The sequence below is a fragment of the Cydia strobilella genome, chromosome Z (genome assembly GCF_947568885.1).
Source record: "Cydia strobilella chromosome Z, ilCydStro3.1, whole genome shotgun sequence".
In the NCBI taxonomy this organism is placed as follows: domain Eukaryota; kingdom Metazoa; phylum Arthropoda; class Insecta; order Lepidoptera; family Tortricidae; genus Cydia; species Cydia strobilella.
The window spans coordinates 10,016,696-10,305,053 of NC_086068.1; the positions used below are offsets into that span (position 1 = coordinate 10,016,696).

Sequence of the window (288,358 nt, forward strand, 5' to 3'; positions counted from 1 at the left end):
GTAACATTTTCTATGAAACTATATTTTAAAATTTTCCCGTTCCGTTCCGTCCTATATGAGTGAGTCATAAGAAATAAAAATAGAAGTATTTAAAAAAATATTTATTACTTAATTAAGACTGGGTGATTACTTGAACCGCTTAAACGTTTTATCTTTTAACCGCCTCCGCTATTGACTAATTCATAAACGCAAACTACACAACTAAGAGACAAAAAAACAAAACGGTTTCTGCAGAACTGTAAAAATGCCGCGGCATACATTTATAACCAAAAATACCACCACACTCTTTGTGGAGTTCGTCAATATTGCGGACAGAGGAATAAGAAGGTAAAACGCTCAAATAATGACCTTACTGACCGTCGTCGTAACGCAACCATGATGACAAACACATCGAAGCCTGAATAGTTTTATTCCCTAAGCGATTTCTGCGTTTTGTTATTGTATTTCCCGCCTTAGAAAACGCTTGTTCACTAGGAACGCTTGTAGCGGGTACACATAAAATATCAAAGGCTTACTTCAACAACATGCTTATATAATGAGTGAAAAAGGCTGGAATTGGTTTGTTCATTTTGTTCTTGCACTAGCCTAGCATTAGTCTCAAGTTGTTCCGATTCTTTTTTATATTTCATCTCATACAGTGTTTTACAGTGCAATAGTGGTTGTAGATCACCCTGTTTAACAAAGTACTCATTTTTTAAACGAGGATCTAAAATCACAGATATCTGAACAAGCGGTGAGTTCAAAAGGGGATAGTATTCATTAAATTTCTCCATCATGGCATCTGAACAGTCTCTAAGAGTGTCAATTTGGGAATGCGACGAAATGTGTTGTAACAATATATCTGCTATTGGCCTCACGTAATATAAACTGGGATATTCTTGTTTTGACATCATTATAGTAGCGTCAATAAAAGGTTTTAAAAAAATTATTAAACATTGTACGTCGCCCCAATCTCTAATGGTACATTCAATGAAATCAGCATTCTTAACCCCAACATAATCAAACACGGATTTCATTTTTAAAGCCCTTTCCAGCATAGCATAAGTAGAGTTGCATCTTACAGTTATATCTTTTATGAGATTGAGAAATGATATTTCAAGGGCCATGCATGTTTCTTGGAAAAGTTGCTTCTTCTATGGAGATGTTAAAATCATATTAACAATTTTGTGAACAGGGGAAACTATATCTTTTATTTTTTGTACAGATAGGCCTTTTTGTACTATTAAATTAAGTACGTGTGCCATACATCTTAAATGTTTCAAGTCTTTTAATTCTTTTTGGAATAAGGATATATACTTCATGCACTTGATATTAGTTCTGTCGTTGTCGGTTGTGATACTTATTAATTTATCTTTTAGGCCAAAGTCTAATATTATTTGTAATATCTTATTACTGAGCTGTTCGGCGTTGTGTGGATAAGGTATAATGTCGAAATCTAGGATAATATGAGCCAACTTAGTGGTATTCCAGAAATGTGCGGTAACGACGAGTAGGGCTTGTTTGTTACCGAGGTCCATAAGTCAAATGTCAGAGCAACGTTATGTTTAATATTCGTGAATACTTGGCAGATTCGTGTTTTCGGTTCCTTGTATATGTCCATGACCATTGTAGTTACCTGGAATCGAGTAGGAATCACAAATGTTGCATTTAGTGCATGCAGAAGTTGTGCAAAAGCCTCTTCCTCTACAATCCTAAAGGAATGACTTTCAAGTATAATAAAGTCAATTAGCAACTCGACGAGGTTTCGTGGAGACTTCCTTGCGTTATCATTTCGTCGTTGGGTTTCATAAAGTGTATAATGTTTCTTTAACACACTTTGTGATGTCATCGAAAACTTTTTAGAGTAATGTTTACAAATTACCTTTGAATCTACAAGAGTAAAGTGTTTCCACTTGTAACAATTTCGCGTTTTATGAGTTAATATATTGCTAGTCACGCTAACGCGGCTTGTTTCAGGTGACGATAGAGTAAATGAACTAGTATTAGGAGCATTAGAGCAGTCCATAACGTCTATATCCATATTCCCATCCAGAAACAGTCAATTATTGTAGAAATCAATTTATGCGTTATTTTCAATAAATTATCAGAGTGACATTATGCACAATGACAGTACGATTTTATCTCAAGTTGGTGTTATGTTTGATAGATAGTAAGAAGAGGTTTTACTAAGATTAGAAATACAAATAATTACACGAACTTAACCAGTTTTTTCCCGGCTAACCAGTTCATATTTTTAAATTACGATAAAATGTTAAGTATAACATTATTTTTTAAACATTGAGATCAGGGATCGTCGTCGTTACTTTAGGATTTCGGAGTCTTAGCCTTTAGATTACGCAATTAAAGCAATCTTGGCAAAATAGCTCAAAAAACATGACTTCATTTTTAGAGCGATTGTCATTAGAGAGTCCACAGTCTTCGCAAATTGATTTGGGTATTACTCCTAGGTGAACAGGTATATACCAACTGCACATTGCATCATAGTAAACTTTTCTTTTCAAAATTTGTGTTAAGTTTAATGATGAAAACTTATTATGGATCATTAGTATCTGAAACAAAAATATAAAGAAGAAAATGAAATGTAATTTTGTTTTTTAAGCAACAAATGACACCACTGTTTAAGTATTACACTGGATACTCACTCGTTGACTATCTGATATACCATTATTGGTACTGAACAATTGAAATATGTACGTCTTCATCGCCTTCAGGATAAATTTGTAAGTTATTTCATAAAGACTACACATTTTACTAGATCGCATTTTCACGAATGCTTCCTTATCCTTAGTTTTCATGACAAGTTGACAATGACAACTTGTCATTATATGTTCTTTTTTAATATTTGGAAGATATTTAGCCAATATTTATAGTGTCCAAAACTTGTTTTAGAAACCCCCTATTCATTTTAAAATACCTATCCACAACGTCAAGACCCCACACAATAGGGTTGGAACAAACCCCCCGCGGGTTGCTCACCTTGTCGTGGTGGAGGGGCTTAGTAACCGTGGCTTGGTCACCCACGGTGAAGCGAAGAGGCAACCAGGGCCGGCCTGTTTGAGGCGCGGGCTGGCACGAGGAGGACGCTCCAAGTGGGCTGGTTAAGCCTGCTTGTGATGCGCCGAAAGTGGACCGTCGAGGAAGAGGAGTGTCGGTATTGCGGTAAGCCGTTCTCCCTATCCTCGGCGGCCGAGGTGGGATCGCAGGGGAAAAGGAGTGATGGTATTTTGATGCGCCACTCTCCCTATCCCCTGCGAACTTGGCGGGGCCGTTCCGCTGTAGCGGTGGCGTTGGTGGGGCTGCAGAGGAAGAGGAGTGTCGGTGTTACGATGTGCCGTTCTCCCTATCCTCTGCAGCCAAGTTGTGGTTTTGCGGCAGAACCATAGACCTGATCTGTGGCTTCCTTGTGGCGGGCTCGGGGGGGGGGTCCGCTACAATACAGAATGGAAGCCGAGGAGGAAGGCGCGTCTTACCATCTGGCGCGCCTAGCGTGAAGGGCTTTCGGGCATTCGCGAAGGAGCCGCGCTCGTGGGCGGCTGCCGCCGGTGGGGTCGCGGATGACAAGCGCAAGCGTTCCTGTAACCCCACCAATAGGGCGGCGAGGCGGCATATGGGGGTTTTTTTAGTGGGTACACCGTGGGCCTCATTAGCCTAGACGGGAGTCCCACATAACCTTTCGGGTCACCCCCCGCACCCGGGTGGTATGCGTAACAAAAAAAAAAAAAGTTGGAACAAAATAATTCACCCCCATTCATGTGATAGGGGTACCGAAGATTTTTTTTTGTTTTTGCTCGAGTACTCTTTTTCAGCGTGTTCACAATGTTCACATTTCACAACACATACCTATTCATACCAAGTTTCAACTTTCTAGTACTAGTCACTGAGCCAACCCGCGGACTGACAGACAGACGAACGGACAGACATGGCGAAGCTATAGGGGTTCCTAGTTGACTATATAATACGGAACTCTAAAAACGTCATAATTATCTTTCTCTGTTTTTCCCTATTTCACAAAAACGTACTAAATTTCACCCTACCCTATAGCATAGGTTGATCTTATTTGTTAAAAGCTTTTACTTTTTGCTCCAAACCTTTACTGCTAAAAACCTTACAGACTTAAACCTTCAAAGCTTAAGGCTAAAAGACTCGAGGTTTCTTTGCTCGTAAGCAGCAACACGAACTCTTTAGTTCGAGTCGTTAAGGTTCCGAGGCTTTAAGGTTCGAGGCTTCAAGGCTCAGCAGTCGCGACTCAAGTCTTGTAGTTTACGCCTTAACGCTTAAATCCACAACACTATGCGTCTATCACTGCCAAACCGGCGTTACTCAAAATAACTTGTCGTGGAAAAATAAAGCAGAAGTAACCGTTTCCATAGTGTTAATTTGGTCGGATCAATAATAATCTCCACGGCCGACTTCGGCCATGGCTACTGCTGTCAACTGCGTTGCTATCGCTTACACATTATACACTCGATTATACATTATATATCACATATCGGATTATACATTCCAACAAGCATAGTTTGATTGTAAAGACGTGTGCGATGTACTTGGTTACGCGCGTGAAATATCTGCATGAGCTAGCTAATGGAACGTTGCCGGACGCAGTCGACCGTTCCGCTCCCGGCTCGGTGACGCGGTGCAGCTTTGGTAAAAAAGTAAAATCATCATCTAAGGGCCGATACAGACGGACTGCAACCCGACTGAAATTTGTATGGGAACTGCACGCCGACTGGACGCCAACTGCAACGTCGGCGTGCAGTTCCCATACAAGTTGCAGTCGGGTTGCAGTCCGCCTGTACCGGCCCTTAGATACACCACCACTAGGTACCAAACATGCATTAAATTAATCCAGAAAATAAACATCACTATATTATTTTTAAAGTAGTCAACTTTACTTTAAAAATAATATAATGATATGTATAACTTTTTTTTTGCATGGTTTGTAGTACCTTTGCAGCAGTTTTTAAAAATTTAATTAATTTAAATTTTAGTTAAGTACACGCTATTTGCAGACATTGAACTATTATTACTAACGTATAGAACCGGCACAGAGTACCAGTATTTTGGGTATGTTGTACAACCCCAAACCATTGAAGTGAAGCGTTAATCTCGCGACCTAAACGCGTAAGCGGTGTAAGCGCCATGAACGGATCTTACGACGTTTTGGTCGCGTGGTACAGGTTGTGATTGCGACAATTTCATTGTTTCGTATGGCTTCTCTATAGTAATTGTTCTTGGGCTATACCATCGGAATACAAATCCAAATGGATTGTGTATAACTAACTAAATGGTCTGGGACAAGCTTTAAAAGTGCCATCACCAAAGCAAGCGTCGAATTCAGAATGCTTAATGATTTTCTCGGCTTCAGATGAACAAAAAATTAAAATTTCTTCATCCTGCCCATTTCTTTCATCTTAACACACCGACATTTCTGAGTTTTTTTTTAAACTAGTGGCATTTAAATTCAAAAACTGTTCTCAGTTTATGTGCAATGATCCTCGTATTGCTGCAAAAGGTGGTAACTGGCCACTATATTTATCATCATGAAACAATAAATCTTCCATGTTGCGTTCGTAAATCTGTTGAACAGGACCCATATGATTCCAAACAATCATCCTCTAGTGTTTTTTTTTATCATTATGTAAATAATAATTCTCAATGTCATTAGATTTACAGGTGTGCACACTTTTTCGCAATATTTCGTTAATCAAATTGTTGACTGGTTACAGAAGTACAAAAATCACTTCGTTTAATGCCTGTCCATGGATGTCCATCATGGATTTTTATTGTTTAAAATATTGTAATGGTAACATGCGTGTAGCAATGTCTTATCCCCCTTTAAATTATTTTTTATATCCATAGTTTTTCTTAAAAAATGCCAGAACCTCACATGAAATCAATAATTTCAATAAATAAGTTGATACAATAAAGTTTTCCTTTTATGTAATGTCACGCATGACAGAAAATATGTATTAAAACTAGCAAGGAGGATTGTATGCCAAAGTGTAATCGAGAGGTTTTACACTTAAGTCCGTCATAGTCCGTTATATTTCAAGGGAGTCTATTCAATTTGAAGTAGGTACAGTCGCCGTTACATATATCGTAGCGATCGAGGTCTTCAAATATTACAGAAAATTGAGTACCATTATCTGTTATTAACTTTCGTGGTTGCATCTCTCTATTCCAAAAATGGCCTTCATGGAATATTGATAGTATTTCTCTCCTTAATGTTTTCAGAGTAATTATTAGCTTAGGTATTCCGAAATACAATTCCATCAATCACATGTATCACATATCTCACTTTGAAGTCCAATATGGCCTGGGAATATAATTTTGTTTATTTGTATTACCAGGCCAGCTACTTATTTAAGTAATTTTTTTCTTTTTTCATCTCTGTTTCTTCTCTGATTTTACAAATTCTATCTTTTGACACGTTAACACTCCAACAAATTATGTAGTTATGTATTATTATTGTATAGTGACGTCGGCGTGCACATCTTCATCGGAATCCGATTCTGAGAGAGATAACGTACCTGCTAAATCCGCCAATTACAAGATTTTTCCGGGCTTGTAGCAGATTAGGAAAGCATAACTGTAAAGTTATCATTAGCATACGCTACAGTCCTACCGGGTTACTGTTCAGTGTTTTTTGTATATGGACTAGGAGTTTATGGTCGGTCTCATTATGCGGGCAAGTCACTTATATATTACAGCTCGTTCTGAAACCGGACGCATCCCTTTAGCGCTAAATACCTTCTTTGGTGTTAAGAACACACTTCAGATCATCAATGTAGACAACGACTTACTCCTACTGTATTTAAAATGTTGACTATTTCGTTGTAAATATTTCTGGCGCACAGATTGATTCCTAAAGGCTATCATTAGGAAGCTAGGAGGATATAACCAAACGGGGTAGCCATTAACAGGCGTTCCTCTGTCGAAAAAAGTCGGCCAATGGTCATAGGTCATACACAATGTATGGACTGACGTTTATCTGACATGGCTATTTTTACTTTACATTAGACGTTTTCCTCCCCCGCAAAAATCGGCAGACTTTTTTGTACAGAAAATTACAGACGTGGCGTCTCCGTTTGGTTATGTCCTCCTAGTAAGGAAGCGATATCTGCTAAAAGGGGTCACAAATGTTCCGAACTTAGAGGTAGCATCAAGTTTCGAGAAGTACTTGGCACCATCCAGTTCACTCGCGTCCTCATCCAGCGTCGGCATTAGTGGCGACAGCCGGGCTAGCACATGATTGGCGCGAGAGTATCTCGCCGCGACATAGACTACCCGTCCCCCTTTTATTCATACAGTTAGTAAAAGTCGGGTAGTCTATCTCGCGGCGCGAGATACTGTCGCGCCAATCATGTGCTCGGCCTACTGAAGTGGCTCCTGCGTACAGCCTTGTTTAAATGCTAGGGGTCAAGGATGATGCGTAACGTCTAATCTGATTTCTTCACAATGACTTTAGGCGATACCCAATCTACTGTGGGTACTTAAGAGATGCTAACGCAAAAATGTAGATTTTATATTGAATAATGACACATTAAAATAAAGGGCAAATTCCATGAAAATAAAGCACGGAAACTAGACCTTATTTGCAAGGACACACTAAGCAAAACCTTAAAAGGTTAAAGTTGGCTCAATAGAAAAAGAAAACTCAAACTCAATTGTATATCGTTACCCTGGATACCACAGTAATATAATTTAAGTACAATACGATTGATGAATGGAATTGATAAATTTCTCATTGTTAGCATGTAGGATACCTACATGTTATATATTTTAACGCGTAATTATTAAATTAAGCAGCGGCGTAACTAGTTGAGATTTATTCAAATAAGATTTTAAACTGGGGTCTTGAATAAAGTTCGTTAGCAATTCTGAGACATGCGCCTTCTTCCCGGGAGTAGCTGAAATGGTTTATTTCATTTTGAAATTCCTCAGCAGAATCAAAATTATAATAGACTGCGGAACAAGTGTAAACATTTCGCTATTAGTGTAAAATAGGTAGGTATAATTACTTACGGATGAATAATAGTTATTACTCATTAATAGTTATTACCGGGTTGATGATGAAAACTATACTTGTACCAGTATTTTAAATTTATTCTTTTGTTACACACAAAGTAACAACTTATTTACAATAAATATCCCAAGACGTCTTCACTATAACTTGTCCGTACTCGAACCGGCCGCTTGTCACTGCATACCCGCCTTTTTATAATAATTGGTAAAAAGGCGGGAACCAGTGACAAGTAAGGGTCAATTAATACACTTTTATAAGCTAATCATAAATAAATAATGATCCTTACATAACATGTTATTATGTTGGTTCTACAAGCACGTTTAACAAAGCAAATTAATATTAGATAGTCGAGTTATAAAAAACGTAAAATCTTAACATACATACATGAGGCAAGGACAGATGATGGGTATGATTCATATGAATACGTGCCCGGCGGGGACAAATTAGAATACACCATTTTTTATAGCAAAAATGTACATTAAATACTTTCATTAGATTCCTTGTAGTAAGTCAGTATTTAGTCTTCTAGAATACGATTTTCGCTGACATGTCATCTCGGATGTGGGTATATTTGGTATCAATGCATTTACAGTTAGTTTTTTCCTTTAAATATACCATGTGGGATGCCAAATGAAAGGGCTTTGTGAGTAGATTACAGAAATGTAACATACTATAACATTTTCACTACTTAGTCTAACAAATTAGAAGAAAACGTCCAAAAATTTCACAATGCAGTTGATTTTGAACTGCTCTAGATTAAAAACTGCTGAATAGATTATTCCAAAATACATACCACTGTGAATTTCCTCTATATACCTAATGTTCAAAAATAACTAACCAGAAATATAAAAAAAATAACAACAGAAGTAGGTACATCAATTTGAATAACATTATAATTTTCTGTTTTAGGAAACTACTAAAATACAATTTTTTTCACTGAAAACATACCATGTGAGGTATTAAATGAAAGTGATTTGTGAATAGAATACAAAATATATATAACATACTTTAACATTAATTCAACTACTTGAGCGTTTTCAAAAAAATAATTTTGGCGTTATCTAAAAATTTGTTGGACCAAATATTATAGTGTGTTATAGTGTGTTATATATTTGTTATCTACTGACAAAGACCTTTCTTTTCATACCCCACATGATATGTTTTCAGTAAAAAAAATAGTATTTTAGTAGTCTCATCATCATCATCATCATCATAACTTAAGAGCTTTGCTCTTGTCGAAGGAGTAATTGCCAATCCTTTCTTTCCTGATCCTGAGCCAGTCTTTTGATTTGCTCGTACGATGCATTCTCTTTTACTTGGCTCAGATACGTGATTCTAGGCTTTCCACTGCCTCTCGTCTTTTCAATTTTGCCTTCCAGGATGTTTAGGAAAAAGTTGTGGTTTCGTATTTATTTTCTGTATTTAGTAGTCTACTGTAACAGAAAGTTATACTGTTACTTGATGTACTTTTCTTATTTTTGAGTATTTCTGGTAATATATATAGGGGATATTCGCAGTCATTTGGTATAAAATTTGGAATAATCCATTCAGCTATTTTCAGTTTAGAGCAGTTCAAATCAACTCTGGATTGTGAAAATTTTGAACGTTTTCAATTAATCACTCTTTTTATTCCTTATGATGATGATGATGATGATGATGAGACTACTAAAATACAATTTTTTTTACTAAAAACATATCATGTGGGAGATGAAAAGATAGGTCTTTGCCAGTAGATAACAAATATATAACACACTATAATACTTGGTCCAACAAACTTTTAGATAACGCCAAGATAATTTTTTTTGAAAACTAGTACTTTTCCTTCATGTCCCATAGTCTTGGGACGCCCTGTATTTGTGTTCAGGACATCAAACTGAATGCATTAATACCATATTCACCCATATCCAAGATGACATGACTGGAAAGTAACCTAAAACCTGATTTGCTAACCTACTATTGTGAAAATAACGAAAAAAATTCATGATCTTTCATACATTTTGCCGTAAGTAATTATTTATTTACTTGTTTCTTTTGTAACTCGCGCTTATATATGCTATGTCTTCCTTACCTACTGGTTAGCAATTTTGTTACTTAATATTCTTCAGTAAAACCCTGCATACTAGAATTATCTTATTTGATTATATTTAAGTAGTACCTACTACCCGGCACAAGGCGAACACCTCATACTTCAAAAAATATTTGCGTATCTACGAGGGGAGGTCCAAAAGTTCGTAGAATAGAAGATTAATTAATTATTTAAAAAAATATTTCCTTACCAATATAATTCGTAAGTTTAAATTTGTTAAATCGGGATATTATTTTTTATAACCTACATACCTAGTTATTATTTTCCTCTTCGCTATCTAAATGAGCCAAAAATGCGATCCTGGAACAAATCATGAAAATTATTGATTTAACTTTATCATGCATGTAAAATTTACTTATCCACAATTTACCAAAATAGGTAGTTTTTTTTAATAATTCTTATTTATGTATTCCGAACATTAAATTGATGTAGGAAAGGATCAATATTCCCTTTAATAAAACTTTTGGCTTTTGTTTCCTTAATTGAAATTAGATTTCAAGAATGACACAGCTGCTACACTGGAACGCTCATCCGCGGGGAAAATTGCTTGAATTCTTTTTAGTAGAATTACTTTACATTCAATAGCATTATTGTTTAATAAATCATTTATAATCAATGAACGTTTGAATGAACGATTAAAATTAATAACTAATATTAGACAACATTTTAAAACGATTAGGCTAGGTACTTTTACGAATTTAATTTTAATTTATTATTATTTTAATGATTTTTTTGTAATTTTTGTGTATTTATTTTCATATTATTATCTATGTAAGTTCGGGGTTGAGTAAGGTCAAGAATTGGACCCCCCGCGGGTTGCTCACCTTGTCGTGGTGGAGGGGCTTAGTAACCGTGGCTTGGTCACCCACGGTGAAGCGAAGAGGCAACCAGGGCCGGCCTGTTTGAGGACTGTTTGACTGAAGGTGGACCGTCGAGGAAGAGGAGTGTCGGTATTGCGGTAAGCCGTTCTCCCTATCCTCGGCGGCCGAGGTGGGATCGCAGGGAAAGAGGAGTGACGGTATTTCGATGCGCCACTCTCCCTATCCCCTGCGAACTTGGCGGGTCCGTTCCGCTGTAGCGGCGTTGGTGGGGCTGCAGAGGAAGAGGAGTGTCGGTGTTACGATGTGCCGTTCTCCCTGTCCTCTGCAACCGAGTTGTGGTTTTGCGGCAGAACCATAAACCTGATCTGTCGCCGGGCGCCGGGGAAATTCCTGGCGCCCGTGGCTTCCTTGTGGCGGGCTCGGGGGGTCGGCTACAATACAGAATGGAAGCCGAGGAGGAAGGCGCGTCTTATCATCTGGCGCGCCAAGCGTGAAGGGCCTTCGGGCATTCGCGAAGAAGTCGCGCTCGTGGGCGGCTGCCGCCGGTGGGGTCGCCGATGACAAGCGCAAGCGTTCCTGTAATCCCACCAATAGGGCGGCGAGGCGGCATATGGGGGGTTTTTAGTGGGTACACCGTGGGCCTCATTAGCCTAGACGAGAGTCCCACATTAACACTCGGGTCACCCCCCGCACCCGGGTGGTATGCGTAATGCATTTTTCTCTCCTAACAAAAAAAAAAGGTCAAGAATTGGAGTAAGGTCGGGTTGGGTTAAAATTATGAAATAATAAAGTCGGGTAAAATATTTTTTAGAGGTACATTTTGCTTGTTTAATTTAAAATCTCAGAATAACCATATTATAAAATCTAAAATAAATCACTTTAAATTCGATGAAAATATTTACATAATGACAGTCAAGTGAATGAAACAAACGGTGACGAATTACGCAATTTTAATTACTTTTATAATAACAAACATTAATGTTAGTTTTGGCATATACATAAATTTACCATAACACTAATACAAAATAAATACACCACTAACTTATCCTTCTTATGTAGTTGCAATATATAGGTACCTACAATTTGTGATCATATGATCAATCGAATAAAATGAAATTTTCACCTGATAGGTGCCTCCTTAGCTACATACTTCTATTTCTTAAGTTCTAGATTATCAATCGGATTATAGCTACTTAGACTCAGTTATATTAACGATAACATATATTGATATATCTACCTTATGATTACTTTAGTGAAACGATTATGTAAATCAGTCATTTGAAGAATAATATTTAGGTAACACATATTACTTATGTTTATAAATTTAATACATGTATACTAAATACTAGTTAATATTTGACAGAGTTTACGTGACCATATGCCACGAGTAAATTACAAACGGGAAGTCAAAGAGCGTTATAGGTACCTTAACACGTGCGAACTCCTTAACAAAAGTGCCAAACGTTACAGACTCGGTTTTCAATATAATTTAATTAAATAACCCTTCTAGTCGTTCCAATCAAATGTTCTACTGCCGGACGGATGTAGCGCGGTCAGCCATTCCACTCACAATCGAACTTCAAGTCTGTCCAAATAATCATCTACCTACTAGTTTTGTAACCTCGAACTAACAGTACCTAATTAACTGTCGGATTGACGTTAATGTAAAAACTATTTCAAAATTAATCTCATATACAGTGTCGTAATTACAAATATATGTCGATCCTGTTTGAAATTAATGTATAAAGTTAATATAGTATTATAAAACATTTGCTTGTAATAGACGAAATGTTTATCGTGACAAAATTTTTCCTTATTATCACAACCACCAGCTCTGGCACCAACGTGTAGATAGCGGTTAGGTTATTACCGAATATTTAATTCGCTATTGGATTTTCTCCACCCACCTCAATTATTACGATAATTTATGGACACGTCAGCGGTGTTTGGAAGATGAATGAAATGAATTCAATGTTTAAATGAACGCTCCTCCACTAATTCGAACATCACAATGTAGGCGTCCAGTTTAACACTTCCAGTGCTAACGGCTCCTTAGTTCATGTACAAAATAAATCTAGCGGGTTCTTTGCACTGAGAGCGCTAATTCTTAGTGGGTTCTAAGTATCTGCTGAGGAGATACTACAAATAAAAGTAATTGTAATTTGTTTGTAATTGAATTCTTGTTTTTATACAGGCAAAAGAAATACACATCTATAATTTCAACCATCTTTATTGATGTGTCTTAAAAAAAAAAGCAATTTTAACACTTTTACGAGACTTCATTTAATTATTATATTTTGGTAGTTATAGAAAAAAAACCTTTAATTTTGTACATCCGCCGACCGCTGACAGACGGACGGATAGTGTAGGCTTATTAGTATTAGGGTTCAAGTTGTCCTTGTTTGGTTATGGAATTGTGTCCCTCGATTTTTTTTTTCATAGATTACTATGATTAGTTCGGAGTTACTTGCTTTAAGTTGCCTAATTACTGTTCAGAGAACGGAGCTTTTGAAAAGTCGTAGCACTTTTTTAGATCATAATACGGTTGCCAAAAATTTTATTTGCAATCTTGAGGCCTTTCTCTAGGGACTTCGGCGATTCGATTCCTGAGTTTTTGACTTTCGCTCGATAGAAAAAAATCACGAACATAGGTCTAAAATGCACTTTAATAAATTATAATAAATTTTGCACCAAAACTAAAAACATGAAATGAAATAAAACTATGAAAACGGATTATATCGCGTATATTAAATTTAAAATACATCCCGACGTTTCGAACCCTTTACAGCGTTCGTGGTCAACGGGTGACTGAGGAAAAACTACAAAGTGCAAAAATACCCACATACTAAACTCTTAGGCTGGTTGTACATGCAAAATCGGTTCATAAGGCTAGTTATAGAATACAACTATAGCCTAATGAACCGATAGCTGGTAACCGGTAGCTGACTGTCCAGCTTACACTTCATTCCTAAAAACCGGCCAAGTGCGAGTCGGACTAGCGCACGAAGGGTTCCATACCATTACGCAAAAAACGGAAAAAAAAATCACGTTTGTTGTATGGGAGCCCCACTTAAATATTTATTTTATTCTGTTTTTAGTATTTGTTGTTATAGTGGTAACTGAAATACATCATCTGTGACAATTTCAACTGTCTAGCTATCACGGTTCATGAGATACAGCCTGGTGACACAAAGACAGACAGACGTACTCACAGGCGGACACAACAAACGTGATTTTTTTGCCGTTTTTTTGCGCAATGACGGACAGAATTGACGACTGCATTTGCTATTAGTTAAAGCTAGATGCGAATACAAAGGACTACGTCACCCGCTCGCGATAAGCGAGGTGCACTGGTCAACTAATAAGACACGCGTCCGCGACATTCCTACCACGGCTTTGACAGCACGAGGTCAAATCGACTAAATACATCTATACTATTTTAAAGCCTTAGAAGACATGATGTGACAAATTTTAATATGGTGTGAAATAATTCCAAAATGTGTTAAGTTCCAGTATTTCCCCGAATAGGGTGAGTGTTTTGAATATTTTGTAGTTTTAAGAATAAGGTAACGTTCATAGTTAGTAGTATTATAAGGAAACATTTCTTTATGCAATCATTTTATATTTAGTTGTTACTGAATACATCTTTCACTATCTGCTTATTAACTGTAATTTTCCTATAGAAATAACGCTAGAAATAACAAGCTTCTCGATCTTTCTAGAAATATGAGTCTACCCACTTTATAAAAATCTTGTAAATTATAGAAAGAATTATGCTTAATTCTATTTTAAATGTACAAAATTACATGCCTAATTGTAGTTTTCATGCATTAATAACGCTTTTAGTTGTTTTTTAGTTCATAGAAGTACATTTAGTAAATTTTACTTCACTTTCTTCTTTGTTTAAAAAAATGATGATTCCGCTTGTGACATCATTGATCACCATTTTAATGCTTTGGGGTTCACTAAACCAGCCTACTTTTTATCAGCACATTATTCTGGCCTAAAATCCGGATGTCGCAGTCATTTGCACAAAATTGGACTTTTCTTGAAATGGCCATTTTACCGGAATTCCAGGGACCCAATCTGGGGTTACAATCGGAACCCACCAACCCGGATGCGCATGCTCCGCTACCCGTTCTGCTGCCCGCTACTCGCTGCGGATCCGGTGCCTCAACTAAAGACGGCCACGTCCAAGTGCGGCGACCCACCGGCGCGACGTATTGTGCAGGGAAGTGACCCCTAACAAGGATTTGTTTCATTCCTAATTTTATTGTTAGTGCCAGCTCAGGAAAGACTCACGACCTTGTCTTTTTTAGTTAGTTTTTTTAGTTTTAATATATATTGTAAAATTTAATCAATTAGTTTTCTTCCGTCTCACTCTGCAGTCTACCTACTTATTGCGACGCTAAACGTCACAGTACGGAACCCTTCGTGCGCGAGCCCGACTCGCACTTGGCCGGTTTTTATATTGCTAATAACATACTAGAAGCTTATGCAGATTATATCCTGAAAATGACCAATTTCTTTTTTTTTTTACTTTAATGCATTTGTTCTATCAAATACACATTTTGATGCATAATTTTCACATTTTGGGTCTGATTTTGATTTTTTTGATATCAGTGTATGGCTTCAGATATCAGCTTTAATGCTGTAGTACATTGCTTTAACGTCCGACTTTTGGTTTGGTTGTAAAACCCAAATAATCTAAAATTTTTTTTCATTATTTTGATTTCTTTTTAAATTGTTCTTAAACTATTGTTTACATAGTGTAGAAATGAAATATAGAATATTTAATTGGCTTTCGTTTAATATCCTACGAGTGTATGTGCAATGCACAGTCATTTCGCTGAAGTAGATGGCCGGCGCCGCTGTCTCCCGGCAGTTTTGGAGATCCAATACCATGCCCAACAACATAGTAAAATTTGGTCACGGTTTCCGGATCTGAACTCTTCGGCCGCATCCCATAAGGCATAGTACTAAAGGTTCGATGGCCCGTATAATTAATTAAATTTCATTTAAAAATAGCTTTACCTGTCTAAACAAAGTATATATCGAGTAGATTATAAATACTTAACCACGTTCTTTGAGATTCTAATACTCCTTAACTTTGTAAGCGCCACTTGCATCTTTCCACTAACCCGGGGTTAACCGGTTATACCTGGAGTTACCATGCTCACCAGTACAATTTGACACTGGGTTAACGGTTTAACCGCGGACCCTATTACTTAAACTCCGCTGTCCGTCTGTCCTTTTGTCCGTCTGTCCGTCTGTCTGTCACCAGGCTGTATCTCATGAACCGTGATTGAAATTTTCACAGATGATGAAATACATCATCTACGGTTGCCGCTATAAAAACAAATACTAAAAAGTACGGAACCCTCAGTGCGCGAGTCCGACTCGCACTTGGCCGGTTTTTTTTTCTTCGTTCCCTGTAGAGAAAAGGTACTGTTTTGCAGTTTCGGCCCAAAATACGCTAGGTTGGTTTGAATCAAGAAAATTAATCCATGGTTATAGCTCTACCACACTATTGGTTAATTGATTGATACCCTTTAAATAAGTGTAGGCAACTTACATAGCAAGAATGCCTCTCTAAGATCAATGTGAAATTAATGTGAACAGGCTGAATACGACATTGGACACCTAACTATCAAGGATGTTGTTATTGTTTTTTAGATCGGCAAAAAATATGTAAAATATTTTTTAACTAAAAATTCATGAATTTAAACCAATAAAAGGTTCTATAAGTAAGTAGTTTCGTAGGACGGACGCTTAATATATCAAACAAACTGTAATGTTTGAAAATCATCATTCATTGAATAACCAGTATGATAATGTCTAACACGTCTTTATTTGATATGATAATTTAATACTTGATTCATACGTGATTCTGTTTCATTTCAATACAGCTTCCAGTCAGCAGATGGTACAATCTACAAGCCTATTTTATTTAGTAATTCCAATTTACAATTTTAACTCCAAACAATAGGTCCTTTTTTCATGAATATTTTTACAATGTTGTAAAAACATTTTACGATTTACTTAATTTGTGAATGTAAAACATTCGTTGACTACCTAACCTAATGATAAAATTATCATTTATCACACTTCCACGATCACCACTTAGTAATACACAAGGACTGCTCTAGCACTGCAAAGCCATACTTATCTAAGTATAATAAGACGTCCTCGTGTATTAATAAATAAGAACGCAATTCGGCTATCTTACAATTTAGAATTCCATCTTACCACCTCCATTTTTCCTTCAAAGCGCACTTTTTAAATTATGCTTTTTATATCAACTTTAAACAGGCTGAAACATAAATGTTTAATTTATTTCTCATTCAAGCATCTAAAATTATAAACAGTTCAAGGAATTTATCCGTAAACTTGATTATCTCGTTATTGAATTTAATAAAACATGTGACGCACGTGAATGAAGATAAAGACCATTATTTTTGTATTATTACAGCTAACATCTAAATTACGACTTCTTACCACTATTGTAGTTGTATTTTTTTCTGAAATGTTGACCATTTTATTATAAGAAAGTTATAATAATGTAAATGACTATTCAAGAATTTATAGGATACCAATAAAATTTAAATTTCATCTCCGATTGTTTTCAGTAAAAACGGGAAGGTAATTAGCGCGCAACGTGCCGCCGACCGCGATAACTCGCCTTCATTAACGGTTATCTACCCCTCACTACCTGCTATAACTTGACAATTACTGAATATAAAATTATAACGCTGATTGATAAAGTTACTTACTAAACACGTAATTATTAAGACCCTGATATTTATCTACTCGGTTAAAACCGCCAGGCATTTTTGGAAATAAACGGGACGGGAATTACAATCTAAAATGTATAGAGGGCTATAAAGTTTCTCAGTTGGCATTATATTACCATGATTGAGTTACGTCTTTACTATGCTAATTTTAACAATATTTCGTGAAATCGGATAAAACAAAAACTCAAAAGCACCAGTATCACAAAGCTCCGAAGTAAGGAAAGATTACTTTGAGTACGCATCTAACGACTTCTGTTACATCTATGTATTGGTTTACGAATTGAAATACCATTTAGATATACATAAATTATGCTAGACCTGCACTGGAAGCCGCCAGACTTGGCATGGTACGGGAGTGGGCGATATTGTGCAAGGGCTACTGAAGCTAGTAGAGTCGACTGAGATATATTTTCTTCTTCATTAATGCATGTCGACAATAGGCGACAATTTCAGCGTCATTTAATAGAAAATTTGCTCTGAGCCTTTCTTTGGCGGCCAGGTCTCGGTGAATCTTGCTGCAGTGTCCACAGTCCTACAGCTGATAGAGATCTACATTGGAGGACTGCTTGGAGTGGGACGCGCGGCACGCGGGGCCGGGCTCCCGTGCCGCGGATCACACTTGCGTGAAGCTTGCGTGCAACGCCGTCTCCTCCTGGCCGATCTGGTTAGCGGGCGTGTAGTACTGTTAAAAAAATTCAGACTGACTTACTATCGAAAGTGACAGAATGGTTTATGAATGATCAGTGCCGGATTAAGACATTTTGGTGCCCTAAGCATTTCTAGGCCAGGGTGCCCCCTCACCCTGAATTTTTCAGAATTGACTGATTTGGTATTTGGTAAACCAGGTGTGTCTGCAATGAAGTACGTGACCAATCTATGACATTGTGTGGATGTTAAATGCACTTAATTGAGCTTATTTTTGGTAAAAACTCAACTCGGTTTTCCAAGACTGCGGCGGACTTTACAAAACTTTCGATTATTTGTAGTCCCGAGTCGAGTCAATTGTTCAGTCTTTTTTAACTTGACTCAAAAGGACTCGCACCTTCGAATAAAGACTCCATTAGACCATCAACTTTCTTGTAGGTTTTATTTAAACTATTAGTTAAAATAAAGACTTAACTGCATGATTCGTGTACCTACCTAACTCATGAATTTTATGTAAAATAATGTGTTTAAAAAAATATAAAGGGTTCTCTGAGAAAGACTAAAATCTACAAAATAGTCAGGAATCCTATGAAAGTCTTTCGACTTTATTATTAGTCTGAGAAACAGAGTCGAGTAAAGAAAACGAGTCAAACGACTCCTACATGAGTCTTAGCCAACTAATTTAGCTGACCATCTTTCATATATGTATACAGGCTGGCTAAAAAATAAGTGCATTCCATTCCAGGGAGGTTTTGGAATTATACTGAGCAACTTTTCCTATGGGACCAACCCCGAAATCGCGAAAGAAAATTTGGCTGTTTCATACATTTTGGCCGGTCCATTTTGTATTGGAAAGAAATTGTGCAATTTCCCCTTCCAATTAATTGCCTAAATCATCTGCATATGCTTCACGCAATAATGCACATTTTTTTTATTCTGCTGTTTGTTCCGGGTTAGAAATGGTTTCTAAATTAAAATCAAGAATTTTGTCAAGAACGAAAACTTACCGGAAATATCTTGATAAACTTTTTCGCCGCATTTCCGATGTAAATTTATCAATGATTTGATAAAAGCCCGTGACTGTTAGCTGATATCTGGGGCTGAGATTTATTCCTGCAGCTAGACCATCGTTGGGCATATTACGCCTTCTTCTTTGTGTTAAAAAAATCGACTATAAAAGCGTACAGACACGCGCACGTTTCTAATGTCATATCTACTTTCTGTAATGATTGGCTCGTCTTAGTGAAATTTTTCAATATTTCATCCTACATTTCTAACCTTAGGCCCTACTAATAGTGTTGTGTTCCTGCCGGTGAGTAAGGTTGCCAGAGCTCGAGGGAGAGGAGTGTTAGGGTCGACAACGCGCATGTAACTCCTCTGGAGTTGCAGGCGTACATAGGCTACGGAGCTACAGCTTAACATCAGGCGGGCCGTATGCTTGTTTGCCACCGACGTAGTATTAAAAAAAAACATAGTTCCTGCATTTTTTGCGACAAGTTTCCCGCCTCTCTCCTTGTCGTCATCTGTGATATCATCTAAAGCTTCTATAGTTTTAACAATTTTATAATATAAGCCACTGAGCCACGCTATTCATAAACACCTTTTCTACTTGCATTTAATTTATCCAGTATAACATGACCTCAAGATTCATACCAACTGTGCGTAATTGGAGCTCAGAGCTCAGTGGGAGTTTAACTCGGGGCCCAGCGAGACGGATTGTTAGTAAGCGTTTTGAATTTCGGATTGTTTCTCAAAGAATTACGCGCCATTATTTAAGCAATTAACTTTTGATCAGCTTAAAAAAATCGTGTGGCAAAAACTAATGTGTGTGTACCTAATTTTAAAATATGTTCACCTTTTTCAACCGGGCATTTTGGTGCCCCCCCTGAACGTGGTGCCCTAAGCACGTGCTTATTTTGCTTATTGGTTAATCCGGCACTGTGAATGATCTGCTAAAGTAACGGATATGTATTTAATAAAACAAAACGTTGTATAGATAACTAAAACAAGGCATCTTTCGAAAAGTTTTGGGGTTACTTGAAATATATGTATATTAACAGAAAAGCGTCACATGTCAAACAACAAATGTATAGGATGCACAATTGCACATTGCCCAATCTTATTAGACAGAATAAAAAGGATATATATATATATATATATATATATATTGTATATAGTTATGCATCATGTTTTCTTGTCGTACTGTAACCTAACGCAACTGTTTTGTGCTATATTTAGAAAAAAAGAAGACAATGAAAACATTGCTTCTTTATATCAGCAGATTATTTGTAACAAATTCTAACAGACGAAAAGTTTAACTATTTATTTAACTGCGTAAACATTTATTTTATATAAGAATTCAAAGTAGGTGCTCACTCCAGCATAGGCTCCTCCATTCCACCCGAGTCGTTCGTGCTCGCGCTGCATCTGCCTGGAGGCGTGCGTGTGGGCATGCGAGGGCTTGTGATCGGCGCGCGAGGCGAGGCGCGCCTTGGCGGACAGCGCGGCGCGCAGCGGCACGTTGGCGCGGGCTGCCTCCGCGCGCCCGTGCTGGCAAAACTCCAGCAGCGCCACGCCCAGTGCCAGCACCAGACCACCCACCAGCACGTAGAATAGACCGGCCACTTGACCCAACGTCAGTTCAGTCACGTGAACGTTCTGAAAAACATACTGCTACTATAATATACATATAAACTCGTCTACACTTTACCTTCATCAAAGTTTTATACAGTTACAGAATATAAGTAAATATTATCTAAGACATACCTGTTCGGCGACATCACACTCCGCTTTAGTAAACCATTTCCGTATGAGTTTTTGAAGTTCACCGTCGTCTTTTAGAGATTGCAGTGCTAGATTGATGCCATCCCTAAAATGTAATGTTATGTATACCACAAATTATCGTTCATTAGCAAAGCGCGTGGAATAACATTACAGTGGCTGTGCAATTTCGCTGTGCAAACACGGTTTAAAAACGGCAATGCATAGTTTCGCAATGCACAGATCGGGTGTATAAACAATGCTTACCGTAATTCTGATCCCTTTTGTAAAGCTACAGCAAAGTCTTTCACACCAGAGTTTGTGACAGTGACCAACATCTCGCATGGTTTGTCAGCATCGTCACCGGCAGAAGAGTGGTCGAGCAAAAAACTTAGCCAACTATGGCGACTGCGAGGTATGGCGATGCTCCTTATTCCTTCAGAAGTATCCTGGTAAGAACCAAAATAATTATGAGTTACATTTTAATACTCATTACTTATTATAGTTTAACCATAAAATTTATAAACTGAAAAAGATGTCATATTTACTAAAGAAAAAGTGGCCAAGGCCTCCATTAGCCGAGGCCGGAATCGAACCGGCGTCTTCAGCTTCAGCGCCATGGCCTTCTAGGCCACCCGGCCACGGCGGTACGCGTCCCAAATCATAGGGGATCCGTGTAGGAGGTGAAAGTACGTACGTACGCAATTTAGTCAAAGGCTCCTAGAGTTCCTAAAGATGACATAAATTCGAGAAATTGGGACGGGTACCGTCGTGGCCGGGTGGGCTTGGTCACTTTTTCTTTAGTATATGACACCCATTACAGGTAGTAATTTGTAATCATATGTAGCAACGTGACTACTTAAAAGCACAAATCAAATAATTTAATAAGAATGAATTTGATGTTCCCTAATTGCATAAAATGTACCTATATTCATAGGCGTAATATATATATAGAGATACAAATAATAAAAATTCACCTCGGGGCAAGCTGCCACTTTGCTGTACGTCTGAGAGGGCTCGGCTATGCGCTGTAGCGTCAGATAAGAAGCGAGGCTGGCCGTGTACGAAGATATTACAATAAACGTGAAAAACCACCAAACTGTACCTACAATTCTGCCAGACACCGATCTGAAAATAATAATATAATAAGTCGTTCACTCGAAAAAGCCCTTTAATAAAGAATTTAAAAAAATATACATAATAAGTACTAAAAGTTCATTCATTAATACTCGTGACACGTGAAAAACAAAACTACTGCAACTAATACTGAAGTTGAGCATTAAGTATTGGCCCAGAATTCAAAAATGGCCGACCGCTTGGGCTGAGTATTGCGTCATATGCGTACCTTAGTTATTGTAGTTTTCGAGAAATTTGACTTGTTTCAATCATATAATAATAAATAATAATAATAAATATTATAGCACATTCTTACACAGATTGACTAAGTCCCACGGTAAGCTTAAGGAGGCTTGTGTTATGGGTACTCAGGCAACGATATATATAATATATAAATACTTAAATACATAGAAAACACCCAAGACTCAGGAACAAATATCTGTGCTCATCACACAAATAAATGCCCTTACCGGGATTAAAACCCAGGACCATCGGCTTCACAGGCAGGGTCACTACCCACTAGGCCAAACCGGTCGTCTAACATCGTCATCATAACATCGTCATATTGGTGTATAGATACTGTTTTACTTTACTTCTCGAATCTTGAATGCGAAGTTAGATAAACTAATAAAAAGGATATATATATATATATATATATATATAGATATATCATTTTCCTATATTTGCTCGCTTAAATAACATTGCCTAACAGTTCAAATCACATTTATTTTAGCCACTGACTAAAATGTTTCACTCCCCATTAGGTTTTCATTTTCCAACCGTGAGGTTTATTTGAAATGTGAAATTATAGGTCTAGAAATGTGGATTAAAATATTATAATTTAGCCCCAAGAGTTTACAAACATGAATAACTATTTATCTTACATGAAGTTTTATTTAATATAAAATAAATGTATCAACCCGTAAATGGATCAACTACTAAATCTAAATGTGAAACAATTTCTTTCCTTCGGGTAACATTTTTCGAGTAACTCGAAAATTAAATACGTTTTGAAAAAGCTGATCACTATCTAAATTTAGCAAAATAATGGAAAATTAACTCAAGAAAATAAGAATATATATCACGGTACGTGATTTTTTTTACCTCTAGGAACCTTTCTTGTGTGTACGCTTCACATTTTACAAACGCATATCTACAAAGCATAACATATATTATACCCATTACAGTTAACAAACGCATACCCACAATATTTAATGTTGTACTGACATACTCGTAAATATAAGAGGACAGAATTAATAAACTTCTTAGCTTATTAAAAATAAGTCAATCTGCACTATCTGCAGTCGTAGAAACGTCATTTAAGTCATTTTATATGTAAAGTTCAAATATTCGATACCTATGCGTTAATAACCCTAGTCGGCAAAAGCATAACTAAAGTTTATTTAAGGCGATTGGGATAACGAACAAAAGTAGGTAATAATATACTTTACACAATCAAATATTAAAATATACACTGACCTCGGCGTAATGTCGCTGCCCTGCTGCATAAAGGAGCCCACTGAGAACCACATAGAATTCCAAAAGCTGAACTCGTTGACAACCGTAGTCTGAAACATTTTGCGATTTGAATAAAAATCTATTTGGTAAGTGAGACAGCAGTGTCTTACACTAAGCATACGGCGGCGTATTTTTTCTTAGTTATAATTTGTTACACTAAGGATAATTAATAAAATTCAAAGCGCCGTGTCGATGATTGAGTATTTAGAATGGACAATGTCATCTTAGCGCATTTTTGATTACTCGCTTAAATCTTATCTTGCGGGTACGAAACCCAAATAATGGTGCAGGCACTAGTTTTCACGAAAACTACCCAGAGGGAAAACTGAGCCTTTTTGAGATTATTCCGGTTATCTCTTGATGTTTTTCTTCACCATTAGTCCCAATAAAGCCATTGTTCATTGGTTGTCATTCGTTCGCACCTACCACTTCTAGTTTGTAATATGCACGTCTTTTTGCCAGCTCGCGCGCTTAACAGAATTAAAATATATTAAACAATATTTTATCGTGATTAGGCGTAACCCTTTCATAAAGCAACCAATTTCATGATATTATTTTGTATAACTGACAAGGTTGACACTTGACAAACTTAAAACTTTAAAAAACGTATTCTTCAAAAATTGATGAGTAAGTAAGTTGAATTTTATCCACTAGTGGCAAAGTAAATTGATGCAAATTATGACTTGTTATTAACTAAGAATAATGTTAGCTGGTGTAATCGACTTTGAAATGATGATTTTGAACGATAACTATTTCATATCGTTCATTTGGATTTGATTTTTAATGTTTTACAGTTATTATTTTCCTCGCATTAGTGTGGTAAAAAATTGTGTGATTCACTCGGTAGCAAAGTTTGTTTAACCCTCGCAAAGCTGAATGTTCCACTCTTCGAACCACTGGCTAAGCTCGTGGTTCAATATTGTAATCTTTAGCTTGCTTGGGTATTAATATCAGCAGGAGGAGTCAAACGACAACTTTGCTCCCTTGTAAAACAAATACTTATCAGTTTATAAATATCATATCATAGTCATGTGTCAGTGTCACCGATAAAATAAACGCAGCCATTCACTAGATGCAGACGAGTGTTACCTTAGTAGTTGCAACTTCAGTGTGCTCGGAAGATTGAGTATCTGTGTAGGATACAACTCGCCACTCGTATGGTGAGAATCTTGATACAATAAACAACACTACAGTCACGGCCAACACGCTGAACATCAAACAGAGCTGTTAATGTAAAAAATAGATATTTACATAAAAGCTATTACAGATATTTTACCTTGGGAATTAAACTTCTGAATGTTATCTTACCCAAACTTCAGTAGAGAGTGGATCAAGGAAGCTGAAAATGGCGCCTGGCTCGTCAGCAATGTTCTTAAGGTTCGGCTTAATATCGAAAGACAAAAATGGTTTACTGAAATCAACTACTGTTTCCCTTTCAACTGTGACGGTGAGAGGAGCTATGGCCATGTCGACTTCCTACAAGAAAAAAATGATATTTAAATTATAAAAAAATACTTACCTACCTATTTAATACTAGTATTGTCATTCAACTTACTTTGCGTAATATTTCACCGATCATTCCATCCCAGCCACCTATAATCTTGGGATTTTCATTTCCGTATTTGCCATCTTTAACAACTCTTATTTCATCTGCAAAATTCAACCGTTTATACATTACTGATGGCCGTTTATATATTCGATACATTGACGGAAAAATGACCATATCTAAGTACGTTACGTTAACCAGCCCATCATATGCGGTTGTATCAATCAATTGATACAATATGCCCTAGATGTTTCTAAATTTTACTTAATTTTATAAGAATGGGAGTCCGAAGTTAAACTATTTAAACAGATTATATTGCGTATTTAAAATATGTACATCAAATGTTCATTAATTAAATTTATGAGCTTATTTTGCATGTATATTAGGCTTAAATTGAAATTTTTTGTCATTTTTTTTTTTGTACGTGGGTAGTTTTTACCATTGTAATTTTGGCAAAGGTGAATACCTATTATATATTTTACTCAGTCTCCCGTTGACCACCAACGCTGTAAAGGGTTCAAAATGTCGGAATGTGTTTTAAATTCATTATACTCGTTATAATACTTAATCCGTTAAAATAGTTTTATTTCATAAGTAACTATCGGTACATATGTCATAAAAGCGACTATGAATATCCCGATCTAGTGATCTGAATTTCAACCTACCATAGTAAATTAAGTCACTTACACTTGATTTCCAACTTTTCCGATAACATTTTGGCGAGGTCAACACAGAACCCCTTGTACGGATCGTTAGGCGTGAATTCCGCGTAGTCCGAGTTTCGACGCATTATGTAGGGGGGTTCTTCTATGGTCGACACTATATAGGTCTTGTTTCTGTTGTACACCCCCGGGATACTTGGGCCCGGCAGCTTCGGCACTATCGGCACAAAGCCTTTGTTGTCGTACCAAGTTGCGATCTGTTGCAGGAATAGTTTATCGATTAGCACACCTCTGGCGTCAAGGGGCACACGAAGTATAATAAATCACTTCTAACTCGGCGTTCTCGAGCCAGTAGTTCACTTGTATTCTTTGGCGATGCTTGGCTACCCACTTACGAATGAAGTAGAAACCAATTTTTTGTAAATTTATTTAGTGTTGTAGGAGTAATTACCTATTTAGTTGTTTTGTTTATGTACTTATGAAATCATTGTATTAATCCTAGGTAAGCGAAAAGGTAAATAGTGGTATAGAAAGAAGCGTAGTATTTTTCTCACCTTTATCATTTCCCCTTCAACAGTCATCTCCATGACTTGCAGAGAGAAATTCTTGCGGTGGCCCGCTTCATTAAACCTCACGACGCCCGTCAAGCCATCTATCTCCGTCTGTAGCAAACATATCCAATCTTGTATGTTTATATCTTAATTTTTCAGCTGAATATTGAACATTCTTCAATAAATGATGCGCATATGATCACAAAACCCATTAATTTATTATTAAAAATTTGACATCTATTCAACTAAATTCTTCAGTATAAATAATTAGTACCTTCATATTTAAAACTATTTATAAAACGTGCCTTAAAATCGAATATAAAGCCCATAATAACGCTAAATATTTTTTTGAAATTGCATACCAAACAACACATTTTTCGAGAAAAACTATAATAAGAGAAGAGTTTTCATATCGACGTGTAAATCAGTTCGGTGCCGAGTGAGGGTTAATTACGCGTCAACCGGCGAAACCTAATTAATCGGCCGGCTAGAGCCGCGGAACAGTGGCCGTGCGTCCGGCTGGGCTCGGAGTACACGATCGAATTGTATGTGGGACTTAATTCGCTCGATAAATTGTCAGTAGGATCAAAATTATTTTAATAGATAATACTGTTCGTGCGGTGTTCCCAACATTAGTTGTCCCTGTATTCGGACGAACAACATTAACTAATAGTGACATTTTAGCTCTAATCTCCGCCTGTATTGTGTGTTTTCGTTCTTCTACTATTTTGTAGCTTCCGTCATCATCAGCATAATTTTAAGAGCCTGGCTCTTGTCGGTGGAGTAATCGCCATTCCGTTCTTCTCTCTGCCACTGTTTTAGCTCCTGATACGTCACTACGTTGATTTTTTCTTAAGCTTCTGATATGTTTATATTTACTCACCATTTCCTAACCGCTGCGCTAGATCATTTTTATAGCCTAGATGATGTAGAAACCTATGTTTTAGCTTCAGGGTTTATCAGTTTTTTACTAACAACTTCAAGGTTATTGAACTCTGATGATGTATGTAGCATCGCAACAAATGCAGCGTAATTGTGAATTGGTTCCAGTTATTATGTTGTACAGCACCTTCCCACCTTGATGGTTAGGTGTAGCAAAGGATCTGCGATTAATGTATGACTGAAAAGAGTTTATGAAGCGGCGTTAGTTTTAATTTCATTCTTACACCCATTTTCTCGCCCATTATCAGTTCTGTTTTCTTTTCTATATTGAACTTTTAAATAGTAGGAAAAACAAAAGGATTATTGACTAGGGTTAGACCATTGCCCAAAACCGTCTAGTGTTTTTAAAAACAATTTTATATATGTATTTAGTTGCAAACAAACAGATTTCTTTGTCAACATCTTCGGTATTAAAAAAAATGTTTATAAAAAGACCGCCCTGTGCTGCCATCGAATCCCTAGGAACCCTCAAAAGTACAATAAACTTCATTTACAATTTTGCCTAAAATACTCTGATATCTGTGAATCGCTGAATTGTACAATCCTAGGAATGTGTGTAACAACAAATTACTCTTTCGGTAACGGTTATCTCATCTGCCGAGTAACATATTTTCTTAGCTAGTTGTACCTTATGGTATGGAGGATAAGCTGGGAAGCCTCTTTCTCTTAAATCTCTCTGTTGGGTCTACAGTTGATTCCAATCAATTATATATGAAAGTGCTTTGTCACGGGTATAGGGTTTGGGTTCCGATTTTGATTTTATGATGGATGCAATTTTTTTTAACCTCAGCAGCTCGAACAAGCTTTCTTTCGTCACTCCCTGGAGTGAGGAATGTGCGACTTTCCTCACTCCAGGGACTGAAACAAAGTAGCTTTTCAATTTAGTGAAGGCTATGAACTGTCACTTCATACTTTTATAACAATTTTTTTTTGTTTCTCTGTATTATTCTGTGTAATTCGAAATACATTTTAACCTTAAATATGTTCTCACTACTGAGGTGAAAAATTATGTGTGTAACACGAGAGCAAAGTTATTTTACATCTCGTGTTTTTGAGTCCCTCGCTACGCTCAAAATTCTAACTCGCTTCGCTCGTGATTCAATTATAGAATCTTTCGCTTTCTCGGGACTCAAAATAAACACTCGCAAGAAAAACCAACTTTCCTCTCTTATTGCACAAATAACTATAGGACGTTCAGGATGGGTCGGTGCTTTGACGGCTCCATGACACCTCTCCCCGGTTCTCCAGATATTACGTCCTCGTATAGGAATTGGGTTTTGAAATTTAACAATTGTCTAATATACGCTGACATTGATGTTTGGCAGTTATATTGACAGGATTTTTTTATTAATTTTATTTTTTATAGGTGCGGAAAACGTCTACAAATCGACTTGGTTTGCTTATGAACACCTTAGTTTCCTTGTCGACAAAAACAAGCCACGAGAAAGAATTAGTACCGTAAGTTCAGCTAAATATTATGTACAGTTATATTTTACTTCACTTCCTTTTCTGAAAAGTGTACATACCTAGTTAACGTACGGAAAAAGAGTTTTAAAATAATTTAAATTATTTATCTATTTGTAAAACCTACACCAGTATCCGTGCCAATTCAAAATGAGTTAGCATAGCTTTTTGAGTTGTATAGAAGTTAAATACTAAACACTAAACTTTGTCCGAAACAAATGTGATATTAAAATTAAGACAAGACTTATTTCTACTAATGGTATTGACGAAAGGAATTGAAATGATTCGGAAAAAATAGTTGTAAGTATGTATGTGACTACCTAAAATTTTAAAAATTAATATCTCCGTGTTCTAGATTTTGTCGATTTTGTCAATGCCGACCGACCGTGTAGAGCATACCATGGATCATTTACTGATTATTCTGCTTCGACAAAGGAATAAATGCGTTTCTATGGTTTCTCGGGACTTTTCTCGATTTCGTAAATATCTTTAAAAACTTAAAGCCACGGGAGTTTTAATAGGAGCAGTTTTTGGTTATCGTTTATCCAAAACGCACAAAACATAGGGATGTCCGCAACTAGGACAAAATCCCATACTGTGTATGGACGTAACAAGTAAAAGGGAGTATCTCCACGTCTCATGTCATTTTACCAAAAAGGGATAATTTTAGATAAAAATTCACAGCGGCTCAATTGATCATGTCCAAGGTTCCTATAAAAGTATTTTCCCTGGCTTTCACAATTTTAGGGTTCCGTCATGTCACAGCCAGTTATACTCGTAAACTATAAGCTTTAATTTAATGAAATTGGGATTATATAAACATGCAGTGTATCTTATGAGCGACTACTTAGATTGATAGTTAATATCGAAAGAAAAAAGTATTATTAGGGGGGGGGGGGCATTCCATACATGTAACTAACAGTAATAATTTCCACGAAAATTGTTTTGAATTTAGTTGATTTCGATTGAGCCATTAATTATTAAAAAAGAGGTACGAAACCGTCCATTACGCGTGGTCCAGTACGTGGTGGATTTTTTTTTATATTTCTTGGAGGCAGTCAACAATAATTTGAGGTTTTGTGTCAAAGTTAACGTTAGTGTTATCTCCTATTTGACTATTATAGTTAAAAAAATAATCAATGCAAACAAAGAGAACAATGAAAAACAGCAGTAATGAAGGGATACAAACGTTGTACACTGCGCTTAAGAAAAGCTCTCGTATTCAACACCTGCGCTCCCCTTTGTGATTGCTCTCGATTTAAATGCTACGTTATTAAACGCTGATACCACAGCAACAGCAAGGGACTACCCGCGTATATTTATTACCTCACGACTTTTTTAAAGTTAACCCTTCTCAACGTAGATATTATCTTCAAGGTTGGGCTAAGATATGCGTTTGGAAAAGTTTAGAAGAAATCGACAACTACATAATCTTTAGCAACCACATTCGGCATTTAAATCTGCTTGATTTTTACTTAAATACCTATCTAAATAGGTTGAAAGGCCCCGGAGTCAAAGATTATTGTTACTCATGGTAATTAAAATGATCACAATGACACCGGGAGGTCACAATACGCATAAATAAACATTCGCAATTAAATCGCAATGGCATTCACATGAACGGTATCAATCATTCGCAGGGCTGATAGGGAGTCACGATTTACCTAATCGTAACTGTAGGCAAGACTTTAGGCAACCCCCCTTTGTTTGAGGAATAAAATGCTCGATTAAATCTGTATTACTAACAGTTATTGCACAGGAGCCAAATTGACTCGAGGTAGGAGTAGTGAGTTGGTAGGCATTATGTCAGCTACTTTTGTAGTAAGTGGCGAGTGGCGACATTGTGCCAAACTGTAAAATTTAGCAAATTTAATGTCGCTGGTCTGATGTCGTTCATAATTTTTCAGTTCAGAAGTAAAATTGTTACTTATTATAGAAATATCATCAACATCGTCATATACTGTCCTCTATTAGTATCTCTCTATTCTCTAGTCAAATTAGGCCCCAGAATTTGCAAGTGAACTGAGGTTGAAATATTACTGGAACATCCCAAGGAGTTAATACATGAAAATAAAACCGTAGTCGGGTTGGTAAAATATATTTAATTCACCTTTTTTGTCAATTCTGCCGTACTAATGAAAAAGGACGGAATGGAAATAATACTAGGCTGAAAGGCTAGCAACACTGAATGTCTGTTTGACATGTTATTTTTATTACATTACATTACCTAAAGCAAAGAGGATATAATAAGATAGAGCGGTACTGTCATAGTAAATTTTGTAACCACTGTAAATTCACTGCCATCTATCAACATACTTTAAAACTAAAAGTGAAGATTTATAAAAATACGTTAAAATGTATTTAAATATGGATAAATGATTTTTTTATATGCATTAATTATTTTTATATGATTTTGACCCATGTTCTTCCACTGATATGCGTTAAAATTATAAATAACAAACGAAACCGTCAACGCCCTCTATACGAGAGTAGGCCAAAGCTAGTGGCGCCATCTGATCGAGAATCAAATTTTTGTGATTTTCGAGGCACGTTTTTTCCTTAAACTGTATCCATCTATTACGGAGTTATATCTATCTTTGCCTAAAGTAAGCATAAAAATGTAAATGTGAAGTTGGAATTTATAAAATATTGTGAAAGGGTCCACCGAATTAAATATTATATACCTAATGTCTTTTGATTAAAGTCGAATTAATTCTGAATGCTTGATTATTGAGATTTATTGAGGTTTTGATTTATTGAGTGGACTTATAATGCAACTTACACTTAATGTTATTTGGAAACGAGAAGTTATCTTATCAGATATCAATTCAAGAAAATCGAATAAGGGAACTTATACAGTAGGGAAAGGATGAAATAAATGATTGATCTTGTGAATTCATAAGTAAGTTTAATCAATCCACTATTCGCATTCTGAATCACTATTCATGGAATTTGCGGACGCTGACACGTCATCCGTTATCCGTTGTATTTATTTTAAGTGACAGTAATTTTTTCAACGAGTGTCTAAACTTTTATTGTTTTCTTTGTTTTTCACATGATTCTTTTTTCCATTTCTCCGGGGTAATTTGATTTAATCCGTTTTTCAATTGATTTTTCACCTCAGCACCACGAACAAGGGTACTTTGGTGCTCAAAAGAGTGAGCAAAATCGCACTGCTGAGATGAAAAGTACTACACGAGATCAAAGTTATTTACATCTCGTGTGCTTTTGAGCCCCTTGCTACGCTCATCATTCGAAATTAGATCTATTATAGAATCTTTCACTTGCACGTGACGCAAAAGAAGAAGTTGAAGAAATATTAAACTTTGCTCTCTTGTGGTACAAATAACTATTTTACGTCTGCCATTACGATGCCGGTGGTCAATGCCACTGTGCGAGAGTGACAGAAATATAATTAAATTATGCGCATGCGATAGGAAATGGCGTGTCAATATACGAAAATTATTTGTGCTGAGCGTCCTTACTTTAGTTGTTACGAATCACATCTATGGCTCCTCTACACTATCGGCGATGATAGACGATGACTGGCGGGCACGATAGTGTAGAGGGCATAACCGGCAGTCCCCGCCAGTCATCGTCTATCATCGCTTCGACCCGTGAGTTGTCGGTGTTTTGGGCACGCATCAATCGCCGGGTGGTTGCGTTGACAAACTACTACAGGCGATCGTGTGGATGCTTTCACGATGATCTTACCGATGATAGACGATGATACTATCAGCAATCATCGCCGATAGTGTAGACGAGGCATGGAACGAAACCGCGCGGACGAAAGTTTTGTAGATTTCTTTTTTACGAAAAGCTTATTTTTCCTTTTCAAAATGATAGCTTTCTTGCATTTCCAGAAAATTTGTATAACTTTATGTAATCTTTCCGCATGTGGCACATATCAATATGGCATGTAATTATTCTTATTGGGATATATTAAGTTGCCCGTTTTGGGACCTGTCATTTTAATACTATGGATACCGGTCTGTTTAATTAAGCTAACACGGGTTATATTGAGTAAACTGACCCGTGAACAAGATGGATGTAACTGCGTCGAAATATCGGGAGCTCGAAAAAACAAAACAAAAGGTAATCACGGTCCATATCCCGGTCAATATAAGTCTAGTGAAACTAACCGTGAATCATTCAAAACTCTTATTATTAGTTACTTTATTTTTGAGTATAATCACAGTAAGATACCTCATTTGGTTCTCGTTTAATTGTTTCTCTTCTTTTAATGAATATTTTAACTATACAGAATTTTGACTCTTGGAGACCCTATACATCTCTAATGATAAATTGACAAAATATAATTTCTTTTAGTTCTGACACTTTGAGACAATTTCACCTCTAAATTATTTTAGATTATTATTTTTTATCCGTTTGTTTACATCGGCGTACGTGGGATACAGATACAATACGGAGAGGTTTGCTGTTATGTAATGCATTATAGTTTTCTTTTTAAATTCGACTTAAATAATCTTTATATATCTCTCAGTAAATATAATACTTCATTTTAAATAGATAATTGCAATTGTATTTTATAACTTAGGTCAGATCACTTTCCACTTGAAATTCAATGTAACTTTAATCTAATTAGGCCCAAGATTAAACCTGCGGTTAAATGTGAAAATAATGTTTTATGGGGATATAGAGATGCTACTTAGAAGGTATACTCGTAGGTGCCTCGTTGCAGAAAGACAAGAATTTTAAGAAATTTTGGAGTGAAACAAATAAATTAAATGCCGGGGCGAGCCTTCCAGTACCATTAGGTTTAGATGACCCAAACCAGCCAACCTGTTTAAGGGTCATTTTCAAGTTACAGGCAGACCAGGGGGTCCCGGCGGGGCTGGATGCTGAGCACGGTGATGTTCGAGAACCTATTCTTATAACAGCTAAAGAAGTCGCATCAGTAATTAAATTCAAGAAGAGGGGTAGGTCTCCCGGGCATGACGGGATCAGCGTTGAGCACCTGCAAAATGCTGGACCATATATTAATAGACTCCTGGCCATGTTATTCGCCTTTGGCTTTAGACATTCGTAACTTCCAGTGGACCTTTTGAAAAACACTATAGTTCCCATTATTAAAAACAAGACGAGACGTTGCGGACGTGAATAACTATAGGTCAATATCGCTGGCTACTATCGTAGCAAAAGTGTTGGACGCTGTGCTTGAGCGCCGCCTTAGTGGATACGGCAAACTACATAACGGTCAGTTCGGTTTTCGGCCTGGGCTATCTACTGAGAGTGCAATTCTAGTTCTTAAGCACACCGTCCGATACTACACTGACAGAAGTACACCCCTGTATGCTGCTTTTCTTAATATGTCCAAGGCTTTTGACATAGTGTCGTACGAAAAGCTCTGGACCAAGCTCAAAGCAGCTGGAGTACCTCCGGAGATCATTGGTTTATTTAGGTTTTGGTACGATAACTTAATTAAAAAGAAACCTAATGTATGTATGTATGACACTTTATTGCACATAAACAAGTTTACAAAAAATGGACATAACAGAGTAAAAGATGTAACTATATGTACAAAGGCGAACTTATCCCTAATTTTATAGAGATCTCTTCCAGCTAACCGTAATAATTTATTTGTATTACCTACTTGTAGGCAAATTCCATGTTGACGTGTAAAAGTGCCCTTGCGGCCTATTTGCTGAATAAATGTTTGATTTGTGTTTTGAGGATTTTTTCTGAGTTTTTAATACATGTTATGCGTAAAGTAACGTTTTCTGAAATGCCTATATTATTATTGACTTAAAAAACAGCGTCAAACTTTTTTGACAGATATCATGACAAATGTCATGACTGAGTAGGAGTAACCCAGAATTTGTTAGTTGTCCGAAAAATAGTAAGTTACACTTAAAAAAAGACGCATTCGCATTCGCCTGTAGGATTATTGTTAAAATACGTACCTTTTTGATCATTCTAGATATTTTGTCTCCGTGTTCGTAGGGCATTATCTTGTCTCCTTTAGGGTTGCAGTCCAAGATACGGCTTGCATTTACATTGGCGTTGCGCCGGATCGGGCTCCTGAATATGTCGGGCTTTTTGCGGAGGAGCCGTAAGATGGCATCCACCAACACTTGCACTGCATCGTACGTCAGCGCCGCCTGAGCCTGTGTTAGCAGAACATTCGTCAATTTCCCTCCTACATTACCTCGACACATGAAAATGCAGCATTCTGATTCTAACACGCTCCCGCGTCTCATTTACAAATGCAAATGTTGACGTCGAGCTAAATGTTGTCGGGACAAAGACGAATGCATGTATGTAAGTATACACTACCTCTCAAAACTATGGAAATATTTTTTTATACAATTTTATGGAAAAAATTACGAGTGCCTAAATAGTTATGAGCGGTAGTGTACTTTAGTACGTGTGAATTCATATTACAATGCATTATAAACAAATCCAGTGCTCAATTAGAGTGACGGGCGAATAATGCGATATTTTACACAATCATTAATCGATTTTTGTTTTTAATTTGGGTCGAATCATTCGAACCTGCTTGCAAGTCAACGCAAAAAGACAATCATTTATTCAAGAAACATACATTTTCACTGCTGAAGTCAAACAGGCTAAATTATATTTCCGCAAATCTATCATTATTGGTAAGATTGACGAAAAATCTTACAAGTACCTACACTTTTCGTGATATACTTACCTACCTGTTACCACAAGTAAACGGTAATATACAGTACTTGTAACTTTAACACATAAATTGGGTTTAAAAATAATTGGCTTCACTTTAAGGTAGGTACAGAATACCACTTCTCAATACTACTTACTTATACGATACCAAGCCGATACGTTTCAGTGTCACTATTATTTATTTATCGTATGGCAATACACACACTTCTTCAGTGTCACTCATATGTATGTTGAATAAATTAATTTTTCATTTGACTCAAAATATGTTGAACTTTGTTTTATAAAAAAAAGTAACTAATTAAATATCCTATAACGTCCTCCAATCAAACTCTCATCAAGAAGTTCATAAAGCAACCAATCAATAATAATTTTGCCTGTTCAGTTAAACAATATTTGAGAAGGAGATGAACAAGTTTCTCCATTGAATTTAATTAGAAATAATTATATTAGCAAATGTTACGAGGATGGCTAATTTAGACATTTATCATGATATGATCATGATACCAAACTTTATCAAAAATTGTGGCTCAAAAATCTGCGGGTAAAAGAATCAACAACCAGTTTGGGATTATTATTATTATTATTATTATCTGTAATGCAGGCAGGCAGTTTAAACAACTGATAATGCCTGTATCCAGAGTCATAAACCGAGTTCTCAGTGTTGAGTAGAATTTGCTATGTGCTTATCTAATTTATTCTTAAACTCATTGACACTTTGGGCCGCTACTACATCCTCTGGGAGTTTGTTCCAAGCGTTGACCACTCTGTTGCTAAAGAAGTGTCGATGAGGATTATTGTAAGACCTGTGAGACACCAGCTTATACTGATGACCTCTCAGACGGTTGTTACTATTGCGTTCTAGCATCTTATGAAAATCTTTAAGGTCATAGTGTTGGGTTAGTATTTTGTATGTCTCAATCAGATCTCCGCGTTCTCTGCGCTCCTTCAAGGTTGTGAGCTTTAAGAAGTGTAGTCTTTCTTCATAGGACATGTTTTTGAGTTTCTTCGGTATCTTGGTGAAACTACGTTGAACTTTCTCCAACATCTCAATATCCTTGATAAAATAAGGGCTCCATACTTGAATTGTACCTATTATAGGAAGTAGTATTTGATTTTAGTCTCGTTCTCTGATAATTAAACCTTCCTTAGGTTTACTGAACATTCATTTACTTCACCTTAAAGCTTAAAGTGACTAAGCTAATTATTTTTGGACAGAGTATTCGATTTACAAGTAGGTACTACATATTACTATATTACTTGTGTAAAAGTGACATTCGAATTGCGACCGCAGCAGCATTACTTCTGCAGGGTTGACGCTGGCGATAATATTACTGACAATCATCTTGATAAAGTAAGTGATCGCCATTCGAATATTGCCTTCGCTTTCTTAAAAAATATAACTAACACACTATACTACATAAACTTATATAGTGTTGTAAACGTTGTTGATCACAAAAGTAGCTAAATAATATGAATCAATGACTTGGCAGCAATAAAGTGAACATATTTTTCCTTTGTCATACTCCGAAATTGTCTAGATGAAGCGGGTTGAAAGTGATACTTTTCGTCCTTAGGGAGTTTTACTTTCTAAGTAGGTATATATGTTTCACGTTTGTATGGGAAAAACTCTAGCTAAAAGAAGCGGCACCCCCTTATATTGTTACTTACACTTATTATGTTGATAAAATACGCCAAGTTTTGAGCACACCCTTGTAGTTGAGATAAAGTTAAGTACCAAACTTGGTGTATTTTATCAGCATAATAAGTGTAACAAAATAAGGAGGTGCCCCGTCGGAAAATTAAAAATAAAGTTTTTTGAACCACCCTAATCCTGGTGAAATTAATTGAAAGCCGTAAAAGTAGACATTTTCCACGAGCAGCATTATTATCTTTAGTATCAAAAGCTATTTGGTAAACAAAAGAAATAATTGGCGGAAAATCATTAAGCGCATAACTTAACAACTGTTCTGTTATTATTTGAGTTTGATTTCGAGCATTCTTCTATAGCTATAAAGCAGTGTTTACCGATATTGAGTTCCGTTTCCATTCATCGATGAAATCTCGAACCATTTTTCTAGAAAAATCCAGGACTCTAAATCCAGTAATATTAATAGCCCCAAATTCAGCGACTTCCTTTTCCCATCGGTCATCCATCACCTACAAAATAGAAAAAAAAAACATAATTAATTGTCAACCTTTCATTTGTTGGTCTCGTACTTATTTAGTTGTGTTAGTTTTTGTTAAGTTCAATAATAACGCGTAATTTTAAGAATTACACTTTGTAGGTATTAAGGCGAAAGTGGAGGACATGCGCGAAATCGCCTTCTCATACGAACGTAGCCCTCATTTTCCTCTCTGGATATTAACATTGACGAAAATATTTTAACACAATTCGTTGTATATCAACCACAGCTATGCCCTGCGTATGATTATTTTCGAATTTTTCAGCATTTAAAAATTTGTATGAAATCGGTTTTTCGCACCTAAATTTTTCAATAATCAAAAAATGTCAAACGTAGGGGCATAGCTATAGTTAATGTACATCAAATTATTTAAAAATATTTTCTATAATATTAATATCCAGAGAGGAAAATGGAGACTACGTTTGTATGGAGAAGCGGCCGTCCCCTTTTCTATAAGTACCGTAATACCCTTTATGAATTGAATTCATTCATTCATAAAATGGCCATGCACTTTTGCAGCTTGGTGTACGGTGCTTACCTACATGACTGCTCATCTACCGAAAAGTCATGGAAAACTAGTTACAGCGTTAATGGAAAATGGAATAGAGAATCCAGATAAGCGTTATTGCAATGGCGAAATAGAAAGAGCTCGCCGACCTCCATTTTGAATTGGACTATTATTTTTACGGGACAGCAAGTACGATAAAAGATTAGGGTATTACGTACTAATCCGCTTAAAAAGTAATGATAGTTCCGGCGACCGAGTTGTACGTCTCGCACGTGTTGAATGAGGGCTTCTTTGGCGAGCTGAGTGGTGGAGTCTAGAACAACGTATTTGTTGCTCCAGCGGTCAAGCCGTTCGAGCGCCGCGAGGAACGCCACCACGTCGCTCGCGTTGTTCACCCTCTTAACGTTCGATATGCGGAACGTGGCGTTTCCCGGCTGCAGGCTCTGGTACAGTTGCTGTAGACGCAGCAACCCTGAAATACAAATATAGGTTACACGCTGTGTCTACAGATGTTTGAAGTGAGTCGATGTTAGCCAAGTTAGTTAGGTAGGATATTTGTTCAGTGATATTGTTAGACTGCTTAATTAGATATTTCGTTATTATGATTATTTATTTTATTTAATCATAAAGTTTACATTGATAAACAGGACATTTATTAAAAACATATTCCACTGACCATGACAGGAACCTATTTTGAAATATTTTATTAACCTAAAATTAATAGGCAAATTGTAAAATGAATTGCCCGTATATCGCACCTCACGGTATTTGACTTATTATGTATAATAAGTTTTATCCGATTAAAATATATACATGGAGTACGAATATTGCGACTTTGGAATTACGTTTACCAATTTGATGGAAAATTACATTGGAAGGAATAATAGTTGTACGGCAGCAGAGTTTTTTACTTCTCCTCCCATTGTCCATTTTGTTTGCACTTGGCGGGGATCATCTTCGGATATCATACTTATTATGAGCACGGGGATAGTATCCGTTACGTATATCTATAGATATTTAAAATGCAATGTCCAAAGAGGAATAACATCATCTCATCCGATTATACGTTTCACTTTTATTAATGTTTAATGGAGACTCCCAAAATTTACATATTTTTATCTAAGTTCATATAATTAAACCAAGCTATAGACGTTACTTTAGCTAGGGTAAGACCTCCAGTGAAAGAACACTTAAGCAATTATCCAAGTTTGAAAAATCATTTCTCCGCATTCATTAATAATTGGAATAATTAATTGCAATTTAATCAATCCTCATTTAATAAATAAGAAAGTAATTTCTGCGATTTTTGATTACTTTCATAGTTTTTGAGTTATAGCAGAATTTATCAGAAACTACCCAAAAACTCAATGAATGAACACCGCAAAACCCAGTGAATGAACAATAGTTAGATCTTTAAAATCAGCATTAAAAAAAGATTTTTACACAAAAACCGTTTCCAGCTCTAATTTAGTAGGTATACCGAAAGCGTTCATATCTTTTTATCCCCTCCATATTGATTTCAAATAGATTAGAATGTAATAAAATGATGGTTATTCACCAATAACACAGAAACCTGTTATATATTAGTAAGAAAAAGGGAATCTTTAAAACAAGAAACAACGTGTAAGTATATTTTGATGAAAAAAGGTCAAGCTCTGCAAATAACTTTTCATTGCATTGTTCGTGGTTACAGTGTTCATACATAAAATTAGTAGAAATCTAATAAATGAACAAGCCAAATTTTGTATTTTTCATACATAGGCATGAAAAATCTAGTAAATGAACTATAAAAATTTGGTTTGTTCCAATACTGGCTGAATGAATCAGAATCGTTTTCTATGCAGAATCACAAAAAAACAAGCTTAATACTATGTCGTTTACATATAAATTTTGAAAAAATTCAATCTAGACGACACCAGTAAATGAACACCCCGTTCATTAACTGGTTTCAGAACATTTGATAAGCCAGTAATGGAGCTATACGAAATAAAGACTTAATCGCATATCGCATAATAATACGCTGACAAAGTTTACATTTATAGAAGGTTTAACTCTTAATCTACCCAAATAATTAAACTTTGTACAGATAAACATTAAATAAGCACTCCATATGTTGCTCCAAACGTACACTGTTCTTATCTGGGATCTAATTTTTCCATACAAAACTTCAAAACCAGAAACACGTAAACTTCAAACGCCAGTCACATTAGAACTGGTCGAAAATAAGTTTATCACGGGTTGCCATTGCATAGGAAATAGAGTTGTTAAAAAGAAAAAAAAAACGACAAGTGGTAGAAATTGCTATATTTCTTATTGTAAACAAAAAACGTGATTTTGTTCATTCACTGGGGGGTGTTCAGTGGGTGGGTTTACCCTAGATTAAATGCAGTTTATCTTCATAGTTACTTCTCTAATTTAAGACAATCAAGGATAAAAGTCTCCTTCATAGTCGATCAATATAATATTTCGCATTGCGGACTGATTAACTAGGTAGGTCTAAATTTAGAAAAATGTTTATGGCATATTCGTTGTTTGATAGAACGGCGAAGACGTCCGCCCGCGACAAATCCAACGATAAAGCCTTCATTACCCGTGTGTCAACCCTCTTCTCGCTCGTCTTCGTCACCGCTTCAATCTTTTCGCGGATATTACCCTTAAATTATGACAAAAGTGCCACATCGAGAGCTGCATAATGAACAAATGATGAATAGCGGAATCCATCCTTTGTTTTACGTTACGGCTTTTGAAGGTTTAAATGAGGTATTTTTTACAGTCTGTCAAAGTTTTAGTACTGTTTAGATTTGGAATTTGAAATCATTTTGTGGAAAGTAAGTTAGAATCAAAATCAATGGTAAAGAAATTAAATTTGGTAATTTAAAACTCATGTTTATGTCATGGTTTAAACTGTATTTTGAATACAATTTTGTTTCTTGAGTTTAGGGTAGAATAGAAATGATATTGCACCAAACCAACTTCTTTTAGGTTAACGTGCAAATTCATAAATGTAAATGCATTTTCACTAGGATACCAAGAATCTTTCCTCGGCTAGGAACGTACGCGAAGAACGTTACTAACAAGCTAACTAAGATAATACACACAAGATACCTACAAACTACTCTCCGGTCGGAGAGGTTCATTCCATACTACGAAGCCTTTAGATGTTTGGAGTTGGATCGTCTAGGCGGTAGCGTTCTTCGCGATTCAGTACTAACTTTCAAATGTCTTCTTGCAACATCTGCCAAATTCGAATAGGAAAGTTTTTCTATATCTTTAAAAGTCTTGCTCGGTAACGACCTGGGGGCTTATTTACTCTAAGGAATCAGCGCTAAGTTCCAACTTCATCTAAGAAAACTTACAGAAAGAAATTCAACTTGTTGATTTCAAACACTGTTATTTCAGTAGGTATTAAGATAATTATAGTGTAACAAAGTACTTAATGCAATTAAGTCCTGAAACTGTATTAATTGGCGACGTTTCTTTTTTATTATTCGTTTCCTAAACTCTTTATGACAACATGTACTACCTCTGCGTATTTAAATTTACCAAACTGAAAAGCACACTTCCATTTTTTCCGCAGTATTTTATATACACAGATTTAGTTAAGTCTCGGTTGACATATTTATTAATACGCGATCTAACTTTAAGCGCAAAGTCAGCTTGCTCCTATAATTTTAATTACCAATATTGTAGCTTCATTTCTTTTGTAGTTTATTTACTGTGGGCCGAACTCGTTGTAATTCATAATTTATTGCTTATTATCATGTGGTACAAACAGATGTTATATTAGGTTACGTTCACACATGAACCCTGTTAGGGCACAGCAAGTATTTCTTAAAACTAAACTATAACTAGGTACATAAATTAAAATTAACGCATTTTCATCAAGGCATAAGATTAAAAGCTAATACTTATTGTTTTATACTTATTTTATTATATTAATTACTTATTATTTTATTTTATTATATTATAATCAATTAGGTACTTATTTGGGTACTATTTCAATAGGTACATATAAGTTTTGATTTATTTTATCTTTATTACATAATTTGTTGTTAAATACATTCCCACAGTAGCATTATTAATAGGTTCGCATTAAATATATTTAATTTAATTTACCATTCATATATAATATTATAAGTAGATATATTAAATTTTAATGTAATTTAGATTATCATTATAGGTATTTTTATATAATTTAAATTATTATTATTTTATTTTGGCAAAGATTCGTCATTCAGATACTCGTCTATGGAATAATAGAATTTATTGAGAAGCAAATTTTTTAGTTCCCTCTTGAGCACATTGTCTTCGATTTCGTTTATAATTTTTTCGGGAAGTTTGTTTGCTACAAGTATGCATCGGTAATAAGGGCCTTTTTTAAACATTTCTAATTTTGTTGGGGGTAGTTGTATTTCAATTTTATTATTTTGCCTTCTTTGCGAGTTAACAACTTTTTTGTGAATAGATGCGAATTGTTCCTAACAAAGAGTGCCGCTTCCATAATATATAGTATAGAGGGCAACGTGAGAATGTTTAATGCAGCGAAGTGCGGTCGACAACTATCTGGTATATGCGTGTTGGTAAGTATGTAGTAGATTGTATGACTAGGGAATAAAACGATCCATTTTAGGCGAGGTGTGCATATAGCTACCCGAGCCAGAACGGCGAGGGTCGATAGGCACAGCGAGGTTAAAATGGGTTTATTACCGAGTTATACACTCTACTTTTCACTTTGAATAAAAAAAACAACAGGTAGGTACTTATTTTATATTTTATGAAATATTAAAAGTACAATTGGTACAATTTTTAATATGTAGAGCTATGTTTTTCCCGGGTAGATTAATTGTATTCTGAGTCACTTGGGGAGGCGAAAGAGGTATTCCGGGCAGATTTATTGAATTCTGATTCGATTCGGGAGGAAATTTAAGCGAAAGCTATTGTGGATTCAAATTTTTGACTTCAGTTTGCTGTTCCTGAGCTGGCGAGGATATGACTTGCCACGATTTGGATGGCTGTGGCTTGCTTAACGTAGACGGTTGCGGTGTTTTATTGGCTTTTAATTGGATTTTACCCGTAATATTGTGATGTATATCAGTCTTATGCCATGCCATGGCGCTTTAGTCGTTAAATTTGCACCTGAATCCGCTAAGAGCGTCGCAGAGGTTCTTCTGAAGCAGTGACCCGTGTACTGTTCAGGGTTGGGTAAATTAAGATAATATATATGGCTATCTGTTTAGGCATATTACCCAATTTATTTTTACCAATCACCTGCTTAGTGCACTTCCCATTCTGGTAGTTTAAAAAAAACCTGTTAGTAGTTACATCGGCGGGACGTAATTCCTGATAAAGCTTTACAATTTTAAGATATTCTCCACTATAACAAACATGCGTTCTTTATTGGTCATTGTTAAGGGTAAATTTATGGCTTGCAAAGTAGTATCAGTTTCAACGTCCTGTACAGTTATGTTTACCAGCACATGCCCCTACACGCACCGCTTATTCCAAATATCAAAGCCACCTGTAAATAAAAAAAATATTATTAGATATTAAATGCTGCTACGATTTAATAATCATTCATTTACACTAAACAATTATAAAAATAATTTACCTTTGCAGCCAAGTTTTTTTCATTTGGTGCATCATTTAAAAAGTCCTGTATTTGTTGAATGGTAAAAACTTTTGATTTTTTGCCTTATATCCATGTGACAACCGCTTTAGTAATAAGGTCAAATTCGTGTAACTTTTAATGTTTATTTGGTGTTTCGTTATCATCGTTGCTTTAAGCATCGAATAAATGCTCCACAGAGTCGATGACTTATATTTTTTCGAAAGTTCATCAAAACAATTGAGCAAAACGCTTTCACTGAAAGAATCCACTTGCTTTAAGTTTTTCCACTCGAGAAAATTTGTATATGCTTTCAAATACTGAGGTCATGATTTTGCAGGCAAATTGTTCTCAACTAATTCCCTTGCCCTTTATATCCATTAGCGTATTCCGCGAAAGATCCATTTCGTCATCACTTGACGTCATTTTATAGTATTTTTACTTATTACGTGGTTTTCAAAACTGTTAAATAAGTCCAGCAGAATTATAGTACCTAACTTGAAGTTCAAGTTGAACTTGACTTGAACAATGAACGCATGAAAAATTTGAGAATTTGGCGGCAATATTTTTTTTTATTAAATTATTACAGATACTAAATTTGACAGCCGAATGCTTGCCATGAAATTCCCGATTTAAAAAAGATGTTTTGCCTCTCTATCGCACTGGCACATTTTGAGTAAAAGGGAGGGAGATAAAAGATGGTTTTACGTTACAGAATGAGCAAACAAAAAGTTTTGCAATTTATTTTTAAATATGCGTTTGGTTTCGGGTTTGATAACATTGGCTGAATAATTTGTTTAATAATTGTAAAGTAGGAACTATAAAATACCTAATGCTTTGAGACATGAATTACGTATTCTGATTGGTGATTTTTAATATATCTATATTCATTTATTTTATAGGCGATAACCAGGATGAAACAAATATCCTCAATAAAAATTTCATATACAATTACATTTTAAATAAAATATCTAATCTTAAATTAATATAAAAATATAACCTTATCAAATAAATTAAAACTAACTAAAAAAGTCCCCCAGATCTAATCCCTGCGGAAGGGTGCCTATAATGATGTCTACATTCCCCCGCTGAATGGCAATTCCGATCCTTTGGCCAAGGAATGAGCCAGCCCTAGGATCTCTGGTGATGTCAAGGAGCATCTTCTTTAAATCTTTAAATAAACTCAGCGCCTTCTGACCCCAAGGTCCCAAAGTCTCCACCGCAAACGCCGCAAATAAGTGATTGCTCGATAGTCCAGCATATTTGCTGCGCTTTAGAGCTTCAGCTGCTGCCGCCGCTCCGCCAGGCCTAAATGAAGTAGCGGCTAAATGGGACGGCGCCAGAGTAACCACACAAGTTGCATCCCAGATAAGCGGCCGTCCCATCCGCCAGGGAATGTTTGAATGAAGGTCATTCCGTCGGGCCTCTTTTCGTCGTCGCGCACAAGACCGGGAGGCTCCAACACGGATGGCACGCCCACACTGACAAGGGCCCGGCGGATAACATCATCATTAAGGCTGACGTGGCGGGAAAACCGACCAGCGCTCTTCCAGCAGGAAAGGTCTGTTGGTTATTACCAACCATTCTAATTGGTTAATACCAAATACGAAGTTTCTCTTAAATACTTAAATACGAGTAATTACCACAGTATACGTACCAATAAAAAACCCACAGTTCCGATTAACGCCGATGAGTGCTGTGATTGGCTGTTGTGAAGTGTTTTTTAAATCAAATATATGTATACATATTTTCCCTAGGGACTAAAATACGATTTTTGCCCCGCTTTGCAGGTCTAATATGAAGCACTTTTAGAGCATGAGAAGTGAAATAGTAGATTGTGTCACAAGGGAGCAAAATGACATATTTACGGCGAAGGCGTACATTGAATCCTGAACGGAGAGAAGGATTTTATCATTGAATCCTGAGCGGAGTGAGGGATTCAAGTGTTAACGCACAAGGTGGAAATAATTTTGCTACCATGTGACACATACTGCTTTTCACATCACCCATGAGAAAATTGTTATGTTCCAAAATATGATTTAACCTAAAAATATAGTATGCAAAAAAGAAAAAAAAATCGTGTTCTGGAACAGAAAAGTGCCACTTTGATCCCTCCTAGCAGGGAAGAAAAATGCCACTGATCCCTCCTAGCGGGAAAGAAAAAGCCCTTTTTCGAAAAGGTGATGTGAAAAACATATTTTTTTTGTTTATATAGGTCTACCTGCTTAAGTTGTGATACGAGTAAATATCGTTATTGTTAAGTTTTAGTATAAGTAAGGATATCTGTTTAAGTTCCGATTACAATGCTCTCCTAATTAATGTCTGAACTCCTAGTGGGAACTGTGTTAGGATGCAGGATAAATTTGTCATTTTATAATCTTATCTGTGTATCTTTACTGGCATGTATCTGTTTTTCCCCAATAAAGAAAAGAAAATAAAATACATGGACATATTCAGCCCTTAAAGTGATTTTGTATGGCTACTTTGGGTTACCTTCAAGGTCAAAGTTTTCTTACGCTTAAGGGTTTTTTACGACATAAAATATTTTAATTTCCACCAACCCTAGAAAATAAATTACTGCTAAATAAAACTTACCTAAAATAATAGACAAATAATTACTTTAAAAAAAATTGTATAATCATTATTTTCAGTGTGGCCTAAATGTATGTCACTGGCTTCCATGGTTCGAGACAGTTTGGGCTATAATAGTTCCACGCTAGCCAGATGCGGATTTGGGGCAAGTTTTAATTTTTTCTCAGATATATGCAGATCTCTCTAGACTCATCAGACTTACAAAAATAAAATACAAAATACTATATGTTACTAGAGATTCACACATCAACTTACTAAATACATACATACATACGCACACGCGCGCACACACACACACACACACACACACACACACACACACACACACACACACACACACACACACACACACAAATTACTGGCTCCTTTACTCCTTTTTTAATTTTAATTTTAATTCCTCTAATTCCTTTTTTATTACTGCATGTCTAACAACCCAGTTATTCACTTAGTTCTTTAAACAAATGTTATATATAAAATTTTAATTGTATACATGTTATATTACTTAAACTAGTACTTAAAAAAATGTTTCGTGTAACAATCTGTTAATTAAGGAAGAGCGGTGTTGCCCAGCACAGGCAAATTTTGCTTACCGGGCAGCACTATCCCCTACTTATAGACACCTGTATATTTTACGAAAATAAATAATTTTAATATCTAAATAATATCATCTAGTTACAATTCGCTCGTTAATTAGAGCGAGAGAGACGCATGGGCGAATGATACCAAAATTACACCATTATGATGTCAAAATGTAACTTTGAATTGGACTTTGTCTCAGCGGGCTGAATCTCAGGCATAACTGTAATCGCTAGAACGATGAAACACAGTATTTCTTTAACAAGGCATTTTGAACGTTTAGGGTGTAAAGGTAAGCTAGCTGGCGCGGGTGCACGTAGCGGGTGAGCGGGTGAACGAAAAATAGTATGAGCAACGCTAACTGACGCGGACGCGTGCGACGGATTTTACCTAGAATGCACCCGCGCCAGCTAGATTACCTTTAAACGGAAGATTACCTTTTTGATTAGCATTAGACTATAGAGTTTGTGTGAAACACCCACAGACATTGAGATGTCCCATCAATGTCTTTGTTTCAACTACCTATAGTTTCAAGTTACTCTTTATAGTCATTTCCGATTTCTTAAATAAAAATAACTGCGGTCTACGTTTTTAATAAATGTCTACAGCTTTATTTTGAGAACGGTGTGTAATAATTTATTTTAAATAGTAGCGAACTGAGTACTGTAACGATAATAGTAGATTGTGTCACAAGGGAGCAAAATGACATATTTACGGCGAGGGCGTACGATTGAATCCTAAACGAAGCGAAGGATTCTATAATAATAATAGAATCCCGAGAGTAGCGAGGGATTCTAAAGTAGAATCCTGAGCGTAGTGAGGGATTCAAGTATATTACGCCCAAGATGGAAATAATTTGCTACCATGTGACACATATTGCTTTTTACATTACCTATGAGGTAATTATAATGTTTAAAAATATTATTTAAGCTAAAAAAATAATGCGAAAAAAAAATTAAAAATAGTGTCCTAGACCAGAAAAGTGTTACTTTGATCTCTCCTAGCAGGGAAGAAAAGTGCCATTTTGATCCCTTCTAGCAGGGAAGAAAAAGCCTTTTTTCGAAATGGTGATGTGAAAAATCAATTTCCTGTATATGTAGGTAAGTACGTAAAGCAAATATGTATCATTTTGAGACAAATAAATGGTAAAATTAATCATTTAACGTCATACCTATTGAATAATAGATAAATAAATTTACATATATTGTACGAAGTACTTAATAGTACTCGTAATAACTATGTAAACTGCGTGTAACTTCACAGAACTCACTGTTACTCAGAACTAACCTACCTATATCACACAATATATTTCAAAAATATCCGTTGCTTTACCTTAACGATGTAATCTTTAGTCGAAGCCAGTAAATTGCTGCGGCTTGTTATCCTAATTTTAGAGAAAATCCGTAAGCAAGAAAGCCGCTTCTTTTTTGTGAAGAAAATTGCCCACTGTGAAGTCTGCAGGGAATGTCGGGTCCAGCGGAATTCCGGCGTTGTCGGTCGTTGGACGTGATTCTTCTCTAGACATGATTACGTCTTTTCTTATATTGTGTGCGATGAATAGACCCCCCACGGGTGTCAAAAGAGTCAATTGCTAGCAGTTTGTGTCTGCTAAAGAAACGAGCCAAACCAGTTTTTGACTTTCCACGTTATGGGTGTCGAACATGCTCCGGTTGAGTGATAGGAGATACCTTTATAATTGTAAGATACAACATTATATATGTAATATATATATATATATATATATATAGTATCATCAGTGGTTTATAGTATCATTATATCATTAACATGAGATTTTCTGTGTTCGTTATTGATGTTATATTAACTCCACTACGCACCGCTTCTTATGAGGTTAGCTATTTTTTTACGTTACTCAAGTGTTTTAGTTAGCAACCGAATATTAACGGAACAAATTCTTTGACTAAAACCGTCCTTTGATCTTACTATATGGAAACGTTTAGTCGACATTATACCTACGTAAGTAGCATTATTTTGTAAGCTAGACGAAAAACTAAAAATAATGCTCGACCAATTAATACAGGTTATGTATATTAAAAGTACCTACCTATATTCAAAGAATTTTCAATATATAGGTACCTATGCACTGTATAGAGTATATTTAATCTTTCAATATAGATTGATCAAACTTTAAAATGGAAGTTCCATAGCATGTGAAAAAATATGTAGAAATGTTGGTGTGTATTGGTAGTTGAATATTATTGTTGTACTAGATGTAGAGTTCTATTATACTAGAATTGACCAATAATTAAGAAAGTACCTACTTGTGTACCTTATACACATATACCTACGTTACTATACTTACTCTTTATACTTTAAGCTACTCATAAACATACATAAAATAAAAATAAAAAACAGTTTACGGTGTCTCATTCTTCGTAATATAATTTAAAAAGTTCGTCGTCCATCTCATAGAATAGGAACGTTTACAGTGCTGTGAAAATGCAATAAACAGAGGGACATGTCAACGTCACAACATTCAACTTTTTGCAACGACTTAGTGGATTTGCCTTGCTTTAGTGAATTTATAGATATTTATATATTTAAGATTTGGCATGACGCCATGCGCCGTTTTCATGTAATTTTGGCGCGATGCTGAATTATAATTTAGTGATCTTTGTTACTTGAACGAAGCACCAATGAAAATAATTTGCATACCACTGCTACTTCACCAGTAGGTAAATACTCGCGTTTATATAACATCAGTAACTAAAAACAACCTTCTGTAGGGCTAGGTTACTAGATAGGGCTTTGCAATTATTAACCTTATTTCATGTTCTGTAATTTAAAAAACAAACTAGGTGGCCTGGTGCCAATTCCATTTCATATGAAAATGGTTTTAAATTCAACTTCTAGCTTTGTCAAAGTTCCATAGCTAAATACACTAACTACGTAAACTACTAACTAACAGCGTAAACACTAACTAAATTAAACTACTACATTAAGAATCGTGACGAAGTTAAAACTAAAATGTACCGCTTAACTCAGGCAATTCGAGTGAGGTTAATATTATCCCATCAAGAACATAAATGTGAAATGAGAGCCAAGTTCAATATTAAGAATATTTGTCGTTGTTGAGTTTGCCGGCAAAAGAATTGAGATCTCCATGGGTGCCAAGTTCTAGTTCACTTGGGATGTAATTAAAGTTCAGAAATTGACTTGGCTTAGTTTTTACGTACAGGCTTTATTATATCCTATGTTACTTTTCTAAAATTTTGCTTGTTGGTATAAAAACTGTACAATTTACTACCCTAAATATTTGAGAAGAAACCCTAATGACGTTCGTGTCCTTTGTCGATAAATTGGGAGATAATAGTGTGAAGATGTTAATTAAACGGCTTAAGTGTAACATAATTTAGCTATAGTTGTTTACAAAGAATGCGGCTGTTAAGGCAGCATTATTTGAAGTGCCATAAGAGCCCCCCGGCGTAGGTCGGACCCGGTATAAAATTACAGCTTTGGTGCGCCCGGTCTGTGCGAGGCGGACTAATGTTTTGTATGAAAATATACTTTGATGCTCACGGGCGCCAGGAAACAATATTCCTACGTTTCCTTGAAAATGTTTTATTTAATGTAATAACTATTCGGTGCATGTGTATATTGCTTGTTACACTTGTTAGAGATTTGTTGTTTCAGATACGAGTACCTGCTCTTAGGTCCGTCATTAAATCGTTTAAACTTTAATGTTTAAAATATTACTTATAACATGACATCTTTATCTTTGGCAATTCTATATTAAATTTATTAACGTTGCCTTTAAATCAGTACAACATTCGTCATATTATTATATTCATACAGGTTCTGATAAAAGTCAGTACGTTAAGTACCTACTTTAATCCTGGGCACTTGGCCGCTGTCGTTAAATGTCGTTTGACCTCTTTACTGATTAAATGCCTGACGGCAATAGGATTTATTCCTTAATTGTAAGTTACTCAAAAGAAAACGGATTGTGTGATTAAGATGAAAGGGGACGACCGCCTCGAAACCGGTTTTCCATACAAACGTATTCCCCATTTTCCTCTCTGGATTATAGAAAATATTTTTACACAATTTGATGTATTTTAATCATAACTATACCAGTTTCTTTTTTTTTCGATTTTTTAATTATTATAAGTTAGGAGCGAAAAAACTTCATACAAATTTTTAAAAGTTCCTAACTATTATAATAAAGTAAAAATGGAAAAAAAAAACGGTCGGGCATAGCTATGATTAAAATACAGATTATCAGATTGTGTAAAAATATTTTCCGTAATGTCAATATCTAGGGAGGACAATGAGGACTACGTTTGTATGGAGAATCGATCGTCCCCTATCCTCTTAAGTCTTGCGTCTCTCTCACACTAGTCCTAATCACACAGCGCATAAAAGATGGCACCAATGTAATCAAACGGTTCAGTTGTTAACGGATCGCTTTTTGAATCGACCCGTGCTTTTCTACCTCTATTACCTACCTATGTTTTTGCGGAAATATAAGGAATATAGATTGACGAATCCAGCAACGTAAAAACTATTATAATGTATTCAAAAGGTTATTTAATACAAAATACAGTACATAGTGGCCCCCTTTTTTAAATATCTGTCGTTAAATTTAAATAATCACAATTATTTAGCGGTGGCGCTAGTGAGCACGTTGATGGGCTCTTAATAAATGTTTGTTAAATACATTATTCAACTATCTATTGTTATGGAATAGTTAGACATCTATATACACTTCACAGGCTATAATATATCTGTAGTACATGAAATGTTATGTTTTTTACACACCCTAGATACCGCTTACGGAATCACTAGTGTGTGAGGGAGTTTCGCACGACCCCTTTTTTTTCTTTATTAAAACAAGTTCAAGTTTTGTACCTATACTACTGCTGTGGTTGTACATTTTAGCTAAGTTCATGTGTCTAAGTAAAATCCGGCCGCTGCCGGCAGCCTTTTGTCTGAGGACTGAAGCACAGTACTCGTTGGTGACCAGTCGACCTCAATTTGCTAGGATTTCTGAATTTTACCACTCCTTTTATTAATAACGCTTTTTAACTTATCTATTGAAATGTTGTAAAAGAAGATAATTTTATCAAAACATCCTTGTCTGGGATTATGATTATAAAGTGGTCACGGTGCACGGCATACGAGACTGGTACTTTTAGATTCATATACTGATAAAAAATATTTTAACCAATGAAACAACAATATATCAGTGAAGAAAGCGCGCGCTTTCATAAACAACCTTATGTATATAAATAATAAGAACCAGTCCTGTCCATTCCTAATCTTTTATCCACCAAGAAAGCAATTTTAACATTATTAATTAAGTCTGGGTTGTATAATGAATATGGAAGCAATCAAATTCATTATGGTTTTACCAGTAATCTCGGGCAAGGTGTGGCCTAAAATATGCGGTAGAAGGCTGAAAATCCGGGGCATTATACATTTAACTCTGTGAATAAATTGAAAGTCGATAAAACCATTTCTATCCTACATTGAACTAGCTTCTCTAAAATGTAGGCGAATAAAATTTTATTCAAAGTAACATAATGGTAAAATATGCTCACGCTTGGCACCCTAACTTTATACTGCCAATTAAATGGGATATTTTTATTTTATTTTTATCTGTGATAAAAAAAAACTTATATTACTGTACCACAGTATAATTTAGTGTAAAATATGACGCGTAATAAAATAAAAATATAATCCTTTACAGATTAAATATATTAAACCGGGTCACTTACGTTTATAAAGTCTATGATTGCTCGACATGTTTCACCACCAACCACCACCAACAACACCACCACCACCACCAACCACACCACCATCACACCACCACCAACGCGAGCGCTCTTTGAAAATGCTCCTCGTTATGAAGCGAAACATGTGGAGCAATCATCGACTTTATATACGTGAGTGACCCGGTTTAATATATATATAGTATGCCAGTGCCTCACGGAAGTTTTGTTCTGTACAGAGTCATTATTTTTAGTCTTCCGTGCAAAACTTTGTTTTGACAAACGGAACACTTATGAGATCACTAAACTTCGGTCCTGCAAATCAGTTAAATGCGTTTTTCTCAGAGACCGTTTGACGCAGATACCTAAAATTTTAAACAGGTATAGCAATTTGGTAAGTGGTGGTCCACTAATATTGTAAATAAGCCAAAACCGCTTATTTCTTACTTTAGGGGGAAATTTAGGGGGTTGAGAGGGGTAACCAGATTTTTTATTTTATTTGTAAGAATTGTGTGGGGTTATTACCATTATAAAGCTTGCAAGAAATTGAGTCCACGGACTGATTTTGACTTCATTTTCGACTGCAGTAGTTTCGATAAAAAATGCATTTAAAGTTGCAAATTTTCATACAAAAAGATCCGCCTCTGTCCTGGGGATTTTCGCAAAAACTATAACTACCATGCAGCTAACCAGATAATAATCAACTAAAACGAGCATGAAGACGGGGGAAAAATTATCAGGATAACCTTACCTTTGCTAGCTTTTTGACTGCAGCCTGATCTATGGTTACTTAGGGAATCAGTACTTGGTAACTCTGCACTTTACAATGGTTGACCTATTATAATACAATATATTCTAGACCTATTATAATATAATTAAAACCACCTTATTCGAATAGAAGTAAGTTTTAATTTGGAACGGGATCTTTCACATATTGAAGTCTAAATGATTAAAATAGTAAATTTGTTTTTGAAATTTATATATGCATAGAGTTACTAAATCGTAGATAGCTAGATAAACTAGTTTAATATTTATTTAATAGTGTGAACCAAATGGACCGTTAACAAGATTTTTATCAATGTGAGTTGGTGGTGTGAATGAGGGTGAAGAATCAGGCAACTGGCAACCAGTCTACAAAGCCCAAAGCAACACTGGATAACATGCTACGGGACGTGAGATATAAGAGGGACAGTCGGTGTCTACGACACGGATATCAAATAACGCCTCCCTCGGTGCATCTCAGACGCCGCGGCAGCAGAGATCGCCACGAAGTTCACCGTCGCCCTCGGTGATGATAGGTTCTTTGACCACGTTCCCCCAGATTATATTATATTATTATACAAGTTAGGAGCGAAAACCAGATTTCATACAATTTTTGAAAAACCCCTATATGTCGGGCATACTCACCTAGCTGTGATTAAAATATATCAAATTGTGTAAAAATATATTCCATAATGTTAATATCTAGGGAGAAAGGTGACGACTACCTTTGTGTGGAGAATCGATCGTCCCCTATCCTCTTAATGTATGCTAGAGACCTCATACTATTGTCACTGTGACAAGGTACAAAATGGGTCATAAATTAAAACTTTCGACTGTATGTTAACCACATCACAGCGTTAGTGTTATTCGATTTCGAAGCAGTCGTCCACTATCGTCTTAAACCTGTTCGAAATACCTTTCACAGCAATGATAAACAAACCAACCTTTATAGAGCTAATAAGACCCTGCATTTCATAGTGTTTGAGATATGCCAAAAACTTTATCCGTCAAAACGATGCGTACGATAGTAGATAGATTAGGTACCTACTCACGGAACACTTGTCTGCCGCAGTTGTGACTGCGGGCTTGGCCAATTTTTTTTAAATTAGGTATTTACGTATATAAAAACCTCGAATCGTGTACATCACTGTTTAATATTGTCTTCGGTTACCGCGATAGTTACACATGAAATAAAACTGAAAACGGATTATATCGCGTATATTGAATTTATAATAATCCCGACGTTTCGAACCCTTTACAGCGTTCGTGGTCAACGGGTGACTGAGGAAAAACTACAGAGTGCAAAATACCCACATACTAAAAATAATGATTCATCATAGACTATAAACTCTAAGGCTGGTTGTACATGCAAAATCGGTTCATAAGGCTAGGTTATACAATACAACTATTTTCAAGATACATATATATACGCGATAAAAACTACGCCGGCTCCAGAGAAGATTTTATTTCACCACTAGTGTTTGTTCAATTTCATATAAAACATGGAGGGGTAATTTCAATTAACAAATAGTAGAAATTAGCCGACATCTCAATTTTAGAGGGGTTATTTAAATTATCGCCAAAATACTATCAAAACATAAACTACATGTGAACAATATACAAACATAGAATAGGCTATAAATATAAGACTCACTTTTGAAAAACCTTTAAAAACACATTAGGATATCACTATTTTTATAGAATATTTGAGAAGCCAACTCGCACGTGCACACAAGGAATTTTGTCGAAAACAAAATAGATCACATAGCATTCGGTCTATCAATACCATCTATGGTGAAATTATGAACAAGCTTTTCCGCTATCTGGACAAAAAAAATTACACCGTAGTTAATAATATAAAACATGGAAGATATTTCGATTAGGTATAGTTTGCCCCGCTACACCTGACAACAATATCCATAGGAAATTTCTTTATAAATACATATTATATACAATCTTTATTGCACTGAAGAAAATACGTCGTACAAAAGAGGCTGCATCATTTTTTGTTGTGTACTGTATGCCTGCGTTAAATAACGAGAGAAAGTTTTATATTGGTGCATAGTGATGTTGTCTCGTCACGATACACTTTTTTTAGGGTTCAAATTGACTACGGGTTTCATAGTAGCTCGGTGGAAATACTAAAGAGTTGTTTTGGCCATATATGTATGTAATAATGCTCGATCAAGAAGTAGCAGACTTCTTGTGGTTTAAAGTTTGCCAACGAGTTATTTTTTCGCATAGTGCCTTTAGATGGGCGTGGCAGCGATTACCGCGGTGTTTACCCTCCGAGTGGAGACGCAGCTTGTTTTATTCAGTGTTAGTCTAAAGCCTTCCTATTCTGCAGCGACAATGCGTGGATCACCCCCATTGTTGGCTGTATTGAGTTAGACGATTAGGTGCCTCAATAACAGACCGCGGAGCGCGTAATCTATTGCTGTCAAATCTTTAGCTAAGAATGCTTATGATTTGATGCAGATACCTACATAATTCCTGCAGGGATAAAATGTTTCTTGTTGTGGATAAAACATACCTAAACATAACATTTTAAAGGAATTTTTAATTTGAAGGGTGTTTGAAACTATAAGCTTGTTTTCTGATCTGTACCTCTCTTGTTTATTGGAATTCGAATATTCAAGATTGAATGGTCCATTGTTATAAGCGTCATATACGTTATTAAATATTTATCTACACACATATCAAAACCCATTATGATGTTCGAATTTAATAAAATTTGAATGTATTTTTAGTGACTAAGAATACGTGAGCTAAACCGCTTAGACCTCTATCATGCGTTTGAAACCCGCAAATTACGGCCAGCATAAAGACAAACTGTTTTTTTACAAGAAATTTCATTTGTGATAATGTTATTATTGCATAATAATAACGCCGATATAGATTTAATATAATTAGGCATTGAAACATTCTTATGATGTTTTTAAACCCACACTCTTATTTTAATACCCTTTAGAGGGTAATAAGGTGAAAAAAAGGAAGATGTACTAAGAGTCTTGAAATACTTTAAAAATATAAACAAGTACATAAAACTGGCATAACAATTAATATAACGACGACTTGGAAATTGAATACGTAAACACTGTCCAAACTTTATCACAACATTATGAAGGCGCCGTTGCCTCTTTACGTCGTTATTGAGCTTCGAGTGGGCTTAAATGTTTGAAAAATGTTGGAGTGTTTAAGTTTGTTCCCGTCTGGAGGCTCGATCGAGTTTCTCTGAAACAAGAATGGGATAAACTACGAGTAGATGCCATTACCTAAAAGAAAAAGCACAACGTAAGGTAAAATTGTAGTTTTTAGGGTTCCGTACCCAAAGGGTAAAAACGAGACCGTATTACTAAGACTCCGCTGTCCGTCTGTCTGTCACCAGGCTGTATTTCATGAACCGTGATAAGACAGTTCAAATTTTCACAAATGATGTATTTCTGTTGCTGCTATAACAACAAAAACTAAAAACAGAATAACATAAATATTTAAGTGGGGCTAAGTCCCACATACAACAAACGTGATCTTTTTGCCGTTTTTTGCGTAATGGTACGGAACCCTTCGTGCGCGAGGTCGACTCGCACTTGGCCGGTTTTTTATATTGAGAACACGTTATAATTATAACCGCAGGCGAATGCCATAAAATTTTACACGAAAACTAGACTAGCTATTTCTGTAAGGGCAGGCACTAACCAAAAACTTAGAAGGTTAAAGTTAGCTCGATAGAAAAAAATATATCGAAAACATGTGTAATTTTCCTTTATTTTTAGTTGTATATCGTTAGCCTGCATACCATCATAATTCCTAAGTCAAAAAATATTTGGTAATCTTAGATATGTGGGGGTTTAAATTACGAAACACGTCCAAAAACTACTGATCTATTGTTTTGAAGTCAGTTTTTGATCAATTATATTGAGTAGGAATAAAATATAGTTTTAATATAATCAAATATAGATATAACTTCGCAATAGATGGATACAGTCTAAGGAAAAAACGTGCCTCGAAAATCACGAAAATGTTATTCTCGTTCAGAGGGCGCTACTAGCTTTGGCCTACTGTCGTATAGATGGCGTTGACGGTTTCGTTTGTTATTTAACAATTTTAACGCATATCAGTGAAAGAACATGGGTCAAAATCATAAAAATAATTAATGCAAATAAAAAAAATCATTTATCCATATTTAAATACATTTTATCGTATTTTTATAAATATTTATTTTTAGTTTTAAAGTGTGTCGACAGATGGCAGTGAATTTACTGGGGTTACAAAATTTACTATGACAGTACCGCTCTAGTATAAGTTACTCAATGATATAATAAATGCATACACGCGGAGTATATTAATTTGACCACATACGGCATTTAAAAACACACAACTACTTTTCACATACGCACTTCTCAAATTCCTTGCAAAGTAATGTAGATAAAAAATATTTTAGTTATGTATACATTAAAACATTTTTTAAACGTTGTCACGTTGGTAGTCTGTGTTTTGAAAATAGTTTATACCGTATCTGTGCAGCCATTCACAGATAATAAAAAAAAACGTATACACTCCGTTTGGTAACCTGAGCTGCCATGATCATTTTAGAGGTGCGCAATGTTGAAATCTCTAGTCGCGAGAATCATGTGTGGATAAAAGCGCCGCTGTAACGTAATTAAAGATCCTTTGACGCAGAATCAAGAGTTAAATGTGAGCATGTGACGTCACGAAGGCGTATTCGATGAATAGTGGCGAAGTACTAACGACCGATATTCAATCGTAATCCACACCCGATAATGATAGCGCCAGCAAACGATGATCACGCAAATACCAGAAATTTCGTCATAAAGGCGGATTTTGCAAAGCGGACAATTTCAAGAGGTCTATTTGTGTACTTTTAAAGCCGGATCCAATAACGTTGTGACAATCGTTTTGTTGTAGGCCAATAAGTCAATATAGACTGCGAATAAAATAGATGCAGAGATTTGATGTGTATAGATTAGTTTTATATATATATAATAGTATAATATAATTATATACCTAACAGTAATCGCACTTAAACTATCGTGAGACATATTTCAAAATATTTATCAGTACGGTTTTTACTTACTATTATTTTTAGTCGCTTTTGGCGACATGTTTCGGATTCTTTGGGAATCCATCCTCACTCGTGCCTGAGGATGGATTCCCAAAGAATCCGAAACATGTCGCCAAAAGCGACTAAAAATAATAGTGAGTAAAAACCGTACTGATAAATATACCTAACAGTATTAAGCAAACGCGGATCGGACCGCGCGAACTCGCCAACTATTACATAAACCAAAGAGGTTTACAATAGTGGCATGCTGGCAAAAGTTGTATGAATATTTAGTGAAAAAAAAAAAAAAAAAAAACTAGTTTTCTAAAATATTTTAACCAGAGTATGTGTCTACTACACTACACTCTACTACACTGTCTGTGTGCACTATGCCTCAAATGTATCTTACCTAGCTACAATTAGTTTAGATAGTGGAATAGCTTAGTAATTCGATAATAATTCTAAGCTTTGAGTCGTAGAGACTAAGTTACCTGTTCTGTAAGTACTTATTGTTAGCTTTAGACAAACATGTTTTGGAGTACTTTGACTAAGTCGATCTGTGTATGTTAATCATAATTATACAACCTACGTACATCAGTAATATACAATGTGTTTGGACAGCTATAGTGAGCTGTTAACCACGTATAGTACGATCAATTTTATCAACATAAAACCCCCATACGTGCTTCATTTTCTTTACCATTTTTAAATTACGTCCCTTTAAAATTTAATAACGCCAAACACTGGCGCACTTGGTAACTTAACCGTTAAGTATTTGCCCAAATATCGGTCGCAAATGTGTAAAACAGGTGTCATTCGGTAGCCTAAGAACTAGGACATTTACGTTATATTATACTAAGAATAAGAGTTACACAAGCTAGAGTATTATTCAGGTTACACGAGTCCAATCCCTAATCCAAGCCCTATTTAATAAGCGACTGGGCGTACTTTGTAAATTAGCCATTAATTATCTGTCCATGGTCATAAAAGTTATTTGGACTCGTGTAACTTTTATAATAGGTTTTTTAGTTTGCATAAGTATTCTTAGTATAGTATGAATTATTCATGTAGTAGGGGAGACCGACGAGATTTGTGTCCATTTTTTACTTTAACCGATATAAATGTTGTACACCCAAAACCACTTCATATGCGCATTTTAAAAGGGGCCTAAGAGTGCTGGTTCCAGCTCGCTAACAATCAGAAATCTTCATTGTCACAACTGCCCTGTCACAACCCACTTTAGTCTCCCCTAAAATTAACTCAGTAGAGGCTTGCAAGTCTGAAATATGTTATTTTTATAATTTTGATCCGATTCCACTTGCATCTAATATTTGCTGGAGTTATTATTGGGGAGACCAAGGAGAGTTGACACAAATTTTGCTGTTTTAGTCATAACTCGTAGAAGAAAGATTTACCGTCTGTATCATCTTATAGAAAATTTCATAACCATTTACCACCCAAAACAGAAACACTATACATATTGTACTTAGAACTATTTAAAAAAACATTTATTTTCTGCATCAATCCGATCTGTTTCAACTCTCCTAATACCGAGGTAACTAGAAACAGGTACTGAGGTAAGTTGACACTCATCTATAATTTATGAGTTTGAACAATAAATAGCAAACAGTGTCAGACATTATGCTACATTAATCAATAGTTTTTTCGAGTAAACTAATTGTTAGTGACTGAAGCTTTATGAAATACACGTATTTTTCAATAAGCTCTCAATTGGTAACCAAAGTGCTAAAATAAAATTGAAAAATTATGATTTCAATAGTCTGATATGAACAGCCTCTCGTAGGTTTTAGTGCTATGAAACGATTCTGAAAGAAATTTTTATTTTACTCTTAACCACAAGAGTATTTAATTAATTTTTGAAAAAAATTTGAGCGGCAATGTATTTCGTACATCGTGATCACTTTGACAGTTGTGATGTCACATCAGTACATGCGACGATTTGAGTTAAAACAAAGTAATCATACATTGCTTGTTGAATTACTAAATAAGGAAAAAAAAAGTCGTACACTTTTTATAAAACCTATGAAAGTGTGTTCATTAGGTACATTAGGTTCACTAAATACCATAAGATTATGCGATCTTATCAAAAATACACGCTGTATAATTTAACTCTTACGCACACCGGTCTCGGGCACCGGTTGGTGCTCGGAAATTGAGACTTAAGCTCTCCAAGAGCTCGATTTTGTTTTAAAGTATTGATAACGTTTTCATCTTGTTTCTTGACGACCTTGAGGTTTGTCATTAGGCTGTCAATAATTAATATCACAGTATTTTTAAGTAAGGTATTCTTAAATACATATATATATTTTATTAAAGAAAATCAAAATTAAATTATTAAAAATCTAATTAAAACTTATTTTATGGCGTATCATCTTAACTACAAAAAAAAAGAAAATGGGTTTTTATGTATAAGTAATAATGCACGTACATTATATATGTAATAAATCAAGGATAATATAATGGGTTTGCATTTTACTTAGTATTGGGCAATTTCATGTACACGTACAAAGTATAATGTTACTTATTACACAAGTGTGACCAGGTTAATCAATTATGGTTTTCCGTAGCCTTAATGATGCTATTATATTGAAACCACTTGCCTCTTGAAGAACGAAACCTCAGATAGCATTGTCTGTAATAAGTTGCGCTCCGGTCGAACCCGGTAAAGTTTTATTTTTCGTGAAAATTCCCCCCAAATGGGCTGCGTCCTAGTTTAAAATAGCCAAACAATTCAAACAAAACTTCTAAATTCAATATTAAACTTGTTTTTATTTTAAGCATACTTACTCTATTTACAAAATTAATTCATTAGCTCAAATCGCTCTACTATAACCTGTATAACTTTACGCATTCTACCATAGAATGAGTTGCACGCGGCACGCACTACCTCATCTGTTATATCGTCCCATATCTTGACTAACCGATGCTTGATTCAAATTCATTCCCTGTGTGCTCCCAATCCTGCTGAGCATGTATGTTCATATAGAAAAGTCCAACGGATTCAAGTCTGGTGAAGATGCAGGTCATTCTTGCCACGGTATAAAATCTGTCAAACTTGTTCGACACCAGTCTTGTGTACGTTTAGCTTTATGAGACGGGGCACTGTCTTGTTGAATACATACATAGTCATCCCCATACAACTTTCGGATATTTTCTAGCATATATGACCGTGCAACACGTTCTGAATATAATAGTCTTGGTTAATTTTGACTGCCCGATACATGAACAGCAGTGGTAGTTTGCCCCTATGTGATATGGCACCCCATACCATGACGGGCAACGCACTTTGAAACCGCTGTACGGCTAATTTGTCTACTGGAATATCCGCCAATGAAGCACCGTAAACACGGTCATTTTGTTGATTGTGGCTATCTTGCAATTGAAACATCTTTTCGTTAGAAATAGTTATTTGTGCAACAAGAGAGGAAAGTTGGTTTTTCTTGCGAGTGTTTATTTTGAGCCCCGAAAAAGCGAAAGATCCTATAATTGAATCACGAGCGAAGCGAGTGATTGTAAGTTAGAATCTTGAGCTTGGACTCAGAAAAACGAGATGTAAAATAACTTTGCTCTCGTGTTGCACATATAATTTTTCACCTCATTAGTGAATACATATTAAAGGTTAAAATTTATTTCGAATTACACAGAATAATACAGAGAAACAAAAAAAAACCGGCCAAGTGCGAGTCGGCCTCGCGCACCGAGGGTTCCGTACATTACACAATTTAAAGTGAAAGGTAAATTGCGGTTTACGATTTATGGCGTATTAAAAAAAACTACTTACTAGATCTCGTTCAAACCAATTTTCGGTAGAAGTTTGCATGGTAATGTAAGTACATCATATTTTTTTTTCAGTTTTATTTTAGAAGTTACAGGGGGGGACATTTTACCACTTTGTAAGTGTCTCTCGCGCAAACTATTCAGTTTAGAAAAAATCCATAGTATCCATAGATACCCCACACGTATGGGTTTCATGAAAAAAAATATTTTGAGTTTCAGTTCCAAAATTTATTGTTTTTTTTTTCTATTTTTGTGTGAAAATCTTAATACGGTTCACAGAATACATTTACTTACCAAGTTTCAACAGTATAGTTCTTATAGTTTCAGAGAAAAATGGCAGACAGACAGACAGACATGACGAATCTATAAGGGTTCCGTTTTTTGCCATTTGGCTACGGAACCCTAAAAACCAATTTGTAATAGAAGTATGAAGTGGCAGTCCATGGTCTTCACTAAATTAAAAAGCTTCTTTGTTTCACTCCCTGGAGTGAGGAAAGTGCGACTTTGCTGTCAGTGAGTGACGAAAGTAGCCTTGTTCGAGCTGCTGAAGTGAAAAAATTATGTCATCGCCCTCATGCCAAGCTAGCAGGTTTCTGCATTTTTTCACTCTAGATTTTTTCCGGGCATCTGTTCATTCATGTTTTTCTTTTTTTTTTTTGTAGGCCGTCAATTCAAGATCATATCGTAATATACGACTCATTGATCGTCGGGATATTTTCATATTTTGAGCGAGTTTACTTGCACCTTGGGCTAGTTTTCGCCGAATACGCGTAACTTTTAATTATATTTTTGACACGAACAGATGGTTTTCGCCCAGGTTTGGGCCTGATTCTTGAAAATCCTGTTTTTAATCGCTTAATGGTCTGAGATATGAACCTTACATAAATATCTAAATGTTTTAGCTTCTCAAATATCTCGCACGGTCGGAATTTTTGCTTGTACATACATTTACGACGAGCTGGCGTTTCGCGTCCATGTTCAAAACAATATAAAAAAACAATACATATATATCAAGCTCACGTCTAGAAATCATAAAGACGCTTCATTATCGATTATCTGCCCAACCCTGATATTGGACCGTGCCTAAAATCTGGCTCTACCAATACATTTCCTATGGGGATGTGCCCCAAACACAAATCCTAAGCCTCTCTGCCTGTTACTCAATACGGGTTTACCAAAGCTTTTGATGGGGCATTCACCTTCGTTGTAAGGCTTACTTAGTTGATATATCTACGTCCTCAATAACTACCTAGTTATGTAAACATTAGTAAATACTATTGGTTGATCATGCAATGTATACTGTAAGCGAGAATCATAAAATATTTCAATCTTATGGAGTCCTTAGTTCCCATGATAAATCATGAAAGTACATTTTTATATGAAAACAAGATTTGGATATAATGGGTTTTAAAATTGCTTTATATTCGATAGATCACGTTTGTTTGATGTGACAGGCTGAGGAGGGTGTTATTTGGGTATCAGGTCAATCTCATGTTCCGCCCTCTCGGAGACTCCCGATCTCTACTTTATTTCCGTTCTCGGATAGCGTCGAGCTACTTTAATGTACTTAAAGGTGCCTCTATACTAAAGCCGTGACATAACATTAAGCTAATCTTACTGGGCTCAAATTTTGCAGCATTTTGAACTAAATTATTGCTATTGGAAAAGGAATACATTAGGTAGTGGGTACCTAAGTTACATTAAAAAATAAGTATATTCAAAATGATTTGGGAAAATTGTAAAATGCATATTTGAACTTAAAACTTAAATGTTAATTGTTTCTGATGTGTACTTGTTAGTGTAATGTTTTTTTTAAATAAACCAGTACCGTAAACTAAGTCTATGCTTTCCTGTATTATTTGGGCCATTTTAGTCACTAATGTAATGCTTATGGCACTTTTTATATCTACTACTATACTTAGCAACTGTACCGTATCCGCCACACACCCGCCCTCTGCTGTGAGATCCACACTTGCTTTTTATGGCTTTTCTGCGTTTTTATTCATACATCGCCCACGAGATAATACTACGAGCGGTTTATAGAAACTTTAAAATTGTCGTAAATCCCTTGAACGGCACTGAAGCTAATGCTTAATACATTTTATAAGTTCCAGTTATAAAGGTGTAGAAAAATTGTTTTTTAATAACATTAAATAAATAAATAAAATTATTGGCTTGCCACATGTATCCCAATTAATATAAAAGTTATTACCAATGCGAAAGTAAGTAACTATGTCTGCCTACGTTAAAACTGCTAAACTGATTTATATGAATGAGATAAATAGTTAATTTGAGTCCCGGGAAAGGACACAAGATAATTTTCATCAAATAAATCACTGCTCTATGCAGACTAAGTTGCGAACAGCAGCTAGTACTATACGAGTATAATTGCACCTACGTTATTTTAGCAGTAAAAGATACATAATGGCACAAACAGTAAGGTGTACTTAAAAACCACATTTCATATGTAAATGGGCTTTTCCGTTAGCAAAGTGCTCTTTTCTTGGTGATCCCGTGACATACTCGTAAAATGAATTTTACTAAGCTCGTATCCACACTCCGTGCCGCGGATAAGTCCATTTTCTGAGAAGATATTAATTTCTACTATCATATTCGGTAGTTCTTTACTTTTGCACTTCTTTATGAAATAAAATTTTCCTTATACCGTTGTGGTCGTGAGATTGATAGATACTTTTGACGCGTAATCTGATCCGCTACTTTTGATGCTGTAGGCCTAGCACAGGAGTGGCGCGACAGTATCTCGCTCGCAAGATAGACTAGCAGTCTTTTTCTCACCGTATTAATTTGAGAGGGACGGGTAGTCTATCTCGAAGGCGAAATACTGTCGCGCCACTGTGCTAGGCCTGCTATGCTGCCTGCTAGGTACACAATTACATAATTTGCATAAAATCTATTCTATTCTATAACTAAAGAAAATCAAGTACTTCTTAAACAAAGTTTCGTACCCCTAAGTAAATAACTATTATGTAAAAATAAATGTTGCGGGTACTAGACGACGATACCTATATACATAAGCTGTTGGGGCAGTAGCTACCACAAAAATACATGTAGTCATTAAGATTTATAGTATAGTCTCCGAATTATATGTGGCCCAAATTTTAAAAAGAAACTTACTTATTATGTTTTCTACCGTAGGACGCTGTACGGGCAGTATGGACGACGTGGGAGATATCAACAGGGAAGTACTGTAAACTGTCCATAGCCTGTCTCTTGACATATAAAGCGTTTGTTGCTTGGTTTATGTTATTCAGGTTTCCCATACTATGATGTAAGTATTGCTGAAGAAAATCGCTCGTCAGTATTTGCACCTCGCATAATTTGAATACTATAATTCCTAGCAACATACTTACCTACTTCAACGACGTCTATTCTAAAGGTTTTAATGATTTGAACTGTTTTTCTGATAACAATGAATAACTACAAAATGGGACATAAAAGTGGGAAAAAGAGTGGGTAATACCCACTTGACAAGTTGCTTCTCCTTCTATTATTTTCTTACCTACACAAGTTACATGCATGCCAAGTCGTATGCTTTCTCCCGGTCGGGACTGTACTTTGAGCTTACGAGTTGAACTAAAATAATTACCTACATTTCGGATAAATTAAGGATACGAGTATTTCGAGTGAAACGTGACGCGTGACGTGTTCAGATTCTTAGATTTTCCTATACCACATACGCCCATTTTCAATGTCCTATTTAATCTACATAGTCCTATTTATAACCTGCCTTTGCAGGTACTTGATCAAGTAAGCTTCAAGTAAAGTTAATTTAGACTGGTCTTCCCGAGTGACGTAATACATTTACCAATAGGTCCGTTTCAAAGACTTTTAGTATGCACAAGGCCATCCAAACTCATTAATGAATGGTTCAATCAGCAATGCGCGGCGCGAATACAGAATAAACTCATTTTAGTAATGACTGCACTCATTATTCGCTGAAGAGACTTGGAAATATTGAGACCAGTGAGTTCTGAATTAACATTCTGGACGCGGCTACTTCAGAAATTCTTTTCTTTTCCTCAGAAATAAAGGCGTAACCTTTACCCATTCCCATTTTAAATTTATTTACAGTTAGGAATATTAATGAGGAAGAAACATGAAATATTTCGATAAATGTACTTTTTGAATACTTATACTAGGCGGTCATTAGACGGCTTTTTTTGCTTAAAATAGAATAGGTATCATTGCTACTACAGGTTAATTTATATTATGATTAAGGATATTCTCATTCCTGAAAGCAGATACGGGCCATTAAGGATGCAGTACTACTGTAACTTTAAGGCGAAATACGTTATGGATTTTAACAGCGCTTATATATACATTTCCAACACTTATAGTTAGTGGCAAAATCGGTTTTTTTAGGTTATATTCACTATACATACATAGTTGAATTATATACAATTAATCACCATTCTGCATAAAAACTAATTGCATAATTTCAAGTTGTGCAAATGATCAGTTGCATAATAATAAAAACAAAATGGATTTAAACTTTTTGATATGTAATTTAATTTATGTAGTTTAGTATGTATAATTTTAAATTTGCATATTTATGTTGAGGTTATAATAGGTATGCTGTTTCAATAGGTATGTATGTATGGAACAACGTATAGGTAATATTTATGTTTACAAATACAGCTATGATCTAGAGACATTGTTTCGATTCTCCTTTTTTTATGTAAGAAGTAAATTTATTCCACAATTAGTTGCAGTATGAGAAATGAAAAGCAGAGTGTATACACACGGTACGGGCATTTTAGATGTTTCGATTCGCTCTGAATTCAACACGCTATCTAGGATGAAATTGAGATATTTTGCTCCCTAGTAATACAATCTAAATATCTTTAATGACGTTATGGGCTTACCGTCGTGTGAATCGTAGATGTAGATGACGTGTTTCCAGCCGTAGTGTGTGATGGTATCTATGACGGCGCGGTGATAATCGGGACGCATGCTCACGGCGTAGTCGATGAGCCCGGACGATGGAGGAATAACCTGCAGAATAAACAATATATTCTGTATGACCCAAATATACATATACAATTACGTTCCTAGCAAAGAGTGCGCCAACAGCAACTACGTGAAACTCGGAAATCTCTCAGAAGTCTAGTTTAATTATAAGTAGGTATACTTAAATTATTAGTAACAATGTCAATAAATATACTTATACAAAGTTATCCTCTGTAATTGAACCAGTTCCTTGACCACAGACGATATCCTTGTTTAAAAATATTCTAAATATAACATAACGCAAACAGGTTATCTGTATGCTAAACTTAATTTTTTTCTTATTTTAATATTATAACGTTCACCCGATTTTAGGTTGAGTAAAAAATGCATTGTTTAATAGATTATATTAGAAGAATACTTAATTTTATTCAAATGTTAACACCACTAATTATGCGGATACAAGTTATTTCTCAGTACACCTAATATACATTAAATAGGTACCTACATACTTTTTTTTGTATAAATTAACGCATGTTAGATTGTAAGTAGAAACTAGAAATTTGACATTATTTTTGTATGAACTTTACTGACAATAGAAAATTTTGTTCTGTTTATGTTTTAGTTAGTTACTCGTAACATTAGTATAGGTAATTTAATTCTGTTTGATATAATTATAAGACATTTACATTGTGTATTTTGCATGCCGTTTCACGGTTAAATATGATGGCTCCAATGAATAATTAAGACCTGTTTATGTTACCATATTTAATGCAAATAAAAAATTATCAATCAATCAATTATCAATTTTTTAGTGGTTAAGATAATTGAAGTTACTATTACTTAATAGTGCAATATATTATTATTTATTATCTATTATCAATTAAGTATATTAATGTTGTTCATGCAGGTATGAAAAGAGCCCTCTTTGCTTTAACAAATATATTCAGAAAAAGCGTTTTATTTACGTAAATGGTAGTTAATATTATTAATGTCATGTCATACCTACTTCCCTGGTGGATTAATATACCTAATGCAACAACATTAAAATTTATTTTTATCAAGTATATATATATATATATATACTTACGTACAACTAATAATCTACTGTAGGTACCTATTTCTAAAAAGAATATAAAAATGTCAAAAATCAGTTACTGGCAAAGTATTTTAGCTTCGCAATAATACATCGTTTTTTAAAGATCAAAGTTGGTTTTATTTCCTTTTTAAAACTAGATTCCACGGGGAATGATAAAAAATGACGAAAGCCGCAAGAGGGAGAAGAAACAAAAGTATAATAACATTTACATTTTCCGTTCATTTAAAGTAACAGGTAAAGATGGTGACTTTCAACATTATGTATTTTTCGGGCCTCTGTCACTTACAGAAGACAGAATTCCAAGGCGTCCTTTACATACCCCAAGAATCGTTATAATAATTTTCACGTGGGATTTATTTTAAGAAAACTTGAAAATAACGATAAGCTACTTGCCTCCGAGGAAAGCTCAGAACGCGCCATAGTTACGCAGTAGCAAGGTTTGCATTATGCATGAAAGATTCATTGTAGTGTTCTCGTTTGGTGGTTTAAACAGTTAAATTATTCTTAAGCCGGCTTTATCTCTTATTGCTAGTAATTGTTAAAACAATAAGCAATAACTACAGTTACTTGCATAATAGAAATACAATACGCATGATGACAAATTTTGAAATTCCTTTTAATATTGTTGGTACACTTGTATTGGTTCCGAAAAACACAATCCAACCAAAAACATTTTCATGTAAAATGTTGCCAAGACGAAACCATAAGGCTCGCACTATCGAAAAGTTATCAGATCTCTTGTAGAGCCAAGCTTCTAACTCTACAAGCCCTAACTTCACAAACTCTACACCTTAGTCAAAATATGTGGGTTGGCCGTTTCGCTACCGTCACATGGGCGTAAGGTAAAATATTTATTCACTATTTTTTTATACAATAGTTACTATAGTACAAGTTTTTTAGTGAAATATCGTATTATTTAGCATCTTATTTATATAATAGCAAATAAATATTTACTTTATATCGTGTAAAAATATTTTTTACGTAATAAATGTTTAATGGCGAAATAAAAAAAATAAAAAAGTTGAACTACCAAACTCTTTGGTGAGGACGTATGGATTACGGTCAATGATGCTTAAAGAAATATGTCACAGAGTGATGACGTCACGGTTCGGCTAGCTTCTGATTGGTGTTTCAGTCAAAATGACCGATTGGAGAATTTTGTACTTTTATTTTATTGACAATGTTAATAATCCTAATGTTTATACTGAAATTGGACCATTTTTTGGATCATATTAACACATGTTTCTTTAAAACCATTATTTACATGATTCTCTGTTGCTGTCATCATGCCTATTATTGACTGCAGCAATAATTATGATTAAAATACTTTCCTAGTTATGGTACGGCTATATATAGGTACGTAGAACTTTTCCTGGCAGAAATGAGTGCTTGACAAAATGAGTTATCAATAGATGGACTATCGATATCTGTCATAGAGTCTTAGATAAATAAATAAAAGATTACGAAATGTGATGCTACTAACCGAGAAGCAATAAAAATGCAAATCAAATCAACATAAATATATTTCCTTAATATACCTACATATATTTTGTGTATAAGTATAAAAATGACTACTTAATCCAGGTAATAGAATAGTTATTTAATCAATAAGATAGCTGATTTGTCCCATATTTGGCGGTAGCTATATTCTTTAATAATGTTAGTTAGGCCAGGAAATGAATGCCCAAAAAAAGTTATAGAGGGAAATGCTTGGAACACAATTTTTGACTTCGTAGCTTTGTTTGGACAAGTTAGGAGGTGAACATATCAAAAGTCCCCGGCCGTAACCCTGGTGCTGGGGGGGAGGGGGGGGTTTGAAGGTTCAATTTTTCGGTTTTTCGATTATATCTCGGAAACTATGCGTATACAAAATGAAGTGATTTAATTTGTTACAAGTTTTAAGCCTCAAGCCTTCTTGAGCTTATAATGTACTGTCGGACTTAGACAATCTGTGTAAGAATGTTCTATAATATTTATTTATTTCGATTGCTGCACTGCATGGCCAAGTACATCAATATTAACAATAAGTACCTAAGTTGCCTTGATCAATGCTTTGGTACTTTTAACTTATCTATACAATAAGTACTCTACACTTCTAAAACATATAAAAAATCGGAAACTATAGTTTTATCAGTCAAATTATCGGATATTGCTGAATAGTAAATAGTAGATCATCATCTAACCTTGCAACTAAAATGCTAGTTTTTGAAGCTTAATATTACCTTTTCAGGGAACCAGGGCGTCACAAAAGGCATCTGAAAGGTGTTGGTGTACGAATGCAAAGTGTCGAAGGAGTCCGGGGTGACCGCGCCCAGGAATGCGATGACGCCACGGGCGAACTGGTTGCAAACTGTGACAAAGAAATAACACCCAATAAGACACAGCACTTGCTAGAACTATTTATCCACGGAACAGTTCTCAAGGCACTTCACTATTAATAAACTCTTTGTTACAGCAATCTTTAGGCGCAAATTCGCATTAGCGTTATGGCACTAGCTGACTCTTTAACAAGTCGAATCAGTGGTATTTATAGCTTACTCAAAAACCGGCCAAGTGTGAGTCAGACTCGCGCACGAAGGGTTCCGTACCATTACGCAAAAAAAAACGGCAAAAAAATCACGTTTGTTGTATGGGAGACCCACTTAAATATTTATTTTATTTTGTTTTTAGAATTTGTTGTTATGCGGCAACAGAAATCATCTGTGAAAATTTCAACTGTCTAGCTGTCACGGTTCATTAGATACAGCCAGGTGACAGGCAGACGGACAGACGGACAGTGTAGTCTTAGTAATAGGGTCCCGTTTTTACCCTTTGGGTACGGAACCCTAAAAACATCTACCGCCGATATCAACGCAAAGAAAAATCAAGCTAGATTTTATGAGTCATGAATACGAAGGTGGGTCACATAATCATCATAATCATCATAATAAACTTAATTACTAAACATCATAATCAGATAAGTAACTAAATAGGTATCTAGTTAAAACTAAGAAATGTAGGTATATAATCTTCACGTCTGCTTTTTACGTTAATCTTTCGTCAGTTGCATTTTAGTATTTTTATGTGTTTGTATAAATCCTTCAAGTGGGTAAATAATAAACACTTTATTTAACAAAACATGAATAGGTAAGGTAACAGCAGATAATACATTTGAACTACAAAGGCGAACTTATCCCTATCTCGTCCAGCTAACCTCCTTTGTTTATACCTACACCGCAGCAGTAAAATAATGTTAAAAGTTTTCAATGTAGACGACCAGACATTGAATCCGGATGGCTAATATTATGAGACATATTGGGACGGATTTGCTGGTCGCCATAGGTAATTCAGTACTTTAGTCATCTTCATACCTAACTTAATTACGTTACCTACATCTTTTATATCGTTTAAAATCATATTCACATGTCGTCGTAGCATCTGAATGTCAGACGTGAAAACTTTCATTTTTTTTTATTATACTAGTAGTTCGCCTCGAACGGAGAACTCGCGGTTCGCCAAGAACGCTACCTATACATAGAGCGAAGGAATTTGTTGCACTTACTTCGTCCGCAATGGATCAAACACCGCATGCGATTTTTGCAAGGTTTTTGGTCAGGTTGCCATTGCAAGGTCTGTAGAGCCTTTAACCGATAGAGTCTGTGCGGAAGAGTCGTTCGTGAAATGTATGGGATCCAAGGGCCTGACACTCTTTAATAGAGAAAGATAGTCTTATTGCGATTCCTATAAGAGGAAAGAGAAAATAGTGCCATGCTTTGTCTTTATCACCGACCGGGTGGCATCATAGGTAGGAGGCGATGGCGAAATACCGAAATTTATAAAAGTGAAAGAGAAAAAATCCTATGCTGCCCAAATTTTATATGAATATTCTTTTTCTTACCCCCGGTCGCTCGGTGGCGCGTCTATAACTACTTGTATATAATATGTCTATGATGGAATCCAATACGTTTTACGACTCTTCTCTTGCCGCACAGACCCTAGATTTAAGCCACCATAAAGATTAAAATAAACTGTACGAGTATCTGTGGTAAGCCGTAATGTTTCTTTTCAAATGTACAAATACCTACAAATACATATATTAGGTTTATTTTATTTCAATTTTATCTAGCTAATTATTTTTAAATGGTAAATTTAAAAACAATGTCATAAATGTGTGAACCAAGCACCATCATAATTTGATACCAAACTCGACCACCATACTTTCTTGCAAATAAGTAGACCAGAATAGCAAGACCCCTCACAAATAGCTTTTTGGCCTTCTGGGCTCTTGTAATGAATAGAATGTAATGCCTTCAAGAGTACGCTTACCCAATTTCAATTAAATTAAAACAAATTTACTAGTTATTGCGTAACAAACTACCCTCTGATAGCTCAGTTAAAAGAAAAACATCGCAATGTCGGGACCTGCCCCGAGCCAGCCGTGTGTTCCAAGTTTAATGTAAGAACTTCGCTTCTCTTCGCTCACTCGTTCGATTACTTTTACAAATACATATTCCCAAAACGATTTCTCATCAAGTCGCATAAAAATGAGCAAGTTTTCTTATTTTATATCTGGCCAACAGTCAGTTTTATTATATTAGGTACACAGAAAACCCTAATGCCGTCCGGTTACCTCTCGCGCTGGCTCGGTACGCGGCCGCATAATCGCATCCACTATTGTTTAGGATTATTCTAACAAGAACGGTGTTGCATACTAATTCGACAATTCTAGAGTCAAATATTCAGTGCGGAATTGTGGGCTGATACGAGTTATAGATAAAGTGGTTATTAGTGGAACGCCCCTGATTTATACAGCTTGCTGCTTAACGCATACCGATCATACCTGTGTTTTGCATAGCGATGCGACGGGCTGTTGGCATTATCGGAGTATGGAGGACTATGGGACTCTACCGCAACTATTATCTACGCGTAAGCACAAGCTATTTACGGTAACAACTACCTTAAACTTACAGGTTTCAAATAGAATAATGCGTTATATTAACATAAAATACGGCTGAAACACATAAGAAATGGCACAAGTCAGTGTAGAAGTAACCGTCTTTTTAAACACAAGTATTTCAATTTTGATGAAAACGTATCTAAATATAATAGGTACGTAAGTACAAAGAATGAAAATGAATTATTATCATCATATCAACCCTTTATCGCCCACTGCTGAGCATAGGCCTCTCTTCTAGTACGCCACTTGTCCTGGTCACGTCCTGGTCCTGAGCTAATCTGAAAATGTATATTATTACGTACAAAGAGGTTGGTATAATAGGTACGCACAAAAAGGTTGACAAATTGTTATGGCGCATATTCACTACACTCAATTAGAACCTAGTAATACGCATCTGTATTATTTTCCCTTTTTATTTATTATTATTTATTTATTTAATAATTATTTTCCCTTTTTATTTATTATTATTTATTTATTTAATAAAATACAGAGTATTCATACCTATACAATAATCATAGCCCCGCAAAACTCAATAATGAGTTTGACTATGGGGTCATCAGTCTCTAGTTACATATGTACTTAACTTAATTTTATAGTAGTGCAATTACTACAAAATATTGAGGTAGTGTATTTTTAACATAGATTTAAATTTAGACTTCTTATTTTCACATCTTATGGCTTCGGGAAAACTATTAAGCAAATATGGAATTCTTTTCCTAAGGGTTCTATCCCCGTAGTATTATATTTACCTAGGTATTATAATTTACTACTTAAGCGTGTAACTATTTTTTGAAACATTTACTTGAAACTGAATCGACAGTAAGCGGTTGAGAAAAGCGACAAGCAAAAAGCTGATGAAAAGCGTTAAGTGAATACTTAATGATAACTTACACGATCTTCGCTCATTATTCAAACTAAACGTGCTTGCTTTTCTATTCATTTGTAAGTCATCTCAACGGAACGTCGTCACCACAACTAAAAAGTACTTGTAGCGATTGAAATCAAGAATAATCGAAATTTTAACCAGCATGAGGGCCGGCGAGCGCTGTGTATAGGCAAAGTACCAACCCTAGCGGGTTGTTCGCAAAACCCGCGTAGATATTGATACAAATCCTCGTCAGTCTGCCTGCGACCAAAAACGTAATGTCACGTTCGAAATGTCAGGCCAAATAATAAAAGTAAGTCCTAATGATGTTATTAACTGGTATTTACGTATATTATATTACTCGTAGAGTATATTGAATTACCTATACACTGTATCAGTTTATCTAAATATTATTTGTGAAATTGTTTTGACTTTGCCAAATATGGTTTAGGACTCAGTTTAAGTATATGTAGGTATGGCTTACGTTAAGCGTGCTCAATTTGAAACTAATTCATGAGTATAGATAGGGTCCTGTCCCACCGCTGATGAGTAATCCACTTAATCTACGTTGGTGTAGAGATCCCGTGTGAATAATAGAAAGGCGTGTACAAAGTATATAGTCACTTAATGCGGACTCATTAAGACGTCAAAGATGAATTTTACGAAATATGCAATTAGCACACAAATCTGGCACGCTTTACTAATAGATAAAGAGCTAGCCCTGGAAAATAATAGGTAATATGGTTATGGATGGACGTGAGCAAAGAAACGACAGTTTTCTATACTGTCCTTACCATCTCCAATAACTGAACAGTTTTTTTTATATAGAATGTTTTATGTGTCTAAAATCATCACCGGAAAAATCTGGGCCTTTTTGTTTGCAGTGAAAATTATCGCAAACCTATCGTATGATTGCGATTTTTCTTTTAGTTATATCTTTTCCATGTTGTTATTAACACATGAAAAAATATGCAATAATTCCTTCACCGATAAAGTACATTTAAAAATATTTAAAATTTTGTCATGAATATTCGTGAACACCGTCATGGTAATGTCAATGTGAGCTTATCTTCGTGTATGAACAACAAAATACCGCTAAAGGTCCTTGCCCTATTTTTCACTTTAGTATAAAATGCAAAAAATGATTACACTATAAATTCACATGATTGAATCGTGAGAAATATTACGAACATAAAACGTAGTTTGTCACAACAGAGCATCATCACCGTTATGCCTTGGTTTAAAGAAGTTACGAATGATATATTAGAAATAATTACTGTAATGAATGGAAAACTACATGAAGTTTATTGTGTGGCATAGACATTAACTACTTGTGATGTATGCATACTGCATGTAGGATGATTATGTCTTCTGTTGACATGTGTCTATATTTCCGATGTTCATTCCTTAAATACATATTTATTTTATTTTATTTTATTTATTTGGGGCATCAACAGCAATACAAAAATTAATACAAATCATAGTGAACAGAAAACATATTACGTTATTCCCGTAAGTAGTCCCATATTTCACACAACTATTATTCGTATTCTAGAAATAAAAACAAGAAACTCTCAAATCGTCATCACCATAGCCATCATCACCGGGAAAAAATGACGATCCGTGATGATTTCATGTGTATGCTGATGACGGTTCTCAGAAACTTTTCTAGTTATTTTGCTATAATTCATCATAAAAATTAAGCTGTATGTTTGATAAAAGTTCTCTATGTCTTCTAACACTATATAATTCTACCTTATAAATGTAGAAAAAAATGTAACTATTTATTTCACACTAGAGGATGGTGGTTTTAAATAACATTTTGACTAAGTAGGGAAAATTTAGCCTCGTAAGACCCAGGGCAATTTTTGCGCTTTTGAATTTAATTTGTACTTGTACAAGTACACGGGGACTTACGAGGTTAAGCCACTTAGAATATACAATATGTTTTTAGGGTTCCCTACCTCAAAAGGAAAAAACGGAACCCTTATAGGATCACTCGTGCGTCTGTCTCTCTGTCTGTCTGTCCGTCTGTCACAGCCTATTTTCTCCGAAACTACTGGACCAATTAAGTTGAAACTTATTATTATTTATCTCCACGGGACTTAATCGCGTAAAATAGTTTTAAAATGTACCTCCGACGTTTCGAGGACGGCGTTGTCCCCGTGGTCTCGGAGAAGACTGGCTAAAGTTGACATCAACATCTTCTAGGCGCGCGAGTTTTTCGAACTACCCGCACTTGGTCTTGTTTATTAACTTGAACGTTTTGCGCACTAGGGATGCTACCGGGTCGACACACAACACTCACAATATTAGATTTTTCAACTTTCGATATTTGGTTTCGCTTACACTTACTAATGACTGGGTTCCATGTGGATGAGATCTTAAAACCTTCGTCTCGATTGAAATTTCTATGTTTCTTGATTTCAATGGCTTCACGGATTTTCTGAGGTCACCGAAGGACGTTATCCCGTTCCAGTCACCTGGCGTTTATAAGATCGATTGCAGTTGTGGTAGTTCCTACATCGGGGAAACGAAACGTACCATTGCGGAACGAGTTAAGGAACATATCGCAGCTGTCAAGAACCGTCAGGTGAACAAGTCTGCCGTTGCTGAGCATTTACTAGAGTCAGGGCCAAACCACTGGATTGAGCTTCACAACCCTAGAATACTTTCTACAGATCGTGGGTTTTATAGTAGAAAAATCCGTGAAGCCATTGAAATCAAGAAACATAGAAATTTCAATCGAGACGAAGGTTTTAAGATCTCATCCACATGGAACCCAGTCATTAGTAAGTGTAAGCGAAACCAAATATCGAAAGTTGAAAAATCGAATATTGTGAGTGTTGTGTGTCGACCCGGTAGCATCCCTAGTGCGCAAAACGTTCAAGTTAATAAACAAGACCAAGTGCGGGTAGTTCGAAAAACTCGCGCGCCTAGAAGATGTTGATGTCAACTTTAGCCAGTCTTCTCCGAGACCACGGGGACAACGCCGTCCTCGAAACGTCGGATGTACATTTTAAAACTATTTTACGCGATTAAGTCCCGTGGAGATAAATAATAATGAGTAAAAATCGTGAAAGTTTAAATCAGTGTTAAGTTGAAACTTGGTTTACATATCTAAGTTTGTGACCCAAAGACGGACATGTAACGTAAACAAATGAATTTTAAACACGGGGGCCACTTTTGGGAATTAAAAAATAAAGTTTTTCAAACTATATCGTATTGTGAGAATCTCAAATATATATTTTTTTATAATTTTAGGATAAACACTTTAGAAGTTATTCAAGAACATATGCAAAAAATGACCATTCCCCCTTTATCTCCAAAACTAATGGGTCTAAAATTTAAAAAAAATACACAAAATAGATCTTTACCTATAGATTACAGGAAAACCTACTAGAAATGTGCAGTCAAGCGTGAGCCGAACTTAATTACTTAGTTTTTGATCCGACCCCTACGGGTTTTTTTAAAGACATTTTACTGACGCTTCACATAAAAAATACATTGTTTAAATTGTGTAATGTACGGAATGCTTGGAACGCGAGTCTGACTCGCACTTGGCCGGTTTTTTTATAATGTAATACATAATTGCAGCAAGTAATTATATCACTGGGTAGTCACCGGACCCAATACCTAACATTTTGTAACTTATGACGCATTAAAAGTAGGGATCTAGCAACTTATAAAACACTGATTATATGTTTTAAATGTTAAACTATTAAATCATTATATCTATTTTTAAAGCTATATTATAAAACAACAAAAAACAAACTTACGTAATCAATCAAATTATCAAAAAAGTAATATATCATAAAAATTAAGCTCATTGGTAAGCCAGCAATTTTCTAATATGATATAAATTCCAAGTTCTGCAGTAGATAAAAGAAGATGCGGGTTTGAACTGATAATAAGAGTACAATATTGAATTGCCTATTTCTGAAAATAAATTATTAATAATTATACAATACTTGTCATATATTTATCTATATGAATAAAATATATATATTTTTTTCAATTTTCTTAAATTAATTCATGCATCTAGTCTTATGTTCAAAAACATTTGTAATGTTTATTTTATTAGTTCTAAATCCTCACAATTAAAAAAAGTTTTTGTTTTTTTTTAATACGTTTTTAATACATATATAAATTAGTTCCCAAACCGTCATTACCGTACATGCAGTATCATTACTGTCCATAAAAGAGTTACTATACCATGGTTGTCATCACCATCCTGCGTTTCAATATACATCCCCCTATTACTTTACAGTCTTTGGACAGCTAGAATCCTGTTAAATTAAGCATTTAAAAAAAATTGTATGGTGAAATTTTTAGTGATGAAATCTACCCGTGGACCGGTAGCTAGCTATGTGGGCCAGTATTCATTCGCGAATCGCGTGCTATTCTGATTCTGCACCGATGCGCAGCCAGCTGTGCGCCCGAATTCTCAGTCCTTGCTTTCTACAGGACATTTCTGTTTCAAAACATGCCGGTACTGAATGTTTTGGAGGATGGCTCTTAAATGACCCGACGGCGACCCCGTTTTGTAAGGCTTTTAAGAGGGAAGAATACTTTGCGATCCTAACGAAATAATAGTATTTTTTCTATGAAATTTCCATTTTGGGAGAAAACGGTTTCTACTAACTAAATTTGTTTTGTTAACAAATCACTGATTTTAATGTCGATCGCTTCAGCATAATATAGTCTTGGTTTATAGGTTTCGCTTTTTCTTGTACTGCAAATTTTGAAAAAAGGAAACCTATAAATCTAGTTTTTCATTGTGTCAATAACATACTAAAAAATCATGGAGAATGGAAAGTATTTAGAAGTGTAAAAACATTTTCTCTTTTTGTATGGACGAGTAGGTGTTATACTTCCCGGGGAAAGGGGACGGACGCTTCTCCATACACACGTAGTCCCTATTTTCCTCTCTGAATATTGACATATTTTTGCATTTGATGTATGTATGTATGTATGTACCATAGCTATGCCCCTACGTTTGACATTTTTTGATTAGTGTAAAAACTAGGAGCGAAAAACAGATTTCATACAAATTTTTAAATGCTCCTAACTCATATAATAATTAAAAAAACAAAAAAAATCAAACGTAGGGGTATAGCTGTGGTTGATATACAACCATTTGTGTCAAAATATTTTCAATAATGTTAATATCCAGAGAGGAAAATGAGGACTACGTTTGTATGAAAAGGCGATTTCGCGCGATTCCTCCACTTTTGTCGTAACTACAAGTGATATTTTAATGGTTCGTTCGAGAGAAGAACGGTATTTAAGTTATTAATTTATCTTGCATTATTTCATTTCGTATTTAAGACTATTTATTAGCCTTCCACGGGAAGCATTTTAATGTTAAATGAAAACATTATTTTTAGCAAAACGTCTAGTTAGTTATGATTTCGCTTATCTATGTTTCATTGTCAATCATATACTTGAAGTAGTCTTGCTCTCAGCTGGACTTTCACTGTAGCTACTGTCTAGTGACGATAAACAGGATCTATGTGCTTAATATTGCAGCATATGCACTTCAGAACACAAAGTAAGAGCAGGGTGAATTTAAATTGTAAAAACGTACTTACGAAATACTTACTTTTACGTACTTACGTAAAAGTTTTCTAACAAGGTTTCTAACTGATTTGAAAATTAATTCTAACAATAGATGTTTTCCGGCGATCCCCTAATAATGTTTCTGTTCACGCACACATTAGTGCTCACTGCTTCCAAATATTGTTGGGGGATTTCGTGTTGAAATATGGATGTTGTAATAAAAAAAGCAAATATCGGTTAGTCTGCCCGCGGGGAGCTGGATCGAATGCCGATCACGTTTACTCAGCATAACAGGGCGTCTCATATACTTTAAGATACTTTGCCGATTCTTAAGTGTTCGTAGGTATAGTTAGTTAATTTCCATAACTATTTCCTTTCTTTTTTGTTAAGACCGCTTTGTTGAGTTGTCTGTTAATGATGCTTTATTTTTAGTAACTAAAACCGAATACAACACTAATAGGCCGCGGGCCAGGAGCATATATGATACTTTGTCAGATGATGGTTTAGATGCTATCATGAATTAAAAAAATAGTCAGCCGGTTGTATCGCGCAGTTGATGACTGAACACATGTAAGAAAAAAATATTTTTTTCAGTCATCGCCTCCCGGTTGATATTGTGTCACATGATAGTTTAGACGCTATTTTAAATTAAAAAAAACCGTCAGCCGGTTGCGTCGCGGTGGAAAGACCGTCAGCTGTCCAAAAACCTTGCCACTTATGTCCGCAAAGTATGCGTAATTGAAATTGTGTAGTTTATTGAAACGCCAGATTAAATGCTACAAGCAAAGTTTCATGAGTTTCATTTTAAAAAGGTAAAGCGCTTATTTTTTACATGTTCAGGCCACCAGCCCGCCTTTTTTTCCACTGCGATACAACCGGCTGACGATTTTTTTATTCACAAAATATCAAACGGGAGGCAATGACAATAGTAGATTGTTAACCAAGGGATGAAAGGCACTCATTTCTGCCGAGGTATTAGTCCGAGGCTGAAATGATGCCTTTCACCCGAGTTAAACACTACTTGTCATTTCGAATACGAGGAAAGTAAAATGCATATGTTTTTTTTTTTAAACATGACTAAGTATACATTTTTACAGTATTTCTTGCGGGTACTTTCAATTAACAATTTAGGCAAAAGTATCGTTATTTATGGAATGGGGAGTCAAATATCAGAAGGAAATTGTATAACAAATCCATTTAAACTCAAAATTTAATTGCTTATCGTAAAAAAATTAAGAAAATCGTACTTCGAACGTAATTTAATGCTCTAGTGTAGACACGTATCATTTTCTGCACACCTTATAAAACAACAATGACCCTTTTTCAGAGCATGAGAAATGAATTTTTTTTTACGTGTTTCGGTGACTGCCATTCCTAAACCCACCAACGGAGCAGCAGCTGACGTCCACGAGGGTTCAAAATACGTAGCCGTTAATTAAAAAATATTCCATTTCTAAAGAAAAACTCTACGTTAAGACTTATTTTTGTGCAAAAAACTGAAATAATTGTTTTTTTTTCTTTGGTGAGATACTATTTGGCCCTGTATAAATAAGGGTTTTTAAAAACGTCTAAAACCTTTGGATTTTTTTTTTGCGTTCGCGACATGATCGCTCAAGTAGGACGCGGCCTTATGTATCTAGTTTGACTCTCAGACTCTTCATACTATCTCTATTGTGGATGTATGAAAGTTTAAAATAAATATGACATGTACTGGGATAGAGACAAGAACTGGGACGTATACTTTACATATGTATATAAAACCCTCGTATGCGGCCTGTCAGATTTTATCATTGAAAAAGTGACCTTGACATTTAAAACAATAGATTTTAATTCCCACGCACGGATCCGTGTCTAAGCTTACTAGGGGTAAAGGAAAGGTACATTCATGTTTTAATGTTAAGTATTACATTACAACGTCAAAGTCTATATAGATAATTGTATACATAATCCCTTTGATATTGTTAGTGATCAGGTAGCTATTATCAAAGGTTCGATTTTAAGTATTCCCGCCAGTGATCACTTTAGGCCGCATGTAAGAGAGAGGGTATTTCATCGATTTCAGATTACACTAGAGGCAAAAGTGCAGCCGGGTTACCGCAGCGCTTTGCTTGTAAAGGTAAGTCCCCGCCGGCGTTAGTGGTATCACGGCACGTAGGTCCTTTATGCTTCCGTCATATTGTAAGCTAGACCAATCTAACCAAATGGGGAACAATAAACGTAGGAAAGGATAATAAACCTATTGACCTCTGTCTTACTCGTTTTATACACAGTAGAAGAATCTTACATTGTTCTGTTAGAAAATAATAATATATATATATTATATTTACGGATGTGTTAAGGCCCCGTGGGTTTAGCTCTCACTGAGCGTAAGTGTAAGATGACTGATGTACGTGCCCGGAATCGCGGATATCATGTTTTTAAATTTTCATTTTTTTAACGAAAAAATGTAATCGATGAGTTCATTCAAAAATAAAATTGCGCATTTTTGGAAGCAATTTTCATATTTTTACCTCTTGTACAAAAATAGTTACAATTTTTTAAGCAGCGTTTTAGACCTATGTTCGTGATTTTTTTCTATCAAGCGAAAAGTCGAGGCATCAGGTTTCGAATCGATGAAGTTACTAAAGAAAGGCCTCAAGATCGCTAATTGAAATTTTGTCAATCGTACTAGTATTGTAATTTAAAATACCACTACGATTTTTCAAAAAGTCTGCTGGCTGATCCTACTACTGCACCTTAAGGTTTTTACTAGAATATCCTTAGTTGGCCTAGACATTTTTAGGGGTTAATTCAAAAAGGTTAATTGCCTACAGCGAAAGCTACTCATTTGGAAGAATGTTGGGAGCGTTCGAACTGTGAGAGCAAGTATTAAATGAAGGTTTTAAGTACCTATTTAATTAATAAGTGAAAATGAAAGTAACTTGAATAGGGCACATGCTGCTTAAAACCGGGAGGGTCAAATTAGTTAATATGCACGTGGAAACAGCAGTAAAAGAATACCCATCGATTTTACTTGCTTATCACTTCCTTTCAGCTCAGGTGCAAGTTTTAATGAGGAGATTTCACACTTAAACTACAGTGGACGTGAAATTTTGTCTACATTTTTCGCCTTATAAAAAAGGGATTAAGTGCATAATTTCAAACATATCTTTGACGTGGTTTGTACTTCTGGGTGCAGTAGTCAGTAGTAACAGTTTGTTTTCTTATGCTAAATAAACAACCTGCTAGATACAGTAGATACTAAATAGGGTCAGATAGCTCAGATCATGTGGACGTAGTTACGCGAAAACGTTCCAACCCACAAGTCACTCGAAAATGAGTTACCATAACCAGGGTACTATTTTTGACATATTACATCATGTGCACACAAAGATGCTAGTATTTTTAGGTTAGTTTCATCAATAAAGTTTGACCCAAATGTTCCAACCCACCATTATGCCAAGGACGTGTACTCAAAATAAAGTAAAAACATTACATGCATACTGAAACATATTGTTAAAAACTCTTAATAGAATAACATATCGTTATAATGTTCCACTTGTCTTGGAACATTATACTAAATTCATAAAACGCACATTTAATTGTTTCTTAAATGATCCATGTGGGTTGGAACGTTTTTGCAAAATCTTTATAGATTTTTTATTCCTGCAAAAATGTTCCATGTAATTTGAAACCTTTTAGATTAATCCATACTGTTTGTTTAAGCTGCGAAGACTGTTCTAAATAAATTGGAACGTTTTATTATAACATATTATTTTCTAATTTTTTGCTATAAACGATCCACATATAAAAAATACTTAAAATACCATACTTGATCCATTTTTGCTATTAAATATGTTCAAGAGAAAAAAAAAATTTTTACCAAAATAAATAACTATGGTATATTTAAGTTTATGTATTTAGTCAAAAGAATCAATGGACTATTTACAATAAAGGTGGCAACATTATTACTCTTTGCTCCCGTAAAATGACAGCACCAACGAAACGCACATGTGAAACGAAACGCCGCCGCGGACCTACTTGTCATCGTAGTGTGAAAACAAATGCCAACAAAGTAAGACGTGCTGCCGTGTTGTCTTATTTTGTTAAATTGGACGTAGTTACGCGAAAACGTTCCAACCCACAGCGACCCCATTTTGAGATAAACGCAATTTTGTGTTTTAGTGGTACACTTTTTCCCTGTAATTATTTCAGGCAAATACTATTGGTTTTACTGTGGAATGCCAAACTGGTTATTGAATGATATGCATATTTTTTGTAAATACATAATACAAGGGGCATATAAATAGGTAAAACGAGTTTAAAACGTTTTTGCTAAATTTAATTTTGTATGAACCTTGTTAAATAGCAATTATGCATAAACGTTCCAAAACGAATTTAAGTGTATTATTTTATAAATATATCTAAAATAAATTTAATATGTAAAATAATAAATAACAATGAGGAACATACAAAAACAACAAAAAACATGAAAATGTATTACAAAAAAATAGAACGTGATCTTTTGAGCTTAGAACCTATGCCAAAAATTAGCTGATATGGTTCCAAAAGTTATCAAAAACTTATATTAAACATTCAATCATCATCGTATTCTATGATCTCGAAGTCCGGAACTCCACCAAACCCATCAACATCATCAGTAGCTTCTTCATAACATCAATATTATTAAAACCTGTAAAAAAGTTAAACCTCTTCATGTTTACAAGATGACAAAGACTGATTTTTTTAGTTCAACTAAACTGGAAAAGAAGATTATCAGCAGAAAGAAGTTTACAGACTCATCTAAAGTTAGTTGGCTACATACAAAAGAAATTAAGTTGGATAAAGATAAAATGTTTTCTATTTTTATGCGATCTACGATGGAAGACGATTTCATACATAAATACATTCATACATACATATAATCACGCCTATTTCCCGGAGGGGTAGGCAGAGACCACGGATTTCCACTTGCTACGATCCTGACATACCTCTTTCGCTTCCTTCACTTTCATAACATTCCTCATACACGCTCGCCGGTTTAGGGTGCTCTTGACCTGGCCTTTCTTCAGGATTTCCCCGATCTGATCAGAGAAAATCCGCCGAGGTCTGCCCCTTCCAACTCCCGTTTCTACCTCTCCCTTATACACTCTCTTTGTTAGCCTTCTTTCACTCATTCTTTCCACGTGTCCAAACCATCTCAACATACCTTTCTCAATTTTTGTCACTCCATCTTCGCTCAGTCCACACTTTTCCATTATCACACTGTTCCTAATTTTATCTTGTAATCTCACACCACACACACTTCTCAACGCTCTCATTTCCACTGCATTCACTTGGCTCTGATGCCTCTTCTGCCATACCCAACTTTCGCTACCATACATAAGTGTAGGCACCAGCACCCCTCTATGCACAGCCAACCGTGCCTTTTGCGACACCTTCGTTGTCGACCAATAAGTTGAAAATTAATAAAAGAATAAAGCGAGAACTGCAATACATAAAATAATCTGATTTTTGTTTATTGTGGCCTAATGGCAAACCGATTGCTCCAGCGAAATTAGTGGACTTACAATCCATGTACCAATACATACCTGAGGATTGCCTTCAATTTTATAGAACGCTTCAAAGTTCTGAAGAAGCTACTGATGATGTTGATGGGTTTGGTGGAGTTCCGGACTTCGAGATCATAGAATACGATGATGATTGAATGTTTAATATAAGTTTTTGATAACTTTTGGAACCATATCAGCTAATTTTTGGCATAGGTTCTAAGCTCAAAAGATCACGTTCTATTTTTTTGTAATACATTTTCATTTTTTTTTTTGTTGTTTTTGTATGTTCCTCATTGTTATTTATTATTTTACATATTAAATTTATTTTAGATATATTTATAAAATAATACACTTAAATTCGTTTTGGAACGTTTATGCATAATTGCTATTTAACAAGGTTCATACAAAATTAAATTTAGCAAAAACGTTTCAAACTCGTTTTACCTATTTATATGCCCCTTGTATTATGTATTTACAAAAAATATGCATATCATTCAATAACCAGTTTGGCATTCCACAGTAAAACCAATAGTATTTGCCTGAAATAATTACAGGGAAAAAGTGTACCGCTAAAACACAAAATTGCGTTTATCTCAAAATGGGGTCGCTGTGGGTTGGAACGTTTTCGCGTAACTACGTCCATGTTAAGAAGGTAGATATTTTTAATAAACCTAGATATACTTTGAAACTTAATTACTAATCTCTACCTGCGTCTTCTACCGCGTAATAGTTGTAAAACTGACCTCCTTGGCTTAGGTACTACATAGTAATCGGTAATAACTGTCACTCTTTTTTCACTCTTAAGGGATGTTTCCCAGGAAAAAGTATCTTGGGTATGTGTTAATTCAGTAAAATATGAATTTTGTCTAGATTCACTGGCATTTGTGGAGAGATTTGTGTGATTGACTCATAAACATCTAAGCATAAATTTAAACATTAAGTAAATATGATTCTAAAAACAATGTGTACATGATTTATTCCATTCCACTTTCACATTTTCAGATATTTTTACAATCGTATAATATTTTTACAAATATTTAATCAACAATCAATGAAGTGAAAGATCTGAGTTTAAGTTACTACTAAGCAGCTCAATTCCCGCATGAGAAACATACGAAAAATACTACTGATTGTAACACATGAATCAGAAAAAGTGTATATGGTTGATTCATTACCTACATGCCAGATATCCAATAACGCGGCTAGCACGTGGGTCGAAGGGACGCTGACGGGTAAGCACCCGATTTCTATCATGGCGGAGTTTCCACATTCTTGCCCGCCGAATAACTGAGCCCTCGGCTGTGTTTGTGACCCATGTGTCCCAATATCTTCGCGTGCCCCAAGACGACCTACTTATTGATAGATACCACAATGATGACGGTCAGCCGATTGCGTAGCATAATAGGCAGTTTTTAACGTAAGCGTTAAAAACAAAAAAATTGTCTGGATGTTTGCATTAGCTTTTTTTTTTGAAGTTTTCAAAAGTAAATAAGTACCTCCTTACATATACCTATATGAGATTAAAATCTTTCGCACAAAATATTATTTTAATTATATACCAATTTTTTTTACAAGAATGAAAAAAAATGCTATATATACTTACTCTATTTTTCTTACCTATACTTATATTTGGTGCAATTTTTTTTAATTTCAGATACGTAGGTACTTATTTACTTTTGAGATCTCAAATACCTAATACCAACTTACAAACAAGTTCAGAAAACTTTACAAGCACAATAGGTATTTAATCTCCTGCTAAATTACTACAACGCCTCTTTTCTACAGTGTTATACCTCTCAGGTACGGAATGAAATCTCAGCCTATCCAGCTAACCATTGACTACACGCTTCTTCATTTGCAACGCTCTCGGCATAATCAAATACTGCTGCATGACTTGCGACATACGAGTACGAGTTTTAGAGGTATAGAACAGCTGCATTTCTTGTCGCTTTTTTAAGTAGTCTATCAGGAATACCTACAGAAAGCCTGATCAAAGTCAAAGACTACTTTTCAAATGAGGCATAAAATGGACTTATAAATGTCAAAAATCTGTCACCGCTTCGTAAAGAATAACGACGACGTACTTAGAAGACTAGAACCAGTAACATCCTCGACTAACATATCGCTTGGTTCGCACCAAAAAAATATTGTCATTAACGCATGCTTCACAAGTTCTCAAGCACCTGCGTAGTGCAATATTATAAACACTATGCATATGCGTGGAGGGGACTAACTTATATATATGTATATATATGTATGTATTTATTAGATTTATATAGCAAAATGTCTATAAGTATATGTAGTAATATAATAGGTGTAACATTGTAAATAATGTTGTCAATGTTCATAATTGCTTATTTTTGGTACGTTTTTCGAAATATTTTTAAACTAAATCAATTTCCACGATATTGAATTACATTCGCAGCTTGTTATATTACGGAAAATAAAAATAAAATCAGTAATTATATTTTAGTACTTATTAATTACTAAATAAAAGTATTAAACGGAAAGATTATCTTTGATTATATCAGTAACAATCACATTCGATATGTAATCTTCGATTTTCAATACATCATATCAGCCTTCTATCGCCCACTGCTGAGCATAGGCCTCTCCTCGCGTACGCCATTTATTCCGGTCCTGAGCCAATCTTTTTTTCAATAACATACTTTATACTTTTACGTTGTACAAAAGTCGCCTTATCACGTAAAATGAAATTTCTAGCCCACCTAAGTCTGATCTACAACGACTAGAAGTGAGTTTGCCGGGACACGCCTCTCCCGTGGCAGCCGTTAACGACCAAGTCACTCAACGTTTTAGGCGCTGATTTATTTACCCTTAGCACATCTGTTCCATGACACAACTACGAGTAGCTAAATGATACTTTGAAGTTGTCAAATTATCGCGTACTTTGCCAAGATTCTGACGCCGTCGCAAGTTTCGCAAATTACTGTTTGTAATACGGTTTCTCGTAACGTTGCAACTGTCAGCCCGTACTAACTAACCGTTCAGTGTTAAACACTGTAATACGATGCGAATTTTTCAGACTTGGTATATATGACAGTGCTAATGGCACATGAACACTAGATATATACTACATTTATTCTTATGTACACCGACATAATCAGCGCTACGTACAGTCAAGGGCATAAATATATATACATTCCCAAAGTTTCAAAAATGTGTGTACGCTCTTACACCTTAGACAATAAAGTCGTGTTCACATATATTATTTTTGAGCCATTTGTTTGGATCGATATTTTTGCCTTCGACTGTACATATTGTACGTCAGTGTTAACTATTTGCAACATACCTACCTACTGTACATTTCTGTGGAGGGTCAATTTTCAAATCAGCATTTTTGCCGTCCCCAGGGCTATCATTCCAAATACATTGAACTAAAAAAGTATTGTTATGGGTATATTTTCATTATATATGTTATAAACAAATAAAAAGATATACCAATGTTCCTTAAGTATGTATCGTTGGTGATAAAATCGAATTTCAAACCGTAAAAACGGCGAAATCTACCGCTTATTCGCGTGTCCCACGTGCGGTTTGGCTCGGCAAAAAAATCATAAGTTTGAATGTAGGCAATGTTATTTAATCGAACTGCAAAATATTCCTATTTTGATGAACAAAAATGTATATTTGGTCAGCCAAAATGTGTATTTGATCAGTAACTTACGGTTAGCAAGTATTTCAAAATCAGTTCGCAATTAATGCCATAATGAGCTGCTCTAAATTGTTTTGGTTGCAAAATTAATTATTTGATCGGCAGTAAGCGATCCACCATTAATCAAATTTTGTTAAGCAGTCAAGCGGAGGGCAAGCGGATTATTTCATTTTGGATTACAATTTAACTGATCCGCAAAAATTGGTTAGCTGAAAATTCAGCTGATCAGCAAAGGGGGTACCTTTGCGGATCAGCTGATTCTTAGGGTTTCCGTACCCAAAGGGTGAAAACGGAACCCTATTACTAAGACTTCGCTGTCCTTCCGTCTGTCCGTCTGTCACCAGGCTGTATCTCATGAACCGTGATAGCTACACAGTTGAAATTTTCACATATGATGAATTTCTGTTGCCGCTATAACAACAAATACTAAAAACGTAATAAAATTTAAGTGGGGCTCCGTGATTTTTTGTCGTTTTTTCGTAATAGTACGGGACCCTTCGTACGCGAGTACGACTCGCACTTGACCGGTTTTTTAAACAAATAAAATATTGGCCATCAATTTATAACTTACCTTTCATTTTGTTCTTCAAAAAACTGCCCAGTAACTATTTTCCAATAGAAGTTGTTTTTTTGTGAAAATCGCAGTTCTAACCTAACCTAACCCACTTTTCTAGTAGCAGTTTTTTCTGTGATTGTCGCAGTTCTAACCTAACCTAACCCACTTTTATAGTAACAGTTGTTTTCTGTGAAGGTCGCACTAATATCTTCCATTTTACACCTATAATGCTCTCAAAGTACCAAAACGGATAAATATCACCAACAAATACGTTAGAACACCGCAATGTGACTGCTAATAATCATCGCACACGATTGGCTGCTCGTGTCACGTGATGGTCACGTGGGCTGATTCCGCTCCGCCTGCACCTCTGCCGATTTTTCAAATCAAACGCAACACATCTTATTTATATCAGATTACCATTTCTTTGATATGCATACGTCTCAATTAAACTGCCAACCAATTTTTAAATCTTGCTGACCAAATAATAATTTTGCATCTCAACTATTTATTAAGCAGATGGATATTGGTTATAATGTTGATCGTTTGTGAATTATTTGCTGAACAAGAGTTGCAGCTCGATTTTTATTTATTGCCGGCAACATATTTGTATGCTGCCCCAAATGATTTAATGGCAATTTTTTTTGCAGATCAGTTTTAAAAATGGCTGATCATTTAATTACTTCCTGAAAGGTATTTAGAGAATCGATCTATTTATTGAAAACAAATAATGCGTTCTTAATTCAAACCAGGAAACAGGAAAGCCTGTTTGTGGTTGTCCCGCGCTGCACTGTTTTTTTTATGACAAAGATACCTCCCTAAATCTGGTTTGTCTATTGATCTAACATTACATTTTAATTAATGATATATTAGTACATTATTTACTAAATACTTGAGCTTCGATCTCCAACGGTAGTAGACGCAATAACGGTATTTTGATCGAAGAACAGTTAATTTTCTTGAACTACATATTTTGGTACGCTCACTACGACATTTGTATGGGCTCTTATTTATTGATATACAATTGACATCAAAATGTCTTTCCTTATAATAAAAGTTGGCAATATGGTGTAATAATATTGTGATTAATAAATACGTGAATCGGGTACATAATGTACGAGTGGCCAAAAAACATTTGTGTGGCAACATTTGTACGCCTACTTTGACCATACAAATGTCGAATGTAGCATACAAATGTCTACACAGTGCCATACAAATGTCGGAAAGGTGCCATACAAATGTCGTCAGTAACATTGTTAATACATACCAAGACGATTAGAGTCAGACCAAGCTCACTGCATGGTAATTGCAAAGTAATGGCATCATTAATGTCAAATTCCTAAGTATGTTTTTTGATCCTGCCATAGAATGTCGAAAAAATGCCATTTACATGTCAAAAGCTCCTTACAACTGGCTTAATAGTGCCATACAAATGTCGATATTAAAACGTCCATATTTGCTAACTATAAAAAGTAGTGGTGCAGTATAAAATTTGTTGTTAAAAAGCCTCCCTAAGATTATAAATCTGATTTTAAAAATTGACCCTGGACAGATGCCTTCGATAATGCAGTAAATAAGTATAAGACGAAAACAAAAAAACCGTTGCGTGAAGTAAGGTGCATGTATAATTGTAGTATCCTACAATAGTAAAATTTTGATTCAGAACATTTTATTTATTAAAAATAGTATACTAGCGTTTTTACTAGACGCTTTTATCTAACTATCGAACCTGCTCACAAAATTTCACTAGAATCTGTTGAGAAATGCGAGAGAAGAACATCCGGACATCGAAGGTATTATTGCTCAAGCTGAAACGGAGACCTTCGCTAACGCTCGTTCAATTAATTAATTAAATTTAATCGATCATAAATTACCATGTACTTATCTGACGCGAATTAGTTTTGATAGTTTTATCATGATTTATACGAAAACTTAAAAAAGCGCTATACCTATTGTCCTTAATTGACGCGACAAATAGGTAGGTAAGTTGCGTTTGACAGATTTGACCTTTATGTTATTGTTGCCATTTAAAAAGTTTTGAATAAATCCCAGTATCCGCTTTTATTAGCCCCAATCTACGGTCGCAGCGGTATAAAAAAGGTCTACAACATTTATTATTTTGCAGATCAAATAAAGTTTTTCCAAAGAGCAAATTTATGTATCTTATAGTTTCTTATTACCCTGTAGTCGGAAAATGTTGACGTAGGTAGGTAATGAGAACTGACAGAGTTTTGTAGGTACACAACAAAATACTTACTAAACAGACAATTCTTAAGTACGTTTTTAAATATACATAAATACGACTAGATAGCAAACATTGCGTATATATTGTTTTTTAATATGATGCTCTGTGACACGAATAATTTGATACAATAAAAAAATATTTTACAGTACATATGGTGCTACTTTTTTGCACTAGTGCGGGAATGAGCACTTTTCATGCATATGTCGAAAGTTTAAAGGGCCATATGTACTGTGAAACGTTGTACGATACACGTGCGAAAAGGTAATTCGCAACTCGTGTCGATTTAAAACACTCCCTGCGGTCGTGTTTTAATTTATCGCCACTCGTTTCGAATTTCCTCTTTTCCGCAATTGTATCGTAAATAACTATAACCGGCCTAGGACTCTTATAATATGTTGTATGTACCCTTAAATGTTACATTCCAATTATGACTGCTGCAGCGTTATAACAGCAAAAAGCGGAAGAAATCACTGTCACTTTAGCACTTTGTCACTCGCCTCATCCGAAACGTGATTTATCACTGCCTGTTATCAGGCATACATATAGTTCATATCCTAGCACGTTTGTAGCCTTTCTGTGTATCACAATGATATCATTATAGAGGTAGGTATTCGTTGCCGGAGCACGGCCGTATTAAATATCAGTGTAAATGTAAATATATTTTGGCAACACTGAAGCTGCAAAAGTTACTTAGACAGATTTTAGAGAAATGTTGGTACCTTGATATTAATGAATACAAATTCTAGCTACACATTTCATTCATTATATGGAGAGGAGTGAACGTGGAACGCTGGGAACGAGGTAAAAGTGACCGCAGCGGAACGAAGCAAAGAGTACAAAGATTATTGAATTTGGCAACCTGCCAGAGATACATTGCAGAAATTACAAAATATTATGCTGATTTGAACTTGAGCAAAAGGTTGTCCGCTTCTGAACTCGGCTAATGACAATATATCCCTCGGGCCGCTACAAAAATATACTGTTATTTTATACTTATGAAGTCATATCGTATTATGTAGCATGTAAAGCAATCTGATTAAAGTTTAACAGTAGGTACATATAGTGCTACTTTCCCGCACTAGTGCGAAATAAGCACTTTTCGTGGGTGTCGAAAATTTAAAGGGCAATATGTGCTGAACCCTTATAGGATCACTCGTGCGTCTGTCTGTCTGTCTGTCTGTCTGTCTGTCTGTCTGTCTGTCTGTCCGTCTGTCACAGCCTATTTTCTCCGAAACTACTGGACCAATTAAGTTGAAATTTGGTACACATATGTAAGTTTATGACCCAAAGATGGACGTGTAACGTAAACATATTAATTTTAAACACCGGGGCCACTTTTGGCGGGTAAATGAGAAAATTAAAAAATAAAGTTTGTTAAACTATATCGTGTTACAAATCATATAAAAGAGCTCATTGTGAGAATCTCAAATATATTTTTTTTATAATTTTAAGATAAATCGTTTAGAAGTTATTTAAGAAAATAGGCAAAAAATGACCACCCCCCCCCCTTTATCTCCGAAACTACTGGGTCAAAAATTTTGAAAAAAATACACAAAAAAGATCTTTACCTATAGAGGAAAACCTATTAGAAATGTGCAGTCAAACGTGAGTCGGACTTAATTACTTAGTTTTTGATCCGACCCCTACGGGTTTTTTAAAGACATTTCACATAAAAAATACATTGTTTAAATTGTGTAATGTACGGAACCCTCGGAACGCGAGTCCGACTCGCACTTGGCCGGTTTTTATTCTTTTTTATAAATAAAATATGTTAGTTGATGAATGAATTTAATTCTGTTAGATTCGAATTCTTATGAGAATAAATGATCTTAAACCTAGATAAATTAGTTTTATTTTATTTTTATTTCTATTTTTATTTCATTTTATATATAGGTATACAACTTTACTAAAGCCTAACTAGTTTACGCGATTAAGTCCCGTGGAGATAAATAATAATGAGTAAAAATCGTGAAAGTTTAAATCAGTGTTTTACTAAAGCCCTCCTCGCGTGTGTGTGTTTGCAAAATAACAATAAAACTCGTCCGAGTCCGACTCGCACTTGGTCGGTTTTTGTATAAACTAATATTCAGTTCGAAAATAAACATGGAATGTATTTATGTACTACCAAACTTTAGCTCAATATACAAGAGATTTTTTTTTGCCACGCTGTTTTTATATATCGGAAAAAACGGAAAACACATAAAATCGCATCCACAGCTACAGTTAAGACTTTAACTTTTTATAGGGGCTTTAAGAGTGAAAATTCAACGGATATCTGTGAACAAATAGTAGTCCCTGAAGAGCGGAAACTGCCATAAAAATTCGCGTCGTCGTCATTAGTCGGCGACGTGTTTTGATCAGGGAAACGGAGCGGCGGCCAACGTGGCCCGCCCTTTATCTTCGACTTGCAATTTTAAATGAGGCCCCGTGAAAAACCGCCTCAAACAGAAGTCAATTTTATGTGCCAGAGGAGACGGCGCTATATTTATTAGATGTCTTTCACGCAACAGCTGAAAAATAGCACCGCTGTGATTTCACTCTCTAAACTACTCGACATGAATTCTCATAGATGAATGTATACATAAAGCTCTTGACACACTAAAATATAAAAATATTTGCATAAGTACCTACGTCATTAGTCTTCTGTAGGAAATTTGATTTCCTTCTCAATTTTTTAGAATTTAGTTCTTTACATCGGGATTTCAATAAAACCTAAATTTAATTACCTACTGATTATAGTAGGTCTTCGATTAGTTTATTACTTAATTGTGATAAGTTAAAGCTTATGTGATCAGCAGAATAACGCTGCGTCGCTATTAATAATAAAAAAATTAACAATAAGTTGTTGGAAGCCTAGAATACATTACATGATTCATAATATCTATATTATTATAATTTTACAACTTCTTGCAACAATATTCGCAGACATTATTATACGACCACACTGGGGTTCATCTGAGCGAGCCGATCTAACATGCAATTGCTTTCAAGTAGGCTTTTGTGCCCCAGATACGACTCACGACAAATGTTTCACCATAAAGAGAGACGTCACAATGAACAAATTAACCCCCCCGAGGGGTTCTAATTGTTATAAAAGGTTTTAAATGATGATGAACATTAAAAGGTGGTTATTAAATAATCCCATATACCTATTTAGTTGGTTACCAGTTTTCAAATATATTCGTATAAGAAAACATGATTGGTTATATCGTCGCAGATATTGCATTCAACAGATCGATTTGAGCCTTATTTCCATGTGTAAATAGGGCTCGCTCAACCCCAAACAGTGGTGATCTAGTATGTGATTCCGAGGGAATATTACGCGCGGCTGATAAAGTCGCGCTGATAGATTCTTCTCACGTCGTGCGCTACTCGATGGAACCCCCCAGACTACCGAGAACAGACCATGCAGTCAGCGGGCTCACTTAAATTACTTAGCACATGCTACTGATTACAGTTATGCTATTATTATTCCTTTGAATAGAGCGATTTTGACTAGAAGTATGTAGAATATATTTAATGTAGTTAGGACAGGGTTTAAATGCATAAATAAAGTCCACACAATATTCGACACGTACCTAAATATCTAAAAGAAAAAACCGGCCAAAAGCGAGTCGGATTTGCGCGCGAAGGGTTCCGTACCATTATCTAGGTATGTATAAAAACGGCAAAAAAGTCACGTTTGTTGTATGGGAGCCCCCTTAAATATTTATTTTATTCTGTCTTATAGTATTTTTTGTATCTGTGAAAATTTCAACTGTCTAACTATCACGGTTCATGAGATACAGCCTGGTGACAGACGGACAGACAGACGGACGGACAACGGAGTCTTATTAATATAAAATATACCCGTATTAATATAAAAAAAACCGGCCAAGTGCTAGTCGGCCTCGCGTACGAAGGGTTCCGTACCATTACGCAAAAAACGGCAAAAAATCACGTTTGTTGTATGGGACCCCGACTTAAATATTTATTTTATTCTGTTTTTAGTATTTGTTGTTATAGCGGCAACAGAAATACATCATCTGTCAAAATTTCAACTGTCTAGCTATCACGGTTTATGAGATACAGCCAGGTGACATACGGACAGACGGACGGACAGACAGACAGACAGACAGACAGCGGAATCTTAGTAATTGGGGCCCGTTTTTAGGGTTCCGTAGCCAAATGGCAAGAAACGGAGCCCTTATGGATTCGTCATGTCTGTCTGTCTGTCTATCCGTCCGTATGTCACAGCCACTTTTTTCCGAAACTATAAGAACTATACTGTTGAAACTTGGTAATTAGATGTATTCTACGAACCGCATTAAGATTTTTACACAAAAATATATATAAAAAACAATAAATTTTAGGGGTTCCCCATACTTAGAACTGAAACTTGGATGTGGAACGGAACCCTAAAAAGATAATATTCACAGATGCCTCAAATACAAATGAAGGGACAGGATGTGGTGTCTTCTCGGAGGACCTGAACATACACATCTCAAAACCCCTGGGTGAACACAACATCAGGCTATTCCAAGCTCAATGTGTAGGCATTACAGAAGCTTGCAATGCTATAACAAGACGGCAAGTGAAACACGAAAATATATTAATTCTGTCAGACAGTAAATCTGCACTACAAGAGCTATGGCGTGACAAACTTACTTCAGAACTTATAATGGAATGTCATCGAATCCTCACTGAAGTGAGCAAAGAAGGCAACAAAGTAACAGTTCAATGGATAAAGGGGCATAGTGGATCAAGAGAAAACGATGCAGCGGATGAACTGGCCCGGAAAGGTTCAGAAACACCGCCATATGGACCCGAGCCCACAACCCAGCACCCCCTAACAATATCTTACATACACAACCAACTAGACCTACATCACAGACAACTGCACAATAAGTACTGGAATGAAATGGACACATGCAGGCAGACCAAGGATATTTTACCAGAACTGAACTACGAGCTCACCAAAGAAACACCTAGACACCAACTACGTAAAATACTTTATTTTTTTATTATTTGCAGAACATAACACACTAAACAAACACCTACACAATATGGGTAAAACGGACAGCCTCATGTGCAGAGCGTGCATGGAAGAAGAGGAAACAACAAAACACATTCTCTTAGACTGCAAACAGGTAGAAGTATTCAGGAGCAAATACCTACCTCCGTGCACACTAAAAAGAGGCAGTTAGCAACCTAAAAACATTGCTAGGCTTTATAGAGGAGCTGGGGTGGTTAGGTTAGCAGCGCTACCTCGTTTCACGCAAAAAGGCACAATGGTTGTCGATTCGCGGAAAATGCCCAGAAGCATTAATTAGCAAAAAAGATTTTGACATGAACGTTTGCTGATACATTGGAGTCAAAATCGCATTTAGTTACACTAGTATCGGCCCCATTCGTAGTGCTCATAAGGCCGGTGTTTACGAAGTAATATATATGTCTATGGTTCATAAACAGTTACGAGTAAGCAAGTAGCTTTTTGTATCAAATAATCGGACATTATTATTAAAATAGTGAGTTATCTGCCTGTGTTTGCCTGCGGCATCTAAGTTTTGTCGGCTGGTATGTCACACTCACGTGATATCGCAATTTTGGGCTACCAAATGAAAGAGCTTTGTGAGTAGATCACAAATATAACATACTGTAACATTTTCACTACTTGGTATAACAAATTATTATTGGAATACGTTCAAAAATTTCACAATCCACAGTTGACTTTGAATTGCTCTAAATTGAAAATGACTCAATGGACTATTCCAAATTTTATACCAAATTACTGAGAATATCCTCTGTATAATGTTTAAATATAATATATCAAAAAATAAGAAAAGGAAATACATCAAGTTGAAAAACAGTAGGTATAATTTTCTGTTACATTAAACTGCAACCATTATTAAAACAAACAAAATCCCGACTGTTTACATATATTTTTGAAATGGTCTTTTCACTAGCTTTCATTTGGTACCCATATTGCTATACGAGTAGTAAAGAAAAAAAAAACAATTCACATCTGGTATGTATTTTGAAGGAACTGTGAGAACAATGTTTCCTTGAAGCGCTCTCTCAGTGAGTCTCGATACGCCATATTGTAAATGGATCGGATTGCTCTCTTCTGAAGAACGAAGAAGGTTTCTATGTCTGCTGCTTTGCCCCGGGCCAGTATCCCATAAGACATAATACTGTCAAAAGTAACTGAAGTAAACTAGGCGAGCTGTTTCCACGTCAGGGAGTGAATTGCCTGATTCTTCTTACTGCATTCGCTGCTTCTTTGTTACCATATTGAGTGCCGGGAACCCGCCGCCCGCGCCAAGCGCAGTGCTAGGAAAACTTCGGCAGTTAATGTGTTATAGAGTATTTTAATACAGTTGCTCAAAAAGTGCTACTTTACGTAGCTGTTTAGCGTGCGGAAAGTTGGTTTTTCGTACATTTACCTACATATTTCATATTTTATTGCTTACCTCTTCATCATTATAACACGTTTATTTTTTAATATTGAAGATTGAAAAACCGTTCTTAATAAGTTGTCTGAATGGAACGGAATAGCTATGGAAGGTAGAGGTTATATAGCTGCCGAAACGCCTGTCAAAGAAGAGGCGTTTTTTCTTACTGCAAGCTAAGTTTCCAAAGGCAACATTCGATATTGTTTTTATTCTTTACTTGTTGTTTTTCTTATTTTTTCGCCACTGTATTAAAAAACGTCGTTCGATACACGTGCGTAAATGTCATTCTTGTCAAGTAATGACATACTTTCCGCACTAGCATCGAAATGTACTATTTCATCATGTTTATAACTGCAGACAGTCCTTACAAGCGGGAGCTGTAACTTATTTTTAAAGAAGTTTTGTGGTTCGCAGAAAGTGCGCAAACGTTTGTTGCTAAATTCGCGCTCCTCGAGTCGACTCAAAAGTGTTTTGATCAGCCTACCGTGACTAGGCGAAATAAAAAGCGCGGCGGTCGCGCATCGCAATGAGACTGAGACAAGGACGGGAGAAAAGTGGAAGTTAATTTCATGACCCAACTTGCATAGTAAAGCAGCAACTTATTAACATAGTTTCTTATAGCAGCTACATTTTTTGTAGCCTATTTTTGCCAATGTAGTTATTCTCTTATATTGCTATCCAAACTATAGAAGATTAATTTCGATGCTCGGATTCAGCAACCAGATATGACCACGTAGAAGGGGTAATAATAAACAATCACCTTACTGTCTACATTTCAGAAGCCCTAACTATTCCTTGTACCCTTACCATTTCGAGACCTATCAGTTCGAGTTTCAATCCGTGTGATGCTAATATTATAACACTTTTTTGGCTGCACGCCACAAGCTTGAGCTCGAGTATTTAAATTGCGGCTGTAAAAAATACAGCGGTGCGCTTGACCTGTCGCGCACCTGTACCTACCCGCCGCGCACAATATTTAACTGAACGCCCGCACCCGCTGCACTGCTTTAATTTCCATTCTATTGCTGCTAGGTACTTGACGCTTCGGGTGTTTTGCGATCTCTGGATGTTCCGAGAAGTCAATTAGAAGGAGCACGTTTGGCTCTTGTTGTTACACACTCTGGGTATAACCTGCAAACTGGGCAACACTAGTGGCCGATAGTATTTGAAAGCCAAAGGCAGTGAACCTTATATACGTTAGTACAATTATCTATTATGTGCTTAAGTCCGCGTGTCTCAGCAAATACACCTAAGTACGCTGCCTTTGTGGTAATTTGGATCAGTTGTGATTTCTAGTCATCAACAGGACTTCAATTTCTTAACACGCTGATTAAAATAACTACCTGCATAAATTTAAATTATCACGTTTGTTTGGTATCCTATTAACGAATCGGGACACCTGTAAAGTAGTCTTCCAGTGACTAGAAATAAACCACAAGGAAGATATTAAATTTCTATGTATGTATGTACATTCACCATCAAAAGTAGCGTCTCAGACTATGCGCCAAAAGTATCTATTTATCATTATCATAGCTTATCGGAAAAAAATATGTCTCTATATGTAGAACAATCAAACTGTTGCAGATACTTTCGAACGGAAACTATCGAGATATACCTATGCCTAGTTGGCGAAGTATTTATACTTTTATTTTGTTTATCTAAACTTGCTATAATATTACCATGTTTTGGTTAGGTAAGTATTTTCCCAAGCCCATATTGAGGTTTTCTAATCAGTGTTACGCGTCTACGTCGTCATAAATTCTTGGCTTCGAATTTTCGGTTTTTCGCGTGAAGAATTTTAGCCCCTCATCGTAGTAAGCATGTAAGAACATTTCTTGTGTGCCTCTCGCACGGATTAGGAAAGAAACGAAAACGTATTACATATACCTAAACGTGTTTGTTCATTATTTGTTTGCTAAACATGTAATTTTTACAGTTTGATTAAAGAAGTAAGACCTAAATTAAACTATTATCTAAGAAATAATATTGTCGTACAAGTTGTTATTGGTTGTCGAACAGTAGTGCTTTGATCATACAATAATGCAAAACAATGAAAAATATCTTATCATAGTAAAATTAGTACCTATAAGTACTTGTAGAAACTAAGTAAATGAATCTATGTTTGTGCGTAAAACCTGGACACATTCCTTATCAAGTGATCGGAGGAAAACAGATAAACATCAAGGAGAGGCCGTTGCCCAGCCGTGGGACACTAATCGGCTAGTAATAAAGGGACTAATACTTAATACTTACTGAGCCTGGAGAGTTTAAAAGCATCCGCGGTATTGATAACGTCCACGTACAGCTGGAAGTCTAACTTCGAAGTCTTGTTGAGCGTGGAATGCTGCATTATCGCGAATTTGAACGCGTTCTGGATCTCTTCTGTATTTTGGTCAAACACCACACCTACAACAAAAACAAAACAAATTACGATTTTATTCTAGCACGGTCATTTATAGGTACACCGTAAATACTATTACAATTTCTTGAAAACAAAAACATGGTAAATATTTATCTCGTTTTCATAGCATTTACAAGTAGGGAAGAGACAGACCTTTTTCTACTCGTCGACTGTAATGGTTGAATTAAGATTTCGTATACCAAACTGTAATTGGGTACTTTTTATGTATGGGCTCCCAACTTAACTATAATATTCATTTTGAAACGGTTTAGTCAACTATAATGAAATTGACCAATCACAGCTCGCCGCGGTCAAGAGGACGAAACAAAACGATAGCTCAAATTAATTATTTATTTTAGGTTGTATAGTAGAAACAATTGCCTCATAAGTCAGAAACGCGCATGTGACACCCTTAATATAGCAACATCCATAGACTACGAAAACCGCTTAGCGTTGCTTGTTAGTCTACATAAGCTACGGTGGCCAAAATCGAAAAAAGTACTTTCTAATAATTGAATTTAGCAAGGAGCAAGGTATCGTTGACCAACCCGCCAGGCTCCGGCGGCCGGGGCGCGTACATGAAGGTATTGCGGCTGCTCGCGTATCTTAGCTGTATACTTAATTTTGGTTTGTTTACCTAAGATATGATTCTACTAGTTAAAAGTATTATTTTTGTTGACTCGTAGAAATAGTGATATAATCAAGCTTTTCCATCTCGTACCCAATAAGGCCACACAGCAAGCTTCGTGGCCTTAACACGCTACTCGACTGAAAAGGTCTCCATTATATCACGATTGTATAAAATACTATTATTTAAAAAAAGTGGCATCAACTATTTTTCTGAACTACGAAACCGTTTTTAGGGTTCCGTACCAAAAAGGTACAAAAGGAACCCTTATGGTGCGACTCTGTCCGTCCGTCCGTCTGTCTGTCACATTGCTAAATACCTCGAGAACTACTTAAGCTATCGATTTGAAATTTGGAACAGTCATGAAGAACTCTAACCCAAACACATTGGAAGTATAATTTTTTTATATTTTTTTATTAATTATGGAAAATAACTCTAAGGGGTTTTCGTAGTCTATGGATGTTGCTATTAAGGGTGTCACATGCGCGTTTCTGACTTATGAGGCAATTGTTTCTACTATACAACCTAAAATACTGAAATTTGTCTAAATCCTGACATGAAATTAGCTTTTCACCTCAGCAGCTCGAACAAGCCTACTTTTGTCACTCCCTGGACAAAACTTCCTGCGACTTCTTCTTGCTTCTATCTTCTTGCTTGTTGAGTGCGACTTTCCTCACTCCAGGGATTGACGAAAGTGCGACTTTCCTCACTCCAGGGAGAGACGAAAATGCGACTTTCCTCACTCCAGGAAGTGAAACAAAGTAGCTTTTTAATTTAGTGAAGGCCATGAATTTTTTTCTGTATTATTCTGTGTAATTCGAAATACATTTTAACCTTTAATATGTTCTTTATATATGTTTACATGTTAATTACATTACATCTCGTGTTTTTGAGTTCCTCGCTACGCTCAAGATTCTAACTTAGAATCTTTCACTTTCTCGGGACTCAAAATAAACACTCGCAAGAAAAACCAACTTTCCTCTCTTGTTGCACAAATAACTATTTAGCAGCATATTTAAGTTTACTGCGGTCGCCGCTCAGCAGATAATTATTATCGAAAATACGACGAAACGTGCCGAGAAAAGATAGGCACTGCCTTTTGCCCTTTGTCTTGGCGAGGGCACGGTCGTACCCCCAGGTTTCCCATAATACTCGTAATTATAATTATCAGCCATTCATCGAACAAATTAACTCGAATGTAACGTTATAATTATGACAGTTCTTTTTCTACGAAACTGGACTCATTATTTCAGTAGGTGGGTACTTTCATGAAATATTCGTCAAAGAATAAAGTTTTATTACGTTTTGCATGTAAGGCAGACTGATTAACTCCCATTTATTATTTCAACCATGACTTATGTAGCTACAATAAATATACCTAAGTAAAGATGTGTAAAAAATATACGAAATAATGTCGTAAAGTTCAGATATGTTATGGCATGTTAGGAATTCACGGGTAGGGTTATATTCTCAATTTTTAAAAGTACTTTCTCCTCCAAGCCGAAGTAACTAGGTAATGGTATCGAATGACGACCGTTATAATATTTCAGTCAAGTGGATGTTTCTGGAGGAGCTTATATCACAAATAAATATAGTTACTAACTAAATAAACGACGTGCTGACTAAGTATAGGTAGGGTACAAATTGATTTGTAACAGGACATTGTACATATGTTCACATAAAATAAAAAACCGGCCAAGTGCGAGTCGGACTCGCGCTCCGAGGGTTCCGTACTTTTTTAGTATTTGTTGTTATAGCGGCAACAGAAATACATCATCTGTGAAAATTTCAACTGTCTAGCTATAACGGTTTATGAGATACAGCCTGGTGACAGACAGACGGACAGACGGACAGAGTAGGTAACTCAACTTTAAAATTTAATTTCACAAAATACAAATAAAAATACCTTTAAATTAAATGAACATTCAGCTGGTTCAGCTGCCTAGAGTTAAACCAAGAAAAGTCTTGCAGGTGTTATTTTAAACGTCAAACTTCTATGAAATTATGACGTATAAATAACACTGGCACTGCGTGTGCTGTCAAAATCTCTGCAGACTTTTCTTGGTCTAACTTCTATCAATGTAGGTAGTGCGGATTCTGTGTGCGACAATAGTGACTTATACGTCCATTTACGCATGTATTACAGGGGGTTAAGGATGACCGCTGCAGGAACGCAGATGCTGATCTGCAGATAAAGCGCAGGTTGGCACGCCGTAACATCACGCGATTAACGCGGCTCGACTGAAGTGGACGGCAGGCAGCCCGGAATAAAACCTTGCCTGTCCATTGGTTTATGAATATGACTAGAGTGTGCGAGCGGCATTCACAATTTATTGTTTTGTGAGCATACGCTGCTGTGTAGTATTCCGGTATGGAATTTATGGCTTTAGTCTGCCCGGAGAAAAATATGGATTTATTGTCCTAGCTTTGCAACAAATCGTTATTGATTTCAAGAATGGTAGAAATGGAATTACACGGTGATTTACTGGATTAATAAAACATTGTTAATTCTTTTCAATTTTGATATAAAATGGGAATGTAAGATATAAAAAATATGAGATCTGCAACTAGGCTAAACTTTAAGTGAATGAAGCAAGCCATTTAAAGAAGCAGTATTTGAAACAGGAAACATGAAACTTGGCAAGCATGGAGATTTTATTGGTGGGAAATTAGGGTATGTAAGTACTTACTTATAATAACTTGGTTACTAAAACTATAGGTATACCTAATCAGAATGTCATCAAATGATTTTTCTTTCATCTCTTTTCTCCAAATTTGTAGGTAACCGTGATATTGATAATGATAACGGTATAAGCGTGAAGAGGTAACAGACAGACGAGTTACATTCGCATTTATATTATTAGTAGGGAGATATTTTTAGACTTACCTTTATACGCTGCGCTTCAGCAATACATAGGTAAGTCGCTGTATTAAGGTGTTTTCTTATCTAGCGAATACGCACACAAGTTGCTTCAGTTTTTGCGCCTTATTAGCGCAACTTAAAGTGGCAAGTCACATAATATGTCACGTTATGGGCGTAACGACAGCCAAAACCGATTATGCGTTAACGCGAACCAGCATAAGCATATAAGCAGCAATGTATACTCCATTCAAATAAGTACTTACTCCATAGTCTCATATATGATATACTAATACACGACGCATACTTAAACGATAATTGTATGCAACAACGAGAATTCAACGAGAACTGAAAGTCTTAAACTTTACTTTTATGAATTTTTTGGCCTTTCTGACCGGTATTCCGAAAATATTCGCTTTACAAAATAAAGGTTTATTATTTTATAAATTGAATAATAATGCTTTATAAAATACCATATCCAGCGACACCCTGTAGAACTCAGACGAAAAAAAAAAACATCCTCTACCTCACAACCTAATAGCACCGTGCGAATTGCATGGTGGGGGTAAGTAAAACGATCGCAGCGCATAAGGTGCAAAAAATTGGCAACTAACGGATATTAGCGTCTTTCACATTTCATACAAGTTATATGGCTCGAAATGGAACTTTAATTTACGATTACTCCTGAGATATTCATTTTTTTTATGTAATAGGAAGCAAACGAGCAGACGAGCCGCCTGATGGGAAGCAGCCATCGCCGCCCATGGACATAAGCAACATCAGAGGAGCCACTTATGCGTTGCCCACCTTTGAGAACCCTAAATACCTGCTTCTTGAAGAACCCCATGTCATAGCGCAAGGGAAACACCTCAGAAGGTAGCCCATTCCACAACTTTGCACGTTCTGGGCAAAAACGAGCGAGATGCCCGCTTGTTTTTGGTCAGCCACGTGTCAAGAAAGTGAGGACGAGCTTTGTTTCTTGTATATTTAAATTGTATAGTGCAAGGGACCATTGTACTCTGCATGAATTGCTTAATATAACTAACGTATTTAATTTGATAATTATTAATACTGTATCCGTGTAGATACGAGGGGCGTTCAAAAAAATTCTCGATATTGATATCTTACAACCTTTTTGAGTATTTCTTTTGTTACTGGCCACTAAGAGTCATTCATAGACTTTAAAAAAAAAAGTAAAATTCAAACCGATATGTTCTTGTTTTTCTGCAATTGCCGAACAAACGTGAGCACCATGAGCGATTTAACAATGTTAATTAAATTAGAGGCGTAATAAAACTCTTGACCAAACAGGGTAAAAATAAAAAAAACTATAAAAGAAGAAATGGATTGTGTTTACCGTGAGTCTGCTCCTTCTTTATCTACCATTCAAAAGTGGTCAAGTGAATTTAAACGTGGGAGAGAGAGTATTGAAGATGATCCTAGACCTGGCCGGCCTGTAGTAGCTACTTCACAAGAAAATATTATCAAAGTGGAAAAACTTATATTGGAAGATGGTCGAGTGAAGGTAAAATCAATAGCTCAAATAACCGGTCTTTCTGTTGGTACCATACATGATATTATCCATTACCATCTTAATATGTCAAAAGTAAGTGCGAGATGGGTTCCGCGAATGCTGACACCGGTTCAAAAAGATATGCGAGTAGCTTGTTGTTAGTAGTAGTTGTCGATAAAAAATATTTTTATGAGGGATTAAAAAAAAATAGATCGATCTTTTAAGTGTATCAACAATATACTCCATTGAAAAATAAAAATATTTAACTTATCGTATTTGTTTATAAGATAAGAATGGGTATAGTAAGTTATCCTTAAAATATAGACAAACACCATCGCGGACTTTTTTGTAGACCAATGAAAGAGAGATGTTTCCACCATAAATTTTGTTGTTATATCTCAAATGGGTTGGGCAGCGACTTCATTAGCAAATATCGTCATATTTTAACCAATTTACACAAAACCTTAACAAATTATGTACGCCTAAACCTTCCTCATGAATCACTCTATTCACAGGTGAAAGCCGCATAAAAACCCGTTCAGTAGTTTTCATTGAAATTATTACGATTTACATACTTCTCGCTTAATAGTTTTGACAAAATACGAGCCTATAGTTGCAACCGCTGTGTGGCGCTGTCGTCATGCACGGCCCCAAATACTCGTACTTACCTACAGCTGCATCGACAACTAGGGAATAATAGTGAATCGAAAATGTGTCAAACAGAAGCGCCTTAAAAATCAGCGCTCTCAGTTCACCCCGCTGAATAAATCTGAAAGTTCCGGCCACTTGTTTCGACTTTTGTTTGAAAGTGTAAAGGCCATGACGAGAAAAATACGCGGTGACTTACTTTTTATTGTAACGCGAATGGTTGGAGGAGAAAAGTTTCCTTATTTTTCACGTTCCGACGCCAGATGCCCTTAATGCTTTGGGTCACTTTGTTTATTATCCTGGGAAATTTTCAGAACTAACACCTCTTTATGACAAGGGAATCTGTTTTTATATATAAGTAAAACTCACGTTGTCTTACTTAACTACGAAGCATAATACAAGTAGGATGATAACTGCGTGAAAAGTGTTTTTTTCGCCCAGAGTTTACCGTGGCATTGTTAGGAAAAAGTACAATATTTACTTTTATTCAAAAAGTAAGAAAGTGTTGGGTTATTTCTACTCAAAATCAGGAGCCGCAATGAATACACAATTATGTGTCAGTGTCACATATATAAAACAAGACATCTGCTATTAAGACCGTTCCATCGGTTTGCCGCTGTCTTTGTCACATTTCGCAAGAAAGAACGGGAAAGAACATACGAGCCAAGTGTCAATTTTGATCGAATTTTGTCGGTTTTTATTTATTTTAAAAACGTTACCTTACAATATCGAAATTCTAAAGCTATAAAATTACTATTTATGTTAAGATTGTTTTTTCTTCTTTTTTTGTTTATAGTATCACAAAATAAATAACCGAGTAAAGTATGGTTAAAAGTCCGAGTCAGAGGTTACTTTGGGAATTAATTGTATCGAGCGAAGTGTCATAATTCGTGTATCGGAAGCTATGTTGTTAAAGATAATATAGTCAATAACTACATATATTTTTTCCACGTCTACGAATATCAACGCCTCTTAGAAAAACAGGATCATATAAGGAGATTTTTCGCCTTCTGGCTCAGGGAACCGCCTTAATGCCCACACGCCGCTCCGGTGTGTAAGCAAGACAGGGTTATGCACGTATATAGCTATGTCTCGCACGCCGGATTGTCGTGAGATACCCATGCAATATGAGCACAACGTCCATACTAATATTATAAATGCGAAAGTCTGTCTGTCTGTATGTCTGTCTGTGTGTTACCTCTTCACGCGTAAACCGCTGAACCGATTCAGTTAAAATTTGACATAGAGATAGTTTGTCCCGGGGAAGGACATAGGATAGTTTTTTCCCGGAAATCATCCCTTACGAGGGTGAAAATTATCTAACTTCCACCCCGAAAGCGTGATTATTGATGCATCGCCTTACAATGATGTAACTATTATGCTCAAATTGAATCATTACCTTTACATTTTATCAAGGCGTTAGAAGGTAGGTTTGTCTCTCAAATAAGGATATAAGGAAGTTGGTATAGGGAATCAATAAAAAACAGATTGGATAAAAAAAGAAGCTACCCAAAATACTAATTCTATGCAGACGAAGTCGCGAGCAAAAGCTAGTAGATAATAGCGGAACAGTAGATAATAGCGGAAAGCTAGTAGATACGAGTAATAGCAAAAGCTAGTAGATAATAGCGGAACAGAAAAAACTGCGCAAATATATTTTTCAACGGCAAAGGCATGTTTGCGCCGTTTGGTGTCGAAACTGGAACCGCGGGGGTCCAGCGCGAAATTTTTGTTTACAGAGATTTCCCAGCGCCTCGTAAATTTTACTATTAAAGCGGCATTTAAAAACATTTATATATACAGAAAATCGATACGGTTTCATATTAAAAATACTGTCCGCTATAACTATTATTAAATGATGCTATATAGGCTCGTAAATTAAAAATATCCTCTAAATCGCTGCTATGGTGGGCAGTGTGCCCAGTAGGCTGGCCGCATTGCCACCTATTGCCATTATTATAATATATGTTCTACTCGTAAAAGAACTTGTTTTATAAGATAAAACGCATGCGTAGTAGCAGCTGAGTAGATCAATGTGCGTAATACTTACTTACACTTATTTCATGGTTAATATATTGGCAATAGGTCAACATCATGCTCATGAAATACATCCCGCTGACAGACAGACATGTACCCCTCATATAAAGCGTTAATAGTTGTGTCATAATAGATTACCATATGTATGACAAACACATTAGGTTAGTACAGTGCTTGCTCTGTACAATAAGGTAAACTAAACGCTATACGGGAGGTTATTTTATTCACCATTTTTGTTTTCACTACAAATGTATTTTTAAGGCACTGTCAGTTCCTGTCCTTCTCCGAACGTATTCCATTCGTGATTTGATAGGTTTTCACTAACATATTCCATTTAGGTATACAGCTCTGGGGCCGATTTTTGAATTTCGACCGCTCGATTTCGTGTATTTCGTTCAATAATATCTCCACTACTAGGCGTTTAAATTCTACTAATAGAATTGAGAACGTGTGGTCAATTCCACTAGATTCCTAATTTCTATCGCTCGTATTTTAAAAATTAGCATTTCGCCGTTTTCCACCGATCTTCGAGAGACGAGATCTGATCGAGCGATCGAAATTAAAAAATCGCCCCGCTGTTTTTTTATTATTTATTAATAAAAGTCTAATGGAAGGCAGCATTTACCCTGGGTAAATGGGTACTTCCATTATAATTACCATGAAACCCATCGATTGTCACTCACAACACCTTTAAACCTAGGTACTAAAGAAAAGGGTTAAGTTACATAAATTGATTCCTACATTAGGAATTGTTTCCTAATGTAATTATTTATTATTTCCTAACGGCAATTATTAACCTAACTATGATTAGCCTAAAATTAGTAAACTATTATTGATTAGGTACATGACCCAAAAATGCCTTAAATGAAATTTTAGTATATTTTTTCTTTTCTAGATTGCATTAAGAAAATTAAAATTAGGTAACTAACGAATTATCTATATGAATAACAAATATTATTTTATTGCAGCATAATGTTCATAATGAACATTATGCTGCAGTAAAAATTCTTTGTTAACGTATTTTTGGCTAACCTGTATTATAATAATATGTTACTACCCAATAATTAATGTTCATAGACATTAGTCTGCTTCGGTCTAGTATCAATATTCTCATCCTTAGAGGACAGGGTATACTTATAAGGTAACAATTCTATCCGCTAAAAAATATGGTATGCAGGTAAATCATTTTTAGAGAGTGAACTACCTAATTCGTTTGACGTTGATGTTTGTAACACAAGCTTGTTTACAAAAGCTACAAAAAGCAAACAGTAGCAAACTCTTTATTACAAAAGAATAACTTTGTAACGTATCACCGAAACCCAATTATGAAGCAGAAGTCCAACACGATTTTCAGCAAACTATTATCACTAAATCAGTAGGGAAGGGGACCCGTACCATATGTCATTGCCATATTGATTACCCCGCGGTAGGTCGGTTTCAGCCGAACTACAATCCTGTTTAGGTCCCGTTACGGAACTCTCGGTGGGGATCGCTGTGATCCCCAATATAATTACAAACCATTTATTTCCCTTAGCGTGCCGCGTCATTTTTTACATGTTGTTTATTGAATTTTCACCTAACCGATAATATACGCGTTATTCTTTGCACGCGATATGTTACTTTAATATCATGGCAAATGTTAGGTGTATTATAAACTTAAAATCAAAACTAGTAGTAAAGAGTGACTTTGTAGATGTAAAAACGTATTGTAATCAGAATGGAATGGTTTTGATTCATACTCAAATTGTACAAGCAGAACGCATTAGGTACTAATTCATTGATCGAATAAGATGTGTAAGGAGTAGTTTCACTAGACTTATATTACTTTTTGTAACTGCGTCGAAATATCGGGAGCTAATAAACAATACAAAAGGTAATCACGGTCTATATCCCGGTCAATATAAGTCTAGGAAGGAATCTTGTGCCGAGTTTGACAGCTAAAAAAGATGGCGCTGGACGGCGCCATTTGTTTTATGGTAACTGCGTTGTAAAATCAACTTTTGTCAACCAGAGCTACCGCATAACGCTCGGTGCCGTACAGCGCTTTACCAGTCAGAGCCATTTGCACATCTAACGCAATCAAGACTCTTTGCTCAATCTAGAAGATAACAAGATCAGGGATTTTAAACCATTTATGTGGAGTTGTAACATTTATTTTATAAAGAGTATATTTGAGCTTGTTACAATATATTTGAACTCAAAAGTAATTCAATTAAAAAAAACTAGCCAAGTGCGAGTCGGACTCGCGTTCCTAGAGTTCCATACATTACACAATTTAAACAATGTATTTTTTATGTGAAATGTCTTTAAAAAACCCGTAGGGGTCGGATCAAAAACTAAGTAATTAAGTCCGACTCACGCTTGACTGCACATTTCTAATAGGTTTCCTGTCATCTGTAGGTAAAGAACTATTTTGTGTATTTTGTAATATCTATTCTTTATTTTACAACTTTGTCAGTGCCAATTAATGAAATAAATACCCATGTCAAATTTCATCTTTCTAGTATATACTATATATCTCTGAGTTCTGAGTCCGCGAACGGACAGACAGAGCGAACCTATTAATATTTCTTAGTTGGCTATAGACTACTATTGAGCCCTTAAAAAGATGGAAAAATTAGTTATTAATAATCATAGCATTCAATTTCTTACAACTGTTTATTTACCTTTGCCTCGTTAGGTGTTTAATATCGAAACCTGTTTTATTGTAAACTACAATAACATATTTGTATTATTTACTAATTATGATAAAAAATCAGCTAACATAATTGGTGGATAAATTAGGTCAAAGTATTTTCATCTTCAATATTTAATATAGTTCCAAATTTTTGGATTAGAGCGTATTCACAAATTTTACTTATTGGATGACATTGCTTATTGATTACATGTGACATAAAAGTTGTTCTAAGAATAATTTTTCCTTCCGTCTAAACCAACCTGGAATGGAGTAAGTATACGTAGGTGCCAATGAAGCGGTTGGGCTAGGTGAATTTAAATTAAAGTCCCATAACGCTTTCAAACAAAGAAATATATTGCAATTAAAACCGAGCGGAGGTCGTGGTAGTGGTCCGTTCATTTGAAATTAGCCTGTCTGGTTTCGCTGACGTAGGCGGGTACTCCCCTGACGTGGCAAGCTGGTACTCCAGGCCCTGGGGTCGGTCGCGTGGGGACGTCTCGGGAGCGCCGAGGTCAGCTGGTGCGTGTGAAGGTAGCCTCTGGTGAGCTTCTTAATTTGCGGCCGGATCAGCAGGTACCTCCTGCCGCCGTAGCTTTAGCCGTAAAGGTGACTGTCCGTTTGTAACTGCCGCTGCACTGCAGTTGCGACGTTACGCGGTGCCGCACTACTGTAGCAGCACGACTGCGGCTGTTGCGGCGTGCAGTCGCGACAGCGTTCGTTGATGGCTTGTCAATGTCAAGTCATATAATGTCAGACGTACAAATAAAATACTAATTTACTTTTGTATTTTTTACGTAAAGAAGCGAGTGACGATAATGCTACATGCTACATGAAAAAGAAAACCAGTTTGCCTTTCTACAATAGTCAGAGTCCGACGAAGGCAGCTACGCAATATTAATAAAAAATCTAATATTTAATGGTGATCGTTTATTCAGGGAATATTGCCGATTAAATGAAAAGCAATTCAACATTGAATGAGACTTAATAATTGACGAAATACAATCAAATTAATCAAATGAAATTAATGCAGAGGAAAAATTATTCTTAACATTAAGGTAAGTTCACAATGTGAAATTTTCTTCCCCATCCTCTTGCCTAAATGCGTGACCACCAGGTGACCACCGCACACAGCAATCCGATGTGATGAATAAAATTATTTGTAAGAGCTATAGGTAATTGCGCAATTTACACTTCATATTGTCAAGTTTCCTATTTGAAACTGAAACACAAATTAAAATCCCTCTTTTGTTGCAGGTGTCCATGGGCGGCACGGCACTCTTTATGATATGACCGTGCATCCATATAAAACTTGACGGGCGAGACAAGAAATCCTTTATGAAGAAAGCTATTGCCCTCACCTTGGCCGATAGAAAGAACTTCAAATAAATTAATTTGAATAATAAATGGTTTCCTCGTGTTGGTGTGATGAAAAATTGCGTGTTGCACTGTAACAAAGTTTGTTTAACCCTCATGCCTTAAGACCCCCGCAACTGTGAAAGCTGATTCCACAAATCTGCCTTAAGTTATATATCTTAGTTTTATTGGATGTATATAATGTACAAATTTCTAGAGAAGGCGGAGAATGTAAAGTTATAGCAAGAATAGTGCCTGGGCGTGGGCATAGATTTAATAATAAACTATACAATTATTTTCTGGATCAACAAGAGTAGAACCTAAATCAACTTTAACTGAATGCTACTAAACAAAGCCCTCAGTGTCAACCTCACGTGCAGAACATGTTGAACATATAATGTATACACTTTTTTTGGGAAACAGGTTTTTCCTAAATTAATAAAAAAGTAAAAAATAAGACATGTTTTATTTTTCACAACTCTTTATTAACTTTAGTTTTGTCCGCCATGATCGTGATATCAGCAGCTTGAGCCTTGAACTGCAACTTGTAGGTACCTGGAAATTAGAAATTATCTTTTCAGTTTCATGTTGTATTTTGAGTATAACTATGTATTTTTGTATGTATATGATTTATTGCTTGCAAGATGGTTATAAGTTACATATATGTATGTCTGTTTGTTGAATTTAACTTCAAATCAGTAAAACGGAGCTAGTAGCGGACAAGCTGTGTTAAACGGTTTGTCTTTAGATATTCTGGCCACATCATCACAGAAAATAAATAGGTACTAGTGACCCGACCACCAAAATGGACTTTTAAATATTCGTAGTAAAATAATACTAATTTTATACTTACATCGACGTGATCCTCACAGCAATATTGTGTGTAACACTTGAAGTATTCCATTCCACATTTACTTCACGACAACACCGTCTTTCACGTAGGTCTTCGCAGACTATAATTTTTGTAAATCATTCCCACAAGTGGAAACAAGGTTTTTGATATATTAAGCAATCAAAATCTACTGTTTAGGTATTAAAAATTATAAATCAAATCGTAAGAAACTAGCGGTTTAACTGAAAATTTTTATTATGACAATTGATGACAATGACATCTTTGACAATTACGTGAGTGACGGATTTATTTACTATGGTTCGATAACTTTTACTATACGATGACATTATTATATTCAGCCTCGCGAGAAGGTCAAACTAAGGTCATCAGTATATTTGTTGAAATATCTTCAATCCTCGATTATTAATATTATTATATCGCAGCAAATGTCGGAAACTGTTTAAAAACCTAATATCTCGAAATGGTTTTCGAAATAGAACATTTAAAAAAAATGAACAATCCTAATTCTGCCATAAGAGATTGGCATCCTTTCTATACCATCCATAGTATGTGTACTACAGTATGTTAGTATGTATACGTGTATGTAACTATGTAGTGGGTACAGTGTGTCTCTATGGTTTACTAAAAATGCTAGTCCTGCACTCTGGTGGCAGAACATTGCAGTAATATCCCCTTTTGTCTTAGGCTAGTATACTAGTACCTAAAGGAAATGGATGAGTTGATTTTTGTTTTTTCTTATTTACTGACAAATTGGGACACTATTTCCCCTCTGCCGAGGTACAAGATCAATTGTGCATGCATACAACTAGCGCGGTGCGTGTTGTACACAATTATTGTGTACAACACACACGTTTCCTAACTGGCTCTGGTGATATGGCTCAATATAGATTAGCAAAAAAGTTTACAGTAGGGACAGTCGCCATCAGATATATCGGAGCGACCGACGTGCTAAAAATATCTGAACATGCACTCTAGCGCCTTGACAATAAGGGCGTGTTCAGATATTTGTGAGCTCCTGGGCCGACCCGATATATCTGCGATATATGGCGACTGTACCATCGGGGTTGTATATCCTTGGGTGTAATAAGCTCCTTATTAGAACGTAGTGGTTATATCCTCTTTGCTTAGAACTACTAATATCTGTGACCCAAAGACATTTCAGTGCAGGTGACAGATTTGACGTGCGGTCTGCAACCGCAGTTGCAATAATACACTAAATACGCAAAAATGGCCATGCTACGTGCAGTCGGCCTTGTCATTAATTTTACTATGGAAATTGACAATAACATCGACGTGTCGGAGCAGTAGTGCAGTTGCGGTCGGGAAAACGTTAAAATCACCATATTACGTGCAGTCGATATCGTCATTCATTTTACTATGGAAATTGACAATAACACCGACGCGTTCAGGCCGCTGCAGTAGTGTCGGAGCAGTAACGCAGCTGCGGTTGGAAATGGACAGTCACCTTAACTTTGCACCCCAATAACGGGGTGCAAGACGGAAGGTATGTTATTAAATAGACGTTAAATCGTTTGTTTTTTAAAACGAAATACTAAATGTTAAACTAACACACTCGGCTAACATTGCCGATTTAAAAAAAATAATTGCGCCGGCGCGTAAGAGGACACTGCACACGGCAGCGTGTGTCCCGTAAGACAATCGAGCGCAGAGGCTGACTCGAACGATAAAATAATGACAAAATTTTGATTAGACAAATTTAGCCGACCCCCCTTACACATATTTTAAACGTAGCCCAATTAGGGTTCTAGGAGTAGCCCAAGGAAAATTTTATTTTGAATATATTTGCGTCCATGAAAAATAAACGTAAAATTAGCTCTGCTTTCGCTTGTTTTCCATTAAAACCTAAAATATAATATAATAATTTTCTTTGTCTCTTGTCAATTTTCTTTTCACATTACCTATTCGCAAAAGGGTTGTTTCTTCCCTGCTAGGAGGGATCAAAGTGGCACTTTTCTTCCCTAGTGGCACTTTTTTAGGACATTACGTTTTCGAATTTAAACTGTTGTGAGACATACTAATATTAAATCATTCATCAATACTATTAGTGCTTGAGAAAGGAGACCTAGGCTCTCCGAAACATGTCGCGCGAGTGACTAAAACAAGTGAGTCTAAACCGTAAAATGATTTAACATTACGTTTTCATTTTCTGCATTATTTTTTTTTAGTTTCATAATATTTTGAAACATAATAACAAAATTTCCTCATAAATGGTGTGAAAATCAGTATGTGTCACATGGTAGCAAGTTTTTTTCCACTTTGGGCGTTAACATTTGAACCCCTCACTACGCTCAGGATTCTATTTAAGAATCAATTTTAGATTAAATTATAGAAACCTTCGCTTCGTTCAAGTTTCAATGTACGCCCTCGTCGTAAATACCTCATTTTGCTCTCTTGTGACACAATCTACTATTTTGTCTCTATAGGTAGTTGAGGTTGAATAAATATTTTATCTAGGTATCTATCTATTTACAGTACCTACTTCAGAAAATAACCTAAAATGGAATTAATCTGAATTATCTACGTTTTCCGGCGATGAATTAAAAAAAACTTGGTAAAACATGATGTACCTACCCTATATCGTCGTCATATTACAGTCGGTTTAAGCATGTTCAAATCTGGCCTAGCTTCCTTACACGGACCGGCAATCTTTAAAAATATTATTATTTACATAATTTAAAAAAATCTTAGTGTGTGATAAGAACCTTTACAGTACATATGGTGCTACTTTCTCGCACTAGTGCGTAAAAGAGCACTTTTCGTGCATATGTCGAAAGTTTAAAGGGCTATATGTACTGTAAAACGTTGTACGATACACGTGCGAATAGGTAATTCTCAACTCTTGTCGATTTAAAACACTCCCTGCGGTCGTGTTTTAATTTATCGCCACTCGTTTCGAATTTCCTCTTTTCCGCACTTGTATCGTAAATAACTATTACAATGCATGTGCTCGAAAAGTGCGTTTCCTAAGAAACCATATCACGCGGAAGGTACTACTTTTCCGCACTAGTGCTTTGTTTTCAATTTTTTTTACAGTACATATGGTGCTACTTTCTCGCACTAGTGCGGAAAACAGCACTTTTCGTGCATATGTCGAAAGTTTAAAGGGCCATATATACTGTAAAACGTTGTACGATACACGTGTGAATAGGTAATTCACAACTCGTGTCAATTTAAAACACTCCTTTTAATAATTAAACTTATTTGCCATGATATGTTTTTTATTTACTCGCAAAATGCATAGTAAAACATTGTATGATACACGTGCGTAAAGATGTTTTCCGACTCGTATTCCTTTATACACTCGCTCGCTTTGCTCGCTCGTGAATAAAATTCCACTCGTCGGAAATCATACACTTTCCGCACTTGTTGCATAAATAGCTATTACAATGCATGTGCTCGAAAAGTGCGTTTCCTACGGAGCCATATCACGCGGAAGGTACTACTTTACCGCACTAGTGCTTTTTGTTTTCAATTTTTTTTACAGTACATATGGTGCTACTTTCTCGCACTAGTGCGGAAAAGAGCACTTTTCGTGCATATGTCGAAAGTTTAAAGGGCCATATCTACTGTAAAACGTACGATACACGTGCGAATAGGTAATTCGCCACTCGTGTCGATTTAAAACACTCCTTTTAATAATTAAACTTATTTGCCATGATATGTTTTTTTATTTACTCCCACAATGCATAGTAAAACATTGTATGATACACGTGCGTAAAGATGATTTCCGCACTTGTTGCATTAATAGCTATTATGAGTAATGTATAAGAAAATGGAAACTTGTAAAGCGTAGCACAGGATTATGGCTTTTGTCAAAAGTGTGCAATCCACGTGATTGAGAATAGTAGAGTCTCGCAGTGGATATGTGTGGGATGACGTAGAATTAATCTGTGTCGTGTAAATAAATGTGGGGCGTATGTCAGAGCGGCGGCGGCGGCGCGGCGGCGACCGCGGAGCTCCGGAAACGGTGCCCCTCAACAGATTGGAGTACCAAAATGCTTGCCAAACTTATTATTTACTCAAGGAAAAATCTTGATAATCCTGCAATAACTATCCTGTAATTAACTATATCAAACCCGATAAACGTTATTTTCAACAGAATAGGGATCATGACACTATTTGTTGAATTTTATAACAAAATCTAGTGAAATACTAGTAGATAGCAAATGAGCAGTTCATCACATTAATGTGGATATTAAAATGATATATGTAAATGATACAAAAATACAGGACCTAAAAGTTTCAAAATTTCAATTTTTTTTAACTTCCGAAAAGAAATAAAGTATGGTTAGTACCGCAGTAAGTGTCCATACTTCAAAATGGGCTCTCAGTGACCTTGACGTCACGTTAACATCGTTTTGTTAGGAACGTTTCGCGAGTGATGTACGACTGTCGGACTTTGACTATCATTTCTGACTTTTGTATTGCTTTAATGCAATGGGTCCCATATAGACATTTGATCCTAAAACAAATCTGATCGATTGATACCATTAATGAAAATTCGTCATCAAGCCTATTAGCCGTGACGGTATACTTATTCTATGGTATAAATGTATTCGTACATATAAGTATATCCGACATCAAAGTCAAAGTGATCTATGGATTCATACATATATACATATAATCACGCCTATTTCCCGGAGGGGTAGGCAGAGACCACGGATTTCCACTTGCTACGATCCTGACATACCTCTTTCGCTTCCTTCACTTTCATGACATTCCTCATACACGCTCGCCGGTTTAGGGTGCTCTTGACCTGGCCTTTCTTCAGGATTTCCCCGATCTGATCAGAGAAAGTCCGCCGAGGTCTGCCTCTTCCAACTCCCGTTTCTACCTCTCCCTTATACACTCTCTTTGTTAGCCTTCTTTCACTCATTCTTTCCATGTGTCCAAACCATCTCAACATACCTTTCTCAATTTTTGTCACTACATCTTCGTTTAGTCCACATTTTTCTCTTATCACACTGTTCCTAATTCTATCTTGTAGTCTCACACCACACACACTTCTCAACGCTCTCATTTCCACTGCATTCACTTGGCTCTGATGCCTCTTCTGCCATACCCAACTTTCGCTACCATACATAAGTGTAGGCACCAGCACCCCTCTATGCACAGCCAACCGTGCTCTTTGCGACACCTTCTGGCTACTCATAAAAGCGTTAAGCGCCCCATTCACGCGATTTCCAGCATTCACTCTCCTTTCAATATCTTTATCATGCCTGCCGTTAGTGAACAAGGTTCCCAGATACACAAACTCTTTCACTTGTTCTACTCTTTCTTAACCAATCAAAATTTCACAGTTTGCCATATATTCTTCCTTTTCAAATACTTTCGTCTTACTTACATTTATTTTCATTCCTTTCCTTTCAAAAGATCCAAGCATTCTTGTTACCATCTCCTGCAACTCTTCACCCGATGACGCTAGCAATACCAGGTCATCAGCGTAAAGAAGACATTTGACGGGTAACCCACTCATTCTCAGCCCACATTCATCATTTCTCAAATCATGCAAACTACTGTCCATGAACAGATTAAACATCCACGGTGACGCTACACATCCCTGCTTAACACCCTTTTCGATGCTAAACCACTCAGTGTACGACCCGTTTACTCTCACACAGGCACTGGAATCCTCATAGAGCGATTTCAGTGCCTGAATGAGACGGCCGCTCAATCCATACACCGACAGTACCGACCAAAGTTCATTCCTCACCACTCTGTCATAAGCCTTTTCCAAATCCACGAAAGCGCAATAGACCTTCTGACCTTTGGCCAAATACTTTTCGGCTATGCATCGCAAGGAAAAGACTTGATCCGTACATCCCATACCCTTTTGGAATCCCGCTTGTGCATCCCATACTTTCTCCTCGGTTTCTTTCACTACTCTTTCAATCAATATCAATATCTATGGATTCAGTTTGCCTTATAAGCCTTATAAGAGTTAGTTAGTAAAATTACTAAGTGATTGTGAGAAAAAGTTCTTCGCTAACAGTACGGGCGACCAATTTCCCTACTACTGTATATGTAAAGCTATATAAAATAAGACTTTATGCTAATAATTAGAAGTTCCCAGCATTAGTAGATAGTCTAGTCTAGTTACAATCTGTATAAAAGGCTCGATGATGGGCCCGTAGGCACTAACCGTCCCGATAGGGCCACCCATGCAGCAAGAGATGACCCGGTCCGTCCGCAGGGAGAAGAGGCACAAGAGGAGAGACCCTATTCTTCCAATTCGTCCAGCGTGGCTTCAGGGAGCATTTGGAAGCCAGGGAGTGCGGTGACTCCGACCGCAGTTGGTAGCTCCGTTCGAGATCTGTATAATAAGCTGGATATGGAGCCCGGAGACACCAGCCGTCCCGATAGGGCCACTCCCGCAGCGAGAGATGACCCGGTCTGTCTGCAGAGAGAAGAGGCGCAAGAGGGGAGACCCTATTCTTCCATTTCGTCGAACGGATTCCGAAGCTACCTGGTTGCGTCGATTGAAGCAGTTGTATGGGTGGGGGGGCTTGGCCCGCTCCATTAGCAGAGGGGGGCGTGAAGTGAGTGAGTATGTGAGTCATAACAGAGCAGAGTCATGGTTTAACCTAAGTAAAATTATATTACTGAATACAAATATTTGGTTTATATATCTCAAATGAAAAACAACCCTCCAGTCAAATTCCGGCCAGGCCAGGGCCGTCCCAGAACTTTGTAGTAATTGTAGTACGCCCCGCAGCCAATGTTGTGAATTGTGTGTTTGTTGTGAATTGTGAACGTTATTGAAAAAAATATATGTTAGAGAGTATTAATAAAAACATAAAATACCCAACATTGGTTGGTGGATATCTCGGAAATATAAAAGAAATATTGAAAAATTAAAAGTGAAAATTTCACTACTTATAAGGATATTTGGAACTCCATTTTTTTTATAAATAATACATCTAGATTACTTACACAATATTTATAAGTTACAAAAAATCGGTTCAGTAGTTTAAATAAAAAGAAACGAAAACCATTTTTTATGGTTCCGTACCTCAAAAGGAAAAAAACGGAACCCTTATATAGGATCACTCGTGCGTCTGTGTGTCTGTCTGTCTGTCCGTCTGTCATAGCCTGTTATCTCCGAAACTACTGGACCAATTAAGTTGAAATTTGGTATACATATGTAAGTTTGTGACCCAAAGACGAACATGTAACGTAAACAAATTAATTTTAAACATGGGGGCCACTTTTGAGAAATGAGAAAATTTAAAAATAAAGTTTTTCAAACTATATCGTGTTACGTATCAAATCAAAGAGTTCATAGTGAAAATCTCAAATATATTTTTTTTATAATTTTAAGATAAACAGTTTAAAAGTTATTCAAAAAATAGGCAAAAAATTACCATCCCCCCCCCCTTTATCTCCGAATCTACTGGGTCTAAAATTTTGAAAAAATACACAAAATAGATCTTTACCTATAGATCACAGGAAAACCTACTAGAAATGTGCAGTCAAGCGTGAGTCGGACTTAATTATTTAATTTTTGATCCAACCCGTAGCTACGGGTTTTTTAAAGACATTTCACGCACGTTTCGCATAAAAAATACATTGTTTAAATTGTGTAATGTACGGAACCCTTGGAAAGCGAGTCCGACCCGCACTTGGCCGGTTTTTTTTCTCAAACACCTGCATCATTTTAGGGTTAATATTTTGTGAAGTAGCATCTTACATCTGAGCTTATAAATTAGCAAAACGGCAATCAATTTGGCCGATGCCCCATACAAACACGGCTTTACCCTTTTGAATTTTTCATATGTATGGCTGGGCTTTAGGAGGCTATGGAGCAATGCAACTAATACTCTAGAGCTACAGCCACTTGTATTCATGGCACACTTTCGCCAGTCAAGAGAGTTCACCCATGGTATAAATGGCTTAAGCTTTAGACTCACCTCTTGCGTTTTTAGAGTAGTTGCATTTTCCTCATAGTTGCAATTGTCCTGGCTGACCTTATTATAGTAACATAAATAGCAATAAGCTTTAATAATCTTATACGTTATTGAATTCTATGTAGGTACTTACCTATAGAGAAAGCTTAGCACCAACTTCAAAGTATTAATACCTACCTAATTACTTCCTACATTATTCGTTACGTAAATAGCATTACAGTGAGTAAAAAACAATATACTCCGTAATTTCAACAATATTTTTTTGCCTTCTGTCGGAGAATATCTTATAGAGGTACAGGAAACTCTATTATTAGATATTATACTTCACTAATAGAGAATTATTTAGAGTTGACTAAAGGATGACTCACGCTAGACTGGACCGGAGCTTCCGGAGCTTCGTTTTCTATGGAAAGCACCACGTGATCACCGATCAGCCGTCATAGAACATGTCATGTCGGACGCCTCGGCCCGGGCCCGGCCCGGTCTAGCGTGAGTCAGCCTTTATGTGCAGCCACACCTTACCTTTTTCTTCCTCGGTTCCTCATGGCTCTGGGTCGCGACCACATGAGGTACCATACCTTAACTACCCGATATTATTCCGCTATTATTTATATTTATATTATATTCATATATTTACCCATACTTTACACAATACACTTTTAGTAGGTATAGGTACCCATCAAATGCACTGAAACTGAGTCAATAATAATATTCATCAAAATACGAGTAGGTATGTCAATTGTATGAGAATGCCACTATGTCAGCCCGTCTCCAGGACCGGGACACGAAGCCTATCCGACTAGAGCGGGGTGTGCGACAGGGAGATGTTATACCCCCCAAATTGTTCACTGCCGCTTTGGAAGACGTCTTCAAGCTTCTGGACTGGGATGGGCTCGGCATCAGCATAAATAAATGACAAGTCCGTCACCAACCTCCGATTTTCCGACGATATTGTAGTCATGGCTGAGACTCTGGAAGACCTTGGTAAAATGCTCAACGACCTCGGTAGAATCTCACAACAATTGGGTCTTAAAATGAACATGGAGAAGGCGAAAATTATTTCAAACCTCATGTTGTACCCGAAGGTTTTCAACCAGTGTGTGTTGCCAGTGATGACTTACGGAACAGAGACGTGGTCGCTCACAATGGCCCTCATAAGAAGGCTCAAGGTCACTCAAAGAGCAATTAGTATGTTGCTTCTGGAACGAAATGTATGGAAAACTTGGCATAATTAATGGAAGACTTTTTGAATTGGGATATTTATGTACCTTATGGACCGAAGTTATTTTTCATCAACCCTCCCCGCCCCTCCCCCCTCTGCGTCACCCCCCCCCACACCCCCGCAAAGGGTCCGAAACCTAGTTTTTCACAATTTTTAAGAAAACTGTTCAAGATACAGACAAAGTGGGTATTAATAAAAAATCCTTAATAAATTTACTATCAATCTTTTATACACACTATAGTCATATCACTTATAGTTTTTGTGCAATCTGTCACGAAAGATGAACGTTTTTTAGCATTTGGGGTTTTTTTTAAGATGACATATCTCAAAGTATACTAACGTTATCGTCAAAAATTGTTTAATACGAGTATAAGATAAATGTGCTCTTTCAAAAAAAAGTATTACTCATTATTATACTCCTTCATTTGACGACGCTATGCCATTTTGAAAATACATCGTGTTCAAACTTTTTAATCCCAGCGAACATCATTATTAAAAGAGCGAAAGAGATAACAATAGTCGATTGTTGGTGTTTTAAGCCCGCTCCAGACTACGCGGCGCGAAGCCGCGAACGCGAGTGTGGAGTCGATTTCGCTGATTAGCTACAGAAATTTTACGAGATGGTACTTTACACTAGAATAATTAACTTTTAATAGAAATTAAGAAAATTTCTCATAATTTTTATTTTATTTACCGAACAAAATAAATAAACTATAATTATATCTAAAAAAATAATCATCATGTATTTAACTGCTTGTTTGTCTTAAATGTCATTGTCAATGTGTCATTTAATTTATCAACGTGAAGTGGCCAGTTAAGTTTTATATTTAAAAGAGGTTTTAGAATCTGTTCAATGAGGTCTCATTTAATTATCTCATTAACAGAATTTTTTTACAAAGCAAATTTGTTTTCCAATTTTCTCAAAATAACATCATAAAACCTATAATGTTTCATAATTATATACTTCAGGAGCCGAGTACTATCAACTGTAAATATATCGGTAGCTAATTTGTTAGCACCTTTATAAGGCAAACAAAGAAGTACAAAGCCGTAAGCAGGTATTAAATTAATGCCCAAATTATATTGTGTATATTAATAAAATTGAAATATATGTTATTAATGACATAAAAATATACAAATATAAGCATTAGGTAATAAATCATAAGCCTGCAATAATTGAAATGTCTGTAATCTGTACATCTCCAAAATACGGGTTCCACGGATGCTGCTTACATAATCTCGTATGTCAAGGTGTTTCGGCAGAAAACGCCCTGGCAGACTTCTATATTCCTGAAGAGAAGGTTCATATCTACCGACTGGAATAGGTTTCATGCTGGTATCAGATGGGTTAATTTAGGGGTCCCGATGGTCACCTTTGAGAGCGTATGCCAAGCACTTCCGGCAGGAATCATACTGGCAGATTTCGCTTTTCTGTATCTACCAGTAAATTTCTAACTGATGCCATAGCTATTATTGCAGTATCAAATGGGTTAAATGACCCCCCCTTTTTCGCACCGGAAGTGGCTATCTTTTTTGTACTTTCGGCAAGTTTCGCCGTGGCAGACTATCAAATTCGGACTTAGCATCACTTTTATGGGAAACCATTGTGCATCTCATCGTGGTATCACGTTGGTTCGAAACTTTACTGCCGGCTCTCCAACCATAATAAGAACTGTCATCGAAGGCAATAAATTTGCAACTTTAAAATTAAAACCTGCAAATTCGGTTAGGTCCCTGTCCTCGCCCAACGCTACTGTGAAGATGGGAAATGATACAGTGCAAGTCGATACAACCCAACTGTTTCAAAGAATACTTTGTACTGTACATCCTCCAGATAATCTGCGGGCTTGTTTCTAGTACGAACTATCGACAGTACCATTGTCCTTATTTGAAGAAAATTCACTGATGCGGAAGTCAAAGAAATCAGCTCTTATTCAATAAAGTCCCAGAACAAACCAGTAGCACAGCGGATGATTGGTTTTACGTTGTAGACAGTGGCTACCTTCTCCATAGGGTGGTATGGCCACAAGAAGGCACTTTCTCGGATGCATACGACGCCTATATCTCTTATATTCAAAGAAATTATGGCCAAATGGTTGTTGTGATCTTTGACGGTTACTCTGACAATCATCTCAGCACAAAGAGTGTAGAACGGCAAAGACGGCTTTTGCAGCACAAGACTCGTGAATTTGCTTTTACGGAAGACACAGCTCTAGTCGAACCACAGGCCAAACTTCTCTCTTACATCGAGAACAAAGCGAGATTTATTTCACAGCTCATTGAGAAGTTCAATAAAAATGGCATATGTTCCCGACTTGCTAAAGATGACGCTGACTTGCTGATTGTTACAGCTGCCATTGAAGAATCTGACCGACACAAGCAGTACGCTGTAGTTGGACAAGATATTGACTTGCTTGTCTTACTTATTGCATTAACCCCCAATGGTAAAAACATAGCAATGATCAAAGAACCTCAGGGGAAAAGCAAAAAAAGAATATACAGCTCCAACGACTTACAGTCTTCTAATTGAATGTCCAATATTAAGGATTCAATCCTTCTTTTACATGCTATAAGTGGCTGTGACACTACGTCAGCTTTCTACGGGAAAGGCAAAATGCAGGCAATACAAATATTTTAACAACAGAACAGACTTGCACTACATTCCCGGCGTTTGCAATAATCCAAGTTCATCCACTGAAGATATTGAATTTACAATTTATTCTTGCGCTATATAAAGCCCTACCCGAAGAAGTGGACTTGAGTCAATACAGATTTGTTTGTTTTAACAAATTAGTCGGACAGGGAAGGAACGCAGTAATTTTGTCCAAATTGCCACCTACGTCAGCTTCCGCTTCCCACCATTCTCGGCGAACTTTCCACCAAGTGCAAAGTTGGAGAGGTCAGTTTTTACCCCCCCAAGAATGGAGCTAGAAAAGAAATAACTACTGCCTATGTCCCGTATTGAATACGAAGCCGCCAGCACCAGCCTCCATATTAAAATTGATATCGTGTACTTGTAAAAAAGGCTGCGGCAGACGATGTGGTTGTGTAAAAGCGAATTTGCCTTGCACAACCATGTGTAAAAAGTGTAGAGGTCAGAGCTGCGTCAACAAAGTCGTAGAGATAGAAGAAGAGTGAAAATAAGATGATAATGATTGGTCACTGGTGCCACTACGTTATGATTTCGATCGATACCCAGGCAACTTTAAAGTTTAAATTATTTTCACGGTAGTTGTTTCTGCCTTATTTTTAATGTATCAATTATAAATGTTTAATAAAACAATATTAGTGAAATAAATACTTCGAAGTTTTAAATACTTTTCAACATTGTTCCCTGTGGTCATGAACGCCAGCTCTAGGTAGCGTCAAAATCCTCAACTTTGGCCTGGAAGGTAAATCTCACAGCCACATATAATAGTACTGCCTTAACAGGCCTTTTTCAATATTTAAGAATTCAGTTTTTATCCATTATGTATTTTTGTCCATGTTTTCTCAATGGGCAAGTTAACTCCCGCTTCCGACGGCAAAAATGGGCGCTTTCACGGTGCTTAAAGTACAGAACATAGGAGATTTTGTATCGTAGAGCGATTTAAATTGTTTTAGTGTAATCTGTCATGAAAGACATGTGCATTGATTGAAGACAAATAATCAGTCCAAAGCCCAAATGAAGTAACTTTCAAAATAACACAGAAATGTCAAATCAAGGAATTAAAAAAAAAACATTATACTAATTACTTAATCAAAAAAAAAGTTGGTGATATCGTAAGCGTTTTTTGAGAATAGTCATTAAAAGAAAAAAAAAACTAAAAATGCTGACAATTACCATCTTCCGTGACGCATTGCACAAAAACTATAAGTGATAGCACTATAGTGTGTATAAGAGATTAATAGCAAATTTATTAAGGATCACTTCGTTCCTACACACTTTTTCTGTATCTTGAACGGTTTCCTTAAAAATTGAGAAAAACCGCGTTTCGGGCCCTTTGCGGGGGTGTGGGGGGTGACGCAGAGAGGGGAGGGATGGGGAGGGTTGATGAAAAATAACTACGGTCCATAACATACATATCCCAATTAAAAAAAGTCTTCTATTAATTATGCCGTAATTTTAGCTAATTTCCCTCAACTAAATGGAGCGAGCTATGCTCGGAGTTTCCCTGCGAGATCGAATCAGAAATGAGGAGATCCGCAGGAGAAACAAAGTTGTCGACATAGTTTAGAGAATTGCCAGACTTAAGTGGCAGTGGGCGGGCCACATTGCTCGCAGAACCGATGGCCGATGGGGCAGAAAGGTTCTTGAGTGGCGACCGCGAACCGGAAAACGCAGCAGGAAAAGATCCACCACAAGATGGTCTGACGATCTGGTTAAGGTCGCGGGGAGCCGATGGATGAGAGCGGCGCAAAACCGGTCGTTGTGGAGATCCCTGGGATCCTATGTCCAGCAGTGGACGTCTTTCGGCTGATATGATGATGTTAATTATTAAAAATAAAATAGGTACCTATATCATAGGCTCGATATACAGGTTGGCTAAAAAATAAGTGCATTCCTGATGCCAGGGAGGTTTTGGGATTATACTGAGCAACTTTTATTATGGCAACAACCCCGAAATCGCGAAAAAAATAATTCCGACAGCGATTTCGTGGTTGGTCCCATAGTAAAAGTTGCTCAGTATAATCCCAATACCACTCTGGCAACGGCAATGCACTAAAAATGCAATGTCTAAAAAAGACAGCCTGTGTATGTCGCAGGCAAATTGTAAGAATCCGCCGTTTACAAACGGCGTCGTCAATTTCACGTTTGTAAATTGCCGAAGGCAAATAGTTAGTGCGCTCAATAGTGTCCACGTAAACGTGACATGTGGTCAGAGGGTGACCATGGTTTTATAAATTTATATTAACTTTTATTTATACCACACCACCATCCTCACGCGCGTTTTCAACATTTCCTTTACAACTTAACTAGAAGGAGCCCCGCTTTATTTCTGGGCGGTTTGCCCTTCGGGCATCTGAAGCTACCTAACGAACCTAGCCTACTTACCTACCTACGCTTTTTTCCCCAATGTGTTCGCAGACGTCACACTAAATCAATAGGTAGGTAGGTTAGGTTCGTTAGGTAGCTTCAGATGCCCGAAAGGCAAGCCGCCCAGTAATAGAGCCCCGCGAAGCGGGGCTCCGTCTAGTTAAATTATGAAGGAAATTATTTTTGAAAAGAAACAGACGAACTCCAGATTTGATGGACTCCACAGCGTTTTTCATGGTTTTGATGTGCAGCACCACGCGTGGTAAATTAAAGAACTAATTCGACCAAAATGCCGCGGCAAATTACAAACGGCGCTGTTAATGTCATAATGTAATTTACAAACACGGACAGTGTTGCACCACTCACAGCACAAGTGTAAGTAACATTCAATAACTCATATAACTTCGAATACAAACTAGTTTTCACACGTTATATGTATACAGCTATGAGAGCAGAGGGCTGAGCGAGTTTCCTATAGTTAGTGTTCCAAGTGACGCCCATTTCGGGACCCAAATCGAGGCTTTAGCTAAGTTTGTTCTCGGCCTCCACGTGGTTCTGAATTGAATATATTTAGTTGTATCACAAGTTTTACATGTACTCTTTATCTTAACTGACACCTGTGGGCATGTATTTCCTGAGATTACCGCGTTATCGTATATAATACATTTTAACCATTTTTACAAATTGCAATGTCTCATTCTCTGTAAGTAATAAAATCTTGCAAGCTAAATTAGACCCAGAGCTGAAACTTCACGTAGGTATACTAATATAAGTTCGGTGACAATGGCAGTCATTTAATTGAAAATAAGAAATGCTGGTGTAGTAATATTTTTAACTACTGTCAGTGCTAACACTAAACTTGGCTTGGCTTGGCTAAACGTTTGTAATAAGTAATACCTAAATAGGTATGTCACATCACAAATAGTGTTCACAAGTAAAAAAATTGTACCAATTTGAATTCAATATCCATATGTCGTGCTTTTAAGAGGACTTAGTACGTAATTCCCATTCTTTCGTATTGAAATCAAAATTATACCAATTTAGTCAGGGGGCTCGTCAAAGCTCGTCCAAGTAATCAGGAACAAGCAATTTTTAATGCGATTTGATGATTAATACTCATTAAAGACTGTCTGGAGCAGCTTTCTTCGTACAAAGAAAAGACAAAAGTGGATTATAACTGATTTAATTATTACGATCATCCATTGGACTTAGCACAAAAAAGTTTAAGAATAAAAAACATTCAAATAAAAAACATATCGTTTCGAATCCGTGATTCTGTGATGCAGGGAATCCGAGAAACTACGCTCGTTATCTATTATGAAGTCTTTCGCTTGATCGGGACTCAAGATTAGCACTCTAAACAAAACCAAAGATTGCTCTGCTTTTGCGCAAAAAAAAACTACTGTTTTACAAGGAGGAAAAGATTTTGTTTACTCGTGCTAATATTAAGACTCCTAAAATTCAAAAAATGGAATCTTGAGCGTTGTAAAGGTTTCAAGGCACGAGAGAAAGAAACTACTACTGACTGACTGGAATACTACATACCTACTTTAGATACCTTATATATTAAACACACGCTGGAAATTTATTTATATTTATCAAAAAACTTACGTAATTTTTACCTATTCAGGCAGTATTCTTACGAAAAACCACTAGGACACCACTATAAAATTCAATTAAGTAAAAACATTTTCGTACAGTTGTCCAATTTATAATACACTCCATGCCTCAGCTTGCCTTCCTTAACGCCTGTTATGTCCTACATATGTGCATGCAATTAATTGGACTGTAGACATAGTACCTACCTATATTATTCCTACGCCAAAGTGCTCAGTATCCACGTAAATTCGAGGAGCAAACGGCCACGCTTTACAGTGTTTCAATAGGTAGCTTACAATTATATAGGTAATATATTAATCAGTTTTCACTTTGTTCTGAAAACGAGCAAATATACTCATAAATTCATAAACTACAATGTGTTTGTTCTCTACCTGTGGCGACTGCAATTATCGAAGCTCGCCCAATGTTATAACAAGCGATGCCCCGGCTGGAGCTAGTTGTAGGTCGCTTAATATTGCCCAGTAATCAACGATATGCTTTGAATTATAATGAGTAAAACAACTTTTCCCTTTATTAATCATTAAATACCCTTACATAAGTTCGGGAACAAATCAAATTATTTTTATCAAATATTTTTGATTAGTGTTTTTAATTACTAATACAGGGTGGCTAAAAAATAAGTGCATTCCCGTTGCCAGGGAGGTTTTGGAATTATACTAAGCAACTTTTACTATGGGACTAACGAATCGCGAAAAAAAAATTTTGCCTCCCTTAAAAAATGGACCAGCCAAAATGTATGAGTGCACTTTTGCCCCCGTCAATCCGGTGTTTGTATGAAACAGCCAATTTTTTTTTCGCGATTTCGGAGTTAGTCCTATAGTAAAAGTTGCTCAGTATAATCCCAAAACCTCCCTGGCAACGGAAATGCACTTATTTTTAGCCACTGTATATGGCGTATATATAAATAATAAACTGAAATAGATGAACCGGCCTTCACCACTGGAGGTTTGGGCTTCGTCACTTTTTCATTAATATCGAATGTTTTACTAGACTTGATTTTATTCTTCACTTTTAGTTACATGTATTTTTTAATTTAAACTTCTAAAGTACGTAGTGGCTCACAAAATACATCTTAAGGTCCCTCCACACTCGCGTTCGCGGCGTCGCGCACGAGTGTGGAGGGCCCTTTACACCTACGTTCTAAATTTCATTAAAATATACCTTATAGTTTCCGAGTAAAATATCTGTGACTAACGGACACACGGACATGACGAAAGTACTTATAAGGGTTTTTGCCATTTTGGGTATGGAACCCTAAAAAAGGATTCGCTACTTACTAGAATGCCATAAATATGCCTTTTAAAAACAAAGGCCTATTATTTATATCAGGTCTCAAAGGACATAAAACCGGAAAAGTGCGAAATACTTTCTAGCAGATTTTATGCCAATCCACCCGTCTGGCTGTCAGCATTGTAACTTCTAAACGGTATGTCGTTGAAAGTTCAAACAATGTATTCTGAAGATAATTCATGACAAAAAACAAAAACCGATCAAGTGCGAGTTAATTCGCGCATCAAGGGTTTCGAATAGCATTTTTCTTTTTAGTTTTGTCATCTCTTTTTTACTGTAATAAAAGTTTGGTAATATACAACTCATTCAAGCTCTTTCTTTTTATAAGATGTTTAGCGATGTAACAGACAGACGTACCACGATTTTACAGAAGAACCCTTATGGTGTGACTGTCCGTCCGTCCATCTATCACATCGCTAAATATCTCGAAAACTACTTAAGATACATTTATATGAGATTTGAGATTATACTAAAGACACGTTCTTTCAAATAAAATAAAATCGTTTAAATCGATTCACATGATTTTTTTTTATTTACTTGGTTTCATCAATACCACCGAACCCACCCTAGCACCGAAAGAAATAATACATTAAAACAAAACATGTTTTTAGAATTTCATTTCACATAAAATTTACACTCAAGTGTAGCTAAAAACTGAATAATAAATTTCTATACATTATTTATTTGTAATATCAAATAATCTTAACCTTGTGTAGAAACGTCATTTTTTTAAATGACACTGTACACAATATACAAAGTATAAGTACTGGGTAGGTACCGGTCAAAAACCTTTTGTGTTTATAAATATATACATTATGGTGTATCCTGCATACCATAGCAGTATGGTTTTGGTATAAAATAGCTGAGGGACTGGACGAGGGACGAGAAAATTTTAAGTATATTTCAGAGTAATTGATTAAAAAGTGAAAACCCGCGCGGCGGCCATATCCTCCGTCGCAAGTTTCGCGCGACGCGCCGTCTTTTGTTTTCTTCTAATTTCCTGACTATGCCCCCTCTTGACAAGACACGCATCTTGTCAAAAGGGGGCATAGTCAGGAAATTAAACGTCTTTTATACCTCCCGATTCCCGATACGAAGTACGGCTGCCCTTTTTTGTAGTGAAGCCACAATATACACTATACACCCCGATGTGACACAGAGCGGCACACACATCTACAAAGCCCCGCTTTGAAATTATCTTCTGCCGAGGTTTTCTCGCGGTGTTTTTTTTTTCTCAAAACATTTCGCTATTCACATAAGTTCGGAACAACTAAAAAAGTTTGAATTGGAATTGTGAAAGCTGTGTTGTAACGGTAAAACCTTGTACTTAAGTGAAACGTGGGTGATACTTAGATTTTAGTGATTATGCATTGTAGGTAGTTGCAAAAATATTATTAGGATTGTTAAACGCTAGCAACCTCGTCCGCCAATCGATGCTGCCTCGTCTAAATCTATTCATTTAAACTCTGTATGAGATTGTTGTTGGTTTTCAATATAGTTTACAATATTATGGCTGTCATACCTATTTGAGAAAAGCGTAAGTAGAGATTTATGGGAAATAACACAAAACAAAATTTATAGTGCTTATCTGAAATCTTAAAACACATTACGTATAAATTAAAATAATTGGTTACCTTATAAAACAAGTACCGACGCTACCCTATTTTCAAATTTTCTAATAAACAAGATGAACTGCATCCCAGGTGCAATTTGTAGGTATGTGAATTACACACTGACGGTACATTTCTGTCTAAGTTTCTCGGCTACGTTACCACTAGCATAGCACTAACTTAGTTCTACGGAGGCTAAATCACAACATCGACGATGCTACCAGCTCTCAAAAACAAAGTGGAATTGCGTCTGAGGATAACTGGATTTTATGTAAAGTGAACTGATGGTGGGATCGAAAAGGCGTCCCCTTACAAATGCGTTACCGTCGTTTTTTTTTTTTCTCTTTATAAATCCTCCATAGAGTCCATAGTAGTATAGAGGACTTATAAAGAGAAAAAAACCGAGCAGAAGTTTTCAGTTTTCCCTTTAGGTTTGTAGAAACCTAAAGGGAAAACTGAATGCTAATGGTAAATGAACAATAAATACCGTCACATTTTAAATAAAAAAAAACCGGCCAAGTGCTAGTCGGACTCGCGTTCCAAGGGTTCCGTACATTACACAATTTACACAATGTATTTTTTATGTGAAATGTCTTTAAAAAATCCGTACGGGTCGGATCAAAAACTAAGTAATTAAGTCCGACTCACGCTTGACTGCACATTTCTAATAGGTTTTCCTGTAATCTATAGGTAAAGACCTATTTTGTGTATTTTTTTCAAAAATGTTGACCCAGTATTTTCGAAGATAAAGGGGGGGAATGGTCATTTTTTGCCTATTTTCTTGAATAACTTCTAAACTGTTTATCATAAAATTATAAAAAAAAATTGAGATTCTCACAATGAGTTCTTTCATTTGATATGTAACAAGATATAGTTTAACAAACTTTATTTTTTAATTTTCTTATTTACCCCCCAAAAGTGGCCCCGTGTTTAAAATTAATTTGTTTACGTTACATGTCCATCTTTGGGTCACAAACTTACATATATGTACCAAATTTCAACTTAATTTATCCAGTAGTTTCGGAGAAAATAGGCTGTGACAGACGGACAGACAGACAGACAGACGCACGAGTGATCCTATAAGGGTTCCGTTTTTTCCTTTTGAGGTACGGAACCCTAAAAAGGAATGCATGATGCCAGTCAGGATTCAACACCAGCCATTGCCGGAGGGAGCTGCATATACCTACCTTAATTTTCAATAAGCAAAGATGTCTCTTGAAAAATTTCTGAATTCGAGTAGGACACGCCCAGCCAATGTACCTAAGTAGCAATTTAGTCTCCATGCTTTCGTCCAGTTGAAACTGTTAAAACTATTATTTATAAAGGGATTACTTTCTCAGTAATAATTTTTTTAGAATTTCATTTGAGAAATAAAATTTACACTCAAGTGCAGCTAAAAACTGAATAATAAATTTCTATTGTAAATCATATGCAGAAACGTCATTTCATTAATTCGGTATACAACTTAGAGGAACGCAATAGCTGGTGCTTGGGTCGTAGCATAGCAGCAATGTTGTTCTCATAGCTTCGAAAGTGCATACTTTAGACGATAGTGAACGACTGCTTCTTCATACAAACGTAGTCAGCATTTTCCTCTCTGGGTATTTACTTTAATCTATCCAGAGAGGGAAATGGGAACTGCGTTTGTATATGTATTAGTAGCGGTTATCCCCTTTCCTCTTAAGAGTATACGAGAGCTGAGATTTAAATATTCTAGGTGAATATATCCGTCTCGCTAACGGAAGCGACGCCAGGTTAGGCGAAACATCCTGAGTAAAAAGCTCAAAGAACGAGGTTTCGTACTCGACTGTTTCCTCCTCCAAAACTTCCAAAAATAACGAAATTTTATGATCTAAATGGTAATCAAATTATCTGTGTCGGACTGTTTTACTTTTTAGGCTATATGATGTTAGTTTTAAATAGCATGCTTCTCTTTGCGGCCTTGTAAATTAGGCCGTTTTTGCGAATATTTGAAATGCTCTAGCGCCTTAAAAAAACAAAAATATCAAAAAAATCAAAACATTCCGACACTGATATTAATAATAATAATGTGTGTTGAAAATCCCATTGCTATAGCTTCAAAAATAACGAAGGTAACAGTCGAGTACGTCTGTATGGACAAATGACCACTCCTGTTGCCTCTTAAGAGCCCATCAACGTGCTCACTAGCGCCACTGCTAAATAATTGTGATTATTCAAATTTAACGATGGATATTTAAAAAAAGGGGGCCGTTACGTACTGTATTTTGTATTTAAGTACCTTTTAAATACATCAAACTAGTTTTTATGTTGCTGAATTCGTCGATCTATGAACTCAAAACAAAAACGGCCGTTTTAACTTTGAACGCATAAATTGACGAAGCAACGTAAAAACTATTATAATATATTAAAAATGTACTTAAACACAAAATACAGTACATAGCGCCCCCCGTTTTTAAATATCTATCGTTAAATTTAAATAGTCACAATTATTTGCCAGTGGCGCTAGTGAGCACGTTGATGGGCTCTTAATGCGTTGTCTACGGAATGACGCAAGTACACAGGTACGTCAGGTACCCACCTACGCAAATTTCAACTCAATCAGAGGCCGAAAAGTGGTTCAAATAGAAGAAGAAACGAATATACGGAGTTAAGCAAAGTATAAGTGTATAAAAAAGGCTGTTTACATCAAATTCTTATATTTTGATTCTTCTTTAGCTTTACTATTTAAGGTCCAGGTCAATTTGTACCTAAATACATAACAATCGTGTTAGTCACTGAAATCTATCATGGAAGGCTCATATCACATATGACGTCGTAATCTTGGAAGAAGTAAACGATGTTTTCTCAGTGGCAGCCTTAACAGTCGACTCGCCCGGGCTCGGTTGGCTGAGGAATAGGGCGCTGGAATGCCGCGTGCGACCAACGATGCCGACTGCCGTCGCGGTCGCATTCCGCTTCGCTGCGCGTCGTAAACTGCGCAAATACAGCCCTACTAACAAATATGTGCATAATACCGCACCTACTAATTGCCATCAACTAACTAAGGCCAACTTAGTTACAATTACAATAGCAAGTCACATCACTATTTTTTTCATTAAGTTATAATTTTTGTAAAATGCCAGCAATTCACCGATAAGCTGAGCACTGATAAGCTGTATTCAGGAGATACGGTCGCGGCGTCGCCCACCTTATCTCCTGAATACAGCTTTTCGTATTTTACAGTCCGCTAATCTTATATTCTGGTATATTCAAGCGGCCGCTGGTGGCCGCTATGTAAGGCTGCTAAAGTGGTCACGTATTTTCTTTTGTAGTCCACTTTTTTCGCACTCATGAAATATTTATATATACTATGTACGCGATGGCTTCCCTTTTGCACGTTTTAATTATCTTGTAGCGTAAGCGTCATATCAGGCGGCCTAGCCAAGGTCAGGCCCCGCCACAACCAATCCGCAACATGCCAATCTTTAGCGATTAGCGAGCGACGTAGCGAACGAAACGCAACTGTAACTGTCACACTAATATGGAAGAGTGATAGAGAGATACAAAGCGATTCGATGGCGAAGCGATAGCGATTATCACCTTGGCTAAGCCGGCAGATTCGTCAACGGCATGTCAGACTTTACAGTTTTATGAATATATCATAAGTAAATATAAAAGTGTACCAGTCCGGTTTTTAAAGAAATCAAACAAACGTTTAACAAACATATTATTTATTGTTAAATATTTTTAAACCAAGTAAAACATTTGGTAAAGAAACGGTCTAATGTAAGTTTTCTGAATTACTGTTTGGGAATTATTAATTTGCTAAATTCAAACATTAGGTAATTTGTAAAAGTAGTAAAACTCTTCATAACGTGTTCTACTCCCTTCTCTAGAAAGTCAGTAAAAAGCTTTTTTGTGGTCTCTAAATAAAGACAGGGAAACAACAGTGGCAAATGTGTTGTAAATTGGTCCACACTGATATCGTGCCATTCGTGCCTTGCATCGCACTCGCTCCCGGGTCTCTAGACTACATAAATGAACGCTCATAACTACGCTTATTGAAATTTGAATGAAAGCACCTACTCCATTAAACATTCCATTTTGCACTTGAAAGGAATTTTATTGAATTTCGGGGTTTGACCGTTTTAATAAAATATAATTACGGCATTGTATAGTCTATTTTATATGTAATTTTAATTATTATTCTCAGTAGAACAATGAAGGAAAGTGAAAAATGAAGTGGTTGGTTCGTTAATTATCCATAACGCATTGACAAAAAATTCTTAAATGCTTATGACTTGTGAACTTGTTATTTCCTGGGGTCTTTCGGTGCATAAATAGTTATTTTCATGACACTTGCTCGAAAAAGGTCTTATTTCATGAGAGTGTACTGAAGGTTAAAGACCTATATTGTTTCCTAGGGAGTTATGGATTTAAAAAAAGCTATAACTTCCTCGGGAGCTATAGTTTCTTTTTAAATAATGTCACTAATTCATACGAACCAAATCATTAAAATACTTGTTTAAGGTCAAGGTTTAAATGAGTTTTACTTTTAAAATTGCGGCTGTCGTGAGTCTAAAGACCACGTTTGCAATATTTCACTTAAGGGGGAGGCTCCTCGTTGCACATGTATCTACTATTGTTTTACAAGGGGGCAAAGTTGCTATTTAACCGCTCTTGCCTTTATTGGTACCCGAACAAGCATAAGACTCCAACATAGGGTTGACTACTAAAATTAGTTTCTTTTTTCGAACTGTAAAGACGATTTTGCTACTATGGAATTTATATGAATCACCAGGGGCCCGTTTATCAAAAGCTTGTAGCTTGTAATACAAGTGGAAGTCCCTTTTTGACAGCTTTTGTTAGAAAGGGACTTCCACTTGTATTACAAGCTACAAGCTTTTGATAAACGAGCCTCAGCATGTAACGTCACGATCAAATTACGTATTCTTTATAATTGTATACGGGTTTTAAATAGAAATTATGTCAAAAAATAACTGCTGTCTACGTTTCTCTATTAATCTTCTGGTGCTTTATTTCTTGGTTGGTGTAAAATAATTTGTTTTAAATACAGTCAAATACCCTATATATTGTACCACGAGCGTAGCGACTGGTTCCTAAAGTTGAATCTTGAGCGTTGCGAGGGTTTCAAGGCACGAGGGATAAACGAAATTTTCTACTGAGTAAAACACAAAATTTCTTACCACACCAACGCGACGAAAACACAAACTGTAAATATCGAACATAAAAAACATTTATTCCTTAATATCGTTACGATATAAAATTATATAAAAAGAGAGTTAACGGATACGAATGTATGTTTTATTTACATTTTTATTTTTATTCATAAATTATTTACTTATGAAATACATTCTAAACCTTTTATATTATGTAATTAAAATATTATTCTGTTTTATTTATTTAATATACAATAAGCAATAATTAATAAAGTAATAATAGTATAATTATAATTGAGTTATTATTTATTTATTACTTAATTTTATTGAAATATAATTTGATTATCCAATAAAATTTAATTTAATTGTCAATTTGATTATCTTTGATATTAAGGACTTCTCTCGAGTATAGGCCTCCTCCAACGCCTTCCATTTATCTCTTATTTTGCCTGTTTCCATCCATTGTTTTCCTGCTATTTTAATAATTTCATCTGACCACCTTTCTAGTGGTTTTCCTTGCCTTCGTTTTCCCGCTGGACCCGACCATGTTGTCACTGTCTTTCGTTGTTGTCATTCATTCTTGTTACATGACCAGCCCATCGCCATTTCAATTTTTTGCAGTATGTCAGAGCATCAGTTAATTTTGTTTGTTGTCTTATCTCTATGTTTTTCTTTTTATCGGTACCGTAAAATGGGGTGAGTACGGGTTTGCGGGGAGAGTTGGGTTACGAATGGGGAGAGAAGGTATGAAAGGGGGGTGAGATGGCATTTTAAGGCTACTGCTACAAAAATTAAAATGTATTCTAATTAAAAATGGAGCTATAGTAATACTCATAATAAAAGAAATCGATCCAACAATCTTCCACAATCACCTTTATGAAAACCCATCTCACCCCAATTACGAGGGACTATGGGGTGAGGTGGAATTTCCTGTTTATCGTCAAAGTTATGAAATGGAACTACCCAAAATAAAATAAAAACTAAAATACAAACGTCCGGAACTCTTATTATATACCATTCAGTTTGCATATGTAAACATAAAATGTTATCGAGGTTTGAATTTCAGTTTTGCCCCTACTCACCCCATTTTACGGTACGTTTTATATATAGAATGCTCCGCTCCATGCTTCTTTGACATAATATGTTGATTTTATTTTGTATGTACGAATTGAAAATCCGCGTTTGACATCCATAAGAAAGGCATGGTAATATGCAGGAATCCAGTATTTTCTTTTTCACTTTCAATGGCAGGTTTGATTTTAACGGCTCTTTGTAACTCCAGTTGTTGTTGCAGGATATTTTAACACGTCTGTCTATTTCTTCCAGATGTCGGGTTTTCTTGAAGGATATCTGTTTACCCAAGAAGATGTAGTTTTCAACGTAGTCAATCGACGTGGTTTGTCATAACTTTTGTTTTAGATGTGTTTAGTTCGAGACCTAGATATCAACGTAGGTTAATACAACGTAGATATCTTCGAACATTGTTTCTAGCTGTGCGGATGATTTCGAGAAAAATACAATGTCGTCTGCAAATCGTAGGTTGTTTAAATATATTCCTTCAATATTTATGCCTTTGTTAGACCAATTTAAGTTCTTCATTATATTTTGTAAAACACAAATAAATATTCTTGGCGTCAGGGGGTCACCCTGTCTTACACCTCTGCAGATATTTACTTCCAAGCCCATTTTGTCTAACTTAACTGCGAATCGTAGGTTGTTTCAATATTTTTCTTCAATGTTTATGCCTTTGTTAGACCAATTTAAGTTCTTCATTATATTTTGTAAAACAGTAATAAATATTCATAGCGTCAGGGGGTCACCCTGTCTTACACCTCTGCAGATATTTACTTCCGAGCCCATTTTGTCTAACTTCACTATATACTAACGCTTTTAGAGTAAATGTCTTTAATGAGCTCTATAACTTTCAGCGGCACGCTGCATTCAGTTAGAGCGTTCCACATACTGGTGTGAGATTGAATCAAACGCTTTCGCGTAATCTATAAAAGCGAGGTAGAGAAACTTCTCCATTATTTGGTCTAAAACATGAATGTGATATATGATAGAGAAGCCTTTCCTCAACCCAGCTTGCTCTACTGGCTGGTTTTCCTCCGTGAATTTTGAGATTCGTTGCTCACTCGAGATAGAGGCGAACAATTTATATAAAGTGGGTTGTAGGCTGATAGGCCGATAGTTGCCAATATCTGCAGGGTCTCCTTAATATAATTATGTCCGATTTGTTGTTAAAAAGAGCTGTTAATTGTGGTGTTAACAAGAATCTCCCGGTTTTGATTTTGATTGCTTTGTTGGTGAACTCATCAGGACCGCTACTCTTATCCGTTTTCAATGACTATCTTTTTCAAACTCACTATCGGTGAATCTTTCTACATTTGTCATGTTAGTTACTTGAACCCTCGGTGGGCGAGTCCGATTCGCACTTGTCAGGTTTCTTATTACTATGCCACTAAGGCCCACTTGCACCATCCCACTAACCCGGGGTTAAGCGGTTAAACCGTTAACCAAGTGTCAAATGGTACTGGTAACCATGGTTACTTCAGGTTTAACCGGTTAGGCCCACTTGCACCATGCCACTAACCCGGGATTAACCGGTTAAACTTTTCTTTTTTGACGCAGGGGTAAATGCATTTACGCATCTCACCCCCGGGCTGGGGAAGCCCATTGCCAAGCCCGTAACTTCCTCTGCTAACCAGAGGCAGAGGAGGAGAATACCCAATAACATCCCCTGCGGCGTTTCCGTCTATGCCATTGAGGGGGGTGCAATGGGGTCTCGCAAATGTCGACCACGGCACCCCCCGGCAGTCCTGGCCCGGTTGAACCGGGACTTCACACCAGGTTCGGGGAGAGTCAGCAAACGCATAACTAACCCTCCCCCCTCCCGTGTAGGGCAATATTATGCGGGTCCCCTACCCGCTGCCCTACTGGGGTATGGCGCGGTTTACTGCGGCAAACCGCCTGCGCCTCCTTCCCATGCGCCTTCTTCGGATCGGAAGAGCGTTCGGGTCTTCCTCCCGTTCCATCTCCTCGGTCTCCTTTTGCAAAATGACTGTGTCGCAAGTGGTTAGTGATGTGTGATGATGCAAGTGGGCCTTATTCGTGGCCCTAATTCATGCGACCCAAGTAGGTATAAATGAGTTTTACTTATAAAATACTGACGTTTATAATTTAATATCTTTGTTTACGTTTAAAAATATTTAATTTGATTAATTTAATAGCCGTTTAATATACTTTTGCACAATTTTCAATCGTGGCTGAATGCCGGATGGGTCTGTTAAAGTGAAATATTGAAAACGTGTGAATTTAAGACCCGAGTTTGCAATAATTTTACCCCCGGAGTTACACACAATGTTTTTCATCACACTTTCAAAGAAAATACTAAAGTTTAAGCGAAATAATTGTTAATTACGGTGACATTTTAAATATTTTTGAACATGAACAAAAATAACAAAAAAAATTAAAAAAAGTATTCATTCATACCTACTTGGTTCGTATGAATTAGTGAATGCATAATTTTCGCGGGAACAATATAGGCCTTATTCCTTTAGTACACCTGCATGAAATAAGATGTTTTTCGAGCGAGTGTGATAAAAAATAAATGAACATTCAGTAAAAAATGTAACGTATTGTGTTTGCTTATTTGAGCATCACATCACCGTTAGTTTAGTTGGGTGGATAGATATGCGTTCTACGAAACATCTGTCGACTAATAATTAAGTAGGTTACTAGAAATAAGCAATTAACAATGAGAATGGATCACAATCCTCACTTGAGTTAGCACTTTACAAGCATATTAACAGATATTGGCCGGTATATAATAGAGCCGATTGCTATTATTGCAGTTAACCTGTCAAAGGCATGACGCTGCCAGGCAGACGGGACGCGCGGAGGGCCTCGGTCTCACCGGTAGTAATCAAGGGGGACTATTACAATAATTTAGAATAGAAATAGGTATACACATAATTATTATAAAAAGTTTAAAAAAGTTGGATCATATTAAATCTATGCATTACCTAGACACATTAGTAGCGCCTTGTTCTCGCATATACGTTATGCCCATCAATGCCATTTTGGTATCAAAATACAAGGTAATGAAAAATTCGTTGCGTGCTCTCTTACGCACTATCACCCGATTGCGAGAGTAAATCCCTAATATCAAAATTGTATTAAAAACGTTATTTCTGAATACGTCCTGTTATATCATTTGCCAATGTTCGCTTTAGAAATTAACGAGGCATTAATTCTGCATATTGACAAATTCTAGCTTAACTGATGTTAGTGAACGTGGCCTGGGGCAATGTAAGCCGATAAACTATAAAATACCCTTTAGTCGGTTGAGTGTTTATATACTCCTCTAAAACGGCAGCCAATATTATTATTATTACTATATTATTATTACTATACAGCCGGTATTACTGAAGTATTCATGAATGAATGAGATATTTTGACTAAACTTAGAAGTAAATACCAGGTTTAAGTATAATATTTATAAACTATTGATAGGATTATTGCCGCGCTCTGCAGACCAAACCACTTCTAGACACATTTTACTGAATAAGTAATCAGACAATATGATCAACAAGCTAATTGTACGGTTCAACTCACGTATTTTTTAGTCACTTGCGCGACGTGATCCGGAGAGCCTAGGGCTCCATTTTCAAGCATTAATAGTGCATGAGTAGCGATTAGGACAGCGCGCAGCGTATCTGGTCCTGTCACGCGATGACGTAACTAGTTGGGGGTGGTCTTGCGCTTGCGCTATCGTTGAAGACGGGCACGGTGTTTGGGTGCCCCAACATTTGCAACGATAAAAACAGCACGACCTCACTATGCCACCGTGCCCGCCGCTTAAGTAACATATGATGTCATTACAGTTTAAATTCGAATATGATGAATTAAATTAATTTATAAGTATCACTGTCTCTCAATTTATGCCGCTGTAGCTCTAACTGTTAAGGTACAATTGTAAAATAAACAATTAACAATGATCATCATATCATCAATAGTCATCAGCAAAAGTAGTGAAGTATGCTCTAAGAACAAATTAAATTACTTTTTATGAAAATATTTTAAGTTGTGTTATTTCAAGTAGGCACGCTACTATTTAAACTATAAACCGAAATAAGTGTCATAAAAGAAGGAAAAAATTACCAAGGCCTCCAGTGTCCAGAGATGGAATCGAACCAGCGTCCTCTGTCTACGCGACAGATGCCTAGACCGCCCGGCATCCGGTCACGGTGGCATGGGTCGAAATTTCCAAGTTTATGACAATTATAATTTTAAAATTAACACGGGACTTAATCGCGTAAAAACTTACGTTTATTTATGGCCTGACGTTTCGAACGTGACGTTACGTTCGTGGTCACAGGCAGACTGGCGAGGAATTGTATCAACATCTTCTTGCTGCGCGGGTTTTGCGAACTTGATCTTGAAAAAACATCCCACCACATACCATCGGATGTCGTAAGATAGATAAGAATTCTATTTTGTTTCATTCTTTTTTGAGCGCTATTTTCAGTAGTCGGGTTTTAGTTTTTGAACTTATTTTTAATTTAATTAATTTTAGGGTCATGATTTCGTTATTAACTATTTGAAGTCACTTTATAAATGGGTGTATTTTCAAAGTGCGATTTTTAGATGTCACACGTGTTATTACTAAACCGGTTACATAAATAGGTCACACAATTTTTATTTATTTATGTAACATATATATTTTCCTGGTACGGGAATCATATTCCTGGTCCAATTTATTTTAATTAATGATTGCTTCTAAGCTATTTACTTAACATATTATATCTTTAAAATTCTATTTCAAATGTGTTTCTTATGTCATAGTTATTTTTGTCAAAATCGAAAGAAAAAAATATAAAAAGTTTGAATAGGTACTGATGGTTAAATGCATCGGTGCCTACAGCAATACTTAAAGCGTTTTCTTCCCTCACCTACCCGGTATTGTTATCCAGTGAATAAACAAAGATCGAGAGAAATGGGTGCCATTACGCAAAAGGATGTTTAGTTCATTCTTGAGATTTCTTTTACTGGTTCGCTTCGGCTGAATACCGACATTTGACGTTAAACAGTGCAAGCTAAACGACATGGTGCACAAAGTGACTGCTTTTACCCTGCTGTGTGTTCTTACGATTATAATTGCTGGGGTACGTTAAATCTGTTTTTTTTTTACTTCAAATAATATTTTCTTAGTTTTATCTTTACGTTGATTCTAGTATTACGGGCTTTCTGATCCCTATATTTTATTCCTGTGTACCGCAATATTATATATATTCACCTGCCTGTTACGCGTATATAGTTTAAAAAGACAATGTTGCAGTTATCTAGGCATAAGTAGAATTACATTTGATTTCACAGAAAAAATAATTACAACGTGCAATGAGAGTACAATGAGAGTTTTAAATGTTAATATTTATGTATGACTAGTGAAAACGCATTTTTACCAGGGCGTTACGAGTTTTGTTTTACCTAAGTACATTATTGCTCTTAAATTCCTGTACCTATCCTGTAGGATGAATGTAGGTACTGTATTACGACATATTTAAACTTATGTTAGATTGTACAGCATCTCTTGATATTGACTGGTGTCTACAATTTAATTATACTATCTTAGGAAGTCATTTTAATTATGTTTCATTCCAGGTATCATGTACCCCATCAATTACGAAGCAAAAACTAGAAGCAATGCTGTTAAAAATAATGTGGGAAAGAGTGTTCAAGCACTTGCCACCTTCTATGAGAGAAAAAGCAATCAAAGCTCTTAAGAGCAATGGTGACTATGACAAGTTTATTAGACAATTACAAAAAGTTAAAAAAGAAAAAGTTCAGCGTCTGATGAATATGTTTGCTGACATACTTATAGAGTACATAAGTTAAACATACTTACCTGAATCCCAAATGTAGGTACAGTATTAGAGCTGATTGCATTGACGAGTAACAGGTGTAAAGGGTAATAAACGTTCCTATAACTTTCAGAGGGAAATTAACCCCGTACAGTTGTTAATATTGGTCAACTTTAATAAAATTAAACTAATACATTTTAATAGTAACATAATATATATGTTTGTTTTATTTTATTCGATTTCAAAATTAAACAAATTCAATCCTGCTTTCCGAACATTAATTACTGGCACTCTATAATAGGAATGCTTTTTACTATATTTATTAGCAACACCAATAATGTAACATTTCTAGAGTTTTGTGTGGCTTGCTAATGTTATGTATGTAACCAAACCTATATGAGACTAGCTGTTGCCAGTTATTTTTATGTTGTTTGTTGTAATTCTAGCTAGCAAAAAAGTTGGGTTAATAAATTGACAACACGTAACATATATCAGACACCATGTCTTTCCAACATACGAACTAAAATAGAAGTGTCTGGAAGCCTGTTGTCAACCATAGTTTAATCTGTATGCTTAATTTGTGTGTACTGTATATTTTATTATTGGTGTGCAATAAAGAATATTTTGTATTGTATTGTTGTATAAGACAGCCAAAGTAACACACTACAGCTACAAGTAACATAATGGCCGAATTACAGCATTTTTGTATTGTTTTCGCATTTTGAGTTAGTTCTACAGTAGCATCTTAAACGGTTATACGGCTACTGTAATGCTTATTTGGGCACAAATTATACGGCAAAAGATACTACAAAAGCGCACAATAGTTATATAATGGAATTACAGGCGCACTATATTAGCATTATTATGGTCAATGAAGTTGCCAATCGCACTACAAAAGCGTTGATACGGTCAAAAAGTTGCCAATCGCATTACAGAAGCATCATATTAGCAATACATTTGGTAATGAAGTTGTTAATTGCATTAGACTAGCATTAAAATGTAGTAAACGCATGATTGCAGCCATTGAAGTGTTCACAGTTAGAACTTAAATAAACCCTGCATCATTACAAAAACATCCTTCATTCCACGGTACAAATTTAAATATGATTACTTTGCCTTGTGACAAAAAGGTTGTCGAAAACTAAGTGAAACTATGAAGTGTGAAGTGAACCATATTTGTTTAAATAAAATCTATAATATTAGATAAGTTTTTGACGCTTTTGTTATATCATGCGGTCAAATATTACTGCGAAATGTAACAATATAGGTAATATAACGTTTTATTTTTGGACTTTGACTTAAAAAAATTTTTTTTTAATTATGACGACTAAATTCTAGAACCACTGTACCATGGTAAGCACCCAAAAGTCTAAAGCCTACAGATAACATAGTCACATACTTTACAACTGTGTCGATCACAAGTCAAACATCAATACATCAGTCAATACATAGGTACATTAATATTTACCTATATACCTACATTAGATATGGCTTAATCCTCGCACCACAACCGCTATGCCATTTAAATGTTCCCCGAGACCGCATTTAATTCACTCTTTAACCACTCAGAATGATGATGCGCAAAATAATTGCAGACAGTTAGCGCTGTCATGAAGCGCAACTCATCCATTCAAAACCGCAACGCAGCCTGACTTTATGGTCCCTTTCTGTCCTATTTGTCAGAACTAAACCAACGGAGACAACACTATCTTATCATACATTACGATGCTATCGAATCCTGTGGTAGATTGATAAACGGGCATTCGTTTGTATTGCTTTAGGCTGGATATATTACCCATCGGAATTTTCAGTAATGTTTTCATCGTCCTGATTGAATGCGCTATAGCGGGAGTTAATAAATGGCGAGTTATATCGCTTGCGTTTGGGCGTTTTGACAGGATTCGTGTTTGGATATGTAAATCAAGGCTCTTATACAAATATTTGTTATATCGGACTACGTGAGAACAGCCAACTCTACGAGTACCGTTTGATTAGCCTTAGTGATGCGCCACTTCGAATGATTTGACTATTCGAATGATTATCGATTACTAATCTCTGTTTTCGAATTGGAAATTAGTAATGCACTAATGCTGATAATCGAATGATGACTAATAATTAGTAGTAACTAATCTCCTCTACTAGTACCGAGCATTAACCAGCGTAAGTCATTCGAATGATTATAATAATCGACTAATCGAATTAGTATCATTCAAAGTCGCGCATTACTAATTAGCCTTACAAAAATAAATCTAAAATAGACTTATTGCTGTATATAGATATTATTCCCCGTGTTTTGTAGTTAAACAAATTCTTTTCCTTAACTCCTTAGCTGAGGTTAGTACTTACAATTAAAAATACTTAGAATAAGTTTTTTTTTTTTGATGTAACAACATAAATCATGACATGTTATATTTTACGAAAAAAAATCTATAATTCTATATGTAGGTACTTAATATAACGATAACTGGTTAATATCAAATAATTTCATAGGTTCATAAATTCCGAGAAACTTATTGGTACGAACCGGGAATAGAGCCAACGACCTCACCACACGCCTCGCCTCATGGCCCTTTTCGTCACAGCGTGATGGAATACTCAAGCTGTTCATAAATTTAATACAATGTAGCATCGCCTCGCGCCTGATTAAATGAAGCGGGCTCGTGTGTTTTCACACACGCAATACAAAGCCGGCGTTATTGGCTGTATCGTCATAGCCACATACCAATCAGGAAGGCTAACTATTGAGTGAGGCGTCGAGCGAAGCAGCGAACAGTGAACCATCGCATAAATTGTGTTTACGCCGGCATGGAGTGCTTTAACGGGCGGGAGCATCGCCGATTCCAGCGTTCCACTACACACACAACAAATTCAAAAGCAAATACAACCATAGTGCTTAATAGCATCCTCTTATTGATTTCAATACGGTACAGGACTCTACAGTCTACCCTCTACTTTGACAAAGCGATGTATTATGGTTGCAGCACTGAACAGATCTCGCATATCTACCAGAGCAATGCTTGCCACTACGTTGGTTATCGCGATTGGTTACTATTTTATGTGTCATACGAATAGAAAGAACAGTGTGTCGGAAAATAGGTAACTACCTTCTCTTTTTAATTAGATAGGATTTTCCATTTTATTTCAACTTCTTTATTTTTGGTTATGTTCCTAAGATAGGTAGGTAGTAGTTGGTAGTAGGTACCTGTATTGGGTTTGTAAGTTTACTTTAGCAACTATTGGTGAATTTGTATTATTTCAACTGCGGCATTTGCCTATTTACGTCATTTGTTTGTGGCGGACTTTTCGGCGATAATTCTCGGTGTGCAAAACGGGTGGTAGAGGGGAAGCCGAAACGATCACACTGCTCGCTACGACTAAAATGAAACCATTTTAGGCTGAAGGCCTACCGCAAAAAACGAAAATCGAAATTTTGCTATTTGCCTCTGTCGCATCGCATCGTTCTTGCGTATCCGAGCGACAGAGAGGCAGATACAAAAATGTTGATTTTCATTTTTCGTGGTAGAGCCTCTGGCATGAGCTATCAGACAGAGTAACCTGTCAGATGTCATAGGTTTTGCAGTAAACATTATGGTTATAGATGGTATAGAAAGGATGCTAATCTCTTATGGCAGAATTGTTGCAAGTGACCGCTTTCAGCTTTAAATAATAGTTCCTAATCTCTCCGGTGGCGCTAGGTAGGCTCTGAGACCAAAGAGTATTGTAATAGGAGACTATGACATGAACCATAGAGGTATAATAATGTAGAGATGAAATGAGGGAGGGGCAGCAAATAACCCGATCAAATTACATAGGTTGTTTCTTGTATGTTGTCAGGAATGTTAAAACGTGTTTTTAATTTTTTCACATTGCGTATGTTCTGTCCCTCACGGTCGCACGGGTGCACATCTATATAAAATACTAGGTGTATGGTCCAGGTACTTCAGTGTATGGTGGCGCCGCCTATTTACTGTATTTTACGGTCACTTTTTGATACTGCAGAACTGCGAACTGCAGATCTGCGAACTTGACTTCACACTCGCGTTTGCGGCATCGCGCAAAATAATTCCCTGAAAGCGTAAAGCCTCGCTTTGATTTTCGGGAATTATTTTTATTCAAATTAGTTCAATCAATTGAATTCAGACATAAATACCCTTACGATTGTTAGTAATTACAAATTTACAAGACTTTTATTAGCCTAATTAACCATGAAAAGAATAAAAAATTCCCTTCCCCTGTGCTAGTTAGTTTGTCACTTTCCGCTAGTTGGCGTAGTGCCGTCAACGCTGACTGTATACTCATACCCTATCTCAGTATATATAAGTTACTCTATTATATGACATTTACCATTTTAAAATAGCGAAAACTATTTACATAGACTATGGAATACTGAGCGTTACTTCCGTCTGAAAAAAATCTGAGACCCTCTAGTCGCGCCTAAAGAAGGTTTACTTCCTATCTAGTAATGAAAAAAAAAATTGACAATTTGCCATTTTTCTTGACACGCTTTGATTTTCGGGAATTATTTTTATTCAATTCAGATCAATCAATTTAATTCAGACATAAAATATCCTTACGATTGTTAGTAATTACAAATTTACAAGACTTTTTACCCTAATCAACCATGAAAAGAACAAAAAATTCCCTAAAAATATTACCCTTGTGCCAGTTAGTTTGTCACTTTCCGCTACATGGCCTAGTTCCGTCAACGCTGACTGTATACCTACTCTATCTCAATATATACAAGTTACTCTATGATATGACATTTACTATTTTTGAATAGCGGAAACATAGACTACTAGAATACTGAGCGTTACTTCCGTCAGAAAAAAATCAGTTACCCTCTAGTCGCGCCTAAAGTAGTTTTACTTCAAAAAAATTGCACGTGATGTTAATATACTAGTAAATTTCTAAAAAACCTCGTGGTTTATACTGAATCGATGTCATACTCCGGGTCTACGAGCTCAATTTCGCGTTAAAACCTGTCCCGCAAAGTTTTTTTACATGAACACATTACGATACAAAACTTTCAGATGAGCTTATTTTATCTGTACCCTAACTATATTATTTATATAGCCCTTGACTAGTGATTCATATTAAAATAAACCATTTTAATGCATACATATTACACATAGTCACCCTAATGCAAAAACGAAGAAAATGTTTTTTGCGAAACTTTCGAATTTTTTGCCACTGACATTTTGTATTCACAGGAAAATTAGAATAAACATAATCACAAAGTCATAACAAGCTCCAAGGTTCCAAAGAAAAAGGTCAAATCATTGCTAAGACCTGAAATTGTCGACAGAATATCATCGAAATAGTATACATAAAAAGAGAAATAAAATGGCACGTTTTCATACAAAGACGAAAAAGCATGGTATAAAAGTATTCACACCCATATAATTTTACCAAACTTTTACAAAGGGGTTTGTGTTTAGCATTATTTAAAGCGGAATTTAGTGACTTTCTTGAATTTATAGAACAAATAACTAGTCAAATAAAAATATTGGCGACACGTACAAATATATCCGAATCCGAACATAGTGCTCGCAAAATTTTATATGTGTCTTGAACGAATAATATCGCTCCTACTCGCATTACAAAATAAAATAATTGATAAATTTTGTAAATAAAGTCTTAAGAGTATAAGATATAATATATTAAAATATTAAAGTAAATACACCAGAAATACCTACCAAAGTCGGCATCAGTCCTTGTAAAAAAACTTTACGGAACAGGCGTAACGTGCGCGGATCGTCCGTTGAGGAGCTATAATAATAGCATAGACTGACACAGGAACATAACATATGTTAAAATTTAAAATTATCACCCCTCTTTTTGCATCAAGAGCTAAAAAAAATATTAAAACCGGCCAAGTGCGAGTCGGACTCGCGCACTAAGGGTACCATTACGCAAAAACGGCAAACAAAAACTCACGTTTGTTGTATTGGAGCCCCACTTAAATATTTATTTTATTTTGTTTTTAGTATTTGTTGTTATAGCGGCAACAGAAATACATCATCTGTGAAAATTTCAACTGTCTAGCTATCACGGTTCAGAGATACAGCCTGGTGGCAGACGGACAGACAGACAGACAGACAGCGGAGTTTTAGTAATAGGGTCCCGTTTTTACCCTTTTAAAAATGGAATGTATCTATGTACAAATATAATACACAGTGGTTAAGTAAAGTAAACCCTGTTTTTGTCACAAAGGGCCTTATAAAACTCTAAAATGGCAAGTTGAGGGCCGCGCCGCATTCAAGCCATTAGCATAAGAAGCTATTTCACTGCGCACTAACTTACGTGCTGTACAAGTAGCTACATAGGGGTTACTGGAAACTTTTATTACGATCGCAAACTGCAAAACAAGCAAGCTACTAAATGGGTAACTTTTAAAAATAAAAATAAACAATACCGGTACACCGCCAGCCAAGGGTATGGCAGCTATTAAAAGTTACCGGCCTCCGCCTAAACTATGTAGTCCGTTTAAAGCAATAATTATGCATTATGTTCGCTCTGTATTCTCGAGTTGTCTGCATTTATGGAGATTTATAGTAACTTTACCAACTATAATGTAGGCGCCGAGACTCACTACGACCGCCTTGCACGTACACCACATTTATTACAAATAATATAATGTTCTTGTTAAATTTAACCAACTATATTCCCCGTAATAAAGATTAGCAATATGACGTAATAGTATAACGTATATCTTTATATGTTTTATTACGTATATTATGTATAAAGCTTGTTCCCTTACTTTTTTATTCGATAGCAAGGTATAGTTTTATATGTGTTATCTCCCGCTTTTGCTCAGTTACGCGCTAGCATTAGGTACGTGATAATTTTTAAGGTATTTCATAATGGAATCCCATTAGTGCGGAGGCAGCATATTTCGCACCTCCTGGCTATCCCACCTGCGCATTGCTACACAGGCGTCATTTAAAACACAACTTGTGCTTCAAATGATTATAACACAATGATTAGTTTAGTATTTAAACAGATTAAGTAGGTGGCAGTCACTTTTGTAAAGCCTAATGTTTATGTGCCAATGCCCCTTCTCCGGATCAGGTTGCCAAGCAGACCCCATTTTTTTTACAAGCGTTTATTTAACTTGCCCTGCTAGGGCTGGCTGTTAGTATGTACCTATGTTAGTTAGTGTGAGTCAAATCTTGAAGAAGCTAAATTAACCCACTTCCCGATTTCCGATTGAGCTGAAATTTTGCACACTTATGTAAATCGGATGTCAATGCAATATTATGATCTGATGATGGAGACAGTAGGTGGCCATGAGAAGTCTGTGATAAAATAACGCAAACTAATTGTGTTTGGAGTTGTTAGAATTGTCTCGACGAGTATTAGTTGCTTGTGGAAAGCCCACAAGCAACTTCAGCGATAAAAGCTTGTACCAAAAATGATTCTTTTGCCATAAACGTATTTTATATGCAACCGGAGAAATGCTAGGATGAAGACGAGTGCAGTATTCAAACGACTTCATATCTACTGATTTTGCCATCATGGCTACTATTATATTGTAGCAAGATGGCAAAATCAATACAGCAATATTAAACTCGTAGCTCGTAGCTGCAAGCTTAGTTGAATAATTGTAATTAATTATTTGATTACAATTGACTGCTTAATTAATATACTAATTCAGTAAGGAGCAGTTAATAGGTAAGGAGCAGTTTTCAATAAGGATATATTGCAATTTAAAATGTACTTTGCCTCGCTGGTGCTTATACTCGTACATGCTTACTTTTCTTGTTGTAACATCATTTATGTATGTAAGCATTTTTTACCGTTAAACACGGATATATTCTCCCCAAATTCCTAACGAATCTTAAGAATATATGAAATATTTGCTGCCGACCCCTACTTCAACCACAAGTTAGCTATATATAGTTGTTGGTAATTATCAATAAATATATCGTGATTCTGTAATGACAGACCAAGATTATGTAATGACACTGAAAAGGGACCACAAAATTATGTATTATCTAGGTTACGTAAGGCACAGCGGAAGTTTGCTATGCACGATTTTCCGGGATTGGTAATCTCTGAAACTGCCGAATGGGTTTAAAAAAGTTTTTCGTTGTTTTCAACTTTTGTGCGCGCAAAGCTGAATATATAGGACAGTTGTGTTAGTTTTTACAGTAATGTTCTTTTAAAACTACTGCACGAAAATAAAATTGTCGTACGTGCACGAGTATTTGTTACATTAACAGTTGATTTAATGCCATCGAGATTGCCAAACGTTTAGAATTGCAGGTAAGGTTTTGACAGAGCTGTTTAAGATAAATTACTTGCCCAATGATCACTCCTTAACTAGTTTTATTAGGGGAATAAACTAGGCCTGATTACACGTCAATAAAGTAACTTAACAAAATTGCTAAATTAAAATAAGCGAAGAGGTCCTCGAAGTCAGACTTGGGCGCTTATATACCAGAACATGATGTTAACACACGATATTACATTTGTAACGGGTTTACGTACTACGTATATACAAGGCGGCATTGAGTTAATTATTATAGGCCTTATTCTTCAGAAATTAAGGTTTATGGTCAAGTGAGTGTTGTCGTACGGTATTCTCCGAATACAAGCCAGCTACACATTGTTACTGTCTGCCTCCAGATTTATGTGTAAACGGTCTCGAACGTGGTCCATGGAACGGCTAGCAACAGAATCTAAACACAGCTGGAACACTTCTTTACGACGTGAACTTTTTTCAATTGACTTGCATTTCTTATTTTGGCTTTAAGTGAGGTTAAAATGTGTAAATAAAATTGCTTGCTAGCAGTAGTGGGACGTACTGTATATTGGCTGTCCGATATGTTTCCCATCACAGAACAATTTTTATAAGTATTTATATTAAAATAAAAATATTTGTAATTGTACTAATTGTGTTGTCATTATGTACTTCCACAAGCGATTTTGTACCGCATAACGTACAGCTTCGTCATTAAGATTAGACTTTAGAACGAGTATAATTCTGTGTCCCTAGTGAAAAAGGTTACAAGTCTCGCGCAGCTTAGGTGTAAAAGGGCATAAGTATTAAGTGGTACTTACACCCTTTTACAACTGCGCTGCCCGAGACTTGTACCCTTTTTAACTAGGGCCACAGAATTATTACTAAAAGGACAAAAGTGGAGGCAGCAACAACGTCACGACATCGAGCACAGGTAAGTAATTAATAATAATTTCATCGACTAAAAGGCAGGAAAAGCTAGGACGCCTGACAAAGTTCCCGCTCGGAGCGAATAAGATAATTATATTCGGGACAATCTTTTGCTTTAATGCACACCGTAAAGTGCGCGCTTCGGAGAGCAGCACAACTAATGATGAGATCCAAAATAATAACTTTCTGTGGGTTAAATCGATTTATGGGCCCTATTTTACTGTGGAAATCTGTTGATCTATTATTGTGTATCTACCTATCTTTCTGTTCCGTTTTCTGAAAGTTATATATTTAAAACCAAATGCATACCAATTGTACCAATTGTTTCAAGGTAAGCATTTAAAAATAATTTCTATTTCTAAATTATACCCATCAATATGTGGGTAAGAACAGAAATCTACATACGTAAATAAGAATTTATTTCAAGCCAAAGTTAGACTTTTTAAAATTGTTGTATTGCCTAACTTACCTATTAGGCATTTTGTTTTGTTGTAGATAAAGTTCAATAGTAGATTGTTAACCAAGGGTTGAAAGGCACCCATTTCTGTCGAGGTAGTTCAAAATCAGTTATTAAAGTACCTAACCGACATACGGCCATTATTTTTTAGGGTTTCGTACCTCAAAATGAAAAAACGGAAGCCTTATAGGATCACTCGTGCGTCTGTCTGTGTGTCCGTCTGTCACAGCCCATTTTCTCCAAAACTACTGGACCAATTAAGTTGAAATTTGGTACACATATGTAAATTTGTGACCCAAAGACGGACACGTATATAACGAACGTAAGCAAATGAATTTTAAACATGTGGGCCACTTTTGGGGGGTAAATGAGAAAATTAAAAAATAAAGTTTTTCAAACTATCGTGTTACATATCAAATGAAAGACCTTATTTAAATAATCTCAAATATATTTTTTTTCTAATTTTAAAATAAATAGTATAATAATAGTCAACAAAAGAAATCAAGAATAATTTATTTTAACAATTTACTACATCATTTTTGATAAATAAAGATTCAATGCGGGATTAGAATTTTTCCAGGCGGAGAAATAAATACACTATTTTTCCATTTTGTTTCCAACCAGTTGCTCGTGGGATGGGGACGCAGAGGAGTACACCACTTTTCTGCACTGGAGCAGAAACGTATCATTTTCTGCACACTTTTTAGAACAACACCGACCCACTTTCAGAGCATGAGATATGAAAAATAACAACATTTAGCAGAATAGAATTTGACTGAAATAGCTGTAACTAAAAATATAACTGCACCAGAAGGTCTTCATCCGCAGTTCCACTTCATCAAATGTCTCTTTTTGAATGCAAATGCTTGGTTTGTTGATGAAAATCCAAAAACGCTATTTGTATGCCGATAATATTTTAGGAGCCCTCTCAATTCCTCATGGATCCCATCATCGGAACGGGGTTTTGACGAAAATGGGTCTAACTTGGAACTATATAGTTACTAGCAAAAAATAATTTTCCAAATCGGTTCGAAGAGTTCTAAGGTAACATCTACAAAAAAAAATACGGTCGAATTGATTACGTCCTTTCTTTGAAGTAGAGTAATAGTAGCTACTATTACTCTACTTTATATGCCTAAAGTGTTTGATACTTACTTACACAGTTTGTTAGCCAGGTGCTCACTCACATTGTTGGTTCATTAACTACATTGTCAAAACGACCTACATAAACTATTTCAATTTATCCTGTGACCTTTTTTCAGGCATTTAAATACCTATATAAAACATGTCAATACTTACACATAGTCAGACTCGTAAACACAAAGTATTGTCCCAACTGGAAGTATAATTAAGTATCGTAAAGCTAGGCTTGTGCACTTTATCAATACAGGTACAGTTACCAAAAAATATTTCTATAAAGCTGTTCTATGAAGCCATGCTCCCAACTTCGCCTGCGAGAGCACCGGTCTGTGTCAATTCCCTTTCTGAAAGGGGTGGATTTTCAAAAGTTACGTAGCCTTTGTCCTTTACGAGGGGTTGAGCTCTCTATATTTCTTTGATTAAAGCCGGTTCAGTAGTTAAGCCGTGAAAAACATAGACAGACAAACGGATAGATAGTTACTTTCACAATAATGTTAATAATCGTATGGATATTAGCAGGGATTCTAACATAATTTATTGATTTGTTCGCAAGTGCAACTAACCTTACTTTGTCCATGACGTCCCATTCGTTACGTCTCATCCGTTTCTAGCAATCGGAAAAATTTTCATCCACTACCATAAAATTACGTAGGCATGTCGGAAATACAACAACCATATTAAAATACATTAGATATGCCCGCTTGGGAAACAGCTTATTTGAGATTCATCCATATACTCGATATCACTTTATTCAATATTTGAGGGATGATTGCGTGCTAGTTTTATAAAAATCTAAATTAAGGGATCAAAGGTACGTTTAGGTATGAAAAGTGAAATATTTCCTATTACTTATTAAAACAAAATTGAAATAGATATCACGAGTAAGATCTGAATTCGCGACCTAAATCCTGAAATAGTGATGGAATGATTCGTCTATATCGAGCAGGGTTCGATGGCTCAGTTAGTTTAAGCGACTGGGCTGGTATAGGTTTAGGTCCAAGAGGCGACTACTCAGGGATTTTTATGCAAAACCAATGTTTTATCGCTCTTTTATAGCCTCTCGTCTTTCTGCCAAATTGAGAGAAAGAAGGCGTGAGGAAATTCATTCGCGAGCCAAAGCGTTTCTCTAATTAAGCCTTCTCTTTTATTTTTCGCTTAACGGTCTACAGTCTTGTGTAAATGATGCTTCTATAGTTGCAATTAAGACTGGATAGTTTAGCGACTTTGTCGCGATTGAAAAGAATGGTAAACTTTTCATTTTAAATATGGTAGTGATTTCAACAATTTTTGTTTTATTTCAAAGAAGGTTAATTTCGTTTCGACCAGAGATGCGCTATGCTATGTTTTCATACATTTGAAACGCAGCTCCAGCTACAGCTACGTTTCAAATGTATAAAAACATAGCATAGCACATTTCTGGTCGAAACGCACCCTTAGTGTAATTTCATATATGATTCAAGTATAATAAACACCCGCAAACATTTGCAAATTAAATTACAAAATGTTTTTTGATACTAAAAAAAAGTATTCAAGATAGAGATGTGATTATATTTTTTTGTAATGTTTATAATAATATTATTATTGTGTAAAAATTACATAATTTTTGGTTGGTAAACTTCGGAAATAAGGGGGGAGGAATGGTATTTTTTTTTACATTTTCCTTCATAAATCAATATTTTTTCACTATGGAAAAAATTCAAATTTAAACTGTTGTGAGACATACTAACATTACGATCAACATCACTAACATCATTTTACGGTCTAAACCGTAAAATGATTTAATGAAAAAAATTGTTTTATAATACTCCGTTTGAGCTCTTTCAAATGATATCCCACTCGACCTAGTAACTAGATTTTTAAATTTTGCTCCCTCTTTATATTCGGCATTTTCCATAATTAATAACAATAATATTATAATATTGCCCGCAGGGCAGCTTGTGGGCCCGCAGGGCAGCTTGTTGCGAGCTGTTGGGGAGTGACGACCCCACGGACCCGAGTGCTCCAGAGAGTCGGTCAGGGTCTCCGTCTCCGGCGTGTCTTCGTCGGTCGGAGTGGACCCCAAGGGGACCCGCAGGACTCTCAGCTCTGGCTTGCCTTCATTGGCCGTCCAGAGGGGAGTCGTGAGAGCTATATGCTCCAGGGGTGGAAGTGAAAGATGCATAAGACGCGAGTTGGCACAGTGGCTGCTAACAGCCACTAGGTAGAAAGCGGCGCACACCTCTCGACACCCCTGAGCCGCTCACACCGGTGTTGCTCCTGGTCGTCTTCACGACGGCAGTTTCAAGGGCCCATCTAGTCAGCGGCAAGTCACCACCTGCCTCGATAACGTGTTTTAACATTGTTATGGCAGGTGTCCGGAGTTCTTTACAATAGCCCAGTCTCATTGTCCACCCAAACTTCAATCCATAGACCGGTATACTGTTCACTTTTTCTGCAATAGTCCCAATGCCTGCTGCGACCGGTTCATGGGTGTCTATTGTTGCGCCTGTGAACGGGTTCCAGCAGGCGTTCTACATGACATTAAAGCTCTCCAAGGGGCCTCTACGTGTTGTATCTATATCCCCACGCAAGCCTATCAAAAGACCGGGATTTATAGGCCCGTGATATCGAAGGAGATACAAATAATAATATTAAAAAATTATCCTTTTAATGTGTTTGGGTTAGCGTTCTTCATGACTGTTCCAAATTTCAAATAGCTTAAGAAGTTCTCGAGATATCTAGCAATGTGACAGACAGACGGACGGACACAGTCGCACCATATGGGTTCCTTTTGTACCTTTTTGGTATGGAACCCTAAAAAGTGTACAGGAAGCAGAAAATCGATAGTGACGCACAAAGCGGCCAAACATATCGTGATACATCTTTAGGTGCTTACCATACTGTCTTATAAATTTATCAACAAGAGCTCTTTGCTGATATGACATTTTTATCACGGATTAGAGTAGAAAGTGTTAGAAAAATGTCCACATTCTGCGATTTATTGTGAGAGATAAAGGTTAAACACGCCAAAAATGAGGCACATAAAATTTCAAATGAAAATTAATTAAAGGTCTACTGGAGCTAAATATATATTGGACGTAGTTGCAAAAATTATAGTTTATCATAATAATATTCCCGAATTACATTCCAGCCTCAGGATTTGATATGCCATCGACTTTATGATAACCAGGAAACTAGGCACTTTGCACGACATGATTACAGTATGTTTAAGTAGTCCAAGCTAGAGGTTTTTGCAGATTAATTGTTAATATAACTTCAACAGGTTTCTTGTTCATATATTCGTTGATGTGGACCAATCTTTTGGCACCCTCCTTTGGGCAGTGTCAGCATTGCTATCATGATAAAACCCCTTCGTCACTGTTTAATTATAACGCAGTGACAACACGATCAATGCCACCAAAATAGTACACAGTTACTAGCTGTGACTTCTTAATAAATAGGTTTAAGTCGTATCACAAATGTTTCATGTATATATTTCTTTAGTCAATGTCCATCCTGCGAGTTACATAACGGCTACGCTTGCTACAATCACAAGTAGCTTGCTAAACCAATAAATAATGAGGAATTTACATTATTTTTATTCTGAAGTCTTCTGGAGTGTATTAATAATTCACACAAGTAAAAGTTTTTATTCTGTGTATTGCTTGAAGTTTGATTTTGTATAGGATCCGTCGTCTAACACAAAACGCACTCAAAAATAATAAAAATATCAAACGTTTTGTTACTCTACATTTTGCAATTTTATTTGGCGCCACTGTTCAGAGCAGGCAAGCCCTTTGCAAGCTCTTAATCTAACTTGATTTCACTTTTCGTGCATAAAATTGCGATATTTGTATCTTTTTTGCTACATAACAAGAAAGGATCTGATTTCCATATAAGGACGCTGTACATTTCAAGTTTCCATTTTATTTGTCATTTACATCTTGTATTTTTCTGCTCTCTGGTATTTCTTCCATTCATTACCGTCATCACAAAATTTTAATAACACATAATCTCATCGATTGTTGATATATTAAGATTTTAACACGTTTCTTTTGCCTAATCTAAATTTACAAGGCAATTAGTGCAAAGTGATTTGGCTATGTCAGTGTTAAAAGCTCGTTATCACGAAAACGAATTATATAATGAACTGCTATTATAGTATCATTGATTTCTTATGTTCTAGCTATTAGAATTTAAGTAGGTACCTATACAAAAAAAACTATAACATCCATGAAAAAAAAAAACAAAAATGGGTGCCCCATTTTGGCGTGTTTAACTTTTACTTACACAGATTTTAAAACCAAATTTATGATTTCTGTGGTCAATAGATTTAATAGAAATGTAGTGGTCCCCTTTATTTGGGTCAATTAAAAACAATTCACTTTTATTATGTATTGTATGACGCGTTTTTCGTGGTCTTCTCGTCGCCAGATTGTTGTATATACTTTTCTCCGTGGATAATTAATACCCTATCTGTGAAAACACAAGAACTTTATTTCGCAAGCAAAAAACTTTATCGGAAAATTGACAGAACTGTCAAAAAGGCCAAAAACCGAGGCCCCAACGTTGTCTGGCGGTCTAGCATAAGTTGCGTTCTCGCGCGCGAGTCCATACTTGAAGTCGCGCTAGATGTATGGAGTCGCGCGCGAGAACGCAACTTATGCTAGACTGCCTGGTCTCAGTACAAAATTGAATACTCAAGCCGTAGCCAATTTGGTGGTGGGCAAGCTGTGTATGTGTGCGTATAAATGTGTATGTGTGGGTTTTTACCATATATGTTTTAGGGATGCAGACTTGTCAATTTTAATCATGGTGAATCAAGGGCCTGACACTCTTTGATAGAGAAAGATAGTCTTATTGCGATTATTATATGAGGAAAGAGAAAATAGTGCCATGCTTTGTCTTTATCACCGACCGGACATTTTTCATGGTCGGGTTATGGCATCATAGCAAGAAGGCGATGGCGAAATACCGAAATTTATAAGAGTAAAAGAGAAAAAGGATTATCCTGCCATATATGAAACTGTCAATACATGAATATGCCTTTCTCTTACCCCTGGTCGCTCGGTTTCATGTCTATAACTACTTGTATGTACTATGTCTATGTGGTGAATGTGAGACGAATATATTTAAATTGACTCATATCTTTCAACCGCTGAAACCCCAGTCGACACCGATAACATTTAAGTCGCATATTATTATATCCTAAAAATTTTCAAAGTTCGTACGCAGTGTAGGTGCTTCAATTTGCGAATGGTGCACTTGAAAACGCTTCCATGTTTTTTCAACCGCTACAGCGAGGCGTGGGTCTGCTCCACTCAAGCCTGCTCCACTGATATTTTGTTTTTTGAAACATGTTTATAATAGGTATTCCTACCACATGCTATGAGTATTATTGAGTATTACTTGAACAGTGTGAGAGTTTACGATGTTGTTGAAAATGTTACTAAAGTTTAGCGCACATACCTAGACTGATCGACGTTGCTTTAAAAGAACTACTTTTAGTTTTATGCTGGTCCACGAGGGACAGTATAGGTGACATGTGTTTTAATTACCTTCCCTTTCTGGGGAAATAAGTTGCCGTTGTTTAAATGTCAATAGTAAAACCACGCAAAAGAACTTTTCGAAATATTTAAAAAATTTCATTAAGTGTTACCTACGTTCTAAACATGTTCTACATAGCTACTTAATTGTACCTATTTACATGATCATAAACACGTAACGGCAGTATCGGCAAAGGAATGTCGGGCGGTTTTAATTCCCAGCGGTTAGCGCTTCCCCGATTATTAGAAAGCCATTATATTCGAACAATGAAGCCAACAAATCATCATAAATTTATAGCCTATGGCATTAATGCCTTGTATTCTACATCAATACATCACGATATTCTATGCAGTTACAACCAATGTCACATTTCAATACGCGTTCATGAGAATTTAAACGGGGTGGAGATTCAACTGTACAATGATTATGAAAATACAATGCATTGAAGTTGCAATAGTCAGATTGCATGGGGAGGGGAAGCTGGAAGATGCGATTTTCGCGTCTCCGGCCAGCGGTGTTAGGCTTAGAACGCACCGCGATAATTTTTTTGCGGTTTCAGTCTTGCACTCGTGCAGTCTTGCACACGTGCGTGCGCTTATGAAGCATGCCGTACGCTACAATTTTTGCGGTTTTTAAATCGCAGTGCGTTCTAATTAGCCTTATTCATATCTCAGATCGCCTACAAATCCCAGGCGAATCACTCGTTAAAGCAACCAATATATGCCAGCTCTCCGATTATGCATACTTGTTATGGATCTCGAAGTCACAGCTATCGAGTAATAGTAGCCACCGCGCGTTTAGCCATGGCAATACACGGTCAGACCCAATCATTCAAGCGGAGAGCGGCCGTCCGACGCTCAACCCCGCCGGTCGCTTTATAGACTGCATAATTATGTCTAGTCCAAAAAAAAAACAAATTACTAAACACGACACAAACATTTAAAAAGAAATTAAGTTACTTTCTATTAAATAAAATAAAAGGTCAAATACAACCCTTTTAATACATTACATTTGTATAATACTATACGCTCAGATTAGAAAGTTAACCCCTTACTTGATGTCAAAAGAAAAAAAAAGTATTTGGTTAAAAGTAAACTTTAATAGCTAAAAACATAAGAGCCATATAAGGCTGCGCATGCAGTAAAGGGTTAAGTAGGTAAGTTTAGGTTTAAGATAAAGTTAAGTTACATATCAACCACTAACACAAACACAAAGGAGCCTCGTCTGCCAACAAACCACTGTGTGGTTTGGCAGAAGAAAATATGTATTTAGTTGTAAGTAAGATTTTTGAATAAACGTTTTTATTTATTTATTTATTATTTGACGAAACATCGTTTCTTATTAAAGTAAAACTTATTTAGGCGCGACTAGAGGGTAACTCAGATTTTTTTTCTGGCAGAAGTAACGCTCAGTCAAACGTCAAAATTGAGTCAAGCAACGTATTTTATTTAGAAAAATTACAAACATTACAAAGCCTATTTTGCTTTGCCACCTTAATCGGACGTTTTTTTAATAAATTGGTTAAACGGTAAGAATATATTGAAAAGTCAGAGAAAGAGTAAAAATAAACAATTTAGTTTTTCCATACAAACTGTTCTTACCAATTGACCTGTCAACCATTTGAAATTGGTTGTCGGTACGGTACACTCGAGTTCCTCAAATTGAAGATTATATTAAATTAAAGGGTTTTGAATCGACAACATATTATTATATCCACAACATTCTAATTATAGTTAAACCAAAGATAGATATAACTCCGTAATAGATGGATACAGTCTAAGGAAAAAACGTGCCTGAAAAATCGCTAAAATTTGATTCTCGATCAGATGGCGCCACTAGTTTTGGCCTACTCTCGTATAGAGGGCGTTGACTGTTTCGTTTGTTATTTATAATTTTAACGCATACCAGTGAAATAACACGGGTCAAAATCATATAAAAATAATTAATGCAAATAAAAAAAATATTTATCCATATTTAAATAAATAAAATTTTTAGTAAACCATAGAGTAACTTATACAAACTGTACCTTTAACGGGTTTTTGACAGGTTTTCAGAGGTAATAAAATATGACATTGATGCAAAAAAATACATTTTAACGTATTTTTATTAATCTTCATTTTTAGTTTTAAAGTATGTCGATAGATGGCAGTGAAATTACAGTGGTTACAAAATTTACTATGACAACGCTCTAGTTAAACCAACCAACTTTTGCAGCTGTCATTCAATAAAAAAAATATATGGCAATGTTTTTAGCTGTCACGAAACGTCTTTCACTTGGCAGCTATTGTCAGAATCGTATAAATAGGTATGTGTTACTTGTGTTTTGTTTGGTACCATGGTAAAACCTTATAAAAGCGGCGTGCGCGTACTTTTCCGCATGATATAGTACATTTCGATGCTAGTGCAGAAAGTATGTTACGACTTTTAAAGGAAACTAATATTAACACTCATCAATAAGTAGTCATGAATTGGAACAAGTATAAATGTAAGAAAAATTGGAAAAGTAAAAAGCACTAGTTCGCGAAAACCAACTTTCCGCACGCTAAACAGCAACGAAAAGTAGCACTTTTTGAGCAACTGTATTAAAATAGTTATTTACGATACAAGTGCGGAAAATAGGAAATTCGAAACGAGTGGCGATAAATTAAAACACGACTGCAGGGAGTGTTTTAAATCGACACGAGTTGCGAATTACCTATTCGCACGTGTGTCGTACAACGTTTTACAGTACATATGGCCCTTTAAATTTTCGACATATGCACGAAAAGTACTTTTTTCCGCACTAGTGCGAAAAAGTAGCACCATATGTACTGTAAAATAATTTTACAATAGTAAAAAATCATCACGAGCCTATTCAAGCTGAAAAAAGGCAAAGGAGTTGATGACGGGTAAGCGGAATGAAACATTTTAATTCTTGCACCATATTTAGATAATATAATATTGGTTTAGATTAAGGTTTCACAGGAAATTGAACACATCCAAGAGCGTTTTCACATTGTCCTATATATAGGTAGGCATACTTACCTTATGAACTTCATCTTTAAGTTCCATATTGTGGTATGTTTTTAAATGTAGATACCTGTTTAATCAAATACATGCATCTTTTTATCTGTGGGCGAGACACAAATCGGGCATCAGTTTTTGCGCAATTTTAAATTAATTTATTTAACTTCATGGTCACTATTTAAATAAAATATGTTTGACAAGCCACAGGTGAAAAGATATATATAAGTAGGTAGGCTTAAGGTACCATTTCTATTCAAACTGTACTAGCATTCCTGATGCAGTATTGTGACGCGACATTGCTACTTCACTGCCAGTCAAAATCAATGTTGACGGACAAATCGTTGACATTTTCGGAAGCAATTGTTAGATCTGGGCGTAAAGGGAAACTATAAGAAGATCATACGAAGATGTATTTTGTCTAGAGAATAAGCACGGATAACAAATTCAGATTATTCAGCAGCAAGCTAGAAATGGTCGAAAATAATGTGACGGCATCACGCACGCGAACAAAAGCTGTATTTATACCTATTATTAAACATTTAAACTTATTCCACGTGCGTTTATGCAGTTACCTATAAAACAAGATTCTTTCAGTTTACGAAGACACAATCTAACAGAAATAGTCTTAACAACTTTGGGAACAAATCAAATTATTTTATTAAATATTTTAATTTGCGTTTTTTTTTATAAGTAGTCACACTACTATATATAAATTATAAACTGTAATAGATGTCCAGTGGTGAAGGCCGGATCTGGCCTTCACCACTGGAGGGCTTCGTCACTTTTTCTTTAATATATGACATCTATTACAGTTTATAAGAAATAGTCTTAATCAGAAAAGTACCTTTGACAATTTACAACAGTGACAATGCATTGTCTTTTTCGTGCTTTGTGTCTGCTTAATGTAAGCTGCTGGAGTCCACTCCTCAACCGAATTCAAAAACCTGGTAATTAGTTCGTCCTTTAATCTGACCTCTAATAAACCCTGTTCTGTTCCCTCCTTCACTTGCTAAACAGACTCTGGCACACCAACCTTTGACAATTTACAACAGTGACAATGCATTGTCTTTTTCGTGCTTTGTGTCTGCTTAATGTAAGCTGCTGGAGTCCACTCCTCAACCGAATTCAAAAACCTGGTAATTAGTTCGTCCTTTAATCTGACCTCTAATAAACCCTGTTTTGTTCCCTCCTTCACTTGCTAAACAGACTCTGGCACACCAACTGTCAGTAGAAAAATCTAATAAAAAATGTAGGCGCGAAGGTTGACCTAATCTTCTCCTCACCATAGAAAATATGAAAATCGCCAAAATATGGATGACGCCAAATGTCAGATTCTCCTAATACTATTTATCAAAAATAAAAATAACAGTGACATCCAGCGCAGCTTACATTTTTCATAGACCAACATATAGATAGATATGGTAGAAAATTTCAAAAGTATCAAGACTATTGAATCCATTTTCTGTGGTTGTCACATAGTAAGTATTACTACAGTATTACTAATTTTTAAAAACTACTTCTTATCGAGCGCTGTAAATATTCCGTGGTCTAACTTCTATCACGTATTTAGATTTTAACATAATAACAAATTATGTAATCTGTCCCAAAGGATTGTCATTGTTGGTTGTCAAACTTTATGGGTTACCTACATCACTCTCAAAAATGCGAACATGTTACAAGGTACAAGTTTTGTTTTTATAATATTGGTGTTGTTATGTTAATAGTATGTAAAGAATATTTACTAGGGACTTAATAATAATTTCAAAAACATCGTTTATGGCCACTGAATACCTACGATCGGTTTAAAATAGTGTTGCATTTCCATATGAATATATCTGTATATCTGCATATGAGGCAAGCCTGACGTTTTTTTTTTGTTACAAATAGGAACATTGTACTATTGCGACGTCCCGTTAACGAACTCAGCGATCAGAGAGACTTAGTGGCCGTACAGCGTGCGCCGGTGTTGCGCCCTGCAAACGAATCGCGAATACACGCTAAGGCAATCGACAAGAAATCGACAAATAAACTCAAATAAATGCGGAAGTGTGTCTGTATGCATGTCTGTCTGTCTGTTACCTCTTCACGCTTAAACCGCTGAACCGATTCAGTTGAAATTAGGTATATAGATAGTTTGAATCTTGGGGAAGGATATAGGGTAGTTTTTATGAGAAGTCATCCTTTAAGGGGGTGAAAAGAGGGGTCGGAAGTTTGTATCGATAAAAAGCAGATTGGATAAAAAATAAGCTACCCAAATTACTAACTATACGCAGACGAAGTCGCGGGCAATGAAGCCTATTGTATCTATAATTGGCGTTGGTATGGTGTCCGTATTTTTAACGAACACGTACTTACTAGACAAATGTTAACCGAAATGTTAACACGCTATAATTATCTACCCTTTTGGAGCACTAAGGTTCTGTGATAATGTTAATAATTCTCGAGCAACAGTCCAGAAACAGCCGGAGGACATAGGTAGGTAGTTGCGCCCTATATAGATTCGATTTCCGCTAGTTTGACAATTTAATAGCGCCTTATTCTACAGATCTTAGTTAATAGTAAACCATGTATGCCTCGAATACACGCCCCGCCTCTATGAGGCGGATTTATTAAACACTTGCCTTATCTGTTTATTAAGTTTTGATGTATTCCCCAATCCGCTACTAACATAAATTACCTGTGTTTAACTGACATAGAAGACAGCAAAAAAAAAGGAAAACAATACTGTTAAATGTAAATAGTAAATAGAACACCGCAAGCATCTATCTAAACGTATAATCACAAGTTATCTATCAAACAATACAAATATGTATAGATACCTACTAACATTTTTACAAATATGAAAGAAAAGCAAATAAAATTTTATAACACAAATAATTTAATACCTAAATAATTTTTACAACTTCAAATGAATATCTGAAACAATCTAAACGCTCTGTGTAGTACCTATAACAACAATTAGCTCCCCGTTTTACGCACGCGAATTAACCATGTCAATGTGCGTAGTTTATATTTTATTAAGAAAACTAGCTTTTGCCCGCGACTTCGTCTGAGTGGACTTAGTAACAGCAGCTAGAGTAAGAATAGCGCCTGGAAAAATTCTCATAGCAATCTAAATTTGAGCATAATATGCACACAAATTAGCAGGCACTTCGTTAATTATCTCAATTCCACCCCGCTTTTTACTTTCTTAAGGGATGTTTTTCGGGATAAAAACTATCCTATGTCCTTCTCAGGGACTCAACCTATCTATGCCAAATTTCATCTAAATCGATCCAGCGGTTTAAGCGTGAAGAGGGAACACACAGACAGACAAACAGACAGACAGACTTTCGCATTTATAATATTAGTATGGATGGATGGATTATTTGTGAATCAGGTTTGAACACGGTTTGCAAATGTGCAGTTTTGTTTCAGTGGTGGTAAGGTGTCAGGTAAACCGCATGCAGCCAGGCAGCCGTCCGCCGGCTCAGCCAGAACGCCACTCGCTCGTAAATAATAACTTCATACATAAACAATGTAAGTCACCCCTAACCCGGCTCCTTCGCGCCTCGAGGACATCCATTCATAATTTTCTCAATAGACAGAGACACGAAAGTGATATCATGCTATAATGTTTTATTAGCGTTCCCTTTTCCCCTCGCTTTTCCCTCTCGTAATGTTTATTGCCTTTAAATACAATTGCTAACAAAGGTTAAACTGCAGTAAAAACTTCTCTTTCATTTTACCTGGACTATTGCCTTTTTGAATAGTTATCCTGTCCAGTACATAGTAATGTTAATCGTTAACTCTTAGAGTAGGCAAGTAGTTTACGTACTTACTTATCCCATCAAAAACATGACATGTAAAAAGATGCAAGTCTCGCAACGCAATCCTTTTACTACTTATAAAAAAAGATTTGAGATGTACGTAATGCGTAACCAAGTCGCTTATTTTAGTCAGTGCCAGGGGATGTTAAAACCGTATCAATATTAGATCAGATATCTTTATTTTTTAATACATATAATGACTTAGCCATCGCACGGCTGCATAATGACATAAGAATCATCGTCAACTATTAAAAATAATCCTATTTGAACATAGCGCTAGCCCTAATCACAGGCAGTTTGAGCAATATACAAACGAGCACGAGTAAATAAAGCATTGTGTGCGATTGCCAAGTCATTATATGTATTAAAAAATAGATATCTAATCTAATATTGATACGATTTTAACACCCCCTGGCACTGACTAAACAAAGTGACTTGGTTTCGCATTACATCTCAAAACTTTTTTTATAAGTAGTAGAAGAATTGCGTTGCGTGTCGTGTTTTTGATGGGATCTCATCTCTTTTTGTAGGCAGTCCTTTTCGGATACTACTTCTTGTACGTCAGCTACCACTTTTTTCAAAGCTCATATCTATACCATACTCACACCCATCACACTTACTTACTCGTATTAACACCTGTACAATACTCAAGCCCATACCAAACTATACTTGTACTCATACAATACTTATACCCATTCCACACCATCCTATACAATATTCATACCATATCCATACCATACTCATACTATACGCATATCATAACTATACATATCTTCATACTCACATCGTACATCGTAGTGTACCTTTACTTTACCTATTTGTAGGAACTGCAAAAGTAACTTCGTAATAGCATATATTTAAGTATGATTACAAACTTACTTATGCAGTTCTTAAATCTTTAAAACGTGACCAACATTTTAATATTTTGAGGTTTTGTTATGGCTTGATAAGCTAAGAACTAATTGTCTTTAAATTTTGAAGCTTGTGGGTCTGCTAGAAGTATCTTAGAATTATGATGATCGGTGAGTGAGTGAGTGTTTCAGTGACAAAAATAAGGAACTTTGACATGCAATAATTCTTAAACTACAAGTTCAAATTGAATATACATATATTACTGAAATTTCAAGGTTCTATTATGCTTCAGCCAGCACAAAATTACAGGACGTTGAAAGTGGCCTAAATGGCTTCGAGAAAAGGATGGTACTTACGGCCGTTCGACTTGCCGGGGGCACTGCCGTGCCCCCAGATATAATAAAATATAACCTACTTATAGCACATTTTTAATGACTTAGTCCCACATGATCACTTCATGTTAGCAAAGCTATTATGTGTTCATTCGCTGATAGCAAATGCGTCTACGATGTCTAGGGAAAATATATATTTTTATTGTGCCTTTCCACCCGTTGCTTCGGATCTGGCGCGCGTAGTACGGGCGCGTTGCTTTTATCGATATATGATCATCGGCGAACAAGGGAAATGGTGAGCGTGTAACTGTAAACCTTTATTTAACATTGTGACTGGATACCTCACCACATACTCAAATAAGTACAGTGGAGATTTATACAACCTATACCTAGTATGTATCAATACAATTTCGCATAGGTACTTTACAATAGATTAATTAAAATAGATATATGGCTTTGCTAATACGCGAAATAACGTGAACGCCACCGACTGTTGATGTTATTAAAAGAAAGTGCCTGCCAATGAGATAATGGCGCTATTTTCGTAATGATTCTACAATTGCGGCAGCTTCTTTTTCAATCGAAGACTGTTCCTAGTTGTCGATTTTCATCAGGATGAATTGTATAATCGTTCTTTTTGGAGAATAAATAGGTACTTGGTGATAAGCACTTTTTAAGTCAATTTGACTGAAATAATTGTATTCGGCTGCTTTTGCGACAATTGTTTAAATTTTTGGCAATGGGAATGCATCCAATTCAGTATATTTGTTAATCGTTTGAGAATAATCGATTACCACCCCTTTTTTACGTAGACCTCCACCGGCAATTAGAACTTGTGCCCGCTAAGGAGATACACTGGGTTCGATGATACCGTCTTCGAGTAATTTAGAAATTTCAGTTTTAATGAATCGCTCATCATCGTCACTATGGCGCCTGGACCGGACCGCGATAGGTTTCGTGTGAGGAGAGAGATTGGTAAACAAGGATGCTGGCGGAACCGATGCTTCCATGACATTACAAATCCGTAACGGTTCTTGCGGCCCTCCAAAATCCACTTGTACAGAAGAATGGTTTTTCAGAATATCGTGACCGATAATTGCATCTGCGCATATGTTGTTGGCGACCATAAGAGATTATTGTTTGTATTAGTGCTTTTCAATTTGAATATTCACGCAACAAGTGCCTTGAACGTGGAAACGTGACTAAGTTCTGCCATATTGATTGTAAAATGACAAGCCTTTATTTTTAAATTGAGTATCTCAGCCAGACTTTTATTTATAAAACTTAAAGAGCTTCCAGTGTCTATCAAAGCTTCAGCTTTAAATCCGTTAATTGTCATAGGTGAGGTAGCTTTTCTTAGACTACTTGGAGAAGCGGCGGAGATGACGGCAAGTGTGCCATCGCGTTGGGCATCATCCATCCATACAGCATTCGCTCTGTGTGGTTGCCTGGATTTGCACACGTTTGCAAAATGGCCCTTTTTAGAACTGAGTTGGCAGGTTTTGTTAACCGCAGGACATTTTATGCGCTGGTGCACATTTCACCACAAAAGAAATAGCGACGTCTCGATGAGCTTTGATAAAGGGCGGACGTAGAAGCCGCAACATTCTCCGTATTTTCAGATTCGGGTAATGCATTAAGATTTAATGGTGTATTAGGAGTATTGCTGAATGCTTGTGAGTTTATTCCAACATGTTCGAGAGAAATTGCCAAGTTGACCGCTTCGTCTAAGCTTAGGTTCAATTTTTCTAAGAGTCTCCCTTATTTTCTGCGAACTAATGCCAGCGGTGAACGCTCCACGCATGGACTCGTTTTGGTGTTCGTCTGCAGTCACTTGCGTAAAATTACATTCTTGGGCCAGAAGTTTCAAAGCTTGAACATACTCCTTGCCTTGACGGTCTCGTCTGATCGTTGTTTCCGGGTAGCTAACAGGTGTCTGGCAAGGACTTCGTTTTTCGGTTTTACACATATTTTATTTAAAGTACCGGTGGCATCGTAGTACGTTTTGCTTGCACGTATATAAGAAAATATTGTAGGAGAGAGATGATTTACCAGGAGCTTCAGTTTGCGCATTCTTCAGATAGAAAGTTACATACATACATACATATATATAATCACGCCTATTTCCCCGAGGGGTAGACAGAGACCACGGATTTCCACTTGCTACGATCCTGACATACCTCTTTCGCTTCCTTCACTTTCATAACATTCCTCATACACGCTCGCCGGTTTAGGGTGCTCTTGACCTGGCCTTTCTTCAGGATTTCCCCGATCTGAACAGAGAAAGTCCGCCGAGGTCTGCCCCTTCCGACTTCCGTTTCTACCTCTCCCTTATACACTCTCTTTGTTAGCCTTCTTTAACTCATTCTTTCCACGTGTCCAAACCATCTCAACATACCTTACCTACCTACCTTAGATAGAAAGTTATTGAAGAAATTTATTTTCGTTGATCATATTTAATATAGTGAAATAAATTGATACATATTATAAGAAAAACCTCGCAGAGAACTTGGCTTTATTCCACTATAAACAGCTCCATGGAAACGGAGCACAGCCATAGATAATATAAATAAATATAGAATACAAAAACAAAGTAGAAATGATGTATAATGGTCACGCTAAAGGAGAAACGATTTGATAAACGAATCACGTAATATTTAAATATATTTACAGGGAAAATTTTACAATAATAGGTCTATTAGTTATATTATTCGCCTTCACCTACGTCTACCTAAAAATTACGTCTTCAATTTACAACTATTTTGTTAGTTATATGTATTTTAGCGTTGTGCCGGCACTTTGACACACCTACCTTGGAAATGTTTGGCAACCAATATGAGGCGTTAATTAGGAGGCCGTCTCTGGCACGTTGGTCAAAACTAAGTATTCAGTTCGCAATAACACCATCAATCCCATGCATATTGTATAAGCCCCACATGTTCGTGGATCCTTACACACATGTGAAGTACGAATAACAAATGGAGGTTTCGGCCTGATTGAGATCTAATTTATTGGCTCACATTCTGACTACAGCCGCATTCTAAATCACAATAATGGCATACGAGACGTTCTAGCACTAGCCTACAGATTACGACGCCTATTGTTGGCGGTGTCTCTGTAAACATAACTTGTCGAGTGCCTATCTTGAAATTAAATTAAGCGGGCCGAGACTGCGGGGGTTCGCCTTTGCCTCCAACAGGTTATATATCAGAGCTTATGTACAGATAGTAAAGCCCCATAAACAGCCTTATGATGAACAGCGTACGTAAACTCACATTCAATTATATTACCCATTATAATGACAATTAGAATTATTCTACTCGCAGGCAATTGAGCACTCAGTAGTTTTGATAGAGGTTCGATTATTATTACTAGTATATTTCAGTACTCGACACAATTTTACGAGAACATGCGTAAGTATGACAACTTTCAGAGTATTTTAGTCGCAAGTAAAATACTTTTTCTTGTATTCTGAAACGTGAGTAGAGTCCAATAATAAGGAAAACACAAGTTTACGAGCCCAAATGCAAAAGATTACGTCTAGTCACTTGCAAAGCGATTTTTTTTTCAATCTTTAATTACCGCTGGAATGGTAATTTTTCAAAAATATATTTAGCATTGGTGACAATGTTGACGAATATAGTTTTTCTTTGTATATTAATATCTAGCTGATATTGTACAAGAGAAGTAATCGTTTTTATTTTGACGTCGCACAAGCAAAAAAGTTCGTTTCACACTAATCGGTACAAAATAGTTCGTCAAGGAAGTAATTAGTGCTTTTCGAATCAATATAAAAATTATTTTTGTTTAAAAAATACTTTGGAATGCTTGATATTTTGGAAATGTCACTGGCTATAAAAAGACAAACCAAGTTTCCATATTCAATATGCGTCGCGGTAAACCAATTTCGCAAGACGTTCGAAAAGCTTTAATTTCAAGCAGTAAACCCGGAAGATCTGCATATAATATAGCTCAAAACCTTCACCTAGCGAGATCTACTATACAATCTATTATCCAGCATTACAAGAAAACTAACTGGATTGTAACAAGCTTGAAGAAAACTGGTCGCCCATGCATCACAACACAGCATGCAGTCTTAAAAAGTATCATTAAGCAAAATCGACGTGTTCGGGCAGGGGAACTCACCGTAAGATGGCAAGAAATGATCAACAAAGATGTTTCTGTCGATACCGTAAAATGGGGTGAGTAGGGTTCGCGGGGAGAGTTGGTCGGTTATGAATGGGGAGAAAAGGATTGAAAGGGGGGTGAAATGGGTTTTTAAGGCTACTGCTACAAAAATAATGTATTCTAATTTAAAATGGAGCTATAGTAATACTCATAATAATTAAAAAGGATCCAACAATCTTCCAAAATCACCTTTGTATGAAAACCTAGGTCACCCCAATTACGAGGGACTACAGGGTGAGGTGGGTTTTCCTGTTTTTCGTCAAAGCTATGAAATGGAACTACCCAAAATAAAATAAAAACTATATACAATTCAGTTTGCATATGTAAAAATAAAATGTTATCGAGGTTTGAATGTCAGTTTTGCTCCTACTCACCCCATTTTACGGTACATGCAAACGAGTCCTGAAAATAATGCGATACAGATTCTATATGCCGAAAGAAAAACCTTCACTTACTGAACTTCAGAAAAAGAAGAACCGAATATATGCTTTAGGTCGTCGAAACTGGACTATTGATCAGTGGTGATCCATAATATAGAGCGATGAATCTAAGTTTGAAGTGGCTGTTGGAGACGAATGGAAAAAAGAATGAAAGGGCGAAGACTTTCATAAAGACTGCCTAAAGAGAAAAGTCAATTTTCCTGCCTCACTCATGATCTGGGGGTGTATGTCAGCTCAAGGTGGGGGTCGGCTGCAGTTTATAGACGCCACTCTGAATGAGCATTCACAGTGCCGTCTATAAAGTCCAAGTACCAAGAAATCTTAAAGATGAGCCTATTTCCTTCGATTCCCAATTTACAACATGTCAACAAGTATGTTTTCCAACAAGATGGTGCTTCTTGCCATACTGCCAAGAGCACGAAGGCTTGGTTACATAACCACAATATTCCTACACTGCAGAATTGGCCACCTAGCAGCCCAGGTTTGTCTCCGATCGAGACGTTGTGGTGGTAGATGAAAAAGAAACTGCGTAAGGATCCCGCCAAGTCGAAGGAAGATTTAAAGAACAAGATAAACGCAGTGTGGGATTCAATATCCTCTGCGGAATTTGCGGCGTTAGTTGACATAATGCCACAAAGAATTTAAGCCGTTATCAAGAGGAACGGCGACACTACCCAGTGGTAGACGAATTATTTTGCACTGTGTTACTGATAAATACGGATTAGGAGCGAGTAAAACCACAGACGGCCGTTAGCGCACTGACATATATTTAAACAAGTAACAGCGTGTGGCCGCAGCCTCACGCACACATATGCAACACTTCCTCCCCCTAGTTACATAACTAACCTAAAACAATTCTTAAAACTAATATTGGTAAGCTTTCGTAATATTTTTTGGGGACTATTGGCTCATTGCTCGCCATGTCTGGCTTCTGGCCTTCTGCTTCCGCCTCATGGAATTCATCCTCATCATCTGCGCTTATCACCTCCTTTCTTACTTCGCTCTTTGCCTTACTTTCCCCCTCTGCGGGGTCGTCCGATGATAACTACTACACGAACTAATATACGAACTATTTTGCTTCGATAGCTTAAGTAAATAAATGTCTTTTTTACAGTTAATAACAGGAATATGTACTTTTGTTAATATATAAAATAGAAATACATTTTTAGGGTTCCGTACCTCAAAAGGAAAAAACGGAACCCTTATAGGATCACTCGTGCGTCTGTCTGTCCGTCTGTCACAGCCTATTTTCTCCGAAACTACTGGACCAATTAAGTTGTAATTTGGTATACATATGTATGTTTGTGACCCAAAGACGGAAATGTAACGTAAACAAATAAATTTTAAACACGGGGGCCACTTTTGGGGGGTAAATGAGAAAATTAAAAAATAAAGTTTTTCATACTATATCGTGTTACATATCAAATAAAAGAGCTCATTATGAGAATCTCAAATATATTTTTTTCATCATTTTAGGATAAACAGTTTAGAAGTTATTCAAGAAAATAGGCAAAAAATTACCATTCCCCCCCTTTATCTCCGAAACTACTGGGTCATGAATTTTGAAAAAAATACACAAAATAGATCTTTACCTATAGATCACAGGAAAATCTATTAGAAATGTGCAGTCAAGCGTGAGTCGGACTTAATTACTTAGTTTTTGATCCGACCCCTACGGGTTTTTTAAAGACATTTCACTCACGTTTCACATAAAAAATACATTGTTTAAATTGGAACGCGAGTCCGACTCGCACTTGGCCGGTTTTTTTAAATATTTAACGATGTTTGTCCATTGCTTTAATTATTTACTGAACTCGATATTTCTAGTCTAAAAATAAATAAATTTGGGCTCGTAATACTTACAGCTTTAAAATAATCTCAACCATTACTTATAGGTAACCAAAATTCTAACAAAACTGAATGAACCTTAAAGTGGAGAACGCCAAGGATTCGAGTTTCTACCAACCCTGTAGTCAGTATATCCCTCGAGCGTGCCGGTCATAACACTTAAGAACAGCTAAGAACTTTAAGAACAATTGCGGTTCGGCACCTAGAAAAGGAGTTCAATTATACGGTAATAAATAACAGTTAATTATTAATAACAAAGATAAATTGCATTTCCCACTAAACAATAACCGCAACCTAACTCCTCTTTCAATAATATTACTTCGAAAATGTTCAATGAACCAACACGAACGGTAGAAAGGCAGCAAGTGTGAATGACGTTTAGTATTATGGACGTGTCTCGTGTTACAGCCAAGGGAACCGTAAAAATAAAAGATCAGGTGCGTACCCTGCGAGATAAAATGTGTTGCTCCACTTATAACTCACTCTATTATTAAAGATCCCACGTGTAACAGCGAATGAAAAGGATTCGCATTTCCATATTATATCTTTTGTTTCCAGCTTATTAGTTTGAAGGATGAATAAAACAATATTTTAAATGTATTAAGGATTTCATTGAATAAGGCCCACTTGCACCATCCCACTAACCCGGGGTTAAGCGGTTAATCCGTTAACCCCGTGTCAAATAGTACTGGGAACCATGGTAACTCCAGGTTTAAGTGGGTAACCCCGGGTTAGTGGAATGGTGCAAGTGGGCCTAATAAACTTAGGGCAACTGCGTTTCCTCAACTTCCATATTCAAGTCGAAAGAAAATCTTGCAGACAGCCATTATACGACTATTTTGTTGAATGAACCGCTTTTACTCAGCAATTGTGCTGTAAGAACTGAATGTCGAAAGATGGCGCTATAAAAGCTGTTTTGACGACAAATTAGCAATTTGGTTACTTTTATACAACCTTCATACGACACATCAGTCGTAATAAGGCGATCGAGATATACCTACCTTAATACAATTATCGAGTAAAAGCGATATGGGTTGGTCGACAGCACGGACAAGTAAAGTTTATGCGGCAAAAAAGCGTTTAATGCTAAACAGTAGAGAGTTGCTTTTTGATAACGATAGATCATTCATACGACTGTTTTTCAACTTAACAGTCGAAAGAGTGAAGCTTATAAGACTTGGTTTGCTAGTTGGGTAGTACCTATACTTACAAGCACATGCTCTCAATTCATTCTTTCATTCATTTATCTATTGATAAAATGGTACCTTTGTTTGACATAATTGTATTGATTGTCAAATTATCATCTTCTCCGATTTCTCCATCTTCTTCAACTTCCCCAACTTCTCCAACTTTTTCAATATCCCCATCTTCTCCTACTTCCTCAATTTCTCCAACTTTTTCACTTTTTCCAACTTCTTAAATTTCATTTGCTTCAACTTCCCTAACTGGACGTGGAAGTAGAATTGAAGAAAAATAAATATTTTTTTTTATAATAAATAAACCTTTTGGTGATGAAATAAAGGGTGGAATAAAAAGCAGATTTGTTTAAAAATTAAGGTACCTACCCAAATTACTAATTCCACGCAGACAAAGTCGCGGGCAAAAGCTAGTGATTAAATACGTTTGTTATGTTTAGTCAGAAAAATAAGTCGTATAATATCTGTAAAGTTTTAACCTGCTTATGAGGTGTGCCATATATTTTCGTCATCAAATACGTCATTTTTCCTTAATTGGTTTATAAGCACCTAAAATATACTTTATTTTTGTATCATTTAATTCCTGGTATTATCCTTATTTTCGTGTATAGATAACACATACAATAAAATATGTATAGTACACGTGTATGGTTTAACCGTAGTCGTAAAAAAACATTAAATAGCGTCACCTTCCTAGCGTCATTTACCTGGTATTCTTATCCAGCCATTCAAATGACAAACATAGCAAAATATTAAACCATGTATAAACTGTTGTATTTGTAGCACCGCCCACAATCTCTCTGCTTAGCCTTAAGGTTGACTGGTAGAGAATGCCTTATGGCATTAATTCCGCCTTTTGTACTGTAAGGTTTTTTCTTTTGTGCAATAAAGATTAAATAAATAAATAAATAAACTGAGGGTCCAAGCGTATCCTTAATTCGTTTATTTCATAAATAAACTTGGCTCTCATTTCACATTTATGTTTTTGTTGTAAATAAACGACTCGCACTTGGACAATTATATTGCTTACATCATAAAATATACCTCATTCAAAGTCATGGTTATCCATCAAAATTAAGCACTCATAAACTGTAATATTGTTTATCATATTGTTAATCAAATCTAATTCTATTACCTAACTAACAAGTACAATATTTTGTAATGAAATTCCAACGAAGAAACGTCCAAAGCTAGTAAATAATTTTAGTTAGAGCTTGTCGATTCAACCTCGAGGAAAAAAACGTCCAGTGGAAGCTCTGAATAATATTTTACAACTAGTTTTGATTAACTACTCAAGATGACAACCGGAGCGCCAGATAAAATGTATTTTGCCGTCAACTTCTCAATATCAACGTGCTATTAATCCATTAAAAGGGTAAAATGTACCGAATCTAAAAATGATCCGAGTTATGTTATGTAACCTGTTTAGACACTTTTTGCAGACTAGCGAAGAAGTGAATAAAATGTAATATATACTTAAAACTATATTTAAAAATATGGTTAGTTGAAGAAAATATTGAATTAAATCAATGTTATAAATACGAATACAATGTCAGATATTAATGTTACTCAAGGTAAATTAATATTATCTACTTGAGAACTTAAATTTTGCTGTTTTACCTAGGTACATACTTCAAATGTTTTAATGAAATACGTCCTTAAGTTTAGGGTCGGGTTTTAAGTTTGAAGGGTATATTTATTTATTTATTGAAACTATATTGCACTAACAAAGATAAATCTACAAATGGCGAACTTAATGCAAAAAGGAATTCTCTACCAGTCAACCATTGGGTCAAACAGGGACATATATGTTGGTACATATGAGATTCATAATCATAACGTACATATGAGATTCATAATCATAACTTATTGATTCATTGCTTACTTAGAATACTTAGAAATTTAACCATATTATTTTTGCATATAATATTTGACTCCAAAATATTATAATAATGCAAAAATACTCGTATAAAATAAACCTACAAATTAATTGTTAAAAAAAACTCCTTATACAAAAGATAAACTAATACATATTATAACATTGTATGTGGCATCTATAATTTTTTACATTTAAGGGTAAGTTTATTAAATTTATTATACAAGAAGTGAATGTAATGTACACAGAATATTTCTACTATTCTTTAAACATCGTTGTCAAATAACATTTTCTAAACTATTTCGGTTTAACCCGATTTACAGTGGCTATCATCGCTCATAGAAAATCCCCAACAATTTTCGGAGAATATTTCGTTTCCACAAAATCAATTCCATATGAGCCTAAATTAGGCCGCGTTCTTGCGGCCTCACTTTCCCCTAATGAAAATTCCAAGTATCTGTCGAGACATCTTTTCCCGAATCTAGAAGAGAGCAGGGTTTGGTGATTGTAAACCATCGGAATCTAAACATACGAGAAGAAACCTCAATCTTGGGTATAGCGGCTGAAATATTCTAGTATTTATGTACCTACAGCTAATTAGGCCCGCAATTTGTTGAATTTCCTACTCACTGAAAAAGGTTCAGATTGATTTATAAAAAAATATAGTAAATCAGGACAGGACAAGCGATAATTGACGTATCGTGGTGATCTCCGTTAATGTGGGAAATATCATCAACGTTATTTGATTCAGATTCCAGACCAAGACAATATATAACTATCAATTGAAGAATCTTTCAAGGTTTAAGTAGCTATATCCGGTACCAAATAGGGGAAATGCGGGTTGAAAGTATATTAACATAAAAGACAAGTTTCTTTTAGGAGTATTGTGCTTCTTTTGATGATTACTTTGTCATGGCTAAATCTCGTACACTTGGTGCCGCTGATACATGGATTTGTTTGTTTAACACACCTGATAAACTGAAATTTTAAATGAAGTAAGTTAGATCGACACACTTTTAGGTTTTCAGTAGCAGCGTAATTCGTGCACATTAACTTTTCTGTGACTATATTCGAAATATTTTTAATACTTTCTTTCTAATTAATGACTACTATTTTTTGAGTATTTAGTAATTAAATTAATATTTATTGGTAATTAAAGTTGTTTATTTGTACTTTATTGCACCAAGAAAAAACCTGATATACAAAAGGTGGAATTAGTTAATGTCATAATACGTGTTTGTCTTTGAACTTCGAATTACAAAACGTACGATAAACGACTGTGCTACAGATCGCTGTCGCGATAAACTGTTGCTCGACAGATTGGTTTTGAGATGAACGTTTGTTCCAAAGATTGGAATTGCGATAAACGCTTGCTCGACAAATCGGTTTCGCGACAAACTGTTGCTCGACAGAACTCTTGTACAACACATCTCTAGTGCGGCAAATTATAGATCGACTGATCGATTTTGCGACAAACGCTTGTACAACACAACTGTTGTGCAACAAATCGATAGATCATCGATAGAGGTGGGGTGTGTGATAAATCGATTGTTTTTACAAGATTTCCTGTCTTACTATAGAATAGATGTGTTGTACAAACGCATGTCACAAAAGCTGGTGGCCTAGCGGTAAGTGCGTGTGATTTTCAATCCGGAGGTCGCAGGTTCGAACTCCGCCTCGTACCAATGATTTTTTCGGAACTTATGTACGAAATATCATTTTTTATTTACCAGTCGCTTTTCGGTAAAGGAAAACATCGTAAGGCAACCAGACTAATCCCAATAAGGGCTAGTTTAGGGGTTGGAAGGTCAGATGGCATGCCATCGATGCCAGCGACTGCAGTCGCTTTCGTAAAAACTAGTGCCTAAAAAACTAACTAACTAACTCCGCTGGCTCACCGACCGAAGTGAGTCTTGGCCCCCGATACGAGTTGGCGCCAACACGTCCTCATTGTGCGATCTCCTTCCAGTTTTCTGCTTGCAGGGCGCGTAGATTTTTCTCGACTTGGTCTCTCCAGCGGTACTTAGGACGACCTGCTGGGCGTCGACCTATGTGGCGTCCAACGTAGGCCCTTTTGGCTGCCCTATCGCCTGTCATTCTCTCGAGATGCCCAAGCCAGCGGAGTCTTGCTGACTTAGTTTCGCTGATGATGTTTGGTTCAGAGACCAGGTCTTCTGCTGATTTTTCCGGATTTACCATCTTTCCTTTGTGATGGGCCCAAGATCTTTCGGAATATTTTTCTTTTCGGCGACAAGGAGCTGATTTTCTTCCTTCAGAGTAAGTGTCCAACATTCGCAACCATACATCAAGATCGGTCTAATAACGGTTTTGTACACACGAATCTTGGTTTTCCGGCGCATAATCTTGGACACCAATATTTTGTGAAAGGCCGCCGCGCATCTGAGGGCACTTTGGATGCGAAGTTCAATGTCCTCTTTTCTGCAGTGGGTGTCATTAATAATGCAGCCCAAGTGTTTGACCTATCAAGAGAGACAACGGCACGTGGAGGGTATTGAAGAATGCCGAAATCGAGAAATTGGTGGGCGGACCCAATATTATCGGCGAAACGAAATCCCACAGACTTCGCTGGTTCGGTCACCTATTAAGAATGGGAGAGGATCGGGCTGCCAAAAGGGCGTACTTAGGAAGACCGACTGGTGGCCGCCCGGTAGGTCGGCTCAGATACCGCTGGGGAGACAGTGTAGAAGCGGATCTGCACCAGCTTCAAGCCGATAATTAGCAGGAAACGGCGCAGGATCGGGAAAAGTGGAGAGCTCTCGTTTCGGAGGCCAAGACCCTCTTTGGGTCGTTGAGCCATGTTAGTTAGTTAGGTATTTGAACTTCTTCACTCCTTCGTACGAAACACCATCGACAACTAAGTTCTCTCTTTGCTCCAAAGTGTTCCTGCGCCTCCGCATGTGTAAATATTCCATCTTCTCGTGGCTAATTTTGAGACCGACCGTCGAACCTTCCTCCGTCAATACCCTTGCTTTCTCCGTGACGGTTACGCTGTCCTCTCCCAGAAGGGCAAGATCATCTGCGAACCCAATGATCCAGGCCGTTTAACTCTACTCCGCCGTCCAGTATTTCTACCTTCCTGATGAAGTATTCAAGTGCTAGGTTAAACAGCATGGGTGACAGCGCATCTCCTTGTAGACCAGTAATGACTTCGAACTCGTCCGTCAACCCTCCTCCCACTTTGACTCGCATTCGACTTATAACCGTGGCGACCACAATCATTCTTACGAGTTTGTCTGGGATTTTAAAATTCCGGAGTATGGAGATGTCGTAAGCTTTGGCAAAGTCTACGAAGTGAGTGTGTATTTTCAACGCATATTCCCATTTATTCTCCATGAGCTGTTTGAGGAGTAATATGTGGTCAACTGTGCTCCGGTTACGCCGAAATCCACACTGATAGCCTCCAAGGATTTGCTCTGCCTATTTCTCTAATCGGGCCAGCAGCACATACGAAAGTACTTTCTACGCCGTTGGGAGTAGTGCTATTCCTCTAAAAACTAGTACCTACCTACGCCAATTCTTGGAATTAGTTGCCAAGCGGACCGAGGAAGAAGAAGAGATAACTATACTAGAGTTGATTTCTATTTATGCAATTCATATTGGATTATAAAACCATGGATAACATTATATATTCATAAACATAGAGCTGCGATGTTATCTAACCACATTTATGCACCCGCGGTTCCATGGTGGATGCTGACGGTCACCACGCACCGAGTTGTCGCCGATGTGCAGGTAGGCATCCGCGCCGCCATGCCCAAAAATGATACGATCAAGAGGGCCCTTAGGTCGGCAGGTGTCCCATCGGTACTTGAGCCACCAGGTCTTAGTCGCACCGACGGTAAACGGCCTGATGGCCTGACTTTAGTACCATGGGAAAGGGGACGGTGTTTGGTATGGGTCGGTACGTGCCTACTAGGCAGCCTGCCTAGTACCTTCGCCGCCTCCCACATCAGCTGTACCTCACGCGTGGCTGGAGCAGCAGCCGAAACTCAAGCGGATCTAAAGCGTCAAAAATATGCTCCTCTCTCCCCTGGCTACATATTCGTCCCTTTCTCTGTAGAAACGGCGGGTTGCTGGGGAGCCAACGCGATTTAGGACGTCGACTCAGACAGAAAGGCGAGGGCCCCCACTCCGAGTCGTTCCTTGTGGAAAGCCTGTCCGTGGTAATCCAGCGTGGAAATGCTGCGAGCATCATGGGCACCTTTGCATCGGGAACGGCAGGGAGCGGTTTAATTTTTTAAATTTATAGTTTTAATTATTATTTGCAAGTTTTGTTGTAGGTAATTTAATTTGTAATTAGTATCCTTTTTGTAGTAGTAATAAATTTATAACAGAGTGATTCGCAAATAAACTGCCAACAACCTTTATAGAGGTATTAAACTAGTACTTACGTAAGAAGGGAAGTAAATATGTAGGTAATATTTTTATTCATACTATCATATTAGATTTTTTTGATATATTTTAGAGCAAACATAATAATGTGTCTGATGATTATTTAATTAGAAAATACCTATAAAGTTTATCTTTCTCATTCAAAGCCGATTAAACGTAGCCATGTGTTCTCTCTATGTCACCCGTTGGTTTCACGTCGGAATGAGAGATAATAAGCTGGAAACTCGCAAAAAGGGACCTTATTGTCGATGGCGCTTACGTCATTATTGACGATGCTCCGATGTAAATACAATGCCGCGCGACGCTGTGTGGCGGAAGCATTTTCATAGAAAATGCCCCATAAGTATGTATATTAAGGTAAGGTAAGGTAATGTATACAAACGTCCATTCATACATTCATAAACTGCTAAAATCATAACCTTTTCCGTAGTCGCTTAAAATTATCTAGCGAGTAGAGTAGATATATAAGTATGTTATGTACGACACGTGTCGTGCACTCTGTCGGAGTACGTTAGTTAGAAGTCTCATTAAAACGAGCTCTCAATGTAAATCCTAGATGCTATAAACGCTAGGGACGTTAAAAGTAGATTAGATTGTATGAGTATACAAGAGATCAAAACACAAAATTTCGTCGAGGGAGGTGCGTCGAATCTAGAGCGAAGCGCTTCTAACGTTAAATCTTCAGTCTAATTCGTCTTTTTGATTCTAATAGTTAAATGTTGCTAATATTCAGCTTAATTTCATCCTGTTTTATTCAAGTAGCTTTATGCAATTACAAACTACAATTTCATAAATATCACCGAGCCAATTTTACTTTTATAGACAGCAACCTACTGCCCCTACTGGTTATATTATAAATAAATAGTTGCTCTTTAGCTTGGGATTCTGTAGCATAGACGAGAAAAAGGAAGTGATATTTCCCTAGAGGCGGTATCTATCTTACAATCAACACATTAATCTTGCGATGACCTGTTTAAACTCGGACATCGATACAGTTTTCACGTGTTGCATATGAGCGTGTGTGCGGTTAAGTACGTCAAATACTTACCTTTCTCCAATAAAAAAGTACGTACAGTCAGTAATAGCACAGCTTTATAACTGCCAAGTTTATTAGATATCGATAAAAGAGACGTGCGAGTCGGTAAATTCGTGCCTATAATAAATGCTTAATTTCAATTTTCATCTCATTTTGATATCACTCTTAACCGTGAATATCGCTGGTACTCATATGTAGTTGCAAGCGTGACGTACTACGAGTATAATAAGTAACATAATATGAATATCAGATTTAAAGTTCGAATGCCGCCCCAGTATGACAGACGACGGAAGGGTCGCGCTTACGGCGGCAGTTTGGTTAGTTTTCGGAACTTAGTTTGAATAGGTAGTTTATTTCTTTGTAAATTGTAATAGCAGTTATGGAACCATCCATACTGAGCATGACATGACATTGTAGCCGGTAAGAGCCTGTTAACGATTTTAGAGCAAAAATGTAAAATGGATAGATTTAGTCGTTGAAATTGTACACCTTTTGTTATGTAATATCTAAATAACAAGTATTGGTTTCTATTAGCACGTCTTCTCATCTTGCCTTTTAAAAATGAGGTCGGGAGCGTGCGTCACCGGTAATATATGACGAAAAGGGGCAGTTTTTAAAAATTCATCAAAAAATTATGGTGGTAAATTATACAAAATGATGTATAAGAACAGTTTCAACAAATGTTGTAGATTGTTTAAGTATCAAAATTACGTTGAAATTAAGTCGCTTTTCAGAGGAATTGTGACTTGTTTTGAAGTAATTTCTATAGAAAATTGATTTCCTCTAACTTTCATTTACACTACTTAAAAATCATAATAACAAAAAAAAAACCGGCCAAGCGCGAGTCGGACTCGCGCACTTAGGGTTCCGTACCGTTACACAAAAAACGGCATAAAATCACGTTTGTTGTATGGGAGCCCCACTTAAATATGTTTATGAAATTAAATGTTTTTTTATTTTATTTGAGTTGATTTAATGAAAGGTAAATTGCGGTTTACGATTTATAACGTATTAAAAAAAATACTGACTAGACCTCGTTCAAACCAATTTTCGGTGGAAGTTTGCATGGTAATGTACATCGTATATGTTTTTTAGTTTTATGGGGGGGGACACACATTTTATCACTTTGGAAGTGTCTCTAGCGCAAACTATTCAGTTTAGAAAAAAATGATATTAGAAACCTCAATATCATTTTTGAAGACCTATCCATGGATACCCCACACGTATGGGTTTGATGAAAAGAATTTTTTTGAGTTTTAGTTCTAAGTATGGACAAAGATAGATATAACTCCGTAATAGATGGATACAGTCTAAGGAAAAAACGTGCCTCGAAAATCACGAAAATTTGATTCTCGATCAGATGGCACCACTAGTTTTGGCCTACTCTCGTATAGAAGGTGTTGACGGTTTCGTTTGTTATTTATAATTTTAACGCATATCAGTGAAAGAACATGGGTCAAAATCATATAAAAATAATTAATGCAAATAAATAAATCATTTATCCATATTTAAATACATTAAAACTTTAAAAGTACGTTAAAACTTTTATAAATCTTCATTTTTAGTTTTCAAGTATGTCGATAGATGGCAGTGATTTTACAGTGGTTACAAAATTTACTATGACAGTACCGCTCTATCTTATTATATCATCTTTGGTATGGGGATTTTTTTTTCTATTTTTGTGTGAAAATCTTAATGCGGTTCACAGAATACATCTACTTACCAAGTTTCAACAGAATAGTTCTTATACTTTCGGAAAAAAGTGGCTGTGACATACGGACGGACAGACAGACAGACATGACGAATCCATAAGGGTTCCGTTTTTTGCCATTTGGCTACGGAACCCTATAAAGAGTACAGGATATGTGTAATACATAATTACCATTTTTAGCAGGTCAAACAATACGAAATTTACAAATAAGACCGACAAAATCAGTGCTTTACGCGCGTTTACCTAAAAGTCCATCAGAAAAAAAAATCATTACTAACCCAAATATGCCCATTGGGTCGTTTTCGACCCAATGAATAAAACAAGCTCCTTCACGTTAAACTTAGTAGGAGAATGAGCCTGTAACCTTAAAGAGTATGGGTCGAAAACAACCCAATGGGCATATATTGGCTAATTTAGTGAGTCTGTTTTCAAAATTGATCTATAAAACGGCAAGATGAGAAGACGTGCTAATACCTACTGCTAATAGGAACTAGTACTTGTTATTTCTATTACGTAATAAAAGGTGTACAATTTCACCGACTAAATCTATCAATTTTACATTTTTGCGACTTAAATCGATACCGGGCTCTTTAGGCCGTTCCATCGGTTTGCCGCTGTCACTGTCACATCGCAAGAAAGAACGGGAAAGATCATGCGCGCCAAGTGTCAATTTTGATCGAATTTTGTCGATTTTTATTTGTTTTAAAAACGTTACCTTACAATATCGAAATTCGAAAGCTATCAAATTACTATTTAAGTTACGATTGTTTTTTGTCTTTTTTTGTTCATAGTATCACATAATAAATAACCGAGTAAAGTTTGATTAAAAGTCCGAGTTAGAGGTTACTTTAGGAATTAATTGTATCGAGCGAAGTGTCATAATTCGTGTATCGGAAGCTATGTAATTATAGATAATATAGTCAAGAACTACATATATTTCTTCCACGTCTAAGAATATCAACGCCTCTTAGAAAAACATGATCATATAAGGGGATTTTTCGCCTTCTGGCTTCAGGGATAAACTGACTTATTCTTAAATTAGTCTATACCTACCTACCTTTTTAGCCGAAATATCGTAAGTTGTTTTACAGTACATCTGGTGCCCCATTACGATACCCTGTGCTATAATAAGCACATTATGTAACTACGTGGAAAATTTAAAGGGCCGTAATATGTACAGTAAAACGTTGTACGATACACGTGCGTATAGGTAATTTTCAAGTTGTGTCGATTTAAAACACTCGACGTTTCGACGTGTTTTAAAATTAATAATTTTCACACTTGTATCGTATTACTATATTACTATTACGAGTACACTTACTTCAAACTGACAATCGCACGTTGTATGTAACGCTGACATCAGAGTCATTTACTATGGGACCCACCACGAAATTGCGAAAAAATAATTTACCCTCCCATAGAAAACGGACCAGCCAAAATGTATGAAACAGCCAAATTTTTTTTCGCTATATCGTATCGGGGTTAGTCTCATAGTAGAATTTGCTCAGTATAATCCCAAAACCTCCCTGGCAACGGGAATCCAATTATTTTTTAGCCACCGTGTAGGTATATTATGTAAGGTATGGAAAAATAAAAAGTCTACGGCAATTTATTTATCTCGAGCGCTTGTCTTAAAGTAAGTAAATAGTTTATGTTTAGGGTTTCATAGACAACTATAGTTTACTTAGTTCTTAGTTTCGCCATGCCTGTCTGTACGTCCACGGCTTAGCTCAGTGACCGAATATTACTAGAAAGGTGGAATTGGATTATACGTTTTTTGCTTCTACTCAGTTTGTTGTTAACGGTATGGTTGTAGTTCTCCTACCCCTCCATCTCAGTATTCGAAACGTGTGACCTATCGCTATCGTATCTCAAAGAGACTATTAGGCCCACTTGCACCATCCCACTAACCCGGGATTAAGCGGTTGAACCGTTAACCAAGTGTCAAATTGTATCAGTAACCATGGTAACTCCAGGTTTAACCGGTTAACCCCGGGTTAGTGGAATGGTGCAAGTGGGCCTTAGTGTACTGCCCCACCCACAAAGTTAACAGCCGTAATAGTTATTGGAAAACCAGTTTTAATATGGAATTTATTGCACAAGAGTATGGTAAACAATTGAATGAGTTTATTTACTTATCTTGTTTACCTTACAGAACATCCGTATAAACCCGTTAATAAACAATTGGTGTTTTTAGGGTTCCGTACCCAAAGGGTGAAAACAGGACTCTATTACTAAGACTCCGCTGTCCGTCTGTCCATCTGTCCGTCTGTCTGTCACCAGGCTGTATCTCATGAACCGTGATAGCTAGACAGTTGAAACTTTCACAGATGATGTATTTCTGTTGCCGCTACAACAACAAATACTAAAAAGTACGTAACCCTCGGTGGGCGTGTCCGACTCGCACTTGTCTGGTTTTTTATTAAAATAATAGTATTGAAACTAAAATAAATTTCAATCACAAAATTTATTAATTTTAAACACAGCAAAAATGTCATGAAGCAAGACGCATGAATGTATCGATATGTTACCTGAACAGCTTTGATGCAAGTAGATGATGGAGGCAGTCTGCAGCAGTACAAATGAGACATGCCTATTAAATACCGTGATATAATTGTCCTTGTATTTATTTTGTCGGCACTGTGTTGTAATTACCTAATAAGTAAAGAGGGGTTAATAATACATAGAGGGGCCTGGCGGAACGGAATCCCTCCGTGTAAAAGCACTTCGGAGATAATTAAGTTATTTCTTACCGTCTTATTGGGATTCAATTATGTTCACTTTGTACTTACCTATACTTATTTATAATTGCTAGGCAGTAACTAGTTATACTAAATGAACTATTTAAGCCGAACATTGCATTACAAATCTTTACGCTGATGCAAAAGTGAATTTTATACTTATAATTGTAATAGTACATAACCAACAAATATTAAGTATTATTGACTGTACCTATAAATATATATTTATACTAAGCCTACTGAGGTACTGATAGAGATGTTTCACTGGGTGCTTCTTAGTCTCAAAAAAATTGTGGTTGTCAGTAACTAAACTAAAAGCTTATTTAACAAACTTAAGATGAGGACTTGCATTCTGGCCTGATAAAAGGAGAGTCCTCCTGGACTGACTGGACTGGATCAAGATGCGCTCTACGCGACAATATTTCCATCTTTACCACTTAGATGGTTGGCAGTCCTCAACTGTGCGTTTCTCCAGAAACTTCCTGCCTCGCATAGCTAAACTATGGAATGATCTGTCGCTGGCGGTATTTCTGGACCGATACGACCTTTAAACCTTCAAGAAAGAGCGTATTACCATCTCAAAGGCCGGCAACGCACTTACAACCTCTCTGGTGTTGCAGGTGTCCATGGGCGGCGGTAATCGGTTACCATCAGGCGATTCGTCTGCTCGGGTGCCTCTTATATATCATTAAAAAGATAGTTAAGCACGCCTTAGTCTAACCTTAGTTATACGTAATTAAAGCAGATTATTCGCAATGCAAACTTTGTCGCACTATGTAGCGATTATGACGAATATTTTTATACGAAAAACAAACGAATAAATCAACTCTCACACAGTGGTCTTGTTTCAGACGAGTTTCCTAAAAAACTCAAGCTTTATTATGTTGAAAAAAATCTTTACTCATCTTTACAATTATCATTTTATTTGATTTTTCCCTTAAGTTCTGCATCAACCTCACTTTGTCATTCTTGCGAATTCACTAGGACACGGCGGCCAACGCACTAATCAGTCGTCAGAAATATAGTGCTACATAGCTATACCTATACATAAATCGTTAAATAGTATTAATTTTATGGACTTTGTTTTTATAGACATGGGGCTGATTTCAGAATATAACAAAAACTGCATTTAAAGATTAATTAAAACCTTCATACACGGCCGGGAATCAAATTCGTCAAAAAGTCAAAAAGTTCGATGTTCGATGTTCGTGGCGGAAACCTATAATATTAGTTGCTAACTGTTAATATTGATCTCTACGATCATAGAAAAAAAATGTGTTTCATATTATGTAGTATTTTGTGTCCTATCTCTTACAAGGTCTGTCTTATATCAGTTATATCTTAGGTACCTATTAAAAAAACAGTATGATTACCAAATCTACAGAACAAAACCGGTAGTAGATTGGGCAATGGAACTGTCATTTAAGCATCTGGGGCACCTAAGTTTAGATTTAAGATCCCTCCCTGCCACATTTTGGTTTAAACTCCCTGTATACATAGGTTAATTCCTTCCGGATTAGCACAGTATGCAAGTACAAATATATAGTGAGTAGGTATGATTGTGGTTACGCCCTAAGTCCTGCTTGTTAGAGGACAGCTCTACGTAGAACATACATAGTAGGTAGAAGCATCATCAAAGGAATGTCTACACATTCCTAATATTACTTACAGCTCTCTACAGGTCATCGCCGACTTCTGTGCATGTCTTGTTGGTATATATATAAACTCCTATATACATGCTTACAATGCAAACCAGCGTTTGTATTCCCCATATCAACTATTAAAAAAAGTAAGTTCAACACTTCAATTCAATTACTTTCCAGTTAAAGGGTTTATTATGTTTAATTATTATTTGCGTGCATACGTAATAGGTACTCGTAGTGCTTATTTGTGTATGAACTTACTTTAGAATATTCGATTTTTCTCCAATTCCATTCTTCATCAACAACTACTTATGTACACATCACAATATACACACGCATAATGGACGCGGTCATCGAAATTATAACGACATGATAGCACCAAGGGCACTTTTGGACGCCGCTCAAGTGGGAATCCTAATGATTTCTCTAATGAACTGTAAAAAAAAAGGTAATGAAAATTCCGAATGAGTAAGAACCAAAATTTTATCTCCCCGCCAGGCTGTCGCGGGTAATTATGACGCAATATCCCGGGGAAACAGGATGGGGTCGCGGATGCGGGATTGTGGGATCGTTTTATGAATTTAACGCAACGAAATGATTAGATATCTTCGCGTTGCGTTGGCAGCTCTTCCCGCTGCTTACGGTGATATTAATAAAACCGACCCTCTCGGCGCTAATCAATTCTACATACGTACATAAGTAGGTACCTATAATAGAGATTCTTGCGTTATTAATACTTATTAAGTAATTTTTATGAAATTTAACGAGTCCCTAGCTAACCTCTATCTACATATATATTTAGTATTGAAATCACTATGCACTGTTTTTTTAATATATTTTATTTTTCAGTTTTATATTTAAGGTAGGTACTGTTATAATTATGAATGAAGCAGACCGAGGGATTACGAGTACTTCCCAAAAACCGACTATACGCATACAGAAATATCATAAATTTTTAGCTAACTCAAATTTCCCGCAATATCGTTTAAAAAGAAGTTTTAACCGACTTCAGAAAAATGAAGAAATTATCAATTCAACCGCAGTTTTTTTCTAATTAAAAAACTGCACAAGTTTGAATAAAACATGTAAAAAATCTGTTAGTTTCCTGCCGAAATAATATAACCGAAACAAATTGATTTCATTCATTCATTGAACGTACGGTACGAGCTGAACCGAACGCTGGCTGCATCCTACAGTTTGCATGGGTTAAAAGTATACTATATACATACCTACATCTATGGTGTACATACTAGCTTGACCCTTTTGTGACTACTAACGCAATAAAGATTAACCCGGGGTAATAAAAGTTACGTACGATACAAATGTAACTTGTCGCGTAGTGAGCAAGTTTTGTGGTGACTGCATCTACTCGTGCTTAACTTTGAAGTGTGTGTAGTGTAGGTTCCTATATACCCACTGCTGAACGCCGCACCGTGCCTCGCTCGTTTCGCAGTAAATGATCTTGCTGTATGCAGTAAACGTGTTTATAACCAATTATTCGAGTGTCGACTCTCGTTGAAAGGTCTGCTTATGGCATGGCTGCTCGGCTTTGCTCCTTTAACTGCTTTTTTGATATTGCATACGATATACGTTACTCGTACCTAATAGCTTGAATCTGGTTTTAAATTATAATATTAATCGTCTTTTTTCTTAGTATATTGACAGTTTAATTTATTCTTTACCCACGGTTAGTACTTACTAACCATCAATACTTATTGATGCTATAATATTATATTGATTAATTAAAGGCCAAAAAATAAACTAATCTCACTCAAGTTTCCTCTCGTATTTATGTGTGTTTGAAAAAGACTGCGCTGAAATAGATAGATAGATAGATTTAGATAGATTTATTTATTTCAGGATAAAAATTACACTATAAATTTGCATCAATGTCAAAATTATGCTTATCTTCTTATCATGATGAAGATTAGGTTTTTGTTGGTCTTCAATTCCAATATCTGAGTTTAAGACCAAAAAACAGGTGCGTAATTAATTGATACGTAATTTAAGCTAGTTATTAATTTAGTTTAGTATTTGTACAGTTTCTGTAATACCTCTGTTATATATCTACAGATATATCATATTTTCTTGGCTTTACTCAAATTTTCCGCAATTTCGTCTAATAATAAGTGTAGCGTTTTAACCGACTTCAAAAAAATTAGGAAATTATGATACTAGTGCGCTACACCGGTCATTACACTTATTGGAAGCAATTTTGTGCGCGCGAGCTAAAAAAAAAGCGAGCAAGTGTTATGACCAATGCACACGTGTTTAATACGACGTTTTTCAACATACTTGCGAAGAAAAAAAGTAGTATATTAATCAAATGTTAATTGTTCAAAACAGTTCGTAAAAGTACAATAAAAACATGTCACTCGGATTAACATTTATCATACATTATAATGAGCATAAAAGGTTCAATAAGTTTCACGTTACGAGCAAGTGTGTTGAAAACATCGCACACTCTTGCTTTCATAGTAAAGAGTGTAAAGCCTGTAGGTAAGAGCGCGCTTCGCGGGCTTGATTGTTTGGCTTCGCGCGACCCTACAGGGTATAGGCTGTAGGTAATTTAAGCTAGTTATTATTTTTTATTTGTACAGTTACTGTTATTATGTAAATAAACAAGTGAAAAAAATATAGGTACGATTACCTACGATAAACTAAAGTCTCGCATTCAGACGTCTGCTAATGAACCAAAACATAAAGCAGTGTTACATAAGCACGTTATCATGAAAAGCGGCTTTAGGATTAGCCGGTTGGTCGGGATGATGAAAGCGCGATGTGTACTTGTGCATGAAGGCGAATTCAGAGATTCTATGATCGTATGCAATTCTATCGAAATATAGGATTTCAAGGCGTTGACGTTCTACCACATGTACACATTGTATCCTCGGTGCTCGTATATACGCTGAAGCTCGACGATCTAAGGACACAAACGTGAATAGAATTACTGTTAAAGTCAATACCCAGAATACGGTAACAGCATATTGCATTCACCATTTAACCATTCAAAATGACAATAGACGACTGAATATGAAACACAAACTACCAGGCCTGCCGTTTAACTGACGCAGTTAGTAAAAAGTTATTATGGTCCGCTACGGAATAATCTAAGGCTTGGCTGCATGAGTCCCAAAACTCAACTATCTTCCACCAAAAAAAAACATCGCGCAACTTCTTTACCAATCACATCACAATGTACACCATTACAATCCACACCAACCAGTTTTAAGGGATGATTATCTCATTGTCTTCTTGAACAAAGCAGAGGCTTCTAAATTATTTAATAATTAAACATTTCCCTGCATCGGTCACCATGTGCATTTGAATTATCTTTGACTATGATTGATTTGATATTGATGATTTGATCATGATTTTGTACAATGTTACAGAGGCTTTACATTAATTACACCGCGACCCTCATGCTACCCAATAGTGGTTGAAATTAATCAATTTGGCAAACATCGGGTAGGCTGCAATTCAGAATTATTTGACGCATTGAAGTAAGTACCTCTACCTGAAATATTGTTCGCGGCGGCCATAAGTATGGTTAAATATCATTCACACATGTCACATGATTATTGAATGTAAAGTCACCGACGATTAGAAAAACTTTATAGGTGTGGGATTAGATACTATAGGGGTCCAGGCAGGAGGAGTGAGGCAAATAGCGGTCAGTCTTATAATGAATATTTATTATAATAAATTGTCGCCTTATATAGTATTTCCATTTTTATTTTTTTTTAAGCCTACTAAGTGTCCCACTGCTGGGCAAAGGCCTCTCCCCTTGATTTCCACGACTCCCGATTTGGTGTTTCCTCTGGCCAGTTGTTCAGGAAGCTGTCCAGGTCATCCCGCCATCTCCGTTTGGGCCTGCCCCGTCCACGCCCCTCTACCGGCATCCACTTGGTTGCTAAGCTAGCCCACCTCTCCGGATGCATGCGGTGGACGTGACCGGCCCAGTCCCATTTGAGCCTAGCGGTTTTCTCGCCTACGTCAGCGATGCCGGTTTTTGAGCGCAGCGTGGTGTTTCTTATGCGATCAGCTAGTTTAACACCTAGAATGGTGCGCTCCATAGCGCGTTGGCAAACCTTCAGTTTGGACTTCTGGATCTCTGTGAGTGACCAAGTTTGGGCGCCGTAGGTTAGAACAGGCAGAACACACATGTCAACGAGTTTGCGCTTCAGTGACAATGGAAGGTTACCCTTCATTAGCTCTTTCATAGACCAGTAGCTCTTCCAGGCATTTTGAACACGGCGCTCAACTTCCTTGTCTTGCCTGTTACTGAAAGAAACTAGCTGGCCCAAGTAGATGTACTCGTCAACATAATGTATGATCTGCCCGTCTACCTCGACACTATCTCGTGTCTTGCTATTGGTCATCACCTTTGTCTTTGCACGGTTCATTTGAAGTCCGACCTGAAGGCTTGCGTTGCTCAGATCTTGGAGCATTTTCTGTAGTTCTGCTGCAGAAGGGGCAAAGAGAACAATGTCGTCGGCGAATCGAAGATTAGATAGCCTCCTATCACCGACGACTATTCCCTCAGCCCCCCAGGAAACCGCCAGGCTCTTAAAAACTTCTTCAAGGGTGCTTGTGAATAGTTTAGGAGACAGCGGATCACCCTGTTTAACACCTCGTTGTATAGGGAACGACGGACCGGAGTACTGAAGTTTTATATCGGCGGTGCTATTACTGTATATATTTTTGATTAGGTTTATATAGGTAGGATTAATGTTTTGATTTATGAGTGCGGTTACTATGGCAGAATGGGTTAAGCTATCAAATGCTTTCCTGTAATTCCATACTTTATTAAAATCAGAATGAAGAAGTATTTCCATACTTTATTAAAATCAGAAAGGTAGGTATCCTAGAACTGTAGAATTTAATCTACCCTTTTACGTAAATCGCGCAACTAACGATAGCGATGGCATGTCTTCTATCCCGCTCTCGATCGCCGGATACATGAAGTGGGTAGTGGAAAATGCAGCAATTCAGGATTACCCTTCCGCGGAGCATCTCACTATGTTGCTGTTGAGAGTAGCACGCCCTGTCTTCTATCTCGCTCCAACCGTTGAATAAATACAAGCGCGCCGCCTGCGCGCGCCTCAGTTGCGCCCGGCCGTCGATGCGAACGCATGTCCCATAATACATTTAAATATATTAAATCCATACTAATCCATACTAATATTATAAATGCGAAAGTCTGTCTGTCTGTCTGTGTGTTCCCTCTTCATGCTAAAACCGCTAAATCGATTTAGATGAAATTAGGCAAAGAGATAGGTTCAGTCCCAGAGAAGGACATAGGATAGTTTTTATCCCGAAAATCATCCCTTAAGAAAGTAAACAGCGGGGTGGAATTGAGATAATTAATGAAGTGTCTGCTAATTTGTGTGCATAATATGCTCAAATTGAATAATTGCTACAAGACTTTCTCCAGGCGCTATTCTTACTCTAGCTGGGGTTACTAAGTCCACGCAGACGTCGCGGGCAAAAGCTAGTAGGTAATAAATGTAATAATATATTTGTTAAAGTTAATTCGAGTAATATTACCATTTGATATTTGGTTACATTAAGGGTAATATCTGGGACAAACACAAAAACTCAATAATGCGCGATTTCCCAGATTGATTTTTCGCCCCCGAAAACACTCATATACCGAATTTCATCGAAATCGTTAGTGCAGTTTCCGAGATCCCCGAAATATATAAATATATATATGTACAAGAATTGCTCGTTTAAATGAATAAGATAAGATAAGATTTGGTTTTTACGCACCCACTCGGAAAAACTCATTATTTTTTGAACTCGATCGATACGATACGATCTCGTGGCTACCAGGCCAAATCAGCTTTGTTTGACCTAAGGAACAATCGTGCCAAGCGGCACCGCCTGAGACTAAAGTGCATACTGCTCCATACACTTCTGCTCATTACTAACCTAATATATTGTATATATTAGGAATATGTATTGTATATGTTTCGATGGTCTAGCACATGTATGTTAAATATTAATTTAGCTTTGCGTTTTTTTTTGTTAGTAGTAGTAGCAGTAACACCGCCCACAATCTCTCTGCTTTAACTTCATATACTTTTGGCATTAAGTCCACCTTTTGTACGATAAGTTTTTCTTTTGTGCAATAAAGATTAAATAAATAAATATTTAGATAAATATTATTGGACATTCTTGTACTATGTTTTTCGCTATGGGTTATTTTATTATGACCAGACATGCCAAGTCACCGATTGCAAGTCCTACGGAAAAAATCATGTCACGTCAATTTTTGCCGTGTCTTTTTGGTTTCCTCGTATTCGATATGAAAAGTAGTGGTTAACTCGGGTGAAAGGCACCAAGCATCATTTCATCCCTTTGTTTACAAAAGTCAAAGATACTAATACTAGTTTACTGATCTGTAAAACATTAACTTTTATCAATAAATGTATTGTATCTTGTATCTTTAGCCTATTGTGACCGAAGGAACCCTACACTGAGCGTGGCGCGATATGCTCTTGGCCGGTTTTTATTATAATCGATTTACATATACTAAAACATAATTTTCATTAAAAAAAACAATTAACTATCACAGAGCAATTTCTTACGCCATGTCTAGAAAATATCAAGTACATTGGAGTGGATCGAGAGGCGGCACTGTTCTGCAGAGGACAGAATTAGAAGATGTGCGCGAAACAAACGAAGGCACGTAAACTTTTTCCGGGTCATTAATTTCCTCTCCACTCATTTATCGTGTGCTCATGTCGTAGTCACGAATCTTACTAACGTTTCGTTCTTTCTTCTAAGTTCCGAAGTACAAATTATCTGTACTATACTAGTTTATAATTCAGAATCATTTCCTGAAACAGCAGTTCGTTGTTTTCACCATACCGGATGTGGCCTGAGCAAAAAATTTAACTGTAGGCTGTACTCCTCAAACTGATTAACATTTGTGCAGCGACTTTTAAAAATGAGTTGTGTTTTGAGTTTTAGTACACTTTAAAGTTGATACTAAGACGTAATGTATTGCCCCTACTTCTCGCCCTGTGAGGGGTTGCATTCCCCCATTGTTTTATTTTAAGTCTAAGTTCGATGTACATACTAACCCTCTAGTTTGTAAGTTCTACTAATAAAAATATGTGTCCATGTGTTACACGAAATAAAAATATTCATTAATTCATTCATTGCGAATATTGTTTGTTTAAGGTCAAGGGCCTGACACTCTTTGATAGAGAAAGATAGTCTTATTGTGATTCCTATAAGAGGAAAGAGAAAATAGTGCCATGCTTTATCCTTATCACCGACCGGGTGGCATCATGGGTAGGAGGCGATGGCGAAATACCGAAATTTATAAGAGTGAAAAAGAAAAAATCCCATGCTGCCCAAATTTTATATGAATATTCTTTCTCTTATCCCCGGTCGTTCGGTGGCGCGTCTATAAAAAAAACAACCTATTTAATTTAGCTTCATTTTCAGTTTTGAATGATTCACGGTTAGTTTCACTAGACTTATATCGACGGGTATATGGACCGTGATTAACTTTTGTAAGTATTGTTTTACATCTTGCTATCGGGAGCTCGAAAACAATACAAAAGGTAATCACGGTCCATATCCCGGTCAATATAAGTCTAGCTTCATTTTATTGAATAACAGTAGCTGTCGCTGTGGCTGTGTGCAATTTTGCGCTTTAACACATGGTCAAAATCTGTACAAATAAAAATCGCCAAGGGAATGACATGAATTACCCAGGTATCAACGATTTGTTGTTTCCTTTGTATCTGTACCTAAATACGTGTTTTACGTGTGCAAACGTGCATACTCATTGTCTTTGCTGTAGTCGGATAAAAAATAGAAATACGTAACATAATATGTAGTTATATCTCCCTTAGTTTATTACCAACTAGCTTTTGCCCGCGACTTCGTCTGCGTGTCCGCGTCTTAGTAACAGCAGCTAAATTAAGTGTAGCGTCTGGAAAAATTCTTATAGCAAACATTCAATTTGAGCATATTATGCACACAAATTAGCAGGCACTTCATTAATCATCTCAATTCCACCCCGCTTTTTACTTTCTTAAGGGATGATTTTCGGAATAAAAACTATCCTATGTCCTTCTCAGGGACTCAACCTATCTCTATGCCACATTTCATCTAAATCGATTCAGCGGTTTAAGCGTGAAGAGGGAACACACAGACAGACAGACAGACAGACTTTCGCATTTATAATATTACTAGCTTTTGCCTGCGACTTCGTCTGCGTGGACTTAGTAACCGCAGCTAGAGTAAGAATAGCGCCTGAAAATTTCTCATAGCAATCTAAATTTGAGCATATTATGCACACAAATTAGCAGGCACTTCGTTAATTATCTCAATTCCACCCCGCTTTTTACTTTCTTAAGGGATGATTTTCGGGATAAAAACTATCCTATGTCCTTCTCAGGGACTCATCCTATCTCTATGCCAAATTTCATCTAAATCGGTTCAGCGGTTTAAGCGTGAAGAGGGAACACACAGACAGAAAGACAGACAGACAGACAGACAGACTTTCGCATTTATAATATTAGTATGGATTTAGTTTAAAAAATAAATAAAAAATACATGAAAATTAGACATGCACGTTTTTACCATAGGTATATACATGTACCTAGTTAATATTGATTATTATTAACAAAACCATTAACACTAATCTGGTAATCCGTACCTATAGTTCGTTTTTTTAGCATTAGAAAGAAGGTAAGTAAATGATCTTGACGAGTCTTTTAATAAGTCACAGCAAATATGTTACAATTATAAATCATTTACGATCTTTTACATTATTTTGCTTTCATAAGTAATATAAACAAATTTTTAAAAAGCGTTTTTCAATATTTTTCAATAAAAAAACACGTCAAGATTATTTACGTTTTTTCTAATGCTAAAGAAACGAAGATAATACACACCTGTCTTTCCTACGAAACACTAACAACTAACAAGAAACATTAATGATCACTGGGTATCACATTTGTGTTCAATATCAACGCGGGAATAACAAGGCTCTGCAAATCGGAAATATTGTCTGAATATTCGGAGCCATATATTCGAAGTCAGGATTCCCGTAGGCGCAATAGGTGATCTGAATTAGAGATGATCCAGTTTTCATTATTAAAATACGCCTCACATTGATTAATCTATACCTATAATTTGTGCCACTGGTCAAACTGATTAGATACCATTGTATCTTGCATGCTACACATGCTTGTATCTACCATTGGATTCATGCATGGAAGATATTTAATAATGTTTGTTCAAAAAAATGAGAACTTCGCAATTTTTGTAACATCTTTGTACTGATATTCGAGTTCAAAAACGTAAAATTTTAAAATATTTTTTTATTGCCCTAATGAGTATATCAAACACTTATTATTACATTTCTTAAATATGTTATAATATAACAAGAAAAAAAATGTATAGCAACTTTATACTTAAACGCATTTTTACGGCGAAAATAACGAAAAACTTATTGTCAATTATTATTTTCATACATTTTGACGCACCCGGTTTTTTATGGGGCATTTTTGCTCGCGGTGCATGCACGCGCCACATTCTGGGGCACAATAGATAGCAGGTTTATCAGAAACATTTGAATCTCACGTGAAGAAGAATCCATTAACATCTTTCAAAAAATTCATGCACGTAGCTAATTATGAGAATAGTAATTTAATATTACAAACAGGTTGGAATATATACTTGTCGCAGACCGTCTATTATGGATTTATGACGGCTGCGTTTGATGGAATGTCAAGTATTGAAATTGTCTATGCTTGAGTGTGATTGGCTGCGATACAGTGGCTTTTATTTGAATGACCCGAACAGCTGGTTTAATGGATTGATTCCTAGCATGGAGACTATATAAAGGAGCTAAATCTCTATGTATGAAAAGTGTCCATCAAAAAAGAGTAATTAGGCGGCGCCACCATACACCGAAATACTACCAAAAACAACCTACGTAATTTGGTCGGGTTAATTGTTGGTTCATGTTATACTCATGTCCCAGACCCTAACTAGCGCCACCGGAGAGATTAGGAACTATTATTTAAAGCTGAAAGCGGTCACTTTTGCAACAATTCTGCCTTAAGAGATTGGCATCCTTTTCTATACCATCCATAGTTCCTAGCTGATTCTGATGACAGCCCGAAAGGGGCTGGCATCCTGAGAGGAACCGTCAGTCAGATTTGAATTGAAAAGTGTCGCAGTCAACCTCACTACATTCCTATTATATGTATTTTTATCAATTGTATCGTTTTAGCTATGGCATTCATCGAGTATCATTAATCTACGTGATCGTTCATCCATCCCGACATACTAAATACTATATTCTTTTGTCTGTCTGTGATATTTATATTTTGTCGTCGAATTTGCGCCAGCTTTTATGTGTTTAGATCAAATTTTCGTAGTCGACCTTTTTCTGTGATTGAACGGTGACTACCGTTTTATTGTTTACCAGGTGGCACCACTCATGCGTGCGGTCACATCAAATATCAAAGGCATGGTTATGTATTGATGCAAAGCCGAATTACCATTGATTTATTTTAATTATTCCTACTATAGGTACGTAGATGAAATCATAACTAAATATTGTTTATTATCGTGTATGTAGACTACATTTCTTCTAAACAGAGTAAAGGATGACTCACGTTAGACCGGGCCGTGTCCGGGCCGGAGCTTCCGGCGCTTACTTTTCTATGACATGACAGGTGATCACGTGATGCTTTCCATAGAAAACGAAGCGCCGGAAGCTCCGGCCCGGACACGGCCCGGTCTAACGTGAGTCATCCTTAATGCAATAATTTTTGAGCGATAAGGCTTGAAAGTTCAATGTCTAGATATAAGTAGTACCTACTACAACAGCTTAAGTACGAATTGTAAAACAAATCTATAAAGTTACTATGAGCAAAAAATATAATTTTGAAGATTCGTTCATCGTTATCGTGTTTTTCACGAGGCAAGAGTTGCCAGCCTGAAATAATCGGCTTGCAATCTTTACATCCGCTGCCTCTGTAGTAGTTACTAACATTAAAAAAAAAAAGAATATTCGACGTTCCAATGATTACGTGCTGATGTAAATCTTTAGCACCTAGGGATAACGGACACGCATTATTCCAAGGAAAATTAGTAATTAATTTATGAACACGGGAGCTATTTTTATCTTCAAAATTTAAAAGGTAAAAACGCAGCGGTATGAATGGGGTTTTCAAGTAAAATAACTGTATTAAACCTCAGTTGTTTGCTGCATTAAACTACTTAACTTTCACACTTGGATAAAAAATTGAAAACCCTAGAGAAAGAAATTCTTTCAGTAAAGGAATCCTCTACTCGAAATATATCCCTTTCGGATATCATTTTTTATTGTTTATGGTTACTAATTGAAGACATTTTTGAATAGAATGGACTAATTGTTTGTAATTGTAACTAACTGTTTGTAACTATGTTTTAGTACGACGTAAAATCAATAAAAATTTTATACATAGTTAGACAGTTTAAAAAAACTTTCGCTGAACAAACGCATACCTAAATATATTACTGCAGCGGATTCCAGTAAGATACCCGATATTACGTGCAATAAATTTTTGTTATTTAAGAAAAGTACTACGAGTATATGTGTACCTCAGTGGAATCAGGTCTTTTCTGACTCGGTTCTTTTGATAGGAAGCCGCGCTATCGCAACTAAGTACCTCGTGGGACAATGCCTTTATTTCCAACATTGTACATAGGTACTATTTTCTCAGAAAATGTCCAGATTTTTACTTGTTCATACTTGAAATCGTGTAGTTACAACGCGCATCCTACCTACATCATAATAAAATGTCCCAAATTATCCTACGGGATTTTAATGTTTGTGTGGACATTTTAATTTTTATACGCGTAACGCACCTGAATGAAACCCGAAAACATAAATACCTATATGAGACTTTTTTTATTCGACAGTGCTATTCATAATAATAACAAAACCATGTAACTATCTAAAAATTTGACTATTGCTCAACATAAATTTATATCACCCTTAAAACGTAGAATAAATATTCTACATTAATTAATATACATCAATTTTCCTTTTCCAAAGTTATAACATGAACTGATCCGGTCATTTAAATAATAGACCAAGAAACTGTTAATATACCTACATAATATAATAAATAAAACACAAATTGTTGGATCAGGCCTTACTTTGCGGTAGTCCATTATATATTTATCCAAATAGCAAAGCAATTGCAGTTGCTGTAGGGGAAAAAAACCATACAAAAATATTAACAAATTTAAAATAAAATAAAATTCTATTACTTATAAATTAATACTTGCAAACAAATATTAAATTATGGCAATAACACATAAATAATTACCTTTAAAAAGAGGTAATAAATACGTTTAATAGGGTAAAACCTATATTAAATTTAAAATTAAATAAACTAACTAATCTCTAAAACTAAACTTAATTAATATAAAACACGCTATGGCGATAATAAAGCAGTGCAATTTATAAACAACGTCTTTTTAGATAACAGTAGATGATGCTTGCTCGTACCCGGTTATAACTGATAAGACGAAAAAGAAGTGCTCGTAAAGTTTGTACCTAAATAAATAAACGTTCAGTGCACGACGCAGATCGCAGGTAACTTTTGAAGCAGTTTCTTGATTTTTCTTTACCAATTAATCCTTTCTGGGATAATATTCAAACTCGAAAAGTGAGAAAAGTTATACTACTCACAATGATATCGGCCAAAGTCCATTTAAGCGTAAATTCAATTTAAAATAATGTACCTGCATAGGTATTAATTAGTCCAGAGAAAATTAATCAAACCTTTTTATAAAAGCAATCATCAAAAATAAAAAATTGTGCATAGCTTTGTAACGAAGTAAATATTATTTAATTTGTCACCGTATCAGGGTTTATGAGATACAGACTGACAGACGGACAGTGGAATCTTAGTAATAGGGTCCCGTTTTTACCTTTTGGATACGCAACCCTAAAAATGACACTTAAATATCGGTTAAGAAAATTTGCGAAACGGTTAGATAAAGACGCAAAAAGTAAAATTAAAACTTACCTATGGGTACTTTTTCCCCTTTATCTTTATCTTTATCTCTCACTTGACCGCTCATGACGGAGTTAAAGTACAAGATAGCTAGCACCAAAAGTACAATTTGGATCATTCGGAACATTATTCTGAAGGGCATCATTTCGGCGCTATCACATCGCCGCGGCAGTTTGAATCTCGCGGCAAGTCGCGGGGGCGGACGAAGGGCGCGCGGGCGCGAGCGAGCTCGCGGGACGTCCAAGAGTGACTGGAGTGGAGCCCTCGCCCGCCCTTCGGCAGCCGCCGCTCGAGAGCTCCCTATTTCTTCTCTTTCCTACACGATACGCACGACTTGTTTTATTACTTTTATTTTTCTTTAATAATCTTGCTTAATGGTCTATTCCTTTGCTCGATGAAACTTCTTAAATTTCCTTTTCGAACATTAATCGTACCCGCAAACGGTTTTCTCGATGTTCTGCGACGTTTGTCTTGCATTGGGTACACGTGTCACTTGTATTAGCGGTAGTCCGTGTGTGCGATCATAATGTTTAAAATTATTATGCTCAAAATTATTGTACCGTTTTGCGATCGTTATTATATGAATAATACTACACGTTACAATATGGTTTTAAAATACACTTTTTTCTAACAACAAAATACAAGTGGATAATATAATAAAATGCTTAAATGAAAAGCTTACAAAATATTGGTCAGCCCTCTAGTCACCCAAAGCCTCTATAAGGCGTTTTTAGGGTTCCGTACCCAAAGGGTAAAAACGGGACCCTATTACTAAGACTCCGCTGTCCGTCTGTCCGTCTGTCCGTCTGTCACCAGGCTGTATCTCATGAACCGTGATAGCTAGACAGTTGAAATTTTCACAGATGATGTATTTCTGTTGCCGCTATAACAACAAATACTAAAAACATAATAATATAAATATTTAAATGGGGCTCCCATACAACAAACGTGATTTTTTTGCTGTTTTTTCCGTAATGGTACGGAACCCTTCGTGCGCGAGTCCGACTCGCACTTGACCGGTTTTTCTAACTCCTTGTTATTAAGTCAAATTGGCAAGAAAGTAAGTACCTAAACAAAAAAACCGGACAAGTGCGAGTCGGACTCGCCCACCGAGGGTTCCGTACTTTTTAATATTTGTTGTAATAGCGGCAACAGAAATGATGTATCATCTGTTAAAATTTCAACTGTCTAGCTATCACGGTTCATGAGATACAACCTGGTGACAGACAGACAGACGGACAGTGGAGTCTTAGTGATAGGGTCCCTTTTTTACCCTTTGAGCACCTAGGGTTCCTAAAAACAGATATCGTTAATATTGGGAAAACAAGGAGACTACACTTTTTACGTCACTTGTTGTTTTTATTCAATTTTTTAATTTAACATGTTGTAGCGCGCTTATCGTTAAAAATATTCCATACTTAAAAACTCGTTTAAGCAAACCATTTTGTGAATATTTTTAATAAAACACGCCACGCGTCTCCTTAAGCGATGCACCCACTCACCAGAATTATCACGCTTTTCCGGGAGTTAGCAGCTTGCCAAATATCTACTCATAAATAATAGTTGTTTGACGCATTACGGCAGAATCTATTGCATGCTGTTATTTATGCTCTTTATGTTAACATGCTCCTTTAAATACCATTACTGGTACATAGTATAGTTATTATGCAGGGATTTCTAATTGAAGACGTGGTGTACCCAAGATATTTTCAGTAATTTTAGTTCGATTTTCTATCTAAGGAATTTTATGGAAACGTGTAATCATTTAGTAAGGTAAATAAACTAATTAAGGTGCTAAAATGAATAACTTGGTAAATTGAGCAATGAGATGATTCCAGAAATGGTTACTTTATACGGTTACATGATTACATAAAACTTGCTTGATGATGTTAATTCGAACGAATACAATACTGAAAGTGACGTTATATTTTAAAGTCCTTGATTGTGTGTGTGGTTTGAGCCGCCTTATTCAAAGTAGAAACTTTGAAATTGAAATTATCACAGCGCTAAAGTTAGAGGGTTGGCTGACCCTGCCTGTAGTAATTACACTCGCTCTACCTATGTCTATATCAATAACTGTGCTTGACCGACGGCTTTTGCAAGGGATCACGGGTGTTAATGTTAATCTGTCCAAGTCCTGTTATTTCTGAGAGGAATACGTTACATGCAATATAAATAACTGTAAGATCTCTCAATGTTCAAAGAATGATAGTTAAAGTTAGATAGATAATCTGGGACTAGTCAAAGAAAGCAATCAAAGTGCAAAAACGGAACAAATTCATTAACAATTTGAGTTTCAAGAAACTACAACAATGGATCTCCAATTGCAATTGCTACCTACCTTTTGCAAACGTTCAGCACACAAACAATCGCGCTGTATCAACTATGTATCTTCTTATTATAGCGCTTTTTCAATTGCACTTAAAAGTAGTCCGGTTGGCTAAATAATTCCAAAAAATCGCGTAGACTTACATTTTTACCAAACCATCCAATCAAGAGGGGAAACTTGGTGTCATGGTATTTTTGATTTTCACACAATGTTTTCCGTTGCGGAATAGTCATCGAATGGCAAGAATGGCAAGATATGATGCGTCAAACAACGTTTCTTACAACGTACCCGATGAACTATCCATGACCCGCAGATGGCTAATCAAATTGTACCATTCGGCTCCCGCCACTTATTTAAAACCTTGTACATGTACGCAACGACGACTGAGAACAACATATTGCGAGTAGCCAGATTACAAGGGAAGAAATAATTATTGCCGATTGCCGGCTTGGTAAAGGAATTCGCTTTTGAAGTATAAGATACAAATAAATACATATCCGTTTTCGGTTCCTGTTCCATATTTCAAATAAACGATTGTCTATTCACTCATGTCAATGAAGCTAGGACTACTATATATAAAATAATATAACTTATATATTACTGTGACCGCGAATACTCGTAGTTAGTGAAGAAGCGTTTCCCAGTAAAAATTAGTTACTACTAGCTGTCACGGTTAACCTTACACGCTTCTCCTTGCTTCGCTTGTCATCGCACCTAACACGTCTTCCCTAATGAAAACTAGTTTTAACTGAAATTACTTTTTCTATAAGCGATAGAAAAAAATTTATATAGAACAATGTAGTTAGGTCCAACAAAGAATATGCTGAGCCGGCAAAATATTACAGTAGGAAATCGCCATATTAAATACATAATTATGTTTTATTGTAGAAATAGTTTTACAGAATTTATTAATAATTTGTCTTTTGCATACAAAGCGATTAGTCTTCTGTTTTATGAATACTGGAGCCTTAGAAAATGTAAGTCTCCAAGACTGAAACTAGGCATACGTAGAAAAAACTATCCGTCGATCAGTAATATATATTCTACCTATCTGTTCAAACTAGCTGTGTCCACCGCTCTACCCGCGTTGATTTCAGCCTTTCTCGTCAAAATGGTCTTAGAAGACCCACCCTAATTAAGAACAATTTGACATTGTATGTATGAAGAATTAATATTTTGTAACAAATCTATGTGTAGTTTCTTTCATTTCTGGTTTTTAAAGTGCCATAACCTAGATAGGTTGATTTCTAAGAAGATTTAGAGACTATATATAATGGAATCCTTTGAAATAAATAAAAATATGAGGACTGTCCCTCAATGGCCCGTTTAAAAAAATCCATCTGTATATTCAAAATATCCCAAACACGCAAGCATGTAACAGAGCTTAACTTGATGCTGAATCCACGTTGCACTGAACCCTAGCAATTCGCGCTCGGTTTACTCATTGCAATATCCGCGCTTGGCGCTGCACAGTGACACTATTAATCTCATTGTGAATCTGTGAACAGCGCATCGGTTTGTAAACAAGATGCCGCGGGCTTCGCGCCACACTTTGCATGTCGCCATAAAAAAGCGAGAACCAACGTTCGGGCCTTTTAAAAATGACACACGGGGCACAATGCACATATTATAAGGGAATCCTTCCTTGAAAGAAAGAAAGGGTTTTCCTTGAAAGAGGTTATACGAGGGCCACATTGAAAGTTTTGCTTAACTTTTGAATAAAACCATTTATAACCATAATAATACATTTACAGCTTCTCAAAATATTTCCCCTTACATTCTATGCACATATTCACTCGCTCGGACCATTTTTGGAAACATGAGGCCCAATCATTAAACTGCATGTTTTTAACGTGGTAATTAAACGTAGTCTGCCTTATCCGGGGTCTTAAACTCCTCATTAAATACTTTATTTTGGGAAATAGAAGTTAAAGGGTCATTTGATATTTACCAGTCGCTTTTCGGTGAAGGAAAACATCGTGACTATCGTTAGGAAACCGGACTAATCCCAACAAGGCCTAGTTTCCCCTCTGGGTCATAAGGTTAGATGGAAGTCGCTTTCGTAAAAACTAGTGCCTACGCCAATTCTTGGGATTAGTTGCCAAGCGGACCCCAGGCTCCCATGAGCCTTGGCAAAATGCCGGGACAACGCGGGGAAGATGATGAGATAGAAGTCACAGAGTGCAACAAGCCGGATAAGTGACATTTTCCACGTTTTCGGAATTCAAAAATGCTTTTGTCTTTTTTGCGGTATATGGGGGGACGCATTGTCATGATGCAGGAGGATGCAGCTTCTTGGTCGTCTCTCGCGGACTTTTTCAATTACTGTGGGCAGACAAATGGTAGTGTACCGCTCAGTATTTAATGTTCTTTTATTATTTAAAAGTACGGTACAAATATGTCCCGTTCAAAAAAAGAACAGGCGATCATTTGTTTGGCAACGCTTTTGGCTTGTTGAACTTTTGTGGGCTACTGTCACCTTCTAAAGACCCATTCACTGGACTGGTGCTTTTTTTCCGGATCGTAGCAGTAAATCCAGATTTCATCTCCTGTAACGATGTCATATACAGCATTTGAACTCCCTTGCTTGTACTTACACAGCATTTCTCGGCACCAGTAAACAAGTACCTGTTTTTGGACTAAAGCTAATCTATGAGGAATCCACCGACAACAAAGCTTCCTGTCTTTTAAATATTCTTATTCTTGTCTTTTAAAATATTTTGTATTTGCCTCATACATATCCCCATATGTCCTCCAATTTCGTCATATGTGATTCGTCGGTTATCCTCAATGAGTCGTCTCACAGCAGCCACGTTTCCTTCAGTGACCGCGGTCGACGGTCGACCTTTAGGAATCATTATCTAGAATAACTCGGCCTCTACTCAATTTACCATACCAGCCTCACGGTGCTCAGATGTGGTGCTTGATTTACTTTGACAAGCCATTAAAACAAGGCGACCGATTTGTCGCCAACATTTAATACATTCTAGAAACAAAAGCCTGTATATACAAATGTACAAAAGGCGGACTTAATGCTACAAGGCATTCTCTACCAGTCAACCTTCGGGCAATTCAGATAACTTGTAGGCGGTGCAACATCATAATAAATTTCCCTCACGATTTTAAATGAAAAGTTTGTACCTATTTACTTATATAACTTAAGCACTAAAATGATATGTTTTCTGGGAAATGAAAAGGTTGTTTTATTTTTGCACCAGTTTTGAAAAAACTGTAGGTATTGGCATCGTGCGAAGTGCATGGTGGGAGTAAGTATTGAGATAGCAGCGCATGCGGTGGTACAAGTTGGCACTAACGGAAGTTAGCTTCTTTAACATTTCATACAAGTTATATGGCTCGAAATGGAACAATAATTTACGATTACTCATGAGATATACATTTAAATTGTATGATTTAAGGGATCATTGTAATCTGTATTAAATGCTTAATGTAAGTAACGTTTTTAATTTGATAATTATTAATACTGAATCCGTGTAAATAGCTTTGGAATATAATTTTCACCTCAGCAGCTCGAACAAGCCTACTTTCGTCACTCCCTGGAGTGAGGAAAGTGCGACTTTCCTCACTCCAGGGAGTGAAACAATGTAGCTTTTTAATTTAGTGAAGGCCATGAACTTCATACTTTTTTACATTTTTTTTTATGGTACAGTACGGTACGGTCCGGTACGGTCCGGTCCGGTCCGGTCCGTTCAGGTCCGGTCCGGTCCGGTCCGGTCCGGTCCCGTCCCGTCCCGTATCGTATCGTATCGATCGTACATATTATAATACTTTTTTTTCTGTTTATTCTGTGTAATTTAAAATACCTTTAATATGTTCTCACTATACTGAGGTGAAAAATTATGTGTGCAACACGAGAGCAAAGTTATTTTACATCTCGTGTTTTTGAGTCCCTCGCTACGCTCAAGATTCTACCTTAGAATCACTCGCTTCGCTCGTGATTCAATTATAGAGTCTTTCGCTTTCTCGGGACTCAAAATAAACACTCGCAAGAAAAACCAACTTTCCTCTCTTGTTGCACTAATAACTATTTTCGGTAGGGTGTATTAAACCAGCAATTGTCCGAGGAAAAAGAAGACATTATCCACATTATTTTTGATAGATCTATTGCACAATTTTAACAATTTTTTACTTTATTTGTAGTAAACACGTGTAACACGTTGTTTCTTGCGCTTGCGCTGTTATAACTGAATTTCCCTACAATTAGACACTTCAGGGCAAACATGTAAATTTGAATGCATACCTATGTAATAGCACTGGCACTCACTGCTGGTCACCGGTCATTTCGTCATAATTACTGTTCGTTTACAATCCAACGGTGGATACACAACAATTAAATATTCCCTGGCACCTAGAGTACATGTGTAGTTCGCCAAGTTAACTCCGTAGTGGACAGGAAATTAAATTTGATGCCTTAACTCCTTCTCTGTATCAGCTAGGTTTCTTTAACCACCATTCGTCGATGGCCTGCATAATGATGTCCATCTCCAAATGGGAATACGAACCTAATACATGAATCCTTAGAAAATATTAAAACTAGGGGATAATTTGCGCACCTTAGTTTTTATGCAGCATTTTTTTTACAGAAAACACAGAACAAAGAAATGACTGAATGAAAATGCTCAAAGCAAAAGATTCATATTTTTATTCGACAAAGACTTAGTAATTAGGATCCCGTTGCGGCTACGGCGTAGCTCGTAGTTGGCTCTACGCCGTTCTTGTAGCACTCGGCTAGTAATCATAATCATAATATATAGCGTTGTAAACGATAAATAAACTTTTATTTAATTACATACATTCACATGCCTTTAGCCAGCGAATTACTTTGTTCGGTTTTACATTATTATTTATGTACATTTTGGAAGTAAAACTAATCGATATTAATATTACTTATCGACATTAACTCGCAATAGTCGCGAGTAGCAATAACGTAGTTACTCGTGCATGTGATACCCGCCTACATCTTTAAAACCGTACTTTTTAATATTTGTTGTTATAGCGGCAACAGAAATACATCATCTGTAAAAAAGTCACCTGTTATAATGTATTAAAAAAATAAAGGTATCTAATATTGTTACGGTTTTAACACACCCTGGAACTGACTAAAATAACCGACTTGGTTTCACATTACATTTCGAAACTTTTTTGTAGTAGAGGAACTGCGTTGCGAGACGCATCTTTTTACATGTAATGTGTTTGATGGGATACTTATTTATATACTTACATTTAATGCGTTGGTAGTTTTATCCGCTAGTTTTGATGATGAATCTATACGTGCTGCACAGAACAAAGCATGAGATTTGAAAAGTCTTAAAATTTAGAGATTGAATGAACGAAATCACACACACTGTTTAAAATTAACAAAGCCGAAGTAACGTTCATTGACACATTTGGTTTAAAAATATTTTTTAAAGTGTGCAGAGAAAATAGGTAGAAGTCGACAAAGTGGCCATGACAAAGCTTTTGCTCAAAAGGGGACTAAATAAATCGCAGTGCTGATTTCACAGATGGCAGACCTAGATTCCATTTAACACGACTTTCTCGGTTGCAGCCAGTTTTCCCTGATTTTACGACTGCTAGGCAAACACAAAGACGGCGGTTGAGTGCTGAGGTTACTCTGCTAGAAGCAACGCGAACGGTGCAGCCGCTACCACGCAGACACTTAAAACACTCGCGCCTCGACAACCGTCGTGTTAGTGCCACGCTTCGTTACCGAAATCTACCCGTGTGACATGACACGGGTACATAATTTAAATTTAAATTGACACAGAATACCGTCTAACGGGGGAATTATAGACAGGTTTCAAGTACACAGGCAAAAAAAAAAGATTTTTTATAGCATTAACAATCTGATTGCTGTTCGTGGACTCCAGTCCCTAGTTATATTTTGCTTTTTACGTATAATACCAACATAAATAATTATTTTATTTTATTTAAATTTTTGTGTTTGTCCCAACACAACTTCGAGAAGAAATCAAATTAGTTTATTAAATGTTTATGATTTGTGTTTTTTAAGTAGTCACACTACTATATATAAATTATAAACCGAAATAGATATCATATATTAAAGAAACAGTGACGAGGCCCTCCAGTGGTGAAGGCCGGATTTCTTCGATGACATCGATTTCAGTTTGTCTGTCCCAAGTTAAACAATGGAGTGGGGTAAGTTTCAACACCAAGGTTTTGTTGAGATTTTTCGAAGTAAGACTGCTTATTATACATGTTGGGACTGTTTTGACTTTTTTTATGTACTAAGCAAGTTAAGTAAGGGCGCGTTCACATTGAACACGTTTATTGGAAAAAAATCGACAACCAATTTTTTTCACACGGTTCACACATTTCAACACGTTAAAAATTAAATTAAAAAACCGGCCGATTCGCGCACGAAGGGTTCCGTACCATTACGAAAACACTCAAATATTTATTTTATTCTGTTTTTAATACTTGTTGTTATAGCGACAACAGAAATACATCATCTGAAAATTTCAACTGTCTAGCTATCACGGTTCATGAAATACAGCCTGGTGACAGACAGACGGACAGACAGACAGACAGACAGACGGACAGACGGACAGCGGAGTCCTAGAAATAGGGTCAAGTTTTTACCCTTTGGGTACGGAATCCTAAAAAAGAAATATATATTGAAACGAAATTTGTGTACTTCTTAGGTATTTGCAACATCGCAGTTCTTTTCATATGTACCTTTAGGGTGCCTTTTTCGGAAAAAAAAATTTAAACAAAAAAAATTTTTTTTTTTCAAATATTGTAATTTTCTAACATTCCAAACCACTTTAAACATAGTTTAAAAGAAGAGATTAGCATGTAATCACAACTTTTGTGCTAATAGTAACTAGAGAACGAAACAATTTTAAAACTACCTCCTAACTAGGGGTTACTTGAGTCAAAATATATATTTAAAAAAAATCATTAATAAGTGCCTACCTATTAAACTTGGGGCACATTTAGGTAACTTAAGACACCGTCTAAATTTACCCCAAAGTGAACACACCTTTACTAAATAGAGATTTTTTTCGTGAAGGTTTTTTTCATTACTGTAAGGTTAGGTAGACAGGTATACACATTGAGAATAATGGGATACAAAATGGCACAATGGGTTCCTGCGTTGGCAGGTGAGTTGACAGTGAATTAACCAACCTATAACCGTTTTGCCAGGATAGGTAATTAAATTTCCTACTACGTTTTGTCTCATTTTATGCACCAGTATAATTTCACCGTTTGACGGTAAGTACAAATGAAGTGCCTTTTTATGTAAAAAAAAAAATAAGTTCTCTGAAAAGGACTCATGTCATTACAAAAGACTGGTCTGTAACTAGTTGAAAAGAACTCAGGTTTCGACTTATTTATTAGAGTGTAGTCGAGTCATAAGGTTGAGGACTCAAAGGACTAGAGTCTTAACCAACACTACTTCAAACGTTAAGTAATTGCCATTGGCGCAAATTATGTGGGACGCGTTTATGGGCTGTTACAATGAGTCGAGTACTGTTACCTTGGTGCGCCTATTTGTTTTCTAGCGGTTGAATATATTCTAGGTACTCGTACATAGAGTTCTTAAACAGGGTTGTAACTATTGGTTTAGAAGGGTATGTAACGCGCTTAAATATCCCTGGCTAGTACTCCACAATTTACTATAGCCGTTTACCGTCAAAAGAGCTGCGCTACACTGAAAGGAATGTTGACATAACTAATAAAATATTTTGTTACTCATTATTATATATCATTATATTTTGTTACTACTTACACAAAAACTGGGAGTTGTTGCTGTATTACACTGGCCAATTAGGCTGATGCTAACGGCGTCGTATAAAGAATAAAATAGATGGAGACAGTTTCATTATTAGAAACAGCCACTGTCTGATAAGTGATAATAGTGTATTGAACTATGGGAACTTCAGAAATTCAAATTGTGAGGCATGATGGTGGTACTCCAAAACTGCCGGGAGGCAGTGGTGCACGCGCATGTCTCCCGCAAAAAAACGACATCAAAATCGCTCCTGCTTTGTTGAGAAAAGTGCAAACTGCCCCGAAACTGTGCAGTGCAAGGACCGTAACTCTGCTTTTCTTCTACACTTGTAGTCACAGTGGCTACAACTGAAAGGCTTCTCGTCTGTGTGAGTCATCAGGTGAACCTGTAATTGTGCTTTTCTTTTACACTTGTAGGCACAGTGGGTACACCTGAAAGGATTCTCGTCTATGTGAGTCATCAGGTGACTCTGTAAAGCTGCTTTACTTCTACACTTGTGGCCACAGTGGCTACAACGGAGAGGCTTCTCGTCTGTGTGAGTCATCAGGTAAACCTTTAATTGTGCTTTACTTCTACACTCGTAGGCACAGTGACTGCAACTGAAAGGTTTCTCGGCTATGTGAGTCATCAGGTGAGTCCGTAAATGTGCTTTTGTTCTACTCTTGTAGGCACAGTGACTGCAACTGAAAGGCTTCTCGTCTGTGTGAGTCATCAGGTGAACCTGTAATTGTGATTTTGTTCTACTCTTGTAGGCACAGTGACTGCAACTGAAAGGCTTCTCGTCTGTGTGAGTCATCAGGTGAACCTGTAATTGTGCTTTTCTTTTACACTTGTAGGCACAGTGACTGCAACTGAAAGGCTCGATGAGATCTTCTCGTCTGTGTGAGTCATCAGGTGAACCTGTAATTGTGCTTTTCTTTTACACTTGTAGGCACAGTGGGTACACCTGAAAGGATTCTCGTCTATGTGAGTCATCAGGTGACTCTGTAAAGCTGCTTTACTTCTACACTTGTGGCCACAGTGGCTACAACGGAGAGGCTTCTCGTCTGTGTGAATCATCAGGTGAACCTTTAATTGTGCTTTACTTCTACACTTGTAGGCACAGTGACTGCAGCTAAAAGGTTTTTCGTCTGTGTGAGTCATCAGGTGAGTCCGTAAATGTGCTTTTGTTCTACTCTTGTAGGCACAGTGACTGCAACTGAAAGGCTTCTCGTCTGTGTGAGTCATCAGGTGAACCTGTAATTGTGATTTTGTTCTACTCTTGTAGGCACAGTGACTGCAACTGAAAGGCTTCTCGTCTGTGTGAGTCATCAGGTGTCTCCGTAAATGTGTTTTTGTTCTACTCTTGTAGGCACAGTGGGTACACCTGAAAGGATTCTCGTCTGTGTGAGTTATCAGGTGACTCTGTGAAGCTGCTTTACTTCTACACTTGTGGCCACAGTGGCTACAACGGAAAGGCTTCTAGTCTGTGTGAGTCATCAGGTGAACCTGTAATTGTGCTTTTCTTTTACACTTGTAGGCACAGTGGGTACACCTGAAAGGATTCTCGTCTATGTGAGTCATCAGGTGACTCTGTAAAGCTGCTTTACTTCTACACTTGTGGCCACAGTGGCTACAACGGAGAGGCTTCTCGTCTGTGTGAGTCATCAGGTGAACCTTTAATTGTGCTTTACTTCTACACTTGTAGGCACAGTGACTGCAACTGAAAGGCTTCTCGTCTGTGTGAGTCACAAGGTGATTCCGTAAATGTGCTTTTGTTCTACTCTTATAGGCACAGTGACTACAACTGAAAGGATTCTCGTCTGTGTGAGTCATCAGGTGAACCTGTAATTGTGCTTTTCTTTTACACTTGTAGGCACAGTGGGTACACCTGAAAGGATTCTCGTCTGTGTGAGTTATCAGGTGACTCTGTAAAGCTGCTTTATTTCTACACTTGTGGCCACTGGCATAGTTCCTTATTCTCTATCGCCTGCTCTGCTCTGGTTGTCACCAGGTGCAGTGCCGTTTCAGTCGATTTACCCGGCTGGTACGCACATTGCAATTGGTGCAGTGGATGTCTCTTAAGAGGACCATCCCTTATATGTCTGTCTACCAGTTTCTCCAATGTTTTGAGGAAAAATGATGACAGACTTATCGGCCTGTACGATTTGGCTTCTGTGTAATCTGCTTTGCCTGGTTTAGGCAGGTATGTTACTTTTACCATCCTCCACACACGTGGCACGTGTCCGAAGGCTATGCACGCTCTGTACAGTCTACCTAAGTGTGGTATTAGTACATTGGCGCCCTCTTGTAGTAGTATGGGGTAGATTCCATCTGGCCCCGGGGCTTTGTATGGCTGAAATGTTGATAGTGCCCATTGTATCTTATCGTGATTTACTACCTTTTTAGACGTGTCCCAGTTGTACCTGGTAGTGCTAGTGGGTTGTTCCACTGCACTAGTTACTATATCGTCCGTTACGCTCTGGTGTATTATCGAGCCTGGGAAGTGTGTGTTACACATGACTTTTAGGGTTTCTAATCCCGTTCCAGTCATTCCTCCGTCACTTCTTCTAACTGAAGTGAGCGGAACTGACTTCGTTGTGGCTAGTGCTTTTGTAAGACTCATGCCTTCCGGTATGAACCTGATTTGATCGCAATGGTTCATCCATGCCTTCCTTTTTGCTTTCCTCACCGCTTTGCTGTATTCAGTAAGTTTCTGCGCATAATGCTGAAAGTCCTTAGTCCTTTTAGCATCGTTGAAGACAGCCCTGGTTTCCTTCCGAAGTTTTGCGATCTCCGGGTACCACCAGGGCACCTTCTTCGCCAGGATTTTCTTTTCCGGGCAGTTGTTTGCCCAGGCTGTATAGACAGCTTGTACCATTCGGTTTGATTCAAGTTCTATGTCACTGATAGAGTTTAGCTTGCCTTTAAGGTCTCCCAGTTCCGCCTTTGAACGCTAACCAGTCGGTGTTTCTGGGATTCCGTTTGCGTATAATTTCTAATTGAGTTTTAGTCTTATACCTAAAGCATATGTATCTATGGTCCGATAAAGAAATCTCCCCAGAGACATGCCATGAGCTAATCTTACTACTCGCGTTGTTGGACGCTAGCGTTATATCAATAACCTCACCCCGCCTAGCATTGACGAATGTCGGTTCATTGCCTTTGTTTAATAATTGTAAGGAAGAGCTTACCAGAAAATCCAGTACCTTCTCCCCTCTTCTGTCGACATCCGAGCTTCCCCAGATGACGTGGTGTGCGTTCGCGTCGCAGCCGATGATCAGGTCGGTGTTCGCCTGGCTGCCGTAAACAATTTATAAATACTGGGAGAAATAGTTTTCACATTTTAATGTATAATAGGTACTATTTCACATTGCAAAATTCAACATGATTACAAACCATCAAAATAATTGTAAGATATTCCAGGTGTTGATGTTTGATTTGTTCTTTAACTATTATTCTGATGTTTAAGTACTTACCAATACTGACCAAATTTATTTTAACTACCCTTCATGCAGAGAAAAGAAATTATACCTTATAAATATCTGACTGATCGCCAGCAATGCAAGATATAGGATTGCACCGCTGATATAAGTAACACGCACAAAAACTGCCAAACGTGCCCGGTTGGCAGAATGTGCTGAAATCTTTTTTCTTCATTTGTAGAAAAGCAAGAAACGAACGCCGACTGGTCTCACAGTGAACATGTTGACAGAAGGTAACCACACCCACAACCACATATGCTCCACGCAAGTAAAGAGGAGCCTTTTTGTCGTTAACCAACGTAGTATTTCCGATATGCTACTATTGCTCAGCGTAAGACGCGTATCTGGCTATCCTCTGAATACTTATCTCTAATTTAAAAGATAATAATAAGTATAAAGTATTTTTTATATGCGATATCGAGATGATTTTTTTTTTGTTTCATACTTTTAAAAGCGCAATATTTCAGTAGTCGGGTTTTAGATTTTGAACTTATTTTTTATTTAATTAATTTTGGGGTTATACTTTCGTGATTAGGTACCTATTTAAAGACACATTACATTATTTTTGTGTGAGAGCATCTTGAGCGCAGGATCGTTAGTGTATGGACAGGTGGGTACCCGGCATTAGAGCGAGCCCCGTACATCGGGCTACTCCCGACTCTTAATATGAGGGCATCTTCTTAGCCCGTCATTGTAGCGCACCCCGTACTTCAAGCTATGCCCGACGCATTTAGTATGAGGGCACCTTCAGTGCCCGGCATTGTAGCGCGTCTGGCGCACCATATGCTGAGCCCGTTCCTTTTGTCACGCATGCCAATTGTTAATTGTATATGCTCTATAGTAATTGAATCTTTATTTTATTTTACTTTATTAGGTACACTAAACAGATATCGTACAATATCATGAGAAACATACAATTCACATTATGGCTTAAGAACTAGCACAAAATCCAAAACAAGTGTACACAGCATGTTTTACAATTCAGCGGAAATGTTACAAGTTAATTTAACTATCATAGCTACAGTTAAAAATATCAGAGAACAAATAACTATCTAAACATTACAATATAAGGGAGCTAGACTTTACATTATTAAGGTTAAACTACACAAATGAAACTAACTTAAAGGGTCAAAGCAGATGTCATCAGTCAGTGAGAGAAGAGGAGAAGAGGATGCTAGCCAACCATTTCTTAAACCTAGCAATGTGGGGGTCAAAAATATCAATGCTCCTACCGAAACGATCATCGGCTATCAAGTCGTTATATTGGCGGCACATTCTTGTAATTGGATTATAGAATGAATCATCCAAACATACATACTATCACATTACATTCATATCGAATCCATAAAATTCATATCGAATTGATATTGCATTTTAGTTTCTGAATATGGGCGCAGTGAGTGAAGCTGACGCACTGTATCCCGCGCTTATCGGTGCGTCGGCGAGCGTTTTTTTCCCAAGATGTCATAAATCAGTCGGCGGCAGATGGTGTTGACCTACACCATTATTGCCATGTTGCTAGCTAAGAATTATTATTGCTCCCACTTCTGAGACGTTTTCAAGTAATATTCTTTAGAATTCCATCGGTTGGACACCGCATTGAACTCTGTGCTGAATAAAACATTTAAACAGACACTTTTATTAATACATTTTGGGTTTCTCACCTGATTCTCACTTATTATTGACAATCAGTCTTTAAATTAACAGCTCATTTTTGCATACTTCACAGAGCAAAGCGTAAAATACGATTGGTATTTTATATAATTATGTGTACATACTTATATATTATAATATCATACATGTTATGTTATATTAATAACATATTGAATAACAATGAGACCTGTTGACATCTAATCAAATAATGATATCCAAGTTTAAAGTTATTGGTAAGTCAGAAGCAGTCTGTAGGTAAAAAAGCTAATTAGGATAAAAAAGAAACTAATGCCATATTTTTATCTTATCAATTGCCGTAAGTGGTTTTAAAAGTAAGGACTTAAAATATACATTTACACATAACAAAATTACACTAGATAATGAATTTCCGAGTTATTTAATGGTGCACTGCGGTGTGTTATCGCATAATATCGACAAACAGCCTATAAATTAGTGGTTAGCTAAAGTTATACTGTCGCAAATAACTACGTAGGCGAACTCTGGGTAAGCCGCAGTCGCGAGACGGCCTTGCCGCGATATTATTACTATCTCGAACTTAGAGGATATAACCAAACGGAGACGCCTTATTAAATTGTAGAACGGGAGTTAATCGCGTATTTAAGTTTTATGATTTATCTCCGTCGTTTCGAGGACGGCGTTGTCCCCGTGGTCTCGGAGAAGACTGGCTAAAGACTAAAGTTGACATCAACATCTTCTAGCCGCGCGAGTTTTTCGAACTACCCGCACTTGGCCTTGTTTATCAGCTTGAACGTTTTGCGCACTAGGGATTTTTTTAATACTAAGTCGGTGGCAAACAAGCATACGGCCCGCCTGATGTTAAGCAGTCTCCGTAGCCTATGTACGCCTGCAACTCCAGATGATGATGTAGGGATGTTACTCTCTCGACACACAACACTAACGATATTCGATTTATCGACTGTCGATATTCGTTTCCGCTTACATTACGCGATACACGATTAAGTCCCGTTTTACAATTTAATAATGTGGAGACGCCTTGTCTGTAATTTTCTGTACAAAAAGCTGCCGATTTTTGCGGGGGAGGGGAACGTCAAATGTATATCTAACATAAAAATAGCCATGTCAGATAAACATCAGTCCATAAATTGTGTATGACGATTGGTCGACTATTTTCAACAGAGGGGAACGCCTGTTAATGGCTACTCCGTTTGGTTATATCCTCTAAGATCTCGAAGCAGCCACTTGAAACTGCAACCGCCTTTTTATTACAGTTTTCTGCTGTCATATTTCATGACAAAGACGTCAGATACATTTTTAACCGTCTCTTTATTAAGCAGAGCACAGTCCTTTTATACTATGGTCAAATTTGTTTTCAAAGTGCATTTAAAGATTAAAACTTGACCGCGCAGTGAATTTGTGAATAAGATGGACAGTTAAGTATTTACATTGCTGATCCTTTTTATATTAAAAACTGATTAGCAACTGGCCCTTATTACTGGGGTAAGTAAGTGTAAAAACGTATGGAGAGGTATGCATACTATACTATATACTTTTTTCTCAGGCGATGCCGCTTGGCACGATTGTTCCTTAGATCAAAAGAAGCTGATTTGGCCCGGTAGCCACGAGATCGTACCGTGCAAACACCCCCAAAATAGGGGGGAAAGGGTAGGCTAAATACAATAGGTTTAAGTTTATAATAAAATAAAATTGTTGAAAATCAACCCTTAACGAGGTGAAATGGCAAGGTTAAATTTTGTATGAAAAAAAATTAAAACAACAAATGTGCACCTAAAAAGGACAAAAACGCATGAAACAAGCATTAAAACATTATACTTTTAAATTCATTGTTTTTTAACATTTTCGATCTTTGATTTTAGCCATAAGTTCATTTAAATTTTTTTCGAAAAAAAATGTATGAATGCCTATTTAAATGTGATGCTTTTCAGAATATAAAATAAATGGGCTAAATTGTAAAATTGTTTATAAATGAAAATCGCCACACTATGTATGTAAAGGCCAAAATTGTCACATAAAATTACGTTATATTCTTTTTTGTGCGAAAACCATTTTTTTTTTTGTATAAAAGGGTATAACGGTATAACTTAGGGACGAGGAGTTCAAAAATGAATTCCTCGTCCCTAAGTTATACAAAAATGATATAAACCTTTGCGGGGAGGGTGGCGGGAGAGGGGGGTATGTACGTTACGATCTCGTGGCTATCGGGCCAAATCAGCTTCTTTTGACCTAAGGAACATTCGTGCCCAGCGTGCAGCAGCATCGCCTAAGAAAAAAATGCATAAATGCATACTTTTTGCACTTATTACTTGCACGTATTATCTATGGTGAAAGAGTAACAACAAGCCTTGCAGAAAGCTTATTGGTTTATCTACTTGTAGAACATCGTAGTCTGAGTTATACAACTTAGGGATGACAAATAAAATTATAATTAGACTCACATTCTAACTGATGAACAGTGCGACGCTCACTTATTCCACGCTAAGGATAGAAAAGTGTCAAATATGAAATAGTAGATTGTGTTTCAAGGGAGCAAAATGACGTATTTACGGTGAGGGCGTACATTGAATCCTAAACGAAGCGAAGGATTCTACAAAGTAGAATCCTGAGCGTAGTGAGGTATTCAAGTGTGTTACGCCTAAGATGGAAATAATTCTGCCACCATGTGACACATACTGCTTTTCACATCACCTATGAGGTAATTATTATGTTTAAAAATATTATGGAAGCTAAAAAAATAATGTGCAAAAAAATCTAAAAATAGTGTCCTAGAACAGGAAAGTGTTACTTTGATCCCTCCTAGCAGGGAAGAAAAGTGCCACTTTGATCCCTCCTAGAAGGGAAGAAAACTCCCTTTTTCGAATTGGTGACGTGAAAAAGAAGTGGAAGACTATTTGTGGATAATACCTGTATTTTTGCATATGATTAACGTGTCTTTGGTAGATCAGGATTCTGATTGTAATAACAGGTTATGAATTTGATCTGTCTTTGATATGGATGTGATCTGTTGCTGCGTGAAGAAATGTCACTTTTGACACTGACAGATGATATCAATATTACTACAATGCCACCAGAGTGCAGCAGTAGCCCGTTTACGAAACCAGAGTGCCTTTAACAGTTTTTGATAAGTTTTCAGAGATAATAAAATATGACATTGATGCACCAAGGCGGTTTGTTAGCAGAGAAACTACCGGGAAACGCGAATCCGAAATTTCACTATCTGCCCCTTTATCGCTCGAATATGCAAGTGACAGAGATATTAGATAACGAAATTTCGATTTTCTTGTTTTGTGATAGACCCTCAGATTTTGGTAGTGCGCAGAGTTTCGCGTAATATTCCCTATAATAAATTCATAACCTTTTATTATGATCAGAATACGCCTCATGATCGGGTAAAGCAGGCACGTTTTCCAAGAACGCATTCAATTACATGTTAATTATTGTAAACATGAATTATTATTCGATCGCACTTTTAAATAGACATTTTAACTTATTGAAATTTGTGTTTTGAAAATAGGTACTTTTCCTGTAGCTTTATTGTATAGCTTTATGACGACACTATTTGTATACTATTTTCACACTATTTTTCATTAACTTTTTCATTAAGTCAGTACAATTTAGTTAACTTTCAATCTGTACTGTATCGGATATCTTAGACCATTTCATATCAATCTATTGCTATGGTCATTCGGTCGAATAAATTAGTTCTAGATACGTGTAATTGACTAGTTTACTTATAAGTTATTAGTTTTAAAACTTATTTATTTACATGCAAGATATATATAGTGATACTACTAAACGAAAGTAAGAACTAGGTAGCTTAGTCAAAGTCAAAGTCAAAATATTCTTTATTCAAATAGGCCTAGCAACAAGCACTTTTAAATTAAATAGGCCCTTGAGGCATTGTACCAAGGATGCTGGCGGCATTTCCTCACTATATCGCAATGCTGATACGTTGTGCGTGGAAGCCGCCAGCTCTTCGGTCACTAGTTACGTCAACCAGACTGCAGTAGGTTCAGAAAACTGAGTTTTTAAAAAGTCGTAGCGTAGCGCTTTTTGGGATCACAATAATTAGCAATCTTGAGGCCTTTCTCGAATGTAGGTAATATGTATCTCGCTCGATAGAAAAATATCACGAGCATGTGTCTAAAATGCACTTTAAACATTTGTAACAAATTATGCACACAAGCTAAAAATAAGTAAATTGCTTCTTAAAATCGGCAATATCATGTTTGAGGGAACGTATCGATTACTAACAATAAGCTAATTTTACGGTTTAACTCAGGTGTTTTAGTCACTCGCGCGACATGTTTCGGAGAGCCTAGGTCTCCTTTCTCAAGCAGTAACAGTGCGAGTAGCGTTCACGATGGCCGCGCTTCGCTAATGCATTAGAAAGAAGGTAAACGATTTTGACGCGTCTATTTATTGCAAAATACTTTTGAAAAATAAGTCACGGCAAATATGTAACAATTATAAATCGTATACGATGATTTACATTATTTTGGTTTCATAAGTAATTTCTAGTTACTGATTTCTAAAAAGCGTCTTTCAGTAAAACGACATGTCAAGATTGTTTACCATTTGCCTCATGCTAAAAAACGAACTATAATTTTATTACGTCAAAATCACTAAAGTTAATTATTAGGTATGTGTTACATCACTGAACTCAACCTGGTTAAAGTTACATAAATTGAAATTAAATCATACCACTGGTACGGAATACCGTAACATATTAGCAGTACTTACTGTAGCAACAAAGTTTAATTAGGTCAATCTTTTCTAAGAAACAAAAAGGCTTCGCTTTTGAGATAACAGTGTCACGGCGTCGTAGTTAAAGAAAATGTTTGCTATATTTTTCAGTTTTATTTATACAAAATTGACGTGAACCATGAAGTGGTAGTTATATTTTGTGCCTAGTTTACTTTTAGTTTCTTTAGAAATAAAACTTTTATTTCGTGTAGATTTCTATATTTATTTCATTGCATGTTTAGAAAAGCCTATACATACATCGGCGTGTAAAGGGAGTGTCGGCCTCACTACGTTCGGTCTATATTTCCCAGCCTCAGTAGTAATGTACTTTTTCAGGACCCGTCTCAATTACGCAGTAAAGCATCAGATAAATAAAATACAATTGGTAGTATTTTAAATTTGCGTGATTACACGCGGCCATTATCCCGATATCTGCGCTCTCTTGTGGTCGTTTTATACCTACTGGATGACGACGAGTCAACAATGTGATGGTGATGGTGCGGTTGAATTCCTCTCTTAACCAGGCCATTTAATTGGTTGAATTGCGCTACTATCCTTCTATAGATAACAATACCGTAAAATGGGGTGATTAGGAGCAAAACTGACATTCAAACCGCGATAACATTTTATTTTTACATATGCAAACTGAATGGTATATAATAACTGTTCCGGACGTTTGTATTTTAGTTTTTATTTTATTTTGGGTAGTTCCATTTCATAACTTTAACGATAAACAGGAAAAACCACCTCATCCCGTAGTCCCTCGTAATTGGGGTGAGATGGGTTTTCATACAAAGGCGATTTTGGAAGAATGTTGGATCGTGTTTTTTTATTATGAGTATTACTAGCTCATTTTTAAATTGGAATACATTATTTTTGTAGCAGTAGCCCTAAAAACCCATCTCACCCCCCTTTCAAACCTTCTCTCCCCATTGATAACCCAACTCTCCCCGCCAAACCTACTCACCCCATTTTACGATACTTGTTTTTTTTATAAACAAAGCATAATTCGGGTATATTGATCGCTTTAACGTCCTTGATCGAATTGGTATGGTTTTAAAATTATTCAAAGAAAAATTGGCCACTGCTATGAACTTATTAGGTTTTGATAACGTAATATCTATATTTTATTAATGAATTCCATGATTCATGATTATCATCATATTTGATCTTTATTTTTTATTATGGGTTCACTCATGTATCTGTCTGTCCATCCGTTTATCACGGCCAATTTGCTCCCAAAATATTGGACCCGTTGAGATAAAATGATATACATACATGAAGTAAGATAAACCTCGTAATAGATAACTTACGTAACCTAAAGACAAGCGTGTAACATAGAGGGGGATTTCAAAAAAAGGGTAATGAGTACGGATAAATGAAAATAATGGAGGTATTTATATCCTCCTAACCCTCAGACAGCAGAAGGGTATCGTGCACTAAGTCATTAAATAGTAGTATAAACCGCTCGCCATCGGCAGGGTGTTCATCCTCACACCCTAGCACCTAAATGATCGCGTACTGTGCGGTTTAAGAGGAATTTCCTCCCGCGTACGCTTCGGCTGTGGAATGAACTCCCTGCCGAGGTTTACCCGAGGGGCTACAGTATGGGGTTCTTCAAAAAAGGAGTGTACAGGTTTTTAAAGGGTCTGCAACGCGCGTGATTTCTCCGATGTTGCAGGCGTCCATAGGCTACGGTAACTGCTGCTTGGCTGCCACCGACGTGGTATTAAAAAAAAAAGTTAATATTTGCAATCGGCCAATACGTTCCCTGCTTCCATTACACATTTGGTCAAAAATTAGAGAGGAAAGATCAAAGTAAGTTTTTTAAATGAAAGAATCCCTGACAATAATAATACAGGCTGTATGCAGTTTCCGAACATTACAACGCAATTCAAATGATACTACACTAGTATTTTATTATGATTGCGAATTTTAATTCGATTGGAAATTGCTGAACATTATGAAGACAGATGAAACATAAATTTACATTATGTTAATTTTAAAAATGTATACAAAACACGTGTGAAAATTTTAATATTGACCAGTGTGTAAGACCTTTAGTTACAATGAGAGTCCTCCGTCGAAATGAGATTGAGTAGTTATCATTTGATTACCTACATCTTAAGAGAATAAAAAAAAACTGGTATTGGAGTTCCATTTGTAGGAGTCAAATGTCCACTTGCAATCATAATACATTTCAAGTCAGATCTTTTAATGGTTAATTAAAATGAATCGTAATGCAAAAGAAAATCTATGGACCATAGAGACAAAATAATTTGTCTTGTGACACGGTTTTATAGAACCTATCTTGATTACGTTCTTGTACAGTCGTCTTGGGAAATATTAAAGGGCTGAAGAATCACAACGTGCATTCAAGTAAATATTTATTCACAAACGACCAAAAAGTTCAGTGAGCGTAATAGTACCTACTAAAGCGTTTCGCCTTCATAGGGTTACCAGCTTTTGCCCGCGACTTTGTCTGAAGATGATGATTGATACCTAAATAAAAACTATCCTATTACGTTCTTCGGGCTTCCAACTACATACCAAATTTCATCTAAATAGTTTCAGCGTCTAAATAGTGAAGAGGTGACAGACAGATAGGCAGAGTTACTTTCGCATTTATAATACCATAGAGTAACTGATACTAGAGCGTTACTGTCATAGTAAATTTTGTAACCCCAGTAAATTCACTGCCATCTGTCACACTTTAAAACTAAAAATGTAGATTTATAAAAATACGATAGAATGTATTTAAATATAGATAAATGATTTTTTTTATTTGCATTAATTATTTTAATGATTTGGACCCATGTTCTTTCACTGATATGCGTTAAAATTGTTAAATAACAAACGAAACCGTCAACGCCATCTATACGACTGTAGGCCAAAACTAGTAGCGCCCTCTGAACGAGAATCAAATTTTCTTGATTTTCGAGGCACGTTTTTTCCTTAGACTGTATCCATCTATTACGGAGTTATATCTATATTTGATAATACTAAAAATATTAATATATACAATGATATACCTATTATAATATAATATTAGTAGGAATTAAGATACCAAGTATTTGTAGTTTTTCGTCGTAACTCTAAGGGCGGGTTGGATCTACGAGTAACTAACTGTCTGTAATTGTAATTACAGTAACAATTTTTCTCATAGATATAAGAAGTAAGTAATATATGATTATCATTATCTATGGTCATGGCGCAAAGCAATGAGCCTTTTGTGTCTATCTCAACAACTGTTCAGATAGACACAAAACAATGATTAAGTTTTTCTACTGAGATGTCATAAAGCGAACGCGTAATAGCTATATAAGTAGGTACAAATTAGGGTGGTTCTTATTTCTACGTATTCGCTGCCGCTACCAAACCAATGTGGCTATTTTTAGAATTTTAAATACGTTTTAGGCCCACTTACACCATCCCACTATCCCGGGGTTAAGCGGTTGAACCATTAACCAAGTGTCAAATTGTACTTGTAACCAGGGTAACTCTAGGCTTAATCGGCTAACCCCGGGTTAGTGGAAGGGTGCAAATGGCCCTTAGGGGTTAAAATTTGAAAATTTGGACCCTCAATAGAAATAACTTGACTTTCCATATAATTATAGTACGCTATTCAAAATTCATTCTACAATGTGGACACAACACGTTGTGTTATCAGAGTGGACTGTACTTGCGTATGTGGCAATAAATTAGATGTTAATCAGAGCCGAGACCATTCGTTGGCCAATAATGTGATACGTACTACTGCTCTCCGTACATTTGTTCCGACCGGCCTTCCGTTGATCCCGCCGGATACCGCGCGCGCGGCCGCCGCCGCCGCCGTACCAAATCCGCACCAACTTCGTCCCATTGTCTCTTGATGTATGGTACAGCATTCGAACCGATATAATTCAGCATTCACTTATCAACATTTTCTAACCTTACGTTTAGTCAATTTTGCAGATAAAGCCGTAAAATTGAATAAGAGTTTTGGAATGCAATAAAATCAGCAGATAAAAGAAAGAATACAAGAAGCAGTATCTCCCACAAACTGATTAAATATTATCGTAGGCTAGGGATGTGCACATTCGGTTTTATTACTTAATCGACTAATTGATTTTCTCTATGGCAAAGATCGTGGTTAATCGATTAAAAGGTTTCAAAAATAATAATAACGTATTAATTTAAAAATAGTGAGAATTTTTTTCTCACCTTACGTTTAGTGAGTTTTTTTACCTGTTTTGACTCGGGTAAACTGCTTTTGTATGTCTGGATGTTCTCTACAGGTCGCAATTCCCAACCGATTCTCAACTACTGTTAGATTTTTTCTGTCGTTTCGTTTTTTGGAAAATGTTTAAAATGGTCGAAATTGGCATAAAGGACTTAGGGTTTATGGCACTTAAGGCCACTGTGCGCAAGATGTGATAATGACTCAAGGAAGTATGTATTTAATGTTTTCATATTGGTTAAGTTTATCAATATTATCGCGAGGTCTACATCTCACAGAGCCAATAGTTTGTATTTTTAATCACTATTTATATTATTTAAACATTGTAAAAAATATAAATACTTTTATAAACCTTTACATAATTATATTCAAATATCCAAACTTAATATTATAAATGCGAAAGTGTCTGTCTGTCTGTCCTCTTCACGCTGAAACCGCTGAACCGATTTAGATGAAATTTGGTATAGAGATAGTTTGAGTCCCGGGGAAGGACATAGGATAGTACTGCTGTCACCTTTGGGCAGGAGCACCTGGATGCCAGCTCATGGACCCTTCAACTCAGTCCAAAGGCGCGCTGTACGAATCGTCGACGATCCCAAACTCACAAGCGGTATTGAACCTTTATGTCTAAGGAGAGACTTTGCCTCCTTGTGTGTGTTCTACCGCTTGTACAATAGGCTGTGCTCTGAAGAATTGTTTGTCATGATGCCAACGGCCGCTTTCTATCTCCGCACCGCTCGCCATCGGCAGGGTGTTCATCCTCACACCCTTGAACCTAAATGGTCGCGTACTGTGCGGTTTAAGAGGAATTTCCTCCCGCGGACGCTTCGGCTCTGGAATGAGCTCCCTGCCGAGGTTTTCCCGAGGGACTACAGTATAGGGTTCTTCAAAAAAGGAGTGTACAAGTTTTTAAAGGGTCGGCAACAGGCGGGCCGTATGCTTGTTTGCCACCGACATGGTATATAAAAAAAGTTTTTATCCCAGAAATCATCCTTTAAGGGGAAGAGGGGGGTGGAAGTTAGTATGGGGAATCGATAAAACGCAGATTGGGTAAAAAATAAGCTACTAAAATTTCCACGCAGACGAAGTCGCGGGCAAAAGCTAGTATTTAATATATTGAAACATTTTAAGCGGTTGAAACGCTCAAAGTTTTTGATCCAAATTTGACAGAAACTGATGACTTCGAAAAGCAGCTGCAGCTGACCTTCGTTACAATTGTTGTTAGGGTATTTCAACTATTTCACGATTGCTATTCGTTTTATGTGATTTAAATACAATGAACCTCAAAACTACTATATATGTGTTGTCTTGTGCCAAAGAGTACTGACAAATTATACATTAATTCCATACCGTGGAAAGGGGTTTACTTTGAATCATGGGTTTACTTTCATAAAAACATTACTTCATGTTCAAACTCGAATATTACCTTTGGATGTTTTTTACCGTTGGCAAGATTGAAGGTCACTGTCAGTTTGTGATTTGTGACCGTGTGATCAAGCACGTCGATCGATGGAAAAAAAATTAAAATAGTAAGTATTCGTTTTGTGTACTTTTAATAACCTGTATAACTTCTAATGTACAATGTTCTAATATATAGTAAATACATACATTTTATGTATAATTCATTGAATCGGGCATGTATCGGCCTATAATATCGATTCTTGTGCAAATCATAATCATGGCGGCCATTTGTATTTTTTCGGTTTTTGATCGCCTATAAGGGTTTGATTTGATTACTGATCAATGACAACCGACGACATATAGTTTATTTAGATTATTCAGATATACAAGGGTCTTAACTGATTTTTTGTATTTTTTTTATAATAATGCCTGAGCATCGGAACTACTCTGAAAAAGTTTAAACCGGGCTGTGACAGATGTGGTCGAAGGCAGGCTGTCGATATGCCAAGCATCGGAACATCATCGTATTATTGATTACATATTGTTAGTAAATTTTGATAGGTGTTATTGTTCAATTATGCTACTTATCTTAAATAAGTAAAATATGAGACTGTTTAGCAATAAAGTAGATTTTTCCTAAACTATCCTTGTTTCTCTTTTTCAAAGTAAATGCAAAAAAAAATCCTTATAAATCCTAAACCTGCAGAACGGTTTTCTTTTTTATGTTTTGACGTTTTACTCCCTATATATTGTTTTCTATTATTTTATTTTAATTGATGATTATTATTTTGATGAATGATATGTATTGTAGAATTTGCCATGTAAAAATGTTTATTTTATGAATAAAGGAATATAAATATGAATATGGAGTGGGCTTATACTCGAAGCCTGGTATAACTTTGTTGTCGAATGAGGGCAGTACACCCAATAAATTGTATGTACTTACATAAATTGACAAAGAGTTATATTTTCAGACAATTTTTAGTTTTAGTAGATCTCTGAGTAGCTCATTGTAGAAGCTTTCAGTATCACCCCTGTATGTATGCAATACATTTCCGCTAGTAAAAAAATCAAAAATTAGTTGATAAATTTAAAAAAATCTTTTTTGTATGAAAATTTTGTTTATTTGTTATACACGATGTATATACTCTAATAACAAATTAAATTATTTTCTATGAAATAATTTCGAACCTTGCCGAGCGGTTCAGGCACCTGTCCGGTAAACGGGGTACGCTGGTTGGATTCCAGCTCTGGACACTGGAGGCTTTGGTCATTTTTTCTTTAATATATGACATTTATTTCAGTTTACGATGTATATATATAAATATTAGGTATATCTGGGAAACCGCGCTTTCATACACTTGGTTTCTATTTAAATTGTGTATACGGTCATTAATCTATGTGATTTATGTCATTTTTCTAGTAATTATTGGGCCAAAATCATACCCCGGTTTTGTCACCGAAAGATAACAAAAGCACAAATCACAGAAACACGAGATTACAAGACATTAACGCACCAGCATTTGTTCAATCATCGTAATGGGTAATATATGGAAGTCAATTGGCTGCGCGGCGAGGAACATCAGGCGGAGATGAGTCCGGAGATAAGGGGAGGTCATTTGGAGGGTGATTTATCTGGGCCGAGTGCCACGGTTGCCGCTGCGTTATAGGTGTCTCCAGAAACCTCCAAATACTCGTAGGAAACTCGTTGTAGTGTGCCTTATGTGAAAACGTAACAAATGAGATTATGCACTGCATACTTGTATAGGTAGAGTACTATTGTCTGATACAGTCATATCCAAAGGTTTATATTTACAAGCTTTTGTTTCACTTGTAAGTACTGTTCGTAAGTTTTCCGTCAATATTTGCCAACCAAATTTGGCTAGGTTTGTATAGATCTTGCATTATTTATATAATTCTCGTGATGAATAAACAAAATACGATCCGTGAAACCCCTGAAATCTATGAAATGATCCGTAAAATTTAATGAATAGGTTAGGCACAATACAGGTGCTTTTATTTTATTTATTCAATTTTGCAGATAAAGCCGTAAAATTGAATAAGAGTTTTGGAATGCAATAAAATTAGCAGATAAAAGAAAGAATACAATAAGCAGTGTCTCCCACAAACTGATTAAATATTATCGTAGTCTAGGGATGTGCACATTCGATTTCATTACTTAATCGACTAATTGATTTTCTCTATGGCGAAGATCGTAATTAATCGATTAAAAGGTTTCAAAAACAATAATAATGTATTAATTTAAAAATAGTAAGAAAAATTGATTCGATTACCTAATCGACAAATCTACCTATTTATTATTTAAATAAATCTATTAGCTCCCTTTCGATTCATATCCCTGCAAATATTTATGGTAAATAAGTTCTAAACTTCAGAGTAACTCCTCTCTTGGTAAGTTATTATAGTAATATTCAATATTGACCGGACATAGCAAGGTTCCCAAGTTACAGTACCTATTTTTTTAAATAACGCCAACTGTTGGAATATTTAACAAAAACTTTGACTTTAAAGACCTTACAGTTAATAGCATCATAATATAATAAAATTTTACGCCTGGAGCTCGTTTCTCATAATAATAATAATTAATGTCGACCGAGTGCCCTCATTCAAATTAAAATGATTACTTTTGCTCTAAGAACTTAAGCCGCAACAAATAATTTTGCTTTTACAAACTTTTCCGAAATATCGCCGCTTTTGTTAATTTAGAACAATTTCTGTAGGTCGTTGGCTCATTTTTATTCTTTGATGACAGTAACTTTAACTTTTTAATGATACCAAGTTAAAATAACTTGCATATTTAAGTACAACAACATTGGTGTACTTATGTAAATTTCTTACGATTTTAATTATAATGCGATTTACGGTAGTTTCTTCAATAACAAGTGACGATACATTGTTTTGTGTAGTCTATCTCGCGGCGAGATACTGTCGCGTCAATCATGTGCTCGGCCTACTGGCTACTATAACAATCCTGAAACCCATTAAACCTAAAGCATAAAATCAACAGCATCAATCAGCATCAATCAATCTATACCCAAACTACCAAGGAAACCCTGAACGTACCTAATCAAGATTTGTCATTTGTCATGCTTTTATTTTTAGACTTGTGAATAAAATTTGTGATATTCTACATGTCCAATAATTCTCGTAAGTCATAAAAGGCGTTGTCAATTCGCCATTTCTTCAATTTAATATAAAGTACATTATCATGTGATATCACAGTTATATTTTCAGGGATAGAATTATATATTTTTGGGCCCATAGCATAGGTAGTTTTGGCAGATTTGGTCAGTCTGAAGCTGGTAGTTTCGAGCGTCCCTCTGTTCCCCGCTGTTGTACCCGCCCTAAGAGGAAACAAGTTGAAGTTGGTTCTTACGAACTTCACGATGTTAACGATGTTAAAAATGTACTGCGATGGTAATGTCATTATTCGTAATGATTTAAACAGTTGTCGAGCCGGCGAGCCGGGCGGGAGGGGCGTTGGCTATTACTCTTACAGCTCGTTTCTGCAGCACAAAGACACGACGCCAGTCAGCGGCGACTCCCCAAAATTCGAGACTATAGTTTAGCACAGAATGGAAAAGCGCAAAATAACTGCTACGCACTTGGGCCTGTGGAAGAATAATAGACAGTCTTTTAAGTGCAAAACAGATCCCTGCTAACTTTGTGCAAACTAATTGAATTTGGGTGTCCCATTTTAGTGACGAATCGAGGGTAACACCTAACAATTTTGCAGAGGTGACTTGTGGGAGTGTTGTATTATTGATGACGACGGCGAGCGGTCTTGGTGGTCTGCCACCCAGGTTAAAATGAACAACCTGAGTTTTTGCCACATTCAGGACGAGTCCGTTTACAGAAAACCAGTAAAGGAGTTTATGAACGTCACGAGTTATCATTGTTTCTAAGCAGTCTATGTTCTGGGCGGTAAGTATATCGCAAGCGTCATCAGCAAAGACAAACATATTGCCGTCCACCGCATCTGGTAAATCATTAACTTGCATTAGAAAGCATAGATTGGCCAAGGACGACCCCTGGGGGACTCCCATGTCGACACAACCACAATCAGATTTCGTTGATCCATTGTTTATTACAACGTATTGCTGCCTTTCCTTTAAAAAGTCGATCATCAACCTTAATACAGGGCTGCGCAGCCCGTGGTGCTCAAACTTTTTGATTAAGATGTTGTGATCGCAAAGGTCGAATGCGCGCGTCATATCGCAGAGAACTATGCCTACGTGTAAATTTTTTTCTTTAGCCTGCATAATGTTGTGTAATGTTTCGCGGATAACTGACACACATGAGCGATTACGTCTATAGGCATATTGTTTGATGTGTAGTAAATGAAAATTTTCTAAAAAGTTATACAGCCGGTTACTTATGCCCGCTTCGAACACTTTGGCCATAGTGGGTATTATACTGATTGGTCTGTAGTTTTTTAACTCATCCTTCTGACCTTTGCCCTTATAGACGGGTACGACTTTTACTTCCTTAAGTATGCGCGGATAAATACCTATTTTAATTAAGTGGTTGAAAATGTTTGTTAATTGAGCTATTACAAACGGTAGTCCAACTTTGAGTATCATAGTTGAGGTATCGTATATATCGCAGGTATTTTTTGTAGCTATTTGCTGCGTTACAATTTTATGTAACTCATTATAGGTAAACGCGGATAGTTTGACGGATACAGGACTAGGTGTAGACGAGTTGCATAATAATTCTTTTGCCAGTTCTGGGCGAGCTATAGGTGCATTCGCAGTGCTCGCGGCTGATAAGAAAAATGAATTAATATCGTTAGCTAACCGGTTCTGTGACGTGTATTGTTCGCCGTGGCTATCTCTTATTAAGTCCAGATTGCATTGACGCTTGCCGGAGGCGCGTCCCGTGACGCTTCTTACGCAAGTCTATATAGTATGTATAGTAGTACAAGACCCTACATAGTTGATGTGTATAATAAACCCAGATTCCATTTACATTAGCAGGATTTTATTTCTATTCGGATGTTTGTTGCCGTAATATCATATTACAACATGATACAACCTGCAACTCTGAACTGCGTATAATCCCTCCTGGCACTCGCGCACTAGTAAAATTAGCTCCATCCACGAGTAGGACTTCGCCGTACTATTAAGTTCAATACAATGTCTCACCGCGCACTTTTGAGAGTCTTTTGAGACCAAATGTCCTACCAGCGCCTTTACTCACCTATATGTATAAACCTTTTGTTTTCACTAGGCTCTAAAGGAACTACACAGATATACTAGCCACACTAGCTACTCTATTCGAACCTTATAGTTATCACTATTCTAAATTGTGTCTTATGCAATTGGCCTAACCCTATATTCATTTGTTATTTGTTAATTAGATTTCGATGCACTACAGAGACTAATAGAGTTGTGCATTCTCGCTCACTGAAAAGATCGCTCCCAACTAGTACAATCTCACAACTGTACTAGTTCGGTCTTTTAGTACATTTAGTACAGTAGTACACCGAGAGAAACTGAGCATAATTAGCGGCTATCTGCTATCTCGCTCATACTAACCCGGCCGGGCGGAAGCCGGCGAGTCGACGTTTAGTTTGGTCGGAGTCGGATCACTCGGATCGCTTTGCTGTCATTGTCACTCCTCGGTTCTCGCTCCCATTCTATTTCGTTCGCGTGTAGTGTACTAAAATGTACTAAGAGCAGAATCATTAGGTAATAGTTCGATCTAGTACAGTGGAGGGAATCGTGTCTTTTTGATTTTAGTACATGTACTACACAAGCTTAGAGACTAAACATTTACCACAGTAGTTAAACTTTTTGCATTCTCAAGACTTTGGCGTGACAGTGTCACGTCAATCGTTTAATCTCTTAAATTAATCTATTTAAATATATAATCAATTTCTTTTCTCCAGTTTCTATCTTTATTTGATTGTTTTAATGTTGTGTACTTCTGTCAATTTTAAACCGGAATGAGAACATAAAACTAACCCTTTCTTGACCACAAAATTAACTATATTTAAGTCTAATTAAGGATGATTCACGTTAGACCGGGCCGTGTCCGGACCGGAGCTTCCGGCGCTTCGTTTTCTATGGAAAGCATCACGTGATCACCTGTCATGTCATAGAAAAGTTAGCGCCGGAAGCTCCGGCCCGAACACGGCCCGGTCTAACGTGAGTCATCCTTTATGCTTTGTGAATATTTTATTGCGTGATACATATGTCCCAATCCTGTAAATGAATATTGAATTTCAGTTAGTCTTCAGTATAAATCTGCCTGTGATTAAGACTTTTAAGATTAAAATAAAATATTGAGTGATAATAAGAAATGGATACATACATATAATGTTTGGTATGTGCGTCTGTGCGTTCTTCTCGCGAGTAAGCAATACAAAATAAAAATCCTTACAATACTTAAACTCCCTAAGTAAATGGACATTCTTAATATCGAGAGTGTTTATATCTGTTTGAAATTAAGTGATCCCACTAAAGTCGCTATTAAAATTTATGAGGTGCGCCGTCAAAAAAAATGGAGACACGACCCTGCGCGTAAAAACTTTTTTGTGGTAGATAATTATTCACAGTGTGAAGAGCATCGAATTAAGCTGAAAATTTACGAGGTCGCTGGAATGCAATCAAGATGAAAGCCTCGACAGCGCGAATGACGAGCGATCTGCGTACACAGCATCCGAGCAGTTCCTGACCACAGATATTATCTATCATTTAGTCGTGCCTATGACGGATTGTATAATTGAACACATGCTTAGGTACATATTAATATAGGTACTAATTGCATGCATCTAAGCTTACATGTAGGATACCTACATAATGGTGCTCCCATGCCTTAGTTATATTATAAGTTTAAGTATATTTATGTATATATAATGTTAATAACATTGCGTAACCTTGATGTAAAAGAATGAAAGTTTCTAACTAAGGGACAGTGTGGACAAAAGTAATACTTTTTATTAAAACAGTAACTATACTATCCAGTGAAGTTTTTCTAGAATTTACTTAGAAAACAACTATCTTATATATTTTTACATGTTTAGGTCATACGACTGGGAGACAGGATCAATGTATTATGATAATGACCTAATTTTAATGTAATTTATTTTGATTCTGTATGATGTTTTTATTGTTGTCTAATAATAAAACCATTATTGTCCTAATTCATATACAGTCCTTTCCTACTACACTTCTACACTAATGGACTCACAGCCAAATCCTCAGTATAATGGCTGTGCTTTGTTAATGCCGGCTGCAATATTAATGACCTTTTTTACATGAACGTATATTGAACCCCTACCACCCGAAATAATTTAGACAAGAATTTCTTGTATAAAAAAATTGTTATTTTGTCTTGTTTCCGTGCAACATAAAAAACTATTCCAGTATTCGTAGGTATTAAGAATGACTCACGTTAGAACGGCCCGAGTCCGGGCCCACAGGTATCCGACACTTCGTTTTCTATATAAAGCATCACGTGATCACCGGTCACCTGTCATAGAAAATGAAGTGTCGGTTGCCTCTGCCGGACCCGGGCCGTTATAGCGTGAGTCATTCTTTATACGGTGACAAACTTTTACGAACACTACAGATGGAAGATCCTGAGAGAATGCATTTGACTAACTAGGTGAGTATTTATGCATCTTTAGTCTATTCCATATTGTAACGGGACACAGCCGTTTCAGGGTAGGTATAACATATATTATGATTATAGCATTCGGCACTGTGTATCTGAACTAAAATAACTGAATTATATGAAATAGGTATTTTACGTACTGTCGTTATACAATAAAAGTAATTATCGGACTTCGAAAATCTTGTGTAACATTTACTGATTGGGAAGATTGCAACAAAAGATGTATGGCTTATCAAATAAATAAGATAAAAAAAATTGCAACAAAGCTTCGATTTGGTCGCGTGCGAGCGCTCACATTATACTATAGCTTTTTGCTAATCGGCTTCAGTTAAAAGTCAATTAACGCGAATTTAGTCATTGGAACTGTGCCAACTATGCATTTTAAGGTTTACAACCTTGACTAACTCTGAGGACATGCGTTAGCTTAGCGCATGACTTACCTCCTGACCACACAAGCACAACACATGGTTGTGTTAAGCCGGCTCGAAAGATGGCGTGGACTGGCAATCCAAAGATGTGGGGTTGAGTCCCACGTTGGCCAGAGTTGATCATCGTTGATTTTATCATTGTGATTGGCATCTGTATATACAATTTACAGATTGTTTATTAAGACTACTTATTTAGTTTTGGTAGCAAAGAATTTATAATAAATCCGTTAGCACCAGTGTCTATGAAAAGCAAATGATGCAGGCAAAAATCAATAAAAGCATGAATGTAACACTAAATTTAATTTAATTTATTTACGTATAAGCGAAATACACTTTAAAAATTAGTTAAATATTTGTTGTGTTTAAACGAGGCTTTAATATTATATAGGCTTTAATATATAACTAATTGACTCTTGGAATCATCTTTTTTTATTAGCCTACTTTGGTGTCCCACTGCTGGGCAAAGGCTTCCCCTCGTTTTTTCCACTCGACTCGGCATTTTCCCACCATTTGGGATAGAATGCGTCCAAGTCGTCCCGATCTCCTTTTCGGTTTTTTGATTTCTCTTAGTCGATACATATTTTCAAAACGTAAGAAAACAGTAATGGTTTTTTGTACAACGTCCCGTCCGCTAAAACAGTAAAATGATATTGATATATTTTATAATGAGTTTGTCCATAATGAAAAACTTCTAGTACTATTTTTGCTATATTAATTAAGGTGATTATTGTTGAGCACATTAGACAAAATTTAACAATACGTTTAAAACCAGGATCTAAGTACCTAAATAATTGTAAGTATTTGTCGTGGAAATAAAATATGTCTACAGTACAGGGCTGTGTAGAAACACAGTACCAAGTACCATCATATAATTAAATATAACCGATTTAAATAAAACTTTGCAGCCATACACCAAAGAAACGTCTCAAAACAATAAATATTGTTATTATCGTACTCTCTACTCTGGCGGCGCCAATTGTTCTTTACATAACTTGAATTGAAAGCCTTCCAGGCTCAATTTGAATGCAGCAAAACTTTGCGATGGCTTTTATTCCTTGTCGGAAAGTAGAATTTATTTACGGGTTATGATAGATGGCGGTTTTTTGTACTTAAATAATGCCTTGTTATAACTACTGCCTTGCGGTTCAGGCACTATCAGATAATGACTTTTTTATTTATTTAAGTACTTCATGAGAGCGAGAAAGACTTTCTCCCGATAAGAATCGTTAATACTTACTTAGGTTCACAAAAATATTAAACAGTAAACAGTAACAATGAAGTCAAGTAAAATCTTATACATATTTATATATGTCAAAAATAGAATGGTTTGTGTAGGTACCAACGCTTTTCTCTCATTCTCATTATTGCCCTTTTTAGATCATAGGTACATAAATTGCCTTTCCTAAAACCAATAAATTAGACTAGTCAGGCCAAGCTTACTCTGACAAAGTGTGCAGACGTAACCGTACGTCATATTCCTATATATTTTTTCCGTTTATTGTACAATCCGAGACATTCGCGATAAACCACCTTAAGGGCAAAAATCGTTTAAACGTCTTGCAGGCGGTTAGGCGATAGCATAAAAGTGATGACCAATAGCATGGCACTTAAAAATGTAGGTGTTGAAAAAAAGGTTAGCTCGGGTAAAGTTTATTGCCGTACATTGTCTTTGTGACGGTCGGCATTTGCAAACAAAGATAAGGAATCCAAAATGCATCCTCATTGGTTATCTTTATGGGGAGGTAAAGCTTAGCCTAAACAGCAACTAATAAACTGTCCTATTGTTCATCGTCTCATTACCTGCTTTTACCCTTTTAATATTAATATAAAGAATCATAAATGCATCGTAATTGGTTATCTCTATGGGAAGCGGAGTTTAACTCGCTTGTAAGGATTGAGGTATTTTTTTTCTGAACTGGTTCACCGCCAACCAATGTCCCCGATAGTACGTCTAAGCTAACTCTGCACTGACTTTGATATACTCTATCAAAGTCGGTGCAGAGTTAGCTTACACACGGACTCTACCTACATAAAGTATGAAAATATTACGCTTCGGTTTTAGTTAATCTGGTATAAAAAAAGCTCCGCGAGTGATCACTTCACTGCACCCTTAATTTGTTAAGACGATACATGTTTCATCCGGCCATGCACGTATATGAAGTTGGCCACACCGATTTGATTGGCTGGCACCGCAGAGGCTTTCGTGGTCAATTCTGGTCTAAAATGCAAATGAATTTATCATGTAATGGAAACCTCGGCACGTGCATTCATCAGTTATTCATCGAGTCTGGCTCTATCATATTGGTCTTAATATGTTTTATATTATCATTGCAGTACCTAAACAGACTGCCCTTATGAAACCATCCGCAATTAATTAAATTGATGACTCAATTACACATATTAATTGCTAACCGATTACAAGGCAAGGTGGACAAATTAGTGTTTAATGTATTGACTTAATTGCTATCCATCCACATTACTGTTTACCTGGGTTATTGCGCCAACAAGGCTAATGCTTGCCCAGGGACGACAAAACTTGATCTGATTAATTGCTTAGGTAGTAACTAGATATTTAAAATTATCTCATACATAAAAGGATCGACTTAATTTGTTTTGGAAATGTGATGAAAATAAAATGAAGTAGTTTTATAGTTATAAAATATTCCAGTAGGTTCCTACGTTTCCGCTGGAAAAGTTTTGTACCAAATTGTATTTTCCTGAATATAAATAAATACTCGTGCCAAATATTTCAAATCAAACGGACATACGATGAAGGATAAACAAGTAATAAAATAAGTTTATACACAAACCGGCCAATTGCGATACCTTGATACGATACGAAACAGCCATACAAGCAAAAGGGCGTATCTTCCCGGCACTTACGTATTATGTATTACGTTTTTTTAATAATCTCATAAATGGCGTTACTGGTTTTATTGAAGTGAAACTTATATTCTGTCGCCCTAAAATTTTTGGGCTGTCTTTAGCATGTCGCGTGATGCATTACAGCCACTACAGCATTAGTAAAATTCTACTTTATTCCTAGTAGTTAGAGTTCATAGTCTTTAAAATAAGCATACTACTTTTTGTTTTCGAACATCACGGATCCAATACTTAATTCATTAAGGGTGATATTTGCTTGTAATTTTAACTCTTGCCTTGAAGAGCCCCAAATTATACTCATGCGGAAACACAGACTCGGGCAGGGCGTTCCACTCCTTGGCAGTTCGCATAAGAAATGTGGTTCGCATAAGTTCATAGTCTTTTGTTATGATTCTAAATTATTTATATTGTATTGTATTGTATTGTAGTTCGGGCGATTTTCCGCAACTCGACGACTGGCGCCTATTTTGCGTGACATGGGGGTGGGCTAGTCCTGCCAGCCCAGCTCCTCGAGGAAACCTATCAAACCTTTGATGTTGAGTAGGACCTCGGGGAGGTCTCTCGGGGATCCGAGATGTTTTGCCCTGTATGGGGCCACTCCGCTGCACTCCAGCACCACGTGAGAGGCTGTTTCTTCTATCTCCATGCATCCTCTGCATAGGGGACTGTCTGTGACACCTGTTATAAAAAGATGTTTGTTAAATAGTCCATGACCTGTTATGACATTGGTTACCATGCTCAGTCGGGTCTTTCCTAATTGAAGGAGCACCCTTGTAAGCTTTCCGTTGATGCCAGGCATGGCTTGTTTGGCCTGTCTGCATCCAGTCTGGTTTAGCCAATGTTCTGTGTGTAGTTTCCCTGTACGTGCCAGCAGCATTGAGCGTACTATAAGGAATCAGGTGGCCAAAAGTATAACACCAGAACTTCAGTCACTAGGTTTTTATTGTTTAAAATAATTTACCACAAAATGATAATTATACTATTATTTTTTAATAAGTTGTTTTTACAATTCAATACTTATTCTAATTTGAAATACTTGTGAACGGCTTCACAGCTCAACCGAATATGCACCCGATAACCAGTTGTCCAGGTCTTTTATGCCTGGCGAAATGGCGCCACCTCGTTCGGACGTGACGTCACGATCTGCCGTTTTAATAAACCACCTGTTCTCGTATTTTGTTGGTCAATACACTTACTATTTACGAGACCATGTGTTTCGTATTCGAAATTAATATTATATAATTTATTTCTTACATTCGGCCTTTCCTGACATCAAGTTTGTCCCAAACTTAGGTACTTAACGATTAACAAAGTCGTCAACACATATCTTTAAAGATTACACAATAATTAAAATGATATACTTAAATTATTACCACATTTTTTTTTAAACATAAATTTACTTGAATCACACTCAATCGTTACTACATATTATCCGTATCGTCATCATCAACTATATTATTCATTTGGTCATTCCACACTTGCCGTACTACTATACTAACCATACTACTATACTAACCATACTACCATACTAACCATACTACCATACTAACCATACTACCATACTATCTAATATATATATATATTTTTTAATTGTATTTACTACTAATAATTACTGGCAAAGGCAATAACTATAGTAACTCTAGGTAATAAGCCAATCATCTATGAATTACGAGTTTGAGGTAATCTTTGATAATTAAATCTCAATCCAAATCGATTTAATCTCACTTGCTAACGATTATCTCTTCTCACTTAGCCTCTGCTAACCACTCGAATCAACTTCATATATACAATATCTCTAGTACGACTACTATTTCCAGCCCTTATCATTTCAAACATTATTTCACTCATATAGTACAGTAAAATCATACTAAACACACATAAAATCACTTTATATTCAATACACTATGATCTCCTTTTGTTTTCATTCAATCTTGCACCAAGAACTCATTAATTTTCATTATTAGTATTATTACCACTCTCGGATTCAGAACTACTCGTACAATCATTACCATTATCATCAGTTTGCGTATTTATCCAGGGTTTAATACGATCAGCTGCCCATACATTACAATAGTTTCTCTGTGTAATAGTAGACCCTATAATACTAGCTATTTCGTACCTATCATTTTCGAGAACTTTTGTAATCCTAAATGGCCCTGTAAATTTGGGCAGTAATTTCCTACTTTGACCTTCATTACTTGGGGTTGGTTTTAGTATTTTCACGAGATCTCCTACGTTATAAGTTCTAGCCTTTATCTTATGACTGTCATACCGTATCTTTTGAGACGCTTGATCTTTCCGAATGTGCGAACTTACTTCTTCTCTAATGTCATCTATAGTACCGACTTGTCGTGTCTCGTGCAATATTTCTGCAAAAGCATTATCCCCTTTACTGACCATTCTAACTCCAAACATTGCTTCTGACGGCGTTTTGCCTATCCCCTTATTCATGGTATTATTTAACCCCCACTGCACCTTACCTAAAACAGTATCCCAATATCGTTCACCTAACTTATTTGCGTATGCTGTCAGTGAATCAAGTATCGTCCGATTATATCGTTCTACTTGCCCATTAGCCCGAGGTGTACATACGGCATTAAGGATATGCTTAATTTTTGATCGTTCACAATAATTCTTAAATTCTTTTGAAGTAAAAGATGTTCCTCGATCAGAAATTAATCTATTGGGATAACCAAACGTCGTGAAGATATCATCTAAGGCTCGAACCGTTAAGTTAGATGTAAGATTTCGAAGTGGTTTGAGCAAACAAAATTTCGTAAACGCGTCTACACATACCAGGAGATACGACTGACCCTTCGCACTTTTTACAAAAGGCCCTAAATGATCGATATGTATAGTGTCAAAGGGCCTGTCAACCTCATGGATCGGATGCAATAGACTCTCTTTAGGTCCCGTTGGCTCTTTACTGTATGCACATTCAATGCATGCTCGGACATACTTGGTTATAAACCTTCTCATTTTAGGGAACCAGAAATCCTGCTTTATTTTCTCTAAAGTTTTCTCAACGCTGAAATGACCAATATCGTCATGATTAAACTTACACAGCTGAAACCTTGCACTTTTAGGAACGACCCATTTTAACTCAGTTCCTACTTTTCTAAATAGTCTGTTATCTTTAACCAAATAATTATCTTTTATTTCGGAATACTCTTTATCTTCTAGAATTTTACGTATACGCTGTATTTCGCTGTCGTTTAACTGTAGACTAAGTAGCCAATCTTCCTGCGTAATTCTCAATATTGAAGGTATAGGGTCTTGGATTGGTTCCGGTCCACAAGGCTGAGGGTTCCTACTGAGTGCATCGACATGAGACATGGTGTGTCCTGGTTTGTATTGAATTTCAAAATCGAACTCCTGCATTGCAATCCACCACCGTGCTACGCGAGGTACGAGATCTCTCTTAGCAAAGGTTGCTCTTAATGCGCTACAGTCAGTAACAAGGGTGAACTTTAAGCCTACTAAATAAACTCTGAATCTTTGTAACGAGCAGATAGCAGCTAAGGTTTCGAGTTCATACGCATGGTAATTTTGTTCTTCTAAGCTAGTCTTGCGACTAAAATAAGCTATAGGTCGGAAATTGCCTGTTGTGTAATCTCTTTGCATTAAGATTCCTCCTAAGCCGTATTTGCTCGCATCAGTATGTACCTGCGTTTCGCTTTGTGGGTTATAAATACCTAACAAAGGTCGTTGCGTAAGTGACTCTTTTAGTTGATGAAATGCTTGCTCTTGTTCTGCTTTCCAGCACCAAGAATAGTCCTTTCTAGTTAAATCGGTAAGTGGTCTAGCTATGAGTGCGAATCCCTTAATAAACTTCCGGAAGTAACTTGCTAGGCCAATAAACTGTCTCACTTCATGTACGTTTTGTGGTGTTGGAAAACGTGCAACGGCAGCAATTTTATCTTTTCCCGGTTTAATTCCTTTCTCACTTATCTCATAACCCAAATATTCTAGTTCTTCTTGAAGAAAATTGCATTTTTGTAAATTTAACGTTAATCCCGCGTCTAATAACAGTTTAAATGTATTTTCTAATCTTACTATTTGTTCAGTAAAGTCTTTTCCAGGTATTAGTATGTCATCCATATAAGCAAGTGAGGAATTAAATCGGGAATTACCTAATATTTTATTAATGGTTTGCTGAAATACGGCTGGTGAATTGGCAAGCCCGAATGGCATTTTTTTGAATTGATATAACCCATCCGGAGTAATAAACGAAGTATATGGTCTACAGTCCTCACGTATAGGTATCTGGTAATAACCACTAGCAAGATCTAAGCTTGAGTAATATCTATTCCCATTCAACATGTCTAACTGGTCCTCAATCCTAGGCATTGGGTAATGATCCTTGACAGTTTTTTGGTTCAACGCCCTAAAATCTACACAAAGTCTTCGCCCACCGTTTTTCTTTGAAACTAATAAAATAGGACTCGCGTATGGAGAGTTAGATTCTTCAGCTATGTCATTCTCAATAAGTTCGGCTACCATATCCCTAACTGTCTGCCTCTCTGTATAACTCAATCTATATGGTCGGTAGACAACTGGTGTTTGATCTTTAAGCTCAATAACCATTTCTGACGCATCAGTACATCCTAATTCTGATAAATTTTGTGCAAAACATGGCCTGTACTTATTAATCAAATCAACTAGAATCTTTGATTGGTCGTCAGATAGATTTGGATTCATCTGAATATCATCTTTAGTCAATGGTATAAGAATAGCCTGATCAGTTATTCTATTGCAAGAAAGTAATTTTGATTCGTCTAAAGATTCCACAACAGAGACCGCATCAGCACGTACAAACAAGGATCCAGCTTTCAATGTTATTGGTTTCGTGGATTGATTACATACTGCAACTTTACAATCTCCATTATGCAAACTATAGACTCCCCCTACTACACTATAATCCATGTTTTTCTGAGACCGTAAACTATCGTTAATCAAAATGTCACAATTCCTTTGTCCGCTACTTTTACAGTCAACAAATTCAAATGCGCCTACCTTAGTGTCAGTTACGATCCTAAGAACTACTTTGTCACTAGTCGGTTCAACATTATTCGCCAAGGTTGTCCAATCTATGTTTGTATTGTTTGTGTCATGTTTCAGTATGTCTAGTCGCTCATGTGTTTTCACTGCTAAAACTTCAGGTCTTTCTGTAAAGTCCTGCCCTACTAAAATTTCCTCGGTTATTACAGTAGAGTCAACTATGTAGGCGTCTACGTCGGCTGTGACTTCCCCTAATGTCAAACTGAACTTTGCACGTCCTAAGGGTGTATATGCGTTAGGTCCAAATTTTATGTTAAGTATATCACTTTCTGATTTTGGTAATGAGTGTCTATCCACCACATCTTGTCTGATCAAAGTACAATCGCTTCCAAAGTCAACAAAGCTTTGCAATTCAATATTTTTATTTACAAACACGGGCTTATAGTATTTTGAATCAGGTTTACAGCTTTGTGCAAACATAGTTTTCTTTTCTGTACTCTTAGTATTCAATTTGTTACGAAAACAATCACTAGACTTATGGCCCATCAGGTTACAGTTATCACATTTAGTAATAGGTTTAGGACATTTAGTTGATATGTGTCCTTTCTCTTTGCAGTTAAAGCACGAAACCTCTGTTTTGTTAGAATTCCGGCAATTAATCGCGCGATGACCTGGTTTGTTGCATTTAAAACAGACTATATCATTGGAAGCGCTTGTATTTGGTCGCTTAGATGTTCTCAGGTTAGTTTCTTTAAAAAAATCCTTTAAAAATTTTAACAAATCCTCCGGATCCGTTAAGCGGGCCGCCATGGCACTCGAACGCATGATCTTATCGTCTATCGCATAAACTAAGCAATCGACAGCTTGTTTACCTTTAATGCCGCATGCATTAAGCAAAATCATTTTATCATAATAATATTCGTCAACCGATTCTCCGTGTTTTAATGACCTATCTAACATTTCCATTAATAAAGCAGCGTAATTCGTTTCTGAAGGAAACGCCCTAGTCAATCGTTCCTGCCATTCTGACCACGTCATAAGGATAGATTGCAGCCCTTCATACCACTTCTTAGCATAACCGGCTAACTTAGGTAACGCGAAATGAGAAGTTTGTTCATCCGTCCAACTATAAATTTTAGCACACTCATTTACTTTAGCTATCCAATTTTCTATCTTTTGGTTCTTTTGTGCAGGATCGAAATTTGGAATGATATTTTTATCGTATGACATTTTATGTGTGTTTGACTTTAACAAATTCTGAAAAAACATTGCAACATCGGTCAAACTAGAGGTTAACATCGGTACCTCGACATTATCCCGCGAAGTTGCTGAGGTAGTCTCCTGTCTCTCTCCTGGCTCCAACACCGGCTGCTCCGTCACACTCTCATCTCGTTGTCGCTGTGCAGGCGCTGCATCCGTTTCATCCGCCCGCTCAGCACCTCTTAACCTTTTCATTGGTTCCGTGATCGACTCTTGCTGGAATTCAGAAATTAAGGTCTTACTACTTTGTAGTCATAAACACAAACCTACTCAAGTATGATCGAAATTCTTCTGTTTCCTAAACTGTGAATGTTAAATCGTCTAAAAGAATCTCAACAAAACACACAAAACAAAGAAACTAGAACTCATGTCAAAAACTATTGAACAATTGTAGTATTAAATATTTGTGTCTAGTATATGTATAAAAAAAAACTAAGCGTTCCATTCATTTTATTCATTCCTTACTGGAATTTAACCGTTTCTGATAGCAAAACAAATTACAACAAAAAAAGAACCTAAGACTGATTTGTGTATTAATCTGCTTTAGTTAAACAGTCACAGTAATTATATAACACTTATTATTATTAACCAATAATCGTGTTATTAATCACCACGAATTCAGATCTCAACACATTGTTATTTAAGGAAACAACAACAAAAAAAAATATATATAACCGTTAGCTCAAGGAAATAACGTTACTCGCCTGTTGTATTTCTCGTGCTGGTGTGTAACTCTGTCGCTTAGAATTAGAAGCACGCGGAGACCGTTCTCGTACCAAGCTCTCACGATGACGTTCGAACCGCCGTCGTTTCGATGGCGACCTGCGCTGCGTCGATCGCGACTTCCGCTTCCCACCATGGTGGCTTGTCGTAGACTCCGTGGATCGCTCTCTGCTACTCGTACTACTGTCTCGCCGACTCGTTCTTCGTCTGGATGTACCGTGCACTGCATCCTTATAGCGTGAACGTCGCTCCCTCGAACGAGACGTCTGACTTGGTTTGTTTCTATTACTCCGTCCCATCATGGTTCATGTATGTATGTACTTCATGTATGCCCACTTCTGATATAAGGAATCAGGTGGCCAAAAGTATAACACCAGAACTTCAGTCACTAGGTTTTTATTGTTTAAAATAATTTACCACAAAATGATAATTATACTATTATTTTTTAATAAGTTGTTTTTACAATTCAATACTTATTCTAATTTGAAATACTTGTGAACGGCTTCACAGCTCAACCGAATATGCACCCGATAACCAGTTGTCCAGGTCTTTTATGCCTGGCGAAATGGCGCCACCTCGTTCGGACGTGACGTCACGATCTGCCGTTTTAATAAACCACCTGTTCTCGTATTTTGTTGGTCAATACACTTACTATTTACGAGACCATGTGTTTCGTATTCGAAATTAATATTATATAATTTATTTCTTACAGTACCTTAATTATTTATAGTTTAATATTCTAGATCTAGATAAATTATTTATATTTATCTAGATCTAGAATATTAAACTTCGTAACCTAGCAACTCAGCTGTTGTTTACTGTCACACAAAAGTAAATGTCATGGAGACTATATAAAGGAGCCAAATCTCTATGTATGAAAAGTGTCCATCAAAAAACAGTAATTAGGCGGCGCCACCATACACCGAAATAATACCAAAAACAACCTACGTAATTTGGTCCGGTTATTTGTTGCCTTATATGGTTCATGTTATACTCATGTCCCAGAGCCTAACTAGCGCCACCGGAGAGATTAGGAACTATTATTTAAAGCTGAAAGCGGTCACTTTTGCAACAATTCTGCCATAAGAGATTGGCATCCTTTCTATACCATCCATAGTAAATGTCGTAAACGGAGATATAATAAGTTTTTTTTTTTCTCTATTAATTTTAAAGTGTAACCGAATAAAAATGGAGCAAGCATTAAACACGAGAATGATTCAAATAGGGAAATTATCATCCCAATATTAAAACACCTGGAGGCTTTAAATTTTAGTAGTGTTCAAGGCAATTTTAATTTTGTTCACGACAACCAGTCCGATGACATTCTGCGAAAATAGTGCGATTTGATTCCGCTTAAAGGGGCCCACTGACTATCAGTCCGCCGGACGATATCGCCCTGTCAGTAGTTCGGAACTGTCAAATTTTTGTTCTAACTGACAGGCCGATATCGTCCGGTGGACTGATAGTCAGTGGGCCCCTTAAGGCAAGTGGGAGGAACTAGAGCGCATCTAATGGAGGTACCTGCTTATACAAGAGATAAGACCTGTGCCTGAAATTCTTCATCTACAAGATGGACCCGAATCATAACATCATTAACCATGTGTTAATTTTAAAAAGAGCAAACTGTGTACAGAGCTACAGAGCGTGGCATGGCGATATTACCCGAAATATGTCAAAATTATGCTTATCCTCTAGTAGTAATAGTAGTAGTTATCTATTAGTATGTTTTTAATTTGATTAAAATTATTAATTTTACGTTATTCCCTTCTTTTAAGATACTATGTTACTTAAGAAGAATTGATATTTTTTGTCCATTGTTTCGATTGGCATCAGAAAAATACGGGTGTTTTTTTTTCACATTTAAGTCGGTTCGATTCCCAGACGAAGCAAGTAATTTTTAGAAAATCTTTGAATGCAGTATTGCAAACTTTTAAAAATAACTATCTTCTTTCAGCAAAATATCCTATCTACGATATTTAAGGTACTTTCCCTTCTTGTCCCATAGCTTTAGGACGCCCTGTATTGTGAATAGGTAAGTACCAGATATGTATGCTTTTAATCTTCAAGTGATTCAATTAGGTAGGTACTTATTTACTTTAAATTAGTAAAATTAAGAGTTTTGTGTGCATAACTGACTGAGTGATTGAGGAAAAATGTATATTACACTTGAAGCGAGCGTGACTGTATGTCAAACTTTCCCTGTGTCAGGGATCGTAAACAATCGCAAAGAAGCAAATTAAACGTAAGTAGCGTGTAATACTTACTCCTAAGCTGCCAGGGTAAACACTCGGCCTGATTCGAAAAAAGCTTATTAGAAAGCACAGCAGTACGATACCGATATGTCAAGGTCAAAAGTGACATTTCTTCAACCAAAAAGCATTGTTCGACTCAGGCCGGTTGCCCTACTGGCGGGGCGCCTGCGCACTCCACGATGGGCCCTACCGTTCCAGTCAATTACCTCCTAAGTAGGTACCAAAGGTATCTAGTGATAAATTTATATCGTGACCTGCATCAACAAAGTCAAATAAACTCCAAATTTTATCTCTCCTTTTATCTTTATTTTCTACAGGCTGTACAGAAAATTTCTGAAACGACACGTAGTAAAAATATCAAGAGGCTGTTAAAAGGTAAATTTAAAGAACGTGTCCAAAATTATAAACCGCTTTTTTCTTTCGGCGCAGCTTCATTTGCATAGCAATCATAGCATCTCAAAGAAGATCTCGGCATGTTCGAACGACAGATTTTGTCAGATTTGATTTTTACAACTTGCTAATAGAAAGAAGTATTAATTTTTTTATTTAAATACCATATGCCATATATACCTACTATTAACAGAATTCCTAATTTGGAATGGAATTACGTGGGTTGTTACTTATGTATCCAGAAAAGTAAAAAAATAACAGTCAAGTCTATAGTTATATATGCGTTTATTATTTTAATATTTTTTCGCCAAGATGAACGATGTACTTTTTTATACGTTGAAACCACTTCACATAGCACTTTTTCTTTTTCATTCTGTTTTTGGCATACACAACGTGCATTGTGTACGCAAAAACGGCTTGTTCGCGATGTTTTAATTTCTTAACAGCCAAATGTTCATGTAATAGCTTACAAATGCTCGTCATACTATTGCCCAGAGACGCCTATTTCTCGCGATATGGTACTACTATGATGATCTTGCATAATGTGTTCGCGCACAGCATCTATATTTTATGGGATAACAGCATAACAGCCGATTTGGAGCGTTTTTTTTAAATCGTCCGTAAGCATAATACGACCACAATTAAACTCACTCAACTACACATTGATCTTTGATGGAACTTCCTACCGAAAAGTCGGAAAAAGTCGATCCATGCATTGTTTTTGAGTAATCAACGCCGAAAATCGTAAAAAAATAATTAATCAATTGTCGCACGTCGCACATCACACAAAAAATATCATAAGTTAAACCACGTTGAAGATGAAACAAGCAGTAAGTGGCCCATTCCGGATACATAAGTAGCAACCCTCGTAGAACCATTGTTGCGACCCAATAGGAAATAGTCTGTGCGGAAAGAGAAGTCGTAGAATGTATGAATCCCCTTATATTCCACGACTTCTTTCCGCACAGACTACTTGTTATTTATACCTAATACCTACTGTGTTGTTTTAAGATCAGTAGGGGTAGATTGTCACCATTTGGACACGGGGTAGCTTCATACAGTCATCACTCTTACAGCATATCAGAACAGCGTATGTTTTACAGCTTTGCGTGTATAAATAGCCGTTGGCGAAGTCAGGTTTCCACGAAGTTAGCCGCCAACGCAGCCGTCGCAAACGAAATGAGAGGAAGTAATGTTTTCGCACTCTAGTGTTATAATCATAATCATAATTTTTATTGTTTGTGAGAAATGGGTTACATTGTCAGTAATTACTATTGTACCAATTTTACATGGACTCACCACGAACCTACCTTTACAGGTGTACTGACAACATCAAGAGAGAATTTACGTAACCATTATAAGCGAGTAGCGCTGCTTGGGTCGAAACAAAATAAAACTATTTAGTTTTGGATCGCACATTAGCAGCATGCTCCGTCCAAGTACAGTGGCTGTCAATCGTTATGCCTAAAAACCTTGTATTTGCACTTATTTTACAAGCTCGTTATCTAAAGTTATATGCAGTTTCTGTGTGTTGCCTCTTGCTGTACTGAACTGGATATAAGTACTCTTATTTACATTTACTTTTAAGTTATTTCGTTTTAACCATTCTACTGTGCTTATTAGTTTGTTTGTGCTGTGTGTTTGACGACCGGTCTGACCTAGTGGGTAGTGACCCTGCTCATAGTCATAGGCTTCATAAGCCGATGGTCCTGGGTTCGAATCCCGGTAAGGGCATTTATTTGTGCAATGAACACAGATATATGTTCCTGAGTCATGGATGTTTTCTATGTATTTAAAGTATTTGTATATTATATATATCGTTGTCTGAATACCCACATCACAAGCCTTATTGAGCTTACCGTGGGACTAAGGGCCAGTTGCACCAACCACAATTAACAGACTGATCAACGTCAAGCAGCAGAGAACTATGTCTATTCCAAGGAGGGTAAAAGCGTCTACACATTCTAGGGTTTGTCCGTTAAATGATAGATTTATATCTAATGCTTGTTTTTGGTAAGGCCTAAATTGTATGATTTTAGTTTTTGCAAAATTTATCTCTAAATTGTGGTCAGTGAGCCAGTCTGTAAGTTTGGTCAATATGTTATATATGTCGCTTTGAATATTTTGATCATTTTTGCATGACATCAAAACAGAGATATCATCCGCAAAAAGTACGCACAAGTCATTCAAGATCATTGGCAGATTGTTTATATAAATTAAAAATAATAAACAGCCGATGCAGCTTCCTTGCGGAATTGAGTGTTCGACTGCTCGTACCTCCGATCTTACGTAGTCAATCATAATCTTATTATCGATAATACATGTTTTGCAAGTTTAAATGTCGCCAATATAGTACATCTCGATTTGCGAAAGCCATGCTGTTCCTCTGTAATTATATCATAGCGTTCTAAAAAGTTTAATAATCTGCTTTCAATTATGTGTAACTATTGCTCAAGGTAAGTAACTACGAGGATAGTAATGTACCTATATTTGTAGGTTTTTCTACATGATTTATGGACAGGTACAAATCATTATTTTTTACCCTTAGGGTATGTTCGTACACCTACTACAAGGACACGCACAGGAGATAAAAGAAAGGACTATAACCTAGCTGTACGGTGTTACATTTTCTAATGTAAGTAAGAAAAGTATGTTTTTGTTGTCAAAAGATTTACTTTATTACATCATTGCTATTTTCATGGCCAATCAAAACGATAGTTGATCATTATTTTACAAACCAATTTTTGAAAAATCAAAATTTTAAGTGTCCGAATTGTGCCTATCTTCCCCTATGTATGTAAAGCAAAATTCAAACTAGGCTTAGCCAAGGTTCACAATCAGTATTATCAATTTATCAATCTTATAGTAACTGTTTATTTTTCTTATTTCATTTTGCTATGCCGAAACAACACAACCTTTAGTTTTTTCTTATGATTGCGCCTGGCGATGGCGGCATTGGCGGCTAGCGAGTTCGGAGCTTCGTGATGTCTGATATCGCAAAACTTTTTAACAATTCATTGTTTTTCTATTCCGTTACCCGGGGCTTTTTGGAAATCATATCGTTCGATCAAAGTTTGTTATTTTAACATTCAACCAAGCATCTGCTATAGCACCTGTTTTTTTTTAATTGTGTAATTATACATTATGTACGTATTATGGGACATTCTCAATACAAATACACTTAACCGCACATTTAAACCTATTTTCCAAAAAGGACAGCATAAACAATAAAAAAAACATTTGTCTCAGATAATGATTAATTTAGATAACATAAAAATAACAATAATAATCATACATACCACCATACAAATATTAAATTAAAATAAAATCACAAATTTATTTAAAGTTATAAATGTAATAAATTAAAGCATATGAAACAAAGTTTAAAATTAAAACACATAAAATAAATTAAAATTAAAATCACAGGAATATATTAAAAACAATTTTTCGTATGAGACCCCTTGAGACTGTCTACCCACTGTTTCTGTATATGACAGCTACACATCTTTTCAGCAATGACCTAGAATGCTATTATTGCGACTATCCCTCAATCGGCCCTGCATCGACGCGTAGTTTCTGCGCATTATGGCGTGTAAACCATCGACGCGAGCGCCTACGAACATATACGCCGTTTTTCTACAGTTTTTTTTTTTTTTTTGAGTGTCGACGATTGTAAAATGCAAAAAATGTTATGTTAGCCATTATTTAGTTACTGTATTTTGTAGTCTATTGGAAAAAAAATAGAGTCGTTAGTCTATACTAACATTTCAAGGCGGTTATAATCTGCTTTTACTACGAGGTAGTTATCCTAATTTGTGGTTTACCACTCAATGGTATTGTATTCTTGAGACTCTTTGAGTAAACAAGCGCAATTGATACAATTTCGACTATACCTGAGGCGCTGCATCTGCGGGGTAGTCCCATCAGCATTATAAAAGCATTGTTTTAAAGGCTACCCGTGTAGAAGATCTGACAATAGGCTTTAAAAAGAGTTATTTTGACTTCCTGAGTAAATACTACGGGCAAACCTATATTTACATATGTAAATTATGATTAACACAATTTTACTTGTATAATATGATCAATTGCTATTAATACATAGGTACCTATAACGCAATACAACTTCTACAAGATTCAAAATACACACCTCCTGAGATTGCGCAAACTCGGATTACACGCATTTAGGGACATTAGGGACATTAGGGACAAGTATTAAAACGCTTTCCAGCTTGCTGGGAATTCATTCTTCGAAAAAATCTAATTTGATTGTCCTACAATGGTTTAGGTTGAGAGTACCTATAGATAAGGCCAGTATTCAATCAACATTTAGGATAAACTGCCATATTTATGTAGATAAATGCTGATCTTAGGGATCGTGTCTTATTTTGCTATTAATATGACCATATTGCCTTTTTTAGAGCATTTTGTTAAAAAAAAAAGTATTTCCTACATGTCAATTTCCATATCTCTTAATCTATATTGTTACCGTGTTTTAACTTGTTTAGGTGTTTACATCGACTACAAAATATGTATTTTAGCATAAGTAATAAACATACACACACATACTTATAGGCTTTAGTATTCTAAGTTACTGTAGGTAATACACTGTTTAAAATAGTAGGTACTTACAATCGAATTGCAATATGTCCATTGTTGTGAAAGAAAACACCTTCAACTTCATAAATTATAGCAAAGGGCCGGTATTGCCCCAAAGTATATGTAGTCTGTAATTGTAATAACGTTCGCTGAATTTTTATTGTAGGAACCTACGGGAAGTTTCATAGTTCGCTGCGATGTTGCATTTACCTACATATACATGTATACCTATACATATTAATTTTTAGCCCAAAAACAGGTGTATTTTTGATTCATATTATCTTTATTATTAGGCATCACAGATACTGACTATTTTACTTTTCTACGTTCAGAAAATCTGTTAAATCTTGTAACGATTGTTGGTCTTATAAAACAGCGAATATTTTCATCGTTTCATTACAAAGACTTAAAGTTCTCCTTCAAGTTTAGAAGTTGGATATTAAAAATAGTTTTCCTGTCTTAAGCGTAGGTAAAATTTCCACGGGCGCGCTGAAGTCATACCACCTGTAAAAATAAAGAATTATAAAGTTCGTGTAAACAGCAAATGGTAGGCCCAAAATCTAGATTGCAAAAATCAAGGTGTTAGAGTTAGACCAAGAAAAGTCTGCAGCGATTTTAATAGCATACGCAGTGCAAGTGTTATTTTAAACGTCAAACTTCTATGAAATTATGACGTATAATTAACACTTGCACTGCGTGTGCTATCAAAATCGCTGCAGACTTTTCTAGGTCTAACTGTAATACTGTTGATATGTTATAATGTAAAATTAAAGTTGCAGTAAAAAAAAACGATTTTGTAACTCAGTAGACGGTTCAAAAAATACTTTAATCCATTAACACCAATGGACATTTTATATAATTTTTCTCATCAAGTAACGGCGTATTAGAGTTTATTTTAATGTTGTTGACATTACTATCGAAGTCGATAGAAAATTTGTTACATAATTGTGTTGCCTCTTACTCTAAAGGACTTAAGTATCACATCATCGATAGCTTTAATAATTCTATCATTCAACCTGTTTATTATTCCCCACATTTTTTTGGATTTTTAAAGTTGTTACATATAGGTATTTCCTTCTGTATAAAATTACTAGCGACCCGCCCCGGCTTCGCACGGGTGCAATGCTGATGTAATACATATAAACCTTCCTCTTAAATCACTCTATTTATTTAAAAAAACGCATCAAAATCCGTTGCGTAGTTTTAAATATCTAAGCATACATAGGGGCAGACAGACAGCAGGAAGCGATTTTGTTTTATACTATATAGTGATTTTTGTCATTACATATTCGTCCTGTTTCTATATTTTTTATATATTAACTCATTTTGTTTATTTGAAGGGTACACGGAAAGAACAGTAACATTTTGAGTAATCAAGGTTTTAAAATTTGGAACCATGTCAAAATGTATGATAATTCCGTGACCAGGTCTTTTTAACTAAAAAAAAATTATGTTACATATATTATACAGTGGTAGCAAAATATACAAGTAATAGTTCATTAAGAGCTCTACATTTTGAAATGAAAATCTCATTTTCCGAAAAAAGTGACTAGACATGTTCTTTCCGTATACCCTTCATTTGTAGTGTCGTTTATATATATTTTTAACCGACTTTTTCTCAATTTTTAGGGTTCCGTACCTCAAAAGGAAAAAACGGAACCCTTACAGGATCACTCGTGCATCTGTCTGTCTGTCTGTCTGTCTGTCCGTCTGTCACAGCCTATTTTCTCCGAAACTACTGCACCAATTAAGTTGAAATTTGGTATACATATGTAAGTTTATGACCCAAAGACGGATATGTAACGTAAACAAATAAATTTCAAACACGCGGGCCACTTTTGGGGGGTAAATGAGAAAATAAAAAAAAATAAGTTTTTCAAACTATATTGTGTTACATATCAAATGAAAAAGCTTATTGTGAGAATCTCAAATATATTTTCTTTATAATTTTAGGATAAACAGTTTAGAAGTTATTCAAGAAAATAGGCAGAAAATGACCATTCCCTCCCCCCCCCCCTTTATCTCTGAAACTACTGGGTCTAAATTTTGAAAAAAATACACGAAATAGATCTTTACCTATCTATTAGATCACAGGAAATCCTTTTAGAAATGTGCAGTCAAGCGTGAGTCGTGACTTAATTACTTAGTTTTTAATCCGACCCCTACGGGTTTTTAAAGACATTTCACTCACGTTTCACATAATAAATACATAGTTTAAATTGTGTAATGTACGGAACCCTTGGAACGCGAGTCCGACTCGCACTTGGCCGGTTTTTAATGTTTGTTACTCCATAACTCCGTCATTTCTGGACCGATTTTAAAAATTCTTTTTTTGATGGTAAGTATATATATACAGATTGGTCCCGTTTTTTGTCAAAACGCAGTTCTGATAATGGGGTCCATGAGGAATCGAGGGAACTTCTCAAATGTAAAAGGCATACATATGGTGATATTTGTATTTTCATCAACAAATCCAGCATTTCCATTTAAAAAGTGACATTTGATGAAGTGGAACTGCTGATAATAATCAGAATGGAACTCTTTAATGACGCATAGTTTACGTTTGGCGATTTGTCCTCTTCTTTATATTTGTTAAGCAGCTTAAGTTTTCAAGACACATTTTTGTCAAGCTCGAGTTTTGATGATGGGATCCATAAGGAACCGAGGGAACTCCTCAAATGTGAAGGCATACATTTAGTTATTTTTGTATTTTCATCAACAAATCCAGCGTGACATTTGATGAACTGGAACTGCTGACGATGATCAGAATGGAACTCTTCAATGACACATAGTTCACGTTTGGCGATTTGTTTTCTCGTTATGGACCCAGACCCAAACTTGGACCCGGAATCGGACCCGGATCCGGACCGAATTCGGACCCGGACTTGAACCCAGACCCGGACCCGGAAATGCTACTAGAAAAGTGGGTGGTTTTACCTCCTTTTCTACATTTAAGCAAAAGATGCTGTCTTTTTTATTTCATTGTCTGGAATCTAAGAGTGCACCATCAACAATAAGTAATCTTTCAAAGGCATTCCCCATGATTGAAGTCGGTTTTTTTTCTTAAAAATTATTAACAGTTTTCCTTTTTATCACATATGCTCAATAATTTATCAGTCATCCAGCTTGACTTACTTTGTTGTTTTTTATTAACATGTATTTTTGTCTTATAAATAGGTACAGTTTTTATAATACAACATAATTATCTGGAATTTGCCAATAATAAGATCAATTAGCTCATTCGGGTCGCTACAACGAAATGCCGGGCTCCAATCTATTAGGCTTAATTCTAGTTTAAGTTTTTCATTATTTAACTTGTTTACAGTTTTATTGGTAATTACGCTGGCCTCGCTGATAAGAGCGAGTTCTATTATGTAATGGTCGGCCGGCGCTTCTCGCACAACAGCTGAGCGCGCAGAGTACCCAGATGCACCTTGCTTGCATGCGTCATGAATGAACAAATGATCAATCATTGATCAATACATGATTTGGATATTGTATGTATGTTCGACTCGGCTCTCGTAAACTGTGATATACAACAATCAAATCCTAATTCATAGGCTGTTTATATACGACTGATGTCAATGTTCATATCACCTAAGTATACAGTCCGAATGACTAGGATATTTTGATAGCAAATGCGACAATTCACTAATAAAAGTAGACTTACTTAGATTCGGCGGTCTATAAATTGAACACAAGTTTATTTTAGTGCCCTGAAATATTTCCACTTCGCCACATAAACACTCGAAGGACGTTGTCTTTACGGGAATCTTGATGAAAGAAATACTTTTATGCGCGTAGATAATAATGCCGCCTCCTTTTCGTTGGGTTTGCAGCTCTGTGTAAATAACATAGTCATCAATCGTAAACAAACTTGCAGTTGTTTCTGTGATGTTAGCTTCCGTTAATATTATTAATTATAATCGTTAGAATCGTTATCGTTAGATGTATTAAGCTTGGACTATTGACGACGATGTACTCTAGTTAAGAGTGGTTTTTGATTGTTGTTCTTATGTTGACGTGCAATAACATCAGTTTATTTTTCGCGTCTGATATATTTTGCATAAAATCTGACCATGAGTCGTGGGATGTTTCTACTTTATTTAAACCAACTGTATGCATTTTACGCACTTTAATTGAATTTTGACTCGTTGTCTTAAAAGGTTGAAGAAGTAAGGGATAATAATAGTGAAGGCGCTTCGATACGTACCTATGTTTTTTGCAATTCCTTACCAACTTACCAGATATTTTATTGTCGCCGTCTCTTTTGCGCACCATTACCTGTCCGTGTTTGTACCATACATATTGGCCAAAGCGATTTATCCCTTAGGTTAATATTAGCTTTCCACGGTAGGTAGGACGTTGTAGGTGTGAGTGACTCTCGTAGATAAACCTTCCTATCTTCTTCACCGCCAATATCCTGTGCTGATTTCGCCGCGTCGAACCAGTGGTCGCGTTTCCCCTCGCGCAGTGTGACCGTTATGGGCAAGTCCACTCTGGCGCGCACGGCTTGCGCGGATCCGGGACGAGTCGGCTTCTTTTTCCTGTATGTTCTAATAATATCGTTAGGGTCTTGGTTTAAAAGCTGGCATAGTGATGTCGCGACTTTCTTAACATCTTATTTTTCTTTTTCCGCTACTCCACATATTTCAATGTCATTGTACATCTGTGCTTGCTCGCTTTTGGGAAGTTTTTGTTCCAGGTCTTCATTTTTAGGGGTCCGTACCCAAAGGGTAACAGCGGGACCCTATTACTAAGACTCCGCTGTCCATTCGTCTGTCACCAGGCTGTATCTCATGCACCGTGATAGCTAGACAGCCGGTTTTTCAGCATTAAGTTTTTCACGTATTGGCTACATCTTTACATTGATTTTCCATTAATTTAAATTTAAAAATAGTTCATTTGACTTTCGAAATCATCAATCTTGTCCGAATAAAAGTCGAGGGTACGTTTACGTTTTTCTTATGTGATGTCTTTAACGCATTTCTAGTACCTAATACTTTATCTGGTCCGTTGTTTTTTTTTTTGTTTCGGCCTCAGACTCTTCGTCCTCTCGGTCTGGTAAAATAACCGATATGCGTTTCTTGGCACCACCTTCGATTGGAACGCACTTTGGACACTTCCAGTCGATTGAATCCGTTCCCGACAAAGCCCTGATTTGTTCGGTAGATAATGAGGCACATGATGCGTGCAACCACTTACTACACTTATTACACTGTGCTCCAGGGGCCTTAATATTGACTACCCCACTACAATTACAACATTTAACCATTTTGTACCGTTAATTTACGTACGCGCACCCACGCGTCGCTAAATCACAACCTGACCAACCTGTCACTAGCGCGCTTGCGACGAGACTGTGTGATTCTTTCGCTATGTATGAAATGAGACAGTCCCTGGCCAAACTCTGTATGCCAGGTATCGAAAAATTAACATTTTTCGTATTCTAGGCTATTTCAGTAATTTAAGGTTCTAACTTCTAAGAAAATGATATACCTAAATTTATATTGTGCTAGTAAAACATGACATTTCAAAGGTGCGAGTGCCCAACTGCCCAATCAGTATGAGTGCTCTGAACCCATCCCATCCCATCTTGTGAGCGGGCACCATCCGGATTCAATATTTGAACGTGAGACCGAGACCGTCGTACACTTTTATTTATTTCCTAAATAAATCTATATTGTTAATATAAATAAAAGGTACTTCACCAGTTACTTTTGCTATGAGTGCTACTAATAGTTAACAAAAGTAGCTAGCCGCTTCGCCATTTAGCTGATATGCAGCTGCCTACACGGCCCAAAGGCGGCGGTCAGCGAGAAGCAAATGTTTTCTTAGAGAGCATTATTACTTCTTTATTCTATATAGATAAACTTCTTGACTTTAGTGTGAACAGCCATCAACGAATATGCGATGAATGATATAATTGATATAAAATACCATGGACGTTTCTTGTGTGAGAAAGTAGTTGACCGCTACTCACTTTCTCAGTAGGTTCTCCAGTCACTAAGGCATCACTTTGCGAAGAATAGTTTAACTAGTGAAAACGCGTTTTACCAAGACGATACGGAAATCTAGTTTTAACTAGGAAAAACGCGTTTTCACTTAAAACGCGTTTTTACGGTTACACAATTATATAAAATGACGTAAAGTTAATAAAGTTCCGATATGGACGTTTTTATTTGGGTATGTACCCTACATTTGTTGCGATCTATGGTTAACAAAATACGTATTACTTATACTGTCATAGTACCATATATTACAGCTGCGAGTAGGTTATTTTCTTTAATATTTGTATAATAATATAGGTAAAGGTAAACTAAAGTCCATTTGTCTGAGCATTCATTAATTTACTGAAACTAACGTCGCAATTTTGAGCAGTCCAGACACTTCATAAAGTAGCATTGTGTCGAAGTTGCTCGACTTTGCAAAACCGACGCATAATTTATCTAGGTGCTTTTGCTAAGCCTGAAATTAGTTTTAAAAATATTGCCATGATAATTATACCTCGTTTTTTTAGCATTTGAAAAAGATTGCACGATTTTGACGTGTCTCCTTATTGATAAACACTGGAAAAATAAGTCACAGCCAATATCCAACAATTATAAATCACATAAAATCATTTACATTCTTTTGTTTGCTCTCATAGGTTGTAGTTACTGATTTAAATAAAGCGTTTTTCAATAAAAAGACACGTCAAGCTAGTTTACCTTTTATCTAATGCAAAAAAAAACGAACTATATTGAAAAGTCAAGAAGATCAAGACGTACGTTTTATACGTTGATACGGTTATACTTGGTTGCGTTTCAAAGACAGCAATATCATGCACAAAAATATGACGGATACTTGCAATTGACATATTACCCTTTACCTACTAAAATACGATTAAATAACAGTTACTTTTAACTAAAAAGGTTGTTGATAGAACCAATCGGTATATAAAGCGCGTGCTTACGAAGTACCTAATAGGTAATCGGGGATTAGTTTGTTCAAAAAAATTTCCCACTATCAATGAATACATATAAATATTATATGTACATGTATTAAGATTACTATTGGTAGCGCTATAGCTCATGGATGTCCGACCGTAATCGGTGTTATCCGAATCCGAGAGGTACCATGGATAATTTATCGATAAATGCTGTAAATGCGTGGGTACAGCACTATTCGTTTCGCTGTTGGCACTCACGTTGCTTGACTCAATTTTGACGTTAGAAGTATGCCCTATTGTGCGTGTGTCACTAGCTAGACGCATAATAATTTATTCCTTGGCCAGTAAGGAAGTCCCGTCTCTTAAAACGTAGTGGTTATATACTGTTATATACTCTTTGAGTGCTAGCACGAAGTCGGATGTCACTATGTCATGATAAATGTAGCACGTTGTATCTGTTTAAAACGTCTGTGCTAAGAGATTGCTGTGAAGGTAGTTTGGAACGTTGTGTGCACGTTTATTTATTTGTCTATTTTAGATAGGTGACAGTACTTTAAATGCATTTAACTTCACCATGAATGCGTATTTAGTTAGGAGTACAGTAGCCGGCAATTGGCATACATTGACTGTGCACAAAGCGGCACAAAGCAATACAATACGCAAAGGACCCTCCATTTCATCCAGTAATGCTCAAAAGGTTTACCCGCACCTGTACAAGTCCTTTGTCAAATCAGATTATCATTTATTAAAAATTACAACGAACAAATTTAAGATAAATAAAATTACTTATCCCTTGAGCGTAAATGTCTCCAACCATCAAATACCACCAAATCAAACCAACCATCAAATCTTAACCACCCTTAAACAGGTAGTGTATCTATAGGTAATGTTTTTTTTTTTTTTTGACGAGCAGAGTAAATACAACAACCGCAAAATGTCATTTCCGTAAAGTCTATAAAGTGGGTGATTTCCGAACGTAAAAAAATAGGTGTCTAAACAAACTTAGACATTTTAGTTGTCAAGTTCACATAATTTACCTTAGCTATTGTTTTGTGATAAAGTATTCGCTCTAAAGTTCTTATGAACCCTGCCCGTTTGGGGCACTTTCAAGTGGTTTCTAAGTGGCCACTGCCCTGCAGGGAGTTTATATGGCATTTAAGGGTAAGATTTATTACTAAGAATGAACCCTCAAAGTACAAAACTAATATATTTTCCTTTTGTTTTTAATTTTTTTATTATTAAGGTATACCAACAATTATTTACACCAATGCTTAACATAAAATTACATACATGTATCCTTATTCAGTAGTGTAATAATCACTTAAGGGGTAAACTCCACATGCGACAAAGTTGTGATTGCTTAAAACTAACAACGGTGGGTAAGTATTCTAAATTACACTATTATTAATACTAAGATTGCTTAAAAATATAACCGTTGAATAAAATTAAATATGTATTCAACGGTTAATCTTACGACTCTTACGAGCCACGACATACACGCGAGCCAAGCAAGTGCTGGCAGTTAGTGCATTTTGTGACGCAAGTGTAAATGTGACGTGCACGTGACACCCTGAAAACTACTCTGTATGGCTAACAAGGCAGTGGGCATATATGTACCACGTAGCACCACGGGTAACGGGCAGTGGCCATATATGTACCACGTAGCACCACGGGTAACGGGCAGTGGGCATATAAAAACCTCCGCGCGGGTTTTTTTTATTGAAATAATTACTTTTCTTTTAAGCTATTATCTACCCGAATCAGTAATCAAAAGAAAAAAAGGCGTCAGGCCTGTTTAAGGGTTAACAGTACAAACAATTAATAAACAATACGAATTTATATCGTATAAATGTCCTTTTTTATCCGTTATGTAGGTACCTACTTATATTTATCCGTGATTTCATTGTGGCAAAATTTACCGGGCAAAACTGGGCGGTTTCACGGTAGGTATCAATATTTACTAAAATAAGGAATTATAAAACCGACCAAGTGCGAGTCGGACTCGCGCACGAAGGGTTCCGTACCATTATCTTTTGTTTTTAGTATTTGTTTTTAGTATTGTGGCAAAATTTACCGGGCAAAACTGGGCGGTTTCACGGTAGGTATCAATATTTACTAAGATAAGGAATTATAAAACCGACCAAGTGCGAGTCGGACTCGCGCACGAAGGGTTCCGTACCATTATCTATTGTTTTTAGTATTTGTTGTTATAGCTATCACGGTTCATGAGATACAGCCTGGTGACAGACAGACAGACGGACAGTAGAGTCTTAGTAATAGGGCCCCGTTTTTACTACTTTTCACCTCTTCGTGCGCGAGTCCGACTCGCACTTGGCCGGTTTTTGTAATTATTTTCGTTAAAAGTATTTGTTATTATAACCATTTAGGGCCACTTGCACCTTCCTACTAACCCGGGGTTAAGCAGTTAAACCTGGAGTTACCATGGTTACCAGTACAATTTGACACTATGTTAACGGTTTAATGGGATAGTGCAAGGGGCGCTTAGTTATATAGTCTTTAGTCTTCGAACCGTAGTAATAAATGTTTACACGATTAAGATAAGGTACGCTACGCTTGACAGAAAATCGAATCGAAAATACAATCTATCGGCCTGAAAATGCCTAATAAAGTATAAAACTAAAGTCTTATCATGTCTTATTTATGTAGACGAGTAGGTTTCTATTAATATATGGACCATACTACTGAAACTCAACCTACAGGTGTGTATTTGTTACGATAAGATAAGGACAAGTTTAGTCGTGTGAAATAGACTAGCACATACTTATATCAACTAGTGCCTCAATACATAGTGTGCATATCACATGTGTATACTTAGCTGATGACATGCTTGGCTATGAGATTTACCAACGCGTCCAAGCCTAACTTCGTTATGGTAGCAAATCAAACAACCAGTATTCCACTCGTTTACCATGACAAATGGGACTTGTGCCAGCTTCTGGTTTTCAATTCAATTTTGTTTCTAAAGTTCTGCATTTACCAGCATAAAAGCATTGAGCTAGCCAGAATTCACCACCACATTTTATCGAGTGCATCGACTTTTCTAATCGGAAATAAGTGTGCATTTTTGCGACAGGCTTTTTCATCCGGCATCACATATAAGTCCATGTTTGAAGGGATTTCGACTACGACATACAAACGAAATGCAAAATTTATCAGGGTGTGCAATTGTGCATACTAATGAACAATTGCACACCTACCTAGATGTTTGGTACAGTCAGCATCGATAATAACCTATGAAACAACGCACCAAAGTATCTGCCACCCTCGTATACTTTTCTAAATAGAGATTCATCTCGACAGCTCGCGTTCAAAAGTATCTGCAACAGTTAAATTGTTCTATAGCCATAATTTTTCTTGTTATGCTATCAGAGAATAGTAAATACTTTTGACACAAAAGTAGCGTATCCTTTTGACGCTGACTGTCATTACAAGTAAAATATGTAGGTATTAGTGAATGGTGCGGGTAGACATTTGATTTGATAAATCCATGCCATCCATCCACCCTTTGTCCACTTATAATTTATTTTTCATCCGCGGCTCAGTGATAATAGAGCCTTTACGTACTTTTGGTACTGGCAGCCCCATACAGACAGTGACAGCCAAAGTGACCAAATATAAATAAATACATATTATAGGATATTATTACACAAATTAACTAAGTCACTCATTAAGCTCAATGAGACTTGTGTTGTTGAGATTTATAAATTTGTGTTGACTAAATAAATAAATTTTATCTAAACCAAATAAAAATATCTATTATTTATTTATTTATCGTATGGCATCAATACACACACTTCTTAAATTAAACTTAACATCAAAATTTACAATTCCGCAGATACAAACTCGCGCTTTCTGTTAGATTTTTAAAATCCTCAACTGTGCCAATGTGCCATTACATCTGGTGGTATCTGGTGGTGGTATCTGGTATCTGGTGGTGGTATGTATATATCTGTATGATATATACATATTTATAAATACTTAAATACATAGAAAACACCCATCACTCAGGAACAAATTTAATATCCATGCTCATCACACGAATGAATGCCCTTACCAGGATTTGACCCCGGGACCATCAGGAAAATGTACATATAATTACAAGCAAATATAGGAATAGGTGAGATTAATGCATTAATGCATTTACTCTATAATTCCGAAACCCGGTATTCCGCATCGCATTTAGTTAGTTAATAAAACTATGCAGCCTTCATCCAGAGACGACATAAGTACCTAAATAAACGCATCACTAAAGGGAGAGGCCTATAGACTGCAATTATATATCTGTTTATATTATTGCAAGTACAAAATATCACGATAAACTCAACTAGGTAAACCCTTCAGTGAATGAGTTAAGTATTTATTTGTTATATTTCCATTACTGACTTATCAAATGTTCTCAAACCAATAAATGAACGGTGTGTTCATTTACTGGCATCGTCTAGATAAAAAATAACTAAATAATTTAAATGAAAACGTAATCGTATTAACCTCGTAAACGATTCTGATTTATTCAGCCAGTATTGGAACAAACCAAATTTTTGTAGTCCATTCACTAGATTTTTCATGCCTATGTATGAACAATACAGTAGGCTATAAAAAGTTGACTTGTTCATTTATTAGATTTCTACTACTCCTATGTATGAACAATATAACGACAAACAATGCAATGACAAATTTATTATTTTAATTGTATTGTATTGTATTCATTTAATTCAAGCAACATGGCTCATAAAAGCTTTGAAACATAAAGATCTATTAAAATTAAAATACAAACTTAAAAATTAAAATATGTATTACTAAAATATTAACTAAGTTACTGGAAACATGTCAATAATAAAAGAATAAAAATTAACTAATAAATAAAACATGATTCACGTAGAACAGCAACATTTGCTGAGCCTGACCCCTATTCTTCAAATTTTGTACGTTGTTTCTTGTTTTAAAGATTGATTTTCTTTTTTAGGGTTCCGTACCTCAAAAGGAAAAAACGGAACCCTTATAGGACCACTCGTGCGTCTGTCTGTCTGTCTGTCTGTTTGTCTGTCACAGCCTATTTTCTCCGAAACTACTAGACCAAACATGGGGGCCACTTTTGGGGGGTAAATGTGAAAATTAAAAAAAAAGTTTTTGCAACTATGTCCTGTTACATATCAAATGAAAGAGCTCATTGTGAGACTCTCAAATATATTTTTTTTATAATTTTAGGGTAAACAATTTAGAAATTATTCAAGAAAATAGGAAAAAATTGAATATTCCCCCCTTTATCTCCGAAACTACTGGGTCTACAATTTTGAAAAAAATACACAAAATAGATCTTTACCTATAGATTACAGGAAAATCTATTAGAAATGTGCAGTCAAGCGTGAGTCGGGCTTAATTACTTAGTTTTTGATCCGACCCCTACGGGTTTTTTAAAGACATTTCACTCACGTTTTACATAAAAAATACATTGTTTAAATTGTGTAATGTACGGAACCCTTGGAACGCGAGTCCGACTCGCACTTGGCCGGTTTTTTATTAATATGTAACATGTTTCTGTGTTATTGGTAAAAAAACCATGATTTTATTACATTCTAATCTATTTGAAATCAATATGGACGGGAAAAAAGATTTGAACGTTTTCGTATTTATATTTACTAAAATAGAGCTGGAAGCGCTTTTTTTCTTAAAAATGTTTTTATTGCTGATTAAAAAGATCTAAATAACGTTCATTTACTGGGTTATGCGGTGTTCATTCACTTAGTTTTTATGTTCATTTACTAGGTTTTTGGGTATTTTTTGATAAATTCTTCTATAACTCAAAAACTATGAAAGTAATAAAAAATTGCAGAAATTACATTCTTGTTTATTAAATAAGAATTGATTAAATTTCAATTTATTGTTCTAATTATTAATGAATGCTGAGAAATGATTTTTCAAAATTGGAAAATTGCTTAAGTGTTCATTCACAAGTGGTGTTCATTCCTATGTTTATTATAGATAGGTACTATGCTCACCTGTTGCGCGACAGTTACATTTTTTTTGGGGTCTAGCCAAGGTGACAATCGTACAACGACAGACGACAATCTAAAAGAAAATATGTATCGGAATGACAAATGCAGCGAAAAGCCACTTGATCATTGATCGCCTACATTTGTTATCTACATTTTTTCACTTTCGATTGGCGTTTTCTATCAACGATTGTCACTTGACTAGGCCCCCCTGATCTCTTTATCGGTATCTATACTAGACCTCTCTACTTACTGTTGTTACCTTACATATGGAATGCAGTCACCTAACGCCGCGTTGTCGGACTTTTAAGCCTAATTGTTTAATCATTATATTTTAAGCATTAATAAAATGTACCCAATTCGTTAAGTATTATATTGTCTAAAGGAAAGACGCCCGTTTGCCGCGCATGTACTACCTGCTATGTCTGTATCGTTTCAGTCAGAAATACTCGTAAATGCCAACCGTACCTACAGTTTTCAACAAACAGAACGGACGCAACCAGAGAAACATTTTCGAACTCTTTCCGCTTTTATTTAGTGATGAAGCGAATTGTTGGCATAAATACAATTCATTTGCAGTTTTCAACTATATTGAAACCAAATTAAAAACAAATCAATACAGCGTAAGTGCATTTTGGACGTATAACGTGTTTTTTATGCACGATTTATATTCACACAATGATGGTATGGTATACAGATTACTATAGGTTAATAGTTAATACAGTTTTTTCGCTTAGGGCAGCTCCTACCAAAAGGTAGGCAAGTGCAGGTAAGGGTTTGAGAGACGTTATATCAAACATAATGCTTAATAACTCTAGTACAGCAAGAGCACTTATGCTCTCAGAGTCTACCTGTCTACGCTGTGGAGTAAAGATCATTAAAACACTATAATACCTTAATTTTGTGTACAGAATTCCTACACAGTTGAATGGGGTTGGCTCTGAAAAAGAAGCGTCAAGAATGTCGAAATGCCCTGCCGAATCCATTCAATTGAGATGAAACTGTCAATTAGTAAAATCGTAGTTCGGCCTCCAGAAGCAAACAAATTAAATAATATAATATCGCAACTTGTTATTGATTTAATAACCATCATTAAATTTTATCATTTCGCTTGACGATGTCACAGGCAGACTGGCGAGGCATTCTATCTATCTAGCTTCGCAAACCCGTACTGCCCGCATTTGGTCTTGATTGTACGCTAGCTCGCTAGGGTTGTCACTTTGCCTACCCCTTTAAGTGGCGGCCAACCCGTGAATGATCGGATCGAAAAACAGTAAACTGGCGGCCCACCACTCACGGGTCCATGCGAAAACCAGCAAACTGTCGGCCACCAGTGAGTGGTCAAAGAGGTGTTGCCGCATTTAGAGTTTAAATTGAACGCTTTTAAGTATACCTATAGTTACGCTCTTTTAGTGCCCAAAAATAGGTAGCGAGTTAGACAAGGACAGCATACCGTAAGAAATACAAAAACACTTGGTATAAAATTTGTTGGTGAGGACCATTGATTCGGGAGCGACCGCCTAGTCCGAGTTCAGTTTTGATTTTTAAGACATTGTTTTGTAAAAGGATCAGTTTTTTATTAACAAACGAGGTTACACATGACATAACATTAACAGTAAACTATAAATAAACTTAAAAATAATAATATTATAAACTACAAATAAACTTAAAGTAAAGGTTTTATAAATAAAAAACGTCCCCCAAGTCACTGCCAATGGGCAGTGTGCCTAGAGGACTGGCCGCATTGCCACGTTGAATGGCAATGCTTATCCTTTAAGCAAAATACTGGCCAGCCCTCTGGTCACCTGTGGCGTCTATAAGGCGCGTCGCTAGTCCTTGTAGAGCCGACGCGCGCTTGGTCCCCACGGCCCCAGCGTTTCGACCCCAAACGCCTCAAAAACGTAACTACTGCCTAGGGTGGCGTATTTGTGGCGTTTGAGGTCTTCGGCCGCGGACGCGGCACGACCAGCAACACTGCTGGTGTTCGGAAGGTGGGACGGCGCGAGGGTGTCAACGCACGTGGCATCCCAAACTAGAGGCCGTCCCAACCTCCAAGGCACAGAGTCATACCGTCGGACCTCTTGCCATCGTCCCTTGCCGAACCGACGGGCTCGAGTATGGCCGGAACTTTGACACTGACAAAGGCCCTTCGGATAACATCGTTGATGCTCGCGTGTCGGGGTATGCGGCCGGCGCTTCTGCCACAAGAAAGTCCATGATGCCCATGGCTGTCCACCATGGCACCACAGCGGCAGCGATGGGGGACGTTAGTTATAGTCCCTAAACGCAAACAGGTCGCCAGTCGAAATGTAGAATTACCAGTTGACGTATCAACAAGATTATTCCGTACTAGACGGCAGATCGGCTCGTCCCATTGCCTCTGCGAGCAGGGATTGTCAGGTGGGTCTGAGTTGCCATAGGTTAGTGACCAAACATTCTTGGCCTCGGTACAATGTGCTGCCTCTATGGTCCCGAGAGAAGGGGTTAAAATGCTCGAAATTAAGTTTTGAGCAGTATGCACCGAGGACAAGAAGGCTGGCAGCGAAACACTAGAAATTTTGCGGATGCCCAGGCCACCGTGCCGAACCGGTAGAGTAGCCTGGGTCCAGGACCTTTCTTCGATACTTATGTTGAGGACCGATGGGCCATTCGATCTGATTTCGACAAATGGGGTGCGCCTTGTGATTTTTAATTTGAATAAAAAAAAGAGAACTATCCTTGTGGTGCCAGGAAACATAAGCCACCACCATTTTTTTTTTTTTTTTCAGAGCAGTGTCCATTCGAAGAAAGAAATCTGGTCAAATTCCTGCTTGTACATAATGTGCTCTATCTTTTGATTTAGAATAGGTAACCAAATAAATCTTTCTTTATTTGATTAGGTATGAAATGAGTATTTTATATTATATGACTAAAGTTAGCTAAAGCATCTACAAACAAAATGGTGGCCATCTAAAATGTTCATGCTAACGGTCCATTTTTACGATTTCCAAACATTTTCTGTGGCAACCCTATTGAACATCAAGTTACTTTTTCCTAAATTATAATGTCCTTGCCCTGCCTTAAACTGGTTAATAAATTACATCATGGTAGAATAATATCTTCAATTAGAAAAGTAGTTGTGAAAATTGAGAATTTTGAAAAATGGTCAACTTTGAGCAAAAAGCCCATGTGGAGGAAAAAATAAAAATCTGATTTTTTTTTGATAATATAGTTTATGTTTTCGTTAATTAAAAACACTAAGTATAATTCTGTTATTTTCACTTATATTGGAAATATGATTTTTTTGAACTGCTAATCTCATGCAATAAGCGTATTTATATTTTGACGAATTATACTTTAGAAACTTCTATTTATGGTAACTGATGAAAAAAACATTGAGCATAAGCCAAAAATTTCAAATTCACTATATTTATATAAAAAAACGTCGCACTTTCAGTTTATTTTTAGAGATGGGGACGAAACTAAGATAGGAACGTGTGTTTTTATGGTTCTTATGTCTTTAAATCGATCTGATAGGTACAACTGAGCAGCATCGACATCTGATTTTGAGACGAAAAAGAACTTGATTCTGAGAATTTTGTTTGAACAAAAATTGTACTCCAGGAGTTAAAGTGTCACCTGTGATCCGTTGCAGACTAGCTTTCCTTTTAATCGTGCCGCCATGCCAAATTGCAGCTTTCTAGCATTAACGATCACAGAGCAAAGCCTCAAACAGACAGACAGACAGACGGACATGGCAAAACTATAAGAATTCCTAATGAGGCGTGAACTATATTCTTGATTTTATTGTTGTAATAATGAAAACTTGTTATTATAATAAATCAGAATATTATTTATTGTATTTTTTTACATTGAATGTATATTGACATATGTCTTATTGTTTTTATAGCGAATGTTTTTTGACATATATTTAAAATTATAGTTTTATAAGTAGCATCCGCGCTAGAGCACAAAGGTTGCATCGCTAACATACTCCCCCACCTTGAAAGCCTGGCTTTCAAGAGTCTCATGGGAGGGAGCCTAATCCTTCTAAGGCTGATAGCCTTGATACGGCTCGCTTTATAATGCCGTTCTTTGTTTTTAGGTCGACCACTCTGCAGACTCCATCATTTCCAGTATAAAGTTTGACGATGCGCCCTAGTAGCCATTTCATTGGTGGCAGCTGATCATCCATGACTAGGACTAGGTCGTCGATCTTGATGGATCCCTTACTGGTTTTCCACTTGAAACGTTTCTGGAGAGTAGCGAGATAATCCTTAGTCCACCGCGTCCAAAAATGTTGCTGAAGTCGTTCTACGAGCTGGTATCTATTGACCGTCATCATCTTCACTTCAGGCGATGGCAGTGACATCAATGGTCGCCCGATAAGGAAGTGCCTAGACGTGAGTGGAGTTGATTCCAATAATCCTCAGACAAATTGTCACAGGACGCGAAATCATGATTGCCTTTGTCCATGCAAACAGATTAGGCTAATTTCTTAAAGGTTAAATGGATATTAGCAGTAATACATTTAAATTAATATTAGCTAAGCAGACATGACTGCTGCCTTCCAGACTCCGCCGAAGTTCGGGGCGTATACCGGAAAATAATGAAAGATAAGTTGCTCACTACAAGTAAACTCTCCGACTTGCCGTATGTACACGTTTGTAGTAACATTCTGTTCAATTCATTATAAATTACCTATAAAGTTTATTTAACTGTCACAAAAGATATTTAGCTACATACTAATAATTATTAATAATAAAACAGAACCCTAAAAAAGTCACAACAACTTTCTTCAAAGAGTTTTTACCGGTCCGCTATTAAATAATTATAACGTGGCTCAACATTCCCTATAGGAAGTGTAAAATCTAGTTTCTACCCACATGAAATGTACAAATTGAAGTGTTTTCAACGTCAGAACGTTTCTCTTTACGCAGAACATTTATAATAACATTAATAACCGTATTCAACGAACAACCCATTTTCATTCATTTATATTACACAAAATGGTTTCTGTAAAAGTAGCACCAAAAAAAAACATATTTCCTACATAGGTAAAAATAACAGAATAATACTTAGTGTTTGTAATTAACGAAAACATAGACTATATTTTCCGAAAATTTCAGATTTTTATTTTTTCCTTGACATGGGTTTTTTGGGGGTCAGTCGTTCATTTTTCAAAATTCTCAATTTTCACAACTACTTTTCTAATTTTAAGATATTTTCCTACGATTATGAAATTTATTTGCCAGTATAAACACGGCAAGGACATTATATTTTAGATAAAAGTAACTCTTGATAAACCTTGCCACAAAAAATAATTGAAAATCGTAAAAATGGACCGAAAGCGTGAACATTTTAGATGGCCATCATTTTGTGTATCGTTCGTTTACCTGATCAAATAAAGAAAGATTTATTTGATTAACGATTCTGAATAAAAAGTTAGAGCACATTATGTACAAGCAGGAATTTGACCCGATTTTTTCCTTTGAATGGGCACTGCTCGGAAATTAAAAGTAAAAAAAAAAAAAACGGTGGTGGTCTAACACTTCTGCTATCATAAAGGATATCCTCAAATCTTTTCAATTAAATCAAAATTCATGCGTCGCACTTTTTATTTCAAATTTTGTCGAAATCAGATGGAATGGCCCTGATGCCAAAGTGTCCTCAATTAGCAAATCTAGTTTTAGGAGTACACTGGGATGCTTCCAGAGGTGGCTGCAACAGAGAACGTATGTGAATATACAAAAAGATGGAGTAGGCGGTATGCATATTGATTTTTAAAAGACGTCCCGAAACAGATCTGAAATTTTGAATTTTGTCACTGACATATTGGTCAAAAGATTGGTCTAAAATAGGGCAGCCGAGGAAGTAATCATAATCATAATCATAATCATAAATCATTTATTCGTAAAAACATAGGTACAAAAATTAGGTCTTATAAATAAACATGTTGTGGTATGTTTTGCCTGTAGGCGTACGATTGGTTTACAATGCTTATCATGCATAATTATTTTATAAATTACAATTCATGCATATATAAAATTGATATAATATTAAGTAACAAGAAAACAATGTCAAGGAGAGATCAGTATAAAATTTCAATAAAATTAAATATATTTGTCAGCGTAATAAATTATAAGTCAATATCATTTAGAAATTGTTGTACACTATAATAACATTTTTTTACTAATAGCAATTTCAGTTCTTTCTTACATTTTTCCAAGTTTTAAATCTTTTAGATTGTTTGGAATTTTGTTAAATATTTGTGGTGCCATTCCCAAAATACTTTTTCGTACTAAGGCGGTTTCACAATTTTTATTGCGTAATGCGTTTTCATACTGAGGTCTTACGGGGAGCCTTCGTACGTCAGCAATTTTGTCATACAACTTAGGATTACATTTAACGAAAATTGCTGTTTCCAAAATATATAGACTGGGTAAGGTCAGTATACTTAACGATCTAAAATATGGAATGCAGCTATCTGTCATTTTAAGGCCACACATAGCTCGTACACACCTCTTTTGTACTATAAACGCTGTATCTTTATCAACCGAATTGCCCCAAAAGATAATACCGTATCTTAATGTCGATGCGACCAGTCCGTGGTAAGCAACAAGTAAAGATTCTTTACTTACTATTTTCGAAAGCTTATGTAGAGCGAATGCTGATTTACTTAGTTTTTTACATATTTCATTTACGTGGTATTTCCAAGTAAGTTGACTATCATGAAATAAAACTATGAAAACGGATTATATCGCGTATATTGAATTTATAATTCATCCCGACGTTTCACCCGTTGACCACGAACGCTGTAAAGAGTTCGAAACGTCGGGATGAATTATAAATTCAATATACGCGATATAATCCGTTTTCATAGTTTTATTTCATGAGTAACTATCGCGGTAACCGAAGACAATATTAAGTTGACTATCAATGTATAAACGCAAGAATTTAGTCACTTCCACTGTTTCAATCGTGGTCCCTTCATAACCAACATTAATATCTTCTGGACTAATTCGCTGATAGAAATGCATTAAATTTGTTTTTGTCAAATTAATTATTAAGTTATTATTGTTAAGCCACATTATAATATCATTAATTACAGTATTAATATCATGTTCATAATTATCAATGTCATTAGATTGTATAATAGAAGTGCTATCATCTGCAAATAAAATCATTGGGTGATTAATGGCTTGTGGCAGATCATTAATATAGATCAGAAACAGCAGAGGGCCTAGGACACTTCCCTGCGGTACGCCATATTTTATGCAGCTTGCATCGGATAAGAATACTTGGTCTGTTTTACTTTTAACACAACTTTTTGTTACCTCAGTGTATTGTAGCCTATTAGAAAGATACGATTTGACAAGATTTAATACATTTCCTCTAATACCGTAACAGTTAAGTTTTAAGTTAAGTAGTAAAGCTCCGTTTCGCTGGTAACTTTGATTCCGGGGGCTATCAAAGCAAAGTTATCCGCTATACTTTGGCAATCAGATGAGTTTGAGATAAAGAGTTGCATTTAGAGAAGTTTAAAGTAAAGCCAATAGTTTTTAGATCAGATGTTAGTTTCTGTAAATCGGCTAAAACGATCCTAGCATCACCTCCAAGGGTACCGTCGTCAAGGTACCAGATATTTAATTTAGAATTTAGATTTTTGATAATAGGATGGATGGCGAGGCTGAAAATGAGGCCTAGGGGGTCGCCCTGCTAACAACCAACGGAGGAGGCCAAAAGGTTGGATTTATACAGAAGTTTGGTAGGTAAACTCTAGCTTGTAAAATAAATTTTATGTTAGGTTCTTTTTATTAATGATTTAATCTTAAAAATAAAAGTCTTACTTTGATAATTAAATAGCTATTACCTCCAATCATTAATTAGTTTTACGAGTATGGTGGCAGTCACTTTTGACAAGGAAACTGGAAAGCTGTCATTCTTCCTGAGTTTGATTAGGTCTGGCCAAATGTATTAAACATTATAATAATTTAATTGCTATATTCAAATGGGTGTTATTTAATCGATCTGCAAAATATTCCTATTTTGATGAACAAAAATATATATTTGCTAACATTATAGCAAGTATTTCAAAATCAGTTCGCAATTAATGTCATAATGAGCTGCTCTAAACTGATTTGGTTGGCAAATTAATTATTTGACGGCAGTAAGCGATCCACCATTAATCAAATTTGGCTAAGCAGTCAGTGGGTAAGCGGATTATTTCATTTTGGATTACAATTTAACTGATCGGCATAAATTAGTTCTAACCTAACCTAACCCACTTTTCTAGTAGCAGTTGGTTTCTGTAAAGGTCGCAGTTCTAACCTAACCTAACCCACTTTTCTAATAGCAGTTTGTTTCTGTGAATGTCGCAGTTCTAACCTAACCTAACCGACTTTTCTAGTAGCGGTTGTTTTCTGTGAAGGTCGCAGTTCTAACCTAACCTAACCCACTTTTCTAGTAGCTAATATCTTCCATTTTACACCTATAATACTCTCAAAGTACCAAAACGGATAAATATCACCAACAAATACGTTAGAACACTGCAATGTGACTGCTAATAATCATCGAATGAAATGGACGCGCACGATTCCGCTCCGCCTGCAACCCTGCCGATTTTTCAAATCAAACGCAACCCATCTTATTATATCAGATTACCATTTGTTTAATATGCATACGTCTCAATTAAACTGCCAACCAATTTTTAAATTCTGCTGACCAAATAATAATTTTGCAGCTCCACTATTTATTAAGCAGGTGGATATTGGTTATAATGTTGACCGTTTGTGAATTATTTGCTGAACAAGAGTTGCAGCTCGATTTTTATTTATTGCCGGAAACATATTTGTATGCTGCCCAAATGACTTAATGGCTATTTTTTTTTTGCAGATCAGTTTTAAAAAATGGCTGATCATTTAATTACTTCCCTATTCGAATAGCTTATTTAACGCTGATTCTAACGATATGTGATTTAATATGCTTTCAAACATAGAAAAGCTTAAATCGACGATTTTGTAAACTTCTCTTAATCTGCACTGACCACCCATCGGGGCCCCGCCACATGACTGCTTTTGCGCAAATCCGCGGCGCCAGTTGACTACTGTCGCGTTTTCGCTGGCGCCACTTGAAGGGCTACTTACACACAACACACAACATCCGATTGTTTGTTTGGATGAAATAAAACTATGAAAACGGATTATATCGCGTATATTGAATTTATAATACATCCCGACGTTTCGAACCCTTTACAGCGTTCGTGGTCAACGGGTGACTGAGGAAAAATTACAAAGTGCAAAAATACCCACATACTAAAATAATGAACAATCATAGACTATAAACTTTAAGGCTGGTTGTACATGCAAAATCGGTTCATAAGGCTAGTTATACACTACAATTATTTTCAAGTAAAGATATATATATATATATACACGTTTTATTTCATGAGTAACTATCGCGGTAACCGAAGACAATATTATGTTTGTTTGGATGTTTTTTTTTACACAGACGAAATTCTCTGTCCCATATTTTGATAGTACTCGTAATTCCGATGCGTCACGTGCTTTTTTGCTGTAGTGTTGAGAGGACTTTGAGATTGTAAATACAGTTAAATTCCTTGGTTTGGTTCCGACTAGTTAGGTATAACAAATGTTCGGCTACGACAACCTTGCTTTATTTACGCGCCTCGTCTGCGAGCTCCACTTACATAGGTGTCTGTGTCAAATATGTAGTAAATGACTTATCAGTTAATTTGATCGAAGCGAAATGACGCCTCGCCTCTAGCCTGGCGACCCTTAGTGCTCGGCTGAAACAGCGCACTGTAATAATTCTGTATGGTAGCCGATACATGGAACATGAAAGGCAATACTTTTATTTAGGTACTATTGATCTTCTATAGGAATCGGCTGTTACCAAAAGCTTTTAAGCGCGCCGTAATAGTATATTTGGCCGCGTTCGGGGCCCAGCTACCATTAAGTTAATTGGATTCCGTTGGGATCTGCTACAGCCGCCGCAAGCTGGGTCAATATTCGTGCCAAAACGTTCATTGTTTCTCATAATATTATAAGCGCATCCATGGCTTGCTTAGTGTTGAGTGAAAAGGAAAGATATTCCTAGTTTTGCAATGTAATGCGTGCGCCGATACCCGCATCGTCAAGCGAACTTAATTGCAGTGTTAGCGGTTTCTATCGCTTTTAAATAGAATGGCGAGATTCTATTTTGAATCTATCTACCTTAAGCAGCATAGGCTATATGCTATATATATTTATTTCTTTAGTATGGCCCATGAAACTGTTAGTTAATTTTTAGTTTAATAAGTTAAGTTGCAAAAAACTGAGCGCCTCTCGCCATCAAACGTTGCAGTTTGGCTATAAATGTATAGAACCAATACGTAAGTTGTAATTAGAATTTATAAGTAAATAAAAAACAGTTATAATTTGTTATTAGCTTCTAATATAATTAATCGTATCTTTTTACCACGTTCGTAATTTTAACAAAGTCGCAAATTAGAAGTACCTATCCCACTGAAATTTGTTGCACGGTATACAATTTAAACTGGCAAGAAATAAATGGCGGATTAGAATTCGCATCTTACTTACCGTTCACTTTGTGGGCTGATACTGAAATCCGTGACCAAAAAAAGTACTACGTACCTAGCTAATGGCTTTTACCGAAACGTACGAAATATTACCCCGACCTCGGAGCGACGGTGTGTAAATTTAGCAGGGGCGCTGCTGCCCGGCAGCCAGACCGAGGGCGAGCGAAAAGCGAGTGTTGATGTATGAAATTGGCATTATATGTAGTAAAAAATCATAAAATCTCATGAACGAACAATCTGTCATCGTTGTCGGAGTTTTTATTTGCCTTAATTTTTAACAGAACTCCAAAAAGTTCTTGATATCCATTCTGGCCTTCTGGTATTTTTATATTAGGTGCCAATGTTATAAGCTGAAAACTCCGTCAGTTAACCAATTTGCTTGTTTAGAGCTAATTGCTTAGTTACCTACAGCGAGCTGCAAAATTGTATGGATACGTAATCCACCACACGTACCTGTGAGGTATGGCCAAATTAATGAAAAAAAGTCTGCATTAAAACATGAACACTTAAATGCTCTATCAGGGAGTTATCATAATGCCTCAAAGGCGTATGATTGTTAAAATGATTCCCTTAGGTTCTGTTACTTTTAATTATAATTAGACCACCACTATACATATTTCAAAAAACCGGCCAAGTGCGAGTCGGAGCGCACAAAGGGTTCCGTACCATTACGCAAAAAACAGAGAAAAATCACCTTTGTTGTATGAGAGTTGGAGCCCCACTTAAATATTTATTTTATTTTGTTTTTAGTATTTGTTGTTATCGCGGCAACAGAAACACATTATCTGTGAAAATTTCAACTGTCTAGCTATCACGGTTCATGAGATACAGCCTGGTAGCAGACGGACAGACAGACAGACAGACAGCGGAGTCTTAGTAATAGGGTCCCGTTATTACCCTTTGGGTACAGAACTCTAAAAACGATAACTGTGAACTTTGACGCGGATGGGGCTTCTGTTAGGTACCTATTTCAAAGATATAGCTATAGTACAGGTAGTATATAGATATAGTGTAGTTATAAGTATAGGCTTATTTTATAGGTATCGGTGTATCTCCCAACACGGAACCAAGGTGTTCAGAACCTTTGCAGCTAGTAGGTAGAGAACAAATATAATAAAAAGTAAAAAATATTTAAATTTAAAAATGCTACGTAGGTATCTAACAATTACCTACCTAAATATTTTGCAAAATTTACTTCAACATTATCATCTTATTGGATTCCTATTTTCGGATACGGGATTAAATACTTTGTTCAGAAGTTTATAAGCGCCGCAACATCCTCACCTGAAAATCGCTCTTAGCCATTATGGCTTTGTTATTCTACCCACGGCGGCCGCTCGATAATCTGTTATTTTATTTGACACTGGAGACGTGACGAGTCGGTGCCTTGCAACATTTTACGATCAACCTGCAACAGACCCCGTCTGGTAACACTGTGAAAAATAAACATTTCAGCTTCTCTACGTTCAATAACTTAGCTCCGGCTATCTAGCCAATAGCCGCAAGCTACTTGTTTTATATATTTTTAGGGTTCCTCACTCAAAGGGTAAAAATGGGACCCTATTACTAAGACTCCGCTGTCCGTCCGTCTGTCTGTCTGGTCGCCTGTCAAAAGGCTGTATCTCATGAACCGTGATAGAATAGAAGATCTCAAGAACTTGTATTTCTGTTGCCGCTATAACAACAAATACTAAAAACAGAATAAAATAAATATTATACATACAACAAACGTGATTTTTTTGCCGTTTAATGGTAGGAACCCTTCGTGCGCGAGTCCAATACGCACTTATTTTGCGTAATGGTACGGAACCCTTCATGCGCGAGTCCGACTCGCACTTGGCCGCTTTTTATTAAGCGTATTCCATGCTTCAAAAAGCACAGTTCGACATTTTCGACAAGAAGGCTGACTCGTCATGAAGACCAACCCTTGAACGTCAGCTTGGATGCGACTCTATTTTTGAGTTGAGATAAGCAAACTTCTATGTCACGAGACACCCAGGGGACACTTCGTCTCGGAATATTTGATAATCTCTAGTCGCTATTGCGACCAGCCCCAGTACAGCGAGCAATACAAACATAAATATTTATATTTTCTCATATTTATTCTTTGTAACCTTTTGGCGAGACACTGTTTGCGGTTTTAACGAAAAATATAAGTCGACCTTTCATGCCTGGTCCTTACCTGTTCAAAAAAGGATACCACGATGTGCCCTCCTGGCGTACAACACAAACCTTTTAAGGAATGAGGAAACAATAAAACAGGTAGAAGGTGTTGAACCATTTTGTTTACACGGCTCGGCGGCGTTATGTATAAAAGAGTATGCGGTGCCTGTACTCACTGCCGTCCCGTATAACTCGCTAACTAAGACAAATTTAGCAAAAGGTCCGAAGATGGACCCTTCCCTCAATTAAGCAATTACGTGCGGTTAACCCTTTGGAAATTCAATAAGCGATTACTATAAAAGCAAATGGCATTACCTAAAAATGAGGGAGTAAAAAGAAATCTTAATTAGCTGAGACAACGTTCTGAAAAATGAATTAAGTGAAACCTTCCTAAGGGGTCCAAGTAAAATGATATTAAATGCCTCGACCGTACTTGAGTTTCCTTTCCCTGTAGGTATTTTAACGTAGGCGGCAATATTTTACAAGTTAGTGAGAGTTGTTGTTCCTAATTTTTAGGGTTCCGTACCCAAAGGGTAAAAAAAAACGGAACCCTATTACTAAGACTGCTGTCTGTCTGTCTGTCCGTCTGTCACCAGGCTGTATCTCATGAACCGTGACAGTTGAAATTTTCACAGATGATGTATTTCTGTTGCCGCTATAACAACAAATACTAAAAACAGAATAAAATAAATATTTAAATAGGGCTCCCATGGCCATACAACAACATGTTTATTTTTTGTCGTTTTTTGTGTAATGGTACGGAACCCTTCGCGCGCGAGTCCGACTTGCACGTGGCCGGTTTTTATGATATCTTTGTCCTTAATTCACCCAGAGAGGATTAATTACTGCAAGGTTGGTGATAGGTACTTAATATTGTTTGTTACTTAATATGGACCATGGTCAAATAAGGTTAAATGTGATTTTTTTTAATCCTTCTCAATTTCTCTAATTACATCAGACCGCGCAGCATGGTTTCCCCTATCACTAAGTCCGTCACTTTCGCACTCACATACTTGTTAGAACGTGACAGGCATGGTGATAAGCGTACCGTGCTACGACTCCTGGAATGTAAAAATGTACCTAAAGCAACTGTCGCATAAAGTTAATTAAGGTATTTGGAACTCTACGCCTAAGGACATAAAAATATAATCCTACAATTCTGAGAAAGATGTTTCTTATAAGTACCTAGTTAATTAATATGGAACTCGTCTAGAGATACAACTTTTTGGCTATCTAGAACTGTCAACAGCCCTTTACCGAAGACCGCTTGAAAAACATTTAGCTAAATTTAATTATTTTTAATCTTAAGGATGACTCACGTTAGAACGGGCCGTGACCGGGCCGGAACTTCCGGCGCTTACTTTTCTATGACATGACAGGTGGTCACGTGATGCTTTCCATAGAAAACGAAGCGCCGGAACCTCCGGCCCGGTCACGGCCCGGCCTAACGCGAGTCATCCTTTATACAGCCAATTTAGCGACTTTTTTGAGTTATTTAAACTATACTTATATTGACCGGGATATATGTAGACCGTGATTACCTTTTGTATTATTTGTGAGCTCCCGATATTTCGACGCAGTTACATGCATCATGTTCACGGGTGACTGAAGATAGCGGGTGGGTGTCAAAGTTGTGTAGACAGCGCTCGGTCTACCCTCATTCTTGCGCGTCGGCTGCGTTCACTTTCAACGTTACCATCGGTCGCATTCACACTTGTTGGTCCGGTCGCGTTCACACTCGTTGGTCTGTCCAAACACACTACACTCACGGTGACACTACGCGTGTTTGATTCGGATATCACTGGTTCGGATATCCCGGTCAATATACTCGTAAGTCTAGTGAAACTAACCGTGAATCATTCAAAACTCTATTTAAACTAATTTCAATCGTGGCTGTATGTCAACTGGGTTTATGTATTACAAACCTCGTTTGCCTGCAAATATTTTCACCACACCAGCTCGTCAAGGCTCTCTTTGTACTTCGAAAATTGATAAGAAAGTTGCATTTTATTTACATAGGTATGTGACAAAGTAATCTGAAGCAAATTTTGAGCTGTTGACTGATAGAATTGACATTTAGTGACAATTTTGAACGATAGATATTTAATAACCTTCATTTGAACTTGATTTGTAATGTTTTACAGTTAATAATTTTTCTCGCGTTGGTGTGATGAAACATTTTGTGTTTCACTCGGGAGCAACCCCACCCAACGCTCAAGATTCCAGTTTTCGAACCACTAGCTGCGCTCGTGGTTCAATTTTGGAATTGTGCTCGGATATCAATATTAGCAAGAGGAGTTAAACAACAACTTTGCCCCCTTGTAAAAAAACAACTATTATATCCACACAAGTTTCCTGAAAATTCTGTGTTATACATAGGTAGGTACTCAATTTCTTTTTTGAGTAACCGAAATTGTAAACTTTTTAACTCCAGTCATAAAACCTTTTAGCGTCGAAATCAAGTAGACGAGTAAAAAAAACAGTTAAATTCAGTATTTCGTTCGGCTCATATATCCTGTTACAGCCATGGCGTGCCCTGAAACCAATAAAATGTAATAACGCGTCAGATCTATTAGCTTCCACTGAGTCAACAGGAAGTGGTAACGATATTACTGATATTGTGAGATTGTGACCAATAACGACGCCTTCCTCGCAGCTGTAACACAATAACTATCCGCTTTATAGCTCTAATCTACCCTATTATACAATATCGTTTCATCCCAACATTCATCGTTTTCTTATTTGTTATGACTTATACTCTGCGTAAATAAAGCTTTATTGTTTCTATTAAATTGAATAAGGTTTACGATAGTGATTAATTTTATTAACGTATACGTTATTGAATATTGAAAAGGTTTGCTGTAATAACTAATCAGTAAAAATATCGAAGTACTTATCTACGCAATGTGAATGAAAATATATGAATACCAACTTTATGATCAAGTACGTATTTATTATACTATCATTGACTGCATTCAACTTAGACATGCGTAGTTCGCGAATGAAAGATTCAAATGAAGCACTTCACTTGATGTCACTCTTTCATTCCCTAGATCAGTTCGGATAAAGCGGAATTTCTTTACGATTTTGAGGTTAGGAATTCTGCCGTATGGGCCATGTTACGAGTAAATATTGTTATGCCTTATTACAAGGAAATAAGGTGCCGTAAATAGTGTAAACATATCGATGACATTGGGCGTTTATGCATGGGAAGATAAAATGAAGTGAAAGGTTGCGACTGACAGTCGCAAAGTTCATTTCAATTTCCAATAGGAAAACAAGAAAAAGGATGGAATTTATTTCTTTAGGTTGGTTCTTTTTAAACATTCGAGTTATAAATAGTCGACGTGATTTCATGGTTTTAAATAAATCATTTTGTTAATGCAAATTAAAGGCTGTCAAAGAACAAAACTTTTCGTTTCGAATCATTAATATGACTAACTAGAATCGGCACAGAGAACCAGTATTTTGCGCCACGAGTTGCTGCAGTTTTGGCATCAGACCGTAGGAGCGGAGCGTGAATCTCGCGACATAACGCGTAAGCGCCATAAATTTTACGGCGCTTACGACGTTTTGGTCGCATGGTACAGGTTCTGATTGCGACATTTTCATTGTTTGGTATGTCGTACTCAGTGTTTCGAATCCGAGAAAACTGAGAGAAGTAAAATACATGAGCATTTAAAAAAACACGGGTAAGTATAAACTTCAGTAGATTTCTTAAGGGTACTTTCAATTAAGAGTCCCCGGCAAGCTCGGTTCTCCATACAAACGTAGTTACGCTCTCATTTTTAAACGACTAGCTAGATTGCTCTGAGACTTTGTATTTACAATAAGATAAGGTATATCTAGGTCTGTAATTGTTTATGTAGCTTCAGATACCATAGTAAAAAAATACAGCGAATTTAAGTTTTTGAGTCAGATTTATATAATATACTAGCTTTTGCCCGTGACTTCGTCTGCATAGAATTAGTATTTTGGGATTTTTGAGTAGCTTCTTTTCTTCTATTGATTCCATATAGCAACTTCCTTATATCCTTAGTTGAGAGACAATTCTAACTTCTAACGCCTTGATAAAATGTAAAGGCAATGATTTAATTTGAGCATAATAAACAAGTTTGGGAACAAATCAAATTATTTTTATTAATTTATTTTTTGAGCATAATAGTTACATCATTGTCAGGCGATGTACCTATCAATTATCTTACTTTCGGGGTGGAAGTGACATAATTTTCACCCTCTTAAGGGATGATTTCTGGGATAAAAACTATCCTATGTCCTTCCGCGGCACTTAAAATATCTCTATGTGAAATTTCAACTGAATCTGTTAATATTTGTGTTACTTACATGAGTATTACTAAAACTATGAATACGGATTATATCGCGTATATTGAATTTATAATACATCCCGACGTTATTATTATTAGTATTATATATGTGTACAGAGAGTAAATCGCAAATTTCTCCAGGATGGTACACATTTTCCAAGATGGCTGCGATTCCTCGAGGTCCCCAAATGTCAAATAGTGTGGACATGAAAAAGAGACCTTTAATTAACATACATACCAAATTTCATATCTTTGGAAGGATTTCGAGGTGAGACTTAATCCGATTGTGCTATATCGTTGGCAACTTATTGTACACTTTGTTACTTAACGTAATTGACATCTTGTGTTGTAGCTAACAAAACCGACCAAGTGCGAGTCGGACTCGCGCACCGACGGTTCCGTAGTTTTTTTTTATATATTTGAGTTGATTGAATGATAGGTAAATTGCGGTTTACGATTTATGACGTATTAAAAAAAAACTACTTACTAGATCTCATTCAAACCAATTTTCGGTGGAAGTTTGCATAGTAATGTACATCATATTTTTTTTAGTTTTATCTTTCTCTTATTTAAGAAGTTACAGGGGGGGGACACATTTTACCACTTTAGAAATGTCTCTCGCGCAAACTATTCAGTTTAGCAAAAAATGATATTAGAAACCTCAATATCATTTTTGAAGATCCACATATACCCCACACGTCTGGGTTTGATAGAAATTTTTTTTTTGAGTTTTGTTCTAAGTAAACAACCCCTAAAATTTATTGTTTTTTTTTTTCTATTTTTGTGTGAAAATCTTAATGCGGTTCACAGAATACATCTACTTACCAAGTTTCAACAGTATAGTTCTTATAGTTTCGGAAAAAAGTGGCTGTGGCATACAGACGGACAGACAGACAGACATGACGAATCCATAAGGATTTGGCTACGGAACCCTAAAAAAAGGCTAATGGCGTTATTCTTAAAACGACTGTTAAGTCTAACAAACCTCTGATAATTTATCATATCAAAGGTTTGTTAAGCTTTATGAATACGGGGGTTGGTATAATTACTAACTCTTAGATACCAAAAGAAATAGTTATTCATAAAAAGGATCTTGATGTTTAATTTAACTATCATCATATTCCATGTTTATAAATTGGGCAATCCACTTTATATTAGTAGTATAAATTATTGAAAACAAGGAAAAAATAAAGCTCTCAGTTGGAATTGAACCTACATTGGTACGCTTTACTGGGTCTATAATATAAGTTAAGTCACCGAGAGTTCTCAATGTGTTCGATGTTCGATGCTTGTGTTTGATTTACGGCCCTTGATTTATGAACAGCCTACAAGCCTAGTTCATAGACCTGAGCTCGCAAAATTGTAGATAATATGACAAACCTGCAGTCAATTGGGTTTTATTATTAATACATTTTAAAGAATAAATGTAAATCCGTGGGAAAGATTGCCTGATAGAGACAGCATATGACCCAACTTATCTGGCATTTTAATTTGGCAAACGATGGAGTTAAACACCCTGTAGGTATACCTCGCGCTGCCTCTAATCTGCATTAAAGGTTAGTGATGTACCGACTATGGTTTTGGCCGACTAGCCGACTAATCGGCGCTCGGATGGCCGATTAGTCGGCCGACTAGTCGGCCAAGTTCATAATCGTTACTTGCCGATAAAGGTTACATTAGTATGGCCACTGAAGTAGCTTTGTCTAAATTCGGGTGCATTATAAAAATAATTGTTTTGCTCCTTGCTCCGTCGCATTATTTACAATATCAACGGAAAGGTGTTCCGTGTGTTCAACTATTTGTGACATTGTCCCGATGAGCAGTACACTTTGTTGGGGAGATACCCCCAATAAAGACAGTTCATTTTTCAAGTAGGTGGCAATGTCAAATAAAGCTATGGTCAAATAAAGCAATGGCCAATGACTCTACGCGCTCCGCAATCACACATACTTAACAACATTAATAAAATAATTGCCAAGCAGGTTATCTCATTCTCAGCAAAACTCTCTCAAGTCTTCAAGTTCAAGTCTTCTCAAGCAAAACTCTCTCTGTTGCTATTTGAGAACTTTAAGCAACATAGACTTTTCTTAGCAGCTTTGTCCTAGCAGCTTAATTAAAGCCACCTCAAGTATATAAATAATTATTTATTATCCTATTCCAATTCAACGATTGTAATTTAAACAAACTACAAAATAATACACGTACTGCGATGATATACATAACTACCTACACATGAATTTAATATGAACAAAAGCACATTTTGCAGCCTTAATACATATTTGAGTAAAATGTGTATGAAACATTTATGTGTATTTGGTTTATATATGTCCTTTTTTCTGTAACTAATAATAGGCCGACTAATAGGCCTTTTTTACCGACAAGTCGCCGACAAATCGCCGACTACAAATGTGGCCGGATAGTCGGTACATCCCTAATTAATATTATATTTATTATGTATATTAACTTTCTGCTTATGTTTTACAGAGGTACATGTGTCACGTGTACGTCACTTTTACCAAAATGAGGCCTGGGAAGGGTAACGCCCGATATACCTAAAGTACGCACAATTAATACAGCCCTTTGTTTTACTTTTGAGTTCAAGAAACAGGACTGCCGCTATAAATACATTTCACTGGAGTTTTGCACGTTATGAACAAAGAGTATATAACCACTACGTGTTATGAACCTGTTTTTTTTTATACCACGTCGGTGGCAATCAAGCATACGGCCCGCCTGATGTTAAGCAGTTACGTAGCCTATGGACGCCTGCAACACCGGAGATATTACACGCGCGTTGCCGACCCTTTAAAAACCTGTACTCCTTTGAATGAACCTACACCTACATCCTCGGAGTCGGAGGCGCAATAATGAGTGTAACGAGTGTTAAATTTCGGATATCTCGGCATGTCAAGGTAAGTCGGAAAAACATTTCAAAATATTTTTCACATACCTATATTTTATCCATTTTTTATAAAATTAACTACGTATGTGTGAAATTGCATGTCCGTAGGTGCCATAGTTTAGTCAAAATACTTATGTACAGCGCAGTAGAATAGTAATCCCCGGCGCCCTCCACAAAAAGATATCCGTATTGAGGAGCTACGACGGCTACGACGCTCAAAAATACTAAATCGTTTAACTCGCGCACCGAGGGTTTCGTGCAAACTTTAAATTTTCTCATATAACTATAATAACGAAAGACTTGACCAGAAGCACATTTTTAATGGCTAAGCGTAATAGTTTACAGCGCCATCTATCGGCAAATTGGCTAACTAATTTGCGCAACCGGTATGTATGTTGGTTTTTCAGGGATAATTCTTTATCATGTGAACCGATTTCAACTTTTGATTTATTTGAAAGAAGGTGTTTATAGTGTAATCTCATAGATTCAATTATAATAAATACCCGCAAAGGGGCTTAACATGCAAATTAAATTAGTAAATGGTTTTTGATAATTAAAAAAAAAAGTTTTCTAGATAGAAGTGTGACTGTATTTTTCCTGCAATATTTATGATAATGTTATTCTTATGTAAACATTTCATAATTTTTCGTTGGTAAACTTCGGAGATAAGGGGGGGAATGGTTTTTTTTTCACATTTTCCTATGCATTTAATAAATCATTATTACAATACAACGATAAATAACGCAAAAAAGACGGACTTAATGCCAATGGCAGTCTCCTGCAGCTGTTTTATAATAGGCGCCTTCCAACATCCGATATCGGAAAGGCGCTTCCGATAAATTCAGCCATGTCGGAAGCCCCCATCAGCTGTCGAACCGATAATATTTGTTTGTGCGCGTATGCGTAGTATAATGTTTGCCGTAGTGTGCATGACCGCTAAAGACGGCGCCCGGGCGCGCCCCCGCGGCCTGACTACGCAGACGTCGGATCCTACATCCGATATCGGATCAGACAATGTGAAAACGCTATTACGAGTATTACATGAGTCGACACCGTTTTTTCCGGTCACAATACCAGTCGCAGTGTCGTCGCCGTTACCAGAAATGGGGCGAAATCGACGCAGACACATTTTGGTCACAAAGTGTGGTCGCCGTGTGCACACATTGTCGCCAGTTTTTTTTTCGGTCATGTGTCGAAACAATTCGATAACGGTTACGACACATTGTGTACCTATAGATTTGTTCACAAACTGAACGCAAAGTGTATAAAAGTGTTTCGACACTTTGTGACCGAAAAGTGTACACACGGCGACCACACTCAGTTACTCAAACAATTCTGGTCGCATTGTGTGCACACTGTTAACACACTAAGTAACCAAAACTGTACACAGTCGTACACCGTTACGACACATCTGACATATAGTTTCTACTATTAATGATTCTGCGACCGGAATGGTTATATGGGATCGGGCGAAAGCTCTATTAAAAGGGTTCAACAGCAAAACTGCTAAGGAGCTTCTAGGGCTCCAAAGACACAAAACCTGCGCGGTGACAAAAATACTGGCTGGACAATGTAAGTTGAACAAACACATGTTTCCAATTGGAAAGAAACAAGATGCGAGATGCAAGTTCTGCCAGGAGTCAGACGAGACTGCAATGCACATTCTCTGTTCCTGTGGACCACTAATCTCAAAAAGCAGTACCTACTTAGGGCGGCACGTATTGCAACCCTCCAAAGAATCTGGAATTTTCTGGATTCAACGGGCATGACTTATGAACTTTAAAGGGCCGTCACAATACTCGTAGATCACTGCTTGGTCGACGTGACACTCAAGGCCCATAAATAAATATATATATAAATAAGCCTTTTATTATTTGTCATTTTTGTACATGCAGTGTAACATTTTTTCATTTACATGCAACAAAATAAATATTTAATTTATACATTTCAATTTACAGCGATATTATTAATAATTTAAAGAAAGATAGATATCTCCGTAATAGATGGATACATACAGTCTAAGGAAAAAAACGTGCCTCGAAAATCAAGAAAATTTTATTCTCGAACAGATGGCGCCACTACCTTTGGCCTACTCTCGAATAGATGGCGTTGACGGTTTCGTTTGTTATTTAACAATTTTAACGCATATCAGTGAAAGAACATGGGTCAAAATCATATAAAACTAATTCATGCAAATAAAAAAAATCATTTATCCAATTATAAATACATTTTATGGTTTTTTTATACATCTTCATTTTTAGTGTTCCGTGCAAAACTTTGTTTTGACAAACGGAA

The 288,358-nt window shown here is 36.4% G+C and overlaps 1 protein-coding gene and 1 long non-coding RNA gene across 5 annotated transcripts; one reads left to right on the top strand and one right to left on the bottom strand.

Moving 5' to 3' along the window:
- Positions 1–18,206: 18,206 nt before the first annotated feature.
- Positions 18,207–202,726, bottom strand: LOC134754188 (glutamate receptor 1-like). Its single transcript, XM_063690324.1, has 18 exons — positions 202,402–202,726; positions 100,538–100,690; positions 70,702–70,829; positions 67,299–67,428; positions 38,504–38,757; positions 37,620–37,751; positions 34,856–35,059; positions 26,529–26,636; positions 26,000–26,231; positions 25,322–25,416; positions 25,075–25,242; positions 24,856–24,990; positions 23,728–23,816; positions 22,110–22,260; positions 21,400–21,581; positions 21,139–21,241; positions 20,749–21,030; positions 18,207–18,409 (listed from the first exon to the last, which is right to left on the bottom strand). Exons 1-18 carry the CDS (start codon positions 202,532–202,534, stop codon positions 18,341–18,343), a joined length of 2,748 nt encoding a protein of 915 aa, XP_063546394.1. The 5' UTR covers positions 202,535–202,726; the 3' UTR covers positions 18,207–18,340.
- Positions 202,727–212,796: 10,070 nt separating this feature from the next.
- LOC134753871 (uncharacterized) lies at positions 212,797–214,434 on the top strand. 4 transcript variants are annotated; one of them, XR_010128847.1, is made up of 7 exons: positions 212,797–212,874; positions 212,959–213,042; positions 213,127–213,294; positions 213,474–213,557; positions 213,642–213,823; positions 213,908–213,977; positions 214,062–214,434. It is a non-coding gene; the product is annotated as an uncharacterized LOC134753871 (long non-coding RNA). The 4 variants fall into 4 exon arrangements; XR_010128846.1 differs by having other exon boundaries at positions 213,390–213,557; positions 214,062–214,149; XR_010128848.1 differs by lacking the exon at positions 213,474–213,557.
- The last annotated feature ends 73,924 nt before the right edge of the window (positions 214,435–288,358 follow it).

Excerpts from the sequence above, each read along its gene's own strand:
- LOC134754188 (XM_063690324.1), bottom strand. The coding sequence starts at position 202,534 with ATGATGCCCTTCAGAATAATGTTCCGAATGATCCAAATTGTACTTTTG. Across the intron at positions 35,060-37,619 it reads GGAAACGGAACTCAATATCG|GCTCAGGCGGCGCTGACGTA; the intron begins GTAAACACTGCT and ends CTGCTAACACAG. Across the intron at positions 26,232-26,528 it reads TTGAAGGGGAAATGATAAAG|ATCGCAACTTGGTACGACAA; the intron begins GTGAGAAAAATA and ends TTCCTGCAACAG.